At 42.6% G+C, this 288,358-nt stretch overlaps 5 protein-coding genes across 8 annotated transcripts; 1 reads left to right on the forward strand and 4 right to left on the reverse strand.

Moving 5' to 3' along the window:
• Positions 1-16,578: 16,578 nt before the first annotated feature.
• On the reverse strand, positions 16,579-198,776 carry man1b1b (mannosidase, alpha, class 1B, member 1b). 4 transcript variants are annotated; one of them, XR_013962612.1, is made up of 15 exons: positions 198,234-198,776; positions 196,612-196,728; positions 193,407-193,515; positions 192,356-192,531; positions 192,075-192,217; positions 191,304-191,422; positions 187,367-187,546; positions 186,564-186,712; positions 184,473-184,661; positions 182,982-183,172; positions 180,338-180,458; positions 179,572-179,766; positions 179,127-179,258; positions 176,151-178,425; positions 16,579-16,612 (listed from the first exon to the last, which is right to left on the reverse strand). XR_013962612.1 is itself a non-coding variant. In XM_080739482.1 (15 exons), the coding sequence occupies exons 3-15, from the start codon at positions 196,714-196,716 to the stop codon at positions 178,219-178,221; spliced, it is 2,016 nt and encodes a 671-aa protein (XP_080595608.1). In that variant the 5' UTR covers positions 196,717-196,728; positions 198,234-198,365; positions 198,526-198,776; the 3' UTR covers positions 173,749-178,218. The 4 variants fall into 4 exon arrangements, 3 of the variants coding, with proteins under 3 accessions (XP_080595608.1, XP_080595607.1, XP_080595609.1); XM_080739482.1 differs by lacking the exon at positions 16,579-16,612 and having other exon boundaries at positions 173,749-178,425; positions 198,234-198,365; positions 198,526-198,776; XM_080739481.1 differs by lacking the exon at positions 16,579-16,612 and having other exon boundaries at positions 173,749-178,425; positions 198,234-198,415; positions 198,526-198,776.
• whrnb (whirlin b) lies at positions 16,935-107,110 on the reverse strand (the record flags this gene model as incomplete). Its single annotated transcript, XM_080738495.1, has 11 exons — positions 16,935-17,129; positions 24,833-24,958; positions 26,246-26,421; positions 27,839-28,595; positions 33,298-33,477; positions 39,236-39,421; positions 46,919-46,955; positions 48,051-48,298; positions 63,790-63,915; positions 68,777-68,950; positions 106,379-107,110. The coding sequence occupies 11 exons, from the start codon at positions 107,108-107,110 to the stop codon at positions 16,935-16,937; spliced, it is 2,937 nt and encodes a 978-aa protein (XP_080594621.1).
• Positions 128,206-153,650, reverse strand: noxa1 (NADPH oxidase activator 1; the record flags this gene model as incomplete). Its single annotated transcript, XM_080738496.1, has 14 exons — positions 128,206-128,411; positions 130,428-130,551; positions 131,622-131,721; positions 133,289-133,449; positions 137,495-137,683; positions 138,565-138,630; positions 140,294-140,432; positions 143,086-143,129; positions 143,214-143,273; positions 144,894-145,001; positions 147,279-147,413; positions 149,174-149,282; positions 151,999-152,081; positions 153,477-153,650. 14 exons carry the CDS (start codon positions 153,648-153,650, stop codon positions 128,206-128,208), a joined length of 1,698 nt encoding a protein of 565 aa, XP_080594622.1.
• Positions 160,845-172,580, forward strand: dpp7 (dipeptidyl-peptidase 7). The gene is made up of 13 exons (XM_080737969.1): positions 160,845-160,979; positions 161,531-161,663; positions 162,142-162,281; positions 162,702-162,865; positions 163,985-164,120; positions 164,701-164,782; positions 165,506-165,672; positions 166,901-166,961; positions 168,049-168,167; positions 169,093-169,249; positions 171,525-171,589; positions 171,695-171,765; positions 171,884-172,580. Exons 1-13 carry the CDS (start codon positions 160,884-160,886, stop codon positions 172,002-172,004), a joined length of 1,512 nt encoding a protein of 503 aa, XP_080594095.1. The 5' UTR covers positions 160,845-160,883; the 3' UTR covers positions 172,005-172,580.
• An 80,034-nt stretch (positions 198,777-278,810) lies between the features above and the next one.
• On the reverse strand, positions 278,811-280,019 carry LOC308295877 (acetyl-CoA acetyltransferase, mitochondrial-like; the record flags this gene model as incomplete). The annotated part of the gene is made up of 1 exon (XM_080738950.1): positions 278,811-280,019. The coding sequence occupies exon 1, from the start codon at positions 279,939-279,941 to the stop codon at positions 278,811-278,813; it is 1,131 nt and encodes a 376-aa protein (XP_080595076.1). The 5' UTR covers positions 279,942-280,019.
• Positions 280,020-288,358: the final 8,339 nt, after the last annotated feature.

Raw genomic sequence — 288,358 nt, forward strand, 5'->3', positions numbered from 1 at the left:
CAAATCTGTATTTATTAGTTATTATAGCAATTAGCAATGTCATGAATTGTATAAATCTCTGAACGGTGACGGGTCAAGCTGAAGCCATTCTTTGACCGGTGGCAAGCTTTGATGTAGGGAAGGGACGATATGAAAATTTCATATCACGATTATTGTGACAAAATAAATCGCGATTTATGATATTATCGCGATAATCAAAATACCCCCAACATCCATTATCCTGGGGCGGAACATTTGCCCCAAAAAATAGCAGATCTACAAGCTCACAACGCGTCGCATTGCGACGCGCTGTGAGCTTTATAGATCAGCTATTTTTTGGCAGAGACATTTGATAGTGAAAAAAAGACTGTATCAAGTATGTATATTATTAATATAAGTACCTTTTACCAATTTCAGAGGGTTTAAGTGGTACCAGATATGCAGCTCGGCAAATAAAAGTGCATGTGCATGACGGAGGAGGATATCACGATTAATTAAATCTCCACGATACGATTATCGTGAGTGTTTTGTATCACGATAAACAATAATATCACGTATCGTTCCCATCCCTACAGTGATGTTGATCAATAATAAAGATACAGGAGGGATTGACCATGGTAAGGCTGATTTGCGTTGTCCAAATTGACCAGTGTTTTTTTATTTGCTTGTTAGTATGTTTTTGTTTTTCCGAGACTCATATTTTGCTATGGGTCCCCCCCATGTGTGTGTAATCATTATGCTGTTTTAATGGTGTCTTGTTGTCACTGGCTATGGTTGTTAAATAGTGATTCTTTGTAACAAGTAATCTACTGTGTATGAAAAGAGATATCAGTACTATCAGAAATCTATGCTTGCAAGTTATCACCCATGAATAACACTCTTTCTGCGATATGTACTTAAGGCTAATAAAGTGGCTTCTGTTCAACTTCATTTTGTGTATGCATGCAGTACACATTTTATCTATCGGTCCGGTCTCTCCCAAGTCAAAGGTGATGTTGAAGGCTTTCAAGGCCGATGTAATGAGCTTTCTCTGTGCTTGCCAAGATGTAAATGTGTTTGGCTTCTGTCCATGATAGTCTACTATTAAACAAACTGCCCTTTGTGTGCTGATGGAGACGACCTTTCCCTGTCATTTACCATTTTTATGTTTATGTTTTATTTTATATGTGAAGATTGATACAAATTGTTTGTAGGTTTCATTCTTCACTGCTGTTTTGGACAAGCTTTGCTTTGAAAAGGAGACTCTTAATTTGAACGGGAGTACATGATTAAATAATATCTGAAAAAGAATATAACTGGTAATATACAGGATTCCCAGAGTGCTTGTATCGCAGTCTGGCTAACCATCGTCAAATAAAAGGGAACGCCCACCTCTGTTTTGTTCCTTTACATCTAACTCAGAGTCTGTCTTGAGAGATTACTTGTAAAGCATCAAAGGCTGTAATACCGCATGCAGCCAGTGGATGATGCTATTGTTACATTCTTGGTATACTGTTACTGTAGTCTAACTGTAGAATGGCTTGAAGGGCCTCCATAATAATGATGGTGGCCTTGAAGCATCACACCAACATGCATGTAGAACAGCCAATTACTATTTATTTATACATCCAACACCATATAGCTGCATCCTTGTTTTGTTTAATTACTTATGCCATTAAAGAATTGGATCAGCAAGAATTAAAATGCATAACTTCGGTTGTTTGAATTAACCATTGGACCAAGACAAAGCTTCACAAAATAATGAGATAGAAATCATAAGATATATTGATGGCACTTATGGTCATTTTGCTCTTATGTATAATCATGCTTATACAGTAGGCTAGAATGACCCCCCCCCCCCCCCCCCCCCCCCATAAATGCATGTCGTCTGCCTTGTGAATAATGGTTATCATTTAACATAAGATCATTAAATGCGGCACATTGACACCCTGTCTGCCGTGGATATATATAGTGAAACATTACAGCCAAGCAATCACATTTTCTTTCCTTTCTCCGCGGCATTGTTTCGCGCTGTGACGCAATAGCTAAGTGGTACAACCACCCTTGCATTTAACACTGAAGTGTACTCAAGGCCACAGGGAGGCAACTATAAGAGAGCTAGGCAGGCTAAAGTGTTCTGAGTCACTCCAACCCCATGGAATACTGTTCTTTCACTGTCACAGTCAGGGACGTGCTGGGCCCCTGATTCAGCCCGGGAAAAAGAGTTGTAGAGGCCCTCATTGCGCACTCAAAGATTTGCCATTTCAGGTCATGACAAGTGACAAGCCAGTGGGCCAATTACTGTACATGAGTTATATTTCGTCGTTGTCGGGTGGAAACCTTGTATATGTCCAAAACCGTTTGTTTTGTATTTATCATTTAAAAAATGATTTAAACTAGTGAAAACAGCCGATCTACAAGCACACAACGCCTCGCACCGCGAGGCGTTGTGTGCTTGTAGATCGGCTGTTTTCACTACTTTTGTGCGACGGCCTTGTATGATGAAGCAGGGCTTTGCTTTGCGAAAAAAATTACAAATTTGAAACTTGGAGATACAAGGTTTCTGCCCGACAGTGACGATTTACTTTGTTGGCCACCCAGCCCCCAAAATGGAACGAAGGCCGACATTTTATTTTTAATTCTTTCCTAATGGCCGGCCTGGACCGGCCGGGAATAAACCGGCCGTTCGGGAGTTGACCCGCTTTTCCCAATGGCCAGCACGTCCCTGGTCACAGTATAATACCTACCGGAGAACATTTCCATGTGTTATACAATACAGCACATAACATACTGTAGGCATAATTACCTTCAAGTCTGAGTGTGGCCCTTTGATATACAGTGTGCATATACAGAGATAATTCCATTGGGTTTTAAAGTTTCAGGTCTTTATTCGTTTATTCCTTTCCCCCCCCCTAATGCATGTGTAAGGAATACAGCAGGGGTCTTCAACGTTTTCAGGCCAAGGACCCCCTTAGCTGAGAGATGATGCAGGGACCCCCACTACTACATATTGTATACAATTGTGTTGCAGATTAAACTTTTTCATCCTACTGTATGTTGGATTCATGTTAATGTGTATTTTCAGACATTTAACCACTTAAACCGTCGATTCTTAGTAAACTTGACCTTTCACTCTGTACTTGGTTTGCTCTTTTTCCCTTTGCTAAGGTACTCCTCAGAATAGGGCTCATGTGGTTAATATTAAAAAAAAATCCAATCACATAAAGATTTGGCGGCCCCCCTGTAGTAACTCCAAGGACCCCCTATAGGTCCTGGACCCCCTGTTGAAGACCCCGTAATACTAATACAGCATCAAGCATAGCATTTGGCTATGATGTTGTCCCCCACCCCAGTGTACCAACTGCCAAGTAAGTACTGCATACACTCTAGAAGCTTGATGAGACAACCATTATATCTAGGCTAGTCCAGCATCATTCCACTCACAGCCATATTTCGCTTATAGTTCTCATTGTCAAATTCATGTTTTTAGTCTCATGGTACATTGTGAGCTTGCAGTTTGGAATTTTTTTGCAATTTCTGAACGTTTCTGAAAACAAATTAATTAAATGTAAATAAACATTTCACCTATAATGACCAAAATAGGGCTACCAGGTGGTTAAAATATATATATATTTTACGGGTAGACCTAAAGAATGTGCCTCTTGGGAAATTATTGCACACAAAGCACTGATATAGTAAATTCATTTATAACTTTTTGTATAGTTGTACCGTATATACAGTATTGCAATAATAATAATAATATGTGGTGGTCGCAAAACCCAAAGGCACACCTGGACGTGTCTCGCGTCACACCAGTGTGGCACACTGTAATCCAGTGGTCCTCAACCTTTTCAGGCCGTGACCCCCAAAATAATCACATTTTAACTGGGGACCCCCCCACCCTGACGAGCACTTCGGCAGATCTAGCACTAATAGCAGATCTACATGCTCAGCTATTCACAATTTCTGACTCATATTTGACAATCTGTCAAATATTAGTTTAATTTGTCATTTTAGAGGTATTAAAAAGAGCTTAAATTGGGCTTGCAAAGCTGGTGTCATACTGGGATGCCCCTCCCCCGGCAGCCATTTTGAGAGGGTCGGGGGATATATACTAGCTATAGTAGCAGGGCTTGACATTAACTTTTTGAGGCACAGTGTCATCTGGACAAGTACATTTCCCATTCACTTGTCCAGGCACAAAAGTAACTGGTCAATTTGCCATTTCAGTCACTTTTTTCCCCCTTTTTTTTGGGACAAATAAATAAGACCTCCTTGGCCCCCTCCACTCCACAGTCCTGCTAGGAGCATCACAGAAAAAGTGAAACCAAAAGCCACAAGTATATTTAATTACTCTTAAATCTTTATCCCACGATTTTGTAACCCATTTTTCACCCAGGGTCAAGTACATGTTAATTAACTTGTTCATAAGGATTTATAGTTGTCCCGGACAACAGGCCAAGCCTAATGTCTATGAGCCTTTCTGCAGCACAAAAAAATCAAATAAAAAATAAAGTTGAGCCTCAATGCAAGCGTAGTAGCTATAAGGAACATTTTTAAATGTACTTGTGGCTTTTGGTTTCACTTTTTCTGTGACGCTCCTAGCAGCTTTGTGCTGTATGCAGACTATGGACTGTGGAGTGGAGGGGGCCAAGGGGGTCTTATTTATTTGTCCAAAGAAATAAAATACAAAATACTGTGAAATTGCAAATTAACAAAGTGACTTTTGTGCCTGGACAAGTGAAAGGGAAATGTACTTGTCCAGAGGACACTCTGCCTCAAAAAGTTAATGTCAATCCCTGCTACTATAGCTGTGGCTTTTGGTTTCACTTTTTCTGTGATGCTCCTCGCAGCTTTGTGCTGTATGCAGACTATGGACTGTGGAGAGGAGGGGGCCAATTTATTTGTAAAAAAAAATCACACCCGTGTGAACTGAGCGGTGGTTCCCCCCCCCCCCCCCCCCGTGTGTGTGTGTGTGTGTGTGTGTGTGGCCTGGACAACAGCGCCCCTCCCTTAACATGTGTGGTCAGAAAAGGTACTACACAGGCTTGAGGCTACATACAGACCCACCCACATACAAACAAACTAACAAACTAACAAACAAACATACCTACACACACGGCCACGCTATGGAGACGGTGTGACCACCGCTCAAAAAAAAAATAGAATAAAAAAGAATAAAAGAATAAAAAAAGACTGTCCAGATGACACTGTGCCTCAACAAGTTAACTTCAAGCCCTGCTACTATAGCCAGTATGTATCCCCCGACCCTCTCAAAATGGCTGCCGGGGGAGGGGCATCCCAGTATGACACCAGCTTTGCAAGCCCAATTGTCACTTTAGAAATGTACATATACCCTCTATACATTTAAACTTTACGTCGGTTTGTTTACAGTTGAGCGAGAAAACAAAGTTGCACGTACATTAAAGGGGAAGACCACCCATTTTCAATATTGAACTGTGTCATTAATATACCTTAGAGGAGTTGTGTGGACATAGAAAAAAAGTTCCCCCTCTTCTGTGTTGCCTAGAACTGGAGCCTAGAACAGTTCAATATTGAAAATGGGTGGTCTTCCCCTTTAAGTAAATAAACTGGGGCCCCCCCCAAAAAAAAAAAATTTTGGAGACCCCCCCCTGGGGGTCCCGACCCACAGGTTGAGAACCACTGCTCTAATTGAACTTACCAAACATAGCAAGAAAACAAGAAAAGAAAAAAGATCCACCACTTCTCCTGAGGATAGTGCTAATTTCCTTCTCTGGTTTGCCAGTGTGCGAAAGGTGAAAGGTGTGTAAGAAAAGTAACAGGGCTGTTGCAGCAGCCTCGCTCATGACTCAGTGCTGATAATGCTAATTGGGTAACCGCTTATGTCACTGTGCTGCACAACAATTCTGCCATAATATTCTGTTCTCTCACTCTGAGCTTCTGTTCCAGGCTGTTGTGTTATTACACTGCTGTCACAACTGAAGGTGGCACAAACAAGCAAAGAATCTATTTGAAATTCCTGGTTAAGTTGGGGTTAGGGCCCTGACCTTGCGGTATTGATTGATTGATTGAATACTTTATTAAATTCAGGCCTAGAATTATTGAATGCTTTAACCAGTGAAAAATAGCAGATATACAAGCTCACAGCGTGGCACCGAGTGCCGCGCTGCGAGCTTGTAGATCTGCTATTTTTTGAAAAAGTCGCGAAAATGTGTGCAAATCTTTGAATATTTGTATTTTCAAAGCGAACGTTTGTAACTAAAATTTTGCTTCTGGGTGGTCCATGGAACTAAATATTTTGAGATGGGGGTCCGTGGCCAAATACATACAAGTTTGAGAACCACTGACATAGTAGTCTCTCAAGAACAGACTAACTGGGCTCCATGAGTGAAAGGGACCTTTTCTTTGATGATGGCTAGCCAGATTGCTGACATAGAAACATAGGTTTTTTTTTTTTAAAAACCTTAGAAGGATTCAAAAGACACTTATAGAATCAGGTCAAAATCTTAATTTTCACGATTTTTCTAAAATAGCAGATCTGCAAGCTCGCAGCGCGGCACTCGGTGCCGCGCTGTGAGCTTGTATATCTGCTATTTTTCAATAGTTAAAGCATAAAATAATGATACACAATAATGTGTACCCGTTCTAAATGGCTTAAGTTGGGGTTAGGGCCCTGACCTTGCGGTATTGATTGATTGATTGAATACTTTATTAATACTTAAGGAAAGGTACAGGACAGTACAGTTCACTGATACAAGGCCAACTAAAAGGATAAAGATCACTAGAAAGCTCGCTGGCTTAATTTTCTTTAACTGTACTAGTACGACCCGGAAAAAGAGACAGAGCCCTCTGCAGTGGAAGACCACAAATTCACCCAGACCCAAGAAGGCATAAATGTCCAAATCAAAGATCAAGGTCATGCTGATCGTGATCACATCCTTCAACCAGAAGGGAGTCTTCTGGGAGTCTATCATGAGTTTGTTCCTGCAGTCTCTCTTGTCCCCCAAGCTTTTCTTGTGGTTTGTTTATTTGTTTATTTGAAAAGGATCCCCATTAGCTGATGCCGTAGCAATCCGCTAGTCTTCCTGGGGTCCATACAAAGATATATTACAAATACAGTTTTAAAAAGCAATACAATAAAAAAAACAACAACAACACAATAAAACTATAACAACATTAAATTGCATTAATTCACATTAGTACATTAATATGATATAGATTCAATACCTCCTAGCAGGATATAACTTTTACAATTTAATTTATCCTGAAGCTATTTCTAACTGCTTTCCAGTAAATACCTCAGCACTTTTTTCTTAAAGGCTGATTTATTTTGAGTTAGACGAATGCTCAAGGGTAATTTGTTCCAATAGTCTATGGCTCTATAAATTACAGTTTTTTTCATTGAATTAGTGTTTGAACTAGGTACAATAATATGTTCATTAGCAGCATATCTAGTATTGTAAGAATGTCTGTTATTACAATAATCTACCTGGTCAAACAGAAACAAGGGAGTCTTTGAATTAATAATACAACAGAGAAATGTTGCCAAGCCTGAAGAAATCCTTTGCTCAATAGTGAGCCATGAGAGGCTGGAGTGCATCTTTTCAATACTAGTTCTCATAGAACAGCCCAGGACAAGCTTATCCTTTTATTTCATGTTGTATCAGTGAAATGTATTATGCTGTACATTTTCCTAGGAAAACTTCCAATAAAGTCTTCAATCAATCAAACTCAGAAAATCAGCCAGCACTTCTTCTACCAGCAGGTCCTCAATCGCCTCCATGACCGGGTGGCTATTCCACCACGACAATGTTGCACACACCTCGCTTACTGCAGGCTCCATCTCTTGGTTTCCGGGTCATACTGTCCGGGCCAATTTCAAATTGATTCTTTGCTCCACGTTTGGGCAGGGGTGTCAATTGGGTATGGCAGGGGTATGCAGCTGCCATACCTTGGTTCCATGGGGGGGAAATAAAAATTACTTTTAAATATAAATCCATGAATGTCTCTTTGTCTATCTGTGCTGGTTATGTTGTTAAATTACAGTAAAATAACTACAAATGCAACATTTTACAAAATGGTCACTTTAACAAGGTATTATAATTGTATTCTCCCCATCTTGACAAAATGGTCGCCTATATTCCCAGGTTCCGCAGGTCAGCTGCACAGGTGCAATGCATTATTGTTAATTGTGGCACGTTTACTAACATGCCAAGTTTAGCTGCACTTGAACAACCATTCCAGGCTGCCATATCCGGCCCAAGAAACCGTAGAAACGGGGGGAAAAATAAAATGTACTTCTTAAAATAAATGTAACGTACCTGTTGCTAAGGTATAGCAACATGACTGGTGTCTTGCACGCACGCGAAGGCGTGCGTGCAAGACACCAGTCATGTTGCCATACCTTAGCCTTTTCTGAACTGACGCCACTGCGTTTGGGCCACCTCCAGTTGTGTGACGGAGGGTAACGTGCTGCATGACAGCCTGGAACAGAATCACAGTGCGAGAGAAGTGAACAATATTATAGCAGAACTGTGCAGAGATGTTATACAACACAGTGACATTAAGCGGTTACACAATTAGCTATGAATCATGAGCATGGCGGCCACAGTTCTGTTACTTTTCTTAGACACGTGTACCCTAGCTTGGTTTGTTCATTTGTCCTGGCTGTGATACAGGTATACTGAGGTGTGGGAGAAATACCGTAGGATGGCACACAGGAGATAAGATAGCAGCTACAGCAGCCACAAAGGGGTTATATAATTCTGTTTGATTCAGATGATGAAACCAGGGACATGCTGGGCCCCTGATTCAGCCCGGGAAAAAGAGTTGGAGAGGCCCTCATTGCGCGCTATAGAGAGAGATCTCTCTCTGTAGCGCTGCTGCTACTCAAGGATTTGCCATTTCAGATCATGACAAGTGACAAGCCTGTGGGCCAATTGACCGATCGCTATGCCCCTCCTAAAGCCGTGCTTGCCCAATGCCACGTTTAGCGACAGGTTACTAAGGCGGGTGCCTTGGCAAGCTGCCATGGCGGCGTGCAGCAATAGCACCCAGCTGCAGACTAACCTGCCACAAACAAACGCACGTCCAGGAAGAAAACAATAGCCTATACTAAAGTCAGATTAACATACAGTACACAAGTTTTACCAGTTATATTTTCTCATGAAGTGCTCCTAAATTATTCCCGTGGGTTTGTGTAGGTCAGTGCAATCCGTTCTGTTTTTGTTTCAGTGTTTGTGACACGGAAGCGAGTGGGTGGGACGTTCGCGAACGAATCGAGTCTGTTGAACGACTCTTTGAAATGAACGATATGATTCGGTTCACAGTAGGGAACCGTTCCTTTCTAATGAACAGTGGTGGGAAAAGTACTACATGTCTTTACTTAGGTAAACATATCAATACTGCAATCAAGTTTGGAATGTTATTAATGTACTAGAGTAAAAGTAAAATAGTAGCCTATTGGTTTCAAAATGTACTTAAAGTACCAATATTAGAACGTACTCATTATGCAGAATGTCCTGTTTCACAGGTTTTCCAATGAGTAAAATGTAGAAAAATCATTTGCAAATAGCCGATCTACAAGCTCACAATGCATCGCAACGTGACACATTGTGAGCTTGTAGATCACCTATTTTCAAATGCCAGAAATGTATCCAATGGCCAAAATGTATAGGCCTATATGGGTGGAAGTGATTTACAATCATAATCAAAATCTACAAAGTAACCAGTAACTAAAATGAGCCAGTCTTTTGAACGGCTCTTTGAAAGGAACGGATCTCAGAGATCCGGTTCACTTCAAAGAACCATAAATCCCATCTCTATCTAGCAGCCAGACACCGATGCGCGCCGCCATGGCAGCTTGCCAAGTCTGCTGCGTTAGTAACCTGTTGCTAACTTGGCATTGGACAAGGACGGCTTTAGGAGGGGCATAGCGATCGGTCAATTACATGAGTTATATTTTGTCATTGTCGGGTGGAAACCTTGTATGTCCAAAGCCGTTTGTTTTGTATTTATCATTTAAGAAATGATTTAAACTAGTGAAAACAGCCGATCTACAAGCACACAACGCCTCGCGATGCGAGGCGTTGTGTGCTTGTAGATCTGCTGTTTTCACTACTTTTGTGCGACAGCCTTATTAGTCCATGGGCCAGACGAGATGTCGGTATCAAAAAGGTGGCAAAGGTTATCATGCATTTTATAAAAGCTCTATATCAGTAGATTATATTTTGGTATGATAACCCTTTCTTAGACCCAGCTAAATTAGTGTTATCAGCCGCTAGAGTTGTTGTCCCATTAACTTTACATTACAGGGAAAAAAAAGCTAAAAATGAATCTGCTTTAATTAGCATAAGAGGGGTCCAACTAGGGTGTTTTCATGATGCTGAATCCATTGCAAGCATCTGTTTTGCACAAAAAACATTAATTGGGCTAAAATCTGTCCCACAAGACTATGGTTTAGTGATGAGTCATCACTTTTCACACTGTTGTGGGGGGCGTTTTAGCCCCACGGATGTTTTTCGTGCAAAACAGATGCTTGCAATGGATTCAGCATCATGAAAACACCCTAGTAGCCTAGTTGGACCCCTCTTATGCTAATTAAAGCAGATTCATTTTTAGCTTTTTTTTCCTGTAATGTAAAGTTAATGGGACAACAACTCTAGCGGCTGATAACACTAATTTAGCTGGGTCTAAGAAAGGGTTATCATACCAAAATATAATCTACTGATATAGAGCTTTTATAAAATGCATGATAACCTTTGCCACCTTTTTGATACCGACATCTCGTCTGGCCCATGGACTATATATGATGAAGCAGGGCTTTGCTTTGCGAAAAAAAATTATAAATTTGAAACTTGAGTTACGAGATTTCTGCCCGACAGTGACGATTTACTTTGTTGGCCGCCTAGCCTCCAAAATGGAACGAAGGCCGACATGTTTTTTTTTTTTTTTCCTAATGGCCGGCCTGGACCGGCCGGGAATGAACCGGCCGTTCGGGAGTTGTCCCGCTTTTCCCAATGGCCAGCACGTCCCTGGATGAAACTCTCTAATAATCTCTCAATTTCATGTACACATCTACACATTTATATACAGACTTTTATTCTACATAGGGAATATGTATATATTGTTTCTGGACAGTCTGCATTCTCAAAAATCATAGTTTCTTATTTTTACAGTACTCAAAATACAAGTCTCTTATCAACATTATCTATTCATTGTATTGGCAAATTCTTGGATTGATACATTTACAGTAAGCATCCTGTTATAAAGATCCAATACTTTCTCCAGTGTTGGGTATATCTATAATCCCAAGTTTACATAATCAGTCTGTATTCAGCATACAGTTATCTGATTATTTTCTCAGTAATTACATTTCAGATCATTTCATACTATACGATCACACACTCTTATCACACTCTTTCAAGTGTTGGTCTTAAATGGCTCTGTAATACTTGGGATTGCATAATCGGATTACAGAGATAAAATATTTGCAATCCGTCTAAAACACTTCTAAAGTTATGTTAGTGAATGATTTGCTCTCAATACTTCCTCTCAATTACTTACTGTAAAAACATCACCCTCAAATGGTCCCTTAATTACTGTTCACTCAATTAACACTGAGGATTTTACTGTGTAGTACAATCATGTTATACTATTGCAGGGTTCCCCAATTAGTTTTCCCCAAGGGCCGAATTATATCTAGGGTACCAAGCCGAGGGCCACAACATTGCAGGGGAAGACGGTGGCGTTCCCGCTACTCCAGCGACAGTTCAGATATCGTCGTTGTCGGGTGAAAATCTTGTATGTCCAAAACCGTTCGTTTTGCATTTATCATTTTAAACATGATTTAAACTAGTGAAAACAGCCGATCTACAAGCACACATGCGATGCGAGGCGTTGTGTGCTTGTGTGCTTGTAGATCGGCTGTTTTCACTACTTTTGTGCGATGGCCTTGTATGATGAAGCAGGGCTTTACTTTGCAAAAGAACATACAAATTTGGAGATACAAGGTTTCCAGCCGACAACGACGATATACTAGTGTTGTTGCTGCTCTTATACCACCATTATTATTGGGGTTGGTGTGGGCCAGACAGACAGTAGCCCCCTGCGGGCCGCAAATGGCCCGCGGGCCGCCTATTGGGGAACCGTGCTATACAGTATATTTGGACGTTTTCAAGAGGTGCTGGCACTTCAAAATTAATAATACAAAATAAACATAATACTGAAGGGGTGCTCAGTCCTTGGAATCACAATAAATTACAAACAAAAGGTTCAGGACGACAACTTGTTCCCTTCAATAGTTTATTGGTACCAACCTGTTTTGGAAGCATACTGTTCACTAGGGCATGGACACCCTCTACCCTGTATCATCATGTACTGTAGCCTAAAGGAGGAGTTATACCTCCACAACGCTGGCTGACTGAGGAAGAGCTCTTTGCTTGAAACACATCACTGCTACTGCATCTGAAGCCTATATGTTGGTTCTATATTCTTTTAAAGCATTTGTTTTTAAATCTATACTCTATTGTGAGAAGGTCCTCCTGCATTTACAGTAAGTGCAGGCTCCCACCTTTCCTTGTTAATCTATTTTGATAATAATAATAATCACCGATCAAGTCCAAATGTAATTTATCCAGAATGAACTCTGTCATTTGTGTTCAGTAATTGATTTTGGCGAGCGACACGTGCTGTGACCTATAAAGTAGTCGTTAGTCTTGGTTCTCATCAGCATCCTATATGGATAGAGTTCAGGCTCTCCCATTATTGCTGTTTGGTGGAAACCTTGTATGTCCAAAACATAATACAGCCGATGAGCTTGTAGATTTGCTATTTACACTACTTTAGTGCAACACACTTGTGTGTTAGGGCATTCATTTACAAAAAAAAAGAAAAAAGAAAAAGAAAGTTTAAAGATGCGGTGCCATGATTTTTTCCCCACTAAAACATGATCATCAGGTATTATGATTATACTAGGAGGAAGATTTCCATAAAAGTGTACAGAAAGTGTTAAAATTATGTGTCCACACGCACCAGTTCATTAAGTATGCATGGTTTTCTGGTCGGTGGTGACCCAGCTGAAGTTAGCCACACCCACAGTGTTGGGTGAATGGTAAAGGGGGAGTGGCTGAGTTTATGATGTCATTTAATCAGTGTTTTTCGATCAGGGCTTTCATCTTTCAGGAAGAAACCAAAAATACACAGGGAATGTAAATTTGCACATTATAACCACATCTGGGTGTCTATCAGACAGACACATACAAAACAGAAAATGCACAAAACTATGGCACCACCTCTTTAAATGTGGAGATACAAGGTTTCTGCCTCTGCAACAATATGCAAAAAAACAGAAACCGTCTGTGAACTCTGATCTCATGTGTAGGCGTTTGTCTGTCGTTCGACATACTCTATGGCACATTATCCTCACTGCGCTACCCAGGGAACACAGGTGAAATATACTGGAAGGAACAAAGTATGAATCTAGATTATGAGAAAGGATGTAAGCTATATAATTATACTATACTGGAAAATACCAGCTGTTTTTACACTGTACACTATAGTTACAAAACAGTCATATTAGAGTCATTTGATGTGGTAGTGGCTAAATACAATGAAAAGTATTGTATAATTGCAGTATTATAATATAACATACTATTTTAGATGTGCCAATGTTGATGAAATACCGAGAGATGTAAATATTTAAAAAATATATATACAAATGTACATGTCAACATATAGAGATGGACAAAAGATAATCCAATTGATATAATGTAATATCTTCAAATAAAAGCACCATTTTCAGATAAAGAAGAGCGAACAAAATGGCAAATTTATGGGACTGAAGAGGTAAGTAAATGCTCAAATTCAATATGCTGTAGTGTAGATCGTCTTCATATACATTTATTATTAAGGCAGAATACTGAACATGCTGTATTATTTGGTGGCCTATCTTCGTATTGTGTTGTAATGTGTTGTCTGCGATGGGAGAACTGAAAACCTACCATTATCTGTGTCATACTTCAAGAGCTGAGGCAGACGATGATATTTGCAAATATCTGTTTAAACTTCTTGCAGTTGCAGATGAGAAACCACAATCACATAAGCTGTCGATCACAGAAAAGTATTATGAATCAGCTTTAAAATATTGCCCCTGATACCGTCTAATCTTTCTACCCCTCATTCTATTGTCTACACTGAAGGGAAGGCGATGGCTGCAGGTGTAGAGTAGGTGATGGCTGATTTAAAGTAGCAGTTCACCCATTTTCAACCATATCTTCAATGTGTCCTCACTCCTCACTAGGAGCTCTTTGTGCACATCCAGGGGTGTCACAAGGGGGGGAAGTGGGAATGAGTTACTAGGGCCCAAGGTGGAGGGGCCTTAATGGGTGGGCACATTTTCAAACCATCTACAGTCCAGCCCTGAGTCACAAAGTGTATCCACAAGTTTCCCAAGGAGCTTACTGGGGAAAAGGATGCGTGTCAATTATGGGCATCACTTCCTGTTGTCTGTCACAACTGACAGAAATAATAACGGGTCACATTAGTCTGCCTACTTATCCTACAAGATGGGTAATAATGAATGACATAAGTGATGCCCATAATTCACGGGACACTGGAAACTAGAAACGGCATCGTCCCATAGGGATCATTAGTGAGGAGTGGACACTACAGTATATAAAGATGACATTGAAAAAGGCCTGAAAAAGTTCCTTTAAGCAATCTCACCTGAGTTACTGTAGGGCACGGTCACCCATGTGCTTCTGAAGGGGGGTAGCCAACTCATGATGAGGTGTTGAACATGTCAGTTACCCATGTTGTCTTGCGGATTGCGGGCAGTGCTGGGAGTGATGCACGGAAATCGAGTTGCTGGTGTGTCTGTAGTTCGTTTGACTTATGCCGGAGTTAGGCTCACTGAAGGAGAACTACAGGCGAAAAGCTGGCCAACTAGGATCAACCGTGCGCTTCTTTCCTATTGGCTGATGCCAAAATTTCACTAATGTTGAACTCGCGTTGAACACCATGCATCAATGAGTTGCAACGGTAAGCTCCACCCCTTTGCTGCCATGGGTGACCATGTCAAGCTAATTGATGCACACGGGATAAATCAGCTGTGTACCACACACAGACACACACAAGGAGAGCCTCTGTCAGGACATTCCATATACATCTGCTCTCCCTTGTAACTGTTTTCTGTTTATAGTGCCTTCCAGACGGTAGGCGGTCACCGCGTCCTAGTAATTCATTTTCAACGAGAGGCCGGCGGTTATTTTGGCCGTGCGGATACGTTTAGAGCAGGGGCATAGTTCCGCCGATTTAAAATTATTCCAATACAGAACTAAAACTTCCTATGATTGGCCGCTAGTTGCGCTGTTTCCCCCCCCCCGGCCGATCGCAAAAAGAATTGTTCTCCATTGGACCCCATTCATTTTCCCCGTTCGTTTTCTAACCTTAATTAACATTTTCATAAATACTTTATGGTTCCTATCGCTAGTTAAGAATTGCCTTTCAATCAAGATGATATGCGTTTTGTGAAAATAAGGTCCCATTTATGTTAAAATTGATGATAAAGTTGGCGACACCCATGCCAAGGACCCAAAATGCGTCATTTGCGCTGCATAGAAACCAATGGCTTCGCTTTGTCCATATATTTTACAGTCTATGGTTTAGAGGAGGCGAGGCAAACGGGCGCGGCAAATGGGCGTGGTCCCGCGCGTGTGCTCGTTCGCGCATTCGCTCGCGGGTGGCGAGAGCTGGATTGTGTTCATCTTTGTGAAATACCACGTGGCGTTTACTCGCCGAGTGTGTTTGTGTATCACCGCGGCGCGGTCCCCGCTGATCCTAGCGGGAGCCCCCGCGGCAACCGCGTACCGCCTGGAAGGCGCCTAACGATACTTACAATTAGCCAGTAGCTATGCCCCTCCCAAAAAGCTTTTGTCCAATGCTAGCTTAGAATAACTTCCTGCTTGCCAAGGTTTGCCTTGGCAACAGCCAAGCTAGCATTGGACAAAAGCTTTTAGGGGAGGTGCATAGCTACTGGCTAATTCCAGTTCATACCTAGACATGGCAAGCGGCATAATTATCCTTCTGTAAAGCAAGACTGTTATGGCCTATTCCAAGAATCCTGCTGTTGTCGGGCCCTTACTACCAAACCTCTCACAATGGCAAGCTCATGCTCATACTGCAAGTAGGATAAAAACAAACAACTAAGTCTTGATCAAAAACACTAGTTGATTCAGGTCTCAAGGTAAATAACAATTTCCCCTGTATATTTTCAATATTTGTGCAAAAGACTAAGTGCAATCAGCAGACAGTACCACACTCACTAAACCTCCCTTCCACTCGTCCGTTCCCAGAAAACAGAAAGAAAGATGTCTGAGGAGTCTGTGATTAACCCATTTAGGCCTAGAATAATTGACTGCTTTAACTGTTGAAAAATAGCAGATATACAAGCTCACAGCGCGGCACCGAGTGCCGCGCTGCGAGCTTGTAGATCTGCTATTTTTGAAAAAGTCGTGAAAATGTGTGCAAATCTTTGAATATGTGTATTTTTAGAGCGAACGTTTGTAACTCAGATTTTGCTTCTGGGTGGTCCCTGGAACTGAATATTTTGAGATATGAATATTTTTTTACGGGGGTCTTTCACATGAAAAGGTTTGAGAACCACTGACATACTCTCAAGAACAGACTAACTGAGCTCCAGTTGAGCGAAAAGGACCTTTTCTTTGACGATGGCCGGCCAGATTGCTGACATAGAAACGTAGGTTTTTCAAAAAACCTCAGAAGGATTCAAAAGACACTTATATAGAATCGGGTCAAAATTCAAATTCTCACGATTTTTCCAAAAAATAGCAGATATACAAGCTCACAGCGCGGCACCGAGTGCCGCGCTGTGAGCTTGTATATCTGCTATTTTTCAATAGTTAAAGCAGTCAATAACCCTAGGCCTTAAGGGGAGGAAATGAAATTGATTGTTGTTCATAAACGCATCGGTCCTGCTAGTGTCCCGGCAGGTGGGCTTGACTGAGCTCGGCCACCAGGAAGTCGATGTGGTCCATCTCTTTGGTCTTGAATGCCTCTGCGATGATGCGCGCGGCGTCCTTGTGCTCCTGACCCCTGAGGGAGACCCCGTTGACCTCCAGGATCACTTGGCCCACCCTCAGCTGGCCACATCTGTGGGCGGAGCCACCCTTCTGATTGGTCGAGGCAGTGGGAGAGAGAGAACGGGGGGAAGATGAAAATGCAAATGGGAAATTGAATATACTTAAGAATCAGCAGGTGGAAATACTGTACATGTGAAGGACAGCTAGGGCGGGGTGATTAGCAACAACTAATTTATGCTTTCTTACTCCCAGGTTGTCCTACAGATTGAAGCTTGGTCAACAAAAGGCTACCTTTTGTGTCCAATGCGGACATGAAAGCTACGGGAGTCTCTCTCCATTCCGACATGTCGCCACTCCGAAATTGACTTCTTATTGTCGGAGTGGCGACACTCCCATACGGGTTAAGTTTAGGGTTAGGGTTAGAGATAGAATTAGTGTCGGAATGGAGACATGTCGGAAAGGAGACGTGTCGGAATGGAGAGATGCACCCGAAAGCTACCCTTTTCGCGTTGCAGTCGAAGAGGACGGATCATTACTATTCTCTGCCTAACAGTATGCGACTCAAAGAGTCAGCCGAAGTGGACATCACACTGCTCAGTTTGCACTAAGCTAAGGCGACTTCAAGTCCACTTCTGACTCTGTGCCTGCCTTGGTTTCAATTGCATGTGTTTTAAATGTAATGTTTTCAATGTTGAGTATACAAAGACATGGTCTGCATTATGTGTAACATGACGCTGACTACACGTTGATGCTAAAGGGGTGCCCAGTGCATTGACCCGTGACACAAGGGGGTCAAGCATGTGACAAGTTGGGAGTAAGAAAATGTTGATTTTATGCTCCGTAGTACAACGGTGTCACTTGCTGAAATTAACTGTTGAATGTACAAGATAACAACACGTGACATTGCATAGCTTGTAGATCGGTTCTTTTTGGTAAGCGACATCCTCGTGCGATGGAGAGTAAATCAAGAGTAGGGCAGCTGAGTCGTATGTGTGCATCTGTGTCTGCGTGTGTATGCAAGTTTGGTGGTTGGTTCGCATATGTAGCAGTTGTGCGCGTTTGGCACATGTGGTGTGGAATGGTCATTATCTTCCCTTATGTCAAACAGCTCAAACACATCCATGGATTTATAACAGAGAGAGAGATGCTGTTCTGAAGCGCCCACCTTAAGCTCAGTCAGACAAAGAGTGACTGCTAGGACCTGACGTAGAACCTCTCTCTGTCTGTCTAACCATCCATTGATCACACCTGCTTGGCAGAGGATGATGATACTGTAGGAGGGTGACCTAGATTGCCTCAGTCAATCTGTTGCTTGTTTTTTTCCATTCTATTTTGCCTTCACCAGTGCGCGGAATCTCATGTACTGCAACAATCTGTTTTGGTACGTGGCTAATGTGAATTTAGATTGGGAAGAAAACTATTTTGGCCATTATAGGTGAAAATGTTCAAAGATACATTTGTGTTTGTCAATATTGCATCTTTAGCATTTAGCCAGGCTAATGCTTACAGTATGTATTAAAGCCTCCTGAATGTGGTTCAACACTGACACCGAAGGAGGGCTTAGCCTGAAATATCCATGCATATTATCAATACTCAAATAAGTCATGGGGTGAAGACTTTTTTAATGCATGCACACTAATGCTGTACTCTGTACTCGAGACCACCTAAAGTCAAGACCACAAACAGGGAGGCAGGGATGCATTCTAGACCAAGTTAAGAAATATTTGATCCTAATCGAGACAACAGTATGCCCAGTGTTTTGATCTGATATCATACTGAGGGCTTAAAATGTACATAGTTCTGCCAATGTTAATAAGGAGAAACTGAATATTTATGACTTTAAGTCAAATACAATTAGATATGCATTACATATTCTATTGCATATACTATTGTAACAGAAGGCATGCCTCACAGCAATTATATTTTACTGATGTTAAAACAAAACAAAAATCTAAATATAGAATGTCAAATACCTTACTTATGCTACCAACGAGAAAAAGCAAAAAGAAGAAAAAAAAGGTACAGTATATTATATACTGTAAATATGACCTAGAGTCAAAATGATGTGTAAATAAATTACACTGCGTCAGCATGTAGTACAAAAACCTTGTATTTGAAATGTAAAGCCTATAAGCAAAACAATTTTATTTTACACATAAATTAAATAATTCAAAAATTCAAGAATGTGGTCTTGAAGTTGAGACTGGTCTTGTGTACAACCGCACTACATTGTAGTTCTACCACCTGTGGGTACCACCTCTCTGATGATTAGACTCACAACAATTCCAGAAGTCTATAAGGGCCGATGCATACTCCACTTTTAGAGCTAAATCTATTTCGGTTCGGCTCTGTCCAAACTACAATATGACGTCATTCAGAGGGGGCGTCATTAATTTGGCTGTTCGGTGCCACTGAGATTTTGTGACTCCCCGAAACGAACCAAAATAAATTTGTCTCTAAACTGTGAAAAAAAAAAGAAACAGATGCAAGATTTGAATATGCAAACTATCCACAAATCCTAGGGTGAAGTGAACTATGACAACTGCACATAATGTCCTAATGATGCATGATACAGTAGTCAGCAATGAAAATGGTGGTTGTAACAACCATGTGCATGCAGATGTGGAAGGACACAAACTCCTTACTCAAGTTAAGTAAAACTGAAAATGCTCATCTAAAACAATACTCCAACGCTGAACTAAAAGTGCAATATCAATTTCTTTACTCAAGTTCGCATGCCTTTGAAAAAGTAGGACGCTAAAAGGCATTTTACTTTTTAAAACATTTAATGTGATTAAGTAAGAATCACACACTGTAGGCCTATATGCTTTTGAAGACAATTACACTTTGACAATCCAAACTATGGGAGTCAAATAACAGAATAAACTTTTACATGACACAGAGTAACAAATATTTACTGACTTCTCCTATTAGCCTGTGCACAGTAGCTGCTACACTTCTGATTTGTCACTGCACAGGTTACAGGCAGCCAATAACAGCAAGAGCCGCTGATACGAACGACCTACGGCCTGGTCGCGACCTAGGCCACGACCTGGAGGTCGTAGGTCCCGGTTCTGGAGGTCGTAGTTCGCGGTACATACTTGTGAGGTCGTGGCCGGTCTAGTTTCGCGACCCCCGGCCGTTGTTGCGTTACCTCGGTCGTCCCCGGCCGTTGTTGCGCGGCCGGGGATCCGCGGTCAACGCGGGGATGTCCGCGGTCGTATTTAAAAGTTCGTGGGTCGTGAATCCTTGACGGCCAGCGGTGTTTCACGACCCCAGAAGCTCGTGGTCGTATTTAAAAGGTCGTAGTTCATTATTCCTGACGGCTGGCTGTGTTTTAAGACCTCAGTTCGTAAATAAGAGGTCCTAGTTCGTGGCCGGCTTTGTTTCACGACTGCAGGTCGTCTATAAAGACCTCAGGTCGTATATTTAATTAAATAAATAAATATACAATTCCCAGTGTAATATAATGTATCGAATTTTCTTGATAAAACCACTAGAGCAGGGGTCTTCAACGTTTTCAGGCCAATAAAGAGGTTAAATGTGTGTGTGTGTGTGTGTGTGTGTGTGTGTGTGTGTGTGTGTGTGTGTGTGTGTGTGTGTGTGTGTGTGTGTGTGTGTGTGTTTGTGTGTGTGTGTGTGTTTGCGTGCGTGCTTGCGTGCGTGCGTGCGTGCGTGTTTCGGGACCTATATTTAATGAAATAAATAAATATACAATTCCCAGTGTAATATAATGTATCGAATTTTCTTGATAAAACCACTAGAGCAGGGGTCTTCAACGTTTTCAGGCCAAGGACCCCTTAGCTGAGAGAGAGAGATGAAGCAGGGACCCCCACAACCTTTCCGTAGATTCCATGTAGTTCCATCGTTTGATAGCACTATCCTCAGTATATTTTGGATTCCTGTCAATTTCAGATATTAAACCACTTAAACCGTCAATACTTAATAAACTTGACATTTCACTCTGTACTTAGTCTGCTCTTCTCCCCCTCTATACACCAGACCTCCTTGCCGAAAATAGCCTAAAATATAATCTCAGAATATGGTCTCCAGGGTTCAAGTGGTTAATATAAAAAAAAACACACAAAGATTTGGAGGACGGCAGCTCTCCGTGGTCCTGGAATGCAGGCCTGTTTTACAGTGGGAGCTGTCCCTGGTGCTGACAAAGTAAGAACACAGTCTCCCCAAATCTCCGCCACCATCACCATTAAATACTTATTGATTAAACAAAATAATTTTAATAGCCTATCGATATTCTTAGTTGTGAGCTTGTACGTCTGCTATTTTCAAACCTTTAGTACTTTTACTTGTGACACTTTAAGGTACAATTTGATACCAATTCTTAATAATTTTACTCAAGTACTTTTTAAATTCTGGAGATGACAGCTTCTGCAGGGTCAATCCCATGAGATTTCACAGCTCTGTGTCTGTTTTCTTTCAATTAAGTTAAATTTTATTCAAGTCAATGCAGAAGATCACAACTCAGTTCGTTTCAGTTCATGTACTTATATAATTTGATTGTGCATTATTGGCATGACTTGCTCAAAAGAAAACAAGCATTTGATAAAGGGTTTTCACGATACACTGTGGTATGTATTTATTATAGCATTAAACAATGCAAAGAGTATCTTATCTAACTGTAATGCCGTTAATTACTCGAATAAGTAATGTGAAAACAAGTATTTTCCAAACACGCACGCACGCACGCACACACACACACACACACACACACACACACACACACACACACACACACACACACACACACACACACACACACACACACACACACACACACACACACACACACACACACACACACACACACACACACACACACACACACACACACACACATTTAACCTCTTTATTTGCGTTCACATTTAACAACAAATTCTTGAACACATACAGTACTGACAGCGACACAGCTGACAGCGGGGTACACGCCGTCGCCCCCGTCGGTAAAAGGTTGTGGGGGTCCCTGCTTCATCTCTCTCTCTCAGCTAAGGGGTCCTTGGCCTGAAAACGTTGAAGACCCCTGCTCTAGTGGTTTTATCAAGAAAATTCGATACATTATATTACACTGGGAATTGTATATTTATTTATTTAATTAAATATACGACCTGAGGTCTTTATAGACGACTTGAGGTCGTGAAACAAAGCCAGCCACGAACTCCGACCTCTTATTTACGACCTGAGGTCTTTATAGACGACCTGCAGTCGTGAAACAAAGCCGGCCACGAACTAGGACCTCTTATTTACGAACTGAGGTCTTAAAACACAGCCAGCCGTCAGGAATAATGAACTACGACCTTTTAAATACGACCACGAGCTTCTGGGGTCGTGAAACACCGCTGGCCGTCAAGGATTCACGACCCACGACCTTTTAAATACGACCGCGGACATCCCCGCGTTGACCGCGGATCCCCGGCCGCGCAACAACGGCCGGGGACGACCGAGGTAACGCAACAACGGCCGGGGGTCGCGAAACTAGACCGGCCACGACCTCACAAGTATGTACCGCGAACTACGACCTCCAGAACCGGGACCTACGACCTCCAGGTCGTGGCCTAGGTCGCGACCAGGCCGTAGGTCGTTCGTATCAGCGGCTGTCTGGGGAAATCTAGAGATATCAAGGGATCATCCCACTCGTCTGGGATTAGGTTTATTTGGCATTTGATCACCTGCCTGGATGGAAGCTATATCTGATGCAGAAATCTGCTGATAATTTCCCAAGAATATGCTGAATTCTTGAGTAAAAGTACTTCCTTATTTACTAGAGTAACAAGGCTATTTTCAGAGAGCTGAAAGGAGAATATATTTCTCTTTTAATATGCAGCGAAAGAAATACTACAGTAAAACAGATACTTAAAACTTTACTTATAAGTACAGTTACAAAGTAATTGTACTTTGCTACTTCCCACCTCTGTTGTTCATGTGTGTGAATACACATGCAGTACCCTGAGCTCCCGCTGCGGTGTTGTAAAACAGATACCACATGCTTAGTCAACATACTGTGTTTATACTTAAGCTTTATACTTAACGGACAACTTTGGTTTTTTACAACAAGGGTTCAAATTTTAGATAGTCAATAGAGAGTTAAAATGTTTTCATTTACTTCTATTGTTTTAGTGATTTTAACGATTTTGATTTGCATGCATGCCCCCAGGTTGGGGGCATGCATGCAAGTGGCTAAACATGTATTTTTAGACACAATAAGCCCATTCCCAAGATGCACCACAATCTTTCATGAGCAGATGTGAATTATGGGGGCTGGTGTGAATAGTAACAAAGAAATTGCCGGCTTATTGTGTCTAAAAATACATATTTAGCCAGTTTTACGCATGCCCCCACCCACTGAAATCAAAATACTAAAATCACTAAAACAATAGAAAGCAGTAAATGAAACCATTTTAACACTCATCTTTTCTTTTTTCTAATCTAAAATGTGAACCCTTGTTGTAAAAAAACAAAGTTGTCCTTTAACATGGAAATTACATATCATTATGTGCACCATCCCAGAAACATCCCACTGAAACAACGTGTGCTCGCTGAAAACACGCACAAATTATATTATGTACAGTAGAAAATGTACACATCCCTCCACAGACCGACAGACTTTCGGGTTCAGCTAAAGCCCAAGCAGTAATATAAATATTAAAGACAGAATTCATCGCTGGAGCGAGCCCACAATTAAGTTCAAATCATGAGAGTAATTTCGTTGTTGTCACACTGCTTACGACACGTGAATACATTCAGAACACAAAATTGTTGGTTATTTAATTATACCCCTCTGATATTATTGCTATAATTGGCTGAATGAGAGACTATTCTCTCACTTATGAGGGGGGTTTGGCCACATATTATAGTGAGATTTATGGAACAGGCAGTGGGAGAGTTATTGTCATGGAAATCTGCACTGTCATGTATATTCTCTATCCTGAAGAATGAGGCAGAAACTGGGAAACACTGCAGAGGGGACTGAGGGCCAGGGGCTTCACAAGGGGGGGGAGTGGGACTGAGTTACTAGGGCCCGAGGTGGAGGGGCCTTCATTATTTTTATACTTTAGCAATTGAAAAATAGCAGATATACAAGCTCACAAGTGCGGAACCGAGTGCCGCGCTGCAAGCTTGTAGATCTGCTATCTTTGAAAAGTCGTGAAAATGTGTACAAATCTTTGAATATAGCCTATGTATTTGAAACTAAATATTTTGAGATGGGGGTCCGTGGCCAAATATGTATAATTTTGGGGGTCCTTCACATGAAAAGGTTTGAGCACTAATGACATAGAAACATAGGTTTTTCAAAAAACCTTATTACATTAAATATTTAAAGACTTGCACAAATGTTCAAGGTTTTTCAAAAATAACAGATCTACAAGCTCGCAGCGCGGCACTTGGTGCTGCGCTGTGAGCTTGTATCTCTGCTATTTTTCAATAGTTAAGCCACAAATTGTGAGTGAATCCTTGTACCCAGGGCCCAGAATTTGGTGCGACACCCCTGGGGCCTGATGACCATCTTTCACATTGCATCCCGTCTCTGCAATGAATATCTCCGTTGCAGCTTTGTGTCCTTGTGAAATCACAGGACTAACAATAATTAAGTCAAAAGGCATCAAGGTGAAATATTAACAGAGTACAGAGGCAAACAGGGACAAATGTAGGCTAGGTGAAACAAGGTTGAATCTCTCGTGCTACAGAAGTGAAGATGTTCTGGAGAACGAATTTTGTCTTCACCGAGTAGTAATGTGAAGTAGGCTAATGCAAGTGTTTTTTAGGGAACATGCTCTCACCTGTATGGTGACTATGCGTGGCATAGGTTGGCGTGTGTTGGCTCCCCCCTCTATAGCAATGCCAAGGGTGTTTGCATTCTTTGCCACGCGTACCAGGACTGGGCTAAGAGCTGGGCTTGGTGATGTCTGTAGGATATTAATGTCAGTTAGACAACATGAGTATGAGCTGTCAGGAAACATGGAAAATACATCTAATCCAATCTTCAGGACATTTTAAATGTTTATATTTATACTTCACATTGCTAAATGCCAAACTAGTTTTACTCTTATGTCCCTGTACAAAAGACCGAGCAATCTTCGTTCCTACTCTCACCTATGGTCATGAAGTGTGGGTCATGACCGAAAGTATAAGGTCGTGGGTGCAAACGGCCGAAATGGGTTTCCTCAGACGGGTGGCTGGTATCTCCCTTAGAGATAGGGTGAGAAGTTCAGTCACCCGAGAGAGACTTGGAGTAGAACCGCTGCTCCTACACTTGGAAAGGAGTCAGCTTAGGTGGTTCGGGCATCTAGTACGGATGCCTCCCGAGCGCCTTCCTAGGAAGGTCCTCGATGCGCGTCCCACTGGGAGGAGACCCCGTGGCAGACCAAAGACCAGATGGAGGGATTATATCTCCAAACTGGCTTGGGAACGCCTCTGTATACTCCCTGAGGGAGTGGAGGAAGTTGCTCGGGATAAGGAAATCTGGAGGTCTCAGTTGGAACTGTTACCCCCGCGACCCGATTCCGGATAAGCGGTTGGAGATGGATGGATGGATGGATGGATAAAGTACAACTTTGAACCTTGCTGCATTTTAAGTGACCAAAGAAATGTGACAGTCCAAATTGATGCTGCAAGTACTGTATGCCCTTTTCATCTAACAGCTCCAATATAGGTCAAAACAAATTACTTCGTTTTAGCCCATTATTTTAAGAAGCTATAAACGATATATAATATACTTTATATCGTCGTTGTCAGGCAGAAACATCGTATCTCCAAGTTTCAAATTTGTACGTTTTTTCGCGAAGTAAAGCCCAGCCTCATCATACAAGGCTGTCGCACAAAGGTAGTGAAAACAGCAGATCTACAAGCACACAACGCCTCGCGGTGCGTTGTGTGCTTGTAGATCGGCTGTTTTCACTAGTTTAAATCATTTTCTAAAATGATAAACGCAAAATGGTTTTGGACATACAAGGTTTTCACCCGACAACAACGATATGACTAATATAACTATATACAGTATGTAACTAATACAACTAATTACATAACCTGCTGTTTATTACCCACATTTGCTAAGAGAGACACTAGCTCTATTCTGTAACGAGTTCTAAATCCTGGCAAGCATAGTAAGAAAACAAAGCTCTGACCCAGTTGCGCTTGAAAACTTTCCCCATAGTATGTCTTGTCCCGTTAGCCCAAATACTGGGACCACCCACCTGTCTGGAGGTCTGTGGAGCTCCATGGACCCCTGAAGGCTCCGGCTGCCCTTGCTGGGGGCCTTTGGTGGGTCGAGGACTGCCATCTTTGCTGAGCCCCCCGGCCTCTGCGATGTCCACCCCGCTGTCCTCGCTCAGAGTCTGGCCGCTGTCCGACAGCTGAGACAGAGTGGCTCCTGGTTCACGAGGACAGGGGCACAATCAAACATGGTTTATAGACAAGAGGTGGGGGGGGGGGGGGGGGGGGGGGTCCCTAGATGATTAACTTAAAGGAGCTATAGTCAACCTTTTCTTGAGAAACAGATGCTAAAATAAAAATAATGTAAAAATAATGGTTTAGGCCTTGTTTACCAACATTATAAGCAAGTAATAGATCGGGAACACAATTGATAGGGTGAAATTACATTTTAATATCTATTATATTTAAAACACCAACTTCAGTGTTACACTGTCAAGGTTAATCTGTTTTGGAACATATGACTTATACATGTGCCGAGAATCTGCCCCACTACAGGGACAGAGAGGATGACCAGAGAAATGTCGAAGTGTCCAGGACACTTTGATAAAGGAAAAGAAAACATTCTACGACACCATCTCATGTTCATTGTTATGTTTAACTGTCCAATGAATGCTTGACAAGTCTATTTTCCCTGTACCTACTGAAGTATATTTGTGAAATGATGATGTTACATTGTATGAAGATTCAGATTGGGAAAGAAAAGAGAAACATGTTTATTGTACTGTACCACTGGACATCTATTCTGTATGCTCATTGATTTAATATACAGTAAGAGAAAAAAACGGACTTACACTGTGTGGTCTCCTTTATTGTGTGGGAGTGAATTTAATCATTTTTGGGGAAACTGTCTGATTCACATGGGATATAAAAATATTTCCATCAATAGTCAAAGAGACTGAGTCATAATACCCAGACATTTATTCTTGTTGTGGCTATTGTGACAGCACTGTATCCAGCACATAATGCTGTTCCTACTGTATGCATGGTACATGGTCGCGTTCTGTGAATAATTGTATGGAATTAATTTCCACAAATGCTGGTAAACATCGTTATGACTTTGGCAGGGAGTCTGTTTCAATTCATTTGCATTGTAAAATACTGAAAGTAGCATATTTCTTTGGGTAACTATAGACCTAGGCCTACTTGAATACAATTTTCAGACATGCAAACATCCATATAATATAGGGACAAATACAATCGTACACCTGTAGTCAGGGGATATTAATAAAATACCTTAGTGAACATTAGTGAAGACATTTCTTGGTATTAAAGGAATTAATTTTACATTATTCCGATAATATTCCCTGACTACTGTGAAGAAACCAGGGAAGAATACGCAATGGAAGAAAAACACAAAATACACCCACACAGCAAAAATATGACTAAAGATTCTTCAACCAGAAAAAGGCGAAATGAGATTTCAAGAATTTCTCAACGTTTCTAGAAAGGATCGACTGTTCACTCCAGCAACATCAAGCTTTTTCATTACTTATAAGTAAAAGAAAGATAAGTGAATAAGCAGAATAACCTATTAGTCATATTTAGTTTTCAGTCACCTTTGCATGCTTTCCTACCTCTCTGCTGGGGCTGCGTCCTGCCATCTGCGGTCAGCCTGTTCCCGTCAGTACCCACGATGCCTCTCTGGTTGGGGGAAGGCGAGCACGGCTGCTTCAAGGGACTGCTGGGCGGGGGTGGCGGCACGACGAGCGAGGGACAGGGCGAGGGACACGGTGACGGAAACGGTGACAGGTGCGGGGAAGCCATGGGTGTGGCGGAGTTGGACGAGGCTGCGGAAGACCTGGCCTGGACGGAGGACTTCTCATAGGAGCTGGTTCGAGACGAGAGCTTGACGGGCGCCTCAGGCCTAGGAGGGCTAGTCGCGGCCTCCCTGTGATGGAGGAACCCGGGACAGGTGTGGCGTTCCGAGCCGGGACGGTTGTGCTGGGACTGGAAGAGGTGTTGGTTGTGGTGGTGGTGAGCGGGGTGGGCTTGTTGTTGTTGTTGGTGGTGGTGGTGGTGGTGATCGGAGGCGGGAGGGTAAGGCGGGTTCTGGCAGGTGTGACGCAGGGAGGTGAGGGAGGTGTGGCGGGCCGTGCTGGGGCGGATGTGGCGGGTGGAGTTCGGGGAGCCTTGGTGAGTGCCGGGGAGGGATGTGACCGGCTTGTTGTGGGGGCATTCCCGGAACAGCCTGGTGGGGCCGGTGAAGGACACGCCCGAGGCAGACTGGCCCGGCCTGGCAGAGTGCAGCCTTCTGGTGGGCTCTCTCATGCTGGAGGGTCTAGCCTGGGGCTTGAATGACAGCGGGTGATCGCATGAACAATGGTCCTCCTCCTGCATAATGCGAAGAAAAGCGAAGAAACCATTACAAATAAAAAATAGAAAAATCAAAGAGACGAACAGTATCCTAATTCATTCAATATAACTCAATATATCGTCACTGTCGGGCAGAAACCTCGTATCTCCAAGTTTCAAATGTGTAACTTTTTTCGCAAAGTAAAGCACTGCTTCATCACACAAGGCCATCGCACAAAAGTAGTGAAAACAGCCGATCTACAAGCACACAACGCCCACAACGCCTCGCGGTGCGAGGCGTTGTGTGCTTGTAGATCGGCTGTTTTCACTAGTTTAAATCATTTTAACAATGATAAATACAAAACAAACGGTTGTGGAGATACAAGGTTTCCACCCGACAACGACGATATCTAAAAATGTCAAGCCTGTTAACCAAGGACTTAAGATACTTTACAAAATATGAAATTGCATACACTATCCTTCACAAATTAATTATATATTTTTTTGGGGGGGGAATGTGAGTTTTTCAAATGTTCCATAATATTATCACATTTTGAAAAGAAACTCTTCAAGCATTGGTTTTAGAGGATCTACCTTACAGTATAGTATGACCACAACTTGAGACATACCAATGTAACATTTTGCAGAGCATCTGTGTTTTCCTCTAGGTCTTCTCCTATTCTGCCTCCAGCTGAGATATCATTCTGAAAAGACAGGGGAGGTTATTCATTTTGTAGCATTGTCTATTTTAGCTGCTCTATAGCCAGGGCCGCCGATGGGGGGGGGGGAGGGTACTGTTGTCCCCCTCCCGGAAAGGGGGGGCCCTGCGTTGGGGGGGCCCCCGTTGAACGGGACTTGGGAGCAGTCTAGTCTAGCAGGAAAGATTTGAATGACTGTGAAAGAACTTTCTCCCAAGTTAAGATTAAGACATCATGCTTTATATAAAACCTATTATATTAAGCCTAAACGGTTCTGCCGCTGTGTAGAACTGTTTTTAACAGTTTTCTTACTTTAAAAATTAATAATTTCCTGTGAAAAACCCGTATTTTTCACCCAGGGGGGCGGTCTTTGATCTTGACCCCCAGTCCAAAAATCTGTACGACGGCCCTATCTATAGCTGTAGTATACAGTAAATGGCGAGTCCCTTCCTTTAATCATTAGAGGATTGTTTGATGAATTTTAAGTTATTGTGCACTAGAGTGTAGTGCACAATAACCCACAAATGAATTCAAAAGCTTTTTTTTTAAGAAGGAAAGAAAGGCTCTAGGTTCCAACCCTAACGCAGCAACGTGTCCTTGAACAAGACACGACATCTCCTTACCACTGCTATGGATAACTGCATCACATGAATGTCAAAATATCTGAAAAAACAAAGCAACCAGACTAAACAAGAGCTTTGTCCTGTTCTAATCGGTTTTAGTGCAGCCAGTCTGTGCAGGAAGCATTCATCTTGTTTGACGCCAGCGCGTTGGAACATCCTGTCCCCGCGACGCACCTCATTGGCACTTATACTGCTGAGCCGTAACTAAGGGACTGTCAATTAACTGCAATTATCCATTTGCTGGGGTTGTAATTTCACAACCACGGTAATGAATGTGTCAACACAGACAATTAGACAGGCACTGGGACGTGCCGTGGCAATCAGCAAACAGCAGCAGTAACCTTTAACAGAAGCAACAAAAAGCTTGAGGCCGTGACGAAAACGGACATTGAAAGAATTGCCACGGCACTGAAAAGATACTTTGAATTCACCTCTGAGACGTAATTGTAAACATTTAGTTTTTTTTTTTACAGACGGACCAACGTCCTTGGAATGCTGAGAAACAACCCGCTGCTTTGAACCGAGACAAAACAGAGCTGTGATACTCTGTTCCTGTGTGGGTCAGACGGACGGCAGTAGAGAGAGAGCGGTCAGTGGCGTCAGTTCAGAAAAAGCTAAGGTATGGCAACATGACCGTGCAAGACACCAGTCATGTTGCCATACCTTAGCAACAGGCAAGATACATTTATTTTAAGAAGTACATTTAATTTCCCGCCCCCGTTTCTACGGTTTCTTGGGCTCAATATGGCAGCCTGGAACGGTTGTTCAAGTGCAGCTAAACTTGGCAAGTTAGTAAACGTGCCACAATTAACAACCAGTAAGACTCCCTAATCGGGAGATAAGCGACCGTAGGTGGCTTATCTCCACAAATAGGGCAAAAATTAGTTTTTCCAAAAATCTTCCTGATCCATGTTGATGACATGAGTGTAGACATGCTGTGTAGTGATATTCGTGATTTTAGGGCAAAAACTGTAGGAGCAGTGTCCAAAAATGTGTTTTAAAAATCGGCCTGAAGGTGGCGCTACAATAGGGGCATGTGAGAAATGAGGGGTGGGGTCTCCGCGTTGCCTTGGCGGACGAATAGGTACCGGCCCCGGCTCTCCCGGACGCTCCTAGCCCGAGTTACGGCATTTTATGTGCGCTGCAGTGGCAGGGGGTCCTCCACTGGGGGCGCCACCACTTTTGCATCCGTTCTGGAGCACCAGGAGTCGGTGGTCCCCGGGAATTCCCCGTGAGCAGCCCCGTTGGGGTGGTCATTTGGTCATTTTTGCACATTTGGTCATTTTTTACATCTGGGGGTCCCCCAGGGACCTGGGGGTCCCTGGGGCTCCGGGGGTCCTTGGAGGTTGTAGTTTGGCAGGCAAGGAGTGTGTGTGTAAAATCTGGCATGGATCGGGTCAACGGGTGCAGAGATATAAGCAGGGAAAAAGTGTGACGTGTGACAGCAGCTGCATACTCCTGCCATACCCAATCGACGCCCCCTGAGAGCGGTTCAGAAGGCTGGCTTGGGCCTGGCAGAATGAGGTCTCGTTGGACTGATGTGGGCCACAGTGAAACATCAATACTACAGCTGCTAAGTGGGCACAGCGGAAAGGCACGGCTCTCTTTTTGAGAGACTGGCGCCGGGGAGCTATAGCTATGATGGAGTGGAAAGGAAAAAACAGGTCTGGAGTCATATGGGGAATAACACTGACACGTGCCCGTAAAAAAAGAATACTGATTGATTCCAACCATTGACCTTTCATCCGCATGCAGTACATTACAGCCGGACAACACAGCTTTCTAAAGTGAGACATTTGGAGGTCAATCCACAACTCATACGGTACTACTGTCCCCCCCCCCCCCCCCCCCCCCCCCCTGGTTTCAACTAGCTGTGGGGTCCCATAGGGGTGCATTAGTGTCCCCGTGGTATTCACACAGTACACCAATGTATGACTTAAGCAATATTACACGAGAGGGTGTGCATTATCACGGTTATTTGCACGCCAGCCTTGCTGCAGGAACGAGCCGAAGGCGAGTTCCGTAGGCAGGGCTGAAGTGCAAATAACCGCGATAAAGGCAGACCCTCAAGTGTGATATTGCGATTATACAACTGTTGCCCTTAAAATCAACTTCATTTCAATTGTAATTAAGATATTTGATAGGAATTTGTAATTTTTTAATGCCTCATTTAGTTACTACTGTATGTTCCTGAACTTCACATGAAAACTGCTAGCCTAGCCGCATTTCTTTGTTTGATTAGACAGTGCAGTAGTGCTCATTAACTGCACTGGTAGAGAGCCATTTTAACCAATCAGATTGCTTCATCAGTTGCATAATTACACTTATATTTAAAAGCAAGTAGTTTATTCAGTATTTTTACTCAGGTCAAATTTTGACTGAGCAACTTTCACTTGTAGTGAAGTGAAATTTGACCAGGCGTGTCAATATACATTGAGTCAAGTAATGGGCTTGTGTACTAAATTGTCCACCATTGGCTAAAACGCTTGCAGGGCGACAGGTACTGTAGCATGCACTCACATGTAATCCGTGTTCAATAGCCATTGGCTAGGCGCAACAAATTCAGCATTTTTCCCTTGGCCTGGGAGGGGAATCCAATTCTTCTGCTCATCAGTGCTACATTGCCCGTGAAATTTGACTACGCACTGTCTCATCCAATCCCACACTCGAAAGGGCTTTAAATCAATTGGCAAATCAGGCATCATTGCATCTAAGAAAATAGTTTATATCAGGGGACTATATTCCATGTGGTTGTGCCGCACGTTACACATGGACACAGAGTAATCACACTAAATGTGTATATACGTCAACCAATAGAAGTCAATTCACTGCAAATGAAATTCATATGACACGGTCGTCTGCACCACTGTATTGTATTTAAACTTTGATAAAACATGTTGGATTTATTCTGCTTATTCACTACTTGCTCAAGGTAGCTCTCTATACCAAAGCTTCTCAAAGGGGCCTTTTCCACTGGCAAAGAACCGGTTCTGGTTCTTTCTCCCGCCTATGGGATGAACCAGAGGTGAACTTTTCCACCGAGAACCGGAGTTGGTTCCGAACCGTAAAAGTTGGTTCCGAACGGGAACCACAAAATCCTTGGTTGATCTGGTTCAATCATGGTTCAATCTGGTGGAAACGCAAGCCGGTTCACAAGATGAACCAAGGTTCCAAGAAAGTTGAACCGGCACTGGTTCTGGAACCGTTTCTTTGCCGGTGGAAAACGCCCCAAAGTGGATTCCAGGGACTCTGTGGGTTCCTTTATGGGGGTCTAAATTGACCCATTCAAGTCTGTAACTCTGGCATTGTACAAAATGGAACCAAATGAACCCGGGTTCATTTGGTTCCATTTGTACACTGCCAGAGTTAAGGGGAGAACTTGAAATGTGAACGTTTGAGAACCACTGCTCTATACTGTACCTTGGAGGGGCTGGTGTGTCCAGTGGGGGCCTCGTGGATGCAGTGGCTCTGTGGATGCGGGACCCCCAGGCCTCCGTGCCAGCCCTTGTGGGCCTCTCTTTCACGGTGCAGCACTAGCCCATCGTACAGCTCCAGATCCTGGGGAGCCACCAAACCTCTCACCTCAGACAGCAGGGACAACTGGAAGGAGAATATAAGAGCACAGGACTCAGCTAAGCACCACGCTGTTTTTTGGAGCTGTGTGGAACACAAGCTACCCTATACGTGGCCGTGTGTGTAGGTATGTGGGTGGGTATGTGGGTGGGTCTGTGGGTCTGTATGTAGCCTGTATGTAGTAACCCTGGGTGACCAGAGAGGTGCTGTTGAGTCTAGCCTGCCCTGAGCATCAACTGCAATACACACACACACACACACACACACACACACACACACACACACACACACACACACACACACACACACACACACACACACACACACACACACACACACACACACACACACACACACACACACACACACACACACACACACACACACACACACACACACACACACACACACACACACACAGCTCCACTTCGAACAGAGGTTCGATTTTTTTTTCTATTCTTTTGTGAAATTATACCTTGGTATGCTCAAAACTCTGTCACTGTCGGGCAGAAACCTCATATCTCCAAGTTTTGAATTTGTAATTCTTTTTGCAAAGTAAAGCACTGCTTCATCATACGAGGCCATCGCTCAAAAGAAGTGAAAACAGCACATCGTGTTGCACATTGTGTGCTTGTAGATCGGCTGTTTGACCTGTACTTGCCCGATGGGCAAGTGCCTCTGAGACCTTAGTGTCAACCCCTGCTGTATGTCTGTTCGCTGTTCCAATGTGGCACAGCAAAATATCATACGTTAACCACCTCACATGGTGTGAGATGATCATATTCTATAAGTGGTAAACATATGATATTTTACTGCACCAAATTGGAGAAATCTCACAGTAAAATCACCCACGATGACTCAAAACAAACATTTCTCAGAACTTTTACCTTCAATCTAACAAATACCTACAGTATTGCAACTATTATTCAAGAAAGCAATGTTTATTTGCCATTATGCTGTTTTATTTTGAACATACTGGCATGGGAACTGAACTTGTGATGTCAATATTTTGTAAGCAAAAGGTAAATGGTAAATGGTGCATTTATATAGCGCTTTTATCCAAAGCGCTTTACAGAGATTGTGCATTACATTCACCCATTCACGCACACATTCATACACCGGTGGCGGAGGAAACCATGCAAGGCACCAACCTGCTCACCGGGAGCAATGTGGGGTTCAGAGTCTTGCCCAAGGACCCTTCGACATTAACTCAGGGGGAGCCCGGATTCGAACTGGGAACCCTTCGGGAACCCTTCGTGCTCTAATAACGGTTTCTCTACCCCTGAGCTATGCCGCCCCATCCGGCTATAGTCAGGGGAAGGGGTACTTGGCTTCAGAAATCAGTATAAGGGGGTACAGCAGCCAAACAAGTTTGAGAACCACTGGTCTAGATGAAGTACAACCTTTGTCATGATAAATTAATGTTTGACACAAGTTTGAATGCATTATAAGCAACATTACAATACCCATAAGCTCCCAGACCTCTGAAATTCAGTCTATTCTGTTTCTATGGCTTATTGCACATATTCTCCAGGAGTCCCAATTTTGTGGTCTACCACACTCTCGTGTCGCATATTGCATTGATAGGCATTGCTGCTTGCAGCAATATTAATATCATTACAATCCTAGCATTTCACCAATTGGGCTGGGCTGTTTAGTGACTTGAGATACGTGACACACACCAGACACACACACACACACACACACACACACACACACACACACACACACACACACACACACACACACACACACACACACACACACACACACACACACACACACACACACACACACACACACACACACACACACACACACACACACACACACACACACACACACACACACACACACCCACCCCTTGTTTGGGACCAAAGTGCGACAGAGAGCTCAACAGCTGGTGTAGGTAAAAAAACATTAATCCTGCACACAACAGGATTATACTGTCTGTAGAATAGATCCTGATTTGATATGGCTGGTTTAAGCAGTCACATCTGGTCTGAGTCAAACGAATTGAGCTAGGTGCGACTACACATCTGTTGTGCATCAAACTAATTGATGCACTCAGGTGGATAAGACAGCGATCCTCAAACATGCAGAGCCACAGTCAGAACACTACATCTGCTCTAGCTCCCCTGTTAGTTCCTGTGTACTTTACAGTTCAGTGGACTTCAACAGTTAATTGCATTGACTGCATGTATCACACTGGTCAATAAGGACCTTGTTACTTCAAGAACCTGCTGCCGGGAGGCATGCCCTTAATGAAAGAGATGTCTTTCTCTCAGGGACATGCTGGGCCCCTGATTCAGCCCGGGAAAAAGAGTTGTAGAGGCCCACATTGCACGCTATAGAGAGAGAGTAGCAGCAGCGCTATAGAGAGAGATCTCTCTCTATAACACTGCTGCTACTCAAAGATTTGCCATTTCAGATCATGACAAGTGACAAGCCAGTGGGCCAATTACATGAGTTATATTTCGTCGTTGTCGGGTGGAAACCTTGTATGTCAAAAACCGTTTGTTTTGTATTTATCATTTTAAAAATGATTTAAACTAGTGAAAACAGCCGATCTACAAGCACACAACGCCTCGCGGCACCGCGAGGCGTTGTGTGCTTGTAGATCTGCTGTTTTCACTACTTTTGTGCATCAGTCATACTGACGTCACATACTGGCCCGGACACGGAACACCATACAGTATAGGCCTATGGGCATAAACGAGTGAAACAGTGCCCATCTAATAACTATCTTATTAGTCTGGGTTCTCCAACATTACTTCTGACACTCCTACATTCAATCCCTCATATACTGTGCACACCCCTGGGCAAGGACTAGTGGTTACAGATTAGACGGTTAATTGTTCCTGAAATATTTATTTATAGGAAATGTTTACAGTACATCTACAGTAGCCTATACAGTATCTGAAATGTGGCAGCACACTATCAGATCTCTCTGAGAGTGTGTGTGTGCGTGTGTGTGTGTGTGTGTGTGTGTGTGTGTGTGTGTGTGTGTGTGTGTGTGTGTGCGTGCGTGCGTGTGCGTGCGTATCATGTGAGATGAGAAAGATAGTCTCAGATTAATCTCTCTCAATACACAAGCATCACCACACATTATCAGGCTGGCAATGCCAGGCTAGACCACACCTGAATTAGGCCGTGAAAAATAAGAAGATTTTCAGGCCCCCCAAAATAGAGGACTCTTATCATGCTCAAAAATCTAACGGTGATTCAGAATACACCATGCCAAATGTATATTATACTAGTAAGACACCTGAGGGTGGAATGCGACCTCAGGGTGACATGCAACCTCGCCCTAAAGGGCGAGGTCGCGCCAATTCTTGACCATCTGGCCAACCACAGCGTTTCTCTGACGATTCTAGTTGTTGTCATTCTGGGGGGAGTTTGTTCATGTTTTTGTGAGGGTATCAACCCTAGGAGACACGGGGAGAACATGCAAACTCCACACAGAAAGGCCATATCGCTCACACCCTTGGTTGGGTTGGCGATAGGGCCTTTCTGTGTGGAGTTTGCCTAAACATGGAGATGTGGTACAGAAGGACTCATATATGGGCATAAAAAGTATGTCATGTGACATCACTTCCTGTACAGACAGTCAGACAGACAGCCATTGACTCCGACCTAACAATGGCTACTGTCTATGACGGTAGTTCCATATGACATCTCCATGTTTAGGCCAAACAGATTCGCTCCATTTCTCCATGTATAGGTCCAAATGCCCAACGTTGAGCTTGACTCAGTCCATTGAGTTGGCCTAACAATGGCTACTGCCTATGACGGTAGTCCCATATGACATGATGGAATGGACTTTCTCCATATATAGTGTTCTCCACATCTCCATGTTTAGGCCAAACAAATTTCGCTCCATTTCTCCATGTATAGGTCCAAATGCCCAACGTTGAGCTTGACTCAGTCCATTGAGTTGGCCTAACAATGGCTACTGCCTATGACGGTAGTCCCATATGACATGATGGAATGGACTTTCTCCATATATAGTGTTCTCCACATCTCCATGTTTAGGCCAAACAAATTTCGCTCCATTTCTCCATGTATAGGTCCAAATGCCCAACGTTGAGCTTGACAACGAAACGTTCTTAAAGGGATATTACACTTTCAAAAAACTTTTGGTCATTGTATGGTCTAATCAGGCTTGTATGAACACCCTGAACAGTTTTTAATTTGCTTCATTCAGTATTTAGATATTTGATGTAAATGTTACCAGCTCCAACACGCCCAGGCATATATACACACCCATTGTAACTTCAAACTCCATTTTAACCATGATAGATTCATTAAAAGCACACATTATTTTTTCTGGTGACTCATAATACCCTCCTAATACGTGAGCAGACCGTGTTTTTTCAATAACTTTTTTCATTTATTTTCAATAAAATATTATTGTATTTAATGTTTTCCATTTTCCCAAAGAATTATTAAAAATAAAAGAAAAAGGTTATTGAAAAAACACGGTCTGCTCACGTATTAGGAGGGTATTATGAGTCACCAGAAAAAATAATGTGTGTTTTTAATGAATCTATCATGGTTAAAATGGAGTTTGAAGTTACAATGGGTGTGTATGTGGAGAGGGCCTGGGCGTGTTGGAGCTGGTAACATTTACATCAAATATCTAAATACTGAATGAAGCAAATTAAAAACTGTTCAGGGTGTTCATACAAGCCTGATTAGACCTAAAAGTTTTTTTGAAAGTGTAATATCCCTTTAACACAGACGCCCCCATATTTACATATATATATAAAAAGTATGTCATGTGACATCACTTCCTGTACAGACAGTCAGACAGACAGCCATTGACTCCGGCCTAACAATGGCTACTTTCTATGACGGTAGTCCCATATGACATGATGGACTGGACTATCTCCATATATAGTGTTATCCACATTTTGTGTAGCCGCCCTGTACAGGAAATGATGTCACAACTCGCTGACATCACACTGACATCACAGAGGATACGGAAGGAAGGTCACAAGATACGGAAGGAAGGTCACTCAAGCGACACGGTTCTTCAGAGTATATGCGACCTTCGGTCGCAATTACCTACAGTATTTAATCCAACTATCTTAACATTCATATAACTGCTTGTATTAATCTACAGTATTTGTTATGCATTAATAAGATAAGATGATATTCAAGGAGGAGGACTTTTGCATTGATTGCCACTGCAGTCACTTTGAAGTAGAACGTCGTACAGTATAGGACCAAAGATCTAATAGAGGGAAAACACAGGAAAGTGATTTCCCTGGGTAGGCTGATTTACTTTGAGGTAGATTAGGCCCACTGAGAGACCACAGAGTTATTCCATCCCACATGCTGCTCGGCTGCAGCAGATGAACAGTTTTACAGCACTCTCCATCCCACATCCACTTTTCCTCAGTGATTTACCACTCTTTTCATTGTTCTTTTGATGTGTCTTAATTGTCCGTATTGACGTGGTGGCCACTTTTCTCTGACTTCATATCCAGTGGTATTCATAGATTTCCGCCGCGTGAGTTCCGTCGCAGACAGTACAAAGGCAGAGCCCTTAGCCAATGAGGTGCAATTGAGGTGTGGAAAATCTGGGAGTGGTGTTAGCTGGAGTATTGGTTGAGCTTCACATGACAGTTAGCACGCTGTAGAATATACCGGTAGTCACGTGCGAGCCCACACTGTTTTGGAACAGTGATCTCTAGTTATTATTAAATCACTGAGGAAAAGTGGATGTGGGATGGAGAGTGCTTATTCGTATTATTATATTTCAGTACTAGGTGCCTACCTTGGCATGTGTATTGAAGAGCTCAAACAGGGCCATGGTCAGGGGTTGGACCCCTATGTGTCCCTCCTGGTACTCCTGCAGATAGTAGACCATGGTCTGTCGCTCTGGCTCGGTCAGCAGTAGGTAGGCCTGCTCCTCCAGAAACACCTGGCTGCCAGGTGGACCCACGCCTCTACACACCAAGGGCTGGAGAGACACATGGTAGGATGAGGAGAGGATGGGTGGATGGATTGATTGATTGATTGAGGTATTTATAAGTATTGCATAGGAAAAGGTACAGTTTCATGACAGTACAGTTGTTCACTGATAAACGGAAACTCAGGTAAGGCAAGCTTATTTCCGTTGAGATCCTTCTCGTTAACTCATATAACATTGAATGACAGACGGATAGAACACAGTGCAGTAAATATCTTCAGCAAAACGAACAAAAAAAACTGTGCAAAAAAAGAAAAGAAAAAAAGAAAGAAGGGTCCGGGGGGAGGGTGGATGGATGGGTGGATGGATAGATGGATGGATGGATGGGTGGAATGGATGGATGGATGGATGGATGGATGATGGTCAGACCCATGAATGACAGATGGATTTATAATGGATGGATTGATGGACTGATGGATAACAGATAGATGTATGATGTACGGATAGATGGATGAATGGATGGACAGACGGGCGGGCAGACGGATGCACACACGGACAAACAGACTGATACATAGGGCTGTCACGATTATGACATTTTACATGACGATTGATTGTCACTCAAATAATTGCGATTAACGATTTAATTGTGTATTTGTCGTTGACAATTACATTTCTGTTTGGCTTTTAGGCTTTGAAGTTGCACATGGCAAATTGTAGATCGGCTATTTCCACTACTTTTTGAAAGTGTTAACTATTAACATTTCTTAACATGGAAACGATTATGCAAATGAATTGCGATTAGACGATTATGTAATAATTGTGACAGCCCTACTGATACATGGATAGATAGATATATGGATGGACGGATCAGCTGATTGATGGATGCATGCATGGATGGAGGAAGGCATAGGTGGAGGAATAATAATAGAACATTTGAAAGACAAAAGAGAATGAGAGACGGAGAGAGATGGGGAGACAGGAAAATAGAAAGCATGATACGGTAATAGATTAGGCAACACAAACAGCACCTACAATCGTCTTTCCATTTCTCTCAACCCACACATGGCAATGGCTGGGAGCTTATCTTGAGCTAGGAATAAGCACTAGTACTAAGCCCCAGGCTACAGTCTGTACAGAATTTGTTTGCTTTTAGGAGTTCCAACATTGTTATCTTCATAAGCCGTTATTTTCCCGGTTGGGTTGGCCGAGTTTCATCGAGGTCCAGAGGCTTATAGGACCTTGCTACAGGAGATTCTCACTCCCACAAAGAGTTTCCACGTATTTCTTTCACTGTAAACAATGCAAAGATACAAAATAGATAAATAACCAGTTTATTGAATGGCAGAAATGTAAGATTTAAAAGGCTCTTTGTAATGCACTTCTTCATCATTGGGGGCATATGGCTCTGCGTTGATGAGATTCAAATACAGCTATACATTTTCAATGCACCGCCGAGAAACAGTAATGAGAAAGCTATTCTCTCTCTGTGCTCAAGGTTAACAAAAGAAAATGGGAATGCTTAGCACCAAGTAAAGGAGAGAAGACGTATAGTGCTGCGCAGTAATGGGATGGGGCATAGGACTAAACCTATGAGCAGACATGTATTTTCGTGCGAGGCAGATTTCCTGTCAGAAGAATAAGAAAGAAGAAAAACAAATACTATAGGGACTGGCAGCAGAGCTGCTCAGCCCCTGATGAGAAAGGAAAAAACTGGAACATATCAGCGTAAAAAAGGGGTTAACCGAATTGTTAGTGATGCTCTGTGCACAGCAATATTCCAAAAGGGGTCCTTTGCTTCCTCGATTGAAAAATCAATACTTGATAAGAATTTGCAGATTGTGCCAAAACCCTGTGCTACTCTGTGTCTGTTTGTAAGGATGACTTAATGTTCACTTCGTCTACTAAAGGAACCTTTAAGTGGATTTGTGGGGAGTAAACTGTTGTGCTTCTTTAGCAGGGTCATGGCCGGAAAACAGAAATTGAATTAATATGTTTCTAAAGACATTTTGGGGACACGTTTTTTTTAAGAGTGCTGGGTCACCCTTCATTCGATTTTCCTTTGTTTTTTGCACAGCCTGCTCTCTCTGTTTTCACTTAGTCTTTCAAATGCTGACAAAACAGTGTGCTGTGCTTTAAGAGCATCATTAATATTCTCCTGGCAACACTGCAGGGACACTCTTACGGACGTAGTGTACCTTAAGGTCTACGCTAATGAACGGCCACTGTCCAAATGTCTGGCTGCATGCCTTCTGCTCACTGTCACCCCTCGCCGGTGACATTCTAATTAACATGCAATTGCTCATGTTAAAGTAGCATAATAGATGTTTTTGGAAAATAACTCAACAGTGCCAAGTCCATTCCCAACACAAAATTAAGCTATAGGCATGGGCTGTCCTTTGTCAACTGCCCAATTACACCGTAAAATCCTGTTCAATCCTGTTCAATCCTGTTAATTTATCTATTTGTAACTCTGAACGTGTAAAAGTGTAACCAGTCTGCACTGCCCTCAACTGTAGTAGAGGACGCACAAACTAAAATCCAGCAATGAACAGACAACAGCAAAGGTACCTTGATTTCTTTAAGTTGACTCACCTTTGAAAAGTGAGTCAACTCATGGAAATGTGAGTCACAAATCAAGGTTTTCAGTAGGTGGCATACCTGTTTGCTGTTCCAGTTCATTTTATCATAACTTTCTTTGAATGGGTCAGCCACAGATTTGAACTGGAAACAGGAGGAGGTGTCCTATGTGTTTCCAGTTCAAACCGGTTGCCGAGCCAATCAAATTAAGCTATGGGAATTGGGAAAAATAACCAGAACTGGAAATGTATATGCAACCTTCTGGAAACATGGGACTACAGTTATGCACAGACAAGACCCAAATCTTTCAGTGCCGTGACCCCAAATAATTATCATACTTGAACTGCTTTAAGTAGCATGTGAGGGGTCAAACTAGGGTTTTTTCATGATTCTGAATCCATTGCAAGCATTAGTTTTGCACAAAAAACATTCTTTGGGTTAAAGACGGCTCCCACAAAACTGTGAAAAGTGATGACTCATCACTAAACCATAGTTTTGTCGGCCCGTTTATTATTTTTTTTCTTTTTTTTATATACCAAGGAATGTTTTTTGTGCAAAACAAATGCTTTCAATGGATTCAGAATCATGAAAAAACCCTAGTTTGACCCCTCACATGCTACTTAAAGCATATTTATTTTGGTGTTTATAGTTAATTTAATGGGACGCCACTTTCAGCAGCTGTCAAGGATTCTCCTAGGGAAACTGAATTTCAGTCTTTGTGAGATGTGTTACTAGAGACCTTTACAAACACATTGGTGAAGACATTTTTTGGTAAGGAATTTATTCCAGGATTTGACACTATTTCTGAAGATATCCCCTTACTATAAGCACCCCTGACTCTCCCGTTTCCCCCGAGTCCCCTCGCTCCCTCTCCCCCTACATGGCCCAGGTACTCTAGTCTAAAGGCAGCCGTACACGCCAACCGAACATGAACTTTGTTCAGCTAGCTAGAGTAGGTCAGTAAGAACAAAATGACTTCAGCAAGAACTTCTTCAGCAGTGCTTTTCAGAACTGTAAGCAGTTGTCACCGTGTGTCAACGTGTGTGTCTCTCCTGTCGAGGTGAAGAAATGGATTTTATGGAAAGGAGCGAAGGAGCAAAGATTGATAGAGATAAAGAAGATTGCCAAAATGATATGTATTTGGTCACGGACCCCCATCTCAAAATATGTAGTTTCAGGGACCCCCCAGAAGCAAAATCTTAGTTACAAATGTTCGCTTAAAAAATACAAATATCTTATATAAGATTTGCACAAAGTTTTCAACGACTTTTCAAAAATAGCAGATCTACAAGCTCGCAGTGAGCTTGTATATCTGCTATTTTTCAATAGTTAAAGTATAAAATAATGAAGGCCCCTCCATCTTGGGCCCTAGTAACTCAGTCCCATGTCCCCCCCCCCCCCCCCTTGTGACGCCCCTGGTTGCAAGTGGTGTTCAGTGATGTACAGTGTATTTCCAGTCCACGGCCAGTCAGAGTCACGGTGCGGTGCTCAGCGATCAGTGGCGGTCTACAACCGACCTATAGCAGCAAAGCACACATGGGCAGGAGAACTGCCTGTCCCCCCACATGCACAGTGCTGTGTTTACATTCTGAAAGCTTTCACCATCACAACGTTAAGTTATTCCAGGAAAAATGACAAAGCCCTAGTTCATTGCTAACCAAAGAGTTATATGACTTCCATATAGGCTGCCATAATACAAACAAATACATTTTACACTGCCATTTCTATTGTTATTTTATTGCTGTTGCAATTAGATCTGGTTGCTGTAACGTCAAGCAGCTGAAACTCAATACATTTACGCTTTTATATTATATATATGAATAATTGGTTGTAACAATCAACAAGGCAGAATATTGAATCTCTTGATCACAGGCTTAATTATATTGCTTCTCTCCTAATAAGATCTTTTAAATATGTATTCTCTGTAATCACTGTACAATGAAACAAACATAGAATTATGTACTCTTCGTACCCTCTTGGCCATTTCAGGGCCCCATTCTGTATTCACTGCGAGCTCTGAGGAGCATTAATCCTAATTCACTGTCCCTGATCCATTAATTGTCACCCAACGGCCAATGAAATGTTCATCCAACAATCAACATGGCCTCTCATCCCATCTTGAATTACAAAGCTCATTAGGCCTAGCCTGCCAGAGGCAGAGAATTCGGTCCCGTTTCAAATTAAAGCGGCTTAATTATAGCAGAGCCTTTGATGTGGGTCTGGATGGTGCATCTACATGCTGCACATCCACTGTTTACAATGTCAATGAGTCATTTAATAAAAAAGGGACAATTACAAAGGGGAATAGCTATTCAAGGAGTATGAGAATAATAAGATACAGTAGCAGAGAGATTCAAGATTATAATAAACATTCACATCTAGGCTTTTAGATTATACATAAAAGCAATATACCACCCGTGAATACTACAGTTGTAGTCAAACATTTGTTTTTATTAACTGTTTCATCAATCTGTAGCCTAATATTGAGTAACAACAACAAATAAGAACATTGAACATAATTTATTCAACTCAGTGCCTACCGCAAAATATATTTCAAACAAACAACAACTCCTTTCTATATCTATTACATATTATACCTACAGCATATAATATGAGATCCCATGATATAAAAAAAAGATATAGTCTTGACTTTTACGAAATGACATATTATATCTTCTGTTGTACAAGCTCTTGGCAGGCAAAAACACTTTCCTCGGGATTATTACCAATGCTATTACTGCTCTGTTGATTTACAGGATAGGAGTCTGACATTTGCACTGACCCATAGACTAAATGCAAGTTGAAACAGCAGACATTTTCAGTGCTGCATACAACTGTATTTCACCACTGTCCAGCGTCCAATAATGAAGACTCCGTCCTAGACCTCTGTGCAGTTTTCCTTTCTGAATAGCTCACGTAACACCCACCAGGGACGTGCTGGCCATTGGGAAAAGCGGGACAACTCCCGAACGGCCGGTTCATTCCCGGCCATTAGGAAAAAATAAATAAATAAAATGTCGGCCTTCGTTCCATTTTGGGGGCTGGGCGGCCAACAAAGTAAATCGTCACTGTCGGGCAGAAACCTCGTATCTCCAAGTTTCAAATTTGTAAATTCTTTCGCAAAGCAAAGCCCTGCTTCATCAAACAAGGCCGTTGCACAAAAGTAGTGAAAACAGCAGATCTACAAGCACACAACGCCTCGCGGTGCGAGGCGTTGTGTGCTTGTAGATGGGCTGTTTTCACTAGTTTAAATCATTTTTAAAATGATAAATACAAAACAAACGGTTTTGGACATACAAGGTTTCCACCCGACAACAACGAAATATAACTCATGTAATTGGCCCACTGGCTTGTCACTTGTCATGATCTGAAATGGCAAATCTTTGAGTAGCAGCAGCGCTCTAGAGAGAGAGAGATCTTTCTCTCTATAGCGCGCAATGAGGGCCTCTACAACTCTTTTTCCCGGGCTTAATCAGGGGCCCAGCACGTCCCTGACACCCACAGAACATCGGCTGATAAACAAGTGAATCCTTTTTGTTTAGTCACCATACAGTGCGCTGTGAAGGCAGGTTTGAGAAAACAGCTAAAAGGAAGACTTGCTTGTTCAAAAACCCTGGCGAGAATCTGAATGGGGAATGTGAGAGTGAAGCACTTTGTTCCAGCAGCCTTCACTAGATAAATATAGGTTAAAAAAACAACAAGCCAACTGAGTGGGAGTGCATGGGAGCCAACTCAGTGAGAGCCAAACATACGAAAGCCTGAGGGTGAGCGGGGGCCAGATGATGTTTTTTGAATACCAAAAAATCAATTTGCTATTGAACATACAGTATTCACATGGCGGTCATTTCACTATTAATGTATGTCATACTCATGGCAGGCACATTGCATATGTATGTATGTATGTATCTATGTATGTACTGTACAGTACACTATTTACCAGTAAGACTCCCTAATCGGGAGATAAGCGACCGTCAGGTCGCATACACAAACTTTAGAAGGCAATTGTAGGCAATCAGGAGGGAATATGGGAAATGGGACAGATCCATGTTGATGACATGACTGTAGAGATACTGTGTACCGCTTTGCGTGATTTTAGGGCAAAATTTGTAGGAAAAATTTGTAGGCAAAAAAATCGGCCTGATGGTGGCGCTAGAAGAGGCCCATGTGAGATGGGTGGAGGTTGTGGTTTGGCAGCCAAGGAGTATGTGTGCAAAGTTTGGCATGGATCGGGGCAACGGTGGCGGAGATAGGAGTTGGGGAAAAGTGTGACGTGACGGACAGACTGACAGACTGACAGACTGGTGGAGGTTTTGATAGTAATTATACGCAGTCAGACCACTGCAGGATGGGATGTCATTGCAGGGCTGTGTTCGATGTCAATCAAACTAAGCACAAGTGGGGTCAGGTTATTAACCTGTCAGCTGCCTATGGGCGAGAGTCTTCAAACGGATGATGATGATGATGTAAACTACCACAAAGAAAAGGAAATCCAGCCACGATTGGTAAACTACTTATAACTGGGTGAAGACGGGGGAAAGGTCAATAGATCAAATGTTAGGGGGGGTGTGGAGGGGTATATGGGGGACTTTCAGGTAGGAAGGGGCCAAACGCCCAAATAGCATTTTTTTCTATATAAAAACAGGAAAAAAAGGAATAAAAACAAAATTAAATTAAATTAAATAATACAAACAGTGTAGTAATTCCAACAGTGTTGTCCATTATCTTGATATAGGCCTAACATAACATACTTAGGAGTATCACTTATTTTGCAACGACAACAAACGAGTCCACCACTCTATAAATCTAAGTGAATTAAAGCAATTTCAACAAATGGTTTTGCTGGTGAGATTAGATATCATCAAGGTAGACAGACTTGTAAAGCCCCTTGAGACTGCATAAAGGGCTATAAATGAGATTGGATAGAGAGATGATGTAACAGTGTAGAAAGCATGGTTGTTTTGTTTCTTTTACCTTTCCCAGCACAGGCGTTGCTCTGGCAGAGGACGGTCTGGAGTAGGATAAAAAATAAAAATACATTCTATTAGAAAGAACAAACAAAATGAAAGACCTCCGGTTCAATTACAAACACAGACAAACAAAGCACAAACCACCTAACAAAAAAGATTGCATCATGTGTCAGCAGCACCTTTACTTTAGGACACAAACAACAACCCATTGAACCCAACACGCGTATCTCGGTGCCTTGAGTGAGTAAACTGGCACATGAGTTAAATGAAGTGTGCCACTGAAAGCTACCTATGACTTCCAAGGCAGGGGATATTTATTCCACCCTGAGCTCCATTAGGACATTAGAAAGTAGGCTACCATAAACACTGATGAATGGAGAGTCAGATGCAGAGGACAGAGAGACTGACAGAGAGACGGGCAGGCAGACAGACAGACAGACAGACAGACGGGGAGAGAGAGAGAGAGAGAGAGAGAGAGAGAGAGAGAGAGATTATGTTTCCCAACATAGCTATTAGTCCAGTTCAATATCTCCACATTTTCGGGGGATTAGGAACTATACATTTTTGGAAACTTCAAAGTATACTGTAACAAATCAGAAAATACATGATTCCATTAGCAAAATCCTTAGTGGAATTTCTGACAGCTGCTGAACGTTTGGGTCTCATTCACTTACTATACACTATACTATAAAGGAAAAAGTCATCACTTTTCACAGTTTTGTGGGGGCCGTTTTTAGCCCAAGGAATGTTTTTCATGCGAAACAAATGCTTGCAATGGATTCAGAATCATTAAAAAACCCTAGTATGACCCCTCACATGCTACTTAAAGCAGATTTTTTGGGGGTATTTTGCAAATGGAATCATGGATTTTCTGATTTGTTATACTCTGAAGTATCCAAAAATAATTATATACGGTAGTTTTCATAATTTGAACGAAATTACACAAGCGACTGGACCATAGTGAAAGGTCCAGGTCCATCTTTGTTAAATCAACACTTTGAATTTTACTGTGTATTGTAATCACTAACAAAGAATCTCTACAAACATTATGATATGGCCTGTACGGGGTGCTGGGGCCTTGCTGGCTTATCAAATATCATATTGTTTGGAGGTGGTGGGATAATCTTGGCACTCACCTTGTACTGCAAGCACTGGCATTGGCACTGACACTGACACTGTTGCAGATGGCCGTGGCGGCGCTCTCCGCTATAGGTGGGCTGTTGATCCACTTGGTCTCATCCACCACGGTGCGGGCATGGGGCAGCCGGCCGACGTCTCGCACCCGCATCAACAGCTGGTGGCCCATCTTCAGGATGTGGACCGCCTCGTCGTGGGAGATGGTGACGAAGCTACAGCCGTTCACCTCCAGGATCTGGTCTCCCACCTGGTGCAGGAGGGAGGTGGAGGGGTTAGATATATCTGGAAGTTAGACATGCAGGCTACCTCACTGGCCACTTTTGAAACTCTTCTAAAGACTCACTTCTAACTTTTAACTAGGGGCATTGTGACTATTGGAAGCTGTGCTAATTGTTCTCTATTTTTCTTTTTTGTTGCTTTAATTGAACTGTCCGTTTGTTGTGGTTTGTGTTTTTGAAGCATTTGTAAATTTGTTTTTGAAAAATGCAATACAACTAGTTTATATTATATGGAATAAATCATAGGGAATATTGGTATGACGCTATTATGTGCAGTTAAATTGCATTCTACATGATTCAATTCTTTGTGTGAAATGTTTTCACTTGCTCCTTGTGCAACACAAATTACTTTTATCCAGATTTTGAAGGCTATTGTTTCATTTTGAACAACAGAGTGGATTACAGTGATGTTAGAAAGGCACCAACAGAAGCATTTCCAAATAGGATGAAAGGTTTTGGTGGAACGGTCAGTGGCTGTGTCATGATTTTGTTCCCCAACCCTCTCTTTAGAGACCAAATCATTGATTTCTAGTAGGCATACAAGGACACTTGTTTGACAACATAACATGCCACAGTATATTTTAGCTCATCCTAAAATGTAATGTCTCCTTTAACAATTTATCTAATTTTAGACTAAAACCCTGACATGTAACAAAACATGACCAACATTATAATATTTGACTGCTGGCTGGTGGTAATTCCTCTGGCAATATATCATACATGTACAGTATTTAGTACAAAGACAGATGCATCCAAACATGTCACACACACATACACACACACAGATTTGATTTTGGGTTTTTATGCCTTTATTGATAGGACAGTAGACTGACAGGAAATGGGGCGAGAGATGGGGAGTGACATGCTGCAAAGGTCGTCCGGATCGGGAATTGAACCGGCAACGCCGCCAGGCATCCATGCCTATGTGGCAATGCCTACGTGGTATGCGCCTGGACCAGACATTTTGTCCAAATTATCTGCCACAGACATACAAAATGAGTGGACAATAATATTGCCAGAAACACATTAACAAACCCTGAATGGCCATAACTGAAAAACTGTTACAGTTTGTACACAACACAGTATCCAACTACTTATACTGGTACAAGCAGCAAAATGTTGGTCGAGTTTGTATCAGACCAAGTACAGATCTATCTATCTAGAGCTGCTTAAATTGTATCTAAATAATGAAAAACATTACCCAGGTTCTATGCTCCCCTTTTACCTTACGGTAAGGGTTTAGGGTTAGGGTTAGGATTTAGAGTGAAGTTAGTCGATGCTCCAAAAAGTCAGGGTATATTTGATTCTCCCCAAAAAACAACACCAAACGTCTCCCCTGGCTGTTGTCTGTTGCCAGTCCAAATAACCTCAACGCATCCCAACCTGCCCTTTATACTAGGTGGATCTGTAAGGGAAAACCATGGTTTTGTGCTACTCCGTTAAAAAATCATGCATGCCAAGCAAACTGAGCAGAGAGTTTGCAGGAAACGACAGCTGCTCTGCTTAGTTTCCTCTCCTCTTACTGACCAGTAAGACTCCCTAATCGGGAGATAAGCGACCGTAGGTCGCTTATCTCCACAAATAGGGCAAAAATTTGTTTTTCCAAAATCTTCCTGATCCATGTTGATGACATGAGTGTAGACATGCTGTGTAGTGATTTTCGTGATTTTAGGGCAAAATCTGTAGGAGCAGTGTCCAAAAATGTGTTTTTAAAAATCGGCCTGAAGGTGGCGCTACATGGGACAGATTCATGGTGATGGGATGAGTGTAGACATACTGTGTAGCGATTTGCGTGATTTTAGGGCAAAAACTGTAGGAGCAGTGTCCAAAAATGTGTTTAAAAAATCGGCCTCATGGTGGCGCTAGAAGAGGGCCATGTGAGAAATGAGGGGTGGGGTGTCCGCGTTGCCTTGGCGGACGAATAGGTACCGGCCCCGGCTCTCCCGGACCCTCCTAGCCCGAGTTACGGCATTTTATGTGAGCTGCAGTGGAGGGGGTCCTCCACTGGGGGCGCCACCACTTTTGCATCCGTTCTGGAGCACCAGGAGTCGGTGGTCCCCGGGAATTCCCCGTGAGCAGCCCCGTTGGGGTGGTCATTTGGTCATTTTTGCACATTTGGTAATTTTTTACATCTGGGGGTCCCCCAGGGACCTGGGGGTCCCTGGGGCTCCGGGGGCGTGTGTGCAAAATTTGGCATGGATCGGGGCAACGGTTGCGGAGATATGAGCAGGGCAATAGTGTGACGTGTGAGGTGTGACAGACAGACGGACAGACTGACTGACTGACTGACGGACTCACTTACAGTTTGTGCAGGTTTTGATAGTAAGTGCGACCTACGGTCGCAATAAAGAGCAGGGGCGTCACAAGGGGGGGAAAAGTGGGACTGAGTTACTAGGGCCCACGGTGGAGGGACCTTCATTATTTTATACTTTAGCTATTGAGAAATAGCAGATATACCAGTAAGGCCCCCTAATCGGGAGATAAGCGACCGTAAGTCACTTATCTCCACAAATAGGGCAAAAATGTGTTTTGCCAAAATCTTCCTGATCCATGTTGATGACATGAGTGTAGACATACTGTGTAGTGATTTTCGTGATTTTAGGGCAAAATCTGTAGGAGCAGTGTCCAAAAATGTGTTTTTAAAAATCGGCCTGGAGGTGGCGCTATATGGGAGAGATTCATGTTGATGGGATGAGTGTAGACATACTGTGTACCGATTTGCGTGATTTTAGGGCAAAAATTGTGGGAGCATTGTCCAAAAATGTGTTTTGCAAGAATCGGCCTCATGGTGGCGCTAGAAGAGGGCCATGTGAGAAATGAGGGGTGGGGTCTCCGCGCCGGCAAGGCGGACGAATAGGTACCGGCCCCGGCTCTCCCGGTCGCTCCTAGCCGGAGTTACGGCATTTTATGTGAGCTGCAGTGTAGGGGGTCCTCCAGTGGGGGCGCCACCACTTTTGCATCCGTTCTGGAGCACCAGGAGTCGGTGGTCCCCGGGAATTCCCCGTGAGCAGCCCCGTTGGGGTGGTCATTTGGTCATTTTTGCACATTTGGTAATTTTGCACACAGGAGCGTGTGTGCAAAATTTGGCATGGATCGGGGCAACGGTTGCGGAGATATGAGCAGGGCAATAGTGTGACGTGTGAGGTGTGACAGACAGACGGACAGACTGACTGACTGACTGACGGACTCACTTACAGTTTGTGCAGGTTTTGATAGTAAGTGCGACCTACGGTCGCAATAAAGAGCAGGGGCGTCACAAGGGGGGGAAAAGTGGGACTGAGTTACTAGGGCCCACGGTGGAGGGACCTTCATTATTTTATACTTTAGCTATTGAGAAATAGCAGATATACCAGTAAGGCTCCCTAATCGGGAGATAAGCGACCGTAAGTCACTTATCTCCACAAATAGGGCAAAAATGTGTTTTGCCAAAATCTTCCTGATCCATGTTGATGACATGAGTGTAGACATACTGTGTAGTGATTTTCGTGATTTTAGGGCAAAATCTGTAGGAGCAGTGTCCAAAAATGTGTTTTTAAAAATCGGCCTGGAGGTGGCGCTATATGGGAGAGATTCATGTTGATGGGATGAGTGTAGACATACTGTGTACCGATTTGCGTGATTTTAGGGCAAAAATTGTGGGAGCATTGTCCAAAAATGTGTTTTGCAAGAATCGGCCTCATGGTGGCGCTAGAAGAGGGCCATGTGAGAAATGAGGGGTGGGGTCTCCGCGCCGGCAAGGCGGACGAATAGGTACCGGCCCCGGCTGTCCCGGTCGCTCCTAGCCGGAGTTACGGCATTTTATGTGAGCTGCAGTGTAGGGGGTCCTCCAGTGGGGGCGCCACCACTTTTGCATCCGTTCTGGAGCACCAGGAGTCGGTGGTCCCCGGGAATTCCCCGTGAGCAGCCCCGTTGGGGTGGTCATTTGGTCAGTTTAGCACATTTGGTCATTTTTTACATCTGGGGGTCCCCCAGGGACCTGGGGGTCCCTGCAAAATTTGGCATGGATCGGGGCAACGGTTGCGGAGATATGAGCAGGGCAAGAGTGTGACGTGTGAGGTGTGACAGACAGACTGACGGACTGACGGACTGACGGACTCACTCACACTTTGTGCAGGGTTTGATAGTAAATGCGACCTACGGTCGCAACAAGCTCACAGTGTGGCATCGAGTGCCGCACTGCAAGCTCGTAGATCTGCCATTTTTGAAAAGTCGTGAAAACGAAATATTTTGAGGTGCATGGGGGTCCGTGGCCAAATACATAACATTTTGGGGGTCCTTCACATGAAAAAGTTTGAGCACCACTGACATAGAAACATTTAAAAAAAAAACTCAGAAGGATTTAGAAGATATTTACAGAAAATATTTCAAAGAATTTCACATTTTCACGATTTTTCAAAAAGAGCAGATCTACAAGCTCGCAATAGTTAAAGCACAAAATAATGCGTAATAATGCATTCCCAGTCTAAATTGGTTAAACCCCCTCCCCCTATGAAGAACATTCATGGGGGCCCGCAGTGAATCCTTGTACCCAGGGCCCAGGATTTGGTGCAACACCACTGCTTAAGAGTGAGAGAGATACAGAATTGGAGAAAATAGCTATTGAGAGAGGTAATTGTTTTGTCCGGAGCAGACACCACACAGCGCCTACTGAAGTTAATAAGCTCTCTTAGACAGCAGCCATACAATAAGAGGTACATGGGCTTCATAACAATCTGCCAGAAGACAATCATTTATAAAACTATGTTTTCAGAGCCAAACATATTGGGAAAATCAACAATAGTTACTATAGCCTGCAGCTGCCGGCCAATTCTGTGTTAAGGTCAAGGTAAGGTAAAGTCAAAAATCAATATTCCTCATTGTCTACTCTAGCATAAAACTTAAACCACGCAATTATGTTTAGTAGAGGTGTAACGATATATTTTACAGCGATACGATACGCATCACGATACATGGTTAACGATACGATACATGGACGATATTGGTTCATTCATGGTGATACGATACGATTCAATTCAATGATTTAAAATCGATATAGTAACTATTTAGCAAAGAAATTAAATCTGTGTAAAACGTGTAAAAAATCTATTAATGCGGAAGTAAACGCTGTGTATATCTAGCAAACACATGGACATTATATTTCAACACATAAGGACAAACCCACCTTGACATGAACACAGAGATTACACACATTTATTGATAGACCAAGAGTAGCTATATGGAATGGAAAGGTAATTAGACCCCTCTTTTTCATTTCCCCTCTTAAAATGGCCAAATACAAGGCACAAATACATACAATCAATTATTTGCATTGCAAAACAATTCGATACCGATTACCGCATTTTAAAACGATACGATACAAAGCCATAACGGTATGATATTTTGCTTTTGCAAACGATATAGTAGATCATTGCAAATTAAAATCGATTTTTCGATTCAGTTACTATATCGTTACAACCCTATGTTTAGCTAACATTAACTCAACATCGAACTTATTAAGCTAAGTTCTGTAACATAGTACTGACTAATGGAGAGCATGTGACAACGGTGTGTTTTTTAAGGGGTTTGCCGTGGTGTCCTTGATTATGGAGCCACAAGTATAGTTCCTGCTCTTTGCAGGTGCTTTTATGAAAGCCTAAAATTGTGAAATTGATAGCTCAGCCTAAACTATGAAACACAATTTCTGAATACAGACACTATTACTTTATGGTCAATTTCCATACGAGTGGTTATGAATTTACGTTTACGAACAAATAACCTGGAGTCTGGATGCTGTAAATTATGAAATGTTTGCTGATGTAGCATAAAAGTCACTCTGCCTCAAGCCACATCATTTCCTCTATACCTGCAATTCAAGAGAACCACTTTTACGGGCCCCACTCTCCTGGGGGGGATTAACACATTCATGCAGGCTAAAATCAGCCTGAGTGAAAGTCCATAGCTCACCAATCTGTAAAGTGAGTAACACTTGATTTACAGCTTCTTCCCCATGGAACAACCCCAGACCGCACCATCAACAACACACATGATTAATGTTCTCTTCTCTCACCTACAGTACAGACTGAAAGTGATAGGAAGAAGTCACATGTCACATGTTTTACTGTTTAAATTAATATGTGCAATCTAAAATAAAGACAAAGTAAAAAAAGAAAAAAGTATCAATACTGCAACGTAGATATACTCTGTTACAAGTAGAAGTTCTGTAGAAGTAGAAGTATTCAAATTAAATGTACAAAAACAAAAGTACAAAAGTATCTGTGTCAAAATATACTTAAAGTACCAAAAGTAAAAGTACTCATTGTGCAGAATGTCCCATTTTGCAAGTTCAAAATGTATGAGAGATCTCTTTAGATTGTCTATTTTGCAAAGAGACAATCTACAAGCTCACATTGCAAGCTTGCAGATCTGCTATTTTCAAATGGCCGCGATATGGCTGTGGTTAGTGTGTTTTGTAATAATAAAAGAAATCTTCAAAGCAACTGTTGTAAAAGTTGAGTCAGGAACACTCTCGTCAAAGTAGATTTAACCATTTATTGCAACAAATGGAATACAGTTAAACTTGGCGTTAATGGCTCTGCTCTTTAAGATGTTCCCTACATTTTGCCAAGCATGCAGCAGCATGCTAGTAAAATCAGGGATTGCTACTGTATGCTAAGCCCCCCACAGGTATACAAGAGCAGGCCCAATAGCAAGACATTTAATCAAAATAACTTGAGTCATGTAAACCTGATGAAACATGTTTGCCAGCAGCACTCAGAGATCCAGTCTAGGAGGGAATGAGGTGTGATTGGTGGATGTGTATAAAACCGTTCCGATACATCCCCATTCCGAACACCAGGTTAGCATTCACCAGCGTCAGCAGGTTAGCATTTCACCAGTTTACAGTTTACAGTTTAGGCATTTAGCAGACGCTTTTAATCCAAAGCGACTTACAATAAGCAGATAAAAACATCACAATAATAAACAAGATAATATGTCAGTACATTAACAGCAATATAACAATGTAAATGGATATGTATCTAGAGAAAACACAATATAATCAAAGTTCTAAAAAAACCTGAAAAAAAACAAATGCTAACTAGCTTCATGTATGGTCATTGATTTTACTGTAGTGCTAAGGGTTTAGGTGGAGTCTGAAAAGGTGAGTCTTCAGTCCACGGCGAAAGCTGTGGACAGGTTAGCATTCACCAGCGTCGGCAGGTTAGCATTTCACCAGGTTAGCATTCACCAGTGTTAGTTTTACTGAGGTTAAGGTTAGGTTTAGGTGGTCGGAGTAGGAAACCGTGGCTGATTGAAAGCAGCCATCAGACTGACAGCTGATTACATCTGAGATAATGCAACTTTTGTGCCCTGCATGAACTAACGCAATGCTTCATTTTTTGTATAATTGTAGTGGAGTAAAAGTACAATATTTTCCTTTGAGATGCAGTAGGGTATAAGTAAAAGTATTGAAAATTGTAAATACCGAAGAAAGTAAAAAAAGTGCCTCGAAATTGTACTTACAGTACAATACTTGAGTACATGTACTGTAACGGAATGATAGGAACCCCTTCTGACAAACCAATATCAGCCCCCACACCAAGCTCTGTGATTTACAGGACATTGATCACTTGGGATGAAAGGTGAAATATAAGCCCATATGGGATGGGTGTCATAGCAATCATCCATGTGCTTGTCCTTTCCACAGGGAGGGCAAACTGCTATTTTCAGCCAGCGAGCAACATACGTACGTACGTCACTGTCGGGCAGAAACCTTGTATCTCCAAGTTCCAAAATAGTGTGTTCTTTTCGTAAATGAAAGCCCTACATCGTCATACAAGAGTGTTGCACTAAAGTAGAGAAAATAGTAGATCTGCAAGCACACAACGCCTAGCACCCGCGAGGCGGTGTGTGCTTGTAGGCAGGGACGTGCAGCGTGCTGGCCATTGGGAAAAGCGGGACAACTCCCGAACGGCCGGTTCATTCCAGGCCGGTCCAGGCCGGCCATTAGGAAAAGAATAAAAAATAAATGTCGGCCTGTGTGGCCAACAAAGTAAATAGTCACTGTCGGGCAGAAACCTCGTATCTCCAAGTTTCAAATGTATACATTTTTTCGCAAAGCAAAGCCCTGCTTCATCATACAAGGCCATTGCACAAAAGTAGTGAAAACAGCAGATCGGCTGTATTCACTAGTTTAAATAATTTTTAAAATGATAAATACAAAACAAACGGTTTTGGACATATAAAGTTTCCACCCGACAACGACGAAATATAACTGAAAAATAAAATAATTGGGGCCTCTCCAACTCCTTTTCCCGGGCTGAATCAGGGGCCTGCCCTGCACGTCCCTGCTTGTAGGTCGGCTATTTTCACTACTTTAACTCGACATACAAGGTTCCCACCCGACATCGACGAACAGTCTATCTTTGTTCCTCCTTCAGGTAATCACTGAGGGAAGATGGGACGAGAAAACAGGGGGTCTGGCTAAGGACACAGGTGGACAATAATATAATGCAATCTCATGCTGAGAGGCATAGCCCTCATTTAACCTCCATTCTGTTGCTCTTTCCATAGAAGAAATACCTACAGTATTTTGTCATTTTGGCAGAGGTGACAAATAAAAGTTTCCGACGTGAACACAGGTTCTGTACGATCCACAGTGGGAATGGAACTAATTAAAAATCAGGTAGTGGCTGGCAATTCAGTTATGGAATGTCGTACGCACGCACGCGCTGACATGTGCACGCACACGCAATTGAGTAAATGAGGCCTGTATAGAGAGACAGGTAATCCTGTGATCTCATTCACTGGAATGAGATGTCAATAAGAGGCAACATAAATTATATCAGGGAAGAACATTTCAGTGTAAAGAGCAGGAGGGGGGAGGAGGAGAGGAGAGCAGAGGGTGTGGGGAGGGAGAAGGGAGATGACGAAGGAAGAAAGTAGAGAAGAGAGCAGAGGCATATAGTGGGTTGGCTTAACAAAATTATCGAAACAAAGCGGATTAAAGCGCCAAACTTTTTTTGAGGCTTCTCTTGGACCCAACGATGGATTTTAGCCTTGGGTACCAAACTTTATTTTGAAAATTACCCATACAATTATCCATATCAATATCCATAAAAAAACGGTCCGATTCACTTTTTGGCCTATAACTCTTGAACCATAGGTCAGAGCGTCAAAATATTTGTTTCCCTGGACTCCTTGGATCATGAATGCAGCATCCTGTTCATTGGTACCCAAGGCTAAAATCCATCGTTAGGTCCTAAAGAAGCCTCAAAATAAGTTTGGTGCTTTTATCCGCTTCGTTTCGATAATGTCAAAAACCAGGGTTAAGCCACCACACTAACAGGAGAGCAGAGGAGTCGAGCAACGGGGTGAGGAAAGTATTAATGCCAGTCCATACTCTCTCCGAAACCGAACTTTTCGTCAGAAAGTTCAGACTTTCCGGCGTGCAGCTTTCCGAACACTAATTCGGGGTAATGCTTTTTAGAAGTTGCGAGTGACGTAATTTTGTAGTTGAACCGGACCTTTACGACGAAAAGTTTGGTTTCGGAAAGATTATGGACAGGCCTTTAGAGGGAAGATGGAGGGAAGGGGGAGGGGTGTTAAAGGACAACTTTAGTTTTTTACAACAAGGGTTCATATTTTAGATTGTAATTAAAGAATATAAAAGATGGGTGTTAAAATGATTTCATTTACTTCTTTCTATTGTTTTAGAGATTCTTATTTCAGTGGTTGGGGCCTGGGGGCATGTGTACAAGTAGCTAAATATGTCATTTTACACAGAATAAGCCCATCCCAAGATAAAAGGCAACCTTTCATGGTTAGATGTGACTTATGGGGGCTAGAAGTGTTACTGTAAATAGCAAGAAATGAGAAAGATTGGAGTGGAGGGGAAACACGAGGAGCGACAGTGGGGATGAGAAATAAAGGGAGAACAGTATAGGAGAGGAGAGGAGAGGAGAGGAGAGGAGAGGAGAGGAGAGGAGAGGAGGAAATATGAGGTGTTAGGTAACAAAGGAGAGAAGGATTTGTTCTTTCATACCACGGCAAAGCTTCGACAATACAAATGAACAAATTCAATTAAACTGATCTTAAATCAGCCGCGTGCATTTCAGTGTCAGGGCCAGCTATGCCAGGTAAAGGAAACCACATTAACCTGAGTCTAATTGGATGGACTTAAACCAGATTTATTTCCTTTCTAATGGCTATGGCTCTGAGTGACTTTGGCTTTCCCCAATAATTAATGGTCAAAATGAACTGTAACTGGATTGCATAAGTAGGCTACTTAATGAGAAATGATGCTCTTCAGTCAGTTCTATTTCTGCCTTGGTGCTGCACAGATGGATTATTGGGATAGAGTTTGGGAATATTTCAACGCAACTTCAAGCTATCTGTTTACTTCCACAAATAGTCAGATTGTAAAAAAAAAATCACACCCGTGTGAAGTGGAGCTGTGTGTGTGTGTGTGTGTGTGTGTGTGTGTGTGTGTGTGTAGATCATGTGTACCGATTTTTGTGACATTTGAAGAAAATATGTAGGAAAAGGAGCAAAAAGTTTGTTTTGGAGAAAATTCAAGATGGCGGAAAATCTATCCTGGCGCAAATGGGCGTGGCCTATATGGGGAGATGCGTCTTGACCCAAGGAATCCAGGGAAAAAAGAATTTTAATTTTCCGATCTACGGTTCAAGAGTTACGGGGCAAAACGTAAAGTGGGCCGTTATAGCGCCACCATGAGGCCGAGTGATGTAATTATTTTTCGATGTATTCTTAAAATCATTATGAATCTCCTCTCCGAGGTTTGAAACTGTAGCTCCTATGGTTTACGAGAGAAAAATACTTGAAAGTGATTTCTTGCATTGTCCCATTATAAGTCAATGGGGACAATTAAGCGTCGTTTTTTGCCGATTACGTCGGCATGGTAAGGCGGATCGGAACAAAAGGTAATAGAACACCATTCCCGGCCGAGCCGCACATTTTGATGTATATATTGCGCGAGTGGCGTAAATGGTGCGGCACTAGTTACGCGCCGAAGTCAGGCTGAGTCAGGCTACATACACACACACACACACACAGACACACAGACCCACACAGCCACGTATAGGGAGCCTGTGTTTCACACATCTCCAAAAAAAACAAGAAAATGTCTTCATGAAGGGAACAAAAACACCTTAATCAGTTTTATTTCTGTACTGTTTGCAAATCTAATTACTTGTATGACTGCTGTACAAGTGGAACATATAGAGATAATTGTCAATTAGGGCTCAGATTTGACAATATGCCAGTGCTTGCGGGTTATACTTTTAAATTTAAACCCCATGGGCAAGTACATGGTCATGCAAAAGGTTGGGGCGGAGTGGTTGGACATTTTAGTTTGGGGTTTGGGTTTGAGAAATTCATCTTGTGTAGTGGTGCTGAATCAATCATTAGCCACATCAATCCATTGTTTTTTGTAGCCCCTGTCACAAAATCTATTGGCCAAGTCCACACAACCTGTGTGTTATAAAGAGTGCAACAACCTCCTAGCATGATGAAATTGACTGGTGTAGGAGAGTAGGAGTTTTCTGCGTAGTACTAGTGACATAGTTTCAGCTCCAGTTTACAGTATTATATAGGAAGTCGATTATTTTTTGTGATATATCACAAAGATTATCTATCAGTGATCCTATCAGTAGGTTTAATGATTGCCTTCTTTAATAATCAGAACATCTAAAAAAGTAATGTTAGATTTAAGAGTAAAACGTAAATGTGTTCACTCGAGTTCAAATATTGGTGAATTGGTGAAAAGAATCTCTGCGGCCGAAAATCATGATGAAAAGGTCATCAATATAGCATTAATATAAATATTTCAGATTTTCATATCTGGATTTAAACTCATGTAAAGACTGGCTCCAAGTAGCGTGACGGAGCAGTCCTCCCTGGCCCCTTCATGACACTGAGCACAAAGACAACCTTCATCTCTGTCACAGAAACTCTCCCAAAAGCCTGCTCAATCTTTCAAGGGACGACACTTTGAGTTAAAGTGACTTTCAGGACTTTCTTTTTATATCTCATTGCTCTTAAATGTACCGGTATTCTTCCAGAGTGGCACAGTTTGTTTAATCAAGCAGAATAGAGCTTGTAGATCTGCTATTTTTGAAAAATTGTGAAAATGTGTGCAAGAATGTATGTTTAAATGTCAGTGGTGCTCAAACTTTTTCATGTGAAGGACCCCCAAAATGATATTTATTTGGCCACAGACCCGCATCTCAAAATATTTAGTTCCAGGGACCACCCAGAAGCAAAATGTGAGTTACAAACGTACGCTTTGAAAATACATATATTCAAAGATTTGCACACATTTTCACGACTTTTCCAAAAATAGCAGATCTACAAGCTCACAGCGCGGCACCGAGTGCCGCGCTGTGAGCTTGTATATCTGCTATTTTTCACTGGTTAAAGCATTCTAGGCCTGAACGGGTTAACCATGCAGAATAGAGTTAAAAGTGACAAAACAAAATAAGGAAATTACAGAAAAATGTGTATCCCTAAGTAGGACAAACTGTATGTGATATTATCATAAAAGCAGGTCTCAGTCAGGTTGTTTATGGGTAGAATACGTGGCTTCTCTACTTCTTCCCTCAGGCAAGCAGAAAATAACGCAGAACAAGAATGACCTGATTAATGAAGCACACAGTTGACCTGAAACCATCTAGAAAAGTTTTAGTGTCGCTAAAAGGTAGTGTTTTGTATGTGTGTCATGCTAGTAAAGACACTGAATAGCCAATAGCAGATTTAGCCAAATAAATACAACAACGTATGTACTGTATATCTTAATCGGAAGGGTTAGTGAGATGTTTTTCAGATGTCAGAGGCTATCTGAGAAATAAGAATCTCCATCTCCATAATAGGTATTACATTTGACATGATTTATTTTCCTTCTTCACGTTACTAGACCGAAATGAACTTATTTCATGAATGTTCATGATCTTGTGTAATGATCAGCATTGATAATGCCGAATGTTTTCATAAAATAACCCCCCAAACTAATGAGAAAGCCACAGAAACTATTAGATCCTTGCAAAATAACTGAATCCCATGGGCAGATCTTTATTAAAACAACAAACTTTGGTAAACAAAATCAACTTTCATCTCATGCTCAGAAAGGAGGCAGACAAGGAGAGCGGAATGGGGAGATTGCAGGAGACAGTGTGAGAGAGAATGAAGAGAATGAGTGAGGATGGATGGAGGAATGAGGACAGTGACGGTGAATGTGGGTAAAGAAAGAGGAGCAATAGCTAGAGGGAGAAAGAGTAGGATTGAGAGAACATGTCCTTGGTCGAACTCTCTTTGGTCTGACCACCAAAACCTAACCTTAACCCTAACCCTAACCTCAGTAAAACTATGCCTAAACCTCACCCTAACCCTAACCTCAGTAACTATGGCGCGGGTGATTAGCTAACCAGCCGACGCTGGTGAGTAGCTAACCTGCCGACAGTGCTCAACCTATGGGGCAGTCCTCATAATAATAATAATCTTTATTGTCCCCAAAGGGAAATTTGTCTTCACACTTCACAGTCTGTTCAAACAAAGAAACAACACATAACCATAACAACACAAACATATCACAAAGACAGATCATCAGTACCCCATAGTACCAGTAAGACTCCCTAATCGGGAGATAAGCGACCGTAGGTCACTTATCTCCACAAATAGGGCAAAAATTTGTTTTGCCAAAATCTTCCTGATCCATGTTGATGACATGAGTGTAGACATACTGTGTAGTGATTTTCGTGAGTTTTAGGGCAAAATCTGTAGGAGCATTGTCCAAAAATGTGTTTTTAAAAATCGGCCTGGAGGTGGCGCTATATGGGAGAGATTCATGTTGATGGGATGAGTGTAGACATACTGTGTACCGATTTGCGTGATTTTAGGGCAAAAATTGTAGGAGCAGTGTCCAAAAATGTGTTTTGCAAGAATCGGCCTCATGGTGGCGCTAGAAGAGGGCCATGTCAGAAATGAGGGGTGGGGTCTCCGCGCCGCCAAGGCGGACGAATAGGTACCGGCCCCGGCTGTCCCGGTCGCTCCTAGCCGGAGTTACGGCATTTTATGTGAGCTGCAGTGTAGGGGGTCCTCCACTGGGGGCGCCACCACTTTTGCATCCGTTCTGGAGCACCAGGAGTCGGTGGTCCCCGGGAATTCCCCGTGAGCAGCCCCGTTGGGGTGGTCATTTGGTCAGTTTAGCACATTTGGTCATTTTTTACATCTGGGGGTCCCCCAGGGACCTGGGGGTCCCTGGAGCTCCGGGGGTCCTTGGAGGTTGTAGTTTGGCAGGTAAGGAGTGTGTGTGCAAAATTTGGCATGGATCGGGGCAACGGTTGCGGAGATATGAGCAGGGCAAGAGTGTGACGTGTGACGTGTGACTGACGGACTGACTCACTCACGTGTGACGTGTGACTGACGGACTGACTCACTCACGGACAGCCTGTGGAGGTTTTGATAGTAAATGCGACCTACGGTCGCAACTATACACAGAAAAACCCTCATTGTTAAGTGCAGCAATGGCGGTGGGGACAAAACTCCTGCTAAACCGAACCTTCAAGGTTCTGTACCTTTGCCCTGATGGCAATTAGGTCGAAGTAGCGATGCAGAGGATGACAGTGTCATTTGTTATTGAGAGTGCTAAGCGTGTGATGGCCTTATTGTTCATATCAGCAAGTGTGGGTATGAGAAGTTCGATGATCTGTGAAGCAATACGGGTGATACTGTAAAGTTTGTTTTTGTTTGGCATGGACAGTATAGTGAAGAAACATGCAGGGGGGGGGGGGGGCAACAGATAGTGATCTTAATTTACGGATTACATGAAGTCTTTGCTGAAAACGTTTATGGATAGATGTAATGTGTTGATCAAACCTAAGTTTATTGTCCAAAGTGAGTCCAAGTCAAGATATGCGAAGCTGTCAACCTGTTCGACTGTTTTACCATGAATGAGGAATGGTAAGGAATTGAAGGAGGAATAAAGGAGCAAAGAAGAGGGAAGGTGCCAGGAGGTACAGGACTGTAGGAGAAATAGTGCAGGGGAAGGGAGCTTGCAGGGTAGAGAACAGGTACAGTAGGCCAGTGTTTCTCAACCACTGTGCCTGGGGACCTTTGGTGTGCCCCTGAGAAGGGTCAAGTGTGCCCCTTGAAACTGCTTGAAAGCCAGTATTGTATTTATCATTTTAAATGATTTAACTAGTGAAAACAGCCGATCTACAAGCACACAACGCCGTTGTGTGCTTGTAGATCTGCTGTTTTCACTACTGTTGTGCGACAGCCTTGTATGATGAAGCAGGGCTTTACTTTGTGAAGAAACGTACAAATTTGAAACTTGGAGATACAAGGATTCTTCCCGACAGTGACGATATTTACACCCCCGTATTATGTTGGTGTGCCCATGGATTCTTGGGACATGAAAAGTGTGCCCATGCAGAAAAAAAGGTTGAGAAACACTGCGGTAGGCTACCTTGAGTGCTCCGACATCTGCAGCTGACCCAGGGTCCACTCCAGTGATGTAGATCCCAAGACCATACTCTGCTCCTCCTCTGATCATCAGACCCAATGAACGACCGTCGTCCATGTTCAGGTTCACCTGGGAGGGTAACACAGAAATGTACAATCGTCAGTGGTTATAGCTGCATTCTCCTGTGTGGGAATCCAAACCTCAGCCAAAGGTAAATCTTCACTAATCGGTTACAGTTTCAAGGTGAATGGTCTAGTAGTGGTTATTTGCGACCGAAGGTCGCAGTTTAGTATGAGAAACGGCACATCATGTCCGTGTCTTTGTACGTCTTTTTTACGGTCTATGGGTTTGCCGTATCCCTTTTATGCCCATATATGGCCAAGACAGATGGCCAAGACAGCCCATATCTGTGTGGCTGGTTCTACAGACAGGGATCTCCATATATGGGCATAAAAGGGATTGTATGCATGATGTCAGATGTCATAGACGTCATAGGACATTCACATAACGAATAACTGAGTAAGCATGTTTGGGGTCTCACAGCATATCTCCATATACAGTAGATGGATCTCCATATCACCCTGGCCACAATATGACTTCCGGTTGGTTCTAGCGGAAGTGGCGGAAGTGCTGTGTTTAACGGAAGTTACGTCATGCGTTGTAGTCTTCCGTTGAAATTCTCACGGCGGAAGTTCAACAGTCTCTGCCTGATATTGTCACCAGGCCTTTCTCTTCGCAGATGAGTAAGCCTGGCTACACGAGGCTATCTCCATATAGGGTACCAGGGGTCTCCATATATGGGTAACTGGTCCGATATACATCACTGGCCAGATGGCCAAGACAGATGGCGCGACCTAAAGGGCGAGGTCGCTTGTCGCCCTTAGGCGTCTTACTGGTAATACTGTAGTAAAACAGACCTGAGTTGCTTCTGTACGTGGATCGTTTCTTTTTCTCGTCTACACCAAATCTCTTTCGCCAGAAATAGTTGGTTATTTTTGGCTTATGCATGTTCCCCACAGAATGGATGCAGGTGGTTAATGAAGAAGATCCATCACACTCACACAGGTTGGTTTCATAAAGCAGAGAGCTGGCATACAGAGAGATTGACTGGCACCTCCAGTGATGGAGATTCATGCCTTCATACTTCATAGTGGGAGCCAACAAATCATTCCTTGGCCCACGCCTAAACCTGAACCACACTGCCTAAAATCTCAGGCCCATCGCCAAGGAGCCATATCACTCTTCCCACTTTAACCCATTTAGGTCTAGAATTATTGAATGCTTTAACCACGCTGCGAGCTTGTAGATCTGCTATTTTTGAAAAAGTCGTGAAAATGTGTGCAAATCTTTGAATATATGTATTTTCAAAGCGAACCCTTGTAACTCAAATTTTGCTTCTGGGTGGTCCCTGGAACTAAATATTTTGAGATAGGGGTTCGTGGCCAAATACATATCATTTTGGGGGTCCTTCACATGAAAAGGTTTGAGAACCACTGACATGGTAGTCTCTCAAGAACAGACTAACTGAGCTCCATTTAAAGCTATACTGTGTAAGTTGCTCAACTAGTGGTCAGTAGCAGTAGAGCAAACCGCGGTCGCGTCTGCTTTTTTCAGCCGTTTTTCGCCGCGGACCGGGCATTCAGACCACCGCGTCCGCCTCGCCGAGACCTATCCATAGAGGTCTTTCGTGTCCCTCTACGAGCCTCGGTTGGGGAGTTACATGCTAGACTCCTAGCCCAGTGTAAACACTGCAGTGTACTTCCTGAAGAGCTCAGCAGTGTATGATCTGGGCTTTGATTGGCCGGTAGGGAGACACGTGTAGTCGTGTACAGAATGATGCATATGACGTAATTTTGCCGGGAAAAACAGCCCCGGTCACGTCCACCAGGGCTCAGTAGAACACATATAAAGAAAAGGCTTTGGGAGCTGAAATTAACAGAGTGGGGGTTCTAAAACTTTAGCGATTTAATAGTTAGGACAATTTTAAGATATGTTTTATAAAAAAAGTTACATAGTATAACTTTAAGTGAAAAGGACCTTTTCTTTGACGATGGCTGGCCAGGTTGCTGGCATAGAAACATAGGGTTTTTCCAAAAATCTTAGAAGGATTCAAAAGACACTTATAGAATCGGGTCAAAATTCTAATTTTCACTGTTTTTCAAAAATAGCAGATCTACAAGCTCGCAGCGCGGCACTGTGAGCTTGTATATCTGCTATTTTTCAATAGTTAAAGCATAAAATAATGATACACAAAATGTGTACCCGTTCTAAATGGGTTAATTAATCTGCTTCAACCAAACAAATGAAAATAGAAGCCATTAGCAATTTGTGATAGAATAAACTTTACACCCCTGTCATTTCGGCAGCCTATATAACAAGGCGTAAATCAACTTTCCAAGAAGTTTTTTTGGAATCGTTGCCCGTCAACAGAGTTGATTGGTGCTTATGCAGCAGTTTCCCTTCAGTGGTCAGAGGAGGTGAGCAGGCTATGCAGACAGCCTCTGTAGGGCAGGACATTTGGATGCACTGTGAGAGAAAACACATTGATTTCCAGTCGCCACTAATTCATGCTGCTTTACAAATTGTTGTCAAATACTGACGGCCACTTGACCCTTGATTCAACAACGCAGAGCGTTGGTTCAGCCTCAATGGGCTATCGATTGCATGGGAACGGTAGACTCAGGAACATTTTCTCACTTTTGATGTGATTACCAAGAAAATTAAGCCAGGGCAAAACTTTGGATCAAACCCTGTTGGACTGATCAATTCTGTCCCCATCCTACATGCCTTTTAACCTGCTTGCTGCCAAGCATTAAAATATCCAATGTCGTCCATTGCCAGAATCTTACATTTTAATGTGCACGATGTGCACAGGTCATGCACAGATAATGCACGGATGATGCACCACATGTGTGCACGCCATTCACAGCTTTCAAACAAAATAATCCGCTTGGAAATCCATTCAGGCATTCAAATCTTAGGCTATAGTGTTTTCTTCAAATGTAAACAAACATGGCTGCCATGTTTGAAAGAGAGAGCTGTTCTGGGAGTTAAACCAGCATTTAGCGATCGCGATCATGCCGAAACCGGAAGTTCTTTTCAAAAACTCAGGAAACTCGGGCTTGGCACAGCTATACACAAACTTGGGAAACTCAGGGTTGGCACCATAATTGTTAAGATAGGTCATTGGACAGGGACAGCCTTTCATCACCCATGAAGACAGATTTCAAGTAAGGCCTATGACATCTTTAAAACTTGAGAACTTTGGATTAGCATTTGGTCAACATTCTCAGACTTGGACCCTTCCACATTTAACTCTCAGTATATGACCCAAGTTTCATTCAAACATTGATCTTGCTATCAAGATTACCATCCAGCATCAGTATCAGATGTTATTGGCCAGTTATTAGGCCAATGTTGTAGCATATTATCATCATATAGCAAATGGCCTTAAAGGAGATGAGAAGGGAAGAGAAAAGTTAAATCAAAGTTTTGGAAAGCCTGCGTGTGTGTGTGTGTGTGTGTGTGTGTGTGTGTGTGTGTGTGTGTGTGTGTGTGTGTGTGTGTGTGATAGGGCTTTCACCGACTAGTCAACTAGTTGACTAGTCGACTAGTATAACCACTAGTCGATCTTGTAGGTACTAGTCGAAAAGTCGAAAAAAAAATAATTTAAAAAAAATATTTTCTTTTTTTTTCTTTTTTTTTCTGAAGACCTAGCAAACTCATTTCAATTCGATTATAGTTGTTTTATGTCTAACAACCATTACAAACGGAATATTATTATCCAGTCACACACACACCTTGCTGCATCTCCCCACCGAGGGGTTAATATTCCCAAAGACAGTGGAGTGGAGTTCACCCAGAGTTCACCTAAAGTGCTCCGTGTCGCGTCTGCACACAGCAGTGAGTTGTGAGACTAGTCCTACAGTCAGAATATAGTTGTTTAACAGTATAACATCGTAGCGCGATCATAGCAGCAAGTGAGGACAGGCCAGTTCTTGCTACAACGAACAGACCGACAGACGTTCCGCACGTTCGTTTGATTAGAAGTAATTAAAAGACAGAGGAGTGTTTGTGTTGTGTAGCGAGCTAGCCAGCTAGCCTGGCTAGCCGACCATGGAAATGGATATATGTCCTTTGTTTACGAGAGACAGCAGCTATTGGTGAGTAAGCATGGCTTTCTATTACTGTAGCAGCTGGTCTTGTTGTTGCACTGACTTGCACACGTGGGGTTTGTGTGTGAGTATCCGTCATGGTAACTTGGCTGCTGTGAAAGCCGTGCCACAGCGCTCTTTATTATGACATAATATGTTAACGACTAGTCGACTACCAGTGGCTTCAACTAGTCGATCTGTAAAAAATGCTTGAAGTGAAAGCCCTAGTGTGTGACGGCATTCACGAAGAGTGATTTTTAGTATTCGAATTATTCGACCTCAAAGTATTCGAATAGTCGAATATTCGACAGGACTCGCCAAACTGTCAAATATTAAGTAAGCAAGAGGCGAACATTGTGAAAATAGCCGATCTACATGCTCACAACGCCTCGCAACCTCGCGTTGCGAGGCGTTGTGAGCATGTAGATCTGCTATTTTCACAATATTTATCTGCGGAACCGAGTCACATTAGATGTAACACCTACAATTCCAAGTGCTTGTCAGGGTGTGGGTCCCCAGTTCAAATATGTTTATTTTGGGGGTCATGGCCTAAAAAGGTTTGAGAACCCCTGGTATAGGGCATTGACAACTCATTCTTATGACTTCCTATCTAGCCAAGCTTTAAAAACTATATATATTTTAAAGAGAAAACAATATATTTTTTTATTAAATAACCGAATATTCGACTTTGGTGAACAACATCGAATAGTGACTTTGATATTAGAATATTCTAATATTCTAATATTTGGTGAATGCCCTAGTGTGTGTGTGTGTGTGTGTGTGTGTGTGTGTGTGTGTGTGTGTGTGTGTGTGTGTGTGTGTGTGTGTGTCCTTACTGTCCGCTCCTCCATGTCATGACAGCGTCTGGTGCCTTCGGGCATGTCGGGGGGAGGTGACACGCCGCGCCCCCGGGGGTCCACCCAGCTGTACACGTGGTTGCTCATGTAGCCTCCAGGAATGCGCCCCACTGAGCACACTGACATGGCCAACCTCTTGCATCCCTTCAGAACCTGGAGGAGACAACAGATCGGTGAGGGTGAGGAGCGTGAGAGAAATATATTTCGCAGCAGAAGTCGATGTTTATTTTATAAAGTCTTGCATGAAGTGGATCATGCCTCGGATTTATTGATAAAGGTTCCGTCTGGAGGGAAGCTACGCGAGTCCCTTTCATGCAGGTCACCACCAGTGTTGTAAAAAGTACTGACATGTTATACTTAAGTAAAAGTATCAATACAGCAATGTAGAAGTACTCCGTAAGGGTGCCTTCACACCAAAATACCTAGAGTGGAATCCGCCAATGCATTTCAATGAGAATGGAGCATTTTTTTGCAGAAATCCTCTAACCGCTCCATTCTCATTGAAATGCATTGGCGGATTCCACTCTAGGTATTTTGGTGTGGCTGCAGCCTTAGGGTGCCCTCACAACAAAATACCTATGAGAGTGGAATCCGCGTTCCGCCAATGCATTTCAATGAGAGTGAAGCGGTTTCATGCCAGCAGAGGATTTCTGCAAAAAACGCTCCCTTATCATTGAAATGCATTGGCGGAACGCGGATTCCACTCTCATAGGTATTTTGGTGTGAGGACACCCTAACAAGTAAAAGTCCAGAATTCAAAATGTACTTGAGTAAAAGTATGAAATTATTGGCATCAAAATGTACTTAAAAGTGGCAAAAGTAAAAGTACAAAATGCTTGAAAATATTAGATCTACAAGCTCACACCGCGTCGTGAGCTTGTAGATCGGCTATTTTCAAATAGCCAAGGGATAAAATAAGGCTAAAGTGGTGTATGTATGTTTTTTTTAATATTATAATTTATGTCTACAAAGTAAATAGTAACTAAAGTTTTCAAATAAACGTAGTGGAGTAAAAGTACAATATTTGGATCCGAGATGTAGTGGAAAAAGTAAAAGTATTGGAAATTGGAAATACTCAAGTAAAGTACAGGTACCTCAAATTGTACTCAAGTACAGTACTTAAGAAAATGTACTTAGCTACTTTACACCACTGCAGGTCACCGCCTTCTATTGATCCTGCATGATTGAGCCCTACCTCTAAGGTTTGCATCCAGTTTGGATTGAGTATGCTCCAAACAGAAGGTACGCTGGCATGGGGGACATGGGGGCATTTGTGGGTCACAGACACATTTTTGTGGGTCCCTTTATTTTTGGGTTCCTACATTTTGTTTTTATTTATTATTAATTCAAAACATTAAAAAAAACGTAAAGTTTTCACAACTTTTTCAAAAATAGCCGATCTACAAGCTCGCAGCGTGGCACTCGGTGCCGCGCTGTGAGCTTGTATATCTGCTATTTTTCACTGGTTAAAGCATTCAATAATTCTAGGCCTAAATGGGTTATACTTAGCTGCACACAGGTGTTGCCCACCAAAAGTAACAGATATACATCTACAAGCTAACAACACATGCTGCAGCACATTATTAGCTTGAAGATGTACTATCTGTGATACTGGCACACAGCAAAGAATATATCAGGCAGGACATCAAGGGAAGAGCTTGCTATGACTCAAGTTGTCTCAACATTGCCTCGTGCATCAACATTTAATATTTTTCTTTGGAATTTCTGCTTTTATTTTTATTTTTTTCCTAATGGAATGAACCGGCCGTTCGGGAGTTGTCCCACTTTTCCCAATGGCCAGCACGTCCCTGGCTGGCTGTATGGGCATCCAACATCACATCACTGAATGTCAAACTCTGTATTAATTTCCCTTCTATCCTTGGTTTGCCTGCCCCACTAGTTTAAGTCTGCCTTTCTTTTTCATCCTTTATCTGACTGAGGTTTGAGAAAATAATTGGTCAGAAATCCATTGCACTGACCATGGTCCTGAAATAGCCTATCAGCAGTTGTGCTGCTTCAGCAGGTCAGAACTGCTCCGCCAAAAATCATGCCTTTTTGTTAATGTCTTTTCAAAGCTTCCCCGTGAAAATCCTGGTCTTTTCTCGTGCACTGCCCATCTAGTGTTCTACCAAGTAAATCTCGTCTTTTAGACATAGCAATCACTGAATCCAGGTTCAGTTCAGGGCACGAAACTCTTTGCTGTTGCTCACTACAGACTTCCTAGTCCAGTGGTTCTCAAAGTGGATTCCAGGGACTCTGTGGGTTCCTTTAGGGGAGTCTAAATTGACCCATACAAAACTATAACTCTGACGGTGTACAATGGAACCAAATTTGGTTCCATTTGTACACTGTCAGAGTTAAGGGGAGACCTTGAAATTTGAATGTTTGAGAAACACTATCCTAGTCAATGGAAGTACATTTGACGCCAAAGGAGGAGATCTCCTTCGTATCTCTATATCCTAGTTCGGGGCCAGGTGTTTTTGGAGGACAATCGTGCGTGTGCACGGTGCAAAACCCCTGGCATCTAATGTGTTAAGGGACACTAAACGAGTACTCCTCCAACCCCGACATGATACATGTGTCTGGTCAATTAAAGCAGTGGTTCTCAACCTGGGGGTCCCCCAAATGATTTTGGCGGGCCCCCAGATGATGTAACATTGTTTTCTCACTCAACAGTAAAGAAACCAACATAAAGTTTAAGTTTATAGAGGGTATATGCATGTTTCTAGTGACAATATAAGGAATTTAAAATACCTCTAAAATGACAAGTTAAACATTGGCCTAATTGTCATATATTAGAGGCATGAAAAAAGGAAGCTGACATGCACATTCCTAACCCAAGTTGGGCAGGTGCTAAGCGACGAGTAGAATACTAAAAGAGAAATAAAACGCTAGCACACTGAGGGCTCATATGCGAATAAGTGCTTTTATTGCACCAAATACAAGTGACGTTTCGAGCACACTGCTCTTCTTCAGACTGAGTCTGAAGAAGAGCAGTGTGCTAGCGTTTTATTTCTCTTCAAATATTAGAGGCAGACATTGTGAAACTAGCAGATCTACATGCTCAAATATTAGAGGCAGAAATTGTGAAAATAGCATATCGACATGCTCACAACGCCTTGCATTGGTATTTTGTAAAGTTCCTTTAGATATGTTTTAAGGAGGAGAAAAATACTCATGATTTAAGTATCCGTGCTGTTTAAACCACAAGAGACTTTAAATCCATGGCACTGTATTCAGCAGTGGTGCTGAATCATTCTCCAATGGACGTAGATCCATGTGCACTGTCCTTGGTGCTGAAACATTGTATTGTAACTGGCAACATGTTTTCTTATATAATAGTGCTCTCTCCTGGATTTGTGTTCATGACACCACATCAGCTATTTTACAGTCTGGAATGATTTTTTTTTTCCCAGTAAAGGTTAACAGCCACGGCTAGAGTTTCTCAGGAGCATCTGTTTGGTACCATTAGTGTAAAAATGTATTGAGGCCTTGGGTTTTCTTCCTTAAGACGAGAACATTGAACCTCAAGACTGGGGTACATATTTAAACACAAGGACAGATACTGTAAATGGATGGATATGGAGGATTTGTTTCTGCAGTCAGATGGAAATTCACAAATTGGTTGTAAAACCATGTACAGTACATTATTCGGATAGGAGGATATAATTTGAAAACAAATCAAACTAAAAACTGGGTAGCCCTGATTCAGTAGTGTGCTCTACGTTTTCGACTACTGTACTTCAGCTTCACTTTATTGTCACATCACATTCACAGCTATACAGGTGTAAAAGTACAGGAGTGAAATTATTTTTAGTGCAAGCTACCCACAAGTTGCAGTCAGTTATGCAAACTATGGGCGTGTATCCAACTCCAACAGGAAACCAAGGACAACTACATATTTTGCCTCATGGATATCCATTCTACCTCATGAGGTAGGAGTTTACTGCAGTAATTGTCGTGTCCGTCCATCCCCCCACTAAATGGTAAATGGTGCATTTATATAGCGCCTTTATCAAAGGCTCTTTAAAGCGAGTGTGCATTACATTCAACCATTCACACACACATTCATACACCAATGGCAGAGTCCACAAGAATGTACCTAAAACATATAACAAAAAATATAACTTATTTCCAGTAAAGATGGCACTGCCCATACTTCTTCATTATTCTTAGAGAGTAGAGTAGCCTACACCTGAGCAAAAGTCATTGCTGTCACCTGTGACCAAAAGTTATGTTGCAATCAATAGACCTTGAAAGCAGGATATTCACAGCTGAAGCTAATACAATTAATAAGGGGCATGTTTGCCAAAGCTGCTTTTTGGCTCACCTAAATCAAAAGAGGAGCCAGGTGTTTAAAATTCTAAGAACCTCCCGGGCATTTTGGAAAGGAAGTACAGCCTGTCCTTTCCAATGAGAATAAACATGAAAAATAAGACGACGTTATGAAGACATGTTCCTGGTAATGTGTGTGTGCTGTTTTGAGATGAAGATGCAATTAGCGGGTCTTCAAGGTCATCCCTTGCTCATGACTCATGCAGCCAAATGAGCCAAGATTAAGACAACAGAGGAGACAGAGAGAGAAAGTCAAGAGAGAGGGGGAAAGGAAGAGATGCAAATTGTCTGAACGAGTCATAGAGGGATTATATAGGGAAACCACAGTATATAATGATTTTCAATCACAGTGCTCCACTCTCAGTAAGCTCTGAAAGTTTGTATAACAGTGTCAGTGTCAATTACTATATGTTTCTTTGAGAAGTGCCATGATTTCAGACTTAATTTTGTGAGTGTGTTTACAGCATGGCAAAATGACAAGCTAGAAACAGGGTTTGACTGTACACTATGTAGTGTCTGTCTGTCTGTCTGTCTGTCTGTCTGTCTGTCTGTCTGTCTGTCTGTCTGCATCTATTGTACAGTATGTCTGTTCACTCAAACTCACAGCTCATGCCGCAATATAAAATAATATAAAATTAATGTTTAAATAGCAATTGTGCATGTTAAAGTGTGAAGATTGTGAAACTTGACGATGCATAGCCTATAGATAGCTGCGCTGCAATGATTGCAATGACGCGCAGACAGGGATTTATAGCGTTTTGCGTTTTCATGTGGGCAGAATTTTTTTTCTACAGAGGGCCGTGTGGAGGCATAGAGGGCCAACCCGGGGAAGTGGAATTCGTATTGGTGTAGATTAGGCCTTAGACTGATTAGCACGAAATTACCATTCTATCTCCCTAAGGCCCCCAACTATGTCTACTCCCCGACTCTTATCTTCCTGTTTCCTATAAATAATTTAAAACTATCAGAGATCAAATTGACAACCTGCTGCTCTCAACTCCAACTGGACTGTCCTCAGATGGCTTTACAAACTAATGTATATTTCGACTAGAATCAAGCTCTCTTAATTTACTTAATGTTTTCATCTTTTAAACCAACAGCCTGTCTCCAGTCTGACCCTCTCCTGATCCAACCTTCCATTTCTCGCCAAGATCCTTGTCGCCAAGCAGTGACTTTTTACATAAGAATTTATTTGAAGGTTTTCAGACAAGATTCAGAGCACAACATAGCACAGAGACGGCACTGGTGAAAGTTACACATGACCTCTTAATTGCATCAAACAACTTAAAGAGGTCCTTTCTGTACTAATTCTATTTGTATTCATATTTACTCTCCTTCACTGGACCACGATATCTTAAATAACTCAACATGCCTGCTAAAACACCAGTGCGTTCCCAGTATGCAAAAATGCTTGATGTTCCAAAAAATATCTAAGGTTAGAACAGGAGGCAGTGCATTTAAAGATGGGGTGCCATGATTTTTTCCCCCCTCTAAACATGATTATCAGCTATTATGATTATACTAGGAGGAAGATTCTTTCCAAAAAAAGTGTACAGAAAGAGCTAAAAAAATGGTGGGTGGTGACCCAGCTGAAGGGGAGGGGTTGATTCTATGATGTAATTGTATCTGTGTTTTTGGACCGGCACTTTTGACCCACAAGGTGGCAGCCTCCGGGTAGAAACCACAAATACAAAAAGAATACATAATTGCTCATAACAACCACACCAGGGGGTCTAATGAAGTACTGTGAACCTCATTGACACATGAAAAACAGAAAAAGTACAAAACTATGGCACCACCTCTTTAAGTTTCAGCCTTTCAGGCACCTCGGCTGTGGAGTAACTTCTCCCAGTTACGGTCCGTGAGGCAGACACGCTCTGTGTATTTAAGACTAGATTAAAAACCATCCTTTATGATAAAGCCTACGTAGCTAGATTGCTTATCTCACTAATCGTCTTACAAAGTTAAAAGGGTAAGAACTAAGTAAAAGGCAAAATGAGGGAGGGGACCTCTCCATCTCCTCCTGTCTCCTCTACCCTTTCTCTTTCATCTCCTCTCTCTTCTCTTCCTCCCTTTGGTTGGGTGCGTTCATGTCCCATCAATGCAATTGTAATGAAAACTTACAGACAGGGGTGTCGCACCAAATTCTGGGGCCTGGGTGTGAGGAATCCCTGCGGGCCTCCCATGAATGTTCTTCGTAGGGGGGAGGAGGGGGTTTAACCCATTTAGACTGGGAACGCATTATTAGGCATTATTTTGTGCTTTAACTATTGAAAAAAAGCAGATATACAAGCTCACAGCGCGGCACCGAGTGCCGCGCTGCAAGCTTGTAGATCTGCTATTTTTGTCTTGAACATTTGTACAACTCTTTGAATATTTTTTAACCAATTCTATAAATGTCTTCTTTTTGGAAAAACCCATGTTTCTATGTCAGTGGTGCTCAAACTTTTTCATGTGAAGGACCCCCAAAATTATATGTATTTGGCAACGGACGCCCATCTCAAAATATTTCGTTCCAGGGACCCCCCTAGAAGCAAAATTTTAGTTACAAATGTTCGCTTACAAAATACATATATTCAAAGATCTGCACACGACTTTTCAAAAATAGCAGATCTACAAGCTTGCAGTGCGGCTCGGTGCCACGCTGTGAGCTTGTATATCTGCTATTTTTCAATAGCTAAAGTATAATATAATGAAGGACCCTCCACCTTGGGCCCTAGTAACTCAGTCCCACTTTTCCCCCCTTTGTGGCGCCCCTGCTCTTCTCTACATCTTGAGACAACTTATGATTGGACACTTTATTAAAATGTAATTGAACGATATCCCCCCTAAAGGAGGTGAGTACAAGTTCACAATATGTTGTGATGCAATGTGTTGTGAGCTTGTATGGTACAAAACGTTATAAAATGGGGCATACATCTGTTAGAATGTGCCATTGCCCTGCAGCATGTGTCGCTTGCCAAGTCTATTTGATTATGTTCCTTTACTTTCTCTCTCTCTGTCTTCATTAAAAAGCTTGTCAAGGTCCCAGAGGTGGCCTCTCCTTGTTCAATGTACCTGAACCTCTCACACGACATTTTATAGCAAATCACACAATCAACCTCATCTGGAAATGAACAAAGGGAACACGGTATAAGTCATTCCCTGCTATAAAAAGTCCCTTTCTTCTCCTCTGGTTTCAACCATCTTCATTGTAACATTTTATTATAGGGGGAGAGTATTTTAAGATTTGAATCTTTCTTTCTCTTTCAGGATAGGATAGGATAACACTTTATTAATCCCCCCGGGTGGAAATTCCAGGGATGACAGTGGCAAAGAGTAAAACAGAGACAGAGTTTAAAAAGAAAGTGCAGATTAATGAACAATACATACAGCACTAAACCATACAAAAATAGATACAGCAATAAACAATAAACCTTTGCAGAAAGGCTCCCCTCCTGCTCACTGAACAATGGTTATGTGACGTTTATGAATGGCCACCCCCGACGTGTTGATAGATGTACAGTGTATGCCTCAGCACTGAGACAGTCAAGCCTAATTTAAACGTACGGCGGACTGTCGTGCCACAGAAAACAGCTGATCTACAAGCTCACGACGGGGCACATCCCCAACGCGCTGTGAGCTTAAAGATCTGCTATTTTGTGCGCAATAAATACGATGACGCTTCGTTCCGCCAGTCCCGTGCACCGATGCATCAGAGGGCCACCGATCTTCATCACAAGCCCAAAGTGGAAGTCACATTCAAGGACAATGTATGATTAGTCAAGGGGTCTAGTCTGCATATACGGTACTGTAAACATGCACAAACATGCACAGACACAGAGGGCACATTTGTATATGCACACAGCGATTGGCAAGTACCACACACACACACACACACACACACACACACACACACACACACACACACACACACACACACACACACACACACACACACACACACACACACACACACACACACACACACACACACACACACACACACACACACACACACACACACACACACACACACACACACACACACACACACACACACACACACACACACGCGCACACACACACACATTTTAATGTCTATTGCACACAATCCCAAATATGTTAATTGTCAGGTATTTATGATTTGTCAGGTCTGAGGTCACACTATACATCAGCCCCACTCAGGTTACAATAGCCTACACTTCATTATCACCCTGAACTGACACACACACACACAAACACACCCCTCAGAGACATCTCAGAGACATGATGGATTGGCCCGATGCACTACTGGCTGAATCCAAGGTTGCGGTTTGTGGGGGTGCACACCAGGGGGATAATTTAACAGACAAGGTTTTGTATATCCTTCCTCTTTCTGTCCAGCTCTCTGGTCGGTCATGTTCAAGGCTTTGTCATTCATTGTGACAAAATCACAGAAAACACTCGATATAGATTTATTTCATTTCTTTTGAGTGAAGTACTGGATTCCTATGTGGCAGAGTAGCCGTGCCTTAAGCCAAGAAGTGTCTACCCTTGCCAGGAGGGATTTCAATTTGCTGGTAGGTGTCAGGATTTGATTTCCCACACGGATGAGCCGGGTTCGAATCCAGGTTGTTACATTGGGGGCTCGTCCGGAATCAGTTCTCCTGTTTTTAATCAACTTTCTACGGATTCATTCTCTCAATCTCTCTGTCTCTCTCCCCATCCCCTTCTCTCTCTGTCCGCCCGCCTGCCACAAACAACTTGAACTCTATATAGAAGATTAGACCGACAGACAAACAGACCATGTGTTTTGAAAGAAATCTCCCCATTAGTCCACCAGTAAGGTCTGTGTGAGAGAGTGATTCCATATGCCTATGAACTTAAATGTTTGCCTGACTCAGCCGAAATGCCGCTCCTGGGCCGATTACTGCAATTCCAGCTCTCTAATTCCGGGGGCCGTTTTACCCTGTTTTCCACCCGGGGAGAAGCGTTGCAGTCCCAGCAGATGGTTCCAGAACACTAAGTAGGCTGCTGGCACGCTCAGGCTGCCACAACCGGCCCCCGAAAGACTGCAGCCCCAGAAACACCATTAAAAGCAAAAGAGAGATGGAGTGAGAGAGAGAGAGAGAGAGAGAGAAAGAGAGAGAGAGAGAGAGAGAGAGAGAGAGAGAGAGAGACGTTGCAAAGACGAAAGAAGAGCGATGGAAGAAAGATTACTCTGGAGTTTAAGACAGAAAAAGAGAGTGCTTAAAGAACATGGTGGGAGGTGAACTATTTATGTATTTATGTATATCGTCACTGTCGGGCAGAAACCTCGTATCTCCAAGTTTCAAATGTGTACTTTTTTTCACCAAGTAAAGTCCTGCTTCATCATACAAGGCTGACGCACAAAAGTAGTGAAAACAGCCGATCTACAAGCACACAACGCCTCGCGGTGCGAGGCGTTGTGTGCTTGTAGATCTGCTATTTTCACTAGTTTGGTTCATTTTTAAAATGATAAATACAAAACGAACGGTCTTAGACATACAAGGTTTCCACCTGACAACGACGATATGTCTGATCCAAGTATCCAACACACATCGACTACAGTAACGAACGATAGATGTCACACGTGCACAGTCCTGCTGTTGCACACTGCCGTATACCCTTTTGATTGGGCAAGAATAGCATGCGATTGATGCCATGGCCCGTCTGTTCTGTTTGAATAGGTGCAGTGGAGACTGATAGAGAGGTGTTGAGACACAGGCAACCAGTGTCTTTGTTTGTTAGTAAAGGGATTGTCTTTGTTTTTTGATAGGATGCGAGAAGAATATAAAACGGAGCAGGAAGCACATATACTTCTGTGGCTGATTTCTAACATTTGATTTCTGGATCTAAGCTTCTTTTTTTGTCTGTACCAATAACGTATCAAAGGAGGACAGCAGACTGCCCTCTAAAGGCTAATCTATTTTTAGACACCTTTTTCTTTCAGTCGAAAATGCACCGTGTCTTCTCAAGTGAGTAGTGATGAAGTATAATTAGCCTTAAAGTGCTGCAGCTTGATGGAAGGCTAAGAGAGGATTAGGGGGGTTTATGACCCAAAACATCATCGGTTTAAATCTCTAGCTGAGAAAGGTGTGAGCAAGGGAAAAGAATGAGCTCCATTAGGCCGGCTTTACACTGCCACTGAAATCTAGCCTGAATCAGATCTGAGTCACATCACAAGTGGAATCCAATTTCTTTAAATAGTCTAAATCCAGACAGGTCACATGCAGGTCACATGAAATCCGATTTTGAAAAACCACATCCAGAGGTGTTTTCAAATCCGATCCATATCGGATCTGAGGACATCTGTCTCAGTCTGAAAGCAGTAACCACATCCACCCCATTGAGTTATACGCAAGTCACATGCAAGTCACATCAAACTGTCCAAACGTCACTTGCTGCGCGACCCGAGCGCCGACGTCATTACAGAGCGTGAGTATATACTAATTGATTACAGCGCATATTACAGCAAGAGAGGAGAGAGAAAACACGTGAGCTAAATAGATAAAACCAGAGAGAAGAGCGAAACACAAGAGTAAAGAAAAGAAGAGAGAAAAACAATATTGTAACATGTGTTTGTTTTTGTTGTTGTCGCTTGTCTGTTATGCCGCATTTCCTGAAAGTAATGTAACGTCATGATGCCGACGTCGTTACCACGGTAACCAAAGCAGATATGTAGACGCAGGGCAGCTATGGGCTGCCGCTGTTAAAATAAATCAGAACGCACAGATCTGATCTGGTCACTTGCAAATGCAGTGTGAAAAGTCGGGCCTAAAGATCAGATTTGAGAACCAAATCGGATTTGGGCTGGATTTGACTGCTGTGTAAATCCGGCCTAAGTCCCTCAGTGGCCAAGAGAAACACTGTGGTTGTACAGGTGGGCATAATTATGTGTGACTACTTGAACGTGAAGCAGAGAATACAATCTTGCATACTCAGCAAAACACTCCCCTGGATACAAGGACAGACTGACAAAACAAAAAAACAATACAATATTTATTCGCTGAGGGGCAAAGCCCTCGATTATGTTCCTGTCATACCACTTTAGTTTGATTAATTATGGACTGTGCAGTATTATTAAAACAGCCAACTCTGTAATAAAGGGCATTATGTGGAGTCCCTGTTTGTGTGCTTAAATACAGCCATTAGCAATGCACAGGCAATCCGAGGTGTTTACTGTTTACCCCTTCTCTTTATAAAGTCATGTTCTACAGCACTGGTTTCCAAACTGTGGGTACCTTTAATTATTTGTTTCCTATTTTGTTTTTAATTATAATTTCAAAAAATTTAAAAAAAAACTTTCCCCCACAAGTTTAGATTTTCATGAATTAAAAATAAAATAAATGCAATGAATTTCATTAATAAATAAAAGAAAAATCTAAGAAATTCCCAAAATTATAAAACAAATGTTTAAGAAGTAGTGGAAATAACCAAAGCTCACAACGCGGCGCAAAGCAACGTGTTGCGAACTTGTAGATCTGCTGTTTTCACTAGCAAACGTCTAATGATTTCTCTCTTGGGTCTCGATCGAGCTAAAACGTTTGGGAACCACTGTTCTACAGGACAAGGACCTAAAACCAGCAATATACGGGCGGCCAGGGCCATACAGTTGCTGAGTGCGTAGAGAGGCTGTCTGGGAATCAGACGGTCAGTGGACTCTGGCCTAGCTGTGCTCAGTCTATCTGTCCAACAGCCATGAACGAGCAGCTGTTTGTTCGTTCATTACTGTGAGCAGATGAGGGGTGGTGCGTGCCGCGTGGGTCTACAGTAGAAGTAAGCCATTTACCATGAGAGGGAGTGAAACAGTGGTAAATCAGCCAACAACCCACGACCTTGAATGGTAAATTGCTTTTCTACCACTTGAACTTCTACCATATAAATGAAAGAAAACACAGTTGTAACTTGCAAGGATCTTCAGTTACAATCATTAATTGTTTCAGTGGGCGGGGTCCATGAGCCAACTCAAGGTTGTTGACTGATTTACCACTGTTTTAAGCCAATCAGAATCCAGTATTTGAACATGTGACCACAAAAAGTGGTAGAAGCATCTCCCGTAACGCTGGTCTCAAATCTTGACCACACATAGACAACAGCAGCGGAATCACTTTTCTGTCCGTTTTCTATGCCTGGATCTAGTTTCTCCATTTCCATGCTCTAAACTGGTGCGAGCGAGGGACATTTGCGAGCCTCGTTCATTGCAAATGGCTGCCCCCTGCAGTCAGTTTGGCTCGATGACAAATACGCCGGTATTTTACAAAAGACTGCGTTTGGAAATAATGGATGATATTTTTCTATAACGTCGCAAAGATATGCTACTTTTAAGCTACTTTGATGGCAGTTTAAGACATCCTTAAATCCTTAAAGATGCAGTGCCATGATTTATTTCCACCCTAAAACATGATTATCAGGTATTATGATTATACTAGGAAGAGGTTTTTTCCAAAAGAGTGTACAGAAAGAGTTAAAATTCGTTTTTTTATGTGGCCACACCCACCAGTTCATTAAGTATGCCTGGTTGTTCAGGTGGGTGGTGACCCAGATGAATTTAGCCACACCCAAAGGGCAGGGGATGATTATATGATGTCATTGAATCACCGTTTTTGGATCGGCACTTTTGACCCACAAGGTGTCAGCCTCCAGGAAGAAATCCAAAAGACAAAGGGAATACATAATTGCTCATAACAACCACACCAGGGGGTCTAATGAAGTACAACCTCATAGACACATGAAAACCAGAAAAAGAACAAAACTACGGCACCACCTCTTTATTGTAGCAGTAAAAGAGTTAAGGGCAGCCACTGCTCCTCCTACAGACAAATTCTACGTATGTGCAAAATGTACTGAAGCAAATACCTCAACAACAGGGGACAGAATTATTCATAACTCTGTTTTCTCATCCATTATCAGTTGAAAAACACCAAACCATTAAAATGCCCCCTTAACCGTGGGTTATCACATCCTTAGGCTGTACATTGTGTTTATGTGGATGTGCAGGCCCTTGATGAAACAAAAAGTCTGACCTAGATACACTAAATAGACGAGGGACCACTGCAAGCGATCCGGCCGTGTCTCACTATAACAAAGAGAAAGTCCATTCACTGCATGCATGATTATATCACCACAGAGAATTAAACGTTTAGTCAGAAGTATAGCTTGTTGTTTCTATTCCGGGCCTGAGTGTGCCCCCGGCACAGAGCCATTCAGGCTAGAGAGAGTCAAAGATCAGAACCGTAACAGGCAGAGACGAGCGACACTCGAGTGCCTGTTGGATTCCGGTGCGCATTCCCGCAGCACTCCGTGATGCTCAATTTGGAATGGAGTGGGTGGAAGTGCAGCTCTCGGCAGCTCCGCATGGCTCAGGACCGATGCAGGGATAGAGACGTAGGGGAGGGAGGAAGTTGTTGGTATGATGGATGGACGAGGTGGAACTATCGGGTTTGTTTTTATGCTTGAGGAGAGTTGGAAAGAGGGAAGGGGGCGAGCGCATGCAGACGTCAGTTTGTGTCAATGGGTGGTTTCATCTACTGTATGTATCGGGCCTCTTAAAGATTGATTATACTTGCGTACGTATGTATTTGCGTGTCGCTGTTAGTTACAAACCCAAAATAGCCTAGAAGATCTAAAAGCTGTCACACAGCTCTTTTAGTTCTAAAATAACTAAAATAGCTTGGAGAGCAACATATTTGTTGCATGACACTAGCATGCAACCATCAGGCATTAGAACTCTTCCAAGCAACTCATCACTCATCCAGCTCCAAACACCACATCATACAGTACGCTATCAACCGTATGTTTGCTACTGTATGTCCGGTCTAAATGAACATCATCTGAATAGGATTTTTGAAAATAGCAGATCTGCAAGCTCACCATGCATCTGATAAGTAAAAGGAGGCAGCCCAGCTCCTCATCCAGACATCTGTCATATCAAAACTTGACTATTGTAACTCTATCCTCACTGGTCTCCCGGCATGTGCACTTAAACCTCTCCAACTGATCCAAAATGCTGCAGCACGACTGGTCTTCAACCAGCCTAAGTTCTCACATGTCTCTCCCCTTCTCCGCAGCCTCCACTGGCTCCCGGTAGCGGCCCGCACTAAATACAAAACACTGATGCTGACCTTCAAAGCAGCCAAAAGGTATGGCTCCTCCATACCTCCAAAACCTGATCAACCCCTAAACCCCCACCCGTTCACTTAGATCAGCCAACACAGGGATGCTGACAGAACCCTAAACTGTAAACTGTAAACTAAACTGTAAAAATTAGATATGGTTATAGATATCCTAATCCATAACCGTAAATAAAACACAGAGACAGCCCAGGAGTATATTCGTAAATTGCTGTTTTGGAGAGAGTCAGACAGGTGACATACAGTACGCATACTGTACAGTTCCATGGTTGGAGCTCTCTCTCTCAAGATGGCGATCAAACAATGGCATACTGTATATGGATTACAGTGCGTGGAACTTTCTGATTGGTTCCAAAATCATAACAACACGTAAAAGTGAGTGCAAAGTGAGTGCATGCTCACTTTGCATCCAGACATGTGTGTTCAAGGCCTCTGTGTCAGACCTTGCTCGGTAAGTCATCAATATGAATTGATAAAAAGATGATATTAACCATAACAAAATCAGTCCCATCAGCATCGCATTCAAAAAAGAGGAAGGGTTTTGTCCATACAAGGTTTCCACCATGCAGCAACAATATGATAACAATGCTGTTCAGTGTTTGTGTGTGTTGTCTGTGCCTCATGTTCACAGTGCAGTGAGTGACTTGTGCACTGTCCAAGCGATCAGCCACTCAACTGCCTGGTGTATAGTCGAATTCATAGAGCTCTGCTTGCCGTGTAGGACTGTAGGTAATCATAATTGAGGTGTCGCGGTGAGAACACCCTGACAGCTCAGTTATGACCAGGGGCGTCACAAGGGGTAGGAAAGTGGGACTGAGTTACCAGGGCCCAGGTTGGAGGGGCCCTATAGTAACTTTAGCTATTGAAAAATAGCAGATATACAAGCTCACAGCGCGGCACCGAGTGCCGCGCTGCGAGCTTGTAGATCTGCTATTTTTCTAAGTCGTGAAAATGTGCGCAAATCTTTGAATATATGTATTTTTTAAGTGAACATTTGTAACTCAAAGTTTGCTTCTGGGGGGTCCCTGGAACTAAATATTTTGAGATGGGGGGGGGTCCTTAACGTGAAAAAGTTTGAGCATCACTGACATGGAAACATAGGTTTCTTGGCACACATTTTCAAGATTTTTCAAAAATAGCAGATCTACAAGCTCGCAGCGCGGCACTCGGTGCCGCGCTGTGAGCTTGTATATCTGCTATTTTTCAATAGTTAACATTCATGGGGGGCCCGCAGTGAATCCTTGTACCCAGGGCCCAGAATTTGGTGTGACGCCCCTGGTTATGACTACCTACACGGCAGCGCCATGTGGATTCGTCTATAAAAGGGCCTGAGGATTGAGGAACATGCTGCTCTGTCACTGTTCATCACTGTGATTCAAGCCCTGGCTGCCAGAAGGATCAGTGGCTCTGTAATGTATGTTCTGTAGGTGTAGTGAGTTACCTGTAGCCGGGGATGACTTTACTGTGTCTCTCTGTAAGAGAGTGTGTGAGGTACTGTATAGTCATCTGCAGTGACATTAACTGTCACAGTTTGTTTCACTTATGTACTGTAAAGGGCTTTGTCACGTTTTTTTTCTTCTTCCGTTTGCTGCATGATTAAAACGCATTGGATTTGGTGTGCAAGGCTGTGCGGAATCCACACTGCGGATCCGAAAAGGAGTACCCATAAAGGAGTCAATGAGTTTTTACCGCATGCGACAAGACGCACGAATCGAACTGGGTTCGATCGTGAAAAAGAAAACGCACTGCCGCAGCCACCTGCCGCATGGCAACTTCGGAGCCGGTGTGCATGAGGTCATAGAGAATCATTGTTTTCTTAAAAAAAAAATGAAATTGTCATTTTTTTCTGTGCGAAAAAACACGTGTCTGTGTGCAAAGCTTTCCAAGACTAGCACAAAACAGTAGGTTACACATTATGTGTAAGTGACATTATGCAACAAAATGAATGTTATGAAAGAAAAAACATACTGTTGAGCAGTGAGTTCTACGTATGTTTGTGAATATACAGCATAGCGTCATTGTCGGGTGAAAACCTTGTATGTCCAAAACCATGCTGACATCAAGTCATACTCTGACATCATACTCTGACGTCATAGTACTGACATCACAGACTGGCCTGGACACGGACGGAACACCATATATGGGCATAAAGATCTGCCCAACGGGCCTTCCAACATTACTTCTGAGACTCTGAGACTACATTCAAATCCTCAGATACTGTGCACACCCGGGCACAGGTCTCTCTCTCTCTCTCCAACACACAATAACAACACATTATAATTGTAATGTGTACTTTTTTCCTTATTTTTAAAAGCATGTTCTGTAGCTGCTGTGTGTGCGTGTGTGTGTGTGGCTTGTGTGTGCGTGTGTGCATGCCTAAATGCGTGTGTGTGTGTCGCGCGCGCGCGTGCGCGTGTGTGTTTGCGTGCATTTGTCTGCTTGCTTGTGTTGGTAAAGGAGGTACATTGAGCTAAATTGTCTGTCACCTCAAATCTCCTAAGCCAGCTGGTTCTCTCTGCTCCTTCATCTATCACTGTTATCACACACCTGATACCAGGGAGCGCAAGACCCCTCAGCAGCCTGGGGCACGCACGCACACACACACACACACACACAGACACACACACACGCACGCACACACACACACGCACGCACATAGACACGCAGGCAGGGGCGTCACAAGGGGTAGGAAAGTGGGACTGAGTTACTGGGGCCCAAGGTGGAGGGGCCCTAATAACTTTATCTATTGAAAAATAGCAGATATACAAGCTCACAGCGCGGCACCGAGTGCCGCGCTGCGAGCTTGTAGATCTGCTATTTTTGAAAAGTTGTGAAAATGTGTGAAAATCTTTGAATATGTGTATTTTTTAAGCGAACATTTCTAACTCAAATTTGGCTTCTGGGGGGTCCCTGGAACTAAATATTTTGAGATCGGGGTCCGTGGCCAAATACATATCATCTTGGGGGTCCTTGACATAGGTTTCTTGCACACATTTTCACGATTTTTCAAAAATAGCAGATATACAAGCTCGCAGCGTGGCACTCGGTGCCGCGCTGTGAGCTTGTAGATCTGCTATTTTTCAATGGTTAACATTCATGGGGGGCCCGCAGTGAATCCTTGTACCCAGGGCCCAGAATTTGGTGTGATGCCCCTGCACACACACACACACACACACACACACACACACACACACACACACACACACACACACACACACACACACACACACACACACACACACACACACACACACACACACACACACACACACACACACACACACACACACACACACACACACACACACACACACACACACACACACACACAGCTCGCAGAAACACAATGATTTTTGTCTTGTCTGCTGCTCTCAGGTATTTTCCCTTCTAGCTACAGTGCAGTACAAGCGGCCTGTTAGCTAGGGCTTCTCTTCCTCCACTGGAAGGCTGATTCCCAGCCCACCCGTACTCCTCCTCCCACACACCGACGCCTGTTATCTGGCATCTGTGTTGTGAAGAATGGAGAGAGCCACATCATTCAAGGACACTTGACAACAGCAACGGCAGCGAGCGGCGGTCTGCGTCGTGATGGGAAAGGGTGCCTACAGGGAGTTGACATGGGGCAAGCCCTGAGGAACGGCAACCCTCGTATAGCGCTGATAACCACCGCTCAAATCACACATGACCTCGTCACACAGCTGACTGCTGAGGATAACTCCCCGTTCAGGGGTGGGCGATATGGTGATAAATATCGCTGAGGCGATACAATGTCTCAACGACACGCCTTTTCAGAGATAACGTATTTATCGCGATACAATGAGGGAGCCTTATGAAAAACCCTGTTGAATTGTTAATACAGGGATTCATTGCAGAATTAATTTAAACCTGCATTTTGGTCTAAATCAGTGGTTCTCAAACTTTAAAATGTCAAGGTCTCCCCTCAACTCTGACAGCATACAAATGAAACCAAATGGACTCGTAAGGGTCCATTTGGTTTCATTTGTATACTGTCAGAGTTACATACTTGTAAGGATCAATTTAGACCTCCCAAAAGGAACCCCGAGATTCCCTGGACCCCACATTGAGGACCACTGGTCTAACGATAAAAACCAACATGAAAAAGAATCGTGATAAGATCGTGTATCGTGATACAGCTTGGGAAAATATCATGATATTGTATTTTTCCATATCGCCCACCCCTATCCCCATTACCAACGTCTACTATATTCTTTTCCTGGGCGATGCAAACTGCGGTGCAAACAGCAGTCAGTGGTGGAGTAGAAGTAAAATGATTGAAAATGGGAAATACTCAAGTAAAGTACTTTACACTACTGTTTACACCGCGGCAATGACGGGCGGCCCCCTCTAAATGGCGTCGCTCAGGAAATCAGTCTATAGCAGTCGCTCTCAACCTGTGCATGGGTGGGCTGTCAGGATATTGCTAGTGGATCTCCAAATAGACAAAACTCTGATTTTTTTTAAATAATAAAACATTAATATATATTTTTAAAACTATATAAATTATGTTTCTTGAAAATCGTTTTTATTGTGATACTGTTAAATAAGAACTTAAAGTATTCTACGTTAGTTCCATTGATCAGAGCCGGGTCAATTTATTGATCATAACATGCTCTGATAATGCAGATGCCACTGTAGGCTGCATGCAGCACAAAGGCTCAGATTTGCTTGCAACACGTGGGCTCAAATCCAGCTTGTAAATCTTTCTCCTTTTCCCACCCTGACATGTCATGCCTGAAAATGTCTGCTTGCTTGTGTTGGATACTGGTTGTCATTATTCTCACGCAAGTAGAACAGGAACAGGAGGCACAAGCATTTAGCAGATATGACATAAACATGAGATGTTTATGCAAAGCACACAGCTTTGCCTTTGGCGCACTAGAAGGCTAATGCACGCCTGGGTGACCCGAATGTCCCACTCCATCTGGACCACTTAAAAACGGACTATACCACAAGTCATCCCAAGGACACCGTATCCGAGAGCAACGCTCCGACTCTTCACTGCCACAGGGAGACATGTAATGCAGTGGCGTCAGTTCAGCAAAAGCTAGGGTATGGCAAAGATGGGAGTCCTCGTTGAAAAGAGGCATTACATTTTGTATAACAGTTCTATTGGGAAAATAGCAGATCTAAATGCTCACGACTCAAAAACGAGTTTTGACAGTTTTTTTTACACAGATTTCTACGGTTTCTAGGGCTGGATAAGGCAGCCCGGAACGGTTGTTCAAGTGCAGCTAAACTTGGCATGTTAGTAAACGTGCCACAATTAACAATAATGCATTGCACCTGTGCAGCTGACCTGCGGAGCCTGGGAATATACCATTTTGTCAAGCTGGGGAGAATACAAGTGTGGAGAATATAATTAAAATACCTTGTTAAAGTGACCATTTTGTAAAACTTTGCATTTGTGGTTATTTTACTGTAATTTAACAACATATTAACCAGAACAGATAGACAAAGAGACATTTGTGGATTTATATTTAAAAGTAACTTTTCATTTTCCCCCCTGGACCCAGGGTATGGCAGCTGCATACCCCTGCCATACCCAATTGATGCCCCTGATGTAATGAGGACGGAACAGGCTAACAGCACAGCTCAGCGCCATGCGGACCCGTATGTGCCAGACAACCTGATTACACAGCAACAGGATTAGTGCTGCACAACAACGGTAGTGGATCATGCTTATTCTGCAGCGCTGTGCTTCTGTCAAGAGTGGAAATGTGCTGACGAAGGCCTTCCTGGGAACGATACATCCCATGGTTGGTAGGGTATAGGTGCAGCGGTGCGCTCAAAGAAGGAGTGTTTACCGGGGGTGCACGCAGGGACATGCTGGGCCCCTGATTTAGCCCAGGAAAAAGAGTTGCAGAGGCCCTCATTGCGCCCTATAGAGAGAGACCTATAGAGAGAGATCTCTCTATAGCGCTGCTGCTACTCAAAGATTTGCCAGTTCAGATCATGACAAGTGACAAGCCAGCAGTGGGCCAATTACATGAGTTATATTTAGTCATTGTCGGGTGGAAACCTTGTATGTCCAAAACCATTTTAAAAATGATTTAAACTAGTGAAAACAGCCGATCTACAAGCACACAACGCCTCGCACCGTGAGGCGTTGTGTGCTTGTAGATCTGCTGTTTTCACTACTTTTGTGCAACAGCCTTGTATGATGAAGCAAGGCTTTGCTTTTGGAAAAAATGTACAAATTTGAAACTTGGAGATACAAGGTTTCTGCCCGACAGTGACGATTTACTTTGTTGGCCACCCAGCCCCCACAATGGAACGAAGGCCGACATTTTATTTTTATTCTTTTCCTAATGGCCGGCCTGGACCGGCCGGGAATGAACCGGCCGTTCGTTGTCCCGCTTTTCCCAATGGCCAGCACGTCCCTGTGCACGCAATGGGCTCAGTCAGTCGGTACACTCTATCTGCTTGCAACATCATTGGTTTGAACCTCACACTCATTAACAGTGTGTCATTTTTGTGCGCTCTCCTCTATCCAGTCTTGTACATACGTTGTATTCAAATTCACCAAATTGCTTTGAGGTGCAGGATTTGCTGGAAATACTAGAGTCGTGAATCTTTACCGGCCTCACGATTTGATTCAATTACGATTCACTAGCATAGTGCCACTGTTTACAGACCAATATCTTGTATCACTCCCAACAGCATCTGTTACATACTGTACAGAAAATCCTTTACTGTATACAAAACGGTGCATTAAATAGGGCTGGAGAAGCAGATAGTGCACACAGCCAGGTTAGTGTCAAACATGACAGAGCACAGAACACGACAGGATAAGCTTTACAAGCAAAATGAGGGGGAAAGGGCAAACTTTTAAAGTTTCCAATATATTTTTGTGTTTCTTTTCCTTCTAGAAAACCTGTGGGACTAAAATAATGCACAGTAGGTGGAGTTTATGGTCTGGATCAAGGCAACACATAAACACACAAAAGTTTTTTGAAAAAAAAAAAATGTTTGGAAAAAAAAAAAGTTTTGTGAAAGGTATTGGTGATGCGATGACGTGGTGTATACGGACGCTCAGCTCCCCGGGCCCTTCCCCGTCTTTCTTTCTCTCTCTCTCTCTCTCTCTCTCTCTCTCTCTCTCTCTCTCTCTCTCTCTCTCTCTCTCTCTCTCTCTCTCTCTCTCTCTCTCTCTCTCTCTCCTCCACTCAGCTCCCCTCCCCCCTCCCCCCTCCTCTGTAACTTGATACTCTGGTGACCAGTTTATGAGCACTGTCAAGATACTCCTTCAGGACTGGCTGCTCTGCATGAGGCGAAAGGCGAAACTTTGTTAAATTGAAATAAATACGGTTCAAAGAGTGGCATGTTTAAAATGTGGACAGTGCAAAATTTTCACGCTTGTTTGACGTGGTGGCTATGTTTGTGAGAGGTGTTGTGAGAGAATGGAGCCTAAACATTCTGTTTGAGAATTGCCACCACTTTGTGTTTGCTGAATTGTATGTATTAGATAGGGTTTTATCCCTGCACTTACCGCACGACTAGCCGCACAAGCCGCGCTACTCATTATGTTGAGTTAGCTGTTGGTGCCCAGGCACCCTTGACCTTGTGGTCCAAAGCTTGTAGATCGGCTATTTTCAAATCGCTGAAATGTATCAAAATCTACGAAGCTGTAAAATAATTGTAGTGGAGTGAAAGTACAATATTTGCCTATAAGATGTAGTGGAGTAGAAGTAAAAATATTGAAAATTGTTAATACTCCAGTTAAGTAAAAATACCTCAAAATTACATTGAGTAAATGTACTTTACTTTACACCAATGGTCAAATCTGGTATTGCAAGACCTCTGCATTTAAAACGCTACTGCACGTGTTTCTATCATCTGAAACCACCGTCGCTCATGCTTGGTGCTCAAATCTTCCGCAGTTGGGCACCAAAATGTGGTGCCTACTTCTGTGGCTTCCTGCGCTGTTAGAGAGCATCTTCATTGAAATGAACAGGCAGGGCCGAACACTCTATGACAAGGTTTCCCAAAGTGGGTGCCGTGATGCCAGTCCACGGGTGCCGCAGAATAATTTGACAATAATTGGAATTCATCAATATCACTTCATGCATTGTAAAACAGACCTGATTTGCACTGTACTTGATGAGTTCTTTTTCCATCTACAGCCGATTGTGACGCGTTGTGAGCTTGTAGATCTGCTATTTCTGGTGAACCTTCCCCCAGAATGGGGACGCTGGTGTTCAAGTGAGCCCCAGCGGAAACTGATATTCCTCCATGACATAGCCTACCGTATCTCAGGTGGAAAGATGTACATATTTACGTTAGGGATGGCCAACGGTTAACCGTTACCGTTAAACCGATAAGAAATTGGTTACCGGTAAGCACTAACGGTTAATTTTGACCGATAAAAAAGAAAAGAAAAAGGAAATCAACCCAGGTGTCACACCAAAAGCCCCGTACACCAATATCTATGCAACATCAAGTCATCAACCATGCAACTATACGCGCTGTGGTCACACATTTCTGGACACCAATGTCTGTGTAACATCCATGCATTCATGCAACTGCGAGTCTGCGACGCTGCTTGATTTGGAATCGTACACGCTGACTTGTTCATCAGGAGGAAACAAATGCTCCCTCGTCGATTGGATTTTACAAAACAGACCCCCGTCATCACATTGAATCCCGTTTAAGAGTTAAAACACAACTTTCTAATGTTACATGTTGATTGATGACGTGAGGAACGCTAAAGTCGTCTTGGTTACATAAGTGGCGTTTCCATAAACTTAATCGAATTAGGGAAGTGAATTATCAGAAATACGCATTAAGACAAAGCGAATTTAGCATGTTTCCATTTGCGGGTGTCATTCGAATTAGCGACGTCGCAAGAGTTGATCGGGCTGATTTTTTTCAGACCGAACCTGAGCACTGCACCGTCTGCACGTCTGACTGCTGTCACTCGGTCGCTGTCTAGTAGTGGGAAGAAGGGATTATCAGTCGTCATCATGGCCCCAAATAACTTTTAAATATATTACAATTGGCGACGAGTCTCTTACGAAATTGGCAAGAGTTCCTCTCAATACATAAAGCTACCGGTTCACCGGGAAAACCGCGGTCGCGTCGCTGCACACTATGCACAGTGGAAGTTTCAGCGTCCTCTGGAAGGTCAGGTGGCCGATCTGGAATCTCACAACGCGGCGCGGAGACGTGGATGCGAGCTGCTGTGCCTGTGAGCTTGTAGATTGGGCACTTCAGGGCAGGCACGCAACACCGTGGGATGATGAGGAAGGGTTCGCTCGCCACCGATGGCTTGAGGTGAAAACGGGAGGAATTTACACATGGTCCGTGTCACTCCGTGTGTAACAAACAACAGGTTTGTTTTGTGGGCTAAAAGCGGCAGGGGAAATGGACGAACGTCATACTTTATTCGAATGTATTGTCTGACCCGTTTCCATTCACTTTTGCGCATTTAGTTTATTCGATTAAGCCTCAAAATCCTCCTCCTCCAAGCGGATAATCTTTTTTGCGGATAATGAAAGTTTATTCGCATTTTGAAGTGTTTCCATAAAAACATTTTGCGACTAAGCCGTTAATGCGCAAAAAGTGGCTTTATGGAAACGCCACTATAGTAGGCTATGCGAAAATAACAAAGCTCAGAGTCGCAAATTCAATGATCGCTGCATCAGCACACACAAAACACGGGCGAGAGAGAAGAAAATGAATGAAATGGACATCACGTTTAGCCGATTCAACCATTCCAAAAGTCATACGATTGCAAGTTATTGCTCTACATGCGGCTACATGCGAGCGTCTCTCGCTGCTGCTGCTGTTTTGTTAGGCGACAGCCGTCAGCCAGGGAGTGCACAGAATTTTAGAGAGGCATGGGCTGACATTTCTAAAAGGGCCTTTTCAGACGGATAAAAGTTAAGGGCTCAAGCCCCTTTTGCTGTATGTGCGCACGTGCCTGGTGACAGCGCATCACATTACAGACTGATCATTTCAATCCCACCGTTTCTTTGCAAAAACACATTTCTTTTAGAAAACATTTGTATTCTTGTTTCTCCCAGTTTTATTGTTTTTAATGTGTAAATATAGCACTTTATTATGGGGAAAAACGTGTGTAGGCCTATTTTCCTTTTTTAAATCGCTAAAATAGCGCATTTTTGAACACATTTCCTTAACGGTTAACGGTTAATTAACTGATAAGGCCTGACGGTTATCGGTTATGAAAAAATCTCCATTTGGCCATCCCTAATTTACGTCATGTAAAATGCAGCCCGTTCTCACCCCCCCTGCTTCACCCCTCTGACGCGCTTCGGACTCGCTTTTGGCGTCATCCATGCAGACGCACTGGGATGCTTTCCGCGTCATCCGCGCAGACGCGGAGGGAGTGTCTTAGTGCGCATGCGCCGACACATGCTTACTCGAATATGTATCTACCATTAGCTATCGTAGCTAGCCATAAATTATAACTTCCAGGAGGGGGCGCTAATATTCGGACGTTTTGTCTCTCCTGGAGTTATAAGCCAGAGTCATATAGCTCTCGCTGGATGAGCCCCAACGTCCATACTACGCTCAAAACATGTACATATCAATAAGTTGCTCACCGATCCGTCGAAACAGCGTTATATCTACCGGATCGCCCACTCGTTGGCATGTGTTAGTCCATATGTTTCTAATAAATTAATGTTTACTAAAACTTCTCTGAGACTCGCGTTTCCTCGTCGGAATGTTTCCGCATACAGAGCGCTTCAGAACTACAGAACGTTGGAATACTTCCGCATACAAAAACGTCATGTCCTAGTATGAGCAAATCGCAACGGCGATCAACGTCACGTGATATGTAGCCTCGCGTAGCCAGGCTTTTACTCATCTCGCGTGATATGTTCGGCCATTTTACCCAAGCAGTTCAAAAACAAGGAAAGCGATGAGACTCAAAGAAGTTTTAGTAAACATTAATTTATTAGAAACATATGGACTAACACATGCCAACGAGTGGGCGATCCGGTAGATATAACGCTGTTTCGACGGATCGGTGAGCAACTTATTGATATGTACATGTTTTGAGCGTAGTATGGACGTTGGGGCTCATCCAGCGAGAGCCATATGACTCTGGCTTATAACTCCAGGAGAGACGTAACCTCCGCATATTAGCACCCTCTACTGGAAGTTATAATTTATGGCTACTATCGTAGCCATGCTGCCCTACCGACTGAGCTAGCGAAACCTGGCTGATCAAACCCCCTTTTTTGTGTTGTTGTCTTTGACAACGTGGATAACAACGCAATGTGGACACTGCCGCGGTAAAGTCCCTTTGAGCCGCATTAAGACACAGAAGCAGTCCCCTGGTCAAAATGTACTATTCTGTCCATAACGGCACATAACTTGGTAACGCCGCTGAGTCGGCTGATCCGCCGTTCACACCGATCGTCGCGGCAACTCGCTCGCTGCCGCTTGCACAGCGGCGACTCCCGGGGCTCATTGGCGGCTCAGGCGACACGGCTCCGTCGTCGATAGTGGCGTGGTCGGGAGCGCCGGGTGGCTGGTAAACCCTACATAGTGGTTTCGAATCCCACAAGGGGAATGCCTTTTTTTTTTTTTGACCACTGGGCATACCCGAAGCGTCCCCTACTTGAAGCAGTAGGCATAGCCGTTGCATCCCCTAGCACGCAGTAGGGTACTTGACAGGGCGTCAGGTATCTGTCACCTTGGGGGTGAGAATGTGTTGCAATATGATGTAAGAGCCTAAAAATTAACAATGTAATTCAACGTGCCGTGGATGAAAAAGTTATTTACCGATGTAATCAAGTAGCAGGTGTTGAGGTAGAGGAATTCACCAGTTTATGCAGGATGCTTGGTAAACTCATTATTAAACTTGCTGCTTCAAGGGACACACTGATACACACAACCACACACACTGATACACACAACCACACACACACAGATACACACAACCACACACAGAGAGAAAGAAATGCAGAGACACGCACGCACGCAGGGACTACAGTCACGCATGCAGTCATGCACACAGGCGCGTATGAGTGCGCACTCACGCGCGCAAACACACACACACACACACACACATTCACAAAGATATGGAGAGACACACACACACACACACACACACAGACAGACAGACAGACACACAAAGATATGGAAACAGACACACACAAAGATATGGAGACATACAGACAGGCACACACACACACACACACACACACACACACACAAAGATATGGAGACACACACACACACACACACACACACACACTTAGTTTTCATAGCTTGTGGGGACATTACATAGACTTCCATTCATTTCCTGTGGCCTTACCCTAACCTCTATCCCTCAACCTAACCCCTAACCGTTGTGGGGACCTACTATTTGGTCCCCACAACGTCCGTTTCTCCAAATCTACTATACTTGTGGACACACACACACACACACACACACACACACACACACACACACACACACACACACACACACACACACACACACACACACACACACACACACACACACACACACACACACACACACACACACACACACACACACACACACACACACACACACACACACACAAAATATCGCGGCAGATCAATACTCCCCCCTCAGAGCAAACATGCAGAGAATATATTCCAATATTCCACACAGCACACACCCATTCTGTCTTGATGTGGTGCTGCTGCATGAGGATTCACGATGATACGCATCTCCTCCGCTGAGAGAGACTCCGGGTTTAGATTCTGTCAGGAGTTTCTGGATGAGAGGCACACAACTGTCTGTCCCCCGGGGAACGAGGGAGGGTGGAGTGAGAGTGAGAGTGGGAGAGCAAGGGCACAGATAGAAACAAATACAAAGGACAGCGGGTTGACTGTGAGAGAGGGAGAGAGAGAGAGGATTGACACAGGGGACTAGAAGGCAGATAGAAAGAGAGCGGAGAGTGCGTTGACAGAGGGAGAGGTGATAGGCATGAGGAGAGATAAGGAAAATGCAAAGAGGGAAAGAGACTGAGTGAGTGAGTGAGTGAGTGAGTGAGTGAGTGAGTGAGTGAGTGAGTGAGTGAGTGAGTGAGTGATAGTGAGTGAGGCAGAGAAAGGGAAAAATTTAGTAAGTGTGGGGGGGAGAGAGAGAGAGAGCAAGACTGCGATCGCAAAAAAAGGGGTTTCAAAGTTGAAAGGGTTGTGACAAGGTAGAGGATAGAGAATGGCAGCTCAGTGAAGGCTTTTGACAAGGTCGATCATAGAATCAGAGTGACGGCTTCTATCCAATACAGCTTCTATCCAGGCCAGTCACAATAACAACAACTCTGGGTTATAGCCATAGAGTATATAATAGAGAGCAGACCAGCCCCGCCCCCAGCTATCATTTCAATGTAAGTTGCTCAGTGGCGTTTGAAGCACCCGGAAGACTGCCGGAAGTATCTATATATTGCACGCTGATTGGTTGGCCAGACTTAGAGACCAAAATGTAATTGGCCGAGGCACTGAGCAGGCGCACTAGGGTAAACATTAGCCTTAGCAGTTAGCATACGCACGCGCAGTAGTGTTTAACTCGGTTTAACTGCAGTTCCAGGTTTGACCACTAGGCTAATGGCTGCTTCAATGCTCTACCGTGGTTCTGGGGGCTTGGTTATAGCCAGACGTACAGCAGAGCGACTTACTCTATGAGTAGGGCTGTCACAATTATGACATAATCATCTAATCTTAATTATTTGACATAATAATTATTTAGAGTAAAACATTTTGGAAATAGCAGATCTACAAGCTCACAACGCGTCGCTATTTCCACTATCAATGTTCTTTTTTAAGTATAAAGTTATCAAATATGTCAGTAATTTCTTTGTATATTTAGGTTATGTGTCATATCTACCATGTGCAACTTCAAAGCCTAAAAGCCAGACAGAAATGTAATTGTCAACGACAAAAACACAATTAAATCGTTAATCGCAATTCATTTGAGTGACAATTAATCGTCATGTAAAATGTCATAATCGTGACAGCCCTATCTATGAGTGATATAAGGCTGTCAAATCTCAAAAGAAGGGTATCAGTTTCCTGACATCTATGGTGGTACTTTATGTATTCTGTACTGCAGACAATTCAATCAGGATAAAATTAACAAACTACATTATCACTTCATTGCGAGGTCAATAATCCAACTCAGTGGGAGTCAATTAGCGCCACTTCAAGGTAGGGCACGCAGCGGTATGGTAGCTGTCGAGGCCGTACTCATACGGACAGACATACACACTCGGTCAATTTGTTTTTGAGCGGTAGATTTGTTTTTGAGCGGTAGGCATCGCCCAAAAACAAAACAAGTCGTGTGTACAGTGCACAAGAGTTGAAAACCATTTTTATAGCAATTCCTAATCTGTGGTGGCTGAAAATGAAATAGTGTTTTCAAACTATTCCTCTTAGGGATGGAGGCAAGTCAGGCAACATGGGACAATAGTTTAAAGAGCTGCACATCTACAATGACACCTTGAAGGAACATTGGTGTCTTAAGAGGGGATTTTGATTGTACGATCAGGGCAAAGCATACTGATGAAGTGAGCCATGATCTCTGGAGTCTGTGATAGTTAGGTAGCGTTATCGATCTCACAATAAACACCTTCGTCCCCCCCGTTCCCCATCCTAATCCTATTCTCTCGTCAGAGTATTAAAAGTGGCCCTAAAGTAGTCAAGGTTATTAGAGTGTACTCAAACTAAACTAAAAGCTAAAAGCAGTGTGAAAATGTCATCTTAGTTAAAGTCACAAATGTGTAAGACGTCTTTTTAGCGACACCTCGGCTGTCCTGCTGTTGTCAGTTGTGTAAAGTAACTGTACTGTAAGTACATTTACTCAAGTACTTAAGTACAATTTAGAGGTATTTGTACTTTACTTGAGCATTTCCCATTTTCAGTACCTTTATTTCTACTCCACTTACTATTGAACTTTTACTCCACTACAAGTATTTGACAACTTCAGTTGCGACCGCCAGGTCGCAGTTACTTTTGAAAAACCTCCACCAGCTGTCAGTCCGTCAGTCTGTACATCACGTTACGTCACACTTTTGCCCTACTCATATCTCCACCACCGTTGCCCCTATCCATGCCAAACTTTGCACACACACTCCTTGGCTGCCAAACCACAACCCTAATTTCTCACATGGCCCTCTTCTAGCGCCACCATGAGGCCGATTCTTGCAAAACACATTTTTGGACACTGCTCCTACAGATTTTGCCCTAAAATCACGCAAAGCGGTACACAGTATGTCTAAACTCATGTGATCAACATGGATCTGTCCCTTTTACGGCCACAATCAGGCCCATTTTTTCAAACACATTTTTGGACACTGCTCCTACAGATTTCCCCTAGAATCACGCAAAGCGGTACACAGTATCTCTATAGTCATGTCATCAACATGCATCTGTCCCATCTAGCGCCACCATCAGGCAGATTTTTGCAAAAACACAGTTTTGGTCACTGCTCCTATTATATATTATATAGATTTGGCCCTAAAATCATGCAAAGTAGTACACAGTATTTCTAAAGTCATGTCATCAACATGGATCTGTCTCATTTCCCATATTCCCTCCTGATTGGCTACCATTGCCTTCTAAAGTTTGTGTTTGCGACCTGACGGTTACTTTGTAGATTTTGATTATTATTAGAAAACATACATTAACCACTCCAGCTTAACCACTCAAGCACAATGCAGATCTGCTATTTTCAAAAGGTTTTTATACATTTGAAAACTTGAAATTCTGCAAAAAGAGTACTTTTACTTTTGGTACTTTAAGTACATTTTGAATTCGGGACTTCAACTTGTAATAGAGTATTTCTACATGGCATTATTGATACTTTTACTTACAGAAAGTAAGACAATGTGAGTACTTTTTCTACCACTGGCAGTAGTAGTACATTTTAATCCAATGCTAAATTAAGCCAGCACATGGACTGACCGAGCCCATGGCAGCCTTTTAGAACTGTCCATTTGTTGTTACCATAATGAGGTGTTGGAATGAGCCCAGTAGACTGTTTCAAATGTATTGTAGTATGGCTTCCCTGTTCATTTATTTGTTAATGAAATCCCCCGCTGATAATGAGGTAGAGGAAAACAAACACCACTGTTTACTTCCAACCCCCTTGTTCTCAAAGCTCTCTGTTTACGGGTTTTTTAATCATTACTTTATGTAAATTAGCCCATTAAAACCGGGAAAGCATCTGCATCATTTTAGATTGAGTACATTGGTTCTGCAAAGTGGAGTCAGGGGACCCCCAGGGGTCCTTGGGGTGTGCGGGGTAGTTCCAGGGGGTCCCCAGAAAAAGTAGTTTATATAGCGTCACCATCATTTTAGCCACTTTAACCATATTTTGTACTTTGGATATTAGCAGATATCCAAACTCAAAATAGTGAAAATTGTCAAAATCTTTCAAAATATATATTTTAAATCAAACATTTGTAACTCAAATCTTTGCTTCTATGGACCCACAATATTTTGAGATGCGGTGCATGGCCAAATACATGTACCGGGTCCTTGACATGAAAAGGTTTGAGCACCACTGTAGCAACATAAGTTTGTCAGAAACTGATTTTTTTAGAATCAGCCTCAGGTATTAGGTAGTTAAAAGAAAAGGGAAAAAGTTATCAGTTATGTTCAGAGGTCTATTGGTTCTGTTCCTGAGCCTTGGGATTTCAGCAGGATCCTAGCTGATGCACTTCCTCATGAATGAATAGAGAGAGATTAGCTATTCACCAGACTGGGAGGTCTAATTCTTCACTGCAGCCAAACTCTCTGCGCTAAAGTAAGTGTGTGTGTGTGTGTGTGTGTGTGTGTGTGTGTGTGTGTGTGTGTGTGTGTGTGTGTGTGTGTGTGTGTGTGTGTGTGTGTGTGTGTGTGTGTGTTGTAACCTGTGCTGTAACATGTGATGTTAAACTCATCCTTTGCTCTAAATGTTTTACTTGTTTTACTTACAAATATTAAAATATAAATGATTTAAGAAAGTTGGTCTAATATATGGGAAATGTTAAGTTTTCATGCCACGGTGTCATGTTGCACTTTGCCAGCATCTCAAAAAGCTGAAACTGTTACAGAAACCTCTGCTCCAAAGGAATTACAAATAGGTACCCATTACATCCATTACAGTCTTAAATAGCTATATGACATAAATTGAGATTATTACAAACGAGGCCCCTCGTGGATCACAAACGAGCTAACCTTGCTGGTATAAACAGCTCTGCTTTGGGGCCATTAGCCTACTTCATACAGGATGACTTAATTAGCCTTAACACACCCTATTTATTTAACCACTTTCAACCTGACCGCCCTATTTCGGCCATGTGACTATAGGTGAAAATAAATGTCCCCAGAAATCGCTCAAAAGAAACAACAAGTTCTGCACACCTGAGCTGTGCTCTGCTATTTTCAAGATGTACATACACATTATATATATTTATTGCGAACGTAGGTCGCAGTAACTATGAAAACCGGCACATCTTGTCTGTATCTCTGTCACGCCTGACACTCTGGTTCCCCTGACACATCACTGTGACATCACAGGTGACATCACTGAGTGTCAGGGGAACCACTCTAACAAAATGGGTTTGCTGCTCTGACATCACACTCTGACTTCACTGTGATGTCAAGACAAGGGACCACACTAACAGAATCCATTTTATGCCCATACATCCCTCATGTCATCAATAGGTGGTTGAGTGGTTTAACAGCCCTATCATGGACTAGTACATAGATAGGATTGAGAGCCTTGAACTCTGCTGGGAAATCACTACAGTGCAAGAAGTGGAACAGCTACATTATGGGTTCATTTACAACACACTAAATATACCACCCCCTGGTAAATGTCATTGTTTGGAATTCATCAAATGAAAACATAGCAGATCTTTTGAATGTACTAAAATAAAATACAAAATCTACACTTACTAGCCACTTTCAACCTGGTGTCCGAGTTCGGACATGCTATTAGGCAGAGATTTTGAAAAACAATTGAAACTGTCCAAATGTTCTAAAAATCAATTAGATTTTCGTCATATAACAAAGTTTAAATAAGTCATATTTATATGGTTAATTTATGAAAAAGATTGAGCTATTGAATATGCAAATACTAGAGCGCTGATATTCACCTGAGCCATTCGGCTCAAGTGAATATCAGCACTCTAGCATTCGTTGAATGTAATCCAACTGTCCTTGAGACGACATTGTAGCAAACATGTCTGTCTGCACAGTCTGTAAGAGTTAGTTTGTTGAACATTGGAACAAGCACTTATCTAAACACAATGAGCCAGACACAGCCTGTTCTATGCATAATTCTATGCATAATAATAATGCTCGTTATCTTCCATATTTAGTGCCTGAGGACTCAAAAGGAGATGGTGCATCTCAAGGGTTTATTTGAAATAAATAAATAATCTTTATTGATTTGTATTTCATTGCGTTTAGTTTTTTTCAAGAGTGGCCTGGCAGTGGCCTGGTACTATGGTTTCGCTGACAAAACCAATAGACCTACAGTAGGGCTGTCACAATTATTACATAATCGTCTAATCGTGATTATTTGACATTATCGCAATTATTTTGTCATAATCGTCATAATCGTGAATGTTGGAAAAATGTCAGAAATAGTGGAAATAGCAGATCTACAAGCTCACAACGCGTCGCATATATCAATGTTATTTTTTAAGTAGTGAGTTGTCAAATATGTCAGTAATGTATTTGTATATTTAGATTATGTGTCATATCTAACATATGCAACTTCAAAGCCTAAAAGCCAAACAGAAATGTAATTATCAACGACAAATACACAATGAAATCGTTAATCGCCAATTATTTGAGTGACAATTAATCGTCATGTAAAATGTCATATCGTGACAGCCCTAACCTACAGCTTGCAAAATATTAAGCTTAATTTATGCTGTCGCTTACTAAAAATAACGAATAACTTCTTTTCAGCAAGTGACACTCTCAAATTACAGAGTATACATTAGGTGTTAGGCTAACCTTAGTCCCCCCCAAATTGCCTTTCTCAACAAGGGTCTGTCTTGACAGGTGAAAAAGCCTCTTTACTTGCTCTTAAATTGGATAGCACCCAAGGTCTGTGCCATTCAGCCACCCTGAAAGGTCTTGTTTCTGTGTGGAAATTTCTGCAGGCAGAGTGTATTAGAGACTGACTCACTTAGGAAGAGATTGCAAGAAAAGAAAGATGAATATATATATATATATGTATATATATATATATATATATAGTATACACATAATGTACACATGCACGATATATACTGTATACGCACGCACGCACGCACGCACGCACGCACGCACGCACGCACGCACGTATAATGTGCAAACATCTGTGGACCGCCATTGCAAATACAAATAAAATAGATGCTGACTGTGACTAGAGGAAAACACACCACTAGGGGTGTAACGATATAGTAACTGAATCAAAAAATCGGTTTTAATTTGCAATGATGTACCGTATTTTCCGTACTATAAGGCGCACTTAAAAGCCTTTAATTTTCTCCAAAAACGACAGTGCGCCTTATAGTCCAGTGCGCCTTATATATGGATCATTCATTGACATTAACATTCCCTTTAGCACAGCTCCATCTGTTGGATGCATAACGCAATGGTAGCGTCTATTATGTGTGCCTTATAGTCAGGTGCGCCTTATATATGAAAACAGTTTGAAAATAGACCATTCATTGACAGTTCGCCTTATAGTCAGGTGCGCCTTATAGTCCAGAAAATACTGTACTCTATCGTTTGCAAAAGCAAAATATCGGTCCGTTTTGGCTTTGTATCGTATCGTATCGTTTTAAAATGCGGTAATCGGTATCGAATCGTTTTGCAATGCAAATAATTGATTGTATGGAAACTAAGTATCTGTGCCTTGTAATATGACAATTTTAAGAGGGAAAATGAAAAAGAGGGGTCTAATTACCTTTCCATGCCATATAGCTACTCTTGGTCTATCAATAAATGTGTGTAATCTCTGTGTTCATGTCAAGGTGGGTTTGTCCATATGTGTTGAAATATAATGTCCATGTATTTGCTATATAATCACAGTGTTTACTTCCACAATAATAGATTTTTTGACACGTTTTACACAGATTTCATTTCTTTACTAAATAGTTACTATATCGATTTTAAATCATTGAATCGAATCGTATCGCCATGAATGAACCAATATCGTCCATGTATCGTATCGTTAACCATGTATTGTGATGCGTATCGTATCGCCGTTAAAATGTATCGTTACACGCCTACACGCCACTCTTGCAGTCATCCTCTGAACATTGTGGCAAGGTGTGTGAGGAACATATTCATCCTCCTGCCTGGAGACTGTTTGTGTTTCAACTTGCACCTGTGAGCTCTCCATTCCACCGTCTGTCCTCTCCTCTTCACGGTGCCTGCACCCCTCCCCTCCGGGATTCCACTCCACGCTGTATCGATCTTACATAACATGCCAAAGAGGGCCACAGATTCAACACACAGCGCTGTTCAATATATCGTCGTTGTCGGGTGGAAACCTTATATGTCCAAAACCGTTTGTTTTGTATTTATCATTTTTTAAATGATTTAAATGAGTGAAAACAGCCGATCTGCAAGCACACAACGCCTCGCGGTGCGAGGCGTTGTGTGCTTGTAGATCGGCTGTTTTCACTACTTTTGTGCGACGGCCTTGTGTGATGAAGCAGTGCTTCACTTTGCGAAAGAATGTACACATTTGAAACTTGGAGATACGAGGTTTCTGCCCGACAGTGACGATATACGGTTGCAAAGCCGCTGTCGTTTTGCACTCACAAAAGACCCTAACAGGAGCTGCTCGTTTTCATAGATTTGTCCAGAATGCAAGTCGTTTCATGCCGCAGAACCACATATGAAAAGGTACGCTTATTTTGTCTACTCTGTGGCAAGACGTGTGTCACAGGCTGTCTGAAAAGAATTGATTTTCAGTTATTACGACTCTCGTAGTTTGGGGGAGTTGGAATATGTTGTCATGGTTATAAGCGTTTGCATGTGTTGTCATGGGTGAATCATTCACCCATGTGTATGTCTGTGAGTGTCTCTTTCTCTCTGTCTGTCTGCAGCTAATCTTGCATAATGGCCAATGAGCATCTGTTTCTTGAGCATGCTGACAGCAGGCCGGACCTCAATTATAGCTCTAGTATGCCTGTTTTTAAATCATCACAAAGTAATCGTCCATTCAGACTATGGCCTCCTAGTTCAGTGGTTCTCAACCTGTGGGGGGGGGGGGGGGGGGGGTCCCCAAATTATTTTGGGGGGTCCCCAGATGATTAACTTAATGTGCAACACTGTTTTCTCACTTAACAGTAAACAAACCAACCTAAGGTTTAAGTGCATAGAGACGTTAAAAAGTCCTTAAATTGTCACTTTAGAAAGGGGCAGATATATCTGCACCATTTCTAAAGTGAAAATAACCCATCTACATGCTCACAACGCCTGGCAACACGAGGCATTGTGAACATGTAGATCTGCTATTTTCACAATAGAACCGTGTTATACAAAATGTAATGCCTCAACCCTCAGTGCTCATCAGGGTGGGGGGTCACCAGTTAAAATATGATTATTTTGGGGGTCGCGGCCTGAAAAGGTTGAGAACCACTGTCCTAGTTAACCAATTTCCGGAACAAGTCAACCACAAACATGCAAATTCACTGTACAAGCCCACAAGAGATTAACGCCAATATGTACATTTATAAACGTGTGACTGTTAACGCCTGTGATTCGTACCCGCGTGAGAGTCTAACATCTTAACCCCCTGACCAAAGGGACATCCCTGTGGACCAGGGGAGATACTATAGACTTTTGAGGCCATCAGGCTGAGGCAGCGAGTCACTCTGCTACACTCACCAACCTTTTTGACCTCCTCATGGGGAAACCCAAAGCGGGTCAAGGCACCATTGTAACACCAGGGATTTGAACCCGGGTCTCCGACGCAAAAGTCCAATATCTTAGCCACAAGAGTGTCTAGACCAAAGGGACGCACAATCACACAGTCGCAGACTCATCAAAGCTTGCACCAAAATAAATATAGCATAATACAGTGTGTTTTGAAATCACAGACATGAACAAGACGGCACTCTGTCGAGGTGCCAACTTGTACCTCGTGCACTCATGGCCATGTATGGCCTACTTGTGCGTTGGAACATGGGAAGATGAGAATAAAATAGAACTATGTATAGCTGGTAATCACATGCTGTGCTGCTCTTTCGTGGCTGTAGGTATACATTTTAACTGCATAACTCCTTGTCATTATTATTAATGTATGCCTGGTGGAGATGTGCGCTGTGCTGAGGGCTCCTCGGTAATATAGATGAATATTTTCTGGTGTTAATCTAAAGTTGGGCTTGCATGACTGCAACTGTCTGGTTCCAGTAAATCCCTCAAGCCAGAGAGACAGGAGCATTGTAATTGGCTACTGGCCAACATGCATGTCGGCGATTGGCTGTTAGCTCCAGTCCATAGCTTGTTCTGAAGCTAATTGCATAGCCTGGAGGGATGGTTGCTCCATGATGGGGCTGCAACAATTGATTATTTTCTTAGTGATTATTATATACTTTTTAGATTAAATAATCGAGATGTGCTTTTAAAATATGAATATATACAGTGTATGTATGTATGTATATATAAATATATATATATATATATATATATAGTGGGACAACCAAGGCATGTAATGTGGTTGTAATGAAAAGTAGTAAAACATTCATGAAAAAGGAAATCACTTTTGATCGCAACAAATAGTGTAAAAGCAATATAGGCTTAAGGGCCCCACTCTATGCTATGAGGGTTGCTGGGTTCTGCTTGGGAAACTGGACCACATAACAGGGGCATTTCTGCCTAATAGACCCCCCCATGGATAGTCATTCGGGATCAATATTTAAGTAGGAAAATATATTTATATTTATTTAGTGCAGAGTTGTCCTTTAGAGTTGGATTCATGGACTCACACTCACAGGCAGATTTTCTTCAGAGGTTGTTGGACTGGAGATATGTCATATCATGTCATGTCATATTTAAGACACACACACACACACACACACACACACACACACACACACACACACACACACACACACACACACACACACACACACACACACAGTGAGAGTATTATTAAAGTATGTACCTTGACTGCCTCTATGTGTGTGACTGTGTCAAACAGCATGTCGTTCACCGTCACTATCTGGTCGCCGACCTTCAGCCCTTCCCGCTCCGCCGAGGAGCTGGGCTCCACCAGGGAGACGTAGATGCCCACGCCGTGCTCCGAGCCTCCGCGGATGCTGAAGCCCAGACCCTCGTGGCTCCGGCTGCGCGTCAGGGTGACCTGGCGCATCTCTCCAAACGGCATGAGCGGCGCCAGGGGAACTGTCCCGTCCGCCGCGGTGCTGAAATCCTCTGGGAAGAGTAGCGGCGGGTGGTGGTGGTGCTGCGGGCTGATAAAGTGTGTCGTTTCTGCAACGGAGACACCACCACGACTCACATCCACCGTTTCCCCGAAGCCCTCTGCTTCGCCGCTGCTGTCCGTCTTCAGGTACAGTCCCTCGGACGTGTACTGGTCGAACAGCAGCTGGTCCGAGCGGGGGATCACCAGGCGCAGCATGGGCAACAGTTGTCGCTTGCTGGCCGTGTCGAGGATCACTCGGAGAGTCTGGACCAGGTCGAAGACGTTGCGCTTGGCGTGGTACACATTGAGGCAGTGGATGAACTGCTCCCGCTCGAAGTCGTTGATCAGCAGGTTGAGGGAGTTGTGGAGTTTACGGACGTTGGTCGAAAGCGCCCTGCCGCCCACCGAGCCGCCCGAGTTCGCCGCCGCTGCTGTGGTGCTGCTGAGTGAAACGCGCTCCAGATCCGTGCTCATCGTACTACAACACGACGGGACTCACCGCATCATACAGAGAGCTGGCTCCTCGACCAGGCAGGCATGCAGGGCTTCGCTCCTTATGAGTCTAATAAGTCTGACCCCAGTTTCAGAGCGAACTGGAAAGGAAAAACACTGTACATAACATAACCACTGTCGAGGTATCGTGGCATTTCAAAGTTCCATCCGAAATGGTGTCGGTGCACCGCTATGCAGCAGCTATAGCCTAACAGAACCGCAACAGGTGACAACGAGTCTATGTGCGTAATGGAGGGGTTCGCGGCTGGCGGCTCACGTTACCGCGGTGGGATAGAGCCTCATAAAGCATTTCCCCCTTTCAAGTCCGTGAGGTGTTCTTTTTCTTCTATTGCCCGAGGTCTTGCCCTTTCTTGACTATGCTTATACGCCAGTAATTTAAGCAAGTTTGCAGTGTTGTGTTGTAGAGTAGTATCGACTATTTCGTGCAATGATCCCAAAGAAGTAGGTGTCCAATATCCTGAAAATACACTGAAATCCCAGTTTGCCTATTGACAACTAGGCTACAGACCACCATGAGGTGTAGGACCTATATAGTCTATGCCCGGCCGGCCTCGTCGTGCGTCTCCCTGCCTGCCGTATTATGATGATGACCACCCGGGTAACTCCAATAATTGCGAAGCTTGCGTCCCTGTGACGGTGGAGATCTTATTGTCTCCACTGGCAGGTCTAATGTGCGCTCGGCTCACTTTCCTGCGCTCGGGCCGTCAGTATAGGAAATGACGCAGGTGTCTGCCTCTGTGTGTGTGCGTGCGTGTGCGTGCGTGCGTGCGTGTCAGAGCCACAGAGCATACAGTGTGCATGTAGGCCTGTGTGTGTGTGTGTGTGTGTGTGTGTGTGTGTGTGTGTGTGTGTGTGTGTGTGTGTGTGTGTGTGTGTGTGTGTGTGTGTGTGTGTGTGTGTGTGTGTGTGTGTGTGCTTAGGAACTGACACCACTCACACACGTCTGTTTATTTTAGGCAACCACTTATAACTGATGTAATCGGAAATGCAGGAATAGAAAACCGATTTGCTGAAATTCCATCGTTCGTGTTCATGTGCAGTGGTGAACAGTAACTAAGTACATTTATTGTAGTATTGTAACCTGTACTTTTTAGTACATGCATTTAAGTTAAGTATATGAATTCACCACTTAAACCCTAGGGGGGATTTTAACATTGGAAACTGGAATTGTTAAATCTCTTTTTTTGTCAAAAACCTTGCAAAACTAATTGTCAATACAGCAATGCATTGATATTAAAAAACGAAATGCACTTTCTAATTTGTAGCCACTTTTGAAGGCATGTAGCCTACTTTTGTATTAGCCTAAACTGACTCCTCCTGCCTTCTACTTTGTGGGGAAGAAGGCCTACTCCTTTAACACAAATTTGACTGAGTAACTTTCACTTTTAGTTGGGTAATATTTGACCATCAGGAATATCTGTACTTTGATTGAAGTACTGTACTGGGGTTGAGGAGGACTTTTAATTATGCAGTCTTTCATTCTGAAACCGATTGCAAGTGCAATGACCTTGTCTTATGCATGTTGATAATGTATGGACTGGATTCATCACAGCTGAGTTGACCGTCTATCAGTATAGGCTATTCAGATTCAGAGCATGTAGTAGCAGTCTGGCGGTCTTTACAGTAAGCTGATCAAGCAGTATTAGCCAACTCATTCCTGATACTTGTCATATCCAAGGCTTATTATAGCCTATTTATAAACAGCTATATAGCCTATTTATAAACAGCTATTTTTGGAGCTGTGTGAAGCACAGGCTCCCTATACGTGGCCGTGTGGGTCTGTCTGTGTGTCTGTCTGTCTGTCTGTCTGTGTGTGTGTGTGTCTGTATGTAGCCTGAACTTCCTAAACTTCGGCACGCCACTAGTCCCACAGTTTTGCCACCACACACTCGCGCCATATGTCAAATCGACCGGCTTACTCGGGAATCGTGGGCTATTACTTTTCTAAGAGAAAGGTTCTATAGTTTAATTGATATTAATTTATTAGTGAATTAATTTTCCCCATTGACTTATAATGGGAATCGCAAAAACTCACATTCAATTATTTGTCTCTCGCAAACCATAGGGGCTAGAGTTTCAAGACTTGGAGAGGAGGTTCATAATGATTTCAAGGATTAAATAAAAAATAATTGTGTCATTTGGCCGCATGGTGGCGCCATAACACCCCACTTTACGTTTTCGCCTGTAACTCTTGAACCGTAGGTCGGAAAATTAAAAATATTTTTTCCCTGGATTCCTTGGGTCATGACGCATCTCCCCATATAGGCCACGCCCATTTGCGCCATGATAGATTTTCCGCCATCTTGAATTTTCTCCAAAACACACTTTTTGCTCCTTTTCCTACATATTTTCTTCAAATGTCACAAAAATCGGTAAACATGATCCACACACACACACACACACACACACACACACACACACACACACACACACACACACACACACACACACACACACACACACACACACACACACACACACACACACACACACACACACACACACACACACACACACACACACACACACACACACACACACACACACAGCTCCACTTCACACGGGTGTGATTTTAAGGTTAGCATACATGCCAGTACCCCCCCCCCCCCCTTTATATCTATACCAGTGGTTCTCAACCTTTTCAGGCCTCGACCCCCAAAATAACCATATTTTAACTGGGGACCCCCCCCCCCCACCCTGACGAGCACTCAGAGTTGAGGCATTATATTTTGTATAACACAGTATTATTGTGAAGATAGCCGATCTACATGCTCACAATGCCTCGCAACACAATTTTTGCCTCTAATATTTGACAATTTGGCCAATGCAATGTTTAATTTGTCATTTTAGAGGTATTAAAAAGTCCTAAAATTGTTGCTTTAGAAATGTGCATAAACTCCCTCTACACTTAAACTTTATGTTGGTTTGTATACTGTTGAGATAGAAAACAATGTTGCACATTAAGTTAATCATCTGGGGTCCCGACCCACAGGTTGAGAACCACTGATCTACGGTATACACCATTTGCATCATGGGAGCAAAAAAGTTGCATTACTTTCCCCTGGATCTTTACATGGAATGACATAACCCAGTAGTGTGGTTTCTTAACCCTGGTTTTTGACATTTGACACTTTATTTTGAAAATTACCCATAGAATTATCCATATCAAGTTGGGCTCCCATCGACTTTCTATACATGTCATGATTCTGAATCCATTGCAAGCATTTGTTTTGCACAAAAAACTTTCCTTGGGTTAGAAATGGCCCCCAAAAACACAAAAAAAACTGTGAAAAGTGATGACTCATCACTAAACCATCGTTTTGTGGGGCCATTTCTAGCTAATGATTGATTGCTAATGATTGTTGTCAGGTGGTGAAACTTACCACACCAAGAGGGTGACTTGATAAAAAATGTTAATGGTAATACTTGTAACAGACCTGTGATCTGTCCCTCACCCCTTCCCCTCCCACCCATAAGGCAGGGAATGTACTGGACCTTGTGTTCACCAGAGCCTGCTCCCCCTCAAACCTCATTGTTACCCCTGTAAAATACTCTGATCACTGCTTCATAACCTTCTCCCTCTCCCTCTCTATCCACAGATCTAAACAGACCCTCCCTCGGACTGTCACCACACGACGCAACCTGAGGACCCTGGATCCCTCCATTCTCTCCTCCTCCATTCTCTCCTCCCTCCCAACCCCAGATATCCTTCCCTCTCTCCCTCCTGACACTCTAACATCTTCCTTTCTCTCCTCTGTCTCCTCAGCCTTCGATCGGCACTGCCCTCTCTCGACCAGGCCAGCACGCCCAAATCCACCGGCTCCGTGGCTATCTGAAACCCTCAGAACTGAGCGAACACCTCTCAGGGCGGCAGAGAGGAAGTGGCACAAGACGAAGCAACCAGAGGACCTATCTCACTTTCACGCACTCCTGTCAGGTTTCTCACTCGCACTCTCCACTGCAAAATCATCATTCTACCACACAAAGATCCAATCATGTACCTCAAACCCTAGGAAACTGTTTAGCACATTCTCAACCCTCCTCAAACCCCCCCTCCCCCCCCCTCCTTCATCCCTCTCAGCAGACGACTTTGTCACCTACTTTGAAAAGAAGGTTGATGATATCAGTAGTTCATTCTCCCATCTCCCCCAGAATACAGTGTCGAAAACACGCAATTGTATCCCTAACATAACATGTCTATCCTCCTTCTCCCCTCTCTCTGCAGATGACGTCATAAAACTAGTGACTTCCTCTAGACCTACCACCTGTGCCCTGGATCCAATCCCTTCTCCACTCTTCCAGACGATCGCACCTGACCTACTCCCCTTCATAACCGCCATCATCAACAGTTCTGTAACTTCAGGCTGTGTCCCAGCTGCCTTCAAGACAGCCAGAGTATCACCACTCCTCAAGAAACCAACTCTTGACGCCTCGGACGTCAAGAACTACAGACCGGTATCCCTCCTCTCATTTCTTTCAAAAGCCCTTGAACGTGTGGTCTCTAACCAGCTTTCTCTCCATCTCTCACAGAACAACCTGCTGGACCCCAACCAGTCAGGTTTTAAACCGGCCCATTCCACAGAAACGGCACTCCTAGCAGTCACAGAAGCACTCCATGCTGCCCAGGCTGCATCCCACTCTGCAGTCCTGATTCTTCTGGATCTATCAGCGGCATTCGACACAGTGAATCACCAGCTGCTCCTGGACACCCTTGCTGACCTAGGCATCACCGGGACGGCACTAAAGTGGTTCTCCTCCTACCTGTCGGACCGGACCTACCAGGTCTCATGGAAAGGTTTGCTTTCATCCCCCCGAACCCTCCAAACGGGAGTCCCCCAGGGATCCGTACTTGGCCCTCTGCTGTTCTCCCTGTACACCAAATCCCTTGGTGCTGTAATCTCTGCTCACAATCTATCATATCACTGCTACGCTGATGACACTCAACTGTTTTTGTCCTTCCCCCCTTCTGCCACCCAGGTGGAAGAGCGCATTGCTGCATGTCTGGCCGACATCTCACAGTGGATGTCAGCCCAACACCTCAAGCTGAACCCGGACAAGACGGAGCTACTCTTCTTCCCAGCTAAGTCTTGCCCCATGCAAGATCTCACTATTTCCATAGATAATGCATTGGTGACTTCAGTTCCGACTGCTAGAAACCTTGGTGTGGTCCTGGACACCCAGCTATCATTTAAGGCACATATTGCATCAGTCACCCGGTCCTGTAGGTTCACACTCTATAACATCCGTAAAATCAGACCGTTCCTCACCCAGGAGGCAGCGCAGCTCCTCATTCAGACATCTGTCATATCAAAACTCGACTATTGTAACTCTCTCCTCACTGGTCTCCCGGCATGTGCACTCAAACCTCTCGAACTGATCCAAAATGCCGCGGCACGACTGGTCTTCAACCAGCCTAAGTTCTCACATGTCTCTCCCCTTCTCCGCAGCCTCCACTGGCTCCCGGTTGCGGCCCGCATGGAATACAAAACACTGATGCTGACCTTCAAAGCAGCCAAAGGTATGGCTCCTCCATACCTCCAAAAGCTGATCAACCCCTACACCCCCACTCGTTCACTTAGATCAGCCAACACAGGGATGCTGACCGAACCCTCGCTAAAAACTCCAGGGCAAAAATCCACTCGTCCGAGACAGTTTGCCCTCTTGGCTCCCAAGTTGTGGAATAAACTCCCTGTCGCACTTAGAACAACGGACTCACTCGCTACCTTTCGCCGTGGACTGAAGACTCACCTTTTCAGACTCCACCTAAACCCTTAGCACTACAGTAAAATCAATGACCATACATGAAGCTAGTTAACATTTGTTTGTTAGGTTTCTTTAGAACTTGATTATATTGTGTTTTTCTCTAGATAGATATCCATTTACATTGTTATATTGCTGTTAATGTACTGACCTATTATCTTGTTTATTATTGCGATGTTGTATCTGCTTATTGTAAGTCGCTTTGGATTAAAAGCGTCTGCTAAATGCCTAAACTGTAAACTGTAAACTGTAGAATGTCTTGATCTCAAAAGGAGCATAATTAAGTGCTGTAAAAAGTTGCTGTAAAAACTATTTCTATAGGTAAAAAAAACTCCTATCCACATTTTTCTTTTTAATTTTACCAACAAAGTGAATTTTTCAGTTAGGAGTTTTTCACTTTGGCCATCGATATATTATTTTCATCTTCCATCATAAAGGATCATTCTAATGCATGATCATCAGTAGGTTGTGAGGTTGTGATATACAGTACTTGCACTGCTGTCACTCTCAAGCTTGCAAATCAGTTATCTTTGCTTTAGTCAAGCTCGATACATTTTAAATGCTTAAAATAGAAAAAGTCCCCTTACACGATTAACAGTGGATCTTGAAATTATGAATGGCCACTTAGTTCATCATCGTGCACAGTAAAACATAATTGAAAAATTAAAAGTTAATTGAACTCTGAGTGGACTCTTAAACCACTTGCACCTTGTATCTGGGATGAACATTTGCCAAACGCATAGAAGATCTGAAGGCTCACAACAAGTTGTGTTGCAATGTGCAAAGAGGTTCGGTGTAGAGGGAAAAAAAGAGTGGACCAAGTACAAACCCGACCGCGGTCATATTACTTTACAAAGTAAAGCAGGGGTCTTCAACGTTTTTCAGCCAAGGACCCCTATAAGTTGACAGAGAGATGAAGCAGGGACCCCCACTATATACTGTATAAAATAGGTTGCTGGATAAAACTTTCACATAGATTTCATAGATAGTTTCATATACTTGTTTGACAGCACGATCATGTTGTATTCATGTTAATGTGTATTTTCAGACATTTAACCACTTAACCGTCAATACTCAGTTAACTTGACCTTGAGAAAGAAAAAGGTTCCAATCACACAAAGATTTGGTGGCCCCCCTGTAGTGATTCTGAGGACCCCCTAGGAGTCCCGGACCCCCTTTTGAAGACCCCTGAAGTAAAGAGAGTTTAAGTGGTTAAAGGGCAAACATGTATTATCATTATCTTTTAATTAACACTTGAGATTTTACTGCGGGTTTTGATTGACAAAGACTAATCACAGGCTAATCACAGTGAGGCGGAGGCCATCTGGTTCAGTAAATCATAAAATATACAGTAGTACACTATATGGAATACACACAAGCAATTTATAGTAACATCACGTGTCTCTGCTTGTGGCCACTGTCCCACAAAATAACTATGTGCACATTCCTGCTTCTGCATATTAAAGGAGCACTTGAAGTGTGTGATTTCTCCTGGGTATTATGATAACTGAGCAGCAACGTGGTACAACGCATTACAGATTGCAATACCTTTGATAGGCAAGGCACATTAAAACATATTAGATAACAGAGGATGGCCACAGACAGTCAGATAACATTCTCTCTCTCTCTCTCTCTCTCTCTCTCTCTCTCTCTCTCTCTCTCACAGGACTTCATATGGGAATGCCCATATATGGAGGCCACATCGGCCACATACCACTCTAACGGCTGGTTCAACAGACAGCGATCTCCATGTATGCATGGGCATAAAAGGGTATGATGTCAGATGTCATAGACATCATAGGACTTTCACATATAACGAATAACTGAGTAAGCATGTTTGCACACTAAAAAATGATGGGTTGTTTTGGCTGGGTTAAGCCTATTGGGTTATTTAATTGGGTTGTTTTCATGCAAATGGGTATTCTGATAACCCAATTCGCTGAGTTATTTCTGTTGGGTATGGTGTTATTAGCTGTTGGGTTGTAATTTCCATAGAATTTGTTGAGTTATTTTGGACTACCCAACACGTTGGGTAAATACGTTGGTCACCATTGCTTTGCATAACAATGCAAAGCATGCTGGGTAAAGCATTTCCAGTGGCATTTTAAGCTTTTAGGAGCAAAAAATGCTAAATGTGTCAATGACACTGTGTGGATATGACACAGTGTCATATCCAAGTGTCTGCCAAGGCAAGCTGACTGACATTATGTCAGAATTTGATTTGTCAGTATTTGAGCTTCAACCATAAGCTAAAGTGCTTAAATGCAGAACCTTTGAGGACTCTTGAAGGTTTAGCCTCTGAGACCATGCTATTCTTCCATTTATTGTCTCATTTTGGTAATGTCAATAAATTAGTTGATATTGTGACTTAACAGGGAAGATTAGCATGGGCTGAATCGTTTCGCCCATGCTTTGTGATAATGTGATTATTTAATTAAATTGACAACTATCAGTTGTACCGATGAAATTTCAATTTAAAAAAGGAACCACCCACATAATAGTAATATATAATAATGAGGAAATATAATACATTTTAAATAACCCAACACATTGGGTTATATGAATAACCCAACATATTAGGTTAAATTAACCCAGCGATGGGTCGGTCCAATATTTAACCAGTGTTGGGTTGGGAAACAACCCAAATTGGGTTGTTTTTAACCCAGTGTTTTTCTGTGTGTGGGCTCTCACATCATATCTCCATATTTAGTACATGGATATCCATATATGGGTACCAGGGGTCTCCATATATGGGTAACTGGTCCGATAAACACCACTGGCCAGATGGCCAAGAATTGGCGCGACCTCGCCCTGAGGTCGCATGTCGCCCTAAGGCGTCTTACTTGTAACTGTTTCTCTCTCCTCCCTTGTGGGCTATAAGACCCCCGGCCTAACCTAAGCAACATTCTTTCCCCTCCATCACCCTCACGTTTCCTTAGACCGGTCCCCTCTGGAAATTACCCATGTGGTCATACCATTGTCACAGAACTAAGTCATTCAAACCTCGACAAGGTTAACTCCATGCTCTACTGCTACAGTAATGTCATATCTTCATTTCATTTCATTTCCCTTCAGAGATTAATAAAGGATTTCTGTTCTATTACAGTACATGCTTAAATGCCCATATAAAAAACTCAGCACAAAAAGAAAGGAAACTTGACTTCGGTCCATTATATCTCCCCTTTAATAATACCAATTTGTATTGTGTTTTATATCATTTTTTTGATTCGTCACCTTTACAACAAGGTACAGTTTGTAAGCATCGGGCATTCGTGGAATGAGCACCACAGCCAAACGTGTGGGTAGCGCCGACCCAAAATTTGCCAACATTCTGACCATTATATCCCCCCTTTAATTATGCCAAATGGTATTGTGTTTGATATCATTGTTATCGTTGATTTGTCCCCGTTACGAGGTACAGCTTGTAAGGATCTCGCATTCGTGGAATGAGAAACACAAACGTGTGGGTAGCGCTCCTCCAAAAATGGTCAAGATGGCCTGGCAGGCCTGCAATACTGTTCTTTTGGTGTTCACCTTTGTTGCTTGGAGCATTGAATTATACTCTCCCACAGTAATAAGGAAAAGAAAAAAACAACAGATATTGGCCATTTTTACACTTTGTTAATGTTAAGCTCAGTGTCAGGGAATCCCAAAACGAGAGTAAATGCCAGCAGAACAGTATTGCAAGTTAATTTGGCAAAATTTTGGTCGGCGCCACACGTTTGGCTGTGTAGCTCATGCCTCGAATTCCCACTGCTTACAAGCTGTACCTCGTTGTAAAGGTAACAAATTAACAATACAAATGATATAAAGCACAATACAAATTAGTATTATTAAAGGGGAGATATAATGGACCGAAGTCAAGTTTCCTTTCTTTTTGTGCTGAGTTTTACATAAAACCACAAAGACCTTTCACATTTTAAATGGCTAAACACAGCAGCACTATCAGTAATAATGTAACATATTTTCCTCCTGTGGCTGTACACAAAGTGAAACATAACACTTCCACTCACAGATACGTGGGATTTAGGAATTGATGTAATTAAACATCCACACAGAAAGGAAACATAATATCTGTGCTCCTAAAATGTGAACCCTTCTAGATGCGTTCATTTAGTAAGGGAAAGTTAGCCGAGAGTTAGACCAATCTGGGAACTAAATCTAAATCAATATCTTTCTTCACAAATGTGTTCATAAAGGTGTCTACTATCACCTCTGAACTTTCTCAATCACAACTCCCTTGGGGAACTTTGTGGGAGCCACAAATAAATACAAAACAAACTTTTTTGGACATACAAGGTTTCCACCTGCGAAATATAACTCATGTAATTGGCCCACTGGCTTGTCACTTTGTCACAAATCTTTGAATAACAGCAGCGCTATCAGCGCTATAGAGAGAGATCTCTCTCTATAGCGCGCAATGAGGGCCTCTCAAACTCTTTTTCCCGGGCTGTATCAGGGGCCCAGCATGTCCCTGATCGCTATACACATTATCTCTATGGTCATGTGATCAAGATACCGGTATATGTTTTTCCGATTTTTCTGATCCCAGTCCAAATGGCTCTGGGTAGGCAACCCGGCCCTAGTGGAGACCTGTGCTCATCATGTCCCTAGGGCTGATCCTTTCTTTCTATTCTGTTAAGACTGGGTAAGTGTACAAAAGTCATATTGAACAGCAACCCTGCCCCCTGGCCCATCATCATGGTTGGCCCCACCCCTCATCTGCACTCACACATCACACCTGAACTCACTAACTAATCAGGGCCAGGTGTGTATAAATACTGCCTGTGCCCTCACTCTATTGTCAGCAGCCCAAGAGAGAACACCTTCAGAGCCCTGTTTGGCCATAAACCTGGTCATGCGTCAATGATGTGAGTTTGTTGTTATTGGTGTTTTGTAGTTGATGATGTTGCCATAATGATTGTTGCCTTGTAGTTGATGTTTCCTATGTCACCTAATTGTTTTATATTAATGTGATACTATTGTTACTTTGTACTTATTTGTTACTTTACTTTACCAAATTACTATGTATTCCTTTTCTGTTGTAGAATAAACCATGACCTTAAAATATAATATCCTGGTGGTCCTCCTCCTCTTCACACTCTTACCGGTGTCACCATGGCGGTGTTGAAACCAGTCCAAACCCTTTCTATTTAACATGGTCCTTCGACGCCGAGAATCTTAACATCGCCATGGCTGGAGAGGAGCCCAGAAGACATGATGTCCACCAGTGCCACCACTACTCCTCCAGCACCCAGGGCACCGCCTCCTCCGGAGCACGGGCTTCCTTCCAAGTCTACAGCCTCCTGAAGTCTCCTCCTCCTAAGGCCTCCCCTGAAGTCCTACGGCCTCCTGAAGTCTCTTCCTCCTAAGGCCTCCCCTGAAGTCCTACGGCCTCCTAAAGTCTCCTCCTCCTAAGGCCTCCCCTGAAGTCCTACGGCCTCCTGAAGTCTCCTCCTCCTAAGGCCTCCCCTGAAGTCCTACGGCCTCCTGAAGTCTCCTCCTCCTAAGGCCTCCCCTGAAGTCCTACGGCCTCCTAAAGTCTCCTCCTCCTAAGGCCTCCCCTGAAGTCCTACGTCCTCCTGAAGTCTCCTCCTCCTAAGGCCTCCCCTGAAGTCCTAAGGCCTCCTGAAGTCTCCTCCTCCTAAGGCCTCCCCTGAAGTCCTACGGCCTCCTAAAGTCTCCTCCTCCTAAGGCCTCCCCTGAAGTCCTACGGCCTCCTGAAGTCTCCTCCTCCTAAGGCCTCCCCTGAAGTCCTACGGCCTCCTGAAGTCTCCTCCTCCTAAGGCCTCCCCTGAAGTCCTAAGGCCTCCTAAAGTCTCCTCCTCCTAAGGCCTCCCCTGAAGTCCTACGGCCTCCTAAAGTCTCCTCCTCCTAAGGCCTCCCCTGAAGTCCTACGGCCTCCTAAAGTCTCCTCCTCCTAAGGCCTCCCCTGAAGTCCTAAGGCCTCCTAAAGTCTCCTCCTCCTAAGGCCTCCCCTGAAGTCCTAAGGCCTCCTAAAGTCTCCTCCTCCTAAGGCCTCCCCTGAAGTCCTACGGCCTCCTAAAGTCTCCTCCTCCTAAGGCCTCCCCTGAAGTCCTACGGCCTCCTAAAGTCTCCTCCTCCTAAGGCCTCCCCTGAAGTCCTCCGGCCTCCTAGAGTCTCCGGCCTCTGAAGTCTCCGCCGCCTCCAGTGCTGCGGGCTCCACCTCCTGTCTCGCCTCCAGCACCCAGGGCCCCTCCTTCGGCAGCGCCCGGGGCTCCTCCTTCGGCGCCGTCTCTGCAGCCAGGGCTCCTAAGTCACCGCCTCCTCCTGCAGCCAGGGCTACTCGGTCTCCACCTTCCCCTGCAGGTGGGCCCCTGCAGTTTCGGCCACCACCTGAGCCCCCCCCCCCAGCCCCAATCTGTTCTCACGGGGCGGCAGTACCACTTTTTTATTGCCAATATGACTTTCAGATGGGTAAATACTCGCGTATTTGGGGCGGCTGTACAAAAGTCATATTGAACAGCAACCCTGCCCCCTGGCCCATCATCATGGTTGGCCCCACCCCTCATCTGCACTCACACATCACACCTGAACACACCTGAACTCACTAACTAATCAGGGCCAGGTGTGTATAAATACTGCCTGTGCCCTCACTCTATTAGAGAACACCTTCAGAGCCCTGTTTGGCCATAAACCTGGTCATGCGTCAATGATGTGAGTTTGTTGTTATTGGTGTTTTGTAGTTGATGATGTTGCCATAATGATTGTTGCCATAATGATTGTTGCCTTGTAGTTGATGTTTCCTATGTCACCTAATTGTTTTATATTAATGTGATACTATTGTTACTTTGTACTTATTTGTTACTTTACTTTACTAAATTACTATGTATTCCTTTTCTGTTGTAGAATAAACCATGACCTTAAAATATAATATCCTGGTGGTCCTCCTCCTCTTCACACTCTTACCGGTGTCACCATGGCGGTGTTGAAACCAGTCCAAACCCTTTCTATTTAACAGTAAGCTAACAATCCACAAGACAGTATTATAGTTAGTGACACATGTATAGAGGCATTAGGTAATAATCTGGATATGTAAAAGAGACAGAGAGACAGAGAGAGAGAGAGATTGGTGCATGCAAGCTATATTGGTGCATGCAAGCTATATACTGTACTAGAAGTTTGCAAGGCTCTGTGGCTGTGCCGCTCTCGTCTAGAGATTAGGCCCGCTTTGCAGGCGCACAGAGAACTGGTAACTCAAAGAACTGCTGCTAACTAAAAGAAAGCCAACTCAAATGCAAACGAATAACTCACAGACAAAACAACAATAAAATGTGTTATTGGTTGTGTGACTGTGTGGTCACCTATATTAGCTCCAGTGTATATAATGTACAACTGAAAATAAACAAACTAAACTAGAGTGTCGAGGTTCCAACTTCTGCACTTGTGGCCATGTTTGGGCAGTATTGCCTACTTGCCACCAAGAATGCTGGTCCCTCATTGGCTGTTGATGGTGAAGTCACCAAGAATGCTGATCCCTGCTTGGCTACGAGCGTAAACAGAGACGCGACAGATACGTGTACTTACGTGCTCTGCTGGTAATAATAATAAAAAATCACACCCAATGTGAAGTGAGCGGTGGTCGTGCTTGCATAACGTCTTCAATTGGTAATTGGTGATGTAACACACACACACACACACACACACACATTGCTATGGCAAAACGCTGAGGAAAACACATTGCTATGGCAAAACGCTGAGGAAAAGTGGCTACAGATAGGTCGTAATTGGTGATGTAATATGATGTAATATGGCTACACACACACACATATTGCTATGGCAAAACGCTGAGGAAAACACATTGCTATGGCAAAACGCTGAGGAAAAGTGGCTACAGACACACGCACAGCCACTCTATGGAGCGGTTTACCACCGCTCAAAAAAAAAGAAGAATCACCATACAATATAGGTTGTCTCACACCGATAATCAATGACCTGGAAAGTCCTTGGAAATTTGCATACCTATCTGTAGATGGCTACAGATTTGGTTATTATTTCTTTTAATACAATTGTTATGCTTTGTGGCACTGATCTGATTTCCCCATGGCTGTCTACACTTGGGAGAAACAACAGTGAATTTCTCCCGGCCCAAGGCAGTCACAGAGAATATTCTCTGTACCTCTAGGAGTAGAATACACAGTACAGCATGATGCAATACGTTTCTGTGAAGTACTGTAGGCTTCTGTAGTTTGTGTTGTCATTGGACGTGTCACTCAAGATCAAGCACTCAAGGTATTCTTTGTCTCACATACTGTAGCAGCCGATGCTATACTTTAATTCAAGCGAGCAAGCACAACCAATTCTATGCGATGCCTAGAGGGGACTTACCCCTCACCATAGTAGTGACATGGCAATAAACATTAATTAGGTTACAACAAGTAACATGCACCATGGCTCCCCAAATAAATCCAGTCCGATGATAACGCTCGCCCAGAACTTGTGGGTATTGTCTTCTATTGGCTACCGTTATTGGGAGCAGTCCTTGACCTTGCATCTGGCTTTTCTGGGGGGGGGGGCGCCTGGAAACTCGCCGATCATTTCATCTTCCACCTAATTCTGCTTGTCTCACTCTGACGCGGGCACTTAATTGTTGGTGAAATGTAATATGGGCTCTACAAACTCTGCTTCCTTGAGAGCATATAGTGGAATGTCTCTGGGCTTGATATGAAGATATCCTGAAGATTATCAGAACTAGCCCTTACCCGTTCAAAGATATGAGCTCCAAAATGATGTGCAGTGTGTGGGTTATGGGATGTGCACTGTGCATACAGTATATGAGGGATGGAAAGTAACTTTAACTGGTGCTTGCATGATAATATGTAGGAGCATCAATGTAAGAAATACCCGTTTCGTTTAATGGCTACAGAGATACTGTGTCCCACCCCCCCCCCCCCCCCACCCTGCCTGCCTGCCTGCCTGCCAGCCTGCCTGCCTGCCTGTCTGCCTGCCTGCACGCACGCACGCACACAGAGAGCTGGTTAAACATGTTGCCTCATGCTAGATGCAGAATAGATGTGCCTCATGCTAGATGCAGAATAGATAGTAGATACACCATAAAAATGCTAATATACAGTATATGATTTGTGAAAGTGACAAACGGGCTTCACAGTTATGTCAGGTGTGTTCATATGCTAATGGTGATGCGATTTCAGATCAATTGCTCCAGCCACTGAGGAGAAATGCTGTTTCAGACAGACACTCACTCACTCACTCAGACATTTCGAAAATTATATGTTTGATGGAGTCCCCAAACAAACGCTTGCTGTGCCAACTGCTTGGGAATGTGGAATATTGCTGCATTGGATATGTTTCTGACTTGATGGCATAAGCCCCTTTTCTCCGATTTCTCTTTCTCTCCATCTGGTGGACAGTTGTTCTCTGGCTTCATCCTCAAAAGCGTTCATGAGAACAGTTAGCTCACTGCTGGATGCTGCAAACTCCAAGGGTGGCGGCCATTTATGGGTCAATGCGATGGATCCCAAACGTCATCTGGCCAGCAGGAGAGATCGGCCTCTATAGAGGTTTATTCCGGTACCATCACCCAGTGGCAAGCATCCTCTTGGTGGCTTTCTTCCAGAGGGCTCCTCGTCGAGTGTGTCTTCAGCGATGCAGGATGGCACGGTGGGGGATTTCCTCCATCTTTTTCAGCTCGGTCATCCCACTTTTGACACCAATGTAATGACCGGTGATTTCCAGATCAGAAAGTGCACTAGTGTAGTCATGACAACAACATTTTCTAGCACTTTTATTCACAAGAGAAGGGACAGAAGGGAAACGGGGTCTCCGTATATTATATATTGAGCACAGTCTATCAGTGTATTATCGTTAAAACACACATGACACATTAAACCAAATAAACACACATTCCCTTGCACAAACATAACACATGCATGCCCCAAGGCATTCTGGGAAGTCTCTCCCAGCCACCAGCCTGAACGCTGCAGTGTTCAACCTCGCTCTCTTTCTTTAGCAAAGGGAAGGTGGGCGTCGATTCCACAAACAGGAGAATGGGCTGATAATTAGAGGCCTCCTTTTAAGCCACATGAACAGGGCTAGATATACTTTTTTCTGACGAACACTAAAAGCACCTGACATTTCCCTGCGACAATTAATGGCAGGACCAGCACGCTTCCCACTCATTCAGCACAAGCAATGGTTTTGAGGCCAAGCAATGCTTAATATACAGTGACTTTTGAGTGCTATTTTTAGCCCCATTGGTGAGACGCACAGACGTAGGATATGGACAACTGCAAACCTGCCTGCCTGTACGTTATCGGCTTTGGTACATTTCAGAAGTGTTCCATCTCAACTGAATTGGGAAACACAGTACTGGCTTGGCTATAGGTCACAGTTGTTCCAACTTAGTGTGACAGACACTTTACTGTGTAACATCAGCAAAAAGGAAGGAATTATCCTTTCCTGCCTGCTACTTTCTCCCTATTAACCAAGGGTTCCAAAACCTTTCAGGCTGTGACAGCCCAAAATAATCATATTTGAACTGGGGACCACCCAATGCCAAGATCATCAGGTACGGGACTACGTAGCCTGGCGTTGCTCATACCAATTCCTCGCTGCGTATCGGATATTAGTCTGGACTCGCGGGCAGAATTTTAATTTCCAAGGGGTGGGTTAAAAAAATTGCTCTGGACACGATTGGTTAGACCAGACCAATGCTGGGCCCTGATTGGTTCCCCCAAACTTGGGGCGAGAGGAAATGGATTCACAATTGAGCGGGGCGGGGGCCAGACCCATATTCACCACAGGCATTTTGTTTTCTTTTTACCAGACGGATTGTCCTGGTTCCAGCTGGCTAGGGACAACGAGCCATGCATTGTAAGGCTCCATTATTCGCTAGGCCAGTCAGTGGTCTGGGCGGCTAGGCCTCAATGGCAGTCAAATCTGGCTGAAACCCAAATATGGAGACTGCCTAGTATCATAGTACTGATGTCAATGTGCTAATTTTACACAGTAAGACCGGCCATGCATGAAGTATGAGATCCATGCTGTTAGGCACAGTCTTAATTGTTTTCAATTCAATTCTGTTTAAATGCTTAACCATGTGTACTATAATTACCTTTTATTTTCCCAAGTGAAAATAAATCATCAACCCGCAATATCTTTGCAGCAGGCTCTTAAAACTTTTAATTGAAAGTTTAGTTTTGCCGATTAAGCAGTCGCAGCTCTAATCAGATTATGTGAAATAGAGCTAAAACTGTGATAAATCTAATGAGTGTGCATGTGTGAAAATGTGTGTAATGTGTGAGTGTGTGTAAGGGCATTGTTAGGAGTTTAACAATCTATTTAATCCTCACAGACAGGCATAAAACAAGATATGGGAATAGTTAACATTCCTGTAAAACAATTAAAAAATCACACCCAATGTGAAGTGAGCGGTGGTCGTGCTTGCATAACGTCTTCAATTGGTAATTGGTGATGTAATACAGGCTACACACTAGCACATTGCTATGGCAAAACGCTGAGGAAAACACATTGCTATGGCAAAATGCTGAGGAAAAGTGGCTATACAGATCTTGGCTACAGATAATTGGTGATGTAATATGATGTAATATGGCTACGCACACACACATATTGCTATGGCAAAACGCTGAGGAAAACACATTGCTATGGCAAAACGCTGAGGAAAAGGGGCTACAGACACACGCACAGCCACTCTATGGAGCAGTTTACCACCGCTCAAAAAATATATAGAACACTGCTGACCTTTCTGCAGAGACCTTTCCATCCTTTAGTGGCTCCTGGTTAAGCAGGATGATCGACATGGGGCAGTTTCTGAGCTCTGCACACACAGACCCCATGTTTGTGCATGGACTGTCTATGAATTTGCCTTTAAGGCTAATGTGCATGTTTGTACTAGTGATGACTGACAACATGTCATACTCCTTCTCAATGTGTTCTCTGTTCAAGGATTTGTCTCTAGTCCATACAGTGACACTCTGGTTGCACAATAAAATAAAGTCCTTGACAGATATCTTCCCTCTTCCACAGCTCTTCATGAACTGCCCAAGCAGTGGCAGGTCTCCCTTGTTATAAAGGCTAAGCCCCTCCCACTGGACCGTACCAATTTGAATAGAATCCACAATTGTGTAAACCACACTCTTTCCATGCCCAGAGGCAATACATTTCATAGACACATTTAAAGTAGCAAAACATTTAAAGTACCATCACATTACTGAAGTAATTACTCCCATAATACTTAAACTAATTTCACTTAAACTCACAGATAATAATGGTTCAGCTTGCATGTTCTGATTGAGCAGGTGTGCTTAAACAACCCTGCAAGGCCCAGTTGCTTTTTGGCAACATTATTTAAATCATTTTAAAAAAAATGTTATAATTAGTTTTCCTGTTCTTTTTTCACATTAACATCACCATTAAATCCTATTGTTTAGTATTACAATGCCATTGGCCACGATATTTGCATATAAATACACCCCACAGAGGCTGACATTCACACCTCCCAGTGAAGTTGAAATTCCAGCGTCTGGACGAACAACATCTCACTTTTTAACTGAAGCTATTCCTCACAAAAACATAAGTAAAATGCCTGTAATATTTTTTTTCGTGATCATTAGAATGTCTAGAACATGTAGGCCTACATGTGTTATTATTGTGAAAAATATCCCCAAAATGCAAATTAGAGCATGATTTATGATTTATGATTCATGGCTATAAAATCTTACAAAAACATTACACATTTTTTAACATTACATTTTCCTGTGATTAGGACTCCTACAACACCATCTGTTTTTTTTTTTTTTTTTTTTTTTGGCCAGTAGAAATTAATTCGGGTCTTGCAGGGTTAATAGTGACTTTAACCTGTGTAGTTAAAATGAATGGGGGAAACATAAAGGCTGTTAAATGTCAGTGGCAGGCTGAAATGCATCCTGATCCCCATTTGCAAGTCCCACACACCCCAGACAGCCAGAAAGATGGAGGGAAGGGCGTGCCTTTTTTGAGCGGTGGTCACACCGTCTCCTAAGCGTGACCGTGTGTGTAGCGATGCGCCTATGTGTCTATGTCTGTGGCCTGGCCAGCAATACCGCTGGGTGACCAGAGAGGTGTCGTTGAGCTAGCCTGGGGTTCCAGAGCACCCCCTGTGAACAAAGTGTGTGAAAGAGGCTGGCACCACCAGGTTACTGTTGAGCAGCCTTGAAATGTGCACACACACGCTTAGTTTTCATGGGTTGTGGGGACATTACATAGACTTCCATTCATTTCCTGTGGCCTTACCCTAACCTCTATCCCTAAACCTAACTGTTGTGGGGACCTACTATTTGGTCCCCACAATGTTTATTTCTCCAATTCTACTATACTTGTGGGGACATTTGGTCCACACACACACACACACACACACACACACACACACACACACACACACACACACACACACACACACACACACACACACACACACACACACACACACACACACACACACACACACACACACACACACACACACACACACACACACACACACACACACACACACACACACACACACACACACACACACACACACACACACACACACACACACATTCTTTTCCCCAACCAATATTTATTCGTTTTATCTTCCACAAGGTTTGCAGGTAAACGTCAACAATTAAACAGTCAATAACACAGTAATACAGCCATACCATAAGACACAAAACAAAGACAACACAGACAAAAAAAATGCAACTTTGTTCATTCCTCAAACCTGACTCACCACTTCTCCATGGGTTTTCCTCTAAATTCCAGTATACTGTCAGGATATTAATTAATTTCATAACAGTAGGCTACATAAACATTACAGTAATAAAGTAAAGAAATACAATAAAGATAAAACATTTTGTCATGGTTGTATCTGTGTTGAGTGCCCACTTCCTGAAGCTTGAGCACTGGAGAAGTTTTGTTTTGATGAGAATTTGGTTGTAGCCTTCTACAGTAGGAAAGAGGCATAGCGTCGTTGTCGGGTGGAAACCTTGTATGTCCAAGACCGTTCGTTTTGTATTTATCATTTTAAAAATGAACTAAACTAGTGAAAACAGCCGATCTACAAGCACACAACGCCTTGCGGTGTGAGGCGTTGTGTGCTTGTAGATCAGCTGTTTTCACTACTTTTGTGCGACAGCCTTGTATGATGAAGCAGGGCTTTGCTTGGTCAAAAAACGTACAAACTTGAAACTTGGAGATACAAGGTTTCTGCTCGACAGTGACATAGTTTGTTTTTAACAGCATTTCACTTGATTGTAAAATGAAACCAAATGGACCTGAGTCCTAATTCATGTACTCGGTGCTTGCGTCAGGCTTTTGTGAACTGAAGACATGCATTTCCCCTTTTACAGGAAAATGAGTGTCTAAAGAAGGAAGTATTTGAGAAGAGACAAAAGAGCCAGAAGAACCACAAGATTGGCGAGCTTATCAACCAGAACCAAAGGTGAGGCCCAGGCAGACATGAAGGAAATTAAACTGAAATAATTTTGCTGCTGTAATAAACTATTGATCACAGAAGTTCAAATCTGCAAACGATGCAATTCACCAATTGCCATTCTAAACAATTTTGACCAGACACAATTGCTTCTTGATCGATTCATTTCTCTGAAAGATCACTACAGGCAATATGAGAATCTCTAAATACAAAACCAAGCCAACCTCATCTCCAAGAGAAGTCAAATTCTCCCTTAAAGGAGTAGTTCACCCCCAAAATGACTTTTTTTCTATTAATTACTCACGCCACGGAGACTTGAGATCAATAATATCTTTTTGTATTTGTCGCATTCCTGAGACAAAAAATTGATTATAGTAAATGTACCCCCATTGATTCCGGATGGGGACCCAAATGCAATCGGGTCCCCTTCCGGAATCAATGGGGGTACATTTATTGTAATGACATTTTTGTCTTAGGAATGCGACAAAACCCAAAAATATTATTGATCTCAAGTCTCCGTGGTGTGAGAAATCATTAGAAAAAAAGTCATTTTGGGAGTGAACTACTCCTTTCAGCCTATTATGAGCTCCTCTGAGTTTTGTTACACTTTTATTCATGAAATAGATAATAAACTTTAAGCTGATATTAGGTAGGCTACATAGATAATAGATAAACTTTAACCTAATATTAGGTACATAGATAATTATTAAAAGTAATATTATGCAATATCTAAATTAAGCCCAAATGAAAAATCTAATCTTCTGAATGAACTGAAGATGATATATATTACCAGCAATAAAATAGTAACTGGTCCTTTATCTCTGCACATCACTGGTTGATCTTATAATAAGTTGTTATCTTCAACACTGGAGTTGGTGTTGTGTTCCACATTAAACTTAGTTGTGTGTTCCAAATTGGCGTTGGTAGTGTGTTGCACATCAGGGTTGGTGTGGTCTTCTTCCACATTGGGGTTTTCACTGCCGGCAAAACAGCTTGGGAAGATGCCGATGTTTCCGGCACAGTGTCCCTCTAGCCATTCTTCATTAACTGGAGGGAAAGGGAGGGGGGAGAGTTAAGTGAGAGAGAGAGCAGCGGCAAGCAGTATTACCCCACAGAGTTATATCGTCGTTGTCGGGTGGAAACCTCATATGTCCAAGACCGTTCGTTTTGTATTTATCATTTTAAAAATTAACTAAACTAGTGAAAACAGCCGATCTACAAGCACACAACGCCTCGCGGTGCGGTGCGAGGCGTTGTGGGCTTGTAAATCGTCTGTTTTCACTACTTTTGTGCGACAGCCTTGTATGATGAAGCAGGGCTTTACTTGGTGAAAAAACATACAAATGTGAAACTTGGAGATACGAGGTATCTGCCCGACAGTGACGATATATAATATAGAGAACGGATAGCCCCGCCCCCAGCTATTCATTTCAATGCAAGTTGCTCAGTTTTGAAGCACCCGGAAGAAGCAGAATCCAGGTGCATTGTGGGGGATATTGGCACTGCCCGACAGTGACGATATATAATATAGAGAACGGATAGCCCCGCCCCCAGCTATTCATTTCAATGCAAGTTGCTCAGTTTTGAAGCACCCGGAAGAAGCAGAATCCAGGTGCATTGTGGGGGATATTGGCACATCTGGATGTGCCGCATCAGATGCGCGTGCAACAAGCTCGCATTCAACACATGGGGTTCAGCACTGCTAAACTGTCACCCGGTAGTGATAGGCACTAACCAATGGGACAAACCTAAACACCGGAAGAACGGCGCTTTGTTGACGCTCCCGTGTCAAAGTTCAAAGGAACGGCAGGAAATGCCGCTATAGGCTGCGTTATTCCGAGCTTGATATGTGATCGCGCCCAGAGAGAGAGAGACACAGACAGACAGACAGACAGACAGACAGACAGACAGAAAGAACGGCGCTTTGTTGACGCTCCCGTGTCAAAGTTCAAAGGAACGGCAGGAAATGCCGCTATAGGCTGCGTTATTCCGAGCTTGATATGTGATCGCGCCCAGAGAGAGAGAGAGACACAGACAGACAGACAGACAGACAGACAGACAGACAGACAGACAGACAGACAGACACACACACACACTGTGTTAAAGGGGAAGAAAGGGGCAAACAGAACAGAAGGAGGGAGACAGAGTAATATGAATAGATAAGAATGAAAGAACAGAGATGGGGTAAAATTAAGAAAGAGAGAAAATACATGGAAGAGATAGATAGATATACGGAATAAAAGGAAAAACAGAAAGCAAGGAAAGTGTGAGAAAGACAGACAGAGAAAAAGCAACTTAGGGGACAGACGGACAGAGAGCCCAGTGAGAGAACGAGACATAATTGCTAGGGGTGTAACGATATAGTAACTGTATCGAAATATAGTTTTTAACTTAAAAAATCGAAGTATATCGAAATGAAAACAGCTAAAATCGAATCGTATTGTTTTATTTTGTATTGTTTCGAATCGGCAGTGCAAAGAATCGATTGTATCGATATTACCTACTTGAGCATTGTATTTAGCATTTTTAAGAAGAAAAAATTAAAAGGAGGAGTTTAATTACTTTTCCTTTCCATATAGCTACTCTGGTCTATCGATAAATGTGTGTAATCTCTGGGTTCATGTCAAGGTGCAGGTTTGTCAATATACAATATACAATGTCCATGTATTTGGCCGATAATCACTGTTTTTACTTATTTATATCCATAATAATACATGTTTCCCTTAAAAACCTGCACTATCCACACCTTTTACACAGATTTAATGTCTTTGCTAAATAGTTACTATATCGATTTTAAATCATTGAATCCAATCGTATCGTATCGCCATGAATGAACCAATATCGTCCATGTATCATATCGTCAACCATGTATCGCGATATGTATCGAATCGCTATTAAAATGTATCGTTACACCCCTAATAATTGCGGTGTGGTGGGACAGAGACAGACAGAGAGGACATTTTCAATCGAACTGACAGACAAACAGATGGTTATTATTCTACAGACAGATTATTCAGAGAGGGGCATCACAATGTCTCCCTCCGCCCCATACAGTCTCCTCACCTTCGCTCAGAATGTCAATGGTGTCTCCTTCACTGAACTCCAGGTCCTCAGGGCCATCAGCATTGTAGTCATACAGTGCCACCATCTGGTAGAGGATGGTACGGCTGGCCAGGGGGTGCTCAGTCTGAGATACAGGCATTTGACAGATTTTATTACATCATTGGCTGGGGGATGTAGAGCACACCGAGCCACCTCTCCATACAGAAACAGGAGATAAGGCTTGAGTTCTGCACATGATCTTACCTCAGTGGTCCCCAGCAAAAGTCGTTAAAGCATCACAATCATTTTAAAGGAGTGAGTTCACCCCCGAAAGACTTTTTTTCTATTGATTACTCACGCCATGGAGACTTGAGTTCAATAATATTTGTTGTATTCCTAAGACAAAGAAATGTATTACAATAAATGTTCCCCCATTGATTCCGGATGGGGACCCGGATGGGGAGTAATGCATCTGAGTCCCCATCTGGAATCAATGGGGGTAAATTTACTATAATATCTTTTTGTCTTAGGAATGCAACAAAAACAAAACCAAACAAAATATTATTGAACACAAGTCTCCATGGTGAACTATAGTACTCCTTTAAACAACTTTATCCATTTATATGTTGGCTATTCAAAAACAGCATATTATCTACAAGCTCACGGCGCATTACTTCGTGCTTGCACATCTGCCATTTTTGAAAATGTTTGAAAAATATAAAATACAGCAAAATAGATACATTTGGGGGTCCTAATGAAAAGGTTTGAGAAGCACTGCTCTTACCTGACACTAGGGATGGGACGATAAGCGATATTATCGTTTATCGTGATATAAAATACTCAAGATAATCGTATCATGGAGATTTATCGTGATATAGTCCTCCGTCATGCACTGGGATCAATTCACCTTTTATTTGCCGAGCTGCACATCCAGTACCACTTAAACCCTCTATAATTGGTAAAAGGTACTTATAATATACGTACTTGATACATACTTGGTCTTTTTTCACTCTCTATCAAATGTCTTTGCCAAAAAATAGCCGATCTACAAGCTCACAACACGCGACACGTTGTGAGCTTGTAGATCTGCTATTTTTTGGGGCAAATGTTCCGCCCCAGGATAATGGATTTTGATTATCGCGAGAATATCGCAAATCGCGATTTCTTTTGTCACAATAATGGTGATATGAAATGTTCATACCATCTCATCCCTACCTGACACCACAGAGTGGCTCTGCCAGCCTCTGCTACCAGCAGCAGAGGCTCTGTGTCTTCTTCCAGAGGCTGCAGCACCTGGGAGCAGGGCAGCCTACGCCTGGAGGGCAGAGAGATGATGTGCAAGGGTCAGTTCAAACAAGATACATTTAATAGATTATAACAGGGGTTTTCAACATTTTCGGGCCAAGGACCCCTTAGTTGAGAGAGAGATGAAGCAGGGACCCCCACAACCTGTTCATAGATTCCATATAGTTTAGTTGTTTGACACTATAGGGTTCAAGTGGTTAATATAAAAAAGGAGAAAAAAGTTTCTATCGCAAAGATTTGGAGGACCCCCTATAGTAACTCTGAGGACCCCCTAGGGGTCCCGGACCCCCTGTTGAAGACCCCTGATTTAATCGATTACTACAAAATAAATTGATAATCCACAATTTAACAAAACAATTGATTCATAATTAATTGATCCCCATTTTGTGCCCGGGTAGCTCAGTCGGTAGAGCTCTCGCCTTTGTACCGCAAGGTCATGGGTTCGATTCCGGGCACCGCCAACTCAGCGTATGAGTAGCACGGCTTGGCAAGTCGTCCGGCAAGTACTGGGAGCTGATGGTAGGTGTGGCGCTCCACCTCAGCAGTCCATCTCCCAGGGGTCTAGCGCATTGTAACGGGGACAGACTCCCGCGTGTTACCGGCTGATACCGACAATAAGCCACTCCCCGACCTACTTGTTGGGCATGTCATTAATTTTGCCAGCCAACTTAAGATATGAATGTGCGCTAATAACGCCAGGAAATAGCTATATTTTATCATCATGATGGGGTATAATTTCATTGTTTTCAAAGCCATGATGATATACCACCACAAAAAGACCACTAGAGTGTGCCATCGTAACACTAAAACCTTAGAAGAAGCCATGTATAAACCATGAGTAAAGGATGGGAAAGTGACGTCGCTCCATTGACTCACAATCCGCCATCTGTGCTCAATCCTGTTCAATTCGTGCTTGATCGTCTAAAACCACCATCGGTCTGGGCAGCGGAACGTATACAGACGCCACACAGAAAGTTTCCGAATCAAAATCCAACCTAGTGAAGCTGCGTAAGGGTCGGATGGTTTGCATTGAGCCTAACGGCTAGCAGAAGCTAATGTAAACAGGAAGGCCTGGTTTAGCGGTGACGTCATAATCGTATCCTTTTTTTTCACGGACTTGTGTTGTTACCAGCCAAAGGAAAGGAAACCATTTCGCTCCGTCTATTAACCCAAATAAAAGCTTAAACAATGCTTTTATATAAAAGTCGATTAAAGTCGATCGGCAGGGACGTCCATAGTGACATAGTCGACCGGCGCTGATGTTGTTAAATAAGATTTCAAACCACTTCCAAAAGAATGAAAATAGCCCATCTGCAAGCTCACAACACGTTGCGAGTTTGTAGGTCGACCATTTTCCGCAAAGTGCTTTTAAAATGCATGCATAGCGAGGACACAACAACAATCGATATAATGTTTTCTTTTTTAAATACAAAGCAATGCGTTTTATATTACAAAACAGAAATGTGAGGGAGGGAAGATGAGGAGGGGGGTAAAATGGAGAAAAGAGTCTTTAGAGTGACAACAGTACTTGTTGAAATTCAAGGTGACAGAAATGGGTTGTCGGGCCCTGATGATACCTGAGGCGCAAGTGACTGGCTGGCTGGCCCAGTTTGTGTGAGATTTGCTCCTTCAATTCGTGGTAAGACGTGTCCAGTGGCACCTTAACAGCCACCGTGTATCTGAAGTGCACCTTCACCACCACAGAGTCCACGTCACTCCCATGGGCTGAGACAGCGGCCTGGAGAAGAAACATAGAGGGTATTATGACTTTACAAACAGGGACGCACTGAGCCTCTGATTCAGCCCAGGAAAAGTAGTTGGAGAGGCCCTCATTGTGCGCGGCCACCACAGATTTTTTTGCCTTCCAGACGCACTGTGAGGCCCAAATACTGACCGATGAGTGATTTTAGGTCTCATCGTTTTTCTGGTATAAAGACAGTTTAGCGATCTTGTATGTAGACCATCTAGGAGTAGTCAAGGAAAAGGGGGATAGACAAGCCAGTGAGGCCAATGTGATGGCTCTGTGGGCTGATCTCTCTCTATAGCGCTGCTGCTACACAAAGATTGGCCATTTCAGATCATGAGAGACAAGCCAGTGGGCCAATTACGTTATATTTACTTTGTGGGGCCATTTTTTTTTTTTTTTTTTAAATGGCCGGACCGGCCGTTCGGGAGTTGTCCCACTTTTCCCAATGGCCAGCACGTCCTGACCATGACAGATTAACATTTTACTTTTCTTGGAACTTTTGGTTCTCCAGGATAAAACCGCACGTATCCTTCAGCTGAAAATGTTTTCATATCGCTTCAGGAAACACTGTGATAGATTTAGATAAATATAAGCAAGGTGTTGTCAGGTCCTGTTGCCTTGGTGTGTGTCAGTATTAAACATTCCTTGTTGTTTGACATAATTACAATCTGTCACCATATTGAATTGAATTTATAGTCAATAAGTCAAATTGTCAACAGAGAAAATCGGCTAACAGTATGCAATTACTTGGTTAAGTCAGATGAAGACCACAATTCCCAATTGTGGTTGAAATGTTGTTTGACAGTAAATGTGGTGGACCAGCAAGATTGATTGAATACTTTATTGGTCATTTGAAACAGTTAAATAGCCTACAGCAGTACAGCAAAACACACTGTTGTGTGCACTTTCTTTTTGATCTGTTTTGATGGAAAACATTAATTTGATCATCTAGATCTGATGCTTCAACAATTATCAATAACTAGCAGAGAGAGAAGTTGGTATCTTCCCTTTGACAAATGCAGCCAGGCATGAATTTCATGGCAAAAGTGGAGCAGGAGGACCATTATTATTTTGGCATAGGCACAACAAATATTTTTCTTTTGAGTGTTGATTTAGCTCACTCTGACACATCGAGGCACAGAAGATAGTCTCCAGCAATCCAGTGAATATTTATAACCGACTCCTTTCTACCTCTTTCTCCCCAGAGCGCAAGAGTGACTTAATCAGGACACATCATCATTCTACCTCTGTTAAGTGCAGGTCTTACAAAAAGCATTTCATTCTGAAGTTCACACAATGCTTCTATATTTAGACTGTGTAGGAAAGAAAGGGAACCAAGCGTGTGTCGGAAGCAGAATCGCTGAAGAAGAATTCCGTTTTCAATTCATGCTCCACTACAGTGTTGTTTTGACAGCAAATTTTGATTTAGTTTTAGTCATAGTCTTTTGAATAAAATGCCTTTGAGTTTTAGTCATAATTTAGTCACCTGAAAAGTTTTAGTTTTAGTCTAATTTTTGTCGACTAAATATCATAAGATTTTAGGCGACTAAATCTACAGTTGATTTAGTCAATTAAAATGTATTTTGACAGGCCTTGATGGCATCGTAATGACTGATTTTACACTTGGTTGCGTGCTTAAATAGCCGATCTTGTGAGCTTGTAGATCTGCTAGTTTCAGCACGCAACACCTGAGAGCAACCAAACATAAAATGACTCTTCTCCACTAGTCCCTCCCTAACGTTTTAGTCTAGTTTTTATTTTGTTAACGAAATTGTCAATATAATATATATATATATATATATATATATATATATATATATATAATATATTTAGTCATAGTTTTAGTCATCACAGCTTACTTTTTATTTTGTTTTTAATTGAGTTTTCGTCAGTGAAAAAACGCAGTCGACAAAACATTTTCGTCATAGTTTTAGTCGACGAAATCAACACTGCTCCACTTATAGGTGATACAATGCGTACCTGGGGGGTGGCTGAATGTCTGTTCTTGCTCCGGGTTGGCAGGGGTGATGACGGTGGCAGGGGGGGTGACGGTGATGATGCGGTGACAATGACAGTGGGGTAGGAGTGAAGCGGTGACGTGACGGTGGTGTAGGAAGGAGGTGGTGTATTTGTCAAACTTGCTGGAGAGAAAATAGGAGACAGCTAGTTCATGCGACCGTTCTGTCACCGCTTGCATACACACTTAAAGATGGGGTGCCATGATTTTCCCCTCTATAAAACATGATTATCTACTATTACGATTATACTAGGAGGAAGAATTTTTCCCCAAAAAGTGTACAGAAAGAGTTAAAATTATGTTTTTATGTGGCCACACCCACCAGTTCATTGGTATGCGTGGTTGTCATGGTGGGTGGTGACCCAGCTGAAGTTAGCCACACCCACAGTGTTGGGTGAATGGTAATTAGGGGAGGGGTTGATTCTATGATGTAATTAGTAGGGGTGTAACGATATAGTAACTGTATCGAAATATCGTTTTTAACTTGAAAAATCTAAGTATATCGAAATGAAAACGGCTAAAATCGAATCGTGTCATTTTATTTTGTATCGTATCGAATCGGCAGTGCAAAGAATCGATTGTATCGATACTGCCTACTTGGGCATTGTATTTAGCATTTTTAAGAAGAAAGAATTAAAAGGAGGGGTTTCATTACTTTTCCTTTCCATATAGCTACACTGGTCTATCTATAAATGTGTGTAATCTCTGGGTTCATGTCAAGGTGCAGGTTTGTCAATATACAATGTCCATGTATTTGGCAGATAATGACTGTGTTTATTTATTTATATTCATAATAATACATGTTTCCCTTAAAAACCTGCACTATCCACACCTTTCACCCAGATTTAATTTCTTTGCTAAATAGTAACTATTCGTCCATGTATCGTATCGTCAACCATGTATCGTGATATGTATCGAATCGCTATTAAAATGTATCGTTACACCCCTAGTAATTAGTATGGGAGTTTTTAGAACGGCACGTCTGACCCAGCAGGTGGCATCCTCCAGCTAAAAACCCAAATAAAAAGAGAATGCATAATTGCTCATTACAACCACACCAGGGGGTCTAATGAAGTACTGTCAACCTCCTAGACACATGAAAACCAGAAAAAGTACAAAACTATGGCACCACCTCTTTAAGTCCTTGGTGTTAATTTACCTCCAAAGAGTGTACAAATGGAAACCAGATGGCCCCATTTGGTTTCCATTTGTACCCCGTTCTGAGTTAAATCAACACTGGGGTGTTCTGACATAATGACACATACTGTAATGATCATAGTGTAGACCGTATTCAAGTTTTAGCCAGTACTAAAATGCAATCATCATCATCTCACTTTAGATTAACTATCATATTATTAACCAATACGGTCCTGATTGCGGAACAATTTAGTATTGTACCATGATGCTGAATGATCATGTACAGTGTGAACTCGGCTGGCAGTGATGATATGCACCACTCCCCCAGGAGAGGTGCATATTATCACTGTCGGGCGGAAACCTTGTATGTCCATTAATTTTTCAACCATCTTGTTTTGTAAATGAATGCCCTACTTCATGTGTCACACAAAAGTAGCAAAAAATAGTAAAAGTTCATAGATTGTTTGTAGATGATTGGCAATTTATGATATTGTTTAAGGTAAAGTGACAGTGGTTAAGTGAATAAGTATGTCTGTGGGTTGTATAGATATTGAACCAATAAACTTGTGACTAATTACATTGGATCCATTTTCTGAAAAGTAATAGTTTGAGATACAGTACAAGGTTTCCACCCGGCAATGACAATATTACAGCACATTACAGGAAGAGTGTGAGAGGCCGGGGCATCGTGGTGGTTAACATACCCTCAAGAGATGTTGCACGTCTTGGAGTAGATGTTGCACTTCTGGGGGACCAAGTACCCTCAGAGGGTGTTGCACTTCTGGGGGACCATCCCTCAGAGGATGTTGGAGTTCTGGGTGACGTACCCTCGAAAGATGCTGCACGTCTTGGTGAAGGTGTTGCACTTCTGGGTGACCTAACCTCGGAAGGTGTTGCGGTTCTGGACGACCTGCCCTCGGAAGGTGCTGGAGTTCTGGGTGACCTGGTGCCCTCAGAAGGTGCTGGAGTTCTGGGTGAGCTACCCTCAGAGGGTACCGCAGGTCTGGGCCGGGTTTGTGGGCGAGTGGGCGGTTTGAAACCCGGAGGGAGCGGAATTCCGCTTGGAATACTCTGGGCGGAGAAAAAAAAAGTAGGGCTGTCACAATTATTACATAATCGTCTAATCGTGATTTTTTTTTAAAATAATCGTGATTATTTTTCATAATGGTCATAATCGTTTCCATGTTGAAAAATGTTCATATATATTTTTTTTAAAAGTCAAAAATATTGGAAATAGCAGATCTACAAGCTCGTAGATCGGCTATTTCCACTATCAATGTTCTTTTTTAAGCATAAAGTTGTCAAATATGTCATTAATTTCTTTGTATATTTAGGTTATGTGTCATATCTACCATGTGCAACTTCAAAGCCTAAAAGCCAAACAGAAATGTAATTGTCAACGACAAATACACAATTAAATCGTTAATCGCAATTATTTGAGTGACAAATAATCGTCATGTAAAATGTCATAATCGTGACAGCAGCCCTAAAAAAAAAGAAGAGGAAAACACACTCAGTCGTCAAAACAGACTATTCTCTGAGCCAGTCATTTGCATAGTAAAACATCTAAAGAAGAGTCCTGAGTTATCGCCACTATTCAGGGCGCAGTAGACCGGCATCTTTTGTTCGAGAAAATTGAGGTTGGGAAAATTACAAGTCAATGATTTTCAACACAGAACATTTTTCCCCTGACACAACACTTTTCTTATTCATTCATAGGGTCTAGGAGAGATAACCAAAGCTCTGCACAGTGGGAGCCTACAATTGGGTAATATGGGAGTAGACATTAAGTACTTTAAGTAAAAAGGCTGGACACCAGATTAATTCAACTCGCCAATCAGTTCAGTACCCAGTTTTGGCTGGGGTTATCACATTGTGTTAAAGACTCTCTCCCTCTCCCCTTCTATGTCCCACTCTCCCTCCCTGCCTCCCCATCTCCCCTTCCCCTGCACCTTAATTTTGCCTTTGGATTTCTTGGTATCTGCTGGCTCCAGCAATGTCATGGGCAGAAGACCTTTCTGAAAGCAGATCATAAACAAAGCAGACAATCAAATGAGTTCAAGATAATAAAAACCAACAGAAAGAAAAAGGCTGGCCGTGGCATCACAGATCTCCAACTAGCATAGCCTACAGCAGGGGTTCAGGGGTTCCCGAACCTTTTTGGCTCAGGGCACCCCTATAAATATTCGTTATATCCGAGGCACCCCTACATTATATTCATAATTTTCACTCCATGCACCTTATATTTATGGCATATTATGGCGATTATGTTGCGAGGAAAACGTTGAGATAATAGTCTTTTGGCTAGAACCGATTGAAAACTTGTACTTCAAAATGATACGAAATAGTTTTTCAAGTGTCCAAATAGATTCCAAATATTATCAAATTATCTCGCGACACCCCTGCCCTGTACTGCCGTCACGGCACCCCAAGGTGCCCCGGCACCCACTTTGAAAACCCCTGGCCTACAGGCAGGGTTCGAGTTATGTGGGGGCCAATGGGGGCTTAGCCCCCATAGATAAGGTCTGGGACCCCATAGTCAAAAACCCCTATGGGGTCTCTTTTTTTTCCCAAGTGTTTTTTTTTTTCTTTTCTCCCCTGCGCTCTCTGGCTCTCATCAACCCAAACGTAACCTCTCAGTGGCATGTAGGTGCTATTTGGCTACTATTTTCCAGGACAATTTCAAAATAAACATGTTGAATGATCGATTGTATAGATGAAAAAAATAAAATAAAGACTCTTGTTTTGAAATGCGCTTCTGTGCAGAGAGGAAATGGCTTTCATAGGACGAGCCTTTAACGTTCGTCCACTCTGTCGTCAGTGCGTATCTTGCGCCCTGATGGACTCGTGGTGAAATTAACAACACAGGCATAAAGCCAAGGAATATAACAGAACACCAAGACAAGACCATAAAGGCATTAAACATCGTCCTGATCGTCTCATCGTCACTCTGTCAACAATTGGTGAGTGAGTCGTGGCTAAATAGAGTTGGAGTAATGATGGATGCTATGCTGCTAGCTAACACTGTTTTGGCTAGCGTTGTGGACACATTGTATGGGTCCTGAAAATAGCAGATCTAGAAGTTCACAACGCAGCGCGAAGCGACTCCTTGTGAGCTTGTAGATCGGCTATTTTCACTTCTACTTGTTTGGGTTTAGTTTCTCTTGGTTCACGAGCTAAAACGTTTGGGAAGCAATACCATAATGCTTGCTGTAGTTGAACAGTGGTGTAAAATTAAGTAGATAACTGAAAAGCTTTTGGAACTGAATGATTATGATACTGGTGTTGTCTGTCTGTTGGAGTGTTGGTACCAAGAATTCCATCTACTATAACTATATAGACTATCTTGCTGGCTGGTGCATGTGGAAAGGGGCAAAGGGAAAGTGTAGTGTGCCGTTCCCGATTGTTTAGCAAAAAAAAACCAGCGGAAACCCGAATAAAATGCGATAAAAACGCGATCAAAACCGCGAAAAACCGCCAATTCAGCGCGCGCGCGAGACGTGCACGCACGCGAACCCCCCCCCCCCCCCCCCATGTAGGGCCCCCATAGTTCTGGGAGTATAACTCGAACACTGGCTACAGGACTTCATATAAAAGCAGAGGCACAATGTCAATGTTTTCCACTTGTTTTTGACATGATTTTGAAATGTTCAAGAAAAGGTTGATGCTCTGCCCACATACCTGTCCATCATATATGACAGTAGCCATGCCCTCTCTGTCCACTTCACTGAACACAAAGACCACAGCACCTCCCGGCACCGTCAGCTGATCCGGGCCCCGGCCCATGTAAGGAGAGCTCAGACGCATGTAGCGGGAATCTCTGAGAGGAAGCAGGGAAAGAACATCACTTACACAGTACAGCAGGGTTCCCCAATAGGCGGCCCGTGGGCCATTTGCGGCCCGCGCGGGGCTACTGTCTGGCCCACACCAACCCCAGTAATAATGGTGGTATAAGAGCAGCAACAACACTAGTATATTGTCGTTGGCGGGTAGAAATCTTGTATCTCCAAATTTGTATGTTCTTTCGCAAATCATTCAAGGCCGTCGTACAAAAGTAGTGAAAACAGCAGATCTACAAGCACACAACGCCTCGCGGTGCGAGGCGTTGTGTGCTTGTAGATCGGCTGTTTTCACTAGTTAAAATATTTTTTTAAATGCTAAATGCAAAACAAACGGTTTTGGACATACAAGATTTTCACCCGACAACGACGATACCTGAACTGTCGCTTGAGTAGCGGGAACGCCACCGTCGCCCCCTGCAACGTTGTGGCCCTTGGCTTGGTACCCTAGACATAATTCGGCCCTTGGGGAAAACTAATTGGGGAACCTTCTGTACAGTATCACTTTCAATCTAAATCTCTGTACAATACCTCTGAAAACAGCAATTTGCTTACGTTAAACTAACTTGAATGCCAGTGCACTCTCAACAAAATAGATGTCAGAAAGTATCAATGCATTTTATCAGACATTGCAGTGTTGACATTACTTAACACCTGGGGAGCCAAACTCGTTCAGGGACGAGACAAGGCCACTAGGTGTCACTGTGCCAAAAGGAGTTATCTCGTCGACAGACGAGGCAGCATAGGGTTAACTGTACAAGCTGCTGGCTGCCCTCTGAATGACCCGAGTCCATTACGTAACCCCGCAGCTCAGGCAGTGATAGAGACAGGCAGAAAATGGCGGAGGCAGCTTACATTGCTTCACATTCTACTTTGAAACACCAGTAAGACGCCCTAATAGGGAGATAAGCGACTGTCAGGTCGCAGCGTGATTTTAGGGCAAAATGTGTAGGAGTAGTGTCCAAAAATGTGTTTGAAGAAATTGGCCTGTTGGTGGCGCTATATGGGACAGATCCATATTGATGAGATGAGTGTAGACATACTGTGTACCGATTTGTGTGATCTTTGGGCAAAATCTGTAGGAGCAGTGTCCAAAAATGTGTTTTAAAAAAATCGGCCTGAAGGTGGCGCTATATGGGACCGATCCATGTTGATGAGATGAGTGTAGACATACTGTGTACCGATTGGCATGATTTTAGGGCAAAATCTGTAGGAGCAGTGTCCAAAAATGTGTTTTGAAAAATCGGCCTGAAGGTGGCGCTATATGGGACAGCTCCATGTTGATGACATGAGTGTAGACATACTGTGTACCGATTGGCATGATTTTAGGGCAAAATCTGTAGGAGCAGTGTCCAAAAATGTGTTTTGAAAAATCGGCCTGAAGGTGGCGCTATATGGGACAGCTCCATGTTGATGACATGAGTGTAGACATACAGTGTACCGATTTGCGTGATTTTAGGGCAAAAATTGTAGGAGCTGTGTCCAAAAATGTGTTTTGCAAGAATCGGCCTCATGGTGGCGCTAGAAGAGGGTCATGTGTGAATTGATGGGTGGAGGTTGTGATTTGGCAGGCAAGGAGTATGTGTGCAAAATTTGGCATGGATGGGGGCAACGGTTGCGGAGATATGAGCAGGGCAAAAGTGTGACGTGTGTGACGGAAGAATCGGCCTCATGGTGGCGCTGCTAGAAGAGGGTCATGTGTGAATTGATGGGTGGAGGTTGTGATTTGGCAGACAAGGAGTATGTGTGCAAAATTTGGCATGGATGGGGGCAACGGTTGCGGAGATATGAGCAGGGCAAAAGTGTGACGTGTGTGACGGAAGAATCGGCCTCATGGTGGCGCTAGAAGAGGGTCATGTGTGAATTGCTGGGTGGAGGTTGTGATTTGGCAGGCAAGGAGTATGTGTGCAAAATTTGGCATGGATCGGGGCAACGGTTGCGGAGATATGAGCAGGGCAAAAGTGTGACCGACCGACGGACGGACGGACGGACGGACGGCCGGCCGGTGGAGGTTTTGATACTAAAATGCGACCTGACGGTCGCAATAAGAAGGGCTTTATCTCTGAATCAGATGAATAGAGCGCCAGGGAAGGAGAGATCTGATTGTTTTCACGGCGACACTTTACCACGATGGTCGGCCCCGTTTATAATTATAGTTTTGCGAGCTTTTGTAAACGAAGGGATTATCTTCCTTAATCGTCAGCGGACACCCACGTGCACACGCACGAAGCTTCCGAGGCACTTCAAAATAAAGCGTAAGTGAATGGTGGCGCCAGCAACAGCTAGAAATGTTATAAACCTTAGCAGCCCATGTGTTAAAGGAGTAGTTCAACCCCGAAATGACTTTTTCTATTGATTACTCACCCCATGGAGACTGTGATAATAGTCAATTTACCCCCATTGATTCCGGATGGAGACCCAAATGCATTAGGGTCCCCATTCGGAAACAATGGGGGTAAATTTAAATTCAATTATTGTCTTAGGAATGTGACAAAAAACTAAAAATATTATTGAATTCATGTCTCCATGGTGTGAGTAATGAATAGAAAAAAGTAATTTTGGGGGTGAACTACTCCTTTAAGTAAAACATTTAAGTATACTTTACACCATTCGGCCACATATGACAATACTCACTGAGCAGTCGCTCCATGCACCTTCGGCTCATAAAATCCAGGTGTCTGTTATGAGGATGGAAGGACAGTCAGAGAAACAAAGACTGACAACATAAGCCAAATAGAGCCTAATCCACGTTCCTGTCATACCTGCATCCTGAGCGGCTCAAAACCTCCAAAGTCATCATTGGGGATCATAGAGGTGATCACCTGGAAGCACAAAGTCAAACCAAAGATTTTTAATATACCAGTAAGACTCCCTAATCGGGAGATAAGCGACCGTCACGTCGCAGCGTGATTTTAGGCCAAAATGTGTAGGAGCAGTGTCCAAAAATGTGTTTGAAAAAATCGGCCTGATGGTGAAGCTATTTGGGACAGATCCATGTTGATGAGATGAGTGTAGACATACTGTGTACCGATTTGCGTGATTTTAGGGCAAAATCTGTAGGAGCAGTGTCCAAAAAAGTGTTTGAAAAGAATCGGCCTGATGGTGGCGCTATATGGGACAGATCCATGTTGATGACATGAGTGTAGACATACTGTGTACCGATTTATGTGATTTTAGGGCAAAATCTGTAGGAGCAGTGTCCAAAAATGTGTTTAAAAAAAAGCGGCTTGAAGGTGGCGCTAAATGGGACAGATCCATGTTGGTGACATGAGTGTAGAGCAAGTGTACCGATTTGCGTGATTTTAGGGCAACATTTGTAGGAGCAGTGTCCAAAAAAGTGTTTGAAAAGAATCGGCCTGATGGTGGCGCTATATGGGACAGATCCATGTTGATGACATGAGTGTATACATGTAGCGATTTGCGTGATTTTAGGGCAAACATTGGAGGAGCAGTGTCCAAAAATGTGTTTTGCAAGAATCAGCCTCATGGTGGCGCTAGAAGAGGGCCATGTGAGAATTGATGGGTGGAAAAGTTGTGGTTTGGCAGGCAAGGAGTGTGTGCAAAATTTGGCATGGATCAGGGCAACGGTTGCGGAGATATGAGCAGGGCAAACGTGTGACGTGTGACTGACGGACGGACAGCCGGTGGAGGTTTTGATAGTAAATGCGACCTGACAGTCGCAACCAAGATGGTGCAACCTGATTGGAGCCACTAGAGGGCGACATGGTACACAAAGCCTACAAAAAGCCTCCAAAGTGGGCACCAGCATCTGACAGCAAATCTCGCAAACGTCCTGTTTACTGGTTCTAGATCTCGCGAGAGCGTGTTGCTGGGACAGAGAAAGGTCGATAATAAAGTAGATTTTCTCCTAATTTGAGTCTCTGGAAAAAATACATTTTAGTATGAACATTCTGGGAATATTATGTGGCTGCGACGATCGGGTCCAATATTTAGTTCAGTGACCGTGGGGGTAAAGAATGGTTCAGAAGCTGTGTTCACTCTCCCATTGGAAATGAATAGACTAGACATACTTGAACCTACGTCATGCGGATATGGGAAGTAAACCGCAATTGCCGCCTCTTGCCATTTCCCTCTTGGGTCAAACCAAGCACTGTTAGGGTTGTCCCCGCATGTATCAGGAAAACTGGGCCCTGGCCAGAACTGGGCCGTTTGTGGGAGAACTGGGCCACCAACCAAAACTGCCACCAATATTGCCCTCATGTTTTTGCAGCTTAGAAGTCACTTTCAGTAGTTTTGCCTTTTTTGATGCAATGAAGGAATGTTTTATTTCTCTGTTTTATAACTAGTTTCTGTTTTGTTACGAGACATGAAGTATTTATGAAGACGTTACTATGACTTAGGAATCTTATTTTTGCACTATACAGTATAATTTCCTTTGCACTTTGTGCTCTGGACAGTAATTGGTCACCAGTTGCAAGTACCTTTGCTTTCCCCAGAAAGTCTCTCTCTTGAAGCTGCTCCACCTCTTGCTTCCTGGGGCGGAACACCCCTCCCTCTGGCACCATTAGAGGCGCAGGCACCTCACCCCTCTGGAGGTCAAGGAGCGCACGCATGCACGCACGCACACACACACACACACACACGCGCGCACACACACACGCACACACACACACACACACAAAATTATACATCAGGGGTCTTCAACGTTTTCAGGCCCAGACATTTTTTTTACATGTTTTCCCATTAGTCTTTGACTGGACAAAGCCAGATGATGGAGCTATAGCTCCTGTTCCAGGAGCACCGTTCAAAAATATGTGTTTTGATATATAATTTTATCATACATGAGTTGAATGCCAATTCCCTTTAAAAGGATGAATATTTCAGCCAGACAACTTTACTTTCCCCCTGACCCAGCACTTTTCCTTCTCCAGTACCCTTCCAATAATTAATCAAGTCGAAAAGGCAGAACAGGGGGAATTTAATTCATTTGTTGTCAAGGTTCACTGTTCAGCACTTTTACACCCAAAACTGTAGGTCAAGAGTACATCGCTTTTCATTTATGTGGAGTACTATCCCCCCCTACACTACTTAAATATTATATTTACTGTACATTTCCAATTAGAAGCCAGGGCACCAAAAACCCACCGGGGGTCTGACACCGTTTTGCGTATTACCCGCCATTCAAATGGACGCGAATAAGTATCGCAAATATCCGCCCGGTTCTTTTAAACGGGGTTCAATTCGATTTTGCGAATTAAACGCCCAGGCTACCATTTGGAAAAATACGGTAGATGACTCTGTTCCCACAAGGTCTTATTCAAGCTCCAGTCCTTTTTTCCCTGTACACTAGTGGACAGTCGGAGGGGAACGAATGTTTGCCTCAGAATAGGGATGCTAGGCGTCATCTCCTAATATTTCTTCATTGACACAGGATTTAATGCTTGACAGGCAGAAGTACAGTGTGTACAAAGTTAAATTCGATCATTTATCTCTGAGAGTAAAAATGGATTAAAAAAATATCAAAAAATACAAAATAGGGATGCAAGGTTGACAGTGGTATATTTGACAGTGTAAAAGAACGTAACATGTGGATCCAGAGCTTTAAGCTTCTTCAGCACCATGTTTGATTGATTGATTGAAGGCTTTATTAGAAGTTTGCATAGGAAAATGTACAGATTCATGACGGTACAGTTCACTGGTACAAGGTCTACTAAAAGGAGATCCATGAAAAGACTAAGCTTATTTCAACAGGAAACCATTTAAGTATCTCATATAACATTGAATGACAGACAAATAGAACACAGTACTATGCAGTAGATATGTAAAGAAAAAGGGGAAAAAAAAGAAAAGAAAACAGTAAATCTAAACAAACAGTAAGTATATACAAGGAATATACAGTAAATCTAAACAGACAGTAAGTATGTACAAGGAATATACAAGTATACAAGTATATACAAGGAAGGGGCAGGGAGGGTAGGGTTGGGCTAGGTTTTTTACCAGTTGCGAACGGCTGCTGCCTGTAAGTGGTTTTTCAGGGCAATTTTAAAGGATGCTAGTGATCCACACTCCTTTATGGCCTTCGGTAAGGCATTCCACATTTTTGTGGTATAGCAGAAGAACGAGTTCGACCCTTTCTTTGAGTTGACTCTGGGTTGAACGTGATCTGTGGCACTGCCTCTGGTGTTGTAATTATGGACATCCTTAACGTTTATAAAGTATTTTGACAGGTACTTGGGTATCATAGTGGTGTAGTGTATCTTGTACACCAGGCCCATTGCAAGTTGCTGTACTCTGTCATCTACTCTGAGCCACCCCACTCTTAACTGGTGAGTAGCGGTGAGGTGAGTCTGATAGGGAAGGTTAAGCAGGACCCTAATTAGTTTATTTTGGGCTGTTTGGAGTTTAGTTTTAAGGGCTTGTGGGGCGTCACGATACCATACGTGGACTCCGTAGTCAAAGAGGGGCTGGATTATTGCACCAGCTATGGTCTTCAGTGTGTTGAAGTTGACCATTGGGGCGATCCTCTGTAGGAAACGAGTTCGTTGGTTGATTTTTTGTATTACTTTTGAAGTCATCTTTTCGCTGGAAAGATTAGCTTCAAGGATACATCCTAAGTAAGAGATTTCGTTTTTTCGTGTTATGACCTTGTCACCCACTTTGATTGTGAAGTCATCTACCTTTTTGAGGTTATGATTTGATCCAAAGAGGATGGACTCGGTTTTTCCCAGGTGAATTGATAATTTGTTGTCGTTAAGCCATGTGCAGATCTTACTCAGTTCAGAGTTAAGTGTCTTTTCAACCTGCAAGTGGTCCTTGCCCGAGACTAGGATGTCATTGATGAGCATTAGGTTATATATGCTACTCACAGAGATGCCATCCAAAACGGCATCCATCATGGCCGCTCTGCCCCCTCCTTTCTCCTGGGTGGCCGACAAGAGGATGTTCTGAGCCTGCTCCCACTGGCCCATCCGGCAGTACACAGCTGCTGCGTTATACAAGACCTGACACACACACACACACACACACACACACACACACACACACACACACACACACACACACACACACACACACACACACACACACACACACACACACACACACACACACACACACACACACACACACACACACACACACACACACACACACACACACACACACAATGTACAGTGCACTCACAGCAAGCTTATTGTAGGGGTGGGTGATATGAAAAAATAAAATATCACGATCTTCAAATTACTTAACAGTACAACCACCTACAATGTAACAAAAACTAAAGGAAAAAGGAATAACAGATTATTTAGACCAGTGGTCCTCAAAGTGGGGTCCAGGGACTCTCTGGGTTCCTTTTGGGAGGTCTAAATTTGGCCCTTACCAGAATGTAACTCTGACAGTATACAAATGAAACCAAATGGACATTTGGTTTTCGTTTGTATACTGTCAGAGTTAAGGGGAGACCTTGACATTTTAAAGTTTGAGAACCACTGATTTAGACCAAAATGCAGGTTTAAATGGATTCTGCAATGAATCTCTGTATTAACAATTCAACAGGATTTTTTACAGGGCTCCCTCAATTGTATCACGATATATACGATATCTCTGAAAAGGCATATAGTGGGGACATTGTATCGTCTCAACGATATTTATCACCATATTGCCTACCCCTAGCTTATTGCATAATTCTGCTAATGTGTGATGGATGTGTGTCCTGCTAGCTAAGGGTACATGTAGTTAATTTATTGCATGCATTAGTTGTCACAGTGATATCTTTTAAGACTCAAAATACTTCCTTGTGGCTGTTGCGTAAAACAGTGAAACATATACTCATATGCATGGCTGTCCTCATTTCCTCATGTGGATGAGACAGCACTGGCCACCGGCTAAACCCAGCATTCCAGCCACTATCTCCATAAAATTCCTACCTTGCTGAATAGGATCGGGTTGCACAGATGTCTGGTTGTTTGTACTTTGTTTTACAATATGGTATTACAGTGTGTCTGTTCCTTCTAGGGGTCTAAATGCCTTTAAATGCCTTCAATGACTTGTTGTTCATTCCATATACAGTAGAGCACTTCTAATGGAAAGGGGGGGGGGGGGGAGAGAGAGCGCGCATTCCGCGCAAGAGACATGCAGAGATAGACAGACAGATTGAGTACCGGTAGTTATATAAAGGAAGAGGGGGCAAGGGAGAGTGAGAGGAAGAGAACGGTGGGGGGAGGGAGGGAGAGAGAGGGGCAGGGACATGCTGGGCCCCGGATTCAGCCAGGGAAAAAGAGTTGTAGAGGCCCTCATTGCGTGCTATAGAGAGAGATCTCTCTCTATAGCGCTGCTGCTACTCAAAGATTTGCCATTTCAGATCATGACAAGTGACAAGCCAGTGACAAGTGACTGCAGACCAGCGGTGCGGCGAGATAATTTGATAATATTTGGATTTTATTTGGACACTTAAAGAAAATATTTAGTATCATTTTAAACTAGAACAAAGTTATTTTCAGTCGGTTCTTACCAAAATGTCTATTATCTCGACATTTTCCTTGCAACATAATCACTAAAATATGCCATAAATATAAGGTGCTGGGACTAGTGAACATTATGAATATAATGTAGGGGTGATTTGGATGAAAGAATTATTTATAGGGGTGCCCAGAGCCAAAAAAGGTTTGGGAACCTCTGGTCTATACCGTAACTCTGTGCATGTGTGTGTGTGTGTGTGTGTGTGTGTGTGTGTGTGTGTGTGTGTGTGTGTGTGTGTGCTGACCTGCCAGCTGTAGAGTTTGTAGCGCAGCCCCAGCTGCTTGTAGTCGATGACCACGTTCCCCCTCATGTGTTTCTGAGCCGTGATGCAGTCTGACAGAGCATCTTCCAGTCTGAAGAAACACACAGTCTCAGACACATCTACTGTATACTATAGACAAAGACATTTCATGTCTCTAAGTTGAGGCCTTTTAAGAGGAAGACCTTTTGTCCATTTGTGTTTCACAATGAGCTATTCATGAGCAGAATACGATGATGTGACAAAGATCAAATGAATCCTGGGATAAAATTACTAGTCCATGAAATATTACTGAAGTGATTAATTAACGTCATTTGTTATAATATGTTTTCTTTCATGGGATATGATTATCTGCAGTGTTTTGGCTATGTAATGGCATTCAATTTGTGTTAGAATTAATTCCCTCTCTGGGCCTTTTGGCAATGAGACTTTGTGAGCAACAAGACACAATCTTGGGAGGTTTATCCCCATGACATGTCTCAGCCCCTGCTTTTGATAATTCTCCATTTAAATTTTTTTCAGCCTTGTGAATTATGGACTGAAGAATTTGCGAGGGCAACTGGATGTATCACATACTGTGTAGTTGGAGAAAGAAAAAGATTTATACCAAAGGACAACGCTGTGGTTCCCTGTCAGACAAGGAAGAAGACGATCAATCCCCTGATGAGTTTGTTCAATAGATGGTAACCATAGCAATAAGGTCCACCAGGAAGGTACACAGTAGTTGTTAAGATTTGTACACTTTTTGGTACAGTAAAAAGTAACAAGGAAGTGCAGTGCTTATACATACAGTATAAGTGTACACACACACAGCGTATCTGCACATTTCTAAGTTGGCATTTAAATTGCCAGCCAAATTAAAATATGAATTTGCGCTAATAACGCCAGGAAATAGCTATATTTTATCATCATGATGCATTCAAATTCAAAGCCATGATGATATACCATACCACAAAATGACCACTAGAGTGAGCCATCGTAACACTAAAACCATAGACTGTAGAACAAGGCATGTATAAACCAAGAGTCAAGGATGGGATAGTGACGTCGCTCCATTGACTCACAATGGGATCTCCGCGGGCCGCCATCTGAGCTCAATACTGTTCAATTCGTGCTTGATCGTCTAAAACCACCATCGGTATGGGCACCGGAACGTATACAGACGCCACACAGAAAGTTTCCGAATCAAAATCCGACCTAGTGAAGCTGCGTAAGGGTCGGATGGTTTGCATTGAGGCTAGTGGCTAGCAGGAGCTAATGTAAACAGGAAGGCCTGGTTTAGCAGTGACGTCATAATCGTATCCTTTTTTTTCACGGTGTTGTTACTAGCCAAAGGTAAGCTAACCATTTCGCTCCGTCTATTAACCCAAATAAAAGCTTAAACAATGCTTTTATATAAAAGTCGATTAAAGTCGCTTGGCAGGGAAGTCCATAGTGACATAGTCGACCTCAAAGTCGACTGGCGCTGATCTTGTTAATGACTTTCTAAGACCAAATAATTGTGGGCTCGCCTGGAAGGCGAGCACACGTATGTTATCTTCATTATTTATTTGTTTGTTTATATTAGAGTTCTCAACGGGCCTGAAAATTAAGGCCCGGCCCTAACTGGGCCCGAGTGTATCTCCTCAAAACTTTGGCGCGATTCACCTCCTACACGCTTACACCTTTCAACACCATTCAAATGGTTATGTGTTCAGCTTACTGAGGACACGTGTGCTTGTATTTTTCGTTTTGAAATGTTTTGTAGAATAATTATAAAAAAATAAAAATGTTTAACTTTAAGCACCCAATGCATTTCCAATGGGTTTAGTGAGTGGGGACAGAGTGAGACAGAAGAAAGGGACCCATGTTTATATTAAGGCGCTGTGGCTGCAATATTCACACTTCAGATATGCTATTTATATCATTGCGTTCACACAGGTCTGCTCCCTGATTTGATCCAAATATCTAAGCTGTGTGATGTATATATTCTGAGTTAAAACTACAAATATCTCTAAATGTCCCTCTCCACTCTACTGATTGAAACAGCTGTGATTAAAGGCCTGTCTGTCATTGGCTGTTCTGTGGTGCTGCAAAGTAACCAAGTACATTTACTCAAGTATATACAAGTACTTGTACCTACAGTACAATTTTGAGGTACTTTTACTCTACTTTCCATTTTTGTTACATATACTCTACTATAAATACAGCATTTGACAGCTTCAGTTACTTGTTACTTTGTAGATTTTATTATTAATAAAAAAACATAGATGGACCACTTAATACTGCTATGAAGTTGATCTAGAATGTGCATGCGTGCGCGCGTGTACGCACGCACGCGCGCGCGCGCGCGCGCGCGCGTGTACACACGTCCGCGCACGCGGACGTGTGACTGTGAGCTTGTAGTTTGGCTATTTTCACAATATGTATCAGTGTGCTGTGTCCCTTTCACACTGGGCCACTCGTGCAATAATAAAACTGGTGCATTCTAAGGTGCTAGGAACAAGTACTATAGTCTAATAAAATCACACTTGTGTGAACTGAGCGGTGGAGGCTGCGTGTGTGTGTGTGTGTGTGTGTGTGTGTGTGTGTGTGTGTGTGTGTGTGTGTGTGTGTGTGTGTGTGAATGTGAGTGAGTGTGCCTGGCCTGAGGCTGAACAACAGCGCCCCTCCCTTAACATGTGTGGTCAGAAAAGGTATTGCAGGCTACATACAGACACGCACGCACGCACGCATACACACACGGCCACTTATAGGAGACGGTGTGACCACCGCTCAAAAAGCCTCCATTACAATGCATTAACCTGTACAGTATAATGTCTCCCACCTACTTGTCAACCTGCATGAGGACTGCAGCCCTTTGGAAGAATCCGACAGCAAGGCGCTCATCTTTGGCAAGGGTTTGGTCCAAGGCCTGGATGTGTTAACGGGAGGAGAGCACTTTCAAGGAAAACAACGTGGGGGTTCAGCTATGGCTTCAGCAATAGCAGACAAAGGAGAAATTATTTTGCAGCTACAGCAGTAGCCAGTTTAATTGAAACGGAGGAAACAATTAACCTGCACTCTCTGTACAAGCTATGTTAACGCAAGCTCATGATTGAACACATCTCAGTTTTGTTTTCCCGAGTGTGTGTCTATAATATAAGTGCGAACCTGTGACCTGTGGCGTTCCTCAAGGAAGCATACTAGGGAATTTGGCATGGCATTTGCTTGTGACTGCAATCCGTTCCTTTTTGAGGATGACTCGGCTCTCCTAGTCTCGGACAGGGACAAATTACAGGTTGAAAAGGCCCTTGGCTCTGAACTCAATAAGATCTGCACCTGGCACACAGAACAAACTATCAATACACCTGGGTAAAACTGAATCCATCCTCTTTGGGTCCAATTTTAACCTCAGCTAGTCGATAACTTCAATCAAAGTGGGTGACAATAATGTTATCACAAGAAAAGACAAATTACCTACTTGGGTTGCATCCTAGAGGCAAATCTTTCCGTGACATAATAACTACTAAGGTAATCAAAAAAATCAACCAAAGAACTTCATTTTGCATAGACTCTAGCAAGAGCACTCATTCAATCCTTCTTTGACTATGGGGTCCACGTTTGGTATCTCAGCACCTCAAAGGCCTTAAAACAAGGCTCCAAACAGCAGAAAAATAAACTGGTTAGGCTACTGCTTAACCTTCCATCTCTGGCTTACTTTTACTTACTGATCATTTTTGAAAGTGTAGGGTGGCTCATGGTAGCTGACCGAGTAGCCTACAGCATCTTGCAATGGGCCTGGTGTATAAGATACACTAGACCACTAAACAATCTGTGTACCTGTCAAAATACTTCCAAAACGTCAAGGATGTACACAGGGACGTGCTGGCCACTGGGAAAAGCGGGACAACTCCCAAAAGGCCAGTCCATTCCTGGCCGGTCCAGGCCAGGAAAAAATGGCCGGCACACAAAGAAAATATAGCTCATGTAATTGGCCCACTGGCTTGTCTCTCATGATCTGGAAAGGACAATCTTTGAGTAGCAGCGCTGAGTAGCAGCAGCCCACAGAGCCATCACATTGGCTCCACTGGCTTGTATATCATCTGGAATACTGACCCAGCTAGCTTCCTTGACTACTCCTGGGTGGTCTACACTTGTAAATCGTGTAAAGGCTTGTAAATCCCTACTCTCCTTTAAAGCCGCTCTGAAAAGTTACATCTGCCCTTTCTTTCCAAGACACTGAATAAGGGTGTATTGGATACACTGTAAAATGCTCATGCTGAATTCCAACCCGGCGCTCTCATTCATTGTGTTGCACTTCTCTAACCTGCAGGGCAGCCTCCAGCTGGCCCAGAGCCAGGTAAGCTGAGGCGCTGGTGAACAGTGTCCGCGAGGTGGGCTCTGTGATCTGGTCCAGTGTATCCAGAGCTCCCTGCCAGTCTTTGTCATCTGCCAACTTCACTGCCTCATTCCACAGCTGCAGCAACTCTGTGTACAACATCCTGCTCTTCCTGTTGCTGCTCTTCCTGCTGGACACATGAGAGACACGCACCCACACCTGTCAAAATGACTACTAGTGACACAACAGATTACATTATGTGTTCAATAACATTTTTGAAGCGATGAAAGCCGCTTCCAAGGAGTGGCTTTGTCTGTCCCGTACATGTTTTTTTTGAGGATTCCCTTAGATTCTCAAGGAGTGAGAATGTCTGTCCCGTACATGTTTTTTTGAGGATTCCCATAGATTCTCAAGGAGTGAGAATGTCTGTCCCATGCATGCAGAATTGAGGATTGGTCAAGCTTCACATGACAATTTGGCCCTCCAGACAAAATCATTCATTCATTCAGAATTCATAAAAATATAGAACTAAAGCACATAGAAAGTATAGATCTAGAACACAGATTTTATAGCTCTAGAACTCATAGAATAAGAATTCACCGCTTCACTTCGAACCAAGGTTTGATTTTTTATAATGAAATAACTGCACTGGTTCCCAAACACTAGGTCGGAACCCATTTGAGGGTCACAGACACATTTATGGGTCCCTTTAAAAAAAAAAACATTTTTTTCATGATTAAACTTTTTAAAAGTAATTTCATGACCCTAACCCTAAGAAATTTCAAAAAAGAAAACAAATGTTGAAGTAGTAGTGAAAATAGCCGATATACAAGCTTGCGACACCGGCATCAAGCAACACATTGTGAGCTTGTAGATCTGCGATTTTCACTAGTTTGGGCAAACATCTAATTTCTCTTCTGGGTCACGAGCTAAAATGTTTGTGAACGACTGAAATAAGCCCTTCATGACAACACACAAAGTAGCTATGTCTGTAACTGTAATGGTGGATATACTGTTATATGATTACTATGGAGCGGCATGGCATTTTATAGGCCTACTCTTGCTTGGAAAAACAACCAAGAACAAAATGCCTTTTTCTAAGCCTAAATGATTAACACATAGTTAAGATTTATAACACACACATTAATAGTTGAAATAATAGGCATTAAAATGTATAGGCAATAGGATGCCATGGAACATACTGTAATGGTTTGAGAGCATTTAATTAGAGCATTGTGGTGATTGCCTGTGTTTCCTTAATTATTGCATTGGATGCACCTGTTACTGCCCTATTTATGCTCTGCTCATCATGCTGCTACTTGTGAACCTGCGGTAAAGTGGAGACAAAAGCAGTACTGGTTGTCTGACCAGAAGTGTTAATTCAAAAGAAGGAACACTCGTACTGAAAGAATGTTTTGTTTGGCTACTTCCTCGTAGGTATACAAACTGCTCCTATACAGTACAACATATTGGCAATGTGTATGTTGTAAATAAATCATATAGGCCTACACCTTAATATGATTTATACATTCAGGTAGAAATAGTTGATGTCTGACAAGTTAAATAACACATACCTTTTGTTATTAAGACAATTCCTCTCAGCCTGTAGATCCACCTGAGCACCTGCTGTCTACCCAAGTCCTCCCAAAAGGTAAATGAGGGCAGGGTCAAGGCTGAGAAAGTCGGCTGGAGTCTCCACCTCTCTCTGCCTCTTCCTGGAAGTCCTCCTTCAACATTCCCCAGAAAAACATTGGTGGGAGCAAGCAGGGCATGGAACGCACACAAACATGTAGGCTACCACAATCACATATAGAACAACAGATCTGTGTCATATAGTATTTGCAAAAAATAAAATGATAAAATGGAAAATGTTGTGCCTCATTTATACTGACAAATAGACAATCTAATGCAGGGGTCTTCAATGTTTTCAGGCCAAGGACCCCCACTACATATTGTATAAAGTTGTGTTGCAGATTAAAAATGTCATAGATTTCTAAGACAGCTTAGACTTGTTGTACAGCACTGTCATCATTATGTTGGAGTAATGTGAATTTGTGACATTTAACCACTTAAACCGACAAATACTAGTCTGCTCCTCTTTTCCCTCAACAAACCTAAAATAGCCGATCTACAAGCTTACAACGCCTCTGCTATTTTTTGGCCAATGTTCCTCTCAGAATAGGGATTCTATATAGGTTCAAGTGGTTAATGTAAAAAACATGATCCTACACAAACCCTGTAGTAACTCTGAGGACCCCCTAGGGGTCCCGGTCCCCCTGTTGAAGACCCCTGATCTAATGTACAAGCTATTTTCTAGACAATAATTTGATGACCAGCAGTGCTTCCCTATGGAGACACAAAGAGCCTGCTTTGTTCCCTATGGAGACACAAAGAGTCTCCTCAAATTACTGGCTTAGGAATGTGACAAAAACAAAACAAAACAAGAATTGACACAGTCAATATATAAGCTGGTCAGATGGGGAAAAAAAAGTTTTTTGAAAAAAAAAAAAAAAATGTTTTTTGAAAAAAAAAAAAAGTTTTGGAAAAAAAAGTTTTTTGGAAAAAAAAAGTTTTGAAAAAACTCGGGCGTGCTCAAACAACAGTAATAACTGCGTATTACCTTACTGTACTTTACTGTACTGTATACTGTACCTCACTGTACTGTACTGTACATATTCTGTGTTCTATATCTATGAAGTCTGTGTTCTAGATCTATGAATTTTGTCACTCCCCCCCCCCCCGTGTATGTGTGTGTGTGTGTGTGTGTGTGTGTGTGTGTGTGTGTGTGTGTGACTTTTACTTATAACTGAGTACATCTACAGTGCAGTATTGATACTTTTAAGATACTTTAAAAAAAACAAGTGTAAAACATTTGAGTACTTTTTCCAACAGCTACTTTCCCCCATAGCCTGGAGGACTCCTGCTAAGTTTGCAGTTGCCTTAGAGCCTATTACTCTATAAATCTATCTGTGATGTCTGATTGTACTAAAACTAGCATGCTTATTAGGCAGTAGTGGGAAAAGTACTCGCATTCTTTACTTAAGTATCATGCAATACTGCAATGTCAGTGGAAGTCTTGTATTCAAAATGTAGGATACTTGAGTACAAGTATAAAAAGTATTTGTATTAAAATGTACCAAAAGCAGAAAGTACGCATTATGCAGAACTTAATGTAACCAAGGTGTTCAAATAAGTGTATTGATTGTAGGCATTTTCCAAAATCTTGTGGTATTTCACTGCTACATATCGTTCTAAATATATGCTTTCTTGTCATTTAGTACAATGAATGTGTTACCGTGTCTCTAGAAATGTGCTCATTATTGGTGAAGATACTAACTGTAATTCTCAAAGACTCGCATTGGTTCATTCAGCACATCGTTTTTGCTCTGTTTCATTTGATATTAAAATGCAACTCGAATTAATCTACTGTGTGGACACTGATCAGATGATAGGAAGAAGCAGCTCATCAATGAATGTACTTTGTGTTGCTTTTGTAAATTGTGTAGGGTACGATATTTTCATGACTTCACACCAAAGCCCATATCATGGTCATAGAGTTAAATCATTGACAACTTGCATACTCGTTCAGTTCATATGTTAATGCAGATGGTATGCAGATGGTGTGACACATCACCTACTACAGCCTACAACGATGCCCAGGGCAACACTGCATATTGTCTATAAATGGCTCACAGTTTAAATAACGTACGGTTTATTTGGACAATCATCTGTAACAGATGAAGTATAATTAAATACGACGTGATTAACGTTTGTTTGACATCCTCATCACAATTACATTGGATGCATCGCGTTGATTAAAGTGAATGGCTGCTATAGTTTTGCTAGTTTTCATCACCTAATCACCTTCCTTTCATAACCTAATCTCTACGTTTAGAATTGAAAGAAAAATAATGTTAATGTTAGTATGAAGCTAATTATAAAGCTTAAATGGATGATGATGTCAACAATGACTTGTGAAAATCAAAGAATGATAACCGATCTACAAGCAATCATACAAACATTTTGTACTTTGATGCCAATACTTTTGTACTTTTACTCAAGTATAGACCTCTCTTTTCTTCTGTTTCATTTATCACAAGCAGGCTGGCCACAGGCACCGGCTCAGTGTGAAGGAATGGTGCTCCCTGCTGGACAAAATATTTCATTACAGCAGTACAGGTCTGGCTCCCAATCATGAGCTCGGTGACCATGTGACATGGACAGCCAATCGGCAAATAGGTCCCCTAGGTCCCCTGAATGTCTCAGGACAATGTAATCTGTTTAAAGAGCTGGTCCTGCTGACCAGCTAAAAATATCCATGAATTCAAGTCTCAATGGGGTGAGTAATCGATTATACAAGATTTCTCACTTTATAGGGTTTGATTTCAATGCCCATTTGCATTGACGTTGTGAGGTCACAATTTTGTAGTTTACCTTTCCATTTCTCTTTAGCAATGTCGACATGTTGCTATTTACAAATGGTTCACAAAGAGGAATTGTGATGAATCAAACTACAAGCTAAATAGAGAGACGTTGATTAAACTATAAAGGGCTTCTTAATCTATCAGTCTTTATTGAATTGTGATGACTTTGTTGCATGTTTGTGTGAAAAAAAGTTATTTTGGGGATAAACTATATCCCTTTAAGTATCACCATCAGCTGCAGCTTCAAAGGCTATTTAACACACTGCATTCAAATGTTCTGCTGAATCACTAAGGTGGAATGCTACAGGTGCAGAGTGGCGCTGACGCCACAGTACAGTACAGTGACAACATCACAGCCGGTCTAAACACTGGGAGTGAATGAGTTCCATTCACATGTGACCTTTGATCGCACTTTTCAAGATTCACAGAAGGAAGCAGGAAGAAAGGTAATTCTGCAACTGAGCCCAAAACAATCTACCTTGAAGGAAAACCTGTTAGCCTTTAGGAACGGTTATCCTACCAAGTTTGTTCATAAGTGATTTTGGAATACCTTAACTTAAATGAGACACACAAGCGTGCGCGCGCGCGCGCACACACACACACACACACACACACACACACACACACACACACACACACACACACACACACACACACACACACACACACACACACACACACACACACACACACACACACACACACACACACAACTGGCTTTACAAGGTGCTTTGTCTTGTGTTCATTTGTTTTGATAAGGCTGTGCTGACTGAAAGTTCATACTGCATAGACTGGCTATACTAGATAGATAGATACCTTTATTATCCCACAGGGGAAATTCAGTTGCCCAGAGGCAGCACAGCAGTTTAAGGTTACAAGTTACAAAGAAGTAAGAAAAAACATAAAGTGTCGAAAAGCTATTGCAAAAAAAAGAAGAATATATACATAAAGTGACCACGAAACATTCAACGCACATACTGTCTTTCAGTGATTCTCAACCTGTGGGCCCCCGCAATTGGGCCCCCAAATGATTGGCAAAACACTAGGACTTTAATGAATATAACATGACTACCAGTATTTTAAAAACCTTTTTGACTATTGAGATGACTGTAGTATATGACTGTCACTGACTGTAGACTAGAGAGATTTCTATAGTAGCCTACATAAATAGAGATGACTATAGTACAAGTTCCTCTGATCCAAGCCTCAACACAAGCAGTTGATTCATCATTAAAATAAATATGATCTGAAAATGCACATTTTATGCCAGGTTTAATATCCTTCCCAATGGTACAAATCACTCCATTCTTCTTGGAAACGGACAGAGAGAGACAGGCGTACCGATCCCTCCCATCCAGGGGTCATCGCCATGCTGTCTTTGTGGTGGACATATTTGTCAAAATTCTATATTTGCCATGGACATACGATATGAGCTGACAATACTTGAAACACATAAAGATGACCTTAACATGTCGATAAGTGTCAGGGACATGCTGGGCCCCTGATTCAGCCCGGGAAAAAGAGTTAGGCCCTCATTGCGCGCTATAGAGAGAGATCTCTCTCTGTAGTGCTGCTGTTACTCAAAGATTTGCCATTTCAGATCATGACAAGTGACAAGCCAGTGGACCAATTACATGAGTTATATTTCGTCATTGTCGGGTGGAAACCTTGGATGTCCGAAACCATTTTAAAAAATCAGCCGATCTACAAGCACACAACGCCTCGCACCGCGAGGCGTTGTGTGCTTGTAGATCTGCTGTTTTCACTACTTTTGTGCGACAGCCTTGTATGATGAACCAGGGCTTTGCTTTGCGAAAAAATATACAAATTTGAAACTTGGAGATACAAGGTTTCTGCCCGACAGTGACGATTTATTTGGTTGGCCGCCTAGCCCCCCAAAAAATGGAACGAAGACCGACATTTTATTTATTTATTTTTCCTAATGGCCGGCCTGGACCGGCCGGGAATGAACCGGCCGTTCGGCTTTTCCCAAGGGCCAGCACGTCCCTGATAAGTGTACCAAATGGATCGTTTGGTTCCATCTGTGCCACGATCCTAACCACTGTCCTAGTGGACTCCTAATGTGATAGTGTCGTAGTAAATCAGTGTCATAGGCTATTCTGAGGAAAACTTGGAGACAAATCTAAAATTTGCAAGGCCAAGTCTTGCCACGGACACATTTGTCTGTGTGGACACATTGATGACCCCTGCTCCCATCCCTTTCTGCAGCCTGTTGGTCGAGTCCAAAACCAGCTGCATTTAGCAGATTCTCTTATGTTGCATCGGACACTCAATTATCTGCATGGATACAGAGTGGGCAGTCTGGGCACCTCAATGTGAAATTGGCAATTTTTTTCCTCAATGTGAAAAAGTAAAGCATAGAGATGTAGGCTATTCTTTGGAAAATGCTCTGAAATAATGTAGGCTGCATGATTTCACATCATTATCAGACTTTTTTGCATGTTCCGGTCCCACTTCCCAAATTGTTCAGACATACCTAAAATTACCCTTCAACGTATTGTTTATGCCATAATGGCTGTAGGCCTAGGCCTATATATCCACAGGTTTTGTAGCAATTTGTGGCAATTCTTGTTGAAATATTGGCACTATTAGTCTAAATGTCAAATCTTCTGGCATTTAAATCTCCTGCAGGCCTACATTTGACTTGAGTAGTAAATTATTATTATTACTTATTGTGGTATGAGGACCGGCGGTTACATAGTTTGACTTGACGAGCATGTTGCAGAAAGCAAGATAATGATAAAACAAAGATGTTTATATATGAAGATAGTGCAACCTCATTGGAGCCACAAGAGGGCGACATTGGGCCTGCCTACCTCCCTATCCTTGGCAGAAATCAAAGCAGGAAGTCGGGGGGAATAATCACGTGATATCAGTGACACAGGCGCAGGCATTTGAAGTAGCAGCTGATCTTTCATTCTCTGAATAATGTGTTCGTCAACAAGTCACCATGTCTAAGCTGTTCCCTTTTGTTTCATTCAGCCTTCTGTTGCTTCTCTTTTTCTTGTTCGAGGTGCTACAGGCTCTGCCAAGCAGATATTTACAGGTAGCGAAATCTTAGAATGTTATTGTTGTTGTTGTTGTTGTTGTTGTTTTAACCTTTTTTGATTGATTGATTGGTTGATTGAGGTACTTATTAGAAGTATTGCATAGGAAAAGGTACAGTTTCCTGACAGTACAGTTCACTGGTACAACCGTTTCCCCTCTTTTGGGTATGTTTAATTGATCAAAAATACACTATTTGAAACCAAAAATCTGCTTTACAGCTACTGAGAAATGTCTATTGGAATGCATGTTGTAACAACTATAGGCTTGGACCAAGACTGTTGTTTTATTGAGCTTGACATTAAAGTCAGAGTCAGACTTCATAAAATAATGACATGACACAGTCTTGGTACAAAATAGGCTATAACATTGCTAAAGCAAAGGAATAATGTTTTTTGGTTTATGGTTTTTGATCAGCTATAGCAGATTTAAAAAGTTTTTCAACAAATTGACCTTAAATTGTGAAGTACGAAGTCAAACCCAAGTATAACATTATGAACTAACCCATTAACTGTCTGTTACTGTTACCACCCCCTTATTTATTTTTTACAGTCGCATGGGGGCCACAGATTTAAGACAGACCATGAACCCAAGTTCACAGAGAAGTACTTCACTCAGATCCTGGACCACTTCAACTTTAACAGCATGGGTAATGGAACGTACAACCAGCGTTACTTGATCACAGGTAAAGTCTCTAACATTGAAACATCTCTTTCATGGACGCACTTAGGGCTGTCACAATTATTACATAATCGTCTAATCGTGATTATTTGACATTATCGCAATTATTTTGTCATACTCGTCATAATCGTGAATGTTGAAAAATGTCCGAAATAGTGGAAATAGCAGATCTCGGCTATTTCCACTATCAAAGTTATTTTTTAAGTATAGTAAGTTGTCAAATATGTCAGTAATTTCTTTGTATATTTAGGTTATGTCTCATATCTACCATGTACAACTTCAAAGCCTAAAAGCCAAACAGAAATGTAATTATCAACGACAAAAACACAATTAAATCGTTAATCGCCAATTATTTGAGTGACAATTAATCGTCATGTAAAATGTCATATCGTGACAGCCCCTAGACGCACGGAGGAAGAGAGACGAAAACATTCAACTTTGCCCAATAATTAGTCATTATTACACTCATCTTTCCTTTTCAGACGAATATTGGAAGAAAGGCTATGGTCCTATTTTCTTTTACACGGGCAACGAGGGCGATATCTGGGATTTTGCTCTCAACTCTGGATTCATCACGGAGCTGGCTGCACAGCAGGGGGCCCTGGTCATATTTGCAGAGCACGTAAGACTGCCATGTGTGTCTGCTCTGCTAGTGCTACACAGTAAAATGTCCCATGTTAATTCAACTCTTGACTGAGTACACATTTTGGTTCCATTTTGCACAGTACCAGAGTTACACATGGATAATGAACATTGAGTAGACAGGCATTGCAAACAAACAAAATTGGCAATATTCTAAAAATCTATTCCGCTGCAAAAAATCATGATCGCAAAAAGTAGGAAGTTTCCTTGTTCCTACATTGTCTGAGTCACCTGAAACTTGTGACCAGAGAAGCACTTGTGGCTGTTACTCAATATGTGCTCATAATATCCTTCAGCATGTCATTCAAGCTGACTTTATTATACACTGCAATGGACAGCGCATGCATGTGCACTTGATCGTGCCTGACCAAAGTTGATACTGTCTCACCCACTCTGACAGAGATACTATGGCAAATCACTCCCCTTTGGCCAAGAGTCCTTCAACATTCCAGAGGTTGGCTTGCTGACAGTGGAACAGGCACTAGCTGACTACGCTGTTATGATCAATGAGCTGAAATGGCAACTAGGTGCCACAGAATGTCCTGTCATTGTATTTGGTGGCAGGTAAGAACTCTCACATTCTTAAAATATGCCACACACTTGATATGAGTGCGCTGTTATAGTCATTTTCATTGTATTGACAATTACACAATTCCCATAGAACGGGTACACATTATTGTGTATCATTATTTTATGCTTTAACTATTGAAAAATAGCAGATATACAAGCTCAGAGCGCGGCACCGAGTGCCGCGCTGCGAGCTTGTAGATCTGCTATTTTTTTTTTAAAGTGAAGATTTTCTATTTTGACCTGATTCTATAAGTGTCTTTTGAATCCTTCTATGGTTTTTGGAAAAACCTATGTTTCTATGTCAGCAATCTGGCAAGCCATCGTCAAAGAAAAGGTCCTTTTCACTTAACCGGAGCTCAGTTAGTCTGAACTTGAGAGACTACTATGTCAGTGGTTCTCAAACTTTTTCATGTGAAGGATCCCCAAAGTGATATTTATTTGGCCACGGACCCCCATCTCAAAATATTTAGTTCCAGGGACCCCCCAGAAGCAAAATGTGAGTTACGTGAGACGTTCGCTTTAAAAATACATATATTCAAAGATTTTCACACATTTTCACGACTTTTCAAAAATAGCAGATCTACAAGCTCACAGCGCGGCACTCGGTGCCGCGCTGTGAGCTTGTATATCTGCTATTTTTCAACAGTTAAAGCATTCAATAATCCTAGGCTTTTAAAATATGCCACACACTTGATATGAGTGCGCTGTTATAGTCATTTTCATTGTATTGACAATTACACAATTCCCATTTAAAGAAAAGGCCTCAGGAGCAGATTCCCTTCTCAACTAGATGGCATTGTAATTGGCCAACTCAGCAATTAACCTATTGGTATTTTTATTTAGAAAAGATGAGCCTACAGTGTTACTTATCCCTCGTCTGATTCAATGCCCGTTGTTTTGGCAATGAATGCACATTGAGATGCCACTGCCAGGCAGCTGTAGATAATATTTACTGTATGTTATGTAGACGTTTTGAAGGTTTTGAATGGCACAGATGCACTCCACTTACTAATAGTGTAGCGTTCCTTTACCCATTCTCAAAGCAAGACGATGCCTTTTGCAATCAAATAATAATCGTTGAATTAATGATTCTTTCTCATCTCTCCGCTCCAGTTATGGAGGAATGCTGTCTGTCTATATGAGAGTGAGATATCCAAACATAGTAACCGGAGCTCTGGCTGCCAGCGCCCCCATCCTATCAACGGCAGGGATGGGAGACGCCGGACAGTTCTTCCGGGATGTCACGTCTGTGAGTGGGAACAAGACGTAACTAAGAGGATAGGACCTATAGAGGTTTTACTGTATATTCAGCTGTATCTTAACCACTTAATTCTTCTATTTTGTAGTGAAACTGCGTATCTACAAATGCATACAGAGAGCACAGTATAATTTGGTCTGTGTTAGTGTGCATGTGTGTGTGTTCTACAACACTGGTTCCCAAGCACTAGCTGGGTCGGGACCAATTTGTGGGTCGCAGACACATTTTTATGGGTCACTTAATGTTAATGTTTCCTACATTTTGTCAAAACATTTTCAAAAAACATTCTCAAGTAATTTAATTAATAAATAAAAGAAACATTTAAGAAATTCCATAAATTGGAAACAAAAAGTAAATTAATAAATGTAGTGAAAATAGGTGAACTGCTGTTTTCACCAGTTTGGGTCCCGGACAAAATAATGTCTAATCTCTCTTTTGGGTCTCGACCTGAAAAGTTTGGGAACCACTGCAGGTTCCATAGAAAATGTATAACTTTGAGATTGCTGTATTATCTAATCATCATTCATGAATTCATAATAATGTCTTTGCCTGCTGGATTTCCTCCAATCAGGATTTTGAGAACTATGCCCCGGAATGTAAAGAGGCAGTGAGAGGAGCCTTCCAGCGTCTCCAGGACCTGGCTGAACACCAAGGTAAATGTTTCAATCAACTGAATCCCTGTCAGGAGTGGACAATGGGGCAGCTGTCGATTCATGCACGACCTAATGGTGAATGGCCAGCATTTCTATATAATAGAACAGGGTTCCCCAATTAGTTTTCCCCAAGGGCCGAATTATGTCTAGGGTACCAAGCCGAGGGCCACAACATTGCTGGGGGCGATGGTGGCGTTCCCACTACTCCAGCGACAGTTTTCGTCGTTGTCGGGTGACAATCTTGTATGTCCAAAACCGTTCGTTTTCAATTTATTATTTTAAAATTGTGTGTTGTGTGCTTGTAGATCGGCTGTTTTCACTACTTTTGTGCGACGGCCTTGTATGATTTGCGAAATAACATACACATTTGGAGATATAAGATTTCCATCCGACAACGACGATATACTAGTGTTGTTGCTGCTGTTATACCACCATTATTACTGGGGTTGGTGTGGGCCAGACAGTAGCCCCCCGCGGGCCGCAAATGGCCCACGGGCCGCCTATTGGGATAGAATAGAACCATAATCCAAAGCATTTCAATGTGGGCTACACTGTAACGCACAGGCACGTGCATGCACTTCCACCAGCATTGGCATAGCTGTCTTGTCTCGTGAGTCGTAAAGATGCCTGTAACCTGTCATAAGCCATACTGTACAGTGGCACAGAAACCATCCAGGAGGAGGGAATAGAAAATGAACACTCATGGTGTCTGACCTTCCACAGATTACAGTCGTATCCAATCAGAGTTCTCCCTGTGCAAGTCTCCCGCTTCTCCCAAGGACGTCCACCAACTGAAGGGTCTTCTGAGGAATGCTTTCACCCTGATGGCGATGCTGGACTACCCATACAGTACACAATTCATGGGGAACTTGCCAGCCAACCCTGTCAAGGTACAGGAAATAAATTAACTGCAACTCTTGCAACTGTTTTCAGGGAAGAGTATAATTCTTTCAGCTTTCAAAAACTGTCAGGCACAGCAGCTTTTAGAAGTGGTTGTGGAAGTGGCTTTACAAGCAATACTGCAGTAAGAAATACATTACAGGACTGACCATGAGAATGTCCATGAATTACAGTATTAAACAAGTTTATATAAGTCTAAAGGGCTGTCTACATCCAAGAACTATAATGACATCTAGAATGGTATCGTTCATGATTGTCTTTGTTTCCACTTGAGTTAGAAAGATTTTGAAGACTATAGTTACAGGCTAGCATAGTTATAGTTAAGGTGCTTGGTGCGAATTACCCTTAAGAAAGTAAAATACAATGGGAATAACATGACTATAATCTAAGACAGTGGTTCTCAAAGTGGTGTCCAGGGACACCCAGGTTGCTTGATCAGGTTCCAGGGGGTGTCCAGCAAAATCTCTTTATATTCAATAGTGTCAAAATCAGTTTAACCACTTAAATCCTAATTGGATATTTGAAAATAGCTGATCTACAAGGCTATTTTTAGAAAATATATATTCTTTTTAAGGAATATAGGAATATTTCCGTAACATTTTAACAACACAAATCTTGTACGAGGATCCCTGGCACAAAGTATTTTCAGATGAGGGATATTTTCACTGAAGATGCCATAGCGTGTTCCTTTCAGGGTTCCCACGGTCATGAAATTCCTGGAAATATTTTGAAATTAGAAAGATATTTTTCCAGTACTGGAAAAGTTTCGGAATTGATCAAGGGTCCTGGAAGGTCCTGGAAAAAATAGCTATGCATTGTCTTTCGTTATGGATTTTGTTAATACTAAAATGACAAATTAAACATTGGCCAAATTGTCAAATATTAGAGCAGAAATTGTGAAAATAGCAGATCTACATGCTCACAACGCCTCGCAACTCGAGGCGTTGTTTTACAATAATTTTCACAATAAAACCGTGTTATACAAAATTCTTCAACTCTCTTCAAATATGATTATTTCGGGGGTCACGGCCTGAAAAGGTTGAGAACCACTGCCATACACTACCTGTCTTTGAGCATTGCACATAGGAGTAAGCGACTCGTTATTGAGCTGAATTATTGTTATATAGTCCTGGGAATTGGGTTAAATATTCTGGAAAAGTTTTGGAAATGAATTGGTAAAAATGTGTGGGAACCCTGTCCTTTATTCTGTGTTTGCAGGTGGCATGTGACACAATGCTAAGTGGACCTGATCTGCTGGAGAACCTCAAAAACACTGCAGGTAAAATGATGAATGAAATCAAAATTATGTATAATTAAAGTTTAACCACTTGAACCCTAAGCTCACAAGGTATTGTGGTGTTCTGAGAGCTTGTACAGTTGTAGATCAGTTGTTTTCTAAGATATTTAGAGTACAAAAGTCATTAATGAAAGGTTACATCTAGCTTCAAAACCAGATTTTCTTAAATACTCTACTGAATCAACTATATTTTTGTAGATAATTATACAAGTTTTAATTTTCTTTTCTTACCTCCAATAATGTCTATGGAATTTGAAATGCATAATACCAGTTCAGATGCTTTTCCTATCGGTGCACTCTAGAGGGCACTAGTCTGCTTCCTTCAAACTCATGAAGTGATTGCAAGTTTAGTGAGATACTGCATGTCCTCCACTTGGGGTTAAAAACAGCAGACTCCTCATATCTAAAGTGAGTTACAAAATGTGATATTTGAGTAAATAATTGGCATGAAACCCCCCCCCCCCCCCCCCAAAAAAAAAGAAGAAAAAAAAAGAAAACTATAGTGCTAGAACTATAGCTTGTACAGTATGAACATGACGCAGATTTTTTTATTTTCCTTATTTTACCACTTTTTTTCTCCCCAATTTTGTCATTATGCCAATTGATTCCTCACCATGCTTAGTATAGTGCTGTGTGTTGTCCACCATGACAGTAAAGCCCCTGATACACGTAGCAATTTTTTTCATCAATATCGACCAGCAACGACCAGAGGCGTCAATTGGGTATGGCTAGGTATGGCAGTTGCCATGCCTTCGCTAAAGGGGGAAAAAATAAAATGTACTTCCAAAAATAAATTCATGCCTGTTGATAAGGTATGGCAACAAAAGGCACATGAAGGCACAAAAAGATGAATCCAATGACGCTGCCTCTGGTCATTGCTGGTTGATATTGATGAAAAGATTGCTACGTGTATCAGGGGCTTAATGCCTAATTTATGCACCCTTGTACAATTGTGTCATCCCCAACATCAGCTTTTGGCCCACGACCGTCGCACAACCCAGTATAAATCAGGCTTAATAGTGAATCTTCTTATGAAAGTTCGTAAACCCTTTCAATGGATTCCCTCTAGGGATCGTGTACAACTCTACAGGGGATCTGAAGTGTTTTGACCTGTATTCCTTGTATGTGGAGTGTGCTGATCCTACTGGCTGTGGGCTGGGATTCAACAGTTTGGCTTGGGACTACCAGGTACAGTACTTATACTTTGTTGTACATACATACTATAGTGTCAGTCACCAACGATAAAACAACTTCAACCATTACAGCAGGCTTCTTCAACAGGGGGTCCGGGACCCCTAGGGGGTCCTCAGAGTTACTACAGGGGGTCCTCCAAATCTTTGTGTGATAGAAACTTCTTTTTCTTATTTTTAATCACTTTAACCTTAGTGTCCTTATTCTGAGAACTTTAGAGACCTGCAACAACCACCATAGTATGTCAAAATATAAAATTTTCAAGCTCACCATTCACAAAAAGGAGCCAAATCAGCCCAAGTATCTTCTAACCCAGGGGTTCCCAAACTTTTTTGTCTCATGGCATTGGCACCCCATAAATATTGTTTTAATCCGAGGCACCCCTACATTATAATTTTCACTCCCAGCACCTTATATTTATGGCATATCGTCGTTTTCGGGTGGAAACCTTGTATGTCCAAAACCGTTCGTTTTGTATTTATCATCTATAAAATGTACTAAACTAGTGAAAACAGCAGATCAGCACACAACGCCTCGCATCGCGAGGCGTTGTGTGCTTGTAGATCGTCTGTTTTCACTAGTTTTGTGCGACAGTCTTGTATGATGAAGCAGGGCTTTGCTTTATCAAAAGACGTACACATTTGAAACTTGGTGATACAAGATTTCTGCCCGACAGCGACGATATTTTAGTGATTATGTTGCGAGGACAATGTTAAGATAATAGCCATTTTGGTTGAAAACTGATTGAAAATAACTTTGTACTTCATGTTTAAAATTATACTAAATATTTTTGCAAGTGTCCAAATAAATTCCAAATATTATCAAATTATCTCGCGGCACCCCTGGACTGCCGTCACGGCACCCCAGGGTGCCCCGTCACCCACTTTGAAAACCCCTGTTCTAACCTCCTCTCTGGTTGCAGGCATGCACAGAGATTGAGCTCTGCTACAACAGCAACAATGTGACGGACATGTTTCCTCCCATGCCCTTCACGGAGAGGGACCGCGAGGCGTACTGCTCCAAGCGCTGGGGCGTGATCCCACGACCCGGCTGGCTCAAAACTCAGTACTGGGGAAACGGTGAGTGATGTCTACAAGCACTACACACATAACCACTAATGCCCTCAGGGTTCCCACAGTCATGAAATTCCTGGAAATATTTTTAAATTAGAAGAATAATTTTCCAGTACTAGAAAAGTTTTGGAATTTATCAAGGGTCCTGGAAGGTCCTGAAAAAAAATATCTATGCATTGTAGTCGGAGACGTTAGGGAGATGACATGGTAATGTCGTGCTAATTAGTCTAAAAGCGCCAAATTTTGTACAGATGTAGCCCAGGGTATGCTCTAATGATTTAGCTAGGGCGCCCGAGTCTGCGACATTCGGGGTCGCCACAGCTCCAGAAAACACCTACAAAACTCTGAAAAGTGATGACTCATCACTTTTCATCACTAAACCATCGTTTTATGGGACCCCAAAGGTCGCCGACTCGGGCGCCCTAGCTAAATCATTAGAGCATGCCCTGGGCTACATCTGTGCAAAATTTGGCGCTTTTAGACTGATTAGCACGAGAAAAAAAAACCTAAGGCCTCCGACTAACATGAATGCTCACCCATATATGCATCGTTCTCTGAGGCCATTTCTAGCCCAAGGAATGTTTTTTGTGCAAAACAAATGCTTGCAGTGGATTCAGCATCATGACAAACCCCTAGCTAGACCCCTCACATCCTACTTAAATACCCAGAAAAAAAGTGTTTTTCTGGGTATTTTCCTCCTGTATTGAAAGTCGATGGGAGCCCAACTTGATTTGACCGCTGTGGCGACCCCGAAGGTCGCCGACTCGGGCGCCCTAGCTAAATCATTAGAGCATGCCCTGAGCTACATCTGTGCAAAATTTCGCGCGTTTAGACTGATTAGCGCGAGATATCCTTAAGGTCTCCGACTATTGTCTTTGGTTATTGATTTTGTTAATACCTCTGAAATGACAAATTAAACATGGGCCAAATTGTCAAATATATAGAGGCAGAAATTGTGAAAATAGCCGATCTACATGCTCACAACGCCTGGCAATCTTCACAATAGAACCGTGTTAAACAAAATTCCTCAACTCTTGGTGCGGGGTGCCAGGTCCCCAGTTAAAACATGATTATTTCGGGGGTCACGGCCTGAAAAGGTTGAGAACCACTGGCATACACTACCTGTCTTTGGGCATTGTGCATAGGAGTAAGCGACCTGTTATTGAGCTGAATTATTGTCATATAGTCCTTGAAATTGGGTTAAATATTCTGGAAAAGTTTTGGAAATTAATTGGTAAAAATGTGTGGGAACCCTGTGCCCTGTATGATTTGTCGTTGACCCCCACGCTTGAGCAGTTGTCAAGTTCCTTCTTGCCACTGGAGTCTTCTAAAGTAGCCGGTCTACGGAGGATCATGTCCGTTGTCCTTGCAATCAATGCAATTCTTATGCTTCATTTAATTTATACTCTGCCGTATGCTTGCATTCATTCACATGAAATGGCAGATTCAATCAACGATTGCGATGTGAGATTGCTATTTTCACATTGTCATACAATTATGAAGTTGCCTAGTATAAACCAGTCTTAAATGTGTTTTGCCATCACTTTTGCTAATATTTGGCAAACATCAATCTGAAGACAACTCTGCTGTCTACTAAGTAGAAGACAATCTCGACACATGCTATTAGAGCAGTGGTTCTCAAACTTGGGGTTGGGACCCCAAGGGGGGTCCCCAAATTATTCTGTGGGGTCCCCAGATGATTAGCTTAATGTATTTTTTTCCCTCACTCAACGGTAAACAAGCCAACACACAGAATAAGTGTATACAGGGTATCTGCACATTTATAAAGTGACAATTTAAGGACTTTCAAGACCGTTTTAATACCAAACAGGCCAAACTTTCAAATAAGTAAGCAAGAGGCAAACATTGTGAAAATAGCAGATCTACATGCTCACAACGCCTCGCACTGCGAGGCGTTGTGAGCATGTAGATTGGCTATTTTCACAATATTTATCTCTAGAACCGAGTCACATTAAATGTAATACCTACAATTCCAATTGCTTGTCATAGTGGGGGTCCCCAGTTCATATATGTTCATTTTGGGGGTCACGGCCTTTGGTTTGAGAACCACTGTTTTAGAGCACACAGGCATGTGCTGTGACCGGCTGCCCCCTGGGGGTATACGTACCAGTCTCTCTGACTATATATAATTAGGGATGTTTGGTGGGGCAGTCACGGGTGGCATTTAGTGGGGCATTGCCCCCCCTGTGCCTTTGCCTAGAACCGTATTTCATCATCTTTGAAATGACTTCTAAAGAAGCCTGTGCTTGTTCCATTTCAGACCTCTCCACAGCCAGCAACATAGTTTTCTCCAATGGAGATCTGGACCCGTGGGCAAACGGAGGGGTAACATTCACACAAGCAACCTTGTTTCAGCTAACTTTAAATTAAGCCATCTGGGACTCAAAAAGTTAATTGGCTCTGGGCTCTTTTTACATTTTGTATTATTAGGTGCGGAAGTCCTTGAGCTCATCGCTGATTGCGATCAACATACCAGAGGGAGCCCACCATTTAGATTTGAGGTAAAGTTGGCCTTTTCTGTTCATAGATCATTTAACTAGACAGTGATTTTCATGCTTCATTACATAGCATTTATTTGTGGATGATAACGTCTCCCCCATGTCATGCTTTTTCATTCAGAGAATCCAATGATGCTGACCCGGTGTCAGTAATAAATGCCAGGAAGACAGAATCAGACGTCATCGCCCAGTGGGTGAAGATGGAAAGAGTGAGATTGCGGGAGTCATTTAAACCAATTTGATGCCCACGACATGCCAACGCGTCAAACTCTTTGATGTCTCTGTGTCCCCTCGACGCGGGGGGTTCTTACAGTAAACTGAAGTTTACTGTACGAGGCACCCGCCTGTGAAGAGAAACACTCCATTTCCCGAAATGCAACGAGGCATCACGTGACCGGGAAATCCTGTTCCCTCGTGAAGAACAGTGTTATGCTGCTGCAAAAAAGTGCATTTATCTATTTCTTTTAAGATTTGTTTTTGGGCTTTTTTTATGCCTTTTATTTGATAGGATAGTAGACTGACAGGAAATGGGGAATGACATGTGGCAAGGGTCATCCAGTTCGGGAATCGAACCCGCGACACCAGCAGGCATCACAGCCTAGTATGTGGTATGCGCCTTGACCACCAGGCCAGCGGGCGCCCCAAGTGCATTTATCTTCTAATCTAACTTTTAAATCACGTTCATGTTTCAAACGTGGCCTTCTCTACCGGCCGTTATAAAAGCACTGATGCCCCCGATTGTCATTTTTCTGTCGTGATCCACTTACTCGGATTACATTTACTCAGATTACTTTTTCCATGGAGCTGCAGAAGAGGTAAATGGCAGGTTTCCATGGCAACTGCTATTAGCTATGCCCCTCCCAAAAAGCTTTTGTCCAATGCTAGCTTAGAATAACTTCCTGCTTGCCACGGTTTGCCTTGGCAACAGCCTTGGCAAGCTGCTGGTTGCTAAGCTAGCATTGGACAAAAGCTTTTAGGGGAGGGGCATAGCTACTGGCTAATTAGATCTTGAATAATCCTGGGCACCCTGGGTTAATATGGCTTAATTTCCACGAATGACTGACACAAGGATAATTATTTACTTCTTTTGTTCAATAAAGTTTTCAACCTTGTTTACAGAATTTAGGGCGAAATCCGGTGTTTTATTGTAAACCAGGTGACACCACAGAACACTCTGCTTGGTCATGATTATTAAGAGAGAAGTGAAACCACAATCATGCAATTAGCCAGTAGCTATGCCCCTCCCAAAAATCTTTTGTCCAATGCTAGCTTAGAATAACTTCCTGCTGCCAAGGTTTGCCTTGGCAACAGCCTTGGCAAGCTGCCGGTTGCTAAGCTAGCATTGGACAAAAGCTTTTAGGGGAGGGGCATAGCTACTGGTTTTTTGACCCCCATCCAGTTGGTAAGCTGTTTTAATGACATCACACGCACGTCCCTTACAACTACACTACAGGATTTAGCAGATCTCCCAATGGATCATTGATTTGATATCAATCCATGGTCATTCCTATAATACATGCTGTTGACAAATCGTCAGTCGTTTAGAGGTGTGAACTTAAGGTTGTTTCTGATTGATACATGTGTGTGTGCGTATCCTCCTGATCACAAGACAGGCCAGACGCCGTGGTTCCACGTGCAATGAGCGTGTGTTTGACATAATTCTCAGCTTCAGTACCAAAACGGGAGCCTTATTCATTCCAAGTCCAAATACTGGCTGGGGGGATTTCTGCATGTTACCTGTAATTAATATTAGCATGTTAATGGGGGGGGGGGGGGGGTTGTTTCTAAGGCATGACATACAGGCATAATTAATGGATCCTGGAATTCTAAATGAGGGGAAAGACAGTTTAAGGTACTGTACAATAGAACTCTTAAGGACCTTTTTGGTGAGAAAAATACTTGACATGGACCATATTGAGAATTTCATTACTATGGCAACACGTAACGCCAACAAAAATACACAAGAAACATGATTTTTCTTTTCAAATGTAATTAAGACCTGATCAACATTCAAAGAGTGCTGTGACCATTCAAAAGCTGAGACAACAAAAAAGAATCACGTTTTACTGTTCCACTTTTTGCCACTGTTGGGCTAAACAAAACAATACAATTCACCAATCGTCGCATTCTAAGAAACTACAGTTTGACCATTTTGAAGTGTTTCGTTACAGCGTTTGGTACAAGGATATCAAAAAGCGCTGAGATTTTCTCCTTGGAAATATTTGGGACAAAATGGCTTTGGGAAACATGGCTTTTCCATTCAACAATCCAAACTAAACCTAATTGTGAATATCAATTTCTCAGCATATCTTTGGCTCAGCAATTATGCTGAATAATAACCAGGAATTCTGAGAAGCGAGGGATTAAGCGTAGAAAAGTTGAGAGAAAGCCCTTGTTGGCAAGATATGTTGAGATCTGTAACCCAGTGATTGTTACTGTACATGTCACCTCATGAATATGTAAAAATATGCATCTTTGCACATTGACCATAGAAACTTCAAAATAGCAAAGTATTGACAAAATAGCGTGAATGTATGTATATATAAATGGATGTCCGTGAGGACTGTAAAAACATTTATGGGTTTCATGTTGGCTGAAGCAACACTGAAGGCAACACGTGAGTCTATGCCTATAGTTATGGTTCTCGACCTAGGGGAACAGGAATCTTCAGAAGGTCGAGCTAATTCATGAAATCTGAAGAAATATGTCTAATATACAAATGTATTCTCTCCATATCTGACTGACTGACTGGGATATACAGGTATGGCCTCAGACTTTAGGGGTGAAAAGTTGTAGCTTCTACTGTAGGTCTTTGAATTAAATCGAGTAACTTCAGACTGGAAAATAAAACATATATAATTTGATGTCACGATTTCACCGTTCTATTTGTATAGCTACAGTATACACAAGTAACAAAGGTTTACAAGAAGGTATGACTTAATCTTTGAGGGGTGGGTTGCACAATCTAAAGTTTTGAGAACCACTGCGATGGCCGAGAAGAGTCAAAACACACCCAGGAGGGTTTTACGGATCCCACATCATACACTTAGAAGGGATAGTTTGGTCTCAATTTAAACATTTCAAATATAACTACTACAAATAGAGCTACTATAATGTTACCCAGTGCCATTTACAGGAATGATAAGTGATCTCTGTAACTACTGACTACACATTCAGGCCATGGCTATACAGAGCTGGATTTTTCATATATCCCGGTTTTTCAGATATCCACGTAAAAAAATATCTAGGTCCACAAGAAAGATATCTAGGTCTAAAATAATCTGAGTCCCCAGACCTCCACTGTACTGGGGGACAATCACACACAGTTAAGTCTTAAGAGATATCCGGGTACCGTGTCTACACGGATCCAGTGAATCGGATATTTTTCAATGTCTTCACTTATTTATCCGGTTTAAAAAATATCCAGCTTCGCGGCCGAAATATCCAGCTTCGTGTGGCTGCAAGCCCCAACAGCACAAAAAAAATGTCTAGCTTCAGAAATATCCAGCTCCGTGTAGCCATAGCCTTAATCCTCAGTCTCACATGAATGAAAAGGGTCCATTTTGGTGCATTTTCACAGTAACACTGAGGTTTGTATTGTGTATTAATGTATGTCAAGAAAATCCACCCTTGACTGACATGTCTATAATTACCGAAACATCATATACACTACAAAAGAAATGTAAGTTATATTACACACAAATTATTGTGAAAGTCAATTTCTCACAATAAAAAGGGCCACAAAAAAAACAACAACCAAAATGACCGAAATCTAACAAAAACAATGGAACATTCAATAAAAATAATAGCAGCTGCTTAATCACCCCCCACATAAAAGATTCTAAGTGCACACTTAAAAGTCCATATAAACCACAAAAAGCTTCACAGTATAGAAGTTAATCAGGCCGCTCCGTAACGAACGAACCGGGACCCACGCCGCTTTAACAGTCCCAGCTGAAACATGAGACCTGTCACCTGAGGTGGCGAGCTGAGGGACACATGGGACATCCAACAGGCTTGGAAAGCGCACCTCGAGGGCAGCTCAGAGCACAGGTAGACACGTCTGATAGGGATGGACGAACAGAGCTGCTGCGGAGATCTCTTAGGCCTAGAATTATTGAATGCTTTAACCAGTGAAAAATAGCAGATATACAAGCTCACAGCGCGGCACCGAGTGCCGCGCTGCGAGCTTGTAGATCTGCTATTTTTGAAAAAGTCGTGAAAATGTGTGCAAATCTTTGAATATATGTATTTTTAAAGCGGACGTTTGTAACTCGAATTTTGCTTCCGGGGGGTCCCTGTAACTAAATATTTTGAGATGGGGGTCCGTGGCCAAATACATATCATTCTGAGGGTCCTTAACATGAAAAGGTTTGAGAACCACTGACATAGTAGTCTCTCAAGAACAGACTAGCTGAGTAGTTAAGTGAAAAGGACCTTTTCTTTGACGATGGCCGGCCAGATTGCTGACATAGAAACATGGGTTTTTCAAAAAATCTTAGAAGGATTCAAAAGACACTTATAGAATCGGGTCAAAATTCTAATTTTCACGATTTTTCAAAAATAGCAGATCTACAAGCTCGCAGCGCGGCACTCGGTGCCGCGCTGTGAGCTTGTATATCTGCTATTTTTCAATAGTTAAAGCATAAAATAACGATACACAATAAGGTGTACCCATCAAGAGAACACTTAAGCCCTGTTTCATTCTCAGTCCTATGACGGTGTCGCGTGGCGAACACTAACCGATCTCCATGCTCACAACGCGTTGCACCGAGTTCGTAGATCTCTTAAAAACAAGAAGAAGAAATTCACCTATTCACGCCAGGTTGAAAGAGATGGGACCACCGTGCCACCCTCACCTAAGCGCCTGCAACTTTCCTCAACCACCGTTTTAAGACAGGTTAGATTCAAGTCACATTCAGGCTATATAATTCAGCACTAATGCTGAATTACTAATATAAGCCAAGATAGGGATTAACCACTTGAAACCCTAGCGTCCGTATTGTGGGGGGAAAGCTTTAGCAGAGAAAAATAGCAGGTCGACAAGCTCACAACAGAAAAGACACTAGTATAGAGCCCTGAGGGACTCCGGTCCAACCATACAGGGGTTTAAGTGGATGTAACCCTCTTACGAGTCCAGTGGAAAGCTTTCCTCTCCCGGCGCAGAGACACAAGATGTTCTGAGAGGTTCATGAGATCAAAAAGAAACACATCGTTGCTGTCGGGCAGAAACCTTATCTCCATATTTTAACCTTGTTTTTTTGTAAATTAAATTTAGGCCTAGAATTATTGAATGCTTTAACCAGTGAAAAATAGCAGATATACAAGCGCTGCGAGCTTGTAGATCTGCATTTTTTTTGAAAAAGTCGTGAACATTTGTGCAAATCTTTGAATATATGTATTTTCAAAGCGAATGTTTGTAACTCAAATTTTGCTTCTGGGTGGTCCCTGGAACTAAATATTTTGAGATGGGGGTCCGTGGCCAAATACATATCATTTTGGGGGTCCTTCACATGAAAAAGTTTGAGAACCACTGACATTGTAGTCTCTCAAGAACAGACTAACTGAACTCCAGTTAAGTGAAAAGGACCTTTTCTTTGACGATGGCTGGCTAGATTGCTGACATAGAAACATATATATTTTTTTTTTTAAATCTTAGAAGGATTCAAAAGACACTTAAAGAATCGGGTCAAAATTCTAATGTTCACGATTTTTCAATAGTTAAAGCATAAAATAATGATACACAATAATGTGTACCCGTTCTGAATGGGTTAACACACTGCTTGATCATACTATTACTACAGTGTCAAACAAAAGCATCAAAAGTAGCAGATAAACAAGCTGGAAACGCAGTGTGTTTCAGACCTTTTTAGATGTTACTTTTGCCATTTTTTTTAATATGAATCCTGAAAAGCTACAGTTTTGGACATAATGAGGTCTCCACCCGAAAGAAGAAATGAATAGCTGAAGCTATGTGTGCATCAGTCTGAGCGTGGCTCTGCTGTTTTAACATGGCTATTTTCACAATCATTTTCTTATCAAAAAAACTAAAACAATCATTTCATTTGTAAAAAAAGAAAATCAAAAAAATGTTTCCAGTTAAGAGTCGCAAACGTTTCAGTCACTGAACCGGGAAACTAAAAGGAATTGTATTATTGCAAATAATATTTAGTCATCCAAGCCCTGTTCTTGGTGTCAGACAAGCCCTGAGATGTATTTTGTGTGTGTGTGTGTGTGTGTGTGTGTGTGTGTGTGTGTGTGTGTGTGTGTGTGTTTTGCATGCAACTTATTTATGTATGCATGTTTATAGATGCTGTTCTTTCCTGTCATACGTCCGTCCGTCCGTCCGTCCGTCCGTCCGTCCGTCCGTCCGTCCGTCCGTCCGTCCGTGTGTGCCTGCCTGCACGTAGTCACTGGCAACATCCTGATTTGCCACAGTATGTGTGCGCCTGTATTTCAGTCGGTGGCAGGCCATATGGGCAGGGGATGAGCCTCTGTGTTAAACACATATTGGTCCAGGCTGAGGAGCTGGGGATCATCAGAGAAGAGCAGGTAGAGGTACTTCAGTGTCTCTCCCAAGAAGAAGCTCTCCATCTTGTCTCTGGGACTGGGGTATTCCGGGTCACGCACATTGTTGATGGAAGTGTAACCGCCAGAAGATACCTGAGGGGCAGAGAGACACGTTGCACAGATTTAGGGGCGCAACAGTTAGATTTGCGTTTGTCAACGGGGAAGGTACTGTACAGCCCGCCAGGGGGCGTACAGTAGAGAAGTTCGGGGGCCGTTGGAAGCAATAGTTTTTAACCTCTTAAGCCCCAGGGGGGTCCAGGTGAAAAATCCGCCTAAAATGTATACTCAAATTGGAACAGTTGTGGACACAAAACTACAATGATTGTGGCTACTCTTGACCCACCACATGTAAGCGAACCCCTGAAAATTCACAAATGCATTGTAATACATCACATTTCTCTTACCAAATTGTCCTGCTGTGATCATTTACCTAGGAAAAGATGATTGAATAAGACCTCTGCCTATGGAAATTTTGCCTTCTGAATAGTGAATGAGCTTCAAGACCTCATTGAAAACATATATAGTCAATGGAGAACTTGTTCACCAAGGTGTCATCAATTGATAGGCAAAATTGTATGAATATATTCCAAACTATGTAAACTCTACAGATGTTTTAGTGAGAGTAGTGCTGTAATATTAGTAATGTTAAAGTATAGGGTGAAAAATGATAAAAACGAGTAACAATAAGTTGTAATAATACTGTAATATGAGTAATGCATGGATGAAAAGTACAATGGCAGCTGATTACTATGCTGTAGGCGCACTATTGACCAAAGTACTGACAGGATACTCACCTTGGTGTACTTATTGAAGCTCTTCAGAATCTCCCAGCCCCAGTCCCTGTACTTCTCATCTTTAGTGAACCTGTACAGGTAGAACAGGCTTTCCACCGTCTCTGGACGTAGCAGGTTGTGTCTGTCTGCAAGCTGAGACACAAAGATGGAGATTCCAACAATAAAAGCTCAACATTACATGCTAGGTATGAAGTAGAGCTCTGCATCGGGAGCGGGATCTAGCTGTACCCACGGGGTCGCGACGCTAATCTTGTGGCCAGTACACAAACACCTGCGGTCGGGAACAGGCGGTCAAAATCCTGCACTGTCCCGCAAATAACCAGATATACTGTAGAGCACCTGGAGGATGTTCTCCTCTGAATGTGGCCATAAGATTTATAATTTCCCCTACTACTCTCGTGACAATCTCTTCCATCACAATCTGACGGTGGTCTCCACAGTTTACCTTGACATCCACATCCCGCACGCTCCCCTGGTGCATGTTGAAGTGCACGATCTCTGGGCTGAGGCCCGTCTCCATCTGGGCATACATCTGGTAGCAGGTCTCCATCAGCTGCTTGGCCAGGTCCATGTGATCCGCAGGCAGGCCGTTGTGGGCCCCCAGGGCCAGGGTGCCTGGCAGGAAACACACCAAGTGGTCCTAGAAAAAAGAAAAAAAAAGAAAAAAGAGGTATTTGCAGTCACGATCATGCAGTGTTGATTTCGTCGACTAAAACTATGACGAAAAATCTTTGTCAACTGCGTTTTTTTCACTGACGAAAACTAAATAAAAACTAAGCTGTGATGACTAAAACTAAGACTAAATATATTGACAATTTCGTGAACAAAATAAAAACTAAAACGTTAGGGAGGGACTAGTGGAGGAGACATTTTATGTTGGGTTTCTCTCAGGTGTTGCGTGCTGAAAATAGCCGTGAGCTTGTAGATCAGCTATTTTCAGCACACAACCAAGTGTAAAATCCGTCATTACGATGCCATCAAGGCCTGCCAAAATACATTTTAGTCGACTAAATCAACTGTAAATTTAGTCACCTAAAATCTTATGATATTTAGTCGACTAAAATGTGACTAAAACTAAAACTTTTCAGGTGACTAAATTATGACTAAAACTAAATTACTTTTTATTCAAAAGACTATGACTAAAACTAAATCAAAATTTCACTGCGATCATGACATTTTACATGGTTCCAGTACAGTACAGTGGTACATACCATTTTGGGGCTGAATTGACCATGGGAGACCTCCCCGACAAAGGTGAGACCATTAGGTGAGGACTTCTGCAAAAGGTTTTTCTTGACTCCCTCAATTGCCTGTAGGTAGTCATCCCGAAACCTAAAGGACACACAGAGAATGACACCAGGCTAGGAAATGTGATCTCATTCAGTGGTCCCCAAACTGTGCGACGGGACCCCCAGGTGGGTAACCACATGAATTTATTTTTTTTGGAAACAGAAGTAAAAGAAAAAGACCATTACTGCATCAAAAGTAATCAACAAACTATTGGCAAATTGTCAATTAATATAAGAAAGAAGCAAAGATTAAGCGCTCACAACATTGTGAGCTTGTAGACCTGCTATTTTTACAATATTTATCTGTGGACACGAGTCAAACTAAATGTAGTGCCTCAACTCCTACATTCCATGTGCTTGTCAGGGTGAGGGGTCCCCAGTTCACATATTATTATTTTAGTGGAGTCACGGCCTGAAAAGGTTGAGAAGCACCGATTTAATTCATCAACCACTTCCATTTATCTGAACAGGCAGGTTGGCTTCTAGGACAGAAAAGACACTCAGTCTAAACAGTGTTAGGTTTCCATTTTCCTACCAAAGAGTCCAATTGATTCCATTAATCTATTACCACCCACAGACAACAAGTACCAGCTTAATGGAGGTAGGTGGGTGGTGTTAATTCCCTCATTTGCACAGTTCCAATTCCACAGCTTGTACGATGAGGAATAGCAAAAAGCAAGCTCTTGCTTTGTCACAAGGAATCCAGTGTTGTTGCCAACTAATCTCAGCCAAGAACCCGAGGCAAATGCAAAAACACAGGCTCAACAAACACTTCAAATATTGAAAGCAGCCCAACCACTCCTCAACCTGTGCCTATTGGTCTGTGTCTGTCTGTGTGTCTGTGGTAGTAGACGTAGTTGTGCACGTAGAGTGACGCAGTTATCACTAGGAAATATTCATAGATAGATAGATACTGTAGATAGATAGATACCTTTATTAGCCCACGGGGGAAATTCAGTTGCCCAGAGGCAGCACAGCAGTTTAAGGTTACAAGTTACAAAGAAGTAAGAAAAAGAAAGAGTACTGTAGTGTACAGTCCAAAGAGCAAGCACAAAAAAAGAAAAAAAAAAACATTAAGTGCTCATGTCTCAAGGTGGTACTGGCTGTGATACTGGTTTGGCTCACTCTCACAGGTTGTAGGGAGTAACGGTTGACTGCAAAATCAATCCATCAAACTTATTTTTGCAGTAACTCTGTTACTGAGTAGTTATACGTCGATGTCAAGGACAAATGCCTGTAGCCATTCTATTTGGAGAACAAAGTCACTTCTATATCCTGAACTGAGGTTGGTTAATGTTTCCCAAAGGACAAAGGACACAAAATACAGAGTAAAAGTGACGACGAAAGCATTAAACAAGAGCCATGGCAACAGGAGCTTGTGTAGGAGCTTGTGTGCAGGCAAGTATAAGCATGTGGCCGAGTGCAAATGAAAGTGAGCATTTCTGTGTGTGTGAGTCAGAGAGACTGAGCGAGTGAGTACGCACGCACTAACAGGCAGGCAATACGATTTTCACCTATGACCGCATAGAATGGAATAAGCCAGCTGCCGACCGACAACAGTGGCGGCAGTGGCTCAGGGGTAGAGTGGCTGCTTGGCAACCGGAAGGTTCCCAGTTCGATCCCAGAGTTAGTGGCGAAGTGTCCTTGAGTAAGAAGCTGCTGAACCCCTAATTGCTCGCAAAGTGCAAGTTGGTGTCTTGCATGGTTTTCTCTGCCATCTGTGTTGTGAATGTGTGTGTGAATTAGGGCATTCACCAAATATTCGAATATTCGAATATCAAAGTCACTATTCGACGTTGTTCACCGAAGTAGAATATTCGCTTTTTTATTTTGTATTGTTTTCTCTTTAAAAATATATAGTTTATAAAGCTTGGCTAGATATGCAGTCATAAGAATGAGTTGTCAATGCCCCTGGTCGATGAATTTGTTAATGCTCTATACCAGGGGTTCTCAAACCTTTTTAGGCTGTGACACCCAAAATAAACATATTTGAACTGGGGACCCCCATCCTGACAAGCACTTGGAATTGTAGGTATTACATTTAATGTGACTCGGTTCCGCAGATAAATATTGTGAAAATAGCAGATCTACATGCTCACAAGAGCATGTAGATCGGCTATTTTCACAATGTTTGCCTCTTGCTTACTTAATATTTCACAGTTTGGCCAGTCCTGTCGAATATTCGACTATTCGAATACTTTGAGGTCGAATAATTCGAATACTAAAAATCACTATTCGTGAATGCCCTAGTGTGAATGGGTGAATGTAATGCACAATCTATGTAAAGCGCCTTGGATGAAGGTGCTATATAAATGCACCATTTACCACAGTGGTTTAGCTGAAAACCCCAGAAGACGATTTTGGGATCCAGATTGAGTGACCCTAAGTATTAAGTCAGACTGTCAGTACTGTATGGCAGCATTCACAACGTGGAAAACACACAGGGAGGATTGGGGACGGTGAAGAGGATAAAACAAGTTCAAAATAGGCAAACAACATCTAGCAAATAAAAATTTCAACAAACAAAGTAAATAAACCGTACCGTAAGTAAAAAAAAACAACTCACTGGGTCTCTTTCTTGCCTCCCTGGATCCACTGCTTGAGCAGGTATTCATAGTAGCTGTCGGCCCTGGCGCCCAGTGTGTAGATGCCCTGATGAGTGAACTGCCCACTGTTGGTGTTGATGAACATGGGAACCAGACCGTCCAACTTGGCGTCCAGCTTATGGACCTGATTGGTGACCTCCTCCACCGCTGCCTGGAGAAGGGAGGAGACAGGAGTTGACCTTTATTACCCACCACCATTAATTAAGCAATATTACACAAGAATTATTGCGACTCCTTGCCTGCCAAACCACAACCACAATTCTCACATGGCCCTCTTCTAGCGCCACCATGAGGCCGATTCTTGCAAAACACATTTTTGGACACTGCTCCTAAAATGTTTGGCCTAAAATCACGCAAATCGGTACACAGTATGTCTACACTCATGTCATCAACATGGATCTGTCCCATATAGCGCCACCATCAGGCCGATTTTTTCAAACACATTTTTGGAAACTGCTCCTACAGATTTTGCCCTAAAATCTCGCAAAATCGGTACACAGTATGTCTACACTCACCTCATCAACATGGGTCTCTCCCATATAGCGCCACCATCAGGCCGATTTTTTCAAACACATTTTTGGACACTGCTCCTACACATTTTGCCCCAAAATCACGCTGCGACCTGACGGTCGCTTATCTCCCGATTAGGGAGTCTTACTGGTATAATGGTAGCTGGTAGCTTGTAAGAGCCTCAATGTCTCCACTTGGCCTGCTAGCTGACACCTGATTGTTATGATTCAGCTTGTCCTTTACGCAGCAAGTATTCTGATCCCTGTGCTTCTTGGTAGAACTACCACCGACCTGAGTGTTATTGTACTTCTCCCATGATATTATGTACATTAAAGCATAACCATCACCACCTCGAATATTGTCTGACTCCTATTGCATCATCAACTACTGATTGATCCAGAATTCCACGCCAGTGTGCTTTGCCATCATTATTGCCAGTGATGTGGTAAGGAACAAGGTGCTTGCGCTGTGTTCCTTAAGCCCGTGGTTCTAAACCTTTTCAGGCCGTGACCCCCAGAAAAATCATATTAGAGCTGGGGACCCCTCAACCAGACAAGCACTTGGAATTGTAGGTGTTGAGGCATTACATTTGTTAGGTTCCACAGATAAATATAGTTAAAATAGCCGACTTGTAGATCAGCTTTCTTTTATTGTTTGACGATTTGACCCCCAAAAATTATGGTTGTGAACCACTGCCTTAAAAGAGAATTCCTGGCTAGCGTTTTTATTACTGTAATCTGAGGGGTACAATGCAATTTTCTTTATAGATATATTTTTTGGGTGTATGACAACATCATACTGTCCACAGTGTTTGTACTTATTGAAGTCTTGTCAAACAAGTTTTCGCCTGTGATGTTATCCAAAGTCCCCTTGCTTTGAGCCACCGTAGTCCACTACGGCGTCCCGCTGCAGTAGACTCGAGATAAAAAAAAGTGAGGTACCTGGTACTGTGGGTCCTCTGTGAGGCGGCTGAGTTCTCTGAACTCCAGCTGGATGCTGGTGACCTCGGCCACGGTGCTGTCGGAGGTCCAGCGGGGAGGGTGGGCCGTGCCTTTCCCGATGTTCACATCAGAGTAGGGGATCTTGGATGGGGTTTTGAACGCCGGCATCAACCGCGACCCAATGTCTTTCTGCACAGTTGTTAAGAGGAGGAAAAGTGATATTAAACCCCCAAAATGATATTTATTTGGCCACGGACCCCCATCTCAAAATATTTAGTTCCAGGGACCCCCCAAGCAAAATTTTAGTTACAAACGTTCACTTTGAAAATATATATATTCAAAGATTTGCACACATTTTCACGACTTTTTCAAAAACTCGCAGCTACCGCAGGGTTCCCCAATAGGCGGCCCGCGGGCCGCACTGTCTGGCCCACACCAACCAGTAATAATGGTGGTATAAGAGCAGCAACAACACTAGTATATCGTCGTTGTCGGGTGGAAATCTCTATCTCCAAATGTGTACGTTCTCTCGCAAATCATACAAGGCTGTCGCACAAAAGTAGTGAAAACAGCAGATCTACAAGCACACAACGACGAAAACTGTCGCTGGAGTAGTGGGAACACCACCGTCGCCCCCTGCAATGTTGTGGCCCTCGGCTTGGTACCCGGGACATAATTCGGCCCTTGGGGAAAACTAATTGGGGAACCCTGCTCTACCTCCTGAGCCACTGCCACCCACATGTGTGTGTGTCCATATCTGCGGTATGTGACAGTGCATTGGCAATCGATCAGCGTGTTCAGGTTTCAGTATCCAGCAAACACAGAGTGTGTGCAACCAACTGTGCGTGCATACATGTATGTTTGAAGTATGTAGCTGTGTCAGTTTCTGTGACGACAGTGTTACTGTATATGTCTGTGTGTGCTTGCTCATATGTTGCGTTGCATTGCAGTTAGGGATGGGTATCGTTTGGATTTTTACGAGTCCGGTTCCGGTTCTGCTCATCGGTTCCGGTTCTAAATGGTTCCTATTTCGGTTCCAAAATGGTTTAGTTTTTACACAAAACATATATTTTTCATTTAATTTTAATGTTTAATTTACAGTTTTAATGAATCATTTAAAACATATTTTTTTAATTTAATTGTAATGTTTAATTTATAGTTTTAATTAATCATGCAATTGAAATCATATTTCAATGTCTTCAGCGATACTCTTATTCTGAAGAGATTAAGAAGTCGACCACCGTCTGGAAGTATTATTTGCATTACGAAATCGAACGCCGTCTGGAAGTCTTATAGCCCCATATAGAACCTCACCCGTCGCTGCATACTGTTGTGCTCCGAGATGAGGTCCTAGAAACATGGCCTCTGGAATCTTGCGACAGCCTCCACATCACAGTTGGAAAACACACAAAACGAAATTTTATCCAAAAAGTAACGGCAGTTCCGAGCTCCCAGACTGTAAAAACCTCACCTCGGTACATAAAACATGAACCGCGGCATGAAACAACCCCTTAAAATCGCTAGTTTTGTCAGCCGGTAATGTTTACAAGCCTGGAAATGCAGCCAGAATGGCAGCATTAGCACCCTCTCTGGTCGAACGTAGCCCCAACCGTCGCTGCATTCGAACAGACATTCGACCAGAGGGGCCGCTAATGCTACCATTTCGGCTGCAACTTCCAGGCTTGTAAACATTACCGGCTGACAAAACTAGCGATTTTAAGGGGTTGTTTCATGCCGCGGTTCATGTTATATGTACCGAGGTGAGGTTTTTACAGTCTGGGAGCTCGGAACTGCCGTTACTTTTTGGACAAAATTTCGTTTTGTGTGTTTTCCAACTGTGATGTGGAGGCTGTCGCAAGATTCCAGCGGCCATGTTTCTAGGACCTCATCTCGGAGCACAACAGTATGCAGCGACGGGTGAGGTTCTATATGGGGCTAGAAGTCTTATTGCTGCTAGCGCAACATATCTTATTCTGAAGAGATCGGCCACCGGATATGTTAGATTTGCCAGCCGTCATGTCCTTATCGGTTCTGTCCCGGTACCGAATTTAGGTACCCATCCCTAATTGCAGTGTTTTTTTGTTGACTCACCGCTTTGTCCAGGAACATGGAGTCTCCGGTCAGATGGTAGGTGCTCAGCAGGCCTCCCAGGATACGGATGGTGCTCTCAAAAAGGTTCACGTCCACATTCTTGTTGAAGGACAACTCTGTGGACACCCACGCCTTTGCTTCCTCAAACTCTGATGGAATAATGGTCACAAGAATACAAACCATTTGAGGGATTTAGCTACAGGGAGGGACATTGTCAGCCAAAATAGAAACATTAAAAGGTAGGGCAATATATAAGGGACAACTTCTGATGTACATACGCCACCATTTCTAGACAATTATTTTCCAATAGAGGGTATGTGTATGACATGATGACATCATCATCATCATACCCGGATGTTATGCGGGAATGCCTACTGAGTGGCAAAAAACTACTTTCTGGCCTTGACAGCCCATACATCCAAACAGAAAAGTCCTATCTAATTGAATTAAACAACATTACACAACGTTAAACTCACATTGCCACTCAATTAGCCAGTAGCTATGCCGCTCCCCTAAAAGCTTTTGTCCAATGCTAGCTTAGCAACCGGCAGTTTGCCAAGGCAAACCTTGGCAAGCAGGAAGTTATTCTAAGCTAGCATTGGACAAAAGCTTTTTGGGAGGGGCATAGCTACTGGCTAATTTGCCATTCACTTTATGCATGCCCATACCCTTTATATACAATTGACTTTCCAATATATACTCTCCACAGCCGTGCAATAGACTTTACAATATGCTTTCCACGGCCGTGACAAATCAACACAGGAACCCATTAAAAGGAAAAGAAGGTTCGATATATACTGTACCTTGTTTCAACCCGAGGACCCACATGGTGTCCAGGGCATCAATGAGTGTCAAGCCCAGACCAAACCACTCCCCGAACGTCTTGGAGATGGGCCTGAGCTCATCGTGGCCCCAGGCAAAGTCTTTGTAGCCTTTCCATGCATGTCTGAAAGCTTCCCGTACTGCCTCAAGCCTATTGGCTTCTGCAACACACGCACACGCACACACACACACACACACATTTACCCTGGTGACCATCAAATTAGTCCATCTACACAGTATATGATTTGCGTTCCATGTCTTCATTGCATAGCTACTTAGTGAATCAATTGATCTCCTTAGTAATACATTAATCTGTGACATAACTTCATTTTGATTCGAGGCAAAACAGTACATAAAATAATAAACCAATCACGTGGATTCTTGAGATCGAACGGTGCGGCTCCAATGGATCATATCTGTCGTCTATTTGACAAATCCATGAACCAACTTCAGACACGTTTTCAGCCTGATTAAAGCCCTTTTGACTTCCATTATAGAATAAGCCCTTCACTATGCCCCTCCCAATAAGCTTTTGTCCAATGCTAGCTTAGACTATGCCCCTCCCAAAAAGCTTTTGTCCAATGTTAACTTAGAATAACTTCCTGCTTGCCAAGGCAAGCAAGCTTTTGTCCAATGCTAGCTTAGAATAACTTCCTGCTTGCCAAGGCTGGGAGAGGCATAGTGAAGGGCTAATTGAATACATTTTAATATTTCAAAAAGTATGAAAAACAAGTGGAAAAAAGAAAAAGCTAATACTGGAGGTACTTCTGTGGCCTACTGAATCCAAGATGGCGCCGTATCAGGGCGACACGCTGAGAGCTGCTCTTGCCTTATTGCTTGTCTTAATGTTGTATGTCACTGTCTTTACACAAAACGCATCTTGTACGATTACCTATGATCGCCAAACTTTACTGGACATGAGATTTGGTGCTCCAGACGTCTGGATGCCTCGGGATTTGCCGAGAGAGCTACACATCAACAACCCGGATCCACCATGGCGGAGTGGCCACAGGAGGAAGAGAGGAAAGCGAGGTGGTGCCCTGGTGAAACTACGAGGACGCCCCACTCGACCACCGATTCCCAGCATGTTGTTGGCCAACGTCCAATCTATCGTCAACAAGATGGACGACCTCCGAACCCGGTTGCGCTCTCAAAGGGACATAAAGAACTGCTGTGTGTTTTGCTTCACGGAGACGTGGTTGAACCCCGACGTTCCTGACAGGGCGGTACAACTAGACGGCTTCTCTGTGTTCCGCACGGACCGTTCCACGGCAAACACAGGAAAGACTAAAGCGGGCGGCGTTATGTTTCACATTAACGACTCTTGGTGTACTAATGTGGATATAGTCTCCCAGCACTGCTCGCCGGTGTTGGAACATCTAACACTACGGTGTAGACCGTTCTACCTACCCAGGGAGTTTCCCTGTGTGTTGCTAACGGCTGTATATATCCCACCAGAAGTGAGTGCATCGGAGGCTCTTGACGAGCTGAGCGATGTCATCTGCAAGCAGGAGAATAAGCAACCGGAGGCCATATCAATCGTGGCGGGGGACTTTAATCACTGCAACTTGAAATCGGTGTTGCCACACTTCTATCAGCACGTTAAGTGCACAACAGGGAAAAACAAGACGCTTGATCACTGTTATTCCACCATCAAGGCTGCCTACAGAGCGATCCAACGGCCCCACTTTGGGAAATCTGACCATCGAGCTGTGCTACTGCTACCTGCCTACAAGCAGAGAATGAAGTGCGAGCAACCCACGGTGAGGTCTGTTCAGTGCTGGTCCACAGATCACATATCCAAACTTCAGGGCTGCTTTGAATCGACAGAATGGTCCATCTTCAAAGACTCAGCCACAAGTTTGGATGTCTACGCTGACACTGTCACCAGCTACGTTAAATTCTGTGTGGATAATTGCATCCCAGCGCGAACCGTTCGCTCTTATCCCAACGAGAAGCCGTGGATTAACTATGACACTCGTCTGAAGTTGAGAGAGCGCCGAGCCGCCTTTCAATCTGGGGACGAGGAACGCTATAAAAAAATCCAGATACGACCTGAGAAAGGCGATCAGAGACGCTAAGAGACAATATAGGGACAAACTGGGGAACAACTACAGTGGCTGTGACTCACCGCGTATGTGAAGAGGGCTGCAAGCGATTACGGACTACAAACCGAAGCCTGCTGTTATTAACACCTCGGACTCTCTACCGGACGAATTGAATAACTTTTTCGCCCGCTTTGAAACTCACAACACGGACCCAGTTACATCGGTGCGGGGAGCACCCGGTGCGGTGGACCTACAGGTGACACAGCGAGATATGAGTAAAACTTTTAAAAGCGTTGGGACTCATAAGGCGGCCGGCCCTGACGGGATAGCCTCTCGTGTCCTTAAGTTGTGCTACGACCAGCTTTCGGGGGTCTTTACTGACATTTTTAATATGTCCCTGTCATTGTGTGTGGTGCCATTGTGTTTCAAGGAAACCACAATTGTACCCATAGCAAAGAAAAAACCTGTCGCCTGTCTTAATGATTATCGTCCTGTCGCTCTGACCTCTGTTCTTATGAAGTGTCTGGAAAAAATGGTTATATCACATATAACGCACATTATCCCTGCTGTTTGCATACTGTTCTAATAGATCAGTCGATGATGCTATTTCTCTCGCACTACACATTGCCTTGAAACATCTGGAGAAAAAGAACTCTTATGTCAGACTACTTTTTATAGATTACAGCTCTGCCTTTAACACGATTGTACCATCTAAGCTTGTGTTGAAACTCAGGGGTCTTGGTCTTGGCAGTAGTATCTGCAACTGGCTGTTTGACTTTTTGACAGGCAGGCCACAATCTGTGCGAATAGGGAACAAGCATTCATCTAAGATATTGACCAGGACTGGAGCGCCCCAGGGCTGCTGCCTCAGTCCCTTGTTGTATAGTCTGTTCACCTATGATTGTGTTGCCAGGTGTGGTAATAATTCTATTATCAAGTTTGCGGATGACACCACGGTTATAGGACTAATATCCAACGATGATGAGAGGGCCTATAGGAGGGAAATTGAAGAGCTAACCCTATGGTGCCAGAATAACAACCTCTCTCTAAATGTCAGTAAAACAAAAGAGATCATCGTTGACTTTAGGAAGTCTAAAGTCAATCACAGTCCCTTAACCATAAATGGTTCACCTGTAGACATAGTGGACAGTTTCAAATTCCTGGGTGTATACATAACAAACTCACTCACATGGTCTCTAAACAGCAAAGGTATCCTTAAGAAAGCGCAGCAGCGACTGTACTTTCTGAGGCGCCTCAGGAGATTTGGCCTGAGCACCAAGGCTCTTGTAAATTTCTATCGCTGTACCATAGAAAGTGACAGGATGCATCACAGTGTGGTTTGGTAACGTGACTGTTCAAGACAACAGAGGATTGTGAAGAGAGCTGCTAAAATTATTGGCACAGAATTACCACAGCTACACACAATCTATAACACACGCTGTAAGAAAAAGACAGAGAACATCTTAAAGGACAGCAGTCATCCCGCCCATTCCCTGTTCTATCTCCTCCCATCCAAAAAACGTTACCAGAGCATCACATCGCACACCACTCGCCTCATTAATAGTTTTTATGCTCAAGCAATCAGGTTGCTTAACGAAGAGATGAAAGCGAGACGTAGGTAGTCATGTGCACTGTACGCAGTTTTTAAACTGTACACTGTTACACTGTATGGTTTTTGTTGTTTTGGGTTGTCTTGGGTGACTTGTTGTTGTCTTGTTGTTTTGTCTCGTGTGTGTAATAAGGCTGAGAGTGCTCCTGTCACAAGCATTTCATTGTATATCTGTACCTGTATGGATATGCGTGTGACAAATAAACCTGAACCTGAACCATCCTGCAGATTCACAGCGCAGTAAAGGAAGAGAACAGATACCTGAAACCACAGTGGGCGGTTTGTCTTGTGGATCAGCAGGCGGTTGCTCTTTGTTCTTCTCTCCATCCTTGGTGTCCACAGTGGCCTGTTGTTCAGCATCAATCACTGCTCCACGCCAACTGCAGACAGCCATAAGGACACTTCCATCAGTTAACTCATTTCCTGCTATGCATATAGCCGTTTCGGACTCTTTAGGCCCGCCTCCTAACTGTATCTGTCCGTATTTCCTGTTTTGACCAGATCTAGGTTTCCATATCCGGTCTGAGGCCGCGTCATAGCTCCGCTCCCATAGGTTTGCATTGTAAACAAAGGAAGGAGCTGCACGGCCATAACATCGTCTTTTTTCATGCAGATTTTTTTATTTGGAAGCCGTTTGATTCTTTTACCCGCCTGGCATATGATCTGCGCACATATCGTCTGCTATGTGCGCGACATGCCCTCGCAGGAACATAGCGCACAGCTCGGCGTTTTACATGAGTTTTACTGTAAACAGCGGCAGATACAGCCTGACAACGGATATTTCTTTTTCCAATGGGATTGTTTTTTTGGAAAGCTGCGGTCCGGTCTGCAACGCTGGTACATGTTACATGCACAGATCGTGCGCGATGCGTGCACGTGCCCACGTTAAAAGGTAAGGACAATTTGGCAGTTGCTGAGTTCAGGCTATGTTTAAAATGGCAGAGAAAAAGTTAAAACAATGCACAGCGCATCGTGCCGTGAGCTTGTAGATCTGCTGTACACAAAAAAGGTACGGTGAAATGTATATCTCACCTGATCACTCCACCGTCCTCCCCAACTTTCTTTCCTTCCGGTCCCTTGACCTCCTCCGGCGTTTCTGAGGAGGTGTTGCCTTTCTTCTGCAGTCGATTCTGCAGGACAGGTGGCCCTCGCTTGTGGGGCAATCTCTTCGGTTTCTAAGAGAAGGTCAGATTATATTACACAAGTGTCCTTGCATTTGAACAACTTTCAAGTTGGTGTACCTAGTTTAGGCACGTCAATATATTATTTGTTTTTCCAAATATATTAAGATTGGAATAAGGAAGGTAACATACCGTATCAACATCTGAAGGAACCTCTGGCAACAGAGGTGGGCCATCTTTCTCGGGAGGTGGGCCATCTTTCTCGGGAGGTGGACCATCTTTCTCAAGACCGGGTAATGCACCGGGTATAGCAGGCCTCGGGCCTCCGTCATTCCCTCCATCTTTGTCCTGTTCTCCCCCAGTAAAGCCTGAATACATACAGGATTCAGAACACACCAGTTTAAAAGCTGTTTAGCTGCTTGTAAGACAAGTGTCAACAGTGCTGATCAACAATAAATAACTCATCACACTCTTGTCGAGAAGCTGTTATTTTTGTCAGTCAACAGTTGTCTTACGAGTGTGAAACAACCAATCAAATATATTCATAAAACACAATAAAAAGTAATGTGACTATCATAGTTGCCCCATTGCCTTATGTTTACATTTGTGATTCGCTGGACTTTGACTTAACCCATTTAGAACGGGTACACATTTTGTGAATCATTATTTTATGCTTTAACTATTGAAAAATAGCAGATATACAAGCTCACAGCGCAGCATCGAGCTTGTAGATCTGCTATTTTTGATAAATCGTGAAAATTTGAATTTTGACCCGATTCTATACGTGTCTTTTGAATCCTTCTAAGATTTTTTGAAAAACCCATGTTTCTATGTCAGCAATCTGGCTAGCCATCGTCAAAGAAAAGGTCCTTTTCACTTAACTGAAGCTCAGTTAGTCTGTTCTTGAGAGACTACTATGTCAGTGGTTCTCAAACCTTTTCATGTGAAGGACCCCCAAAATGATATGTATTTGGCCACGGACCCCCATCTCAAAATATCTAGTTCCAGGGACCCCCCAGAAGCAAAATTTGAGTTACAATCATTCGCTTTGAAAATACATATATTCAAAGATTTTCACACAGATCTACAAGTTCGCAGCACTCGGTGCCGCGCTGTGAGCTTGTATATCTGCTATTTTTCACTGGTTAAAGCATTAGATAATTCTAGGCCTAAATGGGTTAATTTGTGTTACAAGCTGACATTGTGTTCAGTTCAGTCTTGACTCACTGACTGACTGCCTTACCTTGGAGGTATTCAGTGACATCGGCATAGGAAGAAAGCCCACAGATCAGCAGGAGAACCACCGTGAACAGGATGAGGCTCCGCTGTAACCTGGACAGCTGCTTCCATTTCTGAAGTCACAGTAACAAACGGGTAGTCAACAGGATTACCATCAACAGGGTTACCACACATCAGCCTTCACAGAAAGTTTCTTGCTTATTCAAATATAATGTGCACTGTAAGGCCAGGCCTCCACCAAAAAGACGGCGTTGTGCCGGCGTAGAAAAATGAACCGGGCGAATTTGGGCGTCCAACGTCAACGTCGGCAGTGGAGCACCCTTCATTGATTAAAACGGGAGTGTTCCCAGCGTTGACGTTGACACGACGCTCGACTCGCACGGTGGAGCCGGGGGGTAATATAGCAGCACCATTAAAGGATGTTTCTAAATTAAGGAGCTTCCTTTTTGTTATTTTTGTATTATTTTTATCCTCATACAATGATTGCAGCTGTTCAGTATGATGTGGGACATGCACATGATCTACCATCTCAGTGTTTCTCAAACCTTTAAATTCCAAGGGTCCATTTAGACCCCCCCAAAAGGAACCCACAGAGTCCCTGGAATCCACTTTGGGAAACACTGCACTACAGCTGCTGTATGTTTGTAGTCAAGTGTACATTGTGCATTCAGTTGTACTATTGACCGAATTCACCTAAAAGCCTATGGGGCTGTTAAGTCTGACATCATTTTGTAGGCAGAGGAGAACTTTTGGGGCCAAAAGGCCCAAGCGCCCGTGAATCTAGCGCCCGTGAAACTATGTTTACCATTTACAATTTTTTCTTCTCTTTGTTGTTGAAAGGAAAGTGGTAGAATTATACTTTAGTCGTTATTTTTGTCTCGGATGTTGCGGCAGCAGGTCGCAACATCATCTCAAATTTAATGCAATTTCCGAATAGAACAGAATACGGCTAGCATGATCAAGAACACAAGATAGTAAAAGGCACAAAGCGTTATAATTTACTTTACAGTTCAAAATAATGACTAATCAAAAAAAAAACTAATCAGTCTGGAGCCGCACAAAATTATAAAAGCCTTAAATATTGTCGTTGTCGGGTGGAAACCTTGTATGTCCAAAATTTCGTTTTATATTTATCATTTAAAAAATGAACTAAACTAGCGAAAACGATCTACAAGCGATCTACAAACGATCTACAAGCACACAACGCCTCGCACCGCGAGGCCTTGTGTGCTTGTAGATCTGCTGTTTTCACTACTTTTGTGCATCAGTCTTGTATGATGAAGCAGGGCTTTACTTTGCGAAAAAAAATAAAAAATAAATAAACATACAAATTTGAAACTTGGAGATGCCCGACAGTGATGATAAAAAAATCGTTAAAACAAAAAATACATTTTTTCCCCCTATCTTTTTCCATTTTCATACATTTTTGAAAAAGCTCCAGGGAGCCACTAGGGTGGCGCTAAAGAGCCGCATGCGGCTCTAGAGCCGCGGGTTGCTGACACCCGAGCTAAGCTAACCACTGACATGATTCAGATTTGTAATTAAAGACTTTCCCACACTGCCTGTTGTGTAAAGCCATTGATACTTAGTCATACACAATGTTGTATCATATCACTTTACACTACAGTGTGAATGGAGAATTACGTCACCAATGAGCCCATGTCAATAGCAATAGAGTGTCAGTTTTCTGGTTGATTCAAGAAAAGTCTAAAAAGGTTAAGGACAGAATAAAGTTCTAGCTCCTTTCGGAACCCCTCACTCCACTGCTACGCAGCTCCGAGATGGGGTTCCTACTGGTCGCATGCCGGAATCCTGTTGCTGGATCGACGATCCGCCGTTAGCGATCACTTCTTACCTTTGATGAACACTCTATCCAAAAAGTGACGGGCCTCTGTTAAACTATAATCGTTTTACTTCTTTATCGTGGAAGAAACTCGAAGCACTGGGGTGAAATGAAGACTTTATATCGCTCAAAAGATCAGCCGGTTCTGTGTTTTTAGACATTCCGGAAGTTGCGGCCGCATAGGAAAACATTACTGCCTCCCCTGGTCACGTGGTATATACACAAGTTACACAACGGGGAAAACACAGAACCGGCTGATCTTTTGAGCAATATAAAGTCTTAATTTCACCCCAGTGCTTCGAGTTTCTTCCACGATAAAGAAGTAAAACGATTATAGTTTAACAGAGGCCCGTCACTTTTTGATCATCAAAGGTAAGAAGTGATCGCTAACGGCGGATCGTCGATCCAGCAACAGGATTCCGGCATGCGACCAGTAGGAACCCCATCTCGGAGCTGCGTAGCAGTGGAGTGAGGGTTTCTGAAAGGAGCTAATAAAGTTCCTAGTTTTACTCCACAATAGAAGAGCAAGGCTAACCTTTGACTATACTACTTGTACTTTTAACAAACCTGCTAAAAGTATTCAGTACTATCAATCAATAAAACAAACACTAGAAGTGACACCTCATCCAAGCCTGACAGCATGAAACTCAAACAATTCATTGCAGGATTGTACTAGCCGTCTATGAAAGCCTGTGGTGCAAAAGTGGGTCATGCAAGGCGAGCTGCCTGCCAGTCAGTGTCATCTAGCAGGCGCAGCAGGTCTATCAGGTAATGTGTACTGGTGTACAGGGGCGTCAATTGGGTATGGCAGGGGTATGCAGCTGCCATACCCTGGGGGTCCAGGCAGGGGGGTGAATAAGTTACTTTTAAATATAAATCCATGAATGTCTCTTTGTCTATCTGTGATGGTTATTATGTGGTCAATTACAGTAAAATAACTACAAATGCTAAATGTAACAAAATGGTCACTTTAACAAGGTATTATAATTATATTCTCCCCATCTTGACAACGTGGTATATTCCCAGGTTCCGCAGGTCAGCTGCACAGGTGCAATGCATTATTGTTAATTGTGGCACGTTTACTAACGTGCCAAGTTTAGCTGCACTTGAACAACCGTTCCAGTCTGCAATATCCAGCCCAAGAAACCGTAGAAACGGGGGGAAAATAAAATGTACTTCTTAAAATAAATGTATCATTCCTGTTGCTAAGGTATGGCAACATGACTTGCGCGCGTGCAAGACACCAGTCATGTTGCCATACCTTAGCTTTTTCTGAACTGACGCCACCACAGCTGGTGTACGAGAAGGAAACATGACCACACAAATCAGCTTCACGTAAAAGCTTTACTTGTAAGGTTTTACGTACCCTCCAGCAGGACTGCCTCCGCCACTGTTTGCTATTGTTGTAGTTAGCGCTGGCTGGCTCAGTGAAGGTTACAGCTACATAGTCCTTCCTGGATGGTGGGAGCATGTCTCCGAGAGCCTGTCACACAAATAAGGCTCAAGCATGTGGAGACACAGCCAGCCAGACAGACAGCAGCAGCAGCACGAAAGCGGTTGCAAATGAGAGCTGACAGCAAAGGCACCAGCTAGCCATAAATTATAACTTCCAGTAGAGGGTGCTAATATGCGGAGGTTACGTCTCTCCTGGAGTTATAAGCCAGAGTCATATGGCTCTCGCTGGATGAGCCCCAACGTCCATACTACGCTCAAAACATGTACATATCAATAAGTTGCTCACCGATCCGTCGAAACAGCGTTATATCTACCGGATCGCCCACTCGTTGGCATGTGTTAGTCCATATGTTTCTAATAAATTAATGTTTACTAAAACTTCTTTGAGTCTCATCGCTTTCCTTGTTTTTGAACTGCTTGGGTAAAATGGCCGAACATATCACGCGAGATGAGTAAAAGCCTGGCTACGCGAGGCTACATATCACGTGACGTTGATCGCCGTTGCGATTTGCTCATACTAGGACATGACGTTTTTGTATGCGGAAGTATTCCAACGTTCTGTAGTTCTGAAGCGCTCTATATGCGGAAACATTCCGACGAGGAAACGCGAGTCTCAGAGAAGTTTTAGTAAACATTAATTTATTAGAAACATATGGACTAACACATGCCAACGAGTGGGCGATCCGGTAGATATAACGCTGTTTCGACGGATCGGTGAGCAACTTATTGATATGTACATGTTTTGAGCGTAGTATGGACGTTGGGGCTCATCCAGCGAGAGCCATATGACTCTGGCTTATAACTCCAGGAGAGACAAAACGTCCGAGTATTAGCACCCTCTGCTGGAAGTTATAATTTATGGCTAGGCACCAGCAGTGGTGATGGAGCACCCATACTCATGCATTTCTACTAGGCCAACAGTGGTTCTCAACCAGTGGTCCTTGAGGGGGGTTCCAGGTGGTCCCCAGCAAAATGATGAAGAGTTGATAACCAAATGGACCCTTACAGACATTTAAAATGAAACCAAACGGACCCCAAGAGTTGGATTATTGTTAAACATCTGCATTATAATCAACAAGAAGTCTACACAATTAGAGAATGTAGAACTTTTTATTATTATTATTATTATTTTGGTCAACGTTTGCTTGTTTTCTCTCTCCACATCAATACAGCATGCATAGATGGAATTGTGGACACAATCTTATCAAAATATTCTTTTGGGTCTGCATGTCTGATGGTGGTGGTCCGTGCTCAAATGCAGAATAAATAATGGACCTGATATGAAAAAGGTTGAAAACCACTGAACTGCAATGTTCTTTTTTTTTAATCCAACACATGGATGTTGCAGAAAACATCTGCCTATCTAACATAGTGATGAAGATGAAATTACTCAAACACCCATTCATCAACAGGCTTTCTCGCTCGCTCGCTCTCTCTCTCTCTCTCTCTCTCCTTTTCTTCTGTCACGGATCCGTCCGTGGCTCTTATGATCTGAAGCAAACAACATATTCATGAAATCAAGTTAAAATGTACCTTTCACACTGTAGTATTGTTGGCGCAGCCTTTCGCAGGTCTCTGACGACAAGTCCTGCTCTGAACGTCCGGGCGCTATGCCTCTCGTCCCCGGTTCACAGCTCGACTACAGACCGAGGCATGGTGCGAGGCCTAAACAACACCACACATCAACCGCTACTAAAAGTAACAGTCGAGCTCTTCTGGGGTACAGGGGAGACATTCCTCAATTAAAACATGTGTACTGTTGTGTTGGAACAGCGTGTAGCGGCAGCAGGTCGCAATCGCATCAATAAAACGTTCATATAGCTACCTTGCGAAATGTTTTTTTATGTGTGTATGTCAACAGCAGCGCCAGCAACAGTCTACCACTCGTTGGTGTCCATTCACTTCAACAGTCCGCCGTAAGCGATGTCCCCCGAAACAAACTACACAGATCATGTGTGTGTCATTCGTATATGGTGTATCGTGTACATATTACACGAATTGTAAAGAAAATTAATCGAAAATCCACTTGTGGCTTCTTGGAATGCCAGGCTGTTGTTGTCCCGTGTGCTCAGTCAGTGTTGCTGCTTGTAAACTGACAGACAGCTGGGTTGCTCCTACTACCTCTATAAACGACAACAACTCAATATGCATCATGTGGTGGTGGGTGGGTGGTAACAGTGGGTACTACACCCACTACTATGGGAAGTGTGCACTCTTCATATGCTGCATAAAAGCTTAATTAGTCTGGAGGATAGTGACGAAAATCGCTCACTTTTTCATACAAGCGTGACATTTGGTACATTTGTACAGTTTGGGGCCCTGAACATTTTCAGATATGGAGCCATCGCAAAACTGTCCCCCTGGTGGCCATGACAGGCAAGCCATGTTACTTTCCACCATTACCAATTAATGTATTTTGCATCATAACTCCTAAACAAAACATGATAGGACAGAATAGTTGATTGATGTCTAGACCTATGTTTTTATGGTCAAGGATTCCATTGATATCATATACAACATCATAAACCGTTCAGGTGAATAGTTAATGGTCAATTTGGTGATGTTGTGAGGTAGTCTGCTGGTTTTGTCTGAACATTTTTCACTTTTTCATAAAAGTATGAAACATGGTACACACTTGTACAGTTTGGGACCCTGAACATTTTCAGATATGGAGCCATCGCAAAAACGCCCCCTGGTGCAGCCATGGTGGGCATTTTAATATCAGCCATTACTAGATAATGTATTTTGTGTCTTATCTCCTGAACCATACATGATAATACAGAATATGTGATGTCTACACCTATGTTTTGATGGTCAAGGATTCCATTGATAATCTGTACAACATCATAAACTGTCCAGCTGAATAGTTAATGGTCAATTCAGTGATTTGAGAAGGAAATCACAATATGTTGCCTCTGTTGAATACATTTGGTTTCATTGTCTTGTTATGTATTTCTTAAGCACATATATTTCATGTTTTTTGTTTGACTGGTTGATTGATTGTTGTCGTTGTTGTTGTTGTTGTTGTTGTTGTTGTTGATGATGATGAATCTATTCTTCAATCTTCACTATCTCCTTCACAGCCTCCTCCACATTGACACTATGCTGTGTGTGCACTATTAGGAGTTTCTTTCTTTTCTTTCTTTTTTTTTTTTTTTTTTTTTTTTTTGCATTTGTAATGCCCCTGGAGCCTTTCTTGCGGCCACAACTTAAGAGCTGAAGGAGAGATTGGCTTGCCTGTGGAAGAATTGATCACAATGGCATTTCTGGTGCCACCTCAAATGCTTGTCCCCAACACTGTACTCCTTGGTATACTGCTCTTTTGAGGTGTTGCACCAGTGCATCCTTTGGGGGTATTCTCTCCTCTTCCTTTTTTGTGAATAACTCAGGACCAAGCTTGCTGGGTGGCATTTGCCAATCAGAGAAATGTAAATAATGACTTCATAACATGAAGGCATATATAAGAAACAACTGCAACAGAAGAATCCATAAAAGACATGGATGCTATGCAGATGAAATATGATTCCATCTGCAGCCTTTGAAAAAAATACAGTGACGTTTGCTCTCCTCTTCCTTTTTTTTTGTGAACTAGCAATTCGGTAACACTTTACTATAAGGTACAAAGTAATACACTCAGTTAATGCTTAACTAACACTTTATTCCTCATTAACTAATACATCAGTTAATCATGAATTCATCATGAAAAATCATCAAGTAATGTTGGAATAGCTATTACTTAACTAACTTAATCTATCAGTAGTTAAGACTATGTTAGTTAATAGTTAGTCAACCATATTATGGATGGTTTGTAGATCTGTCTTTTCTGGTCCAATATGAGAGACCCCTGGAAGTTTTAGACCAACCAGTATCACCGGGTCAACACACTAATCCTACCCGCCTATGAAGCACTCATCCTGGGCATAGAATTGACCAGAAAAAACAGATCTACAAACCATCCATAATATGGTTGATGTTAACTAACTATTAACTAACATAGTCTTAACTACTGATAGATTAAGTTAGTTAAATAATAGCTATTCCAACATTACTTGATGATTTTTTATGATGAATTCATGATTAACTGATTTATTAGTTAATCAGGAATAAAGTGTTAGTTAAGCATTAACTGAGTGTATTACTTTGTACCTTATAGTAAAGTGTTACCAGCAATTCTTGGCCATCTGGCCTGTGATGTACATCAGACCAGTTACCCATATATGGAGACCCCTGCATGATAGTCAACAATGTTATGTCAAATTAACATGCCCATATATGGGCATTATCAAATATGGGCATTCCCAGATATGTCCTTAATATTGATGACATTGGGACAGGGATCTCCATATATGGGCATACAACGTATGTTAACACTCATTGACTGCAAGGCCCGAGTTTCCTGAGTTATTACAGTACCCCCAGACTGCCATGGCCCCAGTTTCCCGAGTTTTCCCGTAAAAAAAAAAGGAAAAAAAATCCAAAAATTATTTCTTTTCAAAAAGTTCTTTCAAAAATGCCTAAAATGTATTTGGCATGATCGCAATCGCGAAATTGCATGTTTAGCCCCATAACAAACACATCTTTCAAAATGGCAGCCATGTTTGTTTACATTTGAAGACTTTGAAGGCTTCTATCTCATGAATGCCTGAACTTTCAAGCAGATTATTTTGTTTGAAAGCTGTGAAAAAGTACTACACATATGGTGCATGATCTAGGCATAGGCGTGCACGATCCGTGCACTAAACATTGATCCATGCACTAGAAATTTAGGAACTTGGGGGCCATTTTGAAAAGGCAATGAATGAGTTAATTCGGAAAGCCAAGCACGGCCATGGCGAGTTAGGGCCTGGGTTTGATTCCTGGGGATCTCCATCCATATAGGGGCATAAAGGGGTATCCTAACATGGAATCATCTGGGAATGCCCATACTGTATGTGTATATGGACATTTTATTTATTTTATCCTTTATTAATATATATCCATATACATATATGGACTTAATATTAACAATTTTGCTGCCATTTTAAACATAGCTGTACTAAGCAGCTGCCAAATTGTCCTTACCTTTTAACGTGGGCACGCGCACGCATCGTGCACGATCTGTGCGCGACTCATCTCGTAGACGTGTAGACTCAGTGACAGCTTTCAAATAAAAAAAAACTCAGACATTGAAATAGACATATCCGTTGCGAGACTGTATCCCTGCTTATCCGCAGTGTTTACATGAAAAAACATTGGAGACAGCCAGCTGTGCGCTATGGTAACACGTGGGCACGTTCGCGCACATAGCAGACGATATGTGCGCGGATCATATGCCAGGCGGGTAGAGGAATCAAACAGCTACAAAATAAAAAAAAACTTGAGGAAAACAGACCATTCTATGGCCCTGCAGTCAGCTCACTTGTTTACAATGAAAAGCTATGCGAACGGAGCTGCGATTGGACGTCAGACCGGATATGGAAACCTAGATCCGGTCCAAACGGGAAATACGACCGGATACAGTTAGGGGGCGGGCCTAAAGTCTTCAAAGCGGCTATATACAGCAACCATACTTTTAATCGTTTCATAATGATTAAAGCTAATTAAATCTTCGGGCTCCTCGGGCATCGCAGAGAGGTACAGCAGGAAATCTTCAGTTTCGACGGGGATCGCAGGAAATGAGTTAATGTTTTTGGGGAAGGTAGGGTGTAAATCAAAGTAAAGCAGGCTCTTGGGCCAGTCAGGGCCTGGGATTTATGACATAAGAAATTTCCATTTATGGGCATAAAGGGATTTTGTTCCTGGGAATGCCCATATATGGACTTTTTATTTTATTTTATCCAGATTTACTAGAAATGACATCATGTCAATATGTCAATCTCAGAGTGTTGTTAAACCATCGTTGCCCCTCGCGTTAGAGCAGCTACAGGTAAAGGGCTCTACACCTTGTCACACTGTTTACACACAAAGGGTTTTTCTCCAGTGTGGGTACGCTGGTGTGTCTTAGGCTGGACTCATACATATGCGTGAAACATCTTCTCCGTATCGTCCGAGAATGGCCACTGGGGGCGCCGTACTAATGCATTGTCAATGGAAGGTTGTTTGGTGTTTTGTCGTTGCCGTGTCTCTAGCTCAACCACAGCCTGTCTTTTGGCCAAGAGACACGGCAACGACTAAACACCAAACAACCTTCCATTGACAATGCATTAGTACGGCGCCCCCAGTGGCCATTCTCAGACGATACGGAGAAGATGTTTCACGCAAATGTCTGTACGGCGCCTTCAGGGTACCTAACTCACTGAAACCCTTGTTACACTGTTTACACACAAAGGGTTTTGAGCGGTGGTAAACAGCTCCATAGAGTGGCTGTGCGTGTGTCTGTAGCCATTTCTCCTCAGCGTTTTGCCATAGCAATGTGTGTGTGTGTAGCCTGTACATCCTAGACTTATATCCTAGTCTGAAGACGTTATGCAAGCACGACAACCGCTCACTTCACATTGGGTGTGATTTCTCTCCACTGTGGACACGCTGGTGTGTCTTCAGATTGTCTAGCTTACTGAAACCCTTGTCACACTGTTTACACACAAAGGGTTTTTCTCCAGTGTGGGTACGCTGGTGTGTCTTCAGGTTTCCTAGCTTACTGAAACCCTTGTCACACTGTTTACACACAAAGGGTTTTTCTCCAGTGTGGGTACGCTGGTGTGTCTTTAAGTGACCTAGCTGATTAAAACCCTTGTCACACTGTTTACACACAAAGGGTTTTTCTCCAGTATGGACACGCTGGTGTGTCTTCAGAGTACCTAACTCACTGAAACCCTTGTCACACTGTTTACACACAAAGGGTTTTTCTCCAGTGTGGGTACGCTGGTGTGTATTCAGGTTGTCTAGCCTACTGAAACTCTTGTCACACTGTTTACACACAAAGGGTTTTTCTCCAGTGTGGGTACGCTGGTGTGTCTTCAAGTGACCTAGGTCATTAAAACCCTTGTCACACTGTTTACACACAAAGGGTTTTTCTCCAGTATGGACACGCTGGTGTGTCTTCAGAGTACCTAACTCACTGAAACCCTTGTCACACTGTTTACACACAAAGGGTTTTTCTCCAGTGTGGGTACGCTGGTGTGACTTCAGGTGACCTAGCTGATTAAAACCCTTGTCACACTGTTTACACACAAAGGGTTTTTCTCCAGTGTGGGTACGCTGGTGTGACTTCAGGTGACCTAGCTGATTAAAACCCTTGTCACACTGTTTACACACAAAGGGTTTTTCTCCAGTGTGGGTCCGTTGGTGTGACTTCAAGTGACCTAGCTGATTAAAACCCTTGTCACATTGTTCACAGTGGAAGGGTTTTTCTCCACTGCGGACATGCTGGTGTTTCTTCAGAGTCGATACCTCAATGAAGCTCTTCTCCTTCCTGTGTAAGTTATCAGATGTTTCTGTACTTCTCCTGGCTGAGATGAAGTCCTCACAAGATCTTAGATGGTCTGTGTCTCCTCGTTTCAGACTGGTTACAAAGGAAGATGAGGGGAGCTGTCCATTTCTCATCATTTTGACAGTAGAGGTTGTTGTGGCTCCTGATGTCTTCATGTCTTCATGTCTTCATGGAGGAGAATCTGAGATGTGCGTATGGAAACTACTTGCACTGTTAATTGGAAGGCGTTTCTTTGTCAATTGCGAGGTGGAAAGATTTGGTTTTGATATATTCTCTGTCAATCTTTGTCTCCTTCTGAATTCTCTACATATCGCTATGTCACTCTTTCAAAGATCTCTCTTGGTCATACCCAGATGCCCAATGCAATGTTTAAAAACTGCGTCACATCTTATTTAGGCTGACCAGAGATCTGGTCTTTGATGTCGCAAAACACAAACCGTTGACATCATTCCTAACAACACCGATTTACACAGACGCATCCATCAGGCCCTTTTATAGTCTGGTTAGCTGAAATGTCATGTGAGGCTCACCAATCCACCGATCCCCATGAACGTTTTCGAACACTTATGCGGAAACCGCATGAGTGTCTGCAGGACACACAGTTTTATAGTAAGATATTATGATGTCACGTGAAGCTTGACAAATTCTTGAGACTGGCCCATAGTCTGGTTGGCTGAAATGTCATGTGAAGCTCACCAATCCGCCAATCCTCAAGATTTTGGACATGTGCCCGACTGCCCGTTTATGCCCATCGGATTGGCTCCGGGCATAGAAGGCCCCTCTGGTGGCCCTTATTTATGGCCTGGGATGTGAACTGGGTGATGTCATCACCCAGTTAATGACATCGCTCTGTGTTATTTCAAGGTTTTCCCATTGGATGACATCACCATGTGTTTTCTCAAGGGCCTCTGGCGTTAAAGCCCAGACCATTATGGTGGTGTCCAACTTGTAGATGTCATTTGCGTATCCAGTTGTATCACGGTTGACCCCTCCGCCATGAATATATATGACCATTAACTATTCAGCTGGAGAGTTTATGATGTTGTACACATTATCAATGGTATCCTTGACCATCAAAACATGGGTGTAGACATCACATATTCTGTATTATGATATATGGCTCAGGAGATAAGAACAAAATATATTATCTGGTAATGGCGGATATTAAAATGGCCATCAGGGGTCGTTTTTGTGATGGCTCCATATCTGACAATGTTCAGGGCCCCAAACTGTACAAGTGTACCAATTTTCACGCTTGTATGAAAAAGTGAACGATTCACCTAAAATCTGGTCATTATCCTCCGGACTAAATATAGTTTCATGCCATTTGATGGGTCCGGTGCTTGACTATTATACAATTATTATAAAATAATATATTTTTTAAATAAGTTAGCTTTTTCTTTTTTCCTTTTGATGGATTAATTTGCTACAGTGGAAATCAAGATCACATCACATCAGGGGCAGACCTCTATTCAGAAACACCCCTACTTAGAAACACTGGGTTGCATTTGTAGTCCTAGACCAGCCATTTTGAGGACCAACAGGTGTTTTGTAGAAGTAGAATTAGAACATTGGTTCTATGCCAATCAGACAAATTGAACACCTGTGTTGGTCCTCAATATGGCCGGTTTTGGACTACAAATGCAACCCATGTATTCAGAAATACCCCCACTGAGGTTAGGGTTATAGGGTTTAGGTTAGGTACACCTCTATTTAGAATAATGGAAGTCAACATCATGAGGTTTTTTTTAATCTATGAAAGATAAGGAAAATGCATTGTGTTGCCCAGTGACCAAAATAAAACTACTACTACAGTGTACCATCATGCTAAAGAGCTGGAGTCAACATTTAATGTAAAGTCCCTTCATTTATTGATTATTCTTGTGCAGCATCAGCAGGGAAATACAAAACACTGAGAGAAAGGAGAATCTTAAGTAAAACAGTAAAATATACAGAACCTGGACTCAAAATACATTCACACCATTGAAAACAAATACTTAATATTTGTTTGCTTATAACGTTAAAAGCTCTATATTCTGATCAGACATTTTTTGCATCTTTGTTCAGGTCTTTAATAAACAGAAAATAAATGTTCGGGTGGTGTAATAAACATCTTCATGCAGTGCAAATGGAAACTGTCTCAAGTTCTTGTGACAACAAGATCCTATAAGATAGATTACATATTCATTCATGCATGCAACGATAATAAGATTTAAAGGAGCTATAGTCAACTTTTTCTTGAAAAACGCATGCTAAATAAAAAATGTGTGACACCAAATGTTTAAAAATATTTTATAAAAACAAATATGCTTCATATATTGTGTTGATATGTTCAGAAATGTCCACAAAACTGACACTTTGTTGTGGTCCTAGAAAAAAAAGTAGCCTAGTTGCAGTTAGGGCAGTAACGATCATGACATTTTACATGACGATTAATTGTCACCCAAATAATTGCGATTAACGATTTAATTGTGTTTGGCTTTTATATGGATTGTTACGCTGACATTAAAAGCAGGCTGCTGCTGGGTAAACGTCTTAGTTATTTTTAAACATTTCCCTGAATCTGCCTCCAGACATTTTCGTTTTTTCCCACCTTCTATCAATGTAAATCCCGCCACCTTTCTTTGAACTAGTTACGTTGACGTACGGAGCAAACCACTTGAGCAGGGGGAACTGAGTCTCTACCTCCCTCTCTACCTGATCTCTACCACACACAATCACGTCAATCACGTGGTTTCCTTGCCCAGCTCCGCCAGCCCCTACCATTTTGTTCCTGTGATCTCACTCCTACGGAGTTCTTCTATGCATTTTCCCTGTTTAGGGATGTCATTTACCCCGGTCGCCGGGCCGAACTGGACCAATACCTGTCCATTGTACTGGCCATTCGGTTTGGCGGTACGGGTTCTATAATTATCATGTCTTATTCGCTACCCAAGCCTCCGCCAGGTTGCAGCAGTTCAACGAAAACACCTATTGGGGAGCCCTGGACCGTGACCTATACTGCAGAGTGTTCGCGGCCAGGGCTTCCGTGTCCGCAAACCTGTGCGGAGCGCCTTCCCACCCAGCCACCGCCTGCACCACGGCGGTTCAGAAGCCCCGCCCCCCAATAAACCCACCAACTTCGTCTCATCATCTCCAACTAAATTTCCTCGCCCTCGATCCGCAACTCCTCCCCCTCCGTTAATCCCCAAGTTAGCCTCAAACCGCATTATTGAGCCATCTAACGCAAACGATTGCAAGGGAAGACCTCTCCTCTTCCAGGCAGGCAGACAACTCTGCAACAATTATAATCAACGTGGCTGTTCATTGTCAGCTTGCCGTTTCCTACATGTATGTTCATTCTGCGGGGGAGCCCACTTTCGCTCCTGCTGCCCCCACAACCCCACTTCATCTTCATGACTAGGCAATTTCCTCAAGACACCCATCATCATCCCAGCCTACGTCAACGCTCTCCGCAACCATCCCGACCGGCCATTTCTTCAAATTCCTCATCAACGGATTTTCTCATGGTTTCCACCCCGGGTTAGTCATCACACCTTCCACCTCCCACATTTGCCATAACCTCCAGTCCGCCATCAATGACCCCGAAGCAGTTGACACACTCCTGGCCAAGGAGGTAGAGGAGGGGTTCATGATGGGGCCCTTCGACAAGCCACCTTTTCCGGTCTTCAGGATAAGCCCCATCGGAGTGGCAACAAGAAAATACTCCGGCATGAAGCGCCTCATCTTGGACCTCTCCTCTCCTCACAACTCCGACATTCCAAGCATAAACAGTTTAATCCCCAGGCATGATTTCTCCATGAAGTACTCAACTGTTACTCACGCAATAAATTTTATCCACCTCGCCGGTCTCGGAGCCATGTTGTCTAAGGCAGACATCACGTATGCCTTTAAGGTTTTGCCATTACGTCCAGATTTTTGGCCTTTATTCTGAGTTTCGTGGAAGGGCTCCTTCTGTTTTACGGTCAGATTAACTTTTGGTTCCAAAAGTAGCCCAAAATTGTTTGATTCTCTCTCGGAATTACTCTGTTGGATCTTGACTAATAACTACCACATACCTCACCCCTTAGGGCACGGCCTCTCCACACTTAGGAAAGGGTTTGCCGACATTGGAGTTCCCCTCTGGTTACATGAAAAAAATGAAGATTGGTCTGCTAATAAATGGTAACCATAAACAGCCTGTTAAAGTTGGAAAAACAGATATTGGTGTGACCAATACTTGTGCCTTTGATTCATTTTGTCAATGTCTCAGCTGTGCATTCTGTGACAGTCGGACCTTTTGTAGTTATGTCAACAGAGAAGAACACAGGAGTAAAATGTTTCATTTAGTGAAGACTATTGCCACAAAGGGAGTCGAACAGGATGCATATGCACAGAGGGCCGAAATGTTGTGCAACATATTTGATTGCGAGCAACTCTGGTATGGTGCTCAGCAGGTAGCAGCAGAGTGCCACGTTTATCAGATCATCAGGGAGACAATGAAGCACTCCCAAGTGTGACAACCAGGAAGCAGTGCTCATCCCCACATTGCACATGAGTACAGGACAATGCCTTCAGGAGGGGTGAAGAGTCTTCAGGCTGCAGTAGAAAGAGGAATACTGCTCAATCCATCCACATGTCTGCGGCCACTGAGGACACCGTCCTGAAGAGTGCCCAGACCTGTTGAAAAGTAAAGACCCTACGTCACAGGTATGTACTGTACTCACATTTGTCTTCAATTTCTCATATCTGCTATAGGCCGATGTATCCTTCCTTACATTTTAAACACTTCAACAACCAATCAATGTAATTACTCCATGTGTAGCAGTATGGGCGTCGGTTCCCATTGCCCATCCTCCTCCCCCTTGTTAGTTGCCTGATTGAAACCAGTATTTAAGCAGCATGGTCTTCAGCTGTGAGTTAGATGGTTGTCTCCTCTCACTGGTGGGGCACACTGAAGGTGCCCTCCAGCTCATGCTGGCCTGATGGGCTCCAGCTACACATTCATTTGCTCAGAGAAGGTACGTTCCCAGGTTTTGCTGTTAAAGTAAATACCTTTTGTACATTGCATAGTGAACTTGAACTTGACCGTGACTGGGTGTTGTCTTTTTAGCTGTGATGCTACAAACGCTCTGTCGGGAGCTTCCTGCTCTATGGTGCGGAGATCTAGTGCCACACGCATTCCTCCCTCTCGAGTCATTCCACGAAACCGGTACGATTTGGAAATTTTTTTCGGGAAAATTTGATCGAAATGAATTACTTTTCTGAATAGCCCACACCATTAAGGACATATTTAACATGCAGAAAAACATATTTTCCCATCTCAGGCATTAAATTAATATTTTTATATGGAATAATCCATTTAACAGGGTTGACATTGATAACGGGGTTGAGTGTAACGGGGTTGAGATTTTTTACTCAAGATGGCAATTACTCTACCTGTGGTGATTAAGAAGAGACCACATGGCATGCATGACATTAGGAAATCAGATACATTGTTGAAATAATAAAGATATTTTTCACAAATGATTGTTTTCTATCTTTATTTCATGTAACGGGGTTGAGTTGTTAAGCTTTACGACCACACTATGAAAGTTTAAATGACTATAAATAGGTGTAAAAAGTTGGGAAATGTCCTCTTTCTGCAGCATCTTGCTCAGAAGACTTGTAGAATGCCATTGCATGTTGTTGATGTCACTAAAGGAGCAGTTCATACTTTTTACAGAGAGGAGAATGACTTTGTAACGGGGTTGAGTGCGATTGGGGGACGGAGCTATATTATGTGATTTTAATGATAAATCATCTATCTATTAAAATACTAAACATGACCAGCAATAGAGTACATTGCTGGTTTTATGTGAATAGCATAATTTATGCATTATTTTACATTTTTAGTAGTTATATCTCAAGTCCACTTTCCTTAGCAGCCATCGGGGACATGAGAAAATGGACAAAATAGGTGGTGTCTACTAAAAGAATTGAAGATAATTTCTGGAATTAAGATAAAATGTATGTAAGTTTTACACAATATTAAAGGGAACATTTCAATTAATGATAAAAGCTTTTAAAAATCAATTTTGGTGACCAAATAGATAAAATACAGCTAAAAGGATTAGAGGGACCTCAAATCGTACCGGTTTCGTGGAATGACGTGTGTTCACCAGATTAAACATTGGGCTTTGTATTTGTATTATTACAGTTATTAACGTCCTCCCGGGGGCCGCTGCGTGGACGGGACTCTGTGAGTGCCGCTCGCATTAAAGTGGTAGGTGTGCATCTCTCTGTTCCTGTTTCTGTGAACTTTATGCAGTATAACTGGTAAACTAATAGGGCCGCTTGTTGCCTATTTCAGAGCCATTGAAACTGCTGCTTTGCGACCGTAAGGTCACCCGCCATAGAGACACACGGGCGCCTACAAATATGGCCGCCCTGTTGTGATAGCGACCCCACTTCGGGTAAGGAAGAAACGGTGCACTGCAGCTGCCAATGCAATCACAATGAGAGGCATCGTGAAATATCATAATTTCAGTGGTTGACTACTGAGGCCATAGCGATTTCTTTGTGTTCTAATAAAGTGTCCCATGAGTTTAATTTTGCCTTTTTAAAGTGGCATATCTGTCATATTGATACACTACCTCCAATATACTTTAATATACTTCATCTGTGAGTCAAAAGTGCTAGCATTGGAAATCTTAAATTTAGGTGGTCGCATGGTACACACGTCATGGACGCATCCCTTGAGGTTTTCAATACCCAGATACGCTTGTCTCTCATGTATAATTGGTCTGTTTATTTTTGGAAAATGATCGCACCTCGCTTCTTCTAAACGGAGTCTTGCAGGTTATATTTTGATTAATACTAACCTGGAGAATTCACTCTGTAATTGAAAAAGTTGGGATCTTCAAAGTCGGCGCTCATAAACGCACAGCAGTAAAGACAGTGATGTCACTGAAAAGCGACAGGTTCTGTGTCTGCCGTTTCCCCTCTTCTCTGTTAACATTATGGGTAACCCATTCAAGTGGCAAATTAAACGTGACTCACATCATGTATTTAGCAAACACGAAGATATGTTGTCAGGGTCAGGCCATACATTTGAAAACATATTTTTATTTAAATCAATATTTTAATATTAGGCTAACCACAGCTGAATTGCAATGACTTTCTATGGACTGGCTTGCAGTTCACCGTTCTCCCTTACCCGAAGTGGGGCTGCTGTTTCAATTGTGGGCGTGAATTTGTAGGCGCCCGTGTGTCTCTATACAGAAACGCAAAGATCTGATACCTGTACAACTCTTCCTCCACTCCAACTTCGCTGCCGGTCGGACAGGACACGACGGCGCTCGTGTGTTTTAGTTCTAGTATATTGACACAAGTCTGGAACGATTGTGAATCATTCTAATATTTTTGTTTCTTCTATTACAGGCCATGGTGTTGGGGCCTTACGTTTGGGACAGGGACGGCCGCCCAGGGTTGTGGTAATCCCCCATTTTGCTGTGTTATATTTTGTTTATTTGATTTTGCTGTGATTAGTTGGAGAGCCACTTCCCTGGGACGGTCGCCCTGTCCCTATATCCCCCTTGCTCTTTACACCTGGCCCATTATAGTCCCGGAACTGTTTTATTGTTGATTTGCCTTAATGTCACTGTTTCCCTTTTAAATGATTACCAGTTCTATTGTTAACTTAACTATTAAAATAAATGAGGATGATATGATCTACTGACTGAAATAACCTGCCTAATCTAAATAAATAACTGTTTTGTACTTTTGTAACACACGTTTCTGCCTGACTAATGTAAACCGAACTTGTGTGCTACGTAGAAACTGAGGTGTTTAAATTAGAGAATGCTTCTTTGGGCATTAAGGTGTTTAATTTAGATAATAACTATTTCCGGGGGCGCAACTCCCCCGGTGGCGTTGTCTGGCAATACCTTAAATTATACCATTATGCCACACATGTATACTAGGATAGGCATTCATAAGCTTTCAGCTTCAGCCTATTCCTTTTGATCACCTGTAACAATGACTAAGTGGATGTATGACCTGATAAATGTATGCATCAAATAAACACAAAAAAAACCTTGATCCACCTGTCCGTCCCCTCCCTCCCTTGTTTTTTTTATGGAAACAATAGTCAGCTGGCACAATAAAAAAAAAAAAAAAAAATTCACCCACTTTACACCTGCAAACCTGTGATTTGACAATAAAGATTCTTCTGATTCTGATTCACAGGTACCTAGATGCATGGGCTCAGTCACACACAGCTACACAACTGGACAACTACTTTGCATCGAAACAACTAGTGATACTGAGACGTCCTACCCACTGATTGACTTTCCTGTCACCTTGCAACTTGAGCGGTCATTATTTACCCTGAGGGGGATAGTTGCATTCATCCCAGGACCAAGAGATGTGTACACACACACACACACACACACACACACACACACACACACACACACACACACACACACAGATCCTTAACACACAGATCCTTAATGGTATGTACATAGACCTGGCCGAACTATTGCAGCCCTCTATCTCGGACCCTCTCCGCAACAGGGAAATCATAACACCATTTGGTTTCCTTGCCCAGCTCCGTCAGCCCCTACCATCTCGTTCCCGTGATCTCACTCCTACGGAGTTCGCCTATGCATTTTCCCTGTTTAGGGACGTCATTTGCTCCACTTACTCCGGTCGCCGGGCCGAACTGGACCAATACCTGTCCATTGTACTAGAGCTGGCCATTCGGTTTGGCGGTACGGGGTTCTATAATTATCATGTCTTATTCGCTACCCAAGCCTCCGCCAGGTTGCAAGCAGTTCAACGAAAACACCTATTGGGGAGCCCTGGACCGCGACCTATACTGCAGAGTGTTCGCGGCCAGGGCTTCCGTGTCCTGCAACCTGTGCGGAGCGCCTTCCCACCCAGCCACCGCCTGCACCACAGCCCCCGCCCCAATAAACCCACCAACCTTTTTTCGGAGTTTCGTGGAAGGGCTCCTTCTATTTTGCGGTCAGATTAACTTTTGGTTGCAAAAGTAGCCCAAAATTGTTTGATTCTCTCTCGGAATTACTCTGTTGGATCTTGACTAATAACTACCACCTACCTCACCCCTTAGGGCACGGCCTCTCCACACTTAGGAAAGTGTTTGCCGACATTGGAGTTCCCCTCTCCGAGGCTAAAACCATAGGCCCTTCCACCTCCCTGGAGTTCCTTGGAATCACGCTAGACACAGTCGCCTTCAATGCCTCACTTCCCTTAAAAGCTACATCGAATCACTCTACTCCTCCAAAACTACCTCCTGGCCCCCCACTGCACTTAACGACAACTCCTAGCTTTACTCGGTCACCTCAACTTCGCACTTCGCATTATTCCCCAAGGCTGTCACTTCATCTCTCACCTCCTCACCACTGCTTCCTCCGTTCCCAACCTGCATGATAACGTCACAATAGATCACTCCTGTCACACAGACCTCCGCCTCTGGTTACATCTCCTCTCAAACTGGAACGGGATCACACTGTTCCACGACACACTCATCTCCAACCCAGACACCAGAAGACATCACCCTTCCGCTCACCCATCATCCGCTCTCCACGAGATTTTCCCGATAGTCATCGCCGCGCTTCTTTGGGGTCACTCACGAGTGGTCCCAGAAAAGCATACTAATCCATTCTGACAACCAAGCCACAGTAGATACAGTATAATAAACAAAGGCTCTACACTATACACTATATAGGTTACTCTTGGTCTATTGATAAATGTGTGTTGATAAATGTGTGTGATCTGTCAAGGTGCGGGTTTGTCCATGAGTTGAAATATAATCTTCATGTATTTGCTAGAGCAGGGGTCTTCAACAGGGAGAGTTGCTATAGGGGGGGCGCCAAATCCTTGTGTGATAGGATAATTCTTTTAAATTAACAACTTGATCCCTCGCATCCCTATTCCGAGGAGAACTTTAGCCAAAAATAGCAGATTGACTATTTTTGGCGAATAGGTTTGGTGTAGAGCATTGCTTCTATTTCTGAGTACTCATCTCTCTCTGCTACATCAGAAGTTTGGGAAGACTTATCTGGTTTGGTGTACAATCGATAGCATGTTCTAGCTGTGATAGTGCACCTCGGAAGCTACCGGATCACAGCTTAAGGCAGCAATGACTCTACTGTCCATTTTAGAAATAGCTGCCTCACATAATGCACTGTCTGCTTCCATTGTGACACATTTTTGTAAATGTTCCTGTGTTTGTGTACCTTTGATATATTTCTGTACTTTTTCCACATGAAATACATCTTTGCTCATAAACAGTTGATGACCCTGGTTATGGAATTGATCAACATGTTGTAACTCCATCACTGGATTTACGCTGCACAACAGTGTCTCGATCTCTTTTCATAGTGAACATTGTCCTGCATTTAGCATGATATTTTATTCTGGGGATTTCATTGGGATTTAGGTTATGTGCAATATCCAGGAGGGGCTGATATTGGTGGATCTGGGCAGCTGGTAATAACGCAGCCCATGAATGTAGGTCCCTCAGTTCAACTGATGGGGCCGTTTGAGATTCTGAAGAACTGTGTACAGCTACAGCACAGTCAATATGGACCCCTGCCTACTGAACTGTGTACAGCACTGTCTCTGTTCTGGTTCCATGCTTGCTCTCTGCTCTGTCTGGAGTGTTGAGTGAAGAAACTCTAACCAGTCTCAAACTGGGGCTTAAATAGGGCTGGCTTGATTGCAGCTGATTGAGTCCAGGTGTGTCCACCCTGCCTGGCAGGCCGCTGGCCCAGACACGCCCAGAGTTAGTTCAGACTGTGAGATGCTCAACAAACAGCCAACATAAATTGCTATCAGTAACATGAGAGCTATTGATGACATTTTCATGTGAACAGCAACTTTCAACTTTCTGCAGGATAATATGATTTTACATTGGGAGTGATCGTTCAATGCCATAATTACCTACGATCAAACAACCTATACTCGTTATATTTCAATATCAGGGAGTCTTTTGGCTACACTGTAATGCTATATGTAAGTTTCTAAGTATACTATTGTGTAAAATATAGCCCATTGTGTGACCAAAGGAAAAAAAAAGAAAATACAAATTTGACCTATTTTTGGAATAATTACTTTTTTATATCTTCATTTTATATTCCCAAGTACCATTTCTCAGCATTACAATGTTTTATAATTCAGCACCCATCAATTCCAGGCATGCTTTGACATAATTCAATTGCATTGATATGATATGATAATATGATAATTTTGGTTATTTCTCATATACAGTAAAAGTGGTGGCAACAGGTAGAAAGCTATGACTATGAGGTTGGTAATGCTACCAGGGCTTAAATGATACCATGGGCTTAGAATTTGCCACCAGAATCTTATTGCTCTCAACCCCCGTAGCCCATGTACTCAGATGTATACTTCTCCTCATGCCAGTGCCCCGCAGCAATAGGTATAAAGTACTTTTAACAATCCACTTCATTTATATATGGTTGTGATGTCAATTAATTCAAATCATAACAAAATGGGTCTATGTCAGGCACGAGCACACATAGACATCAAAGGGGGCTTGAGCCCCTGCCCTTTTATCCGTCTGTAAAAACTGCCCTCTCCAGACCATGATTGCAGTTTTTACTATGGTGAAAGAAATGCAAATGCCCTCTTTCTATGCCAAACCTGAAGGCAACATTCAAGAGAATTACCTTGTCCAAACTCTCCTGGACTTGAATGCATGCAGCATCTTATGTTGAAAGAATTGCCCTCTCTGTGTAGAAATCCATGCCGTTACGCCACATCTCCAGAATTCACTTGATTATGCTTAGTTCATTGTGGTATCAAGCACCGAAAATAGCAGACCTCCAAGCTTGGTGGTCTGCTATTTTTTGATATTTTCACCAAAAGGCTCTTTTAGACATTTCATCCCCTGCCTGATAGTACTAGTTACTATGAAGTGTGTGGTCCATGTTTGGACTTCAGCCTTATTGCGACCGTCAGGTCGCATGTTACTATCAAAATGACAATGTGTACTAATTTGTGTACTGTTTGGACAAAATCTGTAGGAGTAATATAAAAAAATATAATATAATAGCCAATGTGAAAAGGGTGACATTTGTTCCTCGATGTAGTGGGACTGTGCGTGCAAAGTTTAACGGCAAACGCACGCTGTGCTCGTGATTTAAGCTTCAAAACGGAGCACTCCACTCCTGCAAACTTTGGAATCAGGACATAGCAAATCATATGAAAAATCTGACTGACCCGTTCAGTTTAATGACTAGAGATACTGAGTGTGATATTTGGACAAAATATGTAGGAGTCATATCGAGGTTCAGCTCTGCCATCCAGGGAGTGCGTGTGCACAATAGAACATCAAGGTCACCATGGCCTCAGGGCATAAATGTTTTGAAAGGCATAATACCAAACTGAGGGGGCACAGCAGCCATGGACTTCATGGCCCCTGTGAAATTCCTTCCTTGCCCGGTAGCGGTCTCACTATATTCATAAGTAGTCCTACTGCGTCTGACTGAAGGCTATACAGACATCATGATCCATATGGACAGAATATTTCTCAAGTGGACTTTATCTTTATGTTGTGCTTCTTGTGCAAGACGTCCAGTATTTGTGGCAGTAATTCCATTTTAGGCCTGATGAGCGGCCTTTCCAGGTCGTCATCGGACCAGGTCTCTGAGACCTCGGACGGGTCGCTCTGGAGCCTCTTCCTGTGCTTGGGCTTCAGCGACTGCAGCGAGTCCGCTTGGAACCCTGTGTGTCTCTCGTCGATGTCCAGAGTGAAGGTAGCGTTCTTGGCTAGCCTCAGACCCCACGTCAACAGGACAACGAGGCCCCACAGCATCAACCCCATCAGGATGACGTAGGAGGCTCCGCCGCCACACGTTTGCCGGGCGTAGGAGTCAAAATGGGCATCGCCGAGCTCTGGACTGGCGCACACGGGCGACTCCTCCCGTGACACCACATCGCTGTTCCTCAGCAGCCAGTTCCTCGGGTATTGGATCCGGGGATCCCGCAGTCACAGTGAAACGGGTTCCCGCTCAGCGAGACCCTCATCAGTCCCGGCCAGCAGCCTGTCGAAAAGGCCCGGCGGTACCGCCGGCTCCTTTTTTTCATTTTGATGGATTCATTTGCTACAGTGGAAATCAAGATAACATCATGAGGTATTTTTTTTTATCTATGAAAGATAAGGAAAATGCATTGTGTTGCCCAATGACCAAAATAAAACTACTACTACTACTACAATGTGCCATCATGCTAAAGAGCTGGAGTCAACATTTAATGTAAAGTCCCTTCATTTATTGATTAATTCTTGTGCAGCATCAGCAGGAAAATACAAAACACTGAGAGAAAGGAGAATCTTATCAAGTAAAAGAGTTAAATAGAGAACCTGGACTCAAAACACATTCACACCATTAAAAACAAATACTTAGCCTAATATTCTTTCTGCTTAAAACGTTAAAGCTCTATATTCTGATCAGACATTTTGCATTTTTTGTTCAGAGGTCTCCCTGTCTCTCCAGTTCTTTAATAACCAGTCCCGAAAATAAATGTTCAGGTGAGTCACCAATTTTATCAGGGGAGAGGACCCTTTTATCAGCTTAAAACGTCCAACTTTGTCTGCGGCTCTTTTTTAGTTCAAGTTTTATTTCATCACATTCAATTTCACTTTTTACTTGCGCCAGCAGAGCGTGCAAGTACTGCATTCGGCTACCTATGTAATATGTATGTTGTAAGGCTGGGCAATACAGTATATCGAAAATGTACCTTCATCGAGGTATCAACATGCGAGGTATAGGCTACATAGCGATGAAGACGGCTTAATTGAAATGAGGTATTGGTGTATGTGTCAAATTAATTAACAGACACACTATGCATGCACGTAGCACATTCAATAAAACCATTGTTGGAAAATGAAAATAAGGCATTTAATTTCTTTATTCTATGTGTACTGTGCAATATGCATGCATAGATGTGCTATTCATTATCTGGATTAGGCAGGCAGTGGACCTAAAGCAGAAAAATATTAAAAACTATATAACAGGGGCATCAATTGGGTATGGCAGGGGTATGCAGCTGCCATAAACTGGGACCAGGGGGGAAAATAAAAGTTACTTTTAAATATAAATCCATGAATGTCTCTTTGTCTATCTGTTCTAGTTATTACGTTGTTAAATTACAGTAAAATAACTACAAATGCAAATTTTAAGAAAATGGTCACTTTAACAAGGTATTATAATTATATTCTCCACACTTTTATTCTCCCCATCTTGACAAAATGGTATATTCCCAGCTTCCACAGGTGCAATGCATTATTGTTAATTGTGGCACGTTTACTAACATGCCAAGTTTAGCTGCACCGAAGGAAAAAAAATGAAATAAAAAGTACTTCTTAAAAATGTTTATCATGCCTGTTACTAAGGTATGGCAACATGACCACGCAAGACACCTTAGCTTTTTCTGAACACCTTAGCTTTTTCTGAACTGACGCCACTGCTATATAATGCAATTGTTTTTACTAATATCGTGAGTAACATCGATATCGAGGTATTCAACAACGTTATCAAATATCGAAGGTTTTCCTATATCGCCCAGCCTCAGTATGTAGGTGGGTAGGTAGCTGTGTGTGTTTAAGCCTTATTGCCCAATCAGGGACAAGTCATCATTAACAGCCAATGAGGGACCAGCAGTCCTGGTGGTGATGCCAGTGGTGAGCGTACCTCATGGCGCGCTCTGCTGGCGCACAAGCCGCAAGTTGACACCTAGACAGAGTGCACTTCTTGTTTATCCTTTTATGAGTTCTCTCTCCTGATTGGATGAAATTGGTATTCCTACCCAGAGCCCTAGAAACAGAGAGTTACGACACTTCCGTCGACTCCCATAGTAAACGTGGAAAGCCTATTTACTCTATGGTGGGAAGCCAACTTAGCCTAGCTTACGCATGCGCATGCATGCACGAATGGAGCCTGTCTCATTCCTAGCAAGTCTCTGCCCCGTCCGCCCCCATTCATTTTCACTCGCTGGTAAGTAGACTAAATCACGTCTTTTTCACCCTTTTAATAATGTTATCTACCTTAGAGAGGCCAGGATGTGATTTGGTCTACTTTTTTCTGCGGCGAGTTCAAAGCGTGTCGCCACTCTCATTACACTGCTCTGTTCCTACCGAGCTGGAGAGACAACGAGGCTGTTACTGAACATGCACTCTATTGTAATGATTTACTATCAGGATACAGTAGAGCTATTTAACACTCATTTTAAGAAATCATATCACTTACACCTTTTAACAGGAAAGCGAAGGAAAACCCTAGGCAAAATAAGCCTATTCCAAAAAATCTGATAGGACATTGTTATTAAAGCTGTTAATAGCAATGCAAATACAAAATCAACAAAATAAATATGTACAACAGCTGTCATCTCATGTATATTTACATTAGGTTATGGTGGACACAAAGAAATTCAAGCTGTTGGTTTCTAACAGGCATGTAATGCAGGATAAATCTTTTCTGCAGGTATATTGCCTGGCGTTTAGATCTGATCTTTTGCTTCTTGTGGAGGTTGTGTTGCACACTGAGGTGTTCAATAAGCACCGCTCGCTATTTAGGGAAATGGGGGAGCCCTTTGTATATCCATAACTTTTGGTTACTTGTAATCTCAGTGATCTAGATTTTGGCCTCAATATAATATAGGCTGCTCAGGAAGCCAGTGTGAGCTCAGGGCTTAATATGTCTTTGTGGAAAAGTTTTCGCTTTCCTTTTGAAAACAGGAATCCATCTTTGCCAAGGAGTGTCCCAAAATGTCACAATTGATGTACAGTAAGTGCTATGGATGAGACCAAAGTGAAAATATTAATTGAGTAGGGCTGCAACTATTGATTATTTCCATAGCGAAGCAAAAAATTGATAACTTTTTCAAATAATCTAATAATCTAGAAGCGTGTTTTTTTAGTAACAATTAAACATTTTTATTTTGTATACATCAATGAATGAACTGCAAAAAGAAACTGTAGGCCTACGACGGTCACGTAAAATAGCAGATCTACAAGCTCACAATGAGTCGCACTGCGACACGTTGTTGTAACTTCAGAAGAGGCAGGTGAGGTACTAAACTGGGTAACATTGTGGGTGTGCCCAGTGACACATCTTGACATGGTTCCAGAATATGTAGCAGTGTCCATGGAGGCAGTGAGGGGGGACTGAACAGAGGTATTAACCCATAGGCCTAGAATTATTTAATGCTTTAACCAGTGAAAAATAGCAGATATACACCGAGTGCCGCGCTGCGAGCTTGTAGATCTGCTATTTTTTGAAAAAGTTGTGAAAATGTGCGCAAATCTTTGAATGTTTGTACTTTCAAAGCGAACGTTTGTAACTCAAATTTTGCTTCTGGGGGGTCCCTGGAACTAAATATTTTGAGATGGGGGGGTCCGTGGCCAAATAAATATCATTTTGGGGGTCCTTCACATGAAAAGGTTTGAGAACCACTGACATAGTTGTCTCTCAAGAACAGACTAACTGAGCTCCAGTTAAGTGAAAAGGACCTTTTCTTTGACGATGGCTGGCCAGATTGCTGACATAGAACAATAGGTTTTTCAAAACATCTTAGAAGGATTCAAAAGACACTCATAGAATCGGGGTCAAAATTATAATTTTCACGATTTTTCAAAAATAGCAGATCTACAAGCTCGCAGCGTGGCACTCGGTGCTGCGCTGTGAGCTTGTATATCTGCTATTTTTCAATAGTTAAAGCATAAAATAATGGTACACAATAATGTGTACCCGTTCTAAAATTAAGCCTGATTTATACTCTGTTGCACGCTGCTGGTGTCGCTCGCTTGTTGCACGCTGCTGGTGTCGCTCGCTTGTAGATCAGCTATTTTCGGTGCGTGATATGATGCACAACCAAGTGTAATCAGGCTTCAGCTACCATGTCTCCAATGTGGACACATTGCTGAGCTAATACAGTACAACAGACTGACACTTTTCCACAGTGATATGGTTCAAAGACAAACCTGAATAAAAGTAGTTTTTTTAAATTGCCTAAAAAGAAACATGTCACAGCTAATTACATAAATAAGCACCGGTTTTGACAATACAAATACATGTAAACAAAATGTACACAAGTTAATTTATCTCAAGAACGAACGTCGCGTTCAAAATATGCTTGGTCTAAAAAAAGGTGGACGCTCCAACAGTCTGTATCAAAAATTGGGAATCTTTATGAAAAGAGAAATATACACTTTCTCGTGGAGGATCTTTGGTGCTCCTTGACACTCCTTGGCTGAAAGCAGTGCCATGCCCAAGGTCCTTCCTGAGAGCAGGGACGTGCTGGGCCCCTGATTCAGCCCGGGAAAAAGAGTTGGAGAGGCCCTCATTGCGTGCTATATAGAGAGAGAGAGATCTCTCTCTATAGCGCTGCTGCTACTCAAAGATTTGCCATTTCAGATCATGACAAGTGACAAGCCAGTGGGCCAATTACTGTACATGAGTTATATTTTGTCGTTGTCGGGTGGAAACCTTGTATGTCCAAAACCGTTTGTTTTGTATTTATCATTTTAAGAATTATTTAAACTAGTGAAAACAGCCAATCTACAAGCACACAACGCCTCGCACCGCGAGGCATTGTGTGCTTTTAGATCGGCTGTTTTCACTACTTTTGTGCTACGGCCTTATATGATGAAGAAGGGCTTTGCTTTGCGAAAAAATGTATACATTTGAAACTTGGAGATACAAGGTTTCTGCCCGACAGTGACGATTTACTTGTTGGCCGCCCAGCCCCCAAAATGGAACAAAAAGGCAGACATTTTATTTTTAATTTTTTCCTAATGGCCGGCCTGTACCGGCCCGGGAATGAACCGGCCGTTCGGGAGTTGTCCCGCTTTTCCCAATGGCCAGCACGTCCCTGCCTGAGAGTCTCTGGTGGTCCCCTCTCTCGCCTAGCTGAAGCATACGGGCCCTATCGTGAAGCCAAACCCCTGGGCAAGTTCGTGGCTGCCGAACACGGCTAGGTCCCTGAGGGGTAAAAGCGAGAGGTCTTCGCTCTCAAACTGAAAGACGGATTCCCGAGGTCCAGATTCCAGCTCGTCTGTGGGCTGTGGAGGAAAAGGGTACAATATTGGAAATTGCACAAGAGAAAACGGAATGCCATGTGGCCATAGCATAGTTCACCCTTTGTCAAGTCCCGCCCCTCTTCACACCCGTTGGTTGCTGTGTCTTGGTGGGACACTCGGTGGGACACCCACTACCAGTTTAATTCAGTTGCTTCATATTGTTATTCTGTGTTCAATTCTAATTTCAAACTTGGTTTCAGTAAAATGGAGCTGCTCAGTGGCAGTATAGTGACTCAGTATGTTTTTAACTGTTTTTATTTCTCAAAAAATTATGTGTTAGCTAATTCAACATGAAAAAGGCGGAACCAGGGCGGGACAAGGCAGATAGAGCCTGCTGGTTGGTCAGTCAGGGACCAACCAGAAGGCTAACAAAGGGTGAAATAAACACCATGAGAATGATACAATGCTGAAACAATATATTGTCACTGTGGAAACATTGTATGTCCAAAAACTTTTTTTCAAAAAAAGAAAAAAGAAAAAAGGTTTCAAAATGGCTATCTACAAACTATCTACAAGTCACAATGTGACACGTTGTGAGCTTGTAGATTGGCTATTTTTGCTACTTTTGTGTGACACTGCAGTATGATGAAGTAGGGCATTCATTTACAAAAAACATAAAAGGTTTTTGATATCTCTAGCCATTGGCACGCCCTTTCCGCTCAGGACTCGCCCTTGTTATTAGTTCATTTTTTCCCTGTCTGTTTTGGGAACACATCATTGGTATCCATTACTGACTTCATCACTACAGACTCCATCAGCTCCGCTGGTGTCACTTACCACACAGTCTCGCAACGTCCCCAAGTAACTCTGTCTCCGCGTATCCGCCATGAACTTGACTTCTCTCTCCCTGAGGCTCTGTCGGCTTCCGGGCTGGCAAGAGTAGGTGACGTTCTGGATGGAGGATCTGCTGTTCAGCTTCAGGAACCTCATCTGCACCACATCTGCCCCTACATACTCAAACTGATTGGGAGTTGGATACGGAGATTCACAGTTTCAGAATCAATGAGTCATTGCCACATCGTTGACTTTATTGAGTCATTGCATACAGTATGTTGTCTGTGTTTTGATACCCAGTCAGGAAAGACACAGGGCGGCACACCAAATGGATAAACAGTACCTACTACTGTACAACACCCACCACTACTGTAGAACAAGTAATGCAAATTACAGAAAGCTCACAGCGCAGCACTTGGTGGCGCGCTGTGAGCTTGTATATCTGTGAAAATTTGTGCTTTGAATTTATGTATTTTTCAAGCGAACATTTGTAACCCAAATTTAGCTTCTGGGGGGTCCCTGGAACTAAATATTTTGAGATGTGGGTCCGTGGCCCAAATACATATAATTTCAGGGGTCCTTCACATGTGTGAGCACCACTGACATAGAAACATGTAGGATTTGAAATATTCAATATTCAAGACTTAAAAAATAGCAGATCTACAAGCTCGCAGCGTGGCACTCGGTGCCGCGCAGCTGAGCTTGTATCTGCTGTTTTTCAATAGTTAAAGTACCCACGGCCCAGAATGTGGTGCGACACCCGTGGGCCATGACTGAAGTAAAATATATGAAATAGAGCTGTGTTTTGGTCTGACACTTACCTGGAAGCCCTCTTTAACTGTACTTAGCCAATGAAATGTGTTGTTGGTGCCAGAGTCCTTCAGCCAAGGTTTTACTGGAACCTGTAATCGTGTTATTACCCAGGTTAAGAGATCATGTACAGTGAGCCGGTCATTATTGGAAAATAACCACTGTGGTTTATTTAAATAAACTCTGACTGCCTCCTGAAGGGGGTTATTTTCCAATAATAACCTGCTCATTGTACGTACCCTGTTTATTATATGGTTCTGAACAAAATCGATAATTTTACATGACAATGGTTTCATTTGTCATCAGCTTACAAACTTTAAATTGCACAGCAATGTAAAAAGTGGCAGAACAATGTTCTGTTATTCATAAAAAATTGAGTAAAATAGAGTAGTCAACAATGCCATGTAATTAATTGTCATTGCACTCAAGGCAAGATAATACAATGCGAGACAGTACAAAACAAGACAAGACAATATAATACAATACTTATTGTATTTGCTGATATCTGCATGGGAATACCTGAGGCTGGTGTGGAGATAGGCAGGTCTTTGGTATTGCTTCTGTGAAGTCACAGTAAACCAGAAGGGCATCTGCTTGGCTACCCTGGTTAGGATCAATGTAATACCTCCCTAAAAACAAAAGAAAATAGTCAGAAACTGGATTGTCTCCTTAACTGATACATTCTGGAAGCTAAATATAAATGTTTGACATTTCCACAGTGCCATATTATGATTGAAAAAGGGAGAGGGTGAGTGGAGTCAACCATTGTGCAGAACAGAGAGGCCAGTATTTGAAGCAACACACAACACCATATCCTGCCATAAACAAGTCACATGTCGAAAAGGACCACTCTTAGCTGTCCATGTTCCATATCCCAATATTACTAGATACGTGTAAATGGTGACATATCCTTCCTCCTTCTATTTATCATAGACCACAAAGGAAACATAACATTTCCTCCCATGCCAGCTCTCTCTGTCAAAGCACTTATACACTATCTGTCCCAGGCTATATCTGTCAGACGGAAGTGGGCCATTCACTCTTCCTATGACGAGACTAACTGTGCACTCACTGTGCAATCTAACCATGTGTTCACCAGAGGCGTCAATTGGGTATGGCAAGCTATGGCAGCTGCCATACCTTGGCTACATGGGGAAATAATAACATTTACTTTTCATTGTGCCTGTTGCTAAGGTATGGCAACATGACCGGTGTCTTGCACGCGCGCCCTCCAGTCATGTTGCCATACCTTAGCTTTTTCTGAACTGACGCCACTGTGTTCACACCGGCAACAAGCGTCAAAGTGGTCGATAGCTGTATGACACTGAGCGATATGGAGTGGCAAGACTTGGCAACAAAAAGAAGTTGTGAAAAGTTACATGTTATGCCAATAGGCAGCAACAGAGTTCTAATCAGAGGAGATGTGTTCAGCCATTAGAACCACCAGAGACAGATACAGTACTTACTGTCGGCACTTATCCTATCCTGGGCTCAACTGTCCTGGAGCTCACACTGGAGCACAACTTATTAATTGGTGACATTAAACTGTCTTTAGAAAAGGCAAACACGAATAATATTGCCAAGACTATGTAACTATAACCTAATAAAATGTAAGAGTAACTGGGTGACTGATTTTCCCCCTTGTGAAAATAAAGTTATATATCTAATATGTCAAATGCACAGTGGTGGATATATTATGATGATAAAATTCACTTAAAAATGTAACAAAATGTTAAAATTTTCAAGTAGTATTCATACAAGTACAGTATGTGGAACATAATGCATGTATACATACTTGAGTATACATGCATTATGTTCAATTGCAACCAAGCCAGTAGTCTTTGAGATAATGTTTGTGACCAAAGTAGTGAACAGCAGACTAACAGTGACTCACTAACTGACACAGCCATCCTTAGACCACCAGAAAGACTCCCTAATCGGGAGATAAGCGACCGCCACGTTGCATACACAAACTTTAGCAGGCAATCGTAGCCAATGAGGGGGGAATATGGGAAATGGGACAGATCCATGTTGATGAAATGACTTTAGAGATACTGTGTACCGCTTTGGGTGATTTTAGGCCAAAATCTGTAGGAGCAGGGTCTAAAAATGTGTTTTGCACAACTCAGCCTGATGGTGGCGCTAGAAGAGGGCCATGTGAGAATCCAGGGGCGGAGGTTGTGATTTGCCAGTCAAGGAGTGTGTGTGTGCAACGTTTGGCATGGATAGGGGCAACGGTGGCGAAGATAAGAGTAGGGGCAAAAGTGTGACGTGACGTGATGTGACAGACAGACGGAGAGACAGCCGGTGGAGGTTTTGATAGTAGTTACTATCTAACTAGTGGAAACCCCTGTACAGAATGTGACTATGATCTGTGATTAGGGCTGTCACGATATGACATTTTGCATGACGATTAATTGTCACTCAAATAATTGGCGATTAACGATTTAATTGTGTTTTTGTCGTTGATAATTACATTTCTGTTTGGCTTTTAGGCTTTGAAGTTGTACATGGTAGATATGACACATAACCTAAATATACAAAGAAATTACTGACATATTTGACAACGTACTACTTCAAAAATTACTTTGATAGTGGAAATAGCCGATCTACAAGCTCGTAGCTTGTAGATCTGCTATTTCCACTATTTCGGACATTTTTCAACATTCACGATTATGACGATTATGACAAAATAATTGCGATAATGTCAAATAATCACGATTAGACGATTATGTAATAATTGTGACAGCCCTATCTGTGATGTTCTGACCATTGGGGGAGTCGGGGTGTGCCAGCCACAGTTCCAGGCAGGTGGTGGCTGGGTGCTCCTTGGTGCCATCTGGTGGATCCAGGAACCAGCGCAGGTCTCTCTGGAGAGAGTCCAGTAGACTTTGGACCAGGAAGTAATTAGGCTTGTCTGCCATATACATCAAGTCCTTAGAAAACGGATGAAAAAACTATTTAGAAAGATTATTTCCCTACTACAGCCTACTGGCCTAATCTAAAACACATTTGAGGTGGCCGTGTTTCACTATTTTCTTTTTTTTGCAATTTCCCTCATACTCCATAATATATCCAGAGTGAAATGAGCAATAAGGTAGAAGTTATGTGTCTTGTCAAGGACACATAGCTGTTGATGGACATGAATTGAATCTTTGAACTTTCAGTCACAGAGAACAGTAAGGCACAGGGACGTGCAGAGAATGTTAGAGAGGCAGGGGCTGATATTTCTAAAAGGGCCTTTTGGTGAACATATTTTGGTCGGCTATTTTCGGTGCTTGATACCTCACTGAACTAAGCATAATCATAATCAATCAAGTCAATGCTGGAGATGTGGCATGCTACATGGATTTCTACACAGAGAGGGCAATTCTTTCAACACAAGATGCTGCATTCAAGTTCAGGAGAGTTTGGACAAGGCAATTCTCTTGAATGCTGCCTTCAGGTATGGCATGGAAAGAGGACATTTGTATTTCTTTCACCGTAGAAAAACTGCATTCATGGTCTGGAGAGGGCACTTTTTACAGACAAGCACCTTTTGATGTCTACAGTATGTGTGCATGTGCTTGGTAAGGCAACATAGCAATAAAGCAACCAGGGACATGCTGGGCCCCTGATTCAGCCCGGGAAAAAGAGTTGGAGAGGCCCTCATCTGCTGCTACTCAAAGATTTGCCATTTCAGATCATGACAAGTGACAAGCCAGTGGGCCAATTACATGAGTTATATTTCGTCGTTGTCGGGTGGAAACCTTGTCCAAAACCGTTTGTTTTGTATTTATAATTTTAAAAATGATTTAAACTAGTGAAAACAGTCGATCTACAACTTGTAGATCTGCTGTTTTCACTACTTTAGTGCGACAGCCTTGTATGATGAAGCAGGGCTTTGCTTCGCGAAAAAATCTACAAATTTGAAACTTGGAAATACAAGGTTTCTGCCCGACAGTGACGTTTTACTTTGTTGGCCACCCAGCCCCCAAAATGGAACGAAGGCAGACATTTTATTTTAATTTTTTTCCTAATGGCCGGCCTGGACCGGCCGGGAATGAACTGGCCGTTCGGGAGTTGTCCCACTTTTCCCAATGGCCAGCACGTCCCTGAAGGCAACCATGCCACCTTCTTAGCACAAACACTTACCTTCAGCTGAGTTAGAGTGAGGTTCAGTGAGTCACCACGAGGCCCAGGTAGACCAGGAGGACCCTGAAACAAATAAATACAATATCATTTATAATCTACAAGATAGCAGGCCAGAAGAAACATTTTATTAAATTAAAAAGTAATACCATTTTGTATTCATTCATTCATTCTTATTTTCCACTTCACTCCAATGCAAGTCAGCCTTTCACACTGTTGCAAATCAACCGCATTCTAATTGTGAGTGCCTCGTTCAACTGCAATGTTTTCTCTTAATCTCAAATATGAGGACATGTGTACAGTACTCACAGGTATGCCTTTCTGTCCCAGATGACCTGGTTGCCCAGGAAAACCTTTTAGACCCTGATAATAATGAAATGGGAACATAATTATTGTAATGAATGAACAAACTTTAGGCAAGTAGGCAATGGGTATGCAGTTAATTAAACTCTATGTCAGGGTTCCCCAATTAGTTTTCCCCAAGGGCCGAATTATGTCTAGGGTACCAAGCCAAGGGCCACAACATTGCAGGGGGCGACGGTGGCGTTCCCACTACTCCAGCGACAGTTTTCGCCGTTGTCGGGTGAAAATCTTGTGAGTCCAAAACCGTTCGTTTTGAATTTATTATTTAAAAAATGATTTAAACTAGTGAAAACAGCCGATCTACAAGCACACAACGCCTCGCGGTGCGAGGCGTTGTGTGCTTGTAGATCTGCTGTTTTCACTACTTTTGTGCGACGGCCTTGTATGATTTGCGAAAGAACGTAAACATTTGGAGATACGAGATTTCCACCCGACAACGACGATATACTAGTGTTGTTGCTGCTCTTATACCACCATTATTACTGGGGTTGGTGTGGGCCAGACAGTAGCCCCCCGCGGGCTGCCTATTGGGGAACCCTGCTCTATGTTATTATGACAGGTGTGGGCATTTTAGTTTAGCTTTTCTGATACTCACCTTCAGTCCAAACAAACCCTGTGGGGAGAAAAGAAAGACAGCTATTGAGTTGATTCAGTGTACGATAGCTTTCTAGAGATGTACCGATACCAATTCTTCCTTCCCGATTCCGATACCCATAATTTGCTTATCGGTCGATACCGAGTACCGAATACCAGTGTGTAATTTAACTAGACCAGGTCAACCTGGTTGTGCCAGACCCCCTGTCTGTCATCATCATTTATGACATCATGCCTTTTGTAGGCATGTCATCATCATGTCATCATCATATATACCCTTTATATAGAAAACCCGGACAGACAGACCGACATTTGCTTATGTAGGCCTACCCATTTCATGGGTCTGGCAAAAATAATCTAGGACAGTGGTTCTCAAAGTGGGGTCCAGGGACAATCAGGGGGTTCCAAATGGACCCTCACAGGGTCTGTAACTAAAGAGTGTGCAAATAGAACCAAATGGGTCCATTTGGTTCCATGTGTACAGTCTCAGAGTTATGGTGGTCCACTAATAACTGCAGCTACAAGTTAGTAAACGAGTAATGTAAATAGTGCAGTGAGAGTATAAAACAGTCAACATCATCAACTGAAACATTCAAAATATTACTGTAAATGAAATATCATGCGATAAATGACGTGGCATTGGAATGGCAAGACTGGCACTGCAGCTTTCTGGTACTGGTATCAGTATCGGGACAGCTCTATAGCTTTCTAAGTCAGCATGTGTAGCACCAGTCCTAAGAGGAAACTTACAGGCAGCCCTGGGAGGCCTGGGCCCCCCCACGGTCCTGGTGGTCCGATATCCCCCTGAGGACACAATCAATTCTATGATCAGTAATGATCAGTATTTCTTTGATCAGAATGCTGTAGCTCATAACCGAGCCACAAGATAAAGTAGGAGTAAATAAACAGTACACTTCCAGAGGTGGTTAGAGAAGCATTTCTTTGAACATGGACATTATTTTGATAAATCTATTCACCTGCTCTCCCTTTGGTCCAGCTCTGCCCGGCTCTCCCACAGGGGCTTGAATCCCCTGAAAAAGCAAATATTTCAAAGACTCTTCGCAAAGTATTCGCAAAGTATGGGAATATCACAGCCTATTCTTAATCTTGACCATCACTGAATGTCAAATGTAGCAGAGCAGTGCAGCCTGAAGCCAGACTCCTAATATACTAATGAATTGCATTTTTAAAGCGCTTTTCCAAGTGCTCAAAGGTCTTTACAATGGTTCATTCATTCAAACATTGGGTACTGTATTAGCCTTGGGAGGTTCTCCTTTGGATAAGCAGTAGGTGTTGGGTTTTCCACACAAGAGAGTAGGAGACCATAGTTTTATTTACTTTAAAAGGAATCAAAATTAAGAAAATGCCTAATCTCTGTGTGATTGTGGTAATAATGTTGCACAAATGGAGAAAATAGCTCCACACAAAAATCTACAAGCTTGCAGATTGCCTATTTTCATATTCGTCATAAAACAATTTATGTACAGTATTATGGCTTAAGTCGATTATTAGCCTTGCTTAGCCAGATGAATCTGCCATTGCTAAGGCAAATTGCTCCTCACTGTGTGATATAGTCTGGCAACCCAAGGCTAGTTCTAGATAGACTTAAAGTATATTGGAAAGGAACACTCATGATCAATGTGTCTGATTTGGAGATGTGCCTTTTGATAGCGGTACCTTCAACCCTTCTCCGCCAGGTGGGCCAGGCAGGCCAGGCATTCCTTCCTCCCCCTGCACATTTGGGGAAAAGAAATTACTCTAATAACCCAAGATATATTTACAATCAATGTATCATGGGAATTCCATAATGGGAGTCATTCTAGAGACTTGCCTTCAGGCCCGGAAGACCCATTTCACCCGTTACTCCACGACTTCCAGCTACACCCTTCAAAGAGAGAGAGCGAGACGTATAGATAGTTATAAGTACTGTAATAAATTGGTACACAATTAAGTCCTCAGTCTTAGTGTAAAAACAGTACCAAATAGGATCCAAATTAACTTTCATAGTTACAAATGGATAAATGAAGACTGAGGATTTTACTGTGTAAATGAGTTGTTACGCACACTTAGCCCTGTTTTGGCACAGAATGAGGATGACAATCTAATGAGACTAAAAATATCTTACATAAAGACCCTGTCTTCCTTGAAAGCCAACTGGACCAAAATCTCCCGTCTTCCCCTGTAGGCCAGAAACAAGTCAAACCTCCATTAAATGTGATACCTCTCTTGAACTTCAGCTCATTATGGGAGCTCAAAACGCTGGGATTGTATTAAAGGTCAACTGTAAAGCTGGTGATGGCTGCTTGGTAACCAAGTCAGACGTTCTGATTGTCAAATGCCGGAACTGACCTTTTCTCCTTGTGTTCCTCTTAAGCCCCTACTTCCAGCTTTTCCTCTTTTACCCTTTGTGTGGGAACAAAACACAGATTCGAGGGTTACGTTCAGCCTCTAAGTATCACACCGTGTTCATATTCAGTTCAAATTGCAAGCCGCTGCGTGTAATCCTACCCTCTTTCCAACATGTCCATTCTTCCCTGGGCTTCCACTTTCACCACCATCTCCCTGGAAAGTGATTCAGTGAGATATAACGTCACACGCTGAAGTTTGAACACATCTGGATAAATCCTACACACATGTAATTGTTTCTACATGTGCTGAGAATTAAAAAAAAAATGGTGTACACTAGATCCACACGTACATGGTCATTAGTCTGAAAGGCTGTTTTTGTTGTGTTTTTACAAGAGATTATTCTAAAATATCAAACATAGCAGATCTACAAGCTCACATTGAAAATAGCTTATGTGATGCACTGGGAGCTTGTTGTGTTATCCTTTTCTCATAACCTTTTTCCGAATAGTAAAGTATAAAATACGGCTATCATGATCAAGAACACAAGATAGTAAAAGGCACAAAGCATTATAATTTACTTTACCGTTCGAAATAATGATTTGTTGGCTTTAAGCTATTTCTGTGTTATTTTACCCTTCTAAGCTGACGTCAGCACCAGGAAGTTGCTGAGAAATTTGTTGAGTCGGCGGGCCGTGAATAGGGCAACTTGTGGCTCTAACTCTAGAAATAACTTAAAGGTGCTGCTGGAAATGACATTTCGTTGGAGCTCCTGTCTGTCAAACGTTGCCAGTGCACAGAAACCTCCCTACACGGCTACGTTACTGGGAGACAGAAGCTCTGGAAAATCACAGTGGTCTAAAGAGGCTAGTAGGAAGCACTTGGCGGCTATAAAGTATAAAGTATCAAATAGTATCAAATAGAGCACAATTGTTTAATATCTATATGAACAGATGGACAGAGAAGTCCGATTTGACCTTTTGACCTTTCAGCCCTTGTCTGCCAGGTATGCCAGGTTCCCCTCCTGGCCCCTGAAAAGAACAGGTAAAGTACAGGTTTGTTCCACACAGTGTTCACAACACATCTAGGACAAAAGTCATGTGGTGTGTGTGTGTGTGTGCGTGCGTGCGTGCGTGCGTGCGTGCGTGCGTGCGTGCGTGTGTGTGTGTGTAACACTGACCTGTGGTCCTGGAGGGCCAGTGCTTCCTGGGAGCCCTACCTCACCCGTCAGGCCCTAAACGCAGAGATAGGAACAGTCATAAGCTGCCATAAACAGAGATATGCCTCATGGCATGTATTTAACCAGAATCAATGTTAAATGTAGGTGATATACTGTAGGCAGCTTATTATGGCTGCATATGTTTGTTAAGGGTGATAGCAACAGAAATATTCATTCATATGAACATGTGTGGGCATAGGTTTTATTGTAATTTATTTAACAGTAATGTATATTAGAAATGTATATTATGGCAGCCCTAGGGCCTCCGACAGGGCTCGCCCTAAAGTGCGAGGTCAAGCCAGGGATGGACATCACAGATCTCGATATATGGGCATAAAAGGGATTTATTCCCCTGGCATTACAGGGATCTCCATATATGGGCATAAAAGTGATTTGTTCCCCCTGGCATTACAGGGATCTCTCTAACAGGGCATCATTAATATTGATGACATCAGGGAACTCCATATAAGGGATCTGTTAGTGTGACATCACAGTGAAGCCAGAGCGTGATGTCAGAGCAACAAACCCGGCAAATGGCCATCACAGTGACATCAGAGCATGATGTCAGAGCGGCAAACCCATAGAGCGTAAAAATGTGTACACGTCTACACGGACGGACGGACGGACAAGCTGTGACGTTTCTCATAGTAAACTCAATAAGGCGGTACAGGCCAGGGCATCAATGTTGTCCAGGGTGCTGATCTTACTTCTAACCCGTCCAGACCTTTAGGTCCATCGTCACCTGGTAGACCATCGGGACCCTGGAAACAGAAAGTGGAACTTTAATTTAGTTTAATCACCATTTGATTAGCCTGACACTCAGCCTTTCATGTTGTTTCACTCCATTGTTCAGTCTGAAAGCCCCTCTCAGTGCAGCCATCTTCTGAGATGGGGGCACATGGCCACATTGCCTTGATGCCCAAACGGCCTGAATACAAGGCTAGCGATTCAGGGGCTGGAGCCAGCCTACCATTTGTCACCATTTACAAAACATGGATAACAAAACTCTTCAGTTCTTTCTGCTATAACCTGTGCCTGAGTAAAACACCACTCTACACATGGCATTGCCAACCTCCAGTGCCAACAGTGTCTATTCATTCTCACCAGACCGCCTGGCTCCCCTTTTTCTCCTGTATCTCCCCTGGGACCATCAGTTCCAGGAAAACCCTTTGGACCAGTGTCACCTTGTTGTCCCCTGGCTCCTGCTGACCCCTGGTGAAAGGAAAGTTGATTCAACACTTGTACGTTAGCTCCAGCATTGTAACTGCATGTTACAATCCTGAACAATCATTGAAACAATCATTTATCACAATCACATTTTTAAACACGTTTAAAGTACTCCTGTGGAAACTACCCAAGTGCAAGTTGGGAGTGCCTTGTTCAAGGGCACATTCAATCGTGGTTTCTGAGGGAGGCAAGAGCATCTTTCATTCACATTGTGGGATTCAAACCTGTGACTTTTGTTTGTCACAAACTTTCAGGCACCCACCTTCAGGCACCCACCAAAAACCTGTTGCTTTGATGATGATGACATCCAGTGGTGAAAAAAGTACTCCATTGTTTTACTTAAGTAAGATTATCAATACTGCGATGTAGAAATACTCTGTTAGGGTGCCCTCAGACCAAAATACCTATGAGAGTGGAATCCGCGTTCCGCCAATATATCTCAATGAGAAGGGGGCGTTTTCATGTCAGTGGAGGATATCTGCGCTCCGCGCAGACCTTGTGTTTATGCTGGAGCAAAGAAATTCTCCACGCAGATTCTGGTTTCCCCCCTCTGTCCAATCGGGTGAGTCGAAGGCGTAACATTCTGAGAATCAGGAAGGGACTGGGAGATGTTTTGTTTTGAAGAGTGTCATGCACCCAAACTCTTCTCTTTTTAGCTTGTTGCATCTGCCCTTCCAATAAAGCAAAGGGCGAGTACCTTTCGCCTGTCCGTTATAGAGTTGACACGTAAAAGATGATGATAATAAAGCCTATTAAATTGATAACCTCGCAAGTCGCAGCAACGTAACCTGGCTAACGTACCTCTGCAGACAAAGGGTCGCTACGCTAGTCTACAGGCTACAGGGAGGGAGGGCGGTGCGGGAAGTGAGTGACAGGCGCGTCATTGGTTTTTAGCCAGCTGCGCACCAGAAGAGTTTATCCACTGCCGACCATATTTTGGTCTGAGGGCACCCTTAGGCTGCACCCACACCAAAGTGCCTATGGAAGTGGATTCCCCATTCCGTCTATGGAATGGGGAATGGAGCGTTTTTTTGCAGAAATCCTCTACTGGCATGAAACTGCTCCTTTCCCATTGAAATGCATTGGCGGAATGGGGAACTCATCCTCATAGGTACTTTGGTGTGGGTGCAGCCTTAAGTAAAAGTCTGGTAATCAAAATGTACTTGAGTAAAAGTACAAAAGTATATACTTAAAATACCAAAAGTAAAAGTACTCATTATGCAGAATGTCCCCTTTCACAAGGTATATGTATATTTGTATTAGATCTACAGTAGAAGCTCAAAGCACGACTTGTGAGCTTGTGGATCGACTATTTTCAAACAGCAAAAGTTTAAATAGGGCTGAAGCGGTGTATTGTAATAATAATTCAAATCTACAAAGTAACTGGCAGTAACTAGTTAGTTTTTCCAAAAAAATAATAATTAGTAAACGTACAATATTTGCCTCTGAGATGTAATGCAGTAGAAGTAAAAGTATTTACATTTGGAAACACTACAGTAAAAGTACCTACAAATTCTACTTAACTGTACTAGAGTAAATCCACCACTGATGACATCTTCAATGTACTCACCTTTGGTCCAGGTTTTCCCATGTCACCTTTGAACCCTCTGCTCCCTGCAACCCCCTGCCCACAGAGAGAGTATGGAAGAAATACATAAATGGACACAAATTAAACCAATTCAGACAATAATATATATATACAGTATACCATGGGTCTTCAAAAGGGGGTCCGGTACCCCTAGGGGGTCCTCCAAATCTTTGTGTGATAGAAACTTTTTTTTCTCCTTTTTTTATTAACCACTTGAACCCTAACGTCCATAGTCTGAGAACTTACCAAAAATAGCAGATCTACAAGCTCTACAAGATTTTCGGCAAATAGGTTTGTTGTAAAGGAGAAAAAAAGATTACACTTAGTGCTTAGTACAGAGTGAAAAGTCAAGTTTATTAGGCCTAAGTATTGACGGTTCAAGTGGTTAAATATCTGAAAACACAAATTGACATGAATCCAAAATACACTGATGATTTTGCTGTCAAACAATGAAACTATATGGAATCTATGAACAGGTTGTGGGGGTCCCTGCTTCATCTCTCCCTCAACTAAGGGGTCCTTGGCCTGAAAATGTTGAAGACCCCTGCAGTATACTGAATATATATACAGTATATATGAATCAAATCACGGGTTGTGGTTCCTGTACGTGGTTTACCTTAAGACCTGGTTCTCCAGGGCTCCCAGTCAAACCAGCATGGCCCTCTTCTCCCTGGAGAAAAGACAAGTCTTAGCTACTCATTGAAACTGACATAGGATTTTGACTGGTTAAAATACATACTTTTTTTTTTTTAATCATCTGTTTTCCTCTACAACACAATTTACTGTAGTCATGGCCAATTCACCCCATGTGTATTAGTCACTGCCAACTCCTACTGGGTGTAGAAAACCACATCTCCTCAGATACACACGGAGGGACGCCAGCAGCTACTTTTCAGATGACAGTGAGGAGTTTCCCCAGGAGGGTGAATCACGTGTGGAGTAGGGTTGTCACGATTATGACATTTTACATGACGATTAATTGTCACTCAAATAATTGCGATTAACGATTTAATTGTGTTTTTGTCGTTGACAAAAATTGGCTTTTAGGCTTTGAAGTTGACACATAACCTAAATATACAAAGAAATTACTGACATATTTGACAACTTTATTCTTATAAAAGAACATTGATAGTGGAAATAGCCGATCTACAAGCTCACAACGCGTCGCATCGCTTGTAGATCTGCTATTTCCACAATTTTTTTACTTAAAAAAAATATCTGAACATTTTTCAACATGGAAACGATTATGACGATTATGAAAAATAATCGCGATTATGTGAAACAATTGCGATTAGACGATTATGTAATAATTGTGACAGCTCTAGTGTGGAGGAACACATTATCCCTCCCATCTGTGCATCCTGCTGAACTGGTGCCTCCAACAATCTGTAGGAGTCGCTAGTGTAGTAGTCTCACGTAGCCAGACAACTATTCACAATCTCTTCTAATGCTACGTATATAGAGTCTGGAACGACAGCTCCTGAACGGCGAGTGATGGAAGCTGGCATTTCATGAAAAAATATTTTTACATGTCATTTCTGCTAAGCAGAAAGCTAAATATGCTTAGATGATTATTGTTGCGGCCGAAGGTCGCAGTTTACCATGAGAAATGTCACAGCTTGTCCGTGTCCGTGTAGACGTGTATGTACGCTGTGGTTCTATGGGTTTGTCTGTGGTTCTGTGTTTGTCGCTCTGACATCATGCTCTGATGTCACTGTGATGTCATGACTCATGGAAACCACTCTTAACAGAATGGGTTTCCGCTCTGACATCACGCTCTGACTTGATGTCCCTTTTATGCCCATATATGGAGATCATCACGAGTCACACTTGCAAATTTATTACGTCCTTGTCCGTTTTAAGCCCATATATGGAGATCCCTGATGTCATCGATATATCACTGGCCAGATGGCCAAGACATGGCCCATATCTGTGTGGCTGGTTCAGACAGGGATCTCCAGGTATGGGCATACAATATATTCTATGTATATGGATACATATTATTATTAATAAAGGATAAAATAAAATGAAAAGTCCATATATGGGCATTCCCAGAAACAAAATACCTTTTATGCCCATATATGGAGATTTCTGATGTCATCATCAACCCCAGGCCTTAACTGGCCCAAGAGCCTGCTTTACTCTGATTTACACCCTACCTTCCCCGAAAACGTTAATACTAAGTCCATGTATATGGATATAAAGGATAAAATAAATAAAATGTCCATATACAGTATGGGCATTCCCAGATGATGCCCTGTTAGGGTAGCCCCTTATGCCCATATATGGAAATCCCAAGGCATCAAAAAGGCATTTATCCACAGGCATAAAAAAAAGCCTGCAAAAGGCAGCCAAATGTGTGGCCAAGCCGGATAAAATCTGAGCCTACACTAGGGCATTCACCAAATATTCGAATATTCCAATATCAAAGTCACTATTCGACGTTGTTCACCGAAGTCGAATATTCACCTTTTTTATTTTTTTATTGTTTTCTCTTTAAGAAATATATAGTTTAAAAGCTTGGCTAGATAGGAAGTCATAAGAATGAGTTGTCAATACCCCTGGTGGATGAATTTGTTAATGTTCTATACCAGGGGTTCTCAAACCTTTTTAGACTGTGACCCCCAAAATAAACATATTTGAACTGGGGACCCTGACAAGCACTTGGAATTGTAGGTATTACGGTACATTTAATGTGACTCGTTTCCGCAGATAAATATTGTGAAAATAGCAGATATTTTCACAATGTTCGCCTCTTGCTTACTTAATATTTGACAGTTTGGCCTTAATATTTGACAGTTTGGCCAGTCCTGTCGAATATTCGACTATTCGAATACTTTGAGGTAGAATAATTCGAATACTAAAAATCACTATTCGTGAATGCCCTAGCCTACACAGTGGTGGGTATGTACTTTACCCCTGCGCCATCCAGGCACCCATATGCCATACAGTACATGGTGCTGTATCAACTTTTATGAAATTGAAAAAATGTGCCATAGCCTATTTTATGAATTGTGTATTCTGGAAGACTGTGGAATAAGTGCTATGCAGTGCTATGCAGTCTCACTGAAATGATCTACCTTTTGTCCTGGTGGCCCATCAATCCCCGGGGTCCCAAAAAGGCCTGGAAACCCCTGGAGAAAAAGACACAAGTTCAAAGCCATACATTTATGAGACACATTTGATCCCAGAGGGGAATGCTGATAATTACAGTAGCCAGCAACCAAATCCGCAGAGAGATGGATTCATTTGGAATAGTACAATATTTATTCAACAGCACATTCTTACCCGTAGTCCTATCAAACCTGATGGTCCAACTTTCCCCCTCAAGCCCCCTTGGCCCTGTGGAAATAATCACAGCTAAACTGTAGCATTAAGTCACTCAGTAATCATAAGGGATCATAAGAAGCAGCATTATGGGTAACTCACCATCAGTCCGGCATAACCCTTCTCTCCTTTTGAACCTCTTTGTCCTTGTTTGCCCACTAATCCAGAGGGGCCCTCAGACCCTGAAACTCCAGGATTTCCAAAATCTCCCTTAAAAATAAATAAATAAAATACAATTTTAGTGAAACAGTATGTCAAAGGCGCAGCACAAGTCATACACATTATGTGTACCAAAGGGCAGCAAAATATTTTTCTATATCTTGAGAGCAACGTTAAGTTGTAAATGACGCTGTGTGTTTGTTTACATGGCTGACATGTTGGATACGGCACTAAATTCACACAGTGAAGCCTGGGTGCAGCAGGTGCTCTGAGCCTTTGATTAGATGTTATCAAGCTGAGCGGTCTGTTATCCAGAAATAACAGACCGCTGATTTCAGCGATTGACCAATCAGAATCAAGCATTCAAACAAGCCGTGCAATAAATCATGTTAACATATCTGTACCATACAGATTGGACAAATTACATTTTATTCACTAAAGCAAAAGACATAATATGACTTTAAGTTGATGATTGACAAAAAGAATTATAAAGAAATTAACCTTTTGTCCTTTAGGGCCTAGATCGCCCACAATGCCTGGTTCTCCCTCTTCTCCCTACGATGGAACAGAAGGAAACATGTCATCCCCCAGCAGACATCCAGTCATTAGCGGCTGTGTACGTACAGTAACGTGGCTGACCTCTTTACCGCTGGGCCCAGGCTTTCCCTGCGTCCCCTGGGAGCCCTCCGACCCTGCCTCTCCGTTGGGCCCCTCAGTCCCCTGCCGCCCCTGAAGGCCTCGCGCTCCCTGTCTTACCAGGAAGGAGATGATCCGGTCAGTTATTGCTCTTTGAGTTACATGTGCATGTTCACATCCTCCTAATACTGTATCCATTTTGCTAGAATGATGACCTACTGCAGGGGTGGGCAACTTTGATGATGGAGAGGGCCACTACATTTTCACACTGACTCCAGAGGGCCACAATGCATATACATACTGTAGCAAAAATAGCCGATCTACAAGCGCAAAACGTTTTGAGCTTGTATATCTGCTATTTTTGAATTGGAATACTGAAAAGTAACTTCTTTTTGTTTTAATTTCAAATGCATGTATATGTTCTTATGTTAATTTATGAACTTAAATACAAATACATTGGACATAACAAATATAATAACATTTTAATACTAGTCATTTAGCTACTGATATAAACTGACGTAATTGAAGCAGTTAATTTTTCCAAGTTTTGAATTGGAACAGCTGAAATCTGTCTGTCAATTTCCAATGTTTCCCCAGTGTTGCCCTGTTGGGCACCAAGTTAGAGTAAGAGTTAACTAGAAAGAATGAAATTCTGGGAAATTGTCTGGATAGCCAAATTGTCATGTGAAGCTCGACCAATCCTCGAGTCCTACACTAGAACTATAATGTGTTGCCCTCTAGGCAACACTAATAAAGTTGTTTGACCTCATACCTATTAACTAGTAATACAATAGAAATGTATCTGGCTGGCTAATACAGACATTATGTTACTAATAAAGTGTGATCAATGTACACTGCTGCTGTAATAACAACCACAGACCTGGTCGCCTTTCGCTCCAGTGTTGCCTTCTTCTCCAGGTGGTCCAGGAGCTCCCTAGATTCCATACACAGGAAGCATAAATGTGAATAATAACGATGCGTTTAGGTGACTGATTTAACCCATTTAGGCCTAGACTTATTGACTGCTTTAACTGTTGAAAAATAGCAGATATACAAGCTCACAGCGCGGCACCGAGTGCCGCGCTGCGAGCTTGTAGATCTGCTATTTTTGAAAAAAAGTCGTGAAAATGTGTGCAAATCTTTGAATATATGCGAACGTTTGTACTAAAATTTTGCTTCTGGGCGGTCCCTGGAACTAAATATTTTGAGATGCGGGTCCGTGGCCAAATACATATCAGTTTGGGGGTCCTTCACATGAAAAGGTTTGAGAACCACTGACATAGTAGTCCAAGAACAGACTAACTGAGCTCCATTTAAGTGAAAAGGACCTTTTCTTTGACGATGGCTATAGCCAGATTGCTGACATAGAAACACAGGTTTTTCAAAAAAATCTTAGAAGGATTCAAAAGACACTTATAGAATCAGGTCAAAATTCAAATTTTCACGATTTTTCAAAAATAGCAGATCTACAAGCTCGCAGCGCGGCACTCGGTGCCGCGCTGTGAGCTTGTATATCTGCTATTTTTCAATAGTTAAAGCATAAAATAATGATACACAAAATGTGTACCCGTTCTGAATGGGTTAAATAGAGCAGGTCACTGTCAGGCAGAAACCTTCTACTGTATCTCCATATTTCATATTTTATGTTTTTTTCCCCCCTCCAATAAATGAATGACCTATTTAATACTTTGTCACATGACAGCATTGCACAAAAGTAGTGTGAATAGCCCATCTACAAGCTTATAGATTGGCTATTTTTAGCTAAGTCTTTGCGTATAATGAATGACGTGTCAAAATGGGGATTAGGGACACCAGGTTTTAGAACGGGTACACATTATTGTGTATCATTATTTTATGCTTTAACTATTGAAAAATACCAGATATACAAGCTCACAGCGCGGCACCGAGTGCCGCGCTGCGAGCTTGTAGATCTGCTATTTTTGAAAAATCGTGAAAATTAGAATTTTGACCTGATTCTATAAGTGTCTTTTGAATCCTTCTAAGATTTTTTGAAAAACCTATGTTTCTATGTCAGCAATCTGGCCAGCCGTCGTCAAAGGAAATATCCTTTTCACGTAACTGGAGCTCAGTTAGTCTGTTCTTGAGAGACCACTATGTAAGTGGTTCTCAAACCGGCACTCGGTGCCGCGCTGTGAGCTTGTATGTCTGCTATTTTTCACTGGTTAAAGCATTCAATAATTCTAGGCCTAAATGGGTTAAGTCCGTCTGTGGGTTTTATGAAAATGCAACCAATGAAAAGTATTAACAAGAGACAATAATAACAACATTAGCTCCGCTGGAAGACAAATTATTTTTTTTTCAGTTTCTGGAAACGTAACAGTGAACATACAAGGTACGGTGACGACGATATCCTGGTATGAATCACAAATTGAAATCAAAAACACTTTATTTGCCATGTACTGTAGGACAGTGGTTCTCAACCTGTGGGTCGAGACCCCCAGGGGGTTCCCAAATTATTTGGGGGGGGTCCCCTGATGATTAACTTAATGTGCAACATTGTTTTCCCACTCAACAGTAAACAAACCAACATAACGACGTTTAAGCATTATAGAGGGTATCTGAACATTTCTAAAGTGACAATTTAAGGACTTTTTAATACCTCTAAAATGACAAATTAAACATTGGCCAAATTGTCAAATATTAGAGGCAGAAATTGTGAAAATAGCCGATCTACATAGATCGTCTATTTTCACAATAGAACTATGTTTGCGACATTTAGGTTGCAGTTACTATCAAAATCTCCACTGTCTGTCTGTCTGTCAGTCAGTCAGTCAGTCCGTCAGTCAGTATGTCCGTCACGCCACGTCACACTTTTGATCCTACTCTTATCTCCGGCACTGTTGCCCCTATCCATGCCAAACTTTGCACACACACTCCTTGGCTGGCAAACAACAACCTCCTCCCCTGATTTCTCACATGCCCCTCTTATAGCGCCACCATGAGGTTGCTTTTTGCAGACAACATAAATGCTACCTGACGGTCGCTTATCTCCCGATTAGGGAGTCTCACTGGTAAACAAAATGTATCTCTTATTGCTCATCAGGGTGGGGGGGTCCCCAGTTAAAATATGATTATTTTGGGGGTCGCGGCCTGAAAAGGTTGAGAACCGCTGCTGTAGGACAATGTGTCAGTGTTGTCACCAAAACCTCCAACAAACCTGCTGTCCGTCCAGTCCTGATGGACCAGCATCGCCTGCAGGCCCACGTGTGCCCTACAAAAGAAGAACACTCCTCAATTCATCCTTTGAATACAAGTGCAGCTCTCAATCTTAACAACGGGAACCTAGCATTCCTATTCTGGGGCGAAAGTAAAAAAAAAATAGCAGATCTACAGGCTCACAAGCCTTGCTTTGCTGCTACTACGCCTTGTGAGCTTGTAGATCTGCTATTGTCAGTGAAGTGTCGAGGGAAATGCTAGTGAACTGGGGGAGTGTATATGTCATGTTTTTTGTTTTTGTTTCAGTGAAATTGAGAACAGGAGCGCTCGTCGTGCGGCGCGGGGCGGAACAAACGGTCGATTTGATCCACAACAACGACAACGTAGCGTCGGCAGGAATGATAGCGCCTCACCCCACGGAGGTTAGGGTTAGGGTTAGGCATAGTTTTACAGAGGTTAAGGTTAGGGTTAGGGTTAGAGTTAGGCATAGTAAGCTAATGGCTAAACACAGCCGAGCTAGGCTAGTAGATAAACAACGAAAGAGTGAATGGCTGTTGTCGCCATCTCATGGTGACAACACAGAATTACACAGGTGCGCTGATAAGAGACTATCAAGGTGAATTGATCCAGGTGGTGTTAGGGGTGTGTGGTGAACGACAAAACGAGCACAAAACGAGCACCCCAATCTCACTAAGTTACCCAAACCGACTGTAACATAATATAATATAGGGTTAGTGGACGTATAAGTACAGAACCACTCACCTGCTGTCCCTTTTCTCCAGTGTGACCCATCAATCCATTTTGCCCAGTTGGGCCCTGATGAAGATAAGATTACACGCCGACACTTGAATGATTATGATTCCTTTTTAAACTATAATCAATGTGCATGCTTTACCAAATCTAAAACTGTACAGCAGTTAGCGAAGAGAGCGGTGAAAAGTACCCACTCACTGGAAACCCTCTTGGTCCGACGGGGCCCGTTGGCCCCGGGGGCCCCTGGCTCCCTGGGGGGCCGGGATTTCCCAAGCCACCTTCTGGCCCTGGCTGGCCGGTAGGGCCCTGGAACCAGTCATAAAAGAAACTGAAGACACCTTTCAGGGCACACAGCATCTCTCTCCAAATACCATTTTCATGCCTTATTAAACTCAGCCAATATCTGTACTAAAGTTGGTAGACTATTGAAGATCTTTGCTCTTTGCCATTTTAAGTGAATTATCTGTATACTGGTGTAATTTAAATAGGGGGCGATGCTTGTCCTGTAAAATGCTTTGCCAACATGGATTTACAGCACTTTAAAATTAAACCCATGAATTTTATACTGTACATAGAACCCATGTCCTGCAACAGGTAATAAAGTAATGTTTTCAATGAGGCTCATTCACTATTCAGAAGGCAACATTTCCATAGGCGGAGGTCTTTTTCAATCATCTTTTCCTTGGTAAATGATCACAGCAGGACAATTTGGTAAGAGAAATGTGATGTTTTACACTGCATTTGTGAATTTTCAGGGGTTAGTTGACATTTGGTGAGTGAAGAGTAGCCACAATCATGGTAGTTTTGTGTCCACAACTGTTCCAATTTGGGCATATATTTTAGGCAGATTTTTCCCCTGGACCCCCCTGGGGCTTAACAGGTTGCTCTCTGACTGAAATTTGGGAATTTTGTAATGAGTTTGTACTTTTAGATTAGAGCTTCATGCATGTACTTTTGTAATAGAATTTTTAGGTAGATTTTTGTATACTTTGTAATAGAATTTTAGGTAGATATTAGTATAGAAAGGCCTAACCAGGGACTGGGGTTGCAAATTAGCCATGGCTACAAACCCTATATTGCAAGGCAACGGTTTCATGTATTTATACTTGATTCATTGTTTTTGTGTTGTCCATATGAATAAAAAAAAATAAGAATATTAAATGTTTTCATTTCTTACAAGGGGTCCCTGAAGGCCTTTAGGTCCAATCTCTCCTTGACGCCCCTGAGATGGAGAAATGAGAGAAGATGATAATGTGAAACTGGACTGCCTCCAGCTCTGGTGCAGAGCTAGAGGTTAGAAGGAGTTCTCCTTTTAATGCTATGGATCAGAGCTAGTCTCCCTCTAACAGCTCTGTGGTTAATGACTCATTTATCATCAGTTGTCTTCACTGATCACTTTCTCACCTGAGGTCCTGGAGGTCCCCTCTCACCAGGAGAGCCTGGCAAACCCTGTGAATAATAATAATCATCATCATCATCATCATCATCATCATCATCATCATCCTCATCATCATCTGTTTCAAGACAATGGTACAAAGTCTGTTACAAATGGCTTTAACAAAACAGTGTTCCTGTCAGGATAGGCCAGATTGATTGTTTTGTTTTGAAGTCATTTCTACACAGTACACACAGTGTAGTATGACATGACACATGTGTAAGGGAGAATGGTTATGGTGGCTGGGGGGACATGGGTCACAAGGCAGACGTGAAGCCATGAGCCTGTGGAAACATGGGGTATCACGCCAGGCCACAGAGACACCCTAGAATTGAACAGAGACACTCTGGTAATGTTCAACTCAAATACTCACTGGAGGCCCAATCTTTCCTCGGAAACCAGGAGATCCTCTGATACCAGCTCCCCCCTTCAAGCAGACAGACAGAGACCAAAAATACATTCAATTTGAAATGAATTGTACCAGAATATATCCATTCATTTTATTTACGTAACATATTAGGTCAATCTGATGTGTTAACTTATACAGTATGTGAGAGAAGCCCCCTCAGCAAACTTAGTTCTAGGACTCCACAAACAAAAGCAGAGACATCAGAAATACAGCAGGACTACACCAAGTTATCTGACACAATGAAAACAATCAACCAAAAGGCAGAATGCTATTTAGAGAATACTCAATGGCAGAATAGCCTACCATTGTGACTTCCAATTTCCAAACCTAAGGAAGCCATGGCCCTGACTGGGTTAGGTAGTAGGTACTAGGTACAGAATTGACGCAGACGTTCCCGATTGGATTAGCGGGGATCGTGCTGCAGTGAGACAAAAACACAAACGCTCCACGAGTAAACGCCGGGCGATATTACGCCTAGCAGCCTGTTGTCCTCTTGCGTGCCAGCCGGCAAGCGTGGGAAAAAAGCTGACCACAATCCAGCTCTTTCCGCCCGCGAGCACATGCACAAACCCGGACCGCGGCCGCTCGCCTCGCCGCCCCTAAACTTCTCTGTGCGGCCCAAATAATCGCCCGCCTGTCATTGAAAATGAATTATTAGGACGCGGCAACCGCGCTCCGTCTGAAAGACACTTTATCGTGGTTCTTGCAAGATAGTTTTCTTATACAATGATTATGTGACAAAGCTCTTTTTAAACATCTCTTTATTACCTTTTATTTATTTAATTGTATTCAATTTGAATTATTTTTGTACATTTATGTGGGCTTATATAAAACGCTAAAACGATAGTTGCCACCCGTTCCGAAGCAAATACTTTGAAAGCAGTGTACTGTAGCTGTTTGGTTGAGTGCACAGATTTGCATTTCAGAGTTGAACTGTACATATGTGAAAGAATTGCCGTTCCATTAGACTAAATGAACCATGCCTTACCGTCTGCCCCATATGACCTGGCATCCCAGTCAGGCCCAGGGCTCCAGGGTAACCCTGTGGAGGAGTTGACATTTCACATGTAAACAATTCATGCAAGATCCTGGTTGAATTGCACTTCTTTCAACCAAAATCTTGATACCAAATCTCGATCACCTATTCTATCTTGTCTGAAAGAAAAGTCCTAAATTGTCTGTAATTTTGCAAATTTTATGGCAAGATTTTGGAAGAAGAAACATCAAATGTATTATCAATTATTGTGCTACTTGAACATTTTTAATACAGTAAATACACTAACGCTTATAGTACTAGTAAGACACCTCAGGGTGACATGCGACCTCGCCCTAAAGGGCGAGGTCGCGCCAATTCTTGACTATCTGGCCAACCACAGTGTTTCTCTGACGATTCTAGTTGTTATCATTCTGGGGGGAGTTTGTTCATGTTTTTGTGAGGGTATCAACCCTAGGAGACACGGGGAAACATGCAAACTCCACACAGAAAGGCCCTATCGCCAACCCCATCGAGGGTGTGAGTGATGGGGCCTAAACATGGAAATGTGGAGAACACTATATATGGAGATAGTCCAGTCCATCATGTCATAATGGGACTACCGTCATAGACAGTAGCCATTGTTAGGCCGGAGTCAATGGCTGTGTCTATGACGGTAGTTCCATATGACATATTGGACTAGACTATCTCCATATATAGTGTTATCCACATCTCCATGTTAGGACTCATATATGGGCATAAAAAGTATGTCATGTGACATCACTTCCTGTACAGACAGTCAGCCATTGACTCCGGATTAACAATGGCTACTGTCTATGACGGTAGTCCCATATGACATATTGGACTAATTGTTTAACAGATCCTGGTAAGAGAGTAGCATTCTGGCTAAAATATAAACACAATATACAACAATGTACAGTGTAGAAGATAACTTACATACATGCCCACTGGCCCCTGAGGGCCAACCACACCTGATTTGCCTGTGAAGCCCTTCAATGGAGAAGTGAGAAGTGATTAATATTCAATATAAAATGAATGTGTGTCCATACAGTATGTGTACCTGAACTGAATATAATTTATTTCATGTACTTATCTAGTCCTGTAAAATGTATAAATGGTAAATGGTGCATTTATATAGCGCCTTTATCCAAGGCGCTTTACAGAGATTGTGCATTACATTCACCCACTCACACACCGATGGCGGAGGAAACCTGCTAAACTGTAAACCATGCAAGGCACCAACCTGCTCACCGGGAGCAACTAGGGGTTCAGAGTCTTGCTCAAGGACTCTTCGACACTAACTCTGGGGGAGCCCGGGATCAAACTGGGAGTGGGAACCCTTCCGGAACCCTCTGTGTTCTAAGGCGGCAACTCTATCCCTGAGCCACTGCCGCCCCATAAACGTATCAAGTTTCGCCTTCCATACAATTCCATACCTCTATAATACCCTGTTCAGGCCTGGAATTTCGTCATTTTAGGGGCAAGGCCACTTGGCCTTTGGTGTTGTCCATTATTTGAGGGCACAAAGGCCAAATGCCAGGGCAGGAAGGCCATGAAATAAAACAAGATCCATTGAAAGAATTTGTTGAATTTAAGGGTTAGGGATGATAACCTAATCTGCAGTGAAATAGATAAATGATGGCATTTACAATCTGCTCCATGCTCAGCCCTGGACTAATCAAAGTCACTGGATTGGTTTAAAGATGGGGACTCTGGGGAGTTAAGATTTCAGAAACTCAACAAAAGACACTGATGTCTACATGACAAGAAAGAAAAACTGGTGTCTACTGTCTACATATTGACAAGAAAGAGACAGAGGAGAAAGTGGTACTGGGGCATTAAGGCCACTGTGGCCTCAGGTCATGACTCATGCCATTGGTTTGAGGGGCACAAGGCCAAACTGAAGGGAAATGGCAGCCATGGCCTTCATGGCCCTCCATGAAATTCCTGCCCTGACCCTGTTTCTACCAAAATTAGGGCTTATAGTGGGTAAATAAGTGTGACAAACACTATTCTGGTTGTTGTCATGTAATTTAATTGAGGGCTCATTTTGTTTTTACAGCGTGGCTCTGTAAGATATACTACAAACTAGTCCTTACCCGTTCAAAGATATGAGCTCCAAAATGATGTGCAGTGTGTGGGTTATGGGATGTGCACTGTGCACACAGTATATGAGGGATGGAAAGTAACTTTAACTGGTGCTTGCATGATGTAGGAGCATCAATGTAAGAAACCCGTTTCGTTTAATGGCTACAGAGATACTGTCCCGCTGTTTCAGACAGCGGGACAGTATCTGTCAGACAGACACTCACTCAGACATTCACAAAATTATAGTATAGATGCGTCTGTCTGTCTATCTGCCTGTCTGTCTGTCTGTCAGTTTGTTTGTCCGGGGCAAATCTTGCAAACCACACGCATTTCCACTTCTCCTCAAACGACAGAAAAGGGAACGAATGCCAATCGTAAACCTTTCCACTAAAGGCCAGACGTTAGTGTGTTTTAGTGGGTATTTGTCCAGTGGTAAGGGTACTTAAGACACTTTAAAGGTGTCTGAATACCATACCAACAGGGTTCAAATCTACTTACCTTGTCACCGGGTGGTCCAGTGATTCCATCTTTGCCTGACTTTCCTAGTGGGCCCTATTGGAGACACACACAAAAATGGCAACATGCATACTTAAAGTGTTAGTTCAGCTATTTTTGACACAGCTGTGTGAAATACTTGCCATTAAAATAGTGGTTACAAATGTATTAATTCATTACCAGAGTCCCATGGTCAGAGTTATGGTCAGTTTTAGATGAATATAAGGTAGTTCCGGTAATTTGGCAGGGGCTCATGGCCCAATCATTAAAAATAGATGAATCCACAAAACTAGCGTCATTTGTATTGTTGACCTACTTCTACCAAATAGACCAACTTTTGTTCAACTTTGACCCCTCTGTCACATGGTACTATTTTTGAGCGGTGGTCACACTGTCTCCATAGCGTGGCCGTGTGTGTATCCGTCCGTCTATGTATGTGGGTATGTGGGTGGGTCCGTATGTAGCCTAAGTACCCCTGGTGACCAGAGAGGTGCTGTTGAGTCTAGTCTGCCCTGAGCATCAACTGCAATACCAGTGGTGGCCTGAGTGACATGGATGGATGGATGGCTCTCTCTCTCACACGCAAGCACCCCCCCCCCCCCCCCCCCCCATATTATTATTATTATTACCCTAAATATTTTTTAAAAATATTTATTTAATCTTTTTTATTATAATTATAATTATTATTATATATTTGTTTTGCTGTTGCGCAGCCTCCACGACCACCGCTCAGTTCACACGGGTGTGATTTTTTGTGTTCAGTATCACTACGCCGCTGCAACGTATTTCCCCAAAACAAGGTGCTTTGCAGTCAGCTGATCAGAACAAAACCTCGCTCTATATGCTAGAAATAGACCAACAATACAAATGACGCTAGTTTTGTGGATTAATCTATTTTCAATGATTGGGCCATGCCAAATGCCCCCCACCCCATTGGAACTACTTACTATTCATTAGAAACTGACCAGAACTCTGACCACGGGACTCTGGTAATCAATTAATACATTTTTAACCACTGTTTTAATGGCAAGTATTTCACACAGCTTTATGTAAAAAATAGGTGAACTAACACTTTAAGTAAGAATTACCGTCATCCTAAACATATAAAAGCATACAGTACCTGAGCACCCAGGAGGCCTCTCTGCCCCGGTCCACCACCCGCACCAGGAAATCCCTAAATGTCAACATAAGTGCAAGTTGTAACAATACACATAAACTAGACTTCATATAATGGACAGAGAATGTTAGAGAGGCAGGGGCTCTGGGGCTGACATTTCTAAAAGGGCACATTTGGTGGAAATATCGAAAATAGCAGACCTCCAAGCTCACACCACGTTGCAGCGCAACGCGTTGTGATCTAGGAGGTCGGCTATTTTCGGGACTTGATACCACACTGAACTAAGCATAATCAAGTGAATATTGGAGATGTGGCGTATGGCATGGATTTCTACACAGAGAGGGCAATTCTTTCAACAAGATATTGCATTCAAGTTCAGGAGAGTTTGGAAACGGCAATTCTCTTGAATGCTGCCTTCAGGTATGGCATGGAAAGAGGACATTTGAATTTCTTTCTCCATAGTAAAAACTGCATTCATGGTCTGGAGAGGGCACTTTTTACAGACGGATAAAAGGGCAGGGGCTCAAGCCCCCTTTGATGTCTGTGTGTGCACGTGCCTGCTTCATATTCTGGGTAGATTAGATCAGTGGTTCTCATACATTTTCATGTCAACGCAGCGGAACCCCCAATTGAAAAGATTTTATGCCAGGGACCTCCATAAGAGAAGATCTGTCTACTTCTGTCAACATTATTCAAAAATGGCTGATGCAAGCTTACGTCATGAGATTGTAGAAATTAAAAATGTGGAAGGGTAAATAGGGTTCAACTGTTCCTCATTTGCCGGGGACCACCTGGAAGGTCCCCAAGATCCCATTTTGAGAACCATCAAATTAGATTAATAGAAAGATGTTTCACAGAATCAGTTATACCAACTATGTATCTCAGAGAGTGAGCCATTTCGGGATTCCATTTCACCACAATTCTACTTTTCATCATCACAATACATCTTTTGTTGAGAGTTCCAGGAGGTCATTTTTCAAGTCAGTTTTGGTAGCCAATCAACGTCGAGCACACCGGAATAGATATATGACAGTGAGCAATGTGAAATAAAAATAAAAATAAAAGAAAAATAAAGAAAATGCACAGCATTTGACCTCGTTTGTACCAGAATACGAGCGTTGTGCCAAAAGCCCTGGATCCAAGCACATTTGTGGGCTTGCGTACAATTACAGGTTGATAGTTCTTCAGACAGAAATGAAAGATCACAGCCATAGGCTGCTGAATGTCACAGACACGATAGAATGGCAATCAAGCCGGTTTGATTAAGTCTTAATTTATAGCGTCCGATAACGCCACTCTGACAGTCATTGAGAGTGTCCCACTGAACAACAGAAGGTCAGATGCAGACCAGGGGCGTCAATTGGGTATGGCAGGGGTATGCAGCTGCCATACCCTGAGTCCAGGGGGGAAAATAAAAGTTACTTTTAAATACAAATCCATGAACGTCTCTTTGTCTCTCTGTTCTGGTTATTATGTTGTTCAATTACAGTAAAATAACTACAAATGCAAAATTTCACAACACGGTCACTTTAACAAGGTATTATAATTATATTCTCCACACTTGTATTCTCCCCATCTTGACAAAATGGTATATTCCCAGGTTCCGCAGGTCAGCTGCACAGGTGCAATGCATTATTGTTAATTGTGGCACGTTTACTAACATGCCAAGTTTAGCTGCACTTGAACAACCGTTCCAGGCTGCCATATCCAGCCCAAGAAACCGTAGAAACAGGGGAAAAAAATAAAATGTATTCTTAAAATAAATGTATCATGCCTGTTGCTAAGGTATGGCAACATGACTGGTGTCTTGCACGCGCGCGAAGGCGCGCGTGCAAGACACCAGTCATGTTGTCATACCTTAGCTTTTTCTGAACTGACGCCACTGAGACGCCACTGAGACCAGAGAGAGAGAGAGAGAGAGAGAGAGAGAGAGAGAGAGAGATAGAGAGAGAGAGAGAGAGAGAGAGAGAGAGATGGACAGACAGAGAGACAGCGACTTTGGCCAACAGGACATTTTGCTAAGGCCCCAGCAGCACAGAGTGTGGGTAATGCTTCTTACCTCATAAACATTTTAATGGTGACATATTATGCCTTGTTTGACATTTACAAGCTCATATAAAAAGTGTGCCCACCCTCATTGTCATCCACAGGCAAAATGTTACACACTAGGCGACAGCCAGGCCAATCAACCTGCCACTGAACAGACACTGACCTTCTTGATTTATTAGAATAGTTTATGTGCCTGATAAAAATGTATAATGTAGGTCCTTAGTGTTTTTTCTTTTCTTTTTTCGCCACCTTCAGGCCGATTTTTTAAAACACATTTTTGGACACTACTCCTACAGATTTTGCCCTAAAATCACGCAAATCGCTACACAGTATGTCTACACTCATGTCATCAACATGGATCTGTCCCATATAGCGCCACCATCAGGCCAATTCCATTTAATGTGGGATTATTTCTTTTTGTATATCAAGGGTTTGCCGGGAGGTACATTGTTTAGGGGAGGGTCCATTTAGTATAGAACCATTACGTATGCATTACGATGTACACAATCACTACTGATGTTTATTTAAGAATTGAAGGGGTGTTGTCCGATTAGCATAGCTCGACTGCCGTTGTTTTCTTTTGCTTTTTGTTTGTGTATTTGTATTGGTATTTTATTTATACATATATATATTTGTTGATGTTTATATACTGTTTAAAAAATAAAAATATTTGAATGACAAAAAAAAAACACATTTTTGGACACTGCTCCTACACATTTTGCCCTAAAATCACGCAAATCGGTACACAGTATTTCTACACTCATCTCATCAACATGGATCTGTCACATATAGCGCCAACGTCAGGCCGCTTTTTTCAAACACATTTTTGGACACTGCTCCTACAGATTTTGCCCTAAAATCACGCAAATCGCTACACAGTATGTCTACACTCATGTCATCAACATGGATCTGTCCCATATAGCGCCACCATCAGGCCGATTTTTCCAAACACATTTTTGGACACTGCTCCTACACATTTTGGCCTAAAATCACGCTGCGACCTGACGGTCGCTTATCTCCCGATTAGGGAGTCTTACTGGTTTAAGTAAGAAAATAATGACCTTGTTCTGCTACTTAAACCTACTCAGCCAGGAGATCACCGTGATGTTACATGTTATTCAAGCATAACCTGATTACATAACAAGATTCAGATGTGTTAGAATTTGCAAAGAAATACATACATCAGTGCAACAATCTAGTACAGGGGTCTTCAACAGGGGGTCTGGGACCCCTAGGGGGTCCTCAGAGTTACTACTGGGGGTCCTCCAAATCTTTGTGTGATAGAAGCTTTTTTCCCCTCCTTTTTGATATTAACCACTTGAACCCTATAGCGTCCATATTCTGAGAACTTTAGCCAAAAATCTTGTACTAGATCTGCTATTATCGGCAAAGAGGTTTGGTGTATCGGGGAAAAAGAGCAGACTAAGTACAGAGTGAAAGGTCAAGTTTATTAAGTATAAAATGTAAATAAAGATAAATATCTGAAAACACAAATTGACATGAATCCAAAATACACTGATGATTGTGCTGTCAAACAATGAAACTATATGGAATCTATGAACAGGTTGTGGGGGTCCCTGCTTCATCTCTCTCTCAACTAAGGGGTCCTTGGCCTGAAAACGTTGAAGAACCCTGATCTAGTACATTATGTGTAAATCGGACTTGGTTATGTAAAGCAGAAACAGATCCCAATGATGTCATCCTACTGTAAGAGAGCCAGGCAGTTTCAGTTTTAGCTTGCTCTGCAGAGACGTCCAAACAGAACGAGCGTTATTTATTTGCCTAATTCAAGGTCAACCTTGAGAACAGACTGCACAACCAAGTCCTCTGAGAAATGTATGTACTGTAGGCGCACAAATAGGATGGAAACAAGCCAAGAGTCTACTTGTAAATTAAAGTGTTACAATGACTATAGTGGCAAATACACAAGGTTTGGCAGAAAGCACCCTCAAACAGTTCCAGTTCTCTGACGGAACACACACACACAGCGCTCATTTATATTAATTTGCATTCTGCGTGGGTGTGCATAAGAATAAACATACGTACAAGCCAAGTATAAACATCCAGCACATGGTCTCTCAGTGCTGGATAGAGTGTGTATAGCCAAGACAGCACTCACAGTGTTCTATAGTTCTCCGCCAGACTGGGTTGCCTAGCCAGGACTGTGTCAGGGCATAAGGAAGCTGAGGGGGTAGCATTTCTACAACATACGGCGCAACTTTACACCAGGCCCGTGCACACATAGATATCAAAGGGGGCTTGAGCCCCTGCCTTTTATCCGTCTGTAAAAAGTGCCCTCTCCAGACCATGAATGCAGTTTTTTTTTACTTTGGTGAAAGAAATACAAATGTCCTCTTTCCATGCCATAACTGAAGACAGCATTCAAGAGAACAGCCTTGTCCAAACTCTCCTGAACTTACGCCACATCTCCAGTATTGACTTGATTACACTTAGTTCAGTTTTGTATCAAGCAACGAAAATAGCCGACCTCCAAACTCACAACGAGCGAGGAGGTCTGCTATTTTTTATTTTATTTTATTTTTTTCATTTTTCTTTTTTTTTTCTCACCAAAATGCCCTTTTAGAAATTTCAGCCCCTGCCTCTCTAACATTCTCTGCACGTCTCCTGCTTTACACATTTGTGGCACTCTTAATGGGCAGCAGTGAAAGCGCTTTTGGAGGTGTGGTCTATAGAGGCCCCCCACCAACATGTGAGGGCCCCTCTGGTACTTCCACCCCACGCTCGTTCTCCTACGTGAAACCCTTGACAACGACCAACAGCGACAATTAAACATTGTGAATCACTTCCACTCCCGCGAGGTCTGACTACCACAAATAGAAGATGACCCCCAAGGCAAAGGACCCAGACCATTATTGGGTGACCTAAAGCTACACATGATGTGTAGCTTTAGTCTACTAACTATCCACTTTTGCATGGCACTACAGGCAAGACTGGACTGGTCCTCCCCTCATGTGTGAGTGCTTTACAGCAGAGGTCTTCAACAGGAGGTCCAGGACCCCTAGGGGGTCCTCAGAGTTACTAAAGGGGGGGGGGCCCGTCAAATCGTTGTGTTATATGATCATGTTTTTACATTAATCAATTGAACCCTAGCATCCCTATTCTTAGAATGGAACATTAGCCAAAAAATAGCCGATCTACCTGCGAGGCGTTGTGAGCTTGTAGATCGGCTAGTGGGTATTGACAGTTCAAGTGGTTAAATGTATGGAAATACACATTAATCCAACCTACACTGATGATACTGTGCTATCAAACAAGTCTAAGCTGTATGAGAAATCAACCAGTAAGACTCCATAATCGGGAGATGAGTGACCGTCAGGTCACAGCGTGATTTTAGGGCAAAGTGTGTAGGAGCAGTGTCCAAAAATGTGTTTGAAAAAGTCGGCCTGATGGTGGGGCTATATGGGACAGATCCATGTTGATGAGATGAGTGTAGACATACTGTGTACCGATTTGCGTGATTTTAGTGCAAAATCTGTAGGAGCAGTGTCCAAAAATGTGTTTGAAAAAATCGGCCTGATGGTGGCGCTGTATGGGACAGATCCATGTTGATGACATGAGTGTAGACATGTGAAGCCCCTGCTTTACAGGCAACAATAACTGTGTCATATAATGTTACTGTAAACTGTGTACAGTCAATCTTGTGGTTTAAAAAGTATGTTACTCACTCTGTCTCCTTTTGGTCCGGAGCTGCCACCTGAACCGGGACCAGCCTGCACATTAAACAAACAAACATCATACAATATAGTATTACCATTGTATTGTAACAAACTGAAACACATTACACCAGAGAAAACACATGGATGAGAATTATTGTGGCGTAAGTAATTAAGATATGTGTGGTACAATGGAAAAGTATGAGTCATAAAATGGGAACCTGTGTACCAGGCTTTCCTTCTGCTCCCTCAATCCCAACATGTCCCCTAAAACCCTGCAACGACACAAGAACACACAAACATCAACATGTTCCCTAAGGCCGGACTCACACATATGCATGAAACTTCTCTGTATCGTCTGAGAATGAGGGGGGGAAGATCCAATGCATTGTCAATGGAAGGTTGTTTGGTTTTTTGTCGTTGCCGTGTCTCTTGCTCAACCACAGGCTGTCTTTTGGCCAAGAGACACGGCAACGACAAAAAACCAAACAACCTTCCATTGACAATGCATTGGATCAGCCCCTCCTCCCCTCAATCTCATACTACACGGACACGATAGCTGTCGCAACTGTGTGTAGGGCGCCTAAAACCCTGCAACGACACAAGACCACACAAACATCAACATGTCCCCTAAAACAGGGGTTTTCAAAGTGGGTGACGGGGCACGGCACCCCAGGGGTGCCGCGAGATAATTTGATAATATTTGGAATTTATTTGGACACTTGAAAAAATATTTAGTATCATTTTAAACTTGAAGTACAAAGTTATTTTCAGTCAGTTCTAACCAAAATAGCTATTATCTCAACGGTTTCCTCGCAACATAATCACTAAAATATCGTTACTGTCGGGGAGAAACCTCGTATCTCCAAGTCTCAAATTATTTTGGTAAAGCAAAGCCCTGCTTCATCATACAAGACTGTCACACAAAACTGCGATGCGATGCGTTGTGTGCTTGTAGATCTGCTATTTTCACTAGTTTAGTACATTTTATAGATGATAAATACAAAACGAACGGTTTTGGACATACAAGGTTTCCACCCGACAACGACGATATGCTATGAATATAAGGTGCTGGGAGTGAAAATTATAATGTAGGGGTGGGTGCCTTGGATAAAAAAATATATTTATGGGGTTGCCCTGAGACAAAAAAGTTTGGGAACCCCTGCCCTAAAACCCTGCAATAACATAACACACAAACACACAATATTCCTATGCATTTTTACATTTAAAGGAGGACTTCACCACTTTTCAACCTGTCTTCATATAATAGGTCCTCACTAATGTTCATAATAAAATAGCACATTTTTTTCCTACTCAGTCTGGGTCTCATAGGAGAGCTGTCAAATCCTTCCACCGGTGACATCATCGCTTGACAGATTTCTTTTAAACAATATTTTTGAGAAAAAAACATATATATATATATATATTATCACAAGAACAATGGCTTCCACTTTAACATTGCAACTTTTCAGGAATAGAAAGTCTGCAGTTTCTATTAGCTTGCATTTCCCATTGATGATGTCACCGGTGGAAGGATTTGACCCACCCACAGCTCTCCTATGAGACCCAGACTGAGTAGAAAAAAATTGTGATATTTTATCATGAACATTAGTGAGGACCTATTATATGAAGATTGGTTGAAAAGTGGTGAAGTCCTCCTTTAAAGGTGATACACCATGCATTTAAAAAGTATTTATGTCATATTGTTTATGTCCCAAAAACGTTTTTCAAAAGGTTTGAGGCTAAATTACCACTCCTGAATAGAGAGCCTCTCTCATTTTTGAATGGCTCTCAGAGCATTTCAGCTGCAGTACCACATTTGGCCTGAACTGCGCCACCCCCCCCCCCCCCCCAAATCCTTTTGAAAATATATTTTTTTTTGAAAAAAAAAATGTTTTGAAAAAAGAAATTGTTTTGATTCTTTTTTTTTTTTTGTGATGACGTCACAATCGGCAGATGACGTCACAATCGGCAGCAAATCTGGACAGCCTGTTTTGAGAACCCGTGGGATACTTTTAACCTCCACCTTCCCAAAACCAGAGAAAGACACAACGGTCAGAAATGGGACTTTGTGAGGATAGAAGGTGCTAGTGGGACCCCAAAAAAAGGTTTTAAAATAGGAAAAGTGAAATTTCATGGTGTATCACCTTTAAGTAGATGATTGCCAGTGTTCAGCATTCAATAGCAATACACTACATACAGTACGCCGGTATGAAGATTATAAAAATATCACATAAATAAGAGTTTCATCATCAGGACTCCATGATAGGTGTGCCTTGTAATACTGAAATGTCAATTACATAAAAAAATATATATATATTCTAGACCTTTATAGGAATCCTGCACGTACAGTAGTACATCAAAAACATTGTCTAATCAACCTCATGAAGCAATATACAGTAATGCTGGAAAATATCGAGGTTATCAACATGCAAGATATACATATCGACGAAGACGGCTTGAAATGAGGTATTGGTGTGTGTGTCAAATTAATTAACAGACACTATACATGCGCGTAGCACATGCAAAAAAAGCAGTCCATCTGTAACCAGGTGTGGTTATTTCAATAAAACCTACCTAACCCTTCTATGTGTACTGTGCGCATGCATGGATATGCTATTCATTATCTGGGTTAGGCAGGCAGCAGACCTAAAGCAGAAAAACATTAAAAACGATATAATGCAATTGTTTACTAATATTGTGAGTAATATCGATATTGACGTATTCAATAAATAACGTTATCGAATATCAAAGGTTTTCCTAATATCGCCCAGCATTCACATTATTTTATAGTGATTGTCTGAGGGCTTTTTGTGTTTATTTCTTACCGGCATTCCAGGTGGACCAAACATCCCAGTGAGTCCGGTGCGACCCTGGAAACAGACACAAGGAGGCCAGCAAACAAACTGTATCATTTGAAGAGTTTTGTTCAAAAACGACACGTGAAAAAGAATTGACCTATGACCTACGTTCAAATTAATGAATTAAACTTGACCACTTGCACTTTAACGTTAACAAAATTACAACCATACACCTTTTACAGACTGAAACTAAAGCCTCTATCAGAGTCCAGGGTGAAGAGCTATTCACTTCACCGCGTTGTAGTTTCCTAGCTATCACCTAGGCTTTGTTATGTATTTTCAGGTGATAGCTAGAAAACTACACCACGTGAAGTGAATAGCTCTTCACCCTGGACTATGATAGAGGCGTATGAGTTGTTCACCTCCAAAATGTCATTTTTTCTATTGCTTACTCGTGCCATGGAGACTTGAGTTCAGTATTTTTTTTAGTTTTTGTCGCATTCCTAAGACAATAATTTGATTACAATAAATGTACCCCCACTGATTCCAGATGAGATGAGATCCAGATTGTCTTAGGAAAGCGACAAATACAAAAAAATATTATTGTTCTCAAGTCTCCATGGCATGAGTAATCAATAGGAAAAAAAGTTATTTTGGGGTGAACTACTCCTTTAACTGGTCCAAAACAGATAAAGCATTAAATGTAAATCCTATTGTAGGATGAAGTTACCCTGGGTCCTTTTGATCCAGGCCTCCCATTTGGACCCAGAGCACCCCTGTTGCCCTTCAACATAAACAAAAGCCAAGAGTTAACGATGTTCATGAGCATGCAAGAAAGATACGAAATATGAATTGTATGCATGAGTAGTAGCATAAAAATGTCTCCTGTGGTATAACTTGTTTTTCTAAATTAGCATTTAGCTGATAAGCCATTTTCCGCTCATGAAGCACAGTATACGGTTTCCAAAATCTCTGCGAGAAGCCTAGAATGATCTATGGATGTTAATGGAGCCAGCTGTGCCAATCGTTTGTCTTTATGACTCATGACGCTTGCTTTGTGTTTTGTGTTTCTGCAGCACTTTGTAACTTCATGAAGTGGCAAATCATTATTCTCCTTCTTAGCAATGATCTTCATAAGCATGAAGACATTCTAAAACAGGGTTCCCCAAATAGTTTTCGCCAAGGTCCGAATTATGTCTAGGGTACCAAGCAGAGGGCCACAACATTGCAGATATCGTCACAGAAACCTCGTATCTCCAAGTTTCAAATGTGTAGGTTTTTTGGTAAAGCAAAGCCCTGCTTCATCATACAAGATCGTCGCAAAACTGCGAGGCGTTGTGTGCATGTAGATCGGCTGTTTTCACTAGTTTAGTACATTTTTTAGATGATAAATACAAAACGAACGGTTTTGGACATACAAGGTTTCCACCCAACAATGATGATATACTAGTGTCTCTTATACCACCATTATTACTGGGGTTGGTGTGGGCCAGACAGTAGCCCCCCGTGGGCCGCACATGGCCCGCGGGCCGCCTATTGGGGAACCCTGTTCTAAAACATGCATAAAGTCAGCCTTGCATTGTGTTGGCTTGGCATGATGAACATGGGTGCATGGTCCGTTGTCAGGGTATAGCTCTAGTTCAGGGGTCTTCAACAGAGTTACTACAGGGGGTCCTCCAAATCGTTGGGACTTTTTTCTCCTTTTTTATATTAACCACTTGAACCCAAGAACTTTAGCCAAAAAATAGCAGATCTACAAGCTCAACGCCTCGCGCTGCGAGGGGTTGAGCTTGTAGATCGGCTATTTTCGGAAAAGAGATCTGGTGTAGAGGGGGAAAAGAGCTGACCAAGTACAGAGTGAAAGGTCAGGTTTATGAAGTATTAACGGTTCAATACTTAATAAATACTTAAATACTTAATACTTGTGGCAATAATGGTTAAATATCTGAAAACACACATTAACATGAATCCAAAATACACTGATGATTGTGCTGTCAAACAATTAAAGTATAATATGTAATCTATGAACAGGTTGTGGCGGTCCCTGCTTCATCTCTCCCTCAACTAAGGGGTCCTGGGCCTGAGAACGTTGAAGACCCCTGATCTAGTGTATTTTAATCACTTGACCAGACAGGAATAAACTCTGACCTTTGGCCCCTCCTTCCCAACTCCTCCCTGGAGACCCGTCTCACCCTCTTCACCCTGGAAAAGGACACATTGCAGAAAAGAATGAAAAAACGAAACAAAAAAAGAATACGCAAACAATTCGGCCAAGAAACCACTCAACATGGTGGTCGTCGGGCTATACTTTGTCGTGACATTTCCAAATAGTGACGCCAGGTTTAAAGTGGTTAAAGATGGGGTGCCATGATTTTCCCCTCTATAAAACATGATTATCTACTATTATGATTATACTAAGAGGAAGAATTTTTCCAAAAAAGTGTACAGAAAGAGTTAAAATAGATGATAGACTTAAGCGTAGATTATGTGGGCCATAATTGGCCCAGAACATTTCTTCCGGAACTGGGCCGCCTCTGAGCCAGAACTGGGCCAGATTATTTTTCCGGAACTGGGCCACTTCTGGGCCGGGCCTGGGTCAGAATGGTGCGTCCACAGCTGGCCCGGAGCCGGCCCATGAGTTTGCCAGCTCCGGCAGGCCATGATGGGGCCATCTCTGGGCCGTCATTCCTTGCGGTATGTGGGCCAACTGTAAGTGGTTTATGTGGGCCATAACTGGCCCAGACCTATTTTGCTATTTTGCAATAATTATTGCTATGGATACCATAATAACCAACACATCTTCATCAGAGGGGGGGTGTTCCCTACACGTTGTACCGCGCCAACCGCGGTTGATCGAATTTATTGCGCAAGTAATTGCTATTGGTGTTTAACATAGGTAGCCACCCAAGTTCGAACTTGCAATCTTTTAGTTACCAGACCTGTACACTAACCACTAGACCACGGCCACTGATACAATTGAGGAAGTATCCTGCACTATTAGTATCTGACATATCGCCTCCCGCTGTTCGTTTTAGGTCGGTGCATTTTGTTTGACAACACAAACTAACTTTACATTGCGGTTGTCTGGCCCTGTTACAGATTTTGTCCAAAAATCATGCAGATCGGTACACAGTATCTCTGTAGCCATTAAACGAAACGGGTATTTCTTACATTGATGCTCCTACATATTATCATGCAAGCGCCAGTTAAAGTTACTTTCCATCCCTCATATACTGTGTGCACAGTGCACATCCCATAACCCACCCACTGCACATCATTTCGGAGCTCATATCTTTGAACGGGTAAGGGCTAGTTGTTATAATTTGTACCTGTTTTCCTTGTGGCCCGGGTTGACCTCTGACCCCTATGAGACCGACGGGGCCTTGCTCACCCCTGTACCCTTGACGACCCATAATTCCTGGAGCACCCTGTGGGCCCTGAGGAAAGAATAGAAACACCTAGCCTCATAAACCTGCCGTTTCCTGCAATTCTGATTCCATTACTAGGATTGCTAGTGAGCAAACAGGATGTCACTCCAGGATGAGTCTGGTTTACGAGGCTAAGAAACACCACCATTTTATGTAAAATACAATGATTAATTCATATTATTATAAATGTTTTAATGAGTACATAGTGATTTAATTTCATACAAAGCTAAAAATCATGAACTTGAACTGCACATTTCGGTCCAAAGTTCCAGATTGAAAAAAGGGTACCTCTAGTTTAGTGCTGTAGAATTCAGATAGCTTTCAACTCCATTCACCAGTGTGAAAACTACAGTATCAGTTCCATTTCTGTAAAATGCTGTTTGTTATTTGCTGGTTACTAGGGTTGGGTATCGTCAGCGATACTTTTAATGGTATCGATTCACTGACGTCTATACTATCGAGTATCGGTTCACGTAAAAACTAACAATACCTTGTTTCGATACTTTTGAATGCACCCCTTGCCGGTCGCATCTGTAACAGTTGGGCTACTGAAAGTTTAATGACTGCTTTAGTAGGCTACACTCGTTACTGTGAAAATAGCCGGGAGTAGCCTATAATGTTTATTATTATGATAATGATCCAACGTCTATAAAATAGCCCATAAAAAAGGCAAATAATTATAATAATAATAATAATAAATAAAAAGTATCGAAAATGGTATCAAAAAAGGTATCGTATCGATTAAAAGGTGAACGATACCCATCCCTACTGGTTACAAAGTACTGTCTTTCATATTCCTACCCGGTCCCCTTTGGGTCCAGCGTCGCCTTGGTCCCCATCCAGTCCTCTGTGACCCTAGACATTGAAGATCCACATCAGACAATCATGATAACAAAAGCCTCGCTGTTATAAAAGCAAAAGAGACCTCCTCCCCTTCAAATGTAAAGAACGTCTCACCATGAACAACCTCTTACATCGTTTCTACAAAGAAATACTAACAAATGACGGGGTGCTTTCCAAATGCATCCTGGGTTCAAGTCTGGATCAGGACCAGTTGTTGCATTCATGCCCTTTCTCTACCCTCTCTTTACTGTGTGCACTGTTTGTCTTAACAGCAACAAATCAGAATTACTTTAAAACAACCCATTTAGAACGGGTACACATGATTGTGTATCATTATTTTATGCTTTAACTATTGAAAAATAGCAGATATACAAGCTCACAGCGCGGCACCGAGTGCCACGCTGCGAGCTTGTAGATCTGCTATTTTTGAAAAAACATGAAAATTAGAATTTTGACCCGATTCTATAAGTGTCTTTTGAATACTTCTAAGATTTTTTGGGAAAAACCTGTGTTTCTATGTCAGCAATCTGGCCAGCCATCGTCTAAGAAAAGGTCCTTTTCACTTAAATGGAGCTCAGTTAGTCTGTTCTTGAGAGACTACTATGTCAGTGGTTCTCAGTCCTTTTCATATGAAGGACCCCCAAAAGGATATTTATTTGGCCACGGACCCCCATTCAAAATATTTAGTTCCAGGGACCACCCAGAAGCAAAATTTGAGTTACAAACGTTCGCTTTGAAAATACATAATATTCAAAGATTTGCACACATTTTCACGACTTTTTCAAAAATAGCAGATCTACAAGCTCGCAGCGCGGCACTCGGTGCCGCGCTGTGAGCTTGTATATCTGCTATTTTTCACTGGTTAAAGCATTCAATAATTCTAGGCCTAAAAAGAACACTTCAGAATGAAGGCTTTATCGATAAAAAATATACATCTTACTGTGTCTCCTCGAAACCCTTTCAGGCCAGGCATTCCAGTCATTCCCTGAAACACAGTTTCGGTGAGAGAATGAAGAGAGATTTGAAATAACGACAGATACACTTCTTCTCATGACAATGAAGGAGGACTCATTAGTATAAAGAATAACACAATGGGTGAAGCAAGGTACAGTACAATTCAAAGTATTCTGTACTCATAGAATAAACCAGTGGTTCTCAAACTTGGAGTCGGGACCCCAAGTGGGGTCCCCAAATTATTTTGTGGGGTCCCCAGATGATTAGCTTAAAGGGGAAGACCACTCATTTTAAATATTGAAATATGTCATTAATATACCTTAGAGGAGTTATGTGGAAATAGAGAAAAAGTTCCCCCCCCTTCTGTGTTGCCTAGAACTGGAGGATTGATTTTGGGGTTTGTATTGTAAAGTACAACTTGATGACATCACACATTGTACTTTACAATACAAACCCCAAAATCAATCCTCCAGTTCTAGGCAACACAGAAGGGGGGGAACTTTTTTTCTATTTCCACACAACTCCTCTAAGGTATATTAATGACATAGTTCATTATTGAAAATGGGTGGTCTTCCCCTTTAATGTAAAATAAAAAAGTCTCTGTCAACGGTAAATAAACCAACATAAGTGTATACAGGGTGTCTGCACATTTATAAAGTGACAATAAGGATTTCCAAGACCGTTTTAATACCAAACTGGCCAAACTGTCAAATATTAAGTAAGCAAGAGGCGAACATTGTGAAAATAGCAGATCTACATGCTCACAACGCCTCGCTTCACAATATTTATCTGTGGAAGCGAGTCACATTAAATGTAATAACTACAATTCCAAGTGCTTGTCAGGGTGAGGGTGTCTATTTTGGAGGTCACTGCCTAAAATGGTTTGAGAACCCCTGGAATAAACCTTTCTGTCTAAATGCTAAGTTTAGGATGTTTGGGGTGTTTGGTGTTTACTCTGAGGGATGATATTAAAAACATTTGTAGAGATTCAATTCAAAATCAATTGGTCATTTGGTAAAAAAAAATGCTTATTGTTTACTGTTAGAGGTAAAATGGGGACACCTAGTGGATTCAAAAGTGGCCATTCAACAGGGAGAAATCCAACACGTCCGGTTGTTACTTTCATCTTTATGGACATCACTCAAAACCAGAGGTTTGTAAATGCAATGGAAACAGCGTCTGGCAAAATGATATGAATGGGTAAGAAGTCAACTTACAGTAAGAGTTGACAAGTCAATAATATGAGCCATATGGAGAAAAATCTTTATATAGTCTTTATTGCTCCTCAGTGGCAATAATTCAAACAACAAAGCAGCCACTGGGACCTTTCAATTACGTGATTCAGAAACTCAAAACATTCTGTGCTGAAAGCAGGTTCACTTGAAGGACATCTTGTGATTTTGAATTCTCCGTTGTCATCCTAGGGGGGCTCTCTCCATTCTGACATGCCGCCACTCCGACAGTGACTTCTTATTGTCGGAGTGGCAACACGTCCATAGAGGTTAAGGTTAGGGTTAGGGTAAGAGTTAGTATTTGTCGGAAAGGAGACATGTCGGAATGGAGAGATGCACCCGTGAGGTGACTGGTGGTCGTGCAGTTGTAGTACAAATCTGTAAGCAAGTGAGAGCTTTTAGAAAAGATGACACTAAGGTAGCGCTACCTGATCTGCTCTCAAAACAAACACACACACACACACACGTGTACACGCACACGCACACACACACACACACACACACACACACGCACACACACACACACACACACACACACACACACACACACACACACACACACACACACACACACACACACACACACACACACACACCCCAGCGGACGTGCAAATAGTTGTGATTATACTACAATTTCTTATCAGCAGATGCAAGGTGGAATCAGATCACCTTCTTCAGGACGATAAGGAACAAGGAATGGTGACATGGCAAGAGGCCATTTTGAGAAGCAGTCTAGAATCCTAGGATGCTTAGCTGTCTTGAGTTCATTATTTCTGTACATTCCTGTTACACTCTGAAGACCAATGCCCTCTTCAGCAAAGCTTTGAAAAGTATTTTTTTTATTAAGGTGTTCGTTCTGTTCTGCTTGTATACCGTTAAAAAAAACTGCTGCCAACTAACATCACTTCAAGTTTAAGTTGGGTAGCAATGGATCTCCTCACTCAACCTGACTCACTCTTGGGGTGGGCGATATGGAAAAATACAATATCACAATATTTTTCCAAGCTGTATCACGATACACGATTTTATCACGATTCTTTTTCACGATGGTTTTTATGGTTATTTTTCAAGTTACTTGACAAAAACTAGACTCTCTGGGTTCCCTTTGGGAGGTCTAATTTGAACTTTACAAGTATGTAACTCTGACAGTATACAAATGAAACCAAATGGACCCGTAAGGGTCCATTTGGTTTCATTTGTATACTGTCAGAGTTAAGGGGAGACCTTGACATTTTAAAGTTTGAGAACTACTGATTTAGACCCTAATGCGGGTTTAAATTGAATTCTGCAACGAATCTCTGTATTAACGATTAAACAGGATTTCTTACAAGGCTCCCTCAATCGTATCATGATATATACGATACCTCTGGAAAGGCATATTGTGGAGACATTGTATCGTCTCAACGATAATTATCACCATATCGCCCACCCACTCAACCTGGGTAAAGTACAAAATCTGGGAATGCACGCAGATGTCCCCACGGACGAGAGATGGTGATGAAATTTGTCATGCAGACCCTAGCTGACCCTCGTGGCTATGCATATCTTTATACTTACACAGCTTAAGAGTGAGTAAGTATACTTATATGATTAATATGTACAGATACTGGGATGTGGGCCAAGCCACAGAGATAATTACAACAGCATCGAAATGTCTCCTAGTGCAGGACGGCATTATAAAAACACAACATTATTATTGGCTATGGTAACTTCCTAAAGTCTATTCACAAGAAGCTGTGATCTTTTTTTAAGCCCATGACAAGTGCGTGCACCAGCACACCACAGAGTTCCACGCATGATAAGCAATAAGCAGAGGTGTAAAGTTAAGTAAAGTACATTTACTTAAGTACTGTACTTAAAGTGATAGTTCACTTATTTTTGACATAATGCTGTGTGAAATACTTGCCATTAAAACAGTGGTTAAAAATGTATTAATTGATTACCAGAGTCCCGTGGTCAGAGTTCTGGTCAGTTTCTAATGAATATTAAGTAGTTCCAATGGGGTGGAGGCCATTTGGCGTGGCCCAATCATTGAAAATAGATTAATCCACAAAACTAGCGTCATTTGTATTGTTGGCCTATTTCTACCATATAGAGCGAGGTTTCGTTCTGATCAGCTGCCTGCAAAGCACCTTGTTTTGGGGAAATACGTTGCGGCGGCGTAGTGATACTGGACACAAAAAATAGTACCATGTGACAGAGGGGTCAAAGTTGAACGAAAGTTGGTCTATTTGGTAGAAATAGGTCAACAATACAAATGAAGCTAGTTTTGTGGATTCATCTATTTTTAATGATTGGGCCACGAGCCCCTGCCAAATCACCGGAACTACTTTATATTCATCGAAAACTGATCAGAACTCTGACCACGGGACTCTGGAAATGGATTAATACATTTGTAACCACTATTTTAATGGCAAGTATTTCACACAGCTTCATGTCAAAAATAGGTGAACTATCACTTTAAGTACAATTTTGAGTTTGTACTTTATTATTTTTTTATTTTATAAAGTGTTTTTTTATAGGGTTCTGGTCTGATTTTAATGTTGTGTTGTAGAATTCTGGGAGATCATAGACACATACATAAGTTTTCCCTCCATTTCGATTACATTTCTCTATCTCTCGCTGCTCAACTGAGCCAGATGTCAAGTGTAGGAAGATTTAGAGGGAAAGGTGTTATTGTCCTAATTTAACAAGGCATTCCTTTTTTAAGGGGTAAAAAGAAAGGTACTCTTCATAGCATTCATAGCACATTGTAGATAGATGACAGATCCACTGCAGACTCACCATGGCTCCTTCAATGCCTGGAAATCCTTTTGTTCCCATGGGCCCTATTGCACCCTAAAAAGAAGACAAGGACATATTGTAAGTATCAATGTAATTGTTTAACAAGTGAAAGGACTTTGATCAAAATGCAATTTAGTAGATTATTCTAGTACAACTTACTGCATCCCCTTTTGGACCAGATGGGCCATCATCACCTGGATGTCCCTGAGAACAATACAATATAATCAATATATCATAGAAAAAACTGCCAGCAGGATTCAATTTACAATTTAGGCATTTTCAGTATCTCTCTTAATCCATAGCAACTTGTCAATGTTATGTGAATTGATTTGCCCATCTTGCAATAAGACATTTCAGACTCTATAGGAAAAACTAAAGAGAAGAAGAATGGGAAGTATTGATTTATTTCACCCCTAGCTGTTATTCAAGTCAATTCATTAATCTTTATACTTAAAGTTATACCATGTAACTTTTTTTATAAAACAAATCTTAAAATTGTCCTAACTGTTAAATCGCTAAAGTTTTTGAACACCCACTCTGTTATTTTCAGCTTCTGAAGCCTTCTCTTTATATGTGTTCTATGAGCCGTGAGGGGGGGAGAATTTCGCGGCAAAATTGCGTCATCATACACTACCGGCCAATCACAGCGAGGGTTATACACTGCCGGCCAATCACAGCTTTAAGACCCAGGGTGATCCATATCACAGGAGGGATCCATATCACAATAGTTCACTCTTTGTCAAGTCCCACCCCATGTCACTCTGTTACTAGGTGGGACAAAAAAAGCCAGGGAAGACTATTTTTATAATGGAAGTGAATGAAAAAAAAACGAAAAAAAAAAAAAACACATTTTTCATAGCCTCATTATTGCTATTTAAAGTACCAAAAGAAAAACATCTACGTGATATTAATAAAAAAGGAACAAAAAAGTACAGCAGTTAAGTATTGCAAAACATGTTTTAATTAGTTCAATCCTCTGAAACAGGCAGAGGGCAGAGAGAGAGAGCGCAGTGCATCTTGGCTGACTCGCAATGACCAGGATGTTGTGGAACTATAGGCTCGCCCTTAACATAAAATGTATTTTAATTGTAATTCTTCCCATTTAAAATATATGTACCCAATTGAATTTCTTAGTTACTGTACATCGATATCGTTCATGTGAACTAGTTTGTTGAAGCTTATTCATTATACTTATCAAAATCGCTATGACCGCGCCGCGCTGTACCACGTCGTGGCCGTACCGCGCATCACCGCACAATGCAGTGTCTAGCAGGAGATGCAAGACTAGTAATCCACATAGCGATTTTTTTTTATCATTTCAACAAATATTCACTGTGTATACACTCTATTTTGTTCCAAAATGTTCCTATTTATCATGACAAAGCAAAAAATAAAATACATACTACACTCTCGCCATCTATACTATAATTTTGCGAATGTCTGTCTGTCTGAGTGAGTGTCTGTCTGTCTGAGTGTCTGTCTGTCACAGCGTTTCTCCTCAGTGGCTGGAGCAATTGATCTGAAATCGCATCACCATTAGCATATGAACACACCTGACATAACTGTGAAGCCCGTTTGTCACTTTCACAAATCATATGCTGTATATTAGCATTTTTATGGTGTAACTACTATCTATTCTGCATCTAGCATGAGGCATATCTATTCTGCATCTAGCATGGGGCAACATGTTTAACCAGCTCTGTGTGTGTGCGTGTGTGTGTGTGTGTGTGTGTGTGTGTGTGGGTGGGGGGGGGGGGGGGGGGGGGGGGGTGTTGGCTGGCCCTCTTTCAGATGTTGTCATGTAGATCGGTACACAGTATCTCTGTAGCCTTTAAACGAAACGGGTATTTCTTACATTGATGCTCCTACATATTATCATGCAAGCACCAGAAAGTTACTTTCCATCCCTCATATACTGTGTGTACAGTGCACACCCCATAACCCACACACTGCACATCATTTCGGAGCTCATATCTTTGAACGGGTAAGGACTAGTTAATATTAATGGAAGAATGTGGACTTTGTCCCACTGCATAATTTTTCTGGTTAGCCAGTCAGAGACCAATTAGAAGGCTGACAAAGGGTTAATTGTTACATAACTAGACCACAGGCCAGGATAGACATTATTGCTACTTGCACTACCAGCAGAGGTCAATAACCCTCTCCCATGCTGTCCATATCAAACACTGTGGCCTGTAGCTGACTGGGCTGTAAACATTCACTAGCCCCTCTGTAGCTGACTGGGCTGTAAACATTCACTAGCCCCTCTGTAGCTGACTGGGCTGTAAACATTCACTAGCCCCTCTGTTGCTGACTCACAGGGCTGTAAAACATTCACTAGCTCCTTGTCAACAGTCATGGTCAAGGATGGTGTAATGAGGTGAGCCGCTGCTTACTGATTGGCCACACACTACTTGCCTTGGCTTCAATGGGGTTTTCTTTGTGTTTTAGCCGTGCTCAAACCTCAGCATCATGGGCGTCACAAGGGGGGGAAAGAGTTACTAGGGCCCAACGTGGAGGGGCCTTCCAGAATGGAAGCGGTGGTCATGCTCTATAGCGTCTAGTTTTGAGGGCTGTACACAACCACATTTGCCCAAATAATGCTAATGAAATGTCCTGTCAGTATCGCGAGCAGAAAACATCACGGTGGATGGCGTTACGACAGAGCCCCAGAAGTGAAATAGTGTAGCTTTTTGGTTTAAAGTCATGGGAACGTCATACTGTATGTGTTGAGGGAATGTGGGATGAGATATTGTGGCCATGACTTAATGAAGGTGTGTGCCCAAGATCCATACGACGTATCCTCGTAGCCTCAAATTAATAACTTGTAGAAACGAGATCCATATGTGGTTGTGTCAGTAATATCCTACTGACGATGTGTCTGACTAATGACAGTTATGTAAAAAAAGAATTCCCTATGTTCCCTCGTCCTACAGTATGTTCCCTCAATATAGGAATTAGGGATTCCCTCAATTTTGGGGTTAGGGGTTAGGGTTGAGGGTTTGAGGAAATATAGGGGGGTGGACTCCCATTTTGAGAAGCATGGTTTGTGTGAGTAGTCTTAGGGGAGCACACACTGAACGTGGACGGCTGCGCAGCGTCGTGTCGCGGTATCGACGCACGTTAAGTGCCGCGCGGTAACCCCAACTGGATGCGGCGCGCTGCCACAAAGCCCATCCATTTCCCCCGGTGGGGAGAAGCATGGGAGAACATGTTCAATGCGCGGCAACGCTGGAAAAATAGAACCGCAGACCCGCCGCCGGTGTGGGTTAGTTCATTGAAAATAACGGGGCCGTATTTTTTTACGCGCCGCTTCTGCGCCGCCTCCGCGCCGCCTCCACGTCCAGTGTGTGTCCCCCTTTACCTGGGGCCCTCGAGGTCCAGGTGATCCTCTCTCTCCCGGCGACCCTGCCGCGCCCTGGTGGGGACACAGGAAACACAATAAGCAGGTTTCCTGGTGGGTTTGACATTCACAGTTGATGTTGCGACTGATCAGTGTAATAAAAGGTCAAACTGGGACATACTGCGGGGCCTCGATGACCTCGTCGACCGGCCGGTCCTGGATCTCCCTAAGAAGGGTACAGGAAACAAAGTTAAACGAGGATTGTGTGATCTGATGTGGTGCCTGCCCTTGTGTGTCATTTCACCCATTTGAGCCAATATGCAATATTTTAAATATCTACCTAAAACGACAGTTTGCTGTATAAAGCTAAAGAGTCAGCCGATGGTGGATAACATCTTTATTGTCATGAAACTCACCTCAGAACCATTGGCCCCCTGTGGTCCGATCATACCAGTGGCCCCTGGAGCACCCTGTATATTCACATGTGGAAAACAACCACATGAACACTAGCATCCCTGTTTTGGGTATGTACAGATCCTTCTCGAAAAATTTGAATATTGTGTTAAAGTAAATTTTCTTTAAACTTTCATATATTTCTTGAATCTTTCATATATTCTAGATACATTGGACATTCAGTGAATTATTCCAAACCTTTTTCTTGTTAAAATGTTGCATTTTTATGGCATACAGCTCATGAATATCAAAAGTCCATATTTCGAAATATTACAATATTACATGAGACCACTCAAAACAAGGATTTATAATAGAGAAATGTCAACCTTCTGAAGTCAGAGTTGCTTGAAGTCCAGTGGGAAGTTTCCGAAGTCGGTTATGATTTGGGGTGCTATGGTATCTGCAATGCTTTTTCACACAATATTCTAATTTTTCGAGAAGGATGTAATGATAGCTGAACATTCTGCAAGAATGTTCTACAAGCTCATGTGTCACAGCATCACAAGTTTTTCTATCACCTTAACTAACGTCCACAAGTATATCATTAAGCAATATTACACAAGAGGGTGTGTGTTATCGAGAGTATCAGCACACCTGCGTTGCTGCAGGCACGAGCCGAAGGGGAGTGCCGTAAGCAGTGCAGAAGTGCTGATATTTGGCGATTATACAAGTGTGATTATACAAGTGCGATTATACACGTGCGATTATACAACAGTTACCCTTAAAAATTAAGATATTAGATTGAAATTTGTACTTTTTTAATGCCACATTTAGCTACTATGTCCCTGAACTTCACATGAAACTGCTAGCGTAGACGCTTACAAGGCATCGCCAACGAAAACAATGATAGCGAGCCGGCAGCTCTTTTACGACCAGCGCAGCTGATTTCTTTGTTTGATGAGACACGTTCCATAATGCTCAATATCACCAAGGGTAGATAGCTATTTCAAACAATCAGATTTCTTCTTCGGAACTACCTGTTGTATGATGCAAAATATACATCTGCTGCTATGCCATAAGTATATAAGTATATCATATACAGTAAGTATACATCTGCTGCTATTCTCATGCACCTTTATATTTCATCTCAGGTATCATGTGTAAATATGTAGATATTTATAGATTTTTTCTTGCTTGATCTCCTTTCTCCCCGCCAAAACAAATTTCACCCACTTCTTTACTTCTGTAAACCTGTGATGTGACAGTAAAGCTGATTCTGTCTTTTGATCTGCTATTTTTGCTGCTATTTTCGTACAGCTACAGTGTTTCTCCCATCTCCTCTCACCAGTCGTACAGCAGATACTCGTATGGCAGCACAACAGCTGTAAAACATTCACGGCTGTAAAACATTCACTAACTCCTTGTCAACAGTCATGGTCTGTCTGTAGTATCACAGTACAGCAAATTTTGATTTAGTCTTGGTCATAGTCTTTTGAATGAAATGTTTTAGTTTTAGTCTAGTTTTAGTCGACTCAATATCAAAAGATTTCATAACGTGTCACAGTGTGACACGCTGTGAGCTTGTAGATCTGATATTTTCAGGGCGCGACACCCGAGCGCAAATAAACATAAAATGACTTGTCTTTATAGTTCTACTAGATCTCTTCACTAGTTCCTCCCCAACATTTTAGTCTAGCTTTTATTTGTCGACAAATTGACTAGATATTTAGTTAGGTTTAGTCATCATAGCTCGTTTTTTGTTTCGTTTTTATTTTGTTTTCGTCTTGGGAAAAAAAAAGTGGTTAGTCATAGTTTTAGTCGTCGAAATCAACACTAGGCAGCAGTGAATATAAAGTTGGATGTATACTCACAACTGGTCCTATTGGACCCTTCTGTCCGTCATATCCAGCATCTCCCTGGTCAACACATTAACAGAGTTCAGGCAGCAGTCAAAATATTATTGTGAGGAATCAATATATTGTTCCAGGGACCAAGAGAAAGAAGGATTTGCGTTTCAAATGTCTGCTTTAAAAACATATGCATTCAAAGATTTGCACACACTTTCATGTTTTCTCCAAAATAGCAGATCTACAAGCTCGCAGCGCAGCACTCTGTGTCGTGCTGTGAGCTTGTATATCTGCTATTGTTCAATAATTAAAGCATAAAATAATGGTTAAAGTGCTGACACAGATATGCGTATGCGCGGTCTAAATGCGTTAAGAGGATGACCAACCAGAGGTAGAAAAAGTACTCAAATGTTGTAAAAGTATCAATACGGCAATGCAGAAATACTCTGTTGCATGTAAACGTCCAGTATTAAAATTGTACTTAAAAGTAAAAGTACAAAAGTATTTGTGTCAAAATGACTTCACCACTTTTCAACCTATCTTCATATAATATTTCCTCACTAATGTTCATAATAAAATAGCACAATTTTTTTCTACTCGGTCCAATTCTCTTAGGAGAGCTGTGGGAAGTTCAGAAATCCATAGTCTTGTGACATCATAATTTGACAAAGAATATATATTATTATCGCAAGAACAATGGCTTCCACTTTAACATGGCAACTTTTCAGGAATAGAAAGCCTGCATTTTCTATTAGCTTGGATTCCCCCAAGGAAACTGACCTGCCCACAACCCTCCTCTGAGACAAAAAATAATAAATAAATAAATAAAATATATATATATTTTATCAATTTATTCGTGAGGACCAATTATATGAAGATAGGTTGAAAAGTGGTGAAGTTCTCCTTTAAAGTACCAACAGTACCATTAGGCTGCACCCACACCAAAGTACCTACAGTATGAGAGTGGAATCCCCATTCCGCCAATGCATTTCAATGAGAAAGGAGCGTTTTTTTGCAGAAATCCTCTACTGGCATGAAACCGCACCTGTCTCATTGAAATGCACTGGCGGAATGGGGAATCCACTCTCATAGGCACTTTGGTGTGTGTGCACCCTTATGCAAATGTTTCAAATAATTGCAGTGGAATAAAAGTACAATATTTGCCAATAAGTAAAAGTGCAGGAAATTGAAAATAATCGAGTAAGTAAAGTAAAAGTAAAAAAAATCCTCAAATTTATACTTAAGTACAATACTTGATTGAGTACATCTACTTAGTTACTTTCCACCACTGTGACCAACAATAATAGAGATGGAATGAACGTGAATCTGGGTGTTGAAAGTCTTTTGTTGTGTGATTCAATTCTTTTCAATGGACGTTCTGTAAAACATTTAGTCAGCACGCAGTCGCAGTGGCGTACTGTACTTGCCAATAAATTATACTGTATATAGATGAAATCACCATCTCTGGTGAGGAGGTACCTTACCTGTGGCCCTGGAGACCCCTCAGGTCCCTCGACCCCTTTTTTGCCAATCGGACCCTGGAAGAACAAACTGAGGTTAAAGTATATAGAGATAGATTTTTTTATGAAAACAATTAAAGACAAAATAATAATATCCATTATCCACAGCTTTCCAACGCCCCATAGTGCATTGCGCAGACGTTGTACCGAGCTTCCGGCGCCGCAGCCGAGTGTGATTTACAAGCTCACAACGGGCTGCATCTGCGACGCGACATGAGCTTGTATGTCTGCTGTTAAACCGGAAGTGTGGTCCAAATAATCTCCAGTAAACTCCCGCGGAAAGAGGTGGATAGTGGAAAGAAATACAGCTCATCTGCCAGTAGACTTGGGCGAGGTGCTGGAGTCAAAATGAAGCCAGATGAACAATTAAAGGGAGCCTCAATTTAAACAAAATATAATAACTAGTCCTGTGCCTGGGGGGTATGCACAGTATATGAGGGATTGAATGTAGGAGTCTCAGAAGTAATGTTGGAGAACCCAGACCAGTGCCCGTTGGGTAGAACAGTCACCATTGACGTCCAGTTGTGCAATACCTGTTGTATCAGTCTGTGATGTCTCCAAATTTGGGCATTGTTTCAGCATGCGGCTGTTCCCATGGTGGCGACACTGTTTAGTATCAGTGATGTCAGCAGCTCATCTCCAAATGTGGGCATTGTTTCAGCAAGCGGCTGTTACCATGATGGATGTCAGCATGCTCATCTCCAAATGTGGGCATTGTTTCAGCATGCGGCTGTCACCATGGTGGCGACACTGTTTAGTATCAGTGATGATAGCATGCAGACAGATGACAGACGGCGAACATCATCTCCAAATGTGGGCATTGTTTCAGCATGCGGCTGTCACCATGGTGGTGACACTGTTTAGTATCAGTGATGATAGCATGCAGACAGATGACAGATGGCAACTTAATTGTTAGATAATCAGATTTTGAGTGCTTTGAGTGTGCGGAGGCTCCCTTTAATTGTTTAAAAGGTGTGGAATAAAAGTATCCCCCCGCCCCTGTGTGAAGTGAGCAGTGCTGATTCCACACTAGAAAATACTGTTCCTGAAGAAACAGTGTGGGTCCGAGTAGCACACTAAGCAGAGCATGCCAAGTAAACAACAAAGAAAAAGATAACTCAAACTTCACTATATTCTCCAGGAAGACCACAATGAAAATATATGAAAATGTTCTCCGTAACATGCGGTCCTTACTGTAAGGCCATCGGGTCCAGTTTGTCCTTGTTCCCCTTTAGAACCCTGGAGAATAAACAAACATTGAAATATAGTTTCTTCTCAACTGGGAATCGTTCAGAGGCACAATGCAGACATAATCTAAAGCCCTTTGCACACAGGACAGTTTTTCGTTTGCTGCATGAATAAAACGCATTGGATTTGGTGTGCAATACTGTGCGCAATCAGCGCTGCGGATCCCAAAAGGAGTCATAAAAGGAGTGATGAGTTTTTTACCGCATGCGACAAGACGCACAAATCGAACAGGGTTCGATCGAGAACAAAACGCACAGCGCAGCCACTCGTCGGTGTGCATGAGGTCGTAGAGAATCATTTTCTTAAAAAAAATAAAAAATTGTCAGTTTTATCCGTGCGAATAAACGCGCCTGTGTGCAAAGGGCTTAAGCCAGTGGTTCTCAAACTTAACAAATGGAATGTCTCCCCTTAACTCTGACAGTGTACAAATGGAACCAAATGGACCCGGTCCATTTGGTTCCATTTGTACACTGTCAGAGTTACAGACTTGTATGGGTCAATTTAGACCCCCATAAAGGAACCCAGAGTCCCTGAAATCCACTGATCTAAAGCTATGACCATTCAAATTTTAAGATTAAACGCAGGCTACCATTCAGGCCACTAGATGGCAATGTCATCAAAGCTTTCTAATTGCAGCTCCAAAGTGAGGGACAGAGAAGCGGGTTCAGCGCTTCTCAAAGCAGGAGGAGAGGGTTAGGTTCTTCACAATCTGTTTGGATGTGTAAAGATCTGTACTGACCTTCTTCCCAGGACTGCCTTGGAGCCCACCTGGTCCTGGTTCACCAGGGAAGCCCTGCAGTTCAAGGCGGAAGAGACAGAAGAAAATGTATCATTACTATTTTTATTATTTTACTACTATTATTATTATCAACAGACAACGACAATCCCGTGGGAATCTGTTGCAAATTGTTGTTCTCCATCGCAGTTAAATGATCTTAAACGTTCTTTTTCAGCACCGCTGTGCTCTGTGGCCGTTCACGCCTTGTAAAGTCGAGTAAAAAGTACAATATTTGCCTTTGGGATGTAGTGGAGAAGTAAAATTAGGGAGAATTGGAAATACTCCAGTAAAGTCAAATTAAAATTTGTAAAATTGCCCTCTACAGACCATGAATGCAGTTTTTACAATGGTGAAAGAAATGCAAATGCCCTCGTTCCATGCCATATCTCAAGGCGGTATTCAAGAATTGCCTTGTCCAAACTCTCCTGAACTTTGCACAGCATCTTATGTTGAAAGAACTGCCCTCTCTGTGTAGGAATCCATTCCGTACGCCTTATCTCCAGTATTGATTTGATAATGCTTACAGTTCAGTGTGGTATCACGCACCGAAAATAGCCAACCACCAAGCTCACAGACGCGTTGTGAGCTTGGAGGTCTGCTATTTTCGATATTTCCACAAAAAGGCCCTTTTAGACATTTCAGCCCCTGCCTCTCTAACGTTCTCTGCACGTCCCTGGTATCAAGGACAGGTGAGTAGGAAAAGCATAGTGTGTCTCATTCACTTGTCTTGTTGTTGTTGACCATCAATGAAGTTCCATCTCTATGTACCCAGTACAGTGTGTCATTCATCTGAACAGTAGTATGATGTCATTCAGTGGACCTCAAACGTTTTAGCTCGAGACCCAAAAGAGAAGGTTTATGTCTCCAATGGGTCCCGACTCACAGTTTGGTAAATTAACTAGCATAGAGAATTATAGACAAATTGCACTGGCAAGCATGCTCATGGAAAGGCTTTAAAGAATACAATATTGACATTCAGTTTGGTTTTAAGAAAAAAAAAAACATGATTTGCACTGATTTATGTATTTATTCACTTAAGAAAATTGTCAGTCAGTATCCACAACTTTCTAACGTCCCATCGTGCATTGTGCAGAAGGTGTGCGGCAACTTCCGGCGCCGCAGCCGAGTGTGATCTACAAGCTCACAGCGGTGAGCTTGTATATCTGCCGTTCTCCGTAAGTGTCCCACAGATAATGCTACAGTAAATTCTCGCGGAAACAGGTGGATAGAAGATGTATGGTACAATATTTATGCGCTTCCTGCATGCAAGCGGTCCTTTTCTTTTCTTTTTTCAATTTCCTAGAGACTATTCAATGTTCAAGTTCAAAAGTAAATATCAATCTCTAACATGGGAGTGGTCAATTAATTTATATATAGGGAGTTTGTTGAGTAAGGCAGCTGGTGTTTCCGTTATGTCAGACATAACAGATGTATTTTACAGGGCAAAATGAGTCTATTGATGTTAACAATACTTACTTTACATCTAACAGGCAGCCATATAGTTTGTCAAACTATCTAACTATCGGTCAATGTCAATGTCCAGCAATCGAATGTCTGTCTGTCCGGAACTATACGCTTGGTAACCTCGCCCACCAGGCTTTCTGAGGGAAAGCCTGGTGATCGTTAACAGCGGGCAGTTTGATCCGGTCTAGGCAGAAACCACAAGCCGAAGAAGCGGCGTCGCTTTGTTTTGGCTCCCTCCGTTTGTTTCCCCAATCCCTATTAAAATGCTCGAGTAGCCTAGTGTAGTCTTTCCAGTCGCTACGAGTTGGAATAAAAGATGCATATCCCAAACACATTTTTCAAAAGCAAAACTACGCCGCATCAAGGAGTTTATTAGGTAGGCCCTGAATTATTTTGGGTTAAAACTGAATCCGGTTTGATAGTTCCGGCAAATTGTAGTCCTTTGAGTACTACAACATGACGTAAAGTGGCTTCCTCTCCCGACCGGATCAAACCTCGAAAAGTGAAGTGATCCCAGACTATACGTTTGGTGAGGTTTAAGCTTGAGGATTGGTCAAGCCTTACATGCCATCCACGTGTAAGACTAGTATTATGTAACAGGGAGAATGTTCCTACAACCTCTGGATGATGATGGAGGAAGCCCCACCACCTCCATTACAGATCGCTGCCAGCCCATATTGGCCTGACTTCAGGTTGTGCACCATGTGACCCACGATCCTTGCGCCCGACATCCCAATAGGATGTCCCAGTGACACGGCACCCCCGTTGACGTTGACCTTGCTGGGGTCAATGTCCAGCATTTTGATGTTCGCCAGGACGACCACGCTAAACGCCTCGTTGATCTCCCACATGGCGATGTCCTCCTTCTTCAGCCCGCCTGCCTCCAGGACCTTTGGTACAGCGAACGCCGGCGCGATGGGAAAGTCAACGGGTGCGACCGCAGCATCGGCGAAGGAGACAACCCTGGCCAGTGGGGTTACATTCAGCCTCTTGGCGGCGTCGGCGGTCATTAAAACAAGAGCTGCGGCCCCGTCGTTCAGAGTGCTGGCATTGGCCGCGGTCACTGTGCCGTTCTCCTGTTGGAACACCGCCTTCAGCTTGGGGAATTTGCTGAAGTCACCACGCCTCCATTCCTCGTCCTCCAATACCACGACGTCAGGCTTGCCTCGCTGAGGGACGCTAACTGGAACGATCTCTTTAGCCAAAACACCAGACTCATGGGCTGCTTTGCTGCGTGTGTACGAGCCAATAGCATAGGCATCCTGCTCTTCCCTGGAGATCTGGCTGTTCTTGGCTGTGTTCTCTGCACAGTTGCCCATGTGAAATTTGTTGTAGACGTCGGTGAGGCCGTCCTTGACGATGGCGTCTTCCACTTGCAGTCCTCCGTAGGTCGGAGTCTCTCTGCCCATCAGATAAGGCACGTTGGACATGCTCTCCATGCCTCCTGCCACCATCACATCCTGGTGTCCACACATAAGACTCTGAGCGGCCATCATGATGGACTTCATTCCAGAGGCACAGACCTTGTTGATGGTTGTCGCCGGAGTGCCGTGGGTCAAACCTGCCCCAAGCAAGGCTTGTCTAGTGGGAGCCTGTCCTTCTCCTGCCTGCAGCACATTGCCCATGTAGACCTCCTTCACCTCCTCAACGGGGATTCCTGCTCGGTCGATGGCTCCCTTGATGGCGATGGAGCCCAGCCTGGTGGCTGGGACCGACGATAAGCTCCCTCTGAAGGAGCCCATGGGAGTGCGGACAGCACTGACAATGACCACTTCATTTAGAGGGGGGCCAGATGTATAATTCTTTGACTTGAGGTACTTGTGAACCATCCTTGACTTGAGGTACTTGTGAACCAACCAGCTTTGAGCACGCTTGGTTAAAAGTCCACTGGATGACATAATGTTGCACTAAAACAACAGACTGGATTCACACAGCACAGAATGGATAAAGGAACACTCTTCACCTTCAGCCTTACAGCGGGGGGAGAGGCAACCGTTTTAGAAGAGCAAGGTATCCCCTCATATTTAATTTGCCACTCTGACATCATGCTCTGACATCACTGTGATAACAGAATCCCTTTATGCCCATACTGTATATGGAGATCCCTGATGTCATCAATATTAAGCCCATATCTAACAGGACTTCAGGGAATGCTCTGTCCGACCACCGATCGTGGTCGGTGAAAGTGAAAGTCATACTGTAACATCCAAAAATAAGAACACTCAAGTACAGTACAGATACTCAAAAATCACACCCAGTGTGATGTGAGCAGAGCCTTTTGTGATTTAAGCAAAGCTTGGTCAATGCCAAGCTCTGGGGACCCAAATACATTTGGGCCGGAAGTTAAATTTACTATAATCTAAGTTTTGTCTTAGGAATGCGACAAATACACAAAAATATTATTGAACTCAAGTCTCCATGGCGTGAGTATTGGATAGAAAAAAAATATTTTTGAGGGTGAACTACTCCTTTAAGTACAGTACTCAAGTACACGTAATTAGTTACTGTCCACCACTGAGTAAGATGTCATTCCTCTCTACTAAAGCTGGGCAATTATCAAAACCGATATTTAGAACCAATCATTTTGCAATAGGTTTGTAATTGATTAGTCTGTATTATACTGTACAGTGCTTCGTAGTACCATTAATGCTGTTTAGAAATTGTGAAAATACTACAAGCTCTCAACCCATCACATTGCAACCTGTTTTCACTGGATGAAAAAAAAACAAAAAAAAAATCATTTTTTGTCCATTAATCGTAATAAAAGGTTTGAAGTAAGTTTGAAATAATGGTGATTTGAAGTCACCCAGCCCTCCTCTCTACAGTACTAGTACTTCACCAATTAATAGCAGTATAACGTCACTGTCAGGCCAAAACCTTGTATCTCCAAGTTTCAAATTTGTACATTTTTCCGCGAAGTAAAGCCCTGCTTCATCAGACAAGGCCGTCGCACAAAAGTAGTGAAAACCGCCAATCTACAAGCACACAACGCCTCGCACCGCGAGGCGTTGTGTGCTTGTAGATCGGCTGTTTTCACTACTTTAAAGCATTTTAAAAATGATAAATACAAAACAACCGGTTTTGGACATACAAGGTTTCCACCCGACAACGACAATTAACAAACAACAATCTCTCACCTCATCACCCTTCTCCCCCGATGGGGCCGATTCACCCTTAAAACCTCTGGGACCCTGGAAGAGAAATGTGATTGTCAATAACATGTGGGACAAAATCATTCTAGAATCACTGTTGTTTGGCTGGACAAAATCTGGACAAAACCATTCTAGAATCACTGTTGTTTGGCTCTGGTACAAGTGGTTCAACTAACATGACAGCCAGTTCTTGAAAGCAGAGACGTAGTTTGTACAGTCTGTCATAACAGGTCTAAAACCTTTTATTTTTATTGTGGGCTCGCTGAAAGCGAGCACACGTATATTATCTTCATTATTTATCTATCAGTCAAGTTCTCCTCAAAATGACGTAAGACACTGCTTTGTACCGACAGTACAAAGGCAGGGCCCTTAGCCAATGAGGTGCAGCCAAAGGGTAGATCTTTGTGCCCATACATGGTGTTACATGCGAGCCCACACTGTTTCGTAGGAACAGTATTTCTAGTTTAGTAAGGCCTTTTTGTGTTGAATTGTTGTCTAACTACTGTAAGCAAATACTTTTGTACTTGACATTTTTAAACCCTAGTAAGGGCATTTTGTCAAATCTGGAAACTAAATTGTTACCAAGAAATATCTTCACCGATGTATTTCTAAAGGTGTGTAATAACATGTACTAAAAGCTTGAAATTCAACTCCTGGGGGAAACCGCATAAAAAGCTGCTGAAATTGTGTCCCATTAACTTTACTCTAATACCAAAAATAAATCTGTTTTAAGTAGCATGTGGGAGGTCAAACTAGGGCTTTTTCATGATTCTGAATCCATTGCAAGTATTTGTTTAGCATGAAAAATATTCCTTGGGCTAAAAACATCCCAACAAAACTTTGAAAAGTGATGAATCATCACTAAACCATATTTTTGTGGGTCCGCTTGCAATGGATTCAGAATCATGAAAAAACCCTAGTTTGACCCCTCACATACTACTAAGTTAATGGGACACAAACTTTCATTTTATGTAGTTTCCCCCGGGAGTTGAATTTCAAACTTTTAGTAAGTACATAAACATAACACACCTTTAGAAACACATTGGTGAAGGAGTCACGTGACGCGCTCAACCAAGATGGCTGCGTAGAGGAGAACGGCTCTCACATCTTTTCACATTCTGCTTATTTTTAATAGTAAAGAACTAAAAACTTTTCGAACCGACTTGTAGAAACCTTTATAAGGTGCCACAATGCCCCAAGAGACACGAAAAGTCTCATATGCGGCTAAAGCAAGCGTGACGTCGTCGGTCAACACACGAGGAGCTAGCAACGCGGCTAACAACGAGGCTAGCGTCGACCAAACACAGGGTAACTCGCAGAGAGTGTACTTATTCCCCCCATCTCCGGCTCCGACACGACTGGAAGATAAAACCGTGGACACTCGCAACAGGGGGATGTCTGGGGACGTGAGTAAGGAGTTTGAGAAACTCACTGCACTTATTTTGGCGAAATCCGAGGCTCATGATAAAAAGTTGGAGGCTATTAGTGTGACGACGAAAGCTACAGATAGCAAGCTAGCTGACATAGCTAACCGCATTTCCGAGGTGGAAAGACGGGTGGTTTCGCTGGAGGAGGCGGTCGACGACATACGGGCCGCTGAACCGGGAACCTCCTCAGCTGAATTAGATGCTCTACGACTGAAATTGGACGACATTGAGAACCGGGAAAGGCGTTTAAACCTAAGACTAGTTGGATTTCCACCTCATTGCGAGCAGGGTGACGTCATCAAGTTTCTGTGCGACACATTACCAACTCTGCTGAACATACAGTTCCCTCACGGTCTGGAGTTCCAGAGGGCACATCGAACCGGCCCACTACGAGACGGGGAGACGGGCGGCGCAGACGGCGGCGGTGGTCAACCTGCGGCTGGGAGAACCATCATCGCCAGATTCCTGAGATTCCAGGATAGGAACCTGGTCGCCGACGCAGCACGGAAGATGGGCAACGTCGTATGGAACGACCATCACATCATGGTGTTCGCCGACTATTCCAAGCTCGTCATGGAGAGGCGATTCAAGTTCAAGGAGAGCAAGAAAGCACTCCACGGTTTGGGAGTGCGTTTCTCCCTGGAATTCCCTGCGGTCCTGGTCATTCGGACGCCGCAGGGGAAGCGCCGCTTTGAAGATGCTTCAAAGGCCATGGTCTTCATCCGATCCTTGGGGTGATCTTCGCACGCTGATGCTGTGGTAGCTCTTTGAGTACAAGTACCTACATTTTTTATTTATTCTACTTAACCCTCTCTCTTTGTTTTGTTTTTCTTTTGTTTGTTTAATTTACAATGACCCTTTTCTTTTAATGCCTTAATCAAGTCTATTCTTGTTTCCTTGTTTCTTTTTCTTTTGGTCTCATTTTATATTCCTTAGTTTCTATTTTTACTGTTTTCCTAGCTTTTAAGCTAATTGTATTTACTTTTTATAATAAGTGTAGCTAGGCTACCATTCTGTTTCGTAAGGGATAGTATAGGATAGAACTGGTGGGGTAATGTTAAAACTTGGCCTAGTCTTGGATCTTGGTTCTTTTTCATTTTGTATTTTGCTATAGGTAACATGTTTCATGTTGGTGACTTAAGAGTGCTCTGTATTAAGGCAGGCCATATTATATACTCATTCTGGGGCCCATGCCTGGGGTGAATCTTTTTATAATTTACTTTATATATTTTTATCTTTATTTCTGTATTTATTTTTATACTTATGGGTCTGTGGATCTATGTATGTATGTATGTATGTACGTATGTGTGTATAGGTGGATATTTATATATATATATGTATAGCTTTTATCTTTTATTTTTCTTATTTCTTACCTTTCATCCTCAGTTTTTATTCTATTGTGTTTCTGTAACAATTTTTAGTTATGAAGAAGTAACTAGGTGAATGTTGTGTTCAACAAAGTGTTTAATCTAATTCAAGGATTCAATTTAGACCCGAGATGAGGTGGGGTTAAACGTGAACCGTATGGCTGGTTCCTTGGGGCTGCGAAGCCATGCGCACTGTGTATGAGTGAAGGGAGGGTGTGAATGAGTGACGTCATGGAGTTATGTCTTAAGGGGAAGAGGCCTGCCCGGTAACTAGGGGGCGTGTGTGCATTCCTTCTGATCAAAACTACAAGCTACAGCTGCTCAAAGCACATGGCCTCTTCTGTTGCTAGGTTACGGCCTCTGACCCTTCTAAACATGGAAGGGGTCGTCACCTGGTGGTTAGATAGTGTAAATTCATGCAGTGTACTCACGTTGTCGCTCAGCCAGCATTTGTGTCTGTGGGAGTGTGTGTGTGGGTATGTGTTCTGTGTGTATCTGTGTGCTTGGGTTTGTTTAGTATGATAATACTTCAGATTAATGTTGAGTTATTTGTCTGGGTGTGTGTGTGTATGCCTTCTCTGTGTGTATGTGTGTGTGTGCGCATGGGGGGACAGTTCATAAGAGCCTCCCATTTATATAGGTAAACTGTTGTTTTATTTTTATTTATTTTTTGTTTGAGGGGTTAGGTGCACAACTGCACATAGGGTCTAAAAGAGGCCCCGATAAAACGGGGATACTCTCAGGGCTGTTGCAGCAGGCTCAATTCAGGGCTGGCTGTTTGATGGGAAATTGCAAATGATAGTAGCTGCTGCTGGGTCCTGGTGTGTGTGTGTGTGTGTGTGTGTGTGTGTGTGTGTGTGTGTGTGTGTGTGTGTGTGGGTGTGTGTGGGTGTGTGCGTGCGTGCGTGCGCACATGTGCGTGCGAGATTGTAGGCGGGGGCCAACAACGTTTTCCATCTCCTTTTCGTTCTTTGCCTTATATAAAGTGGGGGATGAAGCTATTGGCCCCACACTCTGTATGTTAACCTGGGCGTGCATGTGTGTGTATGCGGGTATATGAGGGAGCTAGACTGAATGATCCAGGGTCCTAGCGGCACTACTAATCTGGGCATAATTAAAAATCGAATGAGGTCGGTGGGTGTACTTTACAATCATTATAATTTTTGTTTCTTTACTATAATATACGATGGTTAATGATGGAGCGGGGGGGGGGGGGGGGGACGTTTCACCCACCCCTTCCCGCCCAGCTGGGGTTAGATTAGTGGATGTGGGGCGGGTGTGGGAGGGTTCGATTTCAGGCAGCTGTTGGAGGGAGTCATGGACCAATCTAAGGGCAGGGATTATGCCTGGTTTACCAGACGGTCAGGGAGGGGGGTGTCTGCTGTTTTTTTTGTTCAGTGTATGTCTATGTGTTTTTTGTATAATGTATATTTCAAGCTAAGCAAGCACAGGGGAGGGGAGTTGCAGTTAGACCTCTGCACTAGCTGGCTGACCTTGTGTCAACCGGCACTTCAAGTGGGTTGAAGCTCATGAGCTGGAACGTCAAAGGTCTCAATGACGTGGTTAAAAGGAAAAAAGTTTTGACCTTTGTTAAATCCAAAAAATGTGATATTGTGTTCATGCAGGAGACCCATTTACTCACTCAAGAGACAAAGAAGTTATGTAGGGACTGGGTAGGATTTGTGGGAGCAGCCTGGGGAAATAGTCGTAGCAGAGGGGTGGTCACACTGATTAGTAAACATCTGCAATTTAAATGTATCAAGGAGAGCAGGGACGAGGAGGGAAGAATTGTGTTAACATTGTGTCAAATCCAAGGGAACGTTGTGATATTAGCTAATGTGTATGCTCCCAACGTAGATGACCCCTCATTTTTTGGTGTTCTTGAACGGATGATTGGAGAAATGGGGGATCATCCTATTATTCTTGGCTCCGATCTCAATGAAGTCCGGGATAATATACTTGACCGTAGCTCGTCAGCTCCCCGCTTATCCAGGGCGCAGGTTGCTCTAAATGATATGACAACGGAACTTGGTTTGGTAGATATATGGCGTCTAATGCATCCAATGGAAAGAGAATATACTTTTTATAGTTCCCCTCACGGCTCCTTTAGTAGAATTGATTATTTTTTAGTCTCGCAGTCTTATGTATCATCAGTAGTGACAACTGAAATAGGCAATAGAATTATTTCAGATCACAGCCCAATTTACTTAAACCTATCGTCATTTCGTAAGCCTGAGAGATCTGTCAGATGGAGACTCAATTCTAGCCTGCTTTTGGACGAGACCTTTAAGGAATCATTGAGAGCACAGATTAACCTGTACATAGAAACCAACGTGCCCTCTGCTCCATCGGCTGGGATCGCCTGGGAGGCATTGAAGGCTTTTCTCCGAGGCCACATAATTCAACATGCGGCGTATAAAGAGTCACGTGACGCGCTCAACCAAGATGGCTGCGTAGAGGAGAACGGCTCTCACATCTTTTCACATTCTGCTTATTTTTAATAGTAAAGAACTAAAAACTTTTCGAACCGACTTGTAGAAACCTTTATAAGGTGCCACAATGCCCCAAGAGACACGAAAAGTCTCATATGCGGCTAAAGCAAGCGTGACGTCGTCGGTCAACACACGAGGAGCTAGCAACGCGGCTAACAACGAGGCTAGCGTCGACCAAACACAGGGTAACTCGCAGAGAGTGTACTTATTCCCCCCATCTCCGGCTCCGACACGACTGGAAGATAAAACCGTGGACACTCGCAACAGGGGGATGTCTGGGGACGTGAGTAAGGAGTTTGAGAAACTCACTGCACTTATTTTGGCGAAATCCGAGGCTCATGATAAAAAGTTGGAGGCTATTAGTGTGACGACGAAAGCTACAGATAGCAAGCTAGCTGACATAGCTAACCGCATTTCCGAGGTGGAAAGACGGGTGGTTTCGCTGGAGGAGGCGGTCGACGACATACGGGCCGCTGAACCGGGAACCTCCTCAGCTGAATTAGATGCTCTACGACTGAAATTGGACGACATTGAGAACCGGGAAAGGCGTTTAAACCTAAGACTAGTTGGATTTCCACCTCATTGCGAGCAGGGTGACGTCATCAAGTTTCTGTGCGACACATTACCAACTCTGCTGAACATACAGTTCCCTCACGGTCTGGAGTTCCAGAGGGCACATCGAACCGGCCCACTACGAGACGGGGAGACGGGCGGCGCAGACGGCGGCGGTGGTCAACCTGCGGCTGGGAGAACCATCATCGCCAGATTCCTGAGATTCCAGGATAGGAACCTGGTCGCCGACGCAGCACGGAAGATGGGCAACGTCGTATGGAACGACCATCACATCATGGTGTTCGCCGACTACTCCAAGCTCGTCATGGAGAGGCGATTCAAGTTCAAGGAGAGCAAGAAAGCACTCCACGGTTTGGGAGTGCGTTTCTCCCTGGAATTCCCTGCGGTCCTGGTCATTCGGACGCCGCAGGGGAAGCGCCGCTTTGAAGATGCTTCAAAGGCCATGGTCTTCATCCGATCCTTGGGGTGATCTTCGCACGCTGATGCTGTGGTAGCTCTTTGAGTACAAGTATCTACATTTTTTATTTATTCTACTTAACCCTCTCTCTTTGTTTTGATTTTCTTTTGTTTGTTTAATTTACAATGACCCTTTTCTTTTAATGCCTTAATCAAGTCTATTTTTGTTTCCTTGTTTCTTTTTCTTTTGGTCTCATTTTATATTCCTTAGTTTCTATTTTTACTGTTTCCCTAGCTTTTAAGCTAATTGTATTTACTTTTTATAATAAGTGTAGCTAGGCTACCATTCTGTTTCGTAAGGGATAGTATAGGATAGAACTGGTGGGGCAATGTTAAAACTTGGCCTAGTCTTAGATCTTGGTTCTTTTTCATTTTGTATTTTGATATAGGTAACATGTTTCATGTTGGTGACTTAAGAGTGCTCTGTATTAAGGCAGGCCATATTATATACTCATTCTGGGGCCCATGCCTGGGGTGAATCTTTTTATAATTTACTTTATATATTTTTATTTTTATTTCTGTATTTATTTTTATACTTATGGGTTTGTGGATCTATGTATGTATGTATGTATGTACGTATGTGTGTATAGGTGGATATTTATATATATATATGTATAGCTTTTATCTTTTATTTTTCTTATTTCTTACCTTTCATCCTCAGTTTTTATTCTATTGTGTTTCTGTAACAATTT

The sequence above is a fragment of the Nannobrachium achirus genome (assembly GCF_963921795.1).
Source record: "Nannobrachium achirus genome assembly, chromosome: 12".
NCBI classification, from domain to species: Eukaryota; Metazoa; Chordata; class Actinopteri; order Myctophiformes; family Myctophidae; genus Nannobrachium; species Nannobrachium achirus.

Coding starts and splice junctions, on each gene's coding strand:
- dpp7 (XM_080737969.1), top strand. CDS start 160,884: ATGTCTAAGCTGTTCCCTTTTGTTTCATTCAGCCTTCTGTTGCTTCTC. Junction 164,783..165,505: donor GGACCTGGCTGAACACCAAG/GTAAATGTTTCA, acceptor GACCTTCCACAG/ATTACAGTCGTATCCAATCA. Junction 171,766..171,883: donor GCCCACCATTTAGATTTGAG/GTAAAGTTGGCC, acceptor TTTTTCATTCAG/AGAATCCAATGATGCTGACC.
- man1b1b (XM_080739482.1), bottom strand. CDS start 196,716: ATGCTCCCACCATCCAGGAAGGACTATGTAGCTGTAACCTTCACTGAG. Junction 192,218..192,355: donor TTCCTTCAGATGTTGATACG/GTATGTTACCTT, acceptor ACCTTCTCTTAG/AAACCGAAGAGATTGCCCCA. Junction 191,423..192,074: donor GAGGACGGTGGAGTGATCAG/GTGAGATATACA, acceptor GGCTGTCTGCAG/TTGGCGTGGAGCAGTGATTG.